This window comes from Molothrus ater, chromosome 11 (genome assembly GCF_012460135.2).
Source record: "Molothrus ater isolate BHLD 08-10-18 breed brown headed cowbird chromosome 11, BPBGC_Mater_1.1, whole genome shotgun sequence".
Lineage (NCBI taxonomy): Eukaryota > Metazoa > Chordata > Aves > Passeriformes > Icteridae > Molothrus > Molothrus ater.
In genome coordinates this window covers 8,897,617-9,162,117 of record NC_050488.2, presented here as the reverse complement: position 1 = coordinate 9,162,117, position 264,501 = coordinate 8,897,617, and the positions used below count along the sequence as shown (strand labels likewise).

The window sequence follows — 264,501 nt, the reverse complement described above, 5'->3', positions numbered from 1 at the left end:
GCCCCCTCGCCCCACAGACAAATGAAACCCGCAGTAGGAACAGGAGCGCAGCCCCCGACCCACCCGCACACCCCCACCGCAGCCGCGCTCAGGCGGCGCAGGTCAGGCCGCCAGCCGTGTGACGGCCGTGGGTGGGTGACACCTCTCGCCCGGCCTGCAGAGCTGTGCAGGGCGGCCGGCAGAGCCGGGGGTCTGGGCTGGGGGGATTCGGTTCTGCACAGCCCGCGCCGGGAGAGGCTGAGGGTGCTCCCACGGGGTGCGATGTGGCAACGGGACGGCACCTCTGTGCCGACACACACGATGTTATCGGCCATTTGAAAAATAGAAACCTCTAAAAGCAGTCAATTACGGTTCGAATTCTCGGGGGGTTCTTTGCTTTTCCCCCCAGTTTTGTGACATTTCCTGGCGCGCCACTCCCTGCTGACATACGAGACTGTGACTTGCCGCTGACTCATTTGATGACAGCGGAGTCAATAGAACTACTCCAGCTGCCTTGCTGCAAACTGAATTTTTGGAGGTCGCCGAGACATCTCATGACACTTACTGGGTCCGTGAAAGCTGCGGTGAGGTGTCCCTGCGTGTCCCTATCCCGAGGGAAGCCTGTGCCCACCCGCTCACCCAGCACACACTTACGGTCTTGGCTTTTCTACCAGGAGCTGCTCCACTGATCCAAGCGAAGTGTGTCCCTGTCTACCTATTTACATCAAGTCTGCCACTCTGAAAGGTGCAGGTGTCTGTCAGAGAAAACAAATCCATTAAAATACAGTCAATAAAGTCTTATTTAATTAATTACTATAGTAATTCTCAGTTAGAAAATTAGAACACAGATGTCCAATTATTTTCTTTCAAGGGTGTTATTCTAATGCCTTCACTAAACCATCACACCATAGTTTCTCTCCAGGGACCTAATAGATCCTTCCCCCAGAATAATTTATTAGATGCATTTTTGACAATAAAGAAAGAAGCAAATATAAACGCGAGGTAATGTGGGAGTTATGTCTAAACTTCCATTGTTCCCTAATCAGCATTGCCTCCTGTTTTAAAACTATCAAAGAAATCAGAGATGAGATTTAGTATACTGAAATGTTGAAGTGTATCTCATGGCACAGCAGCCACTGCCCTTTCCTCAAATTACTGAGCCAAGCAGCAGGAAGTTGCTTTTATTATTCAAATAAAAGCTGACATTAAGTGAGAGCTTTTATTTACAGAGCAAAACCAGTGCAGGGCATAGAGATGCTGCAGCCAGGATAGGTTTTGCCTCTGTGAGAAGCTCTGCTGTCAGCGCAGGCTTGTCCAGCCCAGGGGAGAGCAGCCTGGAAACATGGAGCTGAGCCTTTTCTCAAGGACCTTTCTCCCATCATCCTATACTTCATCTTTTAATAGATACTAATTGCTTATTGACTTTGGCCTGGGCTGGGACTCCTTAGCAACCATTCCACATCCGGATTAGCTGATTGCTTATAATATTTTAATTTCCTTTCCTTTTCACTGCCACACCTAGTAATGCACACTCTTCAATATCATTTTGTGACCGTGCCATGCTGCAAGTTGAAGCTTCAGCCATTGTTTTTTCTGTAACAAAGGCAGTGAATAGGAATTACATGGAAAAAGACAGAATTAGTACTAGGACCTCTATTTTTAACTTACATATTTTGCTAAAATTTTCAATAAAAGTAATTTTTTCCATAGACCCAGCAAAGAAAATTTTCAACCCAATGATATACTGTGCAATGACATGCTCTGCACACATAAGGACAGTGGTTTCTTTGAGTGGTTTTCCACCACTTCATCCATCCATCCATCCATCCATCCATCCATCCATCCATCCATCCATCCATCCATCCATCCATCCATCCATCCATCCATCCCACCAGAAGCACTGAGGCACAAAACCAGATGTGAAGTGCTCAACAAAGCTCTGGCACAGACCTGCAAGCCCAGCTCAGCCTGTCAGACTCAGGTCAAGGGTGGTGGCACAGTTGAGGCTGTTGCTGTTGGGACTATGCAGAGTTGGTGGGGTGCTGGTGGTCTGGATGCAGCAGCCCATGTCACAGCTGCCCTTCCCAGCACATCACAGGGCTTTGGATCAGAATCACAGGATCAGAATTCAGCCTTTTACATCCTGACTGCTTTCATGATTATTGCAAAACAATGACTGCTTTATGGGAAGAGAATGAAAAAAGCAAAATAATTTCTGCTCTGAGGAACAGTTCTTGCTTCGTTCCTTTCTTCCCAGTCACAGATGACCCTCACAGCTACAGTCTGATCAAGATTTCTGGTTGATGGTAAATGAAGAGGGGCAGCCCCTGCCTGCACAGCACCCCATCACCTGCACAGGTGACAGAGATCAGGAGAGCTGCCCTGTCTGGGACCTGCCTGGCCATAAATGTGATATCCAGCTGTAGCAGCAACTGCAGGGCTGGCCATCAATGCTTGGTCTCATCTACTGATGAGAGAGTCCCTCTGTACTGCTCTGTGATCAGATTCTTCTTGGGGTCACGTTTGACCTGAAAAACTGTATTTCCTTTGAAATGAAGTTGGAAGACAGTTTAACAAAACTGAACCTGTGTTTCATCAGGAGACAGAGAAATAAAAACAAGCTAACCCATGAATCTGTACTTGCTGAAATAACATCTTGGTACTGTATATTATTACAAATGAACTAATGTATGCCTTGCAGAAATACCTTACGTGCATATTTATATGGGTAGATATTTGTGTGGATGTATGTATATAGGCAGAAAGAGAGGGAGATTTCAATACTATGCTCTGGGGTGGATACTTTTTTCTTTTGATTTGTCCTGTATGACAAGGATCTTTCCATTCCATTCTTCCTTTACCCGCTAGACACAGATACAAGGAAGGAAGAACACTGTCATTGTTTTCTTGGTTACAACTTGTGTACAACTCTTTAAGCAGTTGTACACAGCAATGGGTTTTTTTCACTATTTTAAAAATACTCTTCCTCTGTGGTAATTCACTGCAAGGCTGAATTTAAAAAGACCCTTGCCATTAGTTTTTTGGAGCATACTAACAGCAGAGGGAAATGGCAGTTCTAACACTGGCTGTTTCATTGAGGAAAAGTCTGTTGAAGCCTGGTTTTGCAGAAGCAGAAGGGTGTGGGGTGTGGCAGCATGGGCCCTCACTGACATCAGTGAACTGCGCATGATAGGGTGACTAATGAAGTCAGGTCTGTTTCAGGGTAATCAACTTATCACAGTCTCATGTGATGATATGTTCTTGGATTTCTCCAAGTCATGGGCCATACATGAGAGATCCCAGCCATTTGGGACACTGTACATGCTCTCTGCTTGACACATTGTTCAGCAACAGATTGCTTTGATTTTAAGAGGACAAGGATTGGAATTACTCTCAACTGTTAATCCAACATCTGCACACTTTGCTTACAGCAGGAATCGGCCATGGCTGAGCATTCAAGCTGAGTCTTTGCAGGCAAAAGGACTTTTCTCTGCCCCAGCAGGTCGTGCTTGTTATCACCTCCCTGAGATTTCAGTGGTGCTGCTAATACACAAGGAACAATGACTTTTTTTTTCCCCACTACAACTAACGCCACACTAGTGACTTGGAAGATGCATCATATCTCAGCAGAAATGTGTGGTGAAAAGCCAGCAGGATGCTTCCATCTTTTCCAAAGGTTTCTGTCAAAGCAGCAGCACACTGAACGTTTGTACCCTGAGGCTGTCAAACTTGTAAGTTGTCAGGGTGAAGGCTTGGAAAAAGAATAACTGGGCTATAGCACCAGGGTAGCTTTAGAAATTTATCAGGAGATTTTAAATATTTATAATTTTTTAGCACATAATAGCCTTATCCAAACACAGGACAGCATTGTGCATTAAAACAAAAGCCATGCATAACAAATGCCATAAAATAAATTGTAGCACATTCAAGCCAGTGTGCAGATGCTAATCCTCACATCCCCACAGGGCAGCTCATCCACTAACCCAGCACCCAGCCAGGAACGCTAAAGATCCAGCAGCTGCGGCTCACAGTAGTTAAAGGTTTGTCTTTTCTGAAGCCACAGGCACTGTAAGTCAAAGGGATTTCATGACTAAGTGACCATAAATGGCATTGCTGCGCAGTTGGCAGCACCGAGCCTGGCTCAGCATCACAGCCGGGTCCTCCCAGCCTCCCGTGTCAAAGGTTTCCAAACACACTGCACATTTTCTTCACACATTACCTATTTACTGGGTTCTGAAGGACAATAGAAGTGTTTATTCTCAATTGATGAAGTCATCATTAAACCTTTCCTTTTGTTACCATGATCTCTACGAAGTGAAGCCAAACTAAGCCATTCAAGTCGAAGCATGAATCAAATGGATTGCATCATATGGATTGCACTTTCCTTATTCAGCAGCTCTATGGAAGGCAAAGAAGCTCTGCATTATACAGATATTGCCTAGGACCTTGGATACAACTTGTTCTGAGTTTTTCCATCTTCTGTTTCCTCCTCTGTTATCCAAGGAAGACAGCAGTATGAGAGCCTGCAGCAGCAGTTTAGTCCAAATTGGACAGAGGCATGTCTTTAGGCAGAGAAATCTCTAGAAATATGCTGAAAAATATAATTTGTTCTAGAGTTTGCATTGAAATTTATATTTGGAAAGTCTATTCAGGCAACAGTTGCTTCTAGTAGCAGTTGTGTCTGGGGCAATTTTCATCTCTCTGTGTCTGGAAGAACATGGTTTTACTTCTGCACAGAGTTCTTGCTGCATTATATATGTGTATATATATGTCTTGCTGCATTATATTATGTATCCAGAAGCTGAAACTGGTGCCAAAAGCAGCATCCATCTGGCAAACACAGTGTTTTGCCAGAACTTGCAGTGCTGCTTTTGCCTTGGTCCCAGGGAGACCCATAGCTGGAATTTAAAGGTCTGTTTTTGACACAGGCTGTAAACAGCCCAAGAGCAAGCCTGCTTGCTTTTTTGCTATCCTGAAATCAGAGGAGAAAACTAAACTGAAATCCATCTAGCACATACTGGAAGAGCAAGGACAGGGCATTCCCTGGGAGTGTCTCATGCAGGAATTCACCTAATTTATTTGTCCAAAATACCCTTGCTGCTTGTTCCCATGGAAATGTTACGAAGTTCATATCTTTTTCTTGGTTCATCTATTTTTCTGACTGATAAACTGCTGCAGGGCGTTTCATTTTACTTCTGTTTAGTGCAGTTGATTTTAAATGAAAAAACACATACAGCCATATATAAGCATCTCTCTTTCCAAAATCCAAACAAAGTTACGTTGGTACCTGAGGACAATGCCTGCCAGTGCAATTGTCCCCAGGGCAGTGCCTGCTCTCAGCCAGAACCCATCCCCGCCCCCAGCACCAGGAATGCGGCAATGGTTGCACTGTGGGTGTCCGTGTGAAACATAGCTTACCCAAATAAATGTGACTTGACATATCAAACATGAGGTTGAAAAATAATTTGAAATAGCAGCTCATTTTTAAAATAACTCAGGATCTGATTTCATGACCTGGGAAGTCAGATCCTATACAAACCCACACAATGCTCCAGTGTGCAGCTAATCAGGGCTTCCTGCCCCTAGCAGATACCGCAGGCACGGGCCTCATTAGACATTTTCTCTGCTTACTTCCAGCCTTACTTACTGCTTGTGTTTGCACTCAGGGTAACCAGAGTTCTCTTCCTAAGATGATACACCCATTTTTCTCAGGGTTTGAATTTCTGTGTTTTCACTCTGTGAGTTGGAGTTTGCAGGAGTGACAGTGTAAAGTTGGAATTAAGCATCTCACGTCTGCCAGAGCTCATGGACTGCACAGAATTCCACATGTTTCCCAGTTACTCTTCAGGAGCTGTTGTAACCTGAGATACAGATGAATAGTTTTGTTTGACTTCAGAGGAGTAGCCAAGCTCCTCCTTGGGACAGCTGGATGTAGCATAGGAAGGAACGCTTTCCAGGGGAACAGTGTATATTTTTTAAACAAACCAAAACTCTTCTGTGTGACATAAACAAAACTGTTGACCTATGTCCAGCCAAAGGGAGAGTTTGTTTGGCTCTCCTGGCACACACCCCAGGATGCAGCAGTGGGGTGAGAATGCCAGTGCACAGAGTGAGTGAAAACACAAAATCCCAGCTATTTCAGAGGAAAGGCATGACATTGTGGTGCTCACTTCTACTGACCCCACTGCAGTGTTCTCATGATGGCGAAAAATCAACCCCAAAAGCACTTTTAAGTGGATTTGCTTTCTGCAAAAGGCTGAAGTCACGCTCCTTTCTCTTTTTTAAACATTCTTACAAAAATATTCCCAGACAGAAGTCTTGCGTAAAAGAAGCTTTAAGTCTACTGACTCATTTGAAAGCTGCTTTATTAGCCCCTCCACGGGCTGATAAGCCTTGCCTGGTGCATAAGGACACAAGGGCTGTACATTGTTCTGCTGCTCAGCTCAGTGCAGTGCTGGGAGCCTGGGCTTGATCCAGCCCAGCAATTAGAGAATTTAACTTCCTCCATAAATACTTGTATGTGTGAGGCCATGTGTTTGGGGGCATTCCTCTACTTGAAAGGAATCTTAGGTTTTAAACATGTTGCAGAACCAGAAGGAATGGCAGAGGCCTCTGAGGACAGCATCACATTGATTTGGGTGAGAATTAGGAATAACAAAAAGCAGAAGAAAAGCACTTGGACCTGGCCAGCACTCACCAGCCTCAAGCCACCCTTCCCCCTGCATAGTTGTTAGTCAGTTCTGCTATTAGTGAGTATATTGCAGCATAACAATGTCCTGCAGCTGAGCTCTGCCCAGCAACACCCTCGAAGAGGAAAGGCGGGTGTGCGGGTACAAGAAGCACCAGCAGGGGGAAAAAGGCAGGGTGTGGCCGCTGTCCCGGAACAAATGGAAAACACCACCCCAGGGTGGGCAGGAGGAAGGTGGTGGTTTGGAAAACCCTGAGCTGTGTGTACCCTGCATGAACCAGGGGGCTGGGTGTCTGGGGACAGCTCAGCAAGGGTTTGTCCGAAGAAACTGGAGTTCTCAGACAGGACAAAAAAGGGCAGGAAGAAAGCTGAATAGATCACCCACCCCATGGCACAGTCAGTGCCTTACCAATTCCTAGCATCTTCTCTGGCTGTTTACTTTCCCTAAAAAATGTGAGATTCCCCTAGGGGGATCCTCACTTATACTCTTGCTCAGCCTTTGGCTTGTAGGGCAAAACGTGCAATTCTCAGGTTCCTGCTTTTCTCAAAATGATGATTCCAGGATTTTGTAAAAAAAGGGAGTAAAAGGTATACTAGTGGGAGACAGTGGCATTAGGAAGGTGTTACTGGTGGAGCTAGTTGGGCAGCTGGCACCTCTTGCTCCTTGTGTGCCTGACAGTCCTGAAATGGGAGATAATATTGGGAATGAGCCCAGTCACAAGCTATCTAATTGAAAAGGACCAAAAAGTAAAAATAGACCCTTTTCAATCAAGGAACTGTGTATTTCAAAGGGCAATTCAGCCACTGCAACAGCTGGTGCTGCATTTCACATCAGCCATCTGGTGTGGCACTCCAAGCAAGGAACTTTGTAAGTATTGTCACTTCCCTGCCACCTAAAACACCAACCAAGAGCCTGGTATGACACAGAAGGGGAAAACCAGAGTCCTTGCAAGCCCAGTCCTACTAATCAGAGTGAGCAAGAGCCAAATGTAAAAGCGGAACAGTGTTGGGGCATTGTTTGAGAACCTTTTCTGAGGGTGGTCACTGTGCCTGGTTCCAGCTGCCTCATTGCTGCAATAGTGCTTGTAGAGAAGGGGGAGGGAAGAGTGACTTACAGATAGAGCAGCCCCAGGTAAGTAGTTTTATCTTTACAGCCCTGGTGATAATATGGTTTGCAGCAGGATCGGGGTGATCTGATCCAGCTGGGGCCAGTTGTGCTATGTGGAAGCCCCGCAGGGGCATGGCAGTGAGGATGTCACCAGTGCAGGGCTGCAGGAGCTCTGCAAAGCTCTGGGGTTATCTCCACTGCCCTCTCAGAGGCACTGGATGTTTGCACAGGCACAGCATGGTGGCCGCCCAGGTGCCTCTGGGGGCCCTTGTTTGCTTTTGGCTTCTCTGAGGCTCAAGCCTGGGGAGGGAGATGGCAGCAGCTCCTTTAGGGAGCAGAAACAGCTCCCAGATTGCAAGATGCACCAGGAAGACCAGGTGCACCCACAAGAAGTCTCCTTCTACTGTTCTCTGCACAGGTGTTGTCTTCTGGATATATATTCTCTTTGTTGAACTTTGTATGTAAAACTCTTCCTCTGTTCTGCATGGACATTAGTTCCTTTGGCACGGCTATGGCTGGCTGGCAAGCAGCTGGTATGACTGTGTCCTAAAGCATGGGGCTGAGCAGGGCACATGCCAGCACACTTGTATTATCTCAGTCTCTCTGGGAGCAGTAGGTGGGAAGACTCCACGGTGGAAGACTTCGATCCTGTGGGAAAAGCACCAATCCGGCTGTTAATACACTGGTGCTGCTGGTGCTCAGCTGGCACAGGTGCCCTGACACAGCCACAGCCCAGAGCCTGGGAGCTCCATACAGATGGATGAGCCATTCCCTGTTCTGTGGCAGGCTGGTTTGGCCCCACAGAGTCCTTCCTCCTGCTCCTTCGCCAGCCTTGGCAGCGGTGTGCTGAATTTTCTGCTGTTCTCACAGTAACGGCAAATTTTCCTTTTGCAAAGCAGAAATCCTCTCCCAGGTTCCTTGACAGCAGCAAAGTTCCAGTAGCGAAGTGGCAGAGGGTGATGAAGCAGCTGCAAACCGTAGTTTTTCAAGTACAACTGGAGAACGGCTTCGTTGTCTGAGGGAGTGCAGACCGGCTTCCCTTCCCGGCAGATCCAGCCGCTCTGACAGCTCCTTGGAGCACGGATGAAGTGGGCAGGGGGTGCCTGCGGGCCCAGCCCGGCTCCATCCCCGCGGTTCCGTGCCCGCGGCTCCGCGCCCCCTCAGGCCGAGCCGCCCCCACACAGCCCTTGGCGCTGCTGCCCCCTGCCGGCCCACAGAGCCCCGTGTGGCCCGGCCCTCACGGCGGCCCCGCCGCTCCCGGCGCCGGACAAGCCCCAGCGAAACGCCTTATTGGTTTCATTTGATAAAAATCCCTACAAAAAAAAACCCTCAGCGTGAAATCATAGAGCCATAGAATCGCTTAGGCTGGAAAGTCCCTCTAAGATCACCAAGTCCAACCATTAAGCACTGTCAAGCTACCCCTAACTCACTTCCCTCAGTGCCACAACTACATGGCTTTTAAACACCTCCAGGAATGGTGATTCCACCGCTGACCTAGGCAGCCCATTCCGGTGCTTGACAGTGCTTTTAGTGAAGAAATTTTCCTTAATATCCAATCTAAACCTTCCCAGGTGCAACTTGAGGCTGATTCCTCTTGTCCTGTCACATGTTACACCTGGGAGAAGAGACTGACCCCCCCCCCGCCCCAGCTACAATCTCCTTTCAGATCCATAAGCTCCCCCCTGAGCCTCCTTTTCTCCAGCTAAACACCCCCAGCCAGTCCCGAGGAGGTTTGTGCTCCAGCCCTTCCCCAGCTCCCTCGCCCTTCTCTGGACACACTCCAGCCCCTCAATGTCTTTGTGTAGTGAGGGGCCCAAAACTGAACCCAGGATTTGAGCTGTGGCCTCAGCAGTGCCCAGTACAGGGGGACAATCACTGCCCTGGTCCTGCTGGCCACACTACTGCTGATACAGCCAGGATGCCACTGGCCTTCTTGGCCACCTGGCCTCACCTGGGCTCATGTTCAGCTGCTGCCAGATCCTTTTCCAATGGGCAACTTTCCAGCCACTCTACCCCAAAATCACACAAAGCCTGCACAGCTGATGGGTTCATTTGCACTCCCCGGGCCTTGAGAACCTCAGTGATGGGGTGGGAGCAGGGAAGGGGCTGTGCTGCCCCTGCTGCGGCCTGGGAGTATCTTCTCATGCCGCAGGAATGTGATTATGTCATGGCGAGTCCCCCACACGCCCCGCTGCTGCCTCCCAGCCCGCTGCCGGCTGACAGCTCTGGGAAGCATCGTTACTGCTGAAATGGAGGCATAAATTTCTGCTGGCAGGGCTCCTGGCTGTAAAAATTTGTAAGCCGTAACAACCTCTCACTGCGACAAAGTCACTCCGACGTTTCCCATGGTCCTGGTCCCATCCCTCAGAGCTGGGGGCAGGAAGAGGGGGAAAAGGTTTTAAAAACTTTTCATTTTCCTTATGTAGTTGAGCGTTACCGGGGGCGATATTTCTGCCTGTGCATGAATTCTTCCTGCTGACCTCATGGGGCATGACGCACCCACAGGAGGGGAGAGCATGCCCAAGACAAGAGCGGCCGAAGTACACTCCTGCTGAGCTACTCTTTCTGAGGATTTGTATTTCTTTTTCCAGCCGAGGAGTTTTATTATTACAGAAAGAACATGAGATTTTTATGAGTGATTTTACAAATTAGTTTCTCAAATTGTTTGCAGCAGCACAAGAAATCTTGCAGTCATTAAAGTTCATAGAAAGTATCAAATGCTCCATCACCGCAAAGCTCTTCCTTGTGCAACAGAAACAAAGCAAAGTCGCCCCTGGCATGTTTAGACGTCTGACTCAGAAATGCTGCTCATCACCTCTCCACCATAGTGTACAGCAACTCATCCTGCGCTCATGCACATTGCTAGAATGAACCCGGAGCTGAACCAGCACAAACCCAGCTACAAACATGATTTTAAAAACAAACAACTAATTATTTCCATTCACCTCATTTAATTTGGGCTCATGCAGAAATGCTGTTCATCCAATAGTCCAAAATATGTCACGTATTAGGAGCTAAAGAGTCCAACCCAATGAATGAGTCATCACCCAGTGGATGAAATCCCATATCTTCATGGCTGCTCATAAATAACACAAGCTCAACTTTATAGTAAATCATAAGTAAACAATGAACTATATGAAAATCAGACTCAGCTGTGTTATAACTGCATGGGCACAGTGCCCATACAGAAATGAAAAGCAAGTGTGATACCATCACTGTTTGGCTTTGAGGACTGAATTTGGGACTGAGACTCTGAAGAGGAGTTTTGATGTGTGTAGCAGGGCAGTCGGACATCCAGGCCTTTGAGGCCACTCCAGATGCCTGTTTGCAATAAATAACACATTATCCTGGCCATTAGCACTTCTGAACCTCAGATTCCAATGGGCAGATTTTCTTAAGTTATTGTCTGGTATCTTGCAACAGCCCAAAATCTCTGGGCAGTGCTCTCATGTTCTTGCAGTCTGTTCCTTCATCAGTGCCCTCTCCTAGAGAGAAATGAAGAGCAGCAAAAAGCTGTTCCTTCACCCTGAGATGAGGATCGGTACATCCTGTGCATCCCTCATAACCATACCCTGAGTGCTGGGCTGGATTCACAGAGCTGGCTGGAGTTTTTGATTTAATAACTCTTTGAACCAGTGTGGTGAGAGAAGGCAGGAAATAGCAGAAAGTATTGATCAACCTCTATCTTGTTATAAAATTAAGAGCATATAAAACACAGTATTGAAGTAACTGGAAGCCTGACCACACTGCAGACAGCCCAGCAGAGGGGCCAGGCAAGAGAAGGTATGTTGACAGCACTGAGAAAGACTCTGGCACATGGGCATGAAGGGATCCTTCTGCAGCAGAGGCAGCTGAAACCACCTCCAAGTTTGAGCTCCATTGCAACCCCAGTGCCCCGGCCACAAGCAGCTGGTGAGGCTGCAGCCAGTTTTGCAGGGGCATTTACTCCAATTAAAAAAAATCTTTCTGCTCCTAAGAAAGAGAAGTGTTTTGCTATCTTGTCAAAGACTCTGGGAAATATAGTATCATTTCCTATTTGTATTCAGGTTAATGCTGCCAATGGGATACAAAGAAGATCACAGGAAGCAAATCCTTGAATTTTAGGGAAATTCAGGATGTAGTTGAATGTGCTAGAGGGTAGACAAGGTTGACAATCTCAAAGGATTGAGATCTTTTTTCATTATACTGACACTGCAGGTAATCATTAATGGCAGAGCTGCTAATGACTGAAGCAAGTGCTCCAGGGATAAGTGCCTGGCAGATGAGCCAGCTCTTCCAGGCCTGCATGGGCTTTGTAGTACACTCTGAATTGGAGATGTCCTGCTGCTCCCTCACCGTAGCCCTCTCCTCTCAAATACAGTAGAGCAGCTCAGGCTGCCTTTCAGAGAGCAGTGAGGCCAAGACAGTAGCTGTCTGGCTATAGGAAGGGAAGAGACCAAAGCAGCTTTTCCCTGAGAGAGCAAAGCTCCAGCATCTGCCAAAGTACACAAGGACACAGAGCGCCTTGTGGCTGTCCCTGCAGAACAGGGGCAGGGGCAGATGAGGATATCTGTTCTACAGTGATGTGTCCAGACACGGGGGAGGGCTTCGAGATGTGTCACCAGAATGAAAGGCCAGAAGAGGCCCAAGCCTGGTCACAGGCACTTGGCCCATCCCAAGGGATGCAAGGTCTCATGCTGGGGAATGGGGCCTGGCTCCCTTCCTCCTTCCTGCCCCGATATGACTACATTTCTCTAAAAGGCTGAGAACAGTTGTGCCCTCTCAGGATTCCATAGATAATTTACAAGTCCTCTCATGAGACTTGCAAAGAGCTCCTCTGGCTCCCTGCCTTCCTGATGGTCCTTGACCCAAGTGGCTCTGGCAGTCAGAGCAGGCTGGGCAGTAGCACAGCCTCAGCTCAGGCTTTTTCCAAAAAAGATGCTCTGACTGGGGAAGCTGTTTCATTTTGTCAACCCTTGGTACAGTTGTAACAGGCCAAAGCATGGATAATATCCAACCAGAGATGTGACTGCACAAGCCCAGATCACTACTTCCTGTCCTAGCAGAGATCCTCTGTATATATTCTCTTTTTAACATTGGAAAATTATTGTACTTTAATAAAGGTCTGTAAATGGATGAATAATTTCCACGAGGAAAGAATGTTAAACTTGCATTGGCACAACGTTACTTCTAATCAAGTGATCTTCATAATTCTCCAGAACAAGCAAAACTTCATATTTTCCATACATAACCATCTTTGTCACCCAAAGTACTTTGTATTCAATAAAAATACCAGCTTTCATTAAAGAAAAAACCCTTTTGGTGCGCAGTTTTTCTGGCATTGCACATCTCTGGTTCACTCACTCAACATGTTTAGAATTAAATCACAAAGCCTTAACTTACCCTCTAATGATCTGTTTGTTTCCAGATTCATATTCCCACAATATGTTTGCTGACAGCAATTGGGCTCTTTGACAAAAGTCAAGAAATTTTTCCCAACAATGTATATTTGCTTCATTCTGGTGAATTACAGGGGAAGGGTGCAGGCTGTACAAGCTGTCACCAGTAACGTGACTGTAAGAGCAAGTGTAATTTATTTAGTACAAGCTAAATGTTTATACTAAGTGTTCTTTATTCCGAACATTATCACTTCAACATTGAGATTTTTATTAAGAGAGTTGTGAGAAAGGTTGAGCCCTGTTTTGAAAGGATTTTTAAATTTAGCATCACTATGACTTGGAGCCAAAACCCTGATGCATACAGTTCTCAGGAGAATGATGGCAAAAAGCTGCTTCCCTTGGTTTCAGGCACTTCTAAACTGTTCTTTTTGACTTTGTAGTATGTGTTAGAACTGAATAAGAGCAAACCAATTCTTGAAATGATATGTTGTTTCAAAATAAATCCAAAATCTTACACTCCAAATAATGTTCAATGTAGTACTTTGATATAATTGCACCTTATTCCTTTCTCCCACTCTTAAAATAATCCCTTCAAATTCATATTGATTTCACAAAGCACTTTGACCTCAACAGAAACAGAACACACTGGGATGAAATCTGGTCCTACCAATATTCCTCAGCCTTTCTCACCTGCCCACTGATGGATGGGGTCTGGAAGGGGTCTCCACCTTGGTGTCCACACACAGCTGCACTTCAACCAACAATGACAAGCAGCCCTTCTTTAATAAACCAGTGACACCAGTTTATTAAACCAGTGATAAAGCAAAACTAAGTCTGTGATACCTGAGGAGCCCAGGATATTGTACCTTTAAAAAGTCAAGTGCAAATTACTCTGTCAGAGTAGTATTGGACTTTGTCAGCAGCATGAATAATCTCCTTCCATAGAAACACACCTGAAAACTGCAATTTGCCACTCAGGAAAGACAACGAGAAGAAGGAGAGCGGCAAGGAGGATGATGACTGGGGCACAGAAAACCCACCTTGTAGTGAAGGGTTTCGGGATCCAAATCTGCTGCTGAGAAGGTCAAGGCCAGATGTGGTTGTGAGCTGCAGCACCTGCATGGAGAGAGCAATGTCAGAGGCGAGGGGTTTCCACTTCCCAGGGGAAAAGAAGTGACTCGTGGCAGAAAGCTGCAGCTAAGCTTTAATAAAGCCACCCACTAGGGAAATATATCCTCAAACAGGAGTAATTTGGCCTTGTGAACAGCTAACTGTACCCTTAACTATCTCTTAGAGTAGATCCTCTACCTCTCATATGGAAGGAAGAATTAATAAAGAATTAATCAGATTTTTCTCTAAAACACATGTAATTTAAATAGGAGCAGTTGAAGGCAGTTGTCCCACCTCACATACTGTACTTCATCCTAGTTCCTGTTTTCTTGGGAGCAATTCATGCTGTGAACAGTGATTCCAAGTTTTACTCCTAGAAAGCATTAACATCTTATTATTACTTCCATTTTTACAGCAACTAGAATTATCCTTGTTTGCTTATTGAAAAAATTTTAGGCACAACAAATACAATACCTCTGCGTTTATCTGAAGAAAGGAAATCCTTTCTGCAGACTCCCCTTTGGTCCCTGCTGAGCTGCCAACTCCAAAGCCTGCAGAGTGCCCAGCAGCATGCGAGGGTGTTTCTCTGGGGTGTGAACTCTCCTACAGATAACAACTTTATGGCACAGGCATTGTTCTTTACCAGTACTCTGTTTTCACAGGTATTTAATGAATAGGCTTTCAACTGCAAAAACACAGGCTGGGATCAAGAAGGCAAATGACCTTTGTGCTTGTGACTGTATGTTCAAGTAATTACGCTTATTTTCCTCATTAACATATAGGAATCCCTTTTATGTTAATGTGCTTTATTTAATTCTAATAGGCTTTTTGTTGTATTTAAAAATCTAGAGGAAAACAGAAAAAAAGTCCCATTGTTCTCCCACATGTTTGTTTTCACTACAACTACTAAGAGGAAAAGCCCTTTACAAAAACAGGATACAGCAGACTTCTCTACGCTGTGCACCCCCCACCACACACTCAAACACTCTGGACATGGCTGCACTGGTAATCGAGAGCCCACAGAAAGTCATCAGTGACTGAAAAACATCAATGGGAGTTTTATCATCCATTTGAATGAGAGTAGTATCAAGTCCCTGCTGAATAAACCTCACCAGCCTGGGCAGGTTCTGCCCCCCTCAGACAAATTCCCACCTGCCTCGGGACATTTTCTCTGTGACATTAATTATAGGTAGAGAGGCAGACTCCACCATTGTGGAAAGGTGTTAAGTCAATGAAAAAAGCCATAGCATACAGCATCACTTCTTAGCAGTCCTAAGAGACAAATCACCAGGGAACCATGAGATGTCACCTACATCAGGTGCTGCCTGGGCCCCAGAGATGCTCCAGATCCTCCTTGGATCTTACTGAGCAGCTACAGGCTGTCTCTGGGGCACCCTCAGGAATGGGGCTACCCACTGCATTTCTACTAATGACCTTTTAGAGCTCTTTTCTTAATGCATCCCACGGCCTCCTTTCCCCCTCTTTGATTATTGCTTCCCCTGATGGATTTTTGGCCAGTCAGCAGAGGAGTTCCTGGCTGTGCCAACAGCCCTCAGGAAAGGCCAGAGCTGAGGCAGGGGAACTTGTGAGCTGCACTCACTGCAAAGCACATTCCTGTGGGCTGTTGTTAAGAAGATAATAAAAATTGCTGTTTTCTTTCTCCCCACACGTTAGCATTTGGAAGAGTTCATACTTCCAAAGAATCGCACTGACTCGTTCTCCGTGATACGGAAGAATAAATCAAATGCAATTACCAGGAGAGCTCCATTTCTGTAATCAAGAGCGTCATCTCTGGCCAGAAAGTACCTTGGGGGAATCAAGTTCTAGCGACTGGGGGGCCAGTAAGGAGCAATTTGAGCTTTTCTGACTGAAATGTGGTGATTGCCCTTCCATTCGCCTGGGCAGAAACGACCGCTGAGCAGCCTGGCAACCTCCTTCAAACACCATCCCAAGAGCATTTCAGTTTTAAAAAAAGTCTCAAATTTTAGGGAAATATGTCTTCTGATTTCTTTCTAAGGAAAAACATAAAGTGCTATAAGGGTTGAGGATATTCTTGCAGTGAAGAGAACAGAATATTGCTTTGGTTTTAGTTTATAGGATTGTGGTTCTTCTTGTTTTTCTTTTAAACTATGTTAAGTAAGCCTTGTTTCTTCACCAGAAACTATCATGACTTGATTTAGCCATGCTTTCTGAACAAGATAATTCTATCATGTAAAATGATTACATTACAATGTAAATGATATGAGAAATGTTTATGCAAATCCTTAGGTAAAACAATACCACTTTATTACTGCAGAATAAACTTTGAGATTACTGACACTTTGTCTTTGAACCAGAGAGTTTGCTATGCCCAATAAACTGAAGAGCCAGGGAGACAGGCTTAGCACAACAGGCTATACTAAGAATCAGACCACGATGTTTTCAGTTCAAGGGGGAAAACCCCAATTTCCACTTATATAAAAATCTTTCATTGTTTAGAAACTGTAAACTGACTGGCTGCTTTTTGCATTTATTGGTAAATCTCTGACCATCATCAGAGGACAGGATTAAATAATGCAGCTGTCATTCCTTCCTCATCAGGGAGAAATAAACCCACAGTGTCCTCCCTTGCTGCATGCAAGGAGTTCAACTACAAAACTCTCTTTTCCCAAACTCTCGGTATCTGCTGACTGGGTGTCCCAAAAGGCAAGAAATCACAATTCCCCAGGCAGTGTCGGGACAAGCTCACTTTGAACAACTCCTTTTCTGAAAGCAGAACAGGGACAGCTATCCGTGCACTCCCTCCATCCCACGGAGCCTCCCTCCCTCCCTCCCTGCCGTCGCCCTCCGGCCCCAGCGCCGGGGTCCCGCCGGAGCCGAGGGCAGGTCCCACATGGTGCCCACGCCGCCCCTCGCACCTACCGTGCGCTGCTGCCCGCCGCACCACGCCGGGATGGATGGAGAGATGGATGGATGGATGGAACTGCCGGGCTGGGCTGGGAGCTGCTGCTGTCCCAGCGGCGGGAGGTCACCAGGCTGCTAGTCTGATCTTCAGCTCGCTTTCCATCCGAAAAGTTTAACTCCTTCACGCCCTACAGGCACAACATCAGCAAATACTGCAGCACTGTGCTCATCCCTTGCCAGGGACTCTGGGCACACCCTTGTTTCAGGCTGCTGAAAACAAGGACATGCACCTGGGAGAAACCAGGGTATGGGGGGTCGGCATGGGCAGCTTTGCTTTGAAACTTGGGGTGAGTGTGATGCCAAGAAGTCCTCAATGAGACATTTCTCACAACAACATACACTCCTAAGCCCTGTCCTGAAGTCTCGTGTATTCCCACACATTCCTGTGGCTGCCAAATCCCTGCTGGGAACCCCAGGGGCTTATACTTTGGAAGGGAAGGGGAAAACCTTTGACAGCACTTTTTTCCCTGTCTCACCAAGCCCCTGGGAAATTGAAGGGAGTGGAAACTGCTTCTGGCAGAGGAGATACCAGATCTGAAAGAGCACACTGAGAAGGGGCCCCAGAAAATCCCAGCCCCATCCCTGCTGCCAGGAAACCCCAGCCAGCCCTAGCCTGGCCATGGCCATGCCTGGGCACCCATGTTCCTCCTTGCTTTGATCAGAGAGGGGCTCCTGGTGATGGGGTTTTGTGGTCCAGCTCAAGATGCCTGTGCAAGAGCATGGGTAAAAAGTTGTCTCTGCTTTGCCCTCAGAGCCCACTGAGTTTCCAGCTTTCTAAACACCAGCCCTAGGCCCTGTATGTGGTACTACCAAAATGTATAGGGCAGAGTAGTGGCAGCCATCAGGAAGTCCAACTGCTGCTTTTTCCAGCAAGATGTTTAAAATGGTTATGTGATGAAGTCAACCCTGACCTCCATGTTCCTCTTGCACTCTGCTGTGTGACTGTTGAGCAATAGAAACATTTTCTGGGTTTAAAGGCACTGAATCCTGTCCCCAATACCTGGCTGTGGGGTCACTCTCACCCTCAGCCACCACACTATTCCTCTGCAGCCTGTTCAGATCTGGCACATGGGAAGTTGTGGACTCCTGCCCCCCCCGCCCCAGAAACGAAGCTAAATCTGGGCCCGTGCAAGGCTTCTTCAAACACCACTTGCTAGGCATAAAATCATGGCTCAGTACAGTGTGCTGCCACACACAGGCTGCCCTCTTGCCCAGCTGTGGTGGAAGTCACAGGAAAGGGACAGGTGTGAACTTACCATCCTCCTCCAAAGGAGGATGTGCCAGGCAGGCAGGCTGCAGGATGTCATAGGGAGGGCCACACATGGCAGGGACAGGAGCCTTTCATGGGGCCAGAGCAGGAAGGCAGCAGCTCCAAGCTGTGTTGGAGGTTTTCTACTGAGGGTGTCACAGTGCCCTGTGGGCACAGTGCTCACTGGCCCAGGTGCACTGGCACTCACCATGCTGAGCCCAGCTGCTGCCCACCCCTGCTCAGTCTCTGTGTCCTTTCTGGTGCACCAGCCATGCAGCTGCAGGAACCTGCACAGGTTCTCATCACTGGTGATAAAGTGCTCACAGCAAACAACCAACACAAGGCTCCTGTAACCCATGGCTCTGATGCCAGCATGTCCCACCATGTACCCTGTGGCTGGGCTTCACTTGTGAGCTGCCCAGGCACAGGCTTTGCTGAGACCCTTCAGTCAATCCAATGCATTTGAGCCCAATATAAATAACATGACCCTCAGCCAGTCCCTCCAGAGGGGGTGCACCTGGCAGAGTCTCTTCCTATCCCAAAGGTGATTCCCAAAGGACTGTCAGTGCATACCACAGCCAGACCCCTTCAGCTCCCAGGCACTGTGAGTTATGGAAAAGGTGAATTTGACCACAATAATAGGAGCCTGAGGGAGGGAGAGGGAGGGGAGAGGTGCCCCCTTGCCTTTTTTCCGCAGAGCAGGAGGCTGTGACTGCAGTGACACGTGGAATCTCTGAGGCTGCACCACTGATGGGGCATGAGATGGTGGCTGACACATAATCCCCATGCAGACACCCTTATCAAGGGGCTGTAGCAGCTTTTCATTCAACACTGAGGTCAGAAAAAAACATTTAAGATCATTTTCCATTTAAGATCATTTTCCGAACCTCTCTGGAGGGAGGACAGCTTTGGGGCTTTTGATTTCAGGTATGAAAAATGTAATTATGGATAATGATGCCTCTTGCTGTAACCCAAACAAAAAACCTTTCTGTGTTTCATGGCTGGTCCTGTGCCCTAAAGTAAAAGAGGGTTTCTGCTTTCATTACAAAACATATTTGTATTTCAACCTGTAAGGCCTTCTCATCTGGGAGCTGTCTAGTGGCCAGCAGTCTCTCCTGCATCTGGTGTTACTTAGCCAGTAATTTTTCTTCTGTGTTGCCTAGGGGCCAAAAGTACTCCCCAAAAGGCAAAACATGGGTTAAAATTGTTTAGAGAACAAAACTCTGTTAGAACGTTTTATTGGAGTCCGGGGAAATTACTTCTAAAATACATACACATAATATTAGCAGCAATAATAGAGTTTTTAAAAGTTCACTGCAAAAGTAATGATGTTTCAGATGGGAGCCAGCATTTCAAACCCATCTGTATGGAGATGACATCAGACACACTGCTTATGTTTCCACTTTTGGTGGTGTGAAAGAAAATACGCTGCTACACGTACTTACCTTTAGCCAGTGTGTTTGCTCAACTTGGACAGTTTGGTTGGGTAACTGCTTGAACTCAGAAAGCTTCACTTTCACAGAAAGCAAAAACTGGGGTTTTTTTCATTTACAGGCTTCTCAGCTTGTATCAAAACCACCCTCTCAATCCTCAGTGTGTTCTGCCACTATGACACTTAAATCCACTATTCTATTTAAACTATGATAAGGTGACAAATTAATCTAGGACATGGTAAGTGCAAGACCTGTCTCAGCAGACACCTACAGTGTTACACTGCAGATGTTTAGGCTCCCCTGGTTGACATCAACCTTCCATCTTCCCCAGCAGTTCAGTGAGGGGTGGCAGTGCCAGGGTGGGCACTGTGGAGCCACGCTGGTGACCCTGCCCTCCCCCTGGGGCAAGGCAGCTCCAGCACTCCAGCTGAAAATAGAGATGTGGTTATTCCATGTGCATCTCTTGTGAGCAGGAGCCCAGTGTGCTGTGGGCACTTGTGGGCACAGCTCAAGGAGCTGCACTCCCTGCTGATTTGCACCCTGCCTAGGATGCACTGGCTCCAAGCACATCATGCATTGCTTTGAGTTAAGGATACTTGCCACTGATGGCATTTCCTGCCAGGAATGGGAGCTCCTGAGCACTGCTCCCATCTGCAGAAAGGTGCCATCACCCACAGTGCAGAGACAGGCAGTGAGGAGGGGATCTGCTGGCATGCACACTCTAAAGCCAGTCTGAGATTTCCACTTCATCTTAAAGAAAGGGTAAAAAATCTAAGTGATAAGAACAGAACAATGAAATCTGAGTAAACAGCACTAATGGATGTTTCCTAATTCCTTAAGCTCCCTCCTATGTTTATAAATGAAAGAGAAACATCCAGACATTTCTAGTATGAGATCTCATTTCTTTTTTAATCAGAAATGCCCTGAATACTTCTCAGTTTCTGTTTTCAGATGTTGCCTTCTCACAGAAATGACCATCTAAAGCATTTATCTTTTTATTAAAAATACATATTTTCATTAAAAAAATTACACTGGGATTTCATTCTTATTCCAATTCTATGCTTTTTTTTTTGACATGGGTACAAGCATTTTTCTAGACTTAAAGAAACCCTTCTCAGAGGGGGGTGGAGATATGAAATATTTTTAAGATGTAGTTTGCTTTGATTTCCAAAGAATTGATTCCAGTGCTAGAAAGCTGCAGAAAATAATCCCAGTGAGAGGAATAACCAAGAGCCAGATTATTCCTAAGGCTCCAAGACCCTTTCAAGTTGGTCTGAAAACCTCATTGTTAATCAAAATAATTGCATGAGAACCAATCAGGAAATCCTGAAACATTCAGAATGAAACCTTGTCATTACAAATTCACCATCATGGCTAAAAACCAGATTATCTCTGTCAAAAGCTGTGGGAAAGTTTGCTTTGTAGCAGTAGGGGCAGAAGTAAATATTTGCCCAATCTGTTTTGTTTATCCTAAAAACATATATACATGTACAGAGTTTCAATTAAACGCTATTTTCTTTCTCCCCATGTGTACATCATTTGAACTGCCCATGTGAGGAGCTTTTAAAGCATCTCTCCCAGGAGTCAGGAGATGGCTCCGTGCCAGGGCCTTACTCACACCATGACGCCATGGCAGGGCAGGTCGGATTGCTTTGAATTTTAAGCCTCACTTCTTTGGTCTCACCTCTGAGTCCATTTAAACATAGCTGGCCCCTTGCTGTAATTTAAAGCAATCTAAAGCAGATGCACAAAGTGCCACTGAAAACATACCCACAGATGGGTTGGTTTTGCTGGTAAATGCCACAACTTCCCAAGGCTTGTGATTGTGGGGAGCAGGTGCAGGAGGAAGGGGTTCAGGTGTGAGCAGGGTCTGTTTCACCAACATGCAGATTCCCCAAGTTACTGTATTTAAACTACTTAAGAAATTGCATATTTTCTTGAGGAAGAGTGGTGCTGGGGATGTCTGAGCTGCTGGAAAAGCTTGAGGGGACAGTGGGACAGACCGAGAATTCAAAACAGTTGTTTTACTGTCCTGTGGGGGTCATGAGCCCCTCTTGTACCTACCCCAGAACCCTCCATGCTGACACCACTTTTGCAGGGACACAGTCAGAGATACAGATGTGAAAGGTCTCCAGTCTGGGCTGTCCTTTGCAACAGCTGTTTGCAAAATCAGTTTCAAAACACTTTGTTTTGAAAATGAGGTCCACACTTATAAACATGCCATTTAAAAATGCAGTCTAAAAAAAAAGAAAAGGCAAAGAATAAAAGGAAAAAAATTCCAGCCAGTGGTTGAACCCTGAGTCCTTTTCTCTGTGGCAACAGGTGAACAGGGAAGAAAAACAGAAAAACAAAGGCTGAAGAAAAAACAAATGGTCACCACATTTCAAAACACCTGCTGGAAGTGACTGCAGCAAAAAATCATTCAGAACATTTTGGAAAATACCTGAATGGTGCCCATAATCCACTGCTGCTGCAGAGGGGGCTGGAGACCTCCAGGCACTGCACCCTGGGAGCCACCGGAGAATCCCCTGGCATGCTGATCCCACTGGCATCACATGAAAGTGCAACAATCCTCTGTGAGGTATTAAGAGAATTTCAAAATCTCTTCTTGCATGAAACAACTCACAGGAAAACAAAAGTATGGCTTATTTTGTCCAGATTTAGTAAGTCTTAGATCTTGATCTTCTCAGGAGATCAGGGTCCTGGTACTTCTCCCACCCAAGTCATTGGGAATGCTGCCACAGGCTCCAGACAGTAACCAGACCTTATCTGCAGGCTTCCCTGTCAAGCTGACACCTTTTCATTTCCTAGCACCTATGGCAGCAAAAGATTTACCAGAGCTGGTCTCCAGGCAGAGCAGTGGCACAGACACCAGCCTCCTGTGGCTGCACAGGCAGGTGATGATGCTCAGTCATGAAGGCTGCAGGTCCCTTCATGCTCAACCCCCAGACCTGCTGCTAAATAAACCTGGGCCAGGATCCCTGTGGTGAAGGATGAGCTGGAGGGGGCACCTGGATGCCCAAAGCCCCAGGCCTGAACCTGTGGTTGGGGCTTCTCCTCCCTGGCCACGGGTCAGCAGTGCAGGTGAGAGATGTGTCCTAGGAATGAAAAATCTGGCATTTTGGCCCTGCTCTCCCTCCAGGTCCTTGCAGTGCAGTGAGAGGCTGTCTCACCCCAGAGTGCTGCAGCCAGGACTGCACACAGGTTTGCACATAAACACCACTACTTCATGTGAGGAAGACAACTGGTTTGACACGATGCTCTGTTTCAGAGTAAGAACTGGTTGCAGTTACAGGCTGGTCCCCCGAATGGCTGGATTTCATTTTCAACCCATTTCTGTCAGAGGCAGCAACAAACCTTTGTAACATCATGGAAACAGACACATCCTGTGTGCATCCCCTACCAGGACCATCATTTCTGGCGTCGTGAGGTTGTCCTGTGCCAGGCCAGGAGCTGGACTGAGTCTTTTCCAAGTTATGATATTCTATGATCCTATGACCAGGAGCACTTCCAGCCACCCACCCTACTGTGCTGCAGCACCTCACTGCCGTCACAGGGCACTGCTGGTGACCCAGCAAAGCCAAATGACAGCTCTGACTGGCTGTTTATGCCTCCACATACTCAGACATGGGGCTGGCCCAGGTGAACGGGCAGAGCAGGCACTGCTGTGCTGCCAACCAGGCAGCTTTGTCATCCCAGCCCTCGGAAAAAATGGAGAAACCCAAAGGAAGTCAAGGACACCTTAAGAGAGGAACAGAAAACAATGGGGGGCTCTGCTGGGAGGGAAAGAGGCCAAGGAGCGGGATTACAGATGAATAACATGTGCAGTGTAATTAATCTAGATTAGTTTTGTTTTATAGCATTAACAGCCCGCAGTCGCAGCATGCGGTGATGTGGTCCCGCGAGTTCCCAGCGCTGCGCCGATGGCTGGGAGAGCTCCAGGCACAGCATCAGCGCGCAGGAAGCGCTGCCGGTGACTCACTGCATGCTTGCTTAGAGACTAATGAACTAATTCCGGCACTCCGGCCCTTTCCACGGCCCCCTTCCATTAATCTTCCAGTTAAAAAGTGCAGCAGTCGCTCAAGAGGGAAATTCCCACCGAGCAGAAGGATTTGTGCGGGAGCCCCCTGTGCTGACCTCCTTGGCAGCCCTCGCAGAGCCAAGAGCCCGAGTCCTCCGCGGGCCCGGCAGCCGCTGGGATTTACGGCTCTCGCTCCCGCAGCGCCCGCCGCTGCTGCTCCTCGGGGCTGAAATGCAGAAGCAGATCTCGTCCTGCTGCCGGGCAGCTCAAAAACACAGCTTTGTTCCCATAAAAGATTCCCCTTGGCATTTTTGGGCCAAAATTCCAACTTCTGCAATAGCAAGTTGCCCATCTGAAGTGCTCACAGCCATCCTCACCTCCCTCCCAGCCTCCCTCCCACTCGAACTCTGGAGAGTTGGGGTTTTGCTTTCCCTAGATCACAAATTGCCACAAGCTGTCCCATTACCAACAGCATTGCTTCTGAAGGGCCCACGTGCCAGTTGTGCCTGGAGATGTATTAGAGCTTTCCCAACTGCAAAGAAATGAAGCACAATTAAAAATTGTTTCCTAAAGCTCCTGAGACAGAAGAGCTGCACAATGCCACCAACAGCAGGAAAGCAGGGGATGGTGGAGACAGGCTCTCCTGGAGAGTGATGTGGACAGAATTTGATCTGTGCTTCCCTTTTCATCCAGGACAGTCTGCATTTAACATTTATCATCATGTGGAAAACACCTAAATAATTCCAGGGATGGCAGAGACCTGCAACCACAGACTTGGGGAATGGGACAACCAGTGCAACTGGGGTCTGGGGGTCCAGGTACCACACAGCTACTTTACTCCATCCTTTGTCTTTATTTTATATTTGTATTTCTTCAATATAATAGAATACAACTTATTTTACATAATGTATACAAACTATATCACAGTGCTTTACAGAGCAAAGCATGAATTACATGGTGAAAACTGGGAGAAAAATGATATGGTCCTCTGCTTTGCCAAGCCCTTCTTTTCTCCCTATTCCAGGAGACCTCCCAGGACACCCTCAATCTAGTGGGAATCTCCCACCTGACTAATTCCTGCCCCAAGGTGAATATGGCTCATCACCACTGTGCTCTCCTCTCTCTGGAGCACTGGCAGGGCTGGTATCCCAAAGAGCTGTCACATTTAACCTCCTTGTTCTTATCTCCTTTTTCTCACAAGACAAGCAGCAGCTCCTTCTTTTGAGCAACATAATTACTCTGTAAGTAATTACTGGAAACTGAGGGAAACCCCTCCATCATTCTTTTCTCCCAGGATGAGCTATTTTTCCCGGAGCACATGGATGGCCCCAGATAAACCACTGGGTTTGGCAATGCTGTTTGCTGCATTTATGAAAGCAGTACATCCATCACAGCTCCACAGTACCAGAGCCAGGGTGGGATACAGACCTGGCTCCTCCAATAGACTCATTGTAGCTGCTTTATGAACACAGAAAACAAAAAGCACTCACAACTGGTGTTGCAGGATACTGTCAATGACATTGGATTGATGGCTGCCAGGTCTCTGAGACCTAGGAATGAGAGGACTCACTATGGGAAATGGGAAGGTTTTGGAAGCTGAGAGAGAGTGGGATTGTGGACAACAGGAGCTGAGGGTCACACACACAACAGAGAAATGGCAAGGACAGACAGAGGGAGAATGACCTTAATGCCAGATGAAAAGCTTTCAGATGGATCCCCAGAGTGATCCCTGTAGGAATCCTGAACACAACACACACTTCTGTGAATACACAGACATGTAGAAACAAAAGGAAGGTACTGGACATGGCTTCCCTCAGGCCCTGAGCTACTGCAGAACATCACATTGTGAAACAGGGCACTGTTTTAACACATACTTTTAATGAGTAATAAGAATAATAAACCACCCATTTTCCATTCTCTAACCTAATGGAATAAGTGTAGAAATTCCCAGCATTTGTACAACAATGTAATGTCCAGAGTGATCAGGATCCCTTTCTGCAACAGTAAAATGGAACACACCCATGGCAGAGCTGATGACAATGGGCAGAAAAAGAGCAAAGGCAGACACGTAGGAGTAAGTTTCCCTACAACATTTAAAATAGAAACATAGGTTAAAAATACATTTGATGAGTAGGAAAAAGTGAACAAGAAACCAAAGTTTTCCTAACTTCAGAGTCCAGTTCCTCTCCTAATCCCTTTTATTCCAGATCCACATCAATGAATCAGAATTTGACCCAAAAGCTTTGCAGCAGGAGAATTAGCCAAATGCTTGAATTAAATATTGCTTATAAAAATCTATTTCCTTTTCTTAACAGCAAATTTTCCAACTGGGAAAAGAGTTTGAGGCCCACATGCTTTCTAAGTTTGGAGAATTAGACACTTCTCTCTTAAATCCTATCCCTCATAATCTGGAAAAGATACAACTTTACACATCAAATTATTTTCCAGGAGAAACTCAGCAGGATATTTCCTTAAGCAGGAGGATTTCTCTCCATCTAAATGATTCTTGAACAACCTCTTCATTTCTGACCACACATCCTGTAGTCATTGAAACCACTTTGAGTATGATGGGACTCTGCTGGCCCTGGTGGCTGTTGTTGGGCATTCCAGGACTTCCTCCTGACCAGGACCTGGTGCATCTCCTGGGGCTCTCCTGGGCCCAGTGGATGGGGAAGGACTTGGCTTGGCTTGACTGCAAGGTCAAGTGCTACCGTGAGGTCACTCCAGCAGAAAAAAATAAATACCTCAGACTCTGCCCACATAACTGCACTTATCAAGAAAGTCCCAACAACCTGACCAAAAAAACCCATGTCCCTTTCAATTTCATAATTCACTAATATTATTTAGTTATAATCTCTGGAGCAGAGCAGCCATGGCTTGTTGAGCACACATGAACCCTGTGCAATGGCCTCACTCACAAAATAAACACATTGCCAGATCACACAGGGCTGCACTGGCACAGGCATGTGAACCACAGCTCACAAAGCTTTCAAGAAGTGACTAAGACTTAGGGGATAGGACTGGGTCCTACCTGACTAATTTTGCTTTTAATCACAAGCTTTTATCTCTACTGATAAAGTTTGGGCATGATGCACAAGTGATAAAGATGAGAGCTGTAATCTCAAACAGTAAAATAACAAAATATTTAGTAAATGAGTACTGGCTGGTGCATGTGAAGCTTCTTTTCCAGAGAAGGATATGACTATGATTAAAAAACATTTAAAGTCTAAATAGGACTTTGGTTACTATATTAAGGTCCTATTTCTTAGTCCATCAGTCATCACTGCTGGCTCAGCTTTGAGCTGCAGCCTTTTCTCAGACCATGGAAAGGAGTTGTATCTTCCCTACCAGCAAGCAGAAGACCATCAAGTTTAACTAATGATGGAAGCTTTGCCTGTGGGAAATATAATAATTTAAATTTCCGTATTGGTGGCACAACTGGAATATCTAAGTAATGGTGTGAGTGTTTTCTTGGACTAGTTTTAAGATTACTGCATAAAAGGAAACGCTTTGAAGTTCTGGCAAAAATCAGAATTGGTAACTGGTGGTTTTATATCCTGCTGGGCCTTTCAGAAGCCATGGGCATACAGAACAGCAATTAGGTCAAGCTTTTCTGTTGTTCCCAAGAAATGAAAAAACATTTTTTGAGAATTCTTCCTTACCAAGAGAGAAAAAGGAGGCAGCTCCCCCTGCACCACTGCTGACTTGCAGAGGGTGGCTTTACACAAAGCCCTGCAAGTGCTCCAGGGCCCACTGTACACACAGGCACACGACACACCTGCAGCCAGCCCTGCCTGGCTGTGCACACACACAGACTCCTCCTGCTTCTCCCCACTCTGCTGTGCTCCAGCCGTGGCAAATGTGTCCTGCAGGCTCCTCCAGGCAGCTTCTCTGAACCTCTGCCTGGGGCCTGATGTTCTAGCAGGAGCAGGGCCATGGTTCCAGGCAAGGTGACAACAGAGACCTTCCCAAAGTCCCCCAGCACTGATGGCACTCTATGGAACAGCTTTTCCTGCACACAGGATTCCTGCCTGCTATATCCCACTCCCTCCACAGAGCAGTTAAGACACATACAGCAAACTGCATCCACAAGTTATTTTGGTGAGTGAACAAGAGCTAGAGGGCAAAATACAATAAAAAGGGGCAAAGTAGAAAGAATCTAGCATGGCACCAGTTATCTTAGATTAGTCTTTTTGCTTTACCCCCCTTGCTTTAATTGCATCAATATTTTTAAATGAAATATTTATCATGTCTTAGCAAGGAAAACATTACTCAATTTTATCAGCAAAATACATGGTACCACAAAGCATAATTCCCTAGGATCTCATGCTCATGGCATGCTAAGTCACACTGATTCCTGTTCTAGGTGTGCAAATAAAGATGTGTCAAGTTTTGAAGAACACGGAGGATCCTAACAAATACCCACGAAACAGCTGTTCTTCAGAAAGTGCTATAAGTAGATATAAGGAGCACTGAGATACTCTGGAAAAAATAAATTGTATCCTAAGGCAGTGATGCTTCAAACATGTGCTGAAGCCCATAAAAATAAGTTAAAGGCTGTGTTGACAGACAGGATGAAGGAAAAATCTGTTTCTGGGATTAGTAGTTACAAAAGGTCTTCCAGATCCTGGAGTAATCACAGGATGAAATTTCCAGATGGCTCACCAGGATCATAGTAAGACCAGGCAAGAAACACACATCCCTAAAGTTATCAGGCACAGCAAATCTTCTGGATAAATGGTATCTCAAGGATACTCCTGAGAATCATCACTTGAAGGTGGCACCCAAAATCTTCTCCAAATGAGCATCAGCTTCTCCCAAACTGGTCCAAATCTCCTCACCTTCCTAGCAGCAGGAGGAGTGAAAGCTGCTTCTTGCCCTGCGTGTCAGCCAGGACACCCACACCAGTGGGGCACACTGAGGATCTGTTTGGGGCACTGCTGTAATTTGGCCCCAGTGAGGAACTGGTGCATGTTTGAGATGCCCCAAACCATCTCACTTCTGCCAGCTGGGTTCATCTGCTTTTATAAAGCTGCTGCTTTGAGGTGAGGGTGAAGACACTTGGTAAGCTCAAAACAAAGCACAAAGTGCCATCAGGGAGTCACCCCTCCCACAGGGAGCTGGAAAGCCAGAACACCTCCAGATGGGATCTTCCTCAGGTTTAAGTGTGAAACTCAGGCATTAGAGCAAGTGAAACCTGGCAGGAGCCACGACAAGCAAGCTGGAGACCTCCCCCAAAGGAGCTCGGCAGCACCCGAGCCCTGGGCAGGGCCGGCCCAGGCTGATGGGGGCAACGGGAAAAGGCACCGAGCACAGGAGAGAAATCAGGAATCTGACCCAAGGGTTTGCTGAGCCAGCCCTGGCTTAAAGCCAAGGAAAAGTGGCAACAGCTTCTAGACAAGGAAGGTTGGGGGATGCTGTTCTGCCCCTGGTATAATGCAACATTTGCCTTCATTCACGGATGAAACAATTCAGAGAGGACAGAAGAGTCTCTGGTTTGGGACATGGCTGGGGGACACTGGGCCATGGTACTTCCCAATGTCCAACAGCCTTAACCCCAGCTTTCCCATGACACGAGGCCAAGTTTGGAAGCAAACTCACTGGAAACACTCGCAATTTCTACACAAACAAACAAACAAAGCCAACCCAAAGAACTTTCAGCCTTCTGTCCCTGCCTGACCAGCACAGATGTAGTCACTTCCTAACAGCAAGAAGAGGCACAGACACATGTCCCTGCAGAAAGGCAGGTGCTAGGAAATGGGAAGCTTTTGTCTACTTCCCTCATGGTGATTCACTACAGGAGCAATTCTTCTCAGTGAATATGGCACAGAAAATCCCAGTGAGGAGAAAGCAGGGTTTTCTCTCTCCAGGAGACAGGTCCATGCACTGCTGCACACGTGCAGCTGGCACAGAGGTGGAGCCTGCCAATCTGCAACCCTTCCCTTTGGAGAGAGTGATTTCCCATTCAGGTACAAAACAGATGCAGGAACCCAGCCAGGCCAGAGCCCTTGGCTGCTCACAGAACATCTTGAAGGGCTGAATGACAAGCTGTAGAGCAGATGTTCACCCCTGGCAGCAGCTCAGCCATACTGTGCTCTATGGTTTTGCTTTTCCAGCTCTGGCCAAAAAGGATGCAGATTTCCCCACGCTGGGTGATGGACAAGAGACTGAACCTGGCTGTGGTGGGATTTTCTAACAGACATCAGCAAACTCCCCCAGTAGGAAACCGAGTGCTTTACTGGCAGTTCAGAATGCCCTGAACACCATCCCCTGGCTGACTGACACTGAATCCCAGGAACAAGGCAGCCCTTACCGTCACTGGATGGGTCAGGCACCACTTACAAAAGGCTTTTGGAGGAGTGCAAAAGCAGATTTCTGGAGAAGCTGAAAGGGGACAAAAAAAGCTGGCTCTGCTGCTCTTCACACTCCCAGCAGGCTGCAAGCACCACTTTTCAAGTAGTTTAAAAGGAAAAAAAAGTGAATAATTTTTGCTAATACATGACAGTTTCAGCTGGCGAAAAGTCAGATTTACAGAACTTATCTGACTCAGGATACAGCATCTTTCTTAAATGTACACACTTGAAAGTGAATCACATTTGTCTCATAAGGACACTTCCTAAATTTGCTCTCCTGTAACTGTTCAGGGTTCCCGTTCTGCAATAGAAGATGATGTCACTGTTTACATAAATAAAGGCAATGGTGCTCAGATCAGATCTAGGAAACCAGTCTCTTTCCTCTTAGTTATCAACCACGTCTACTTTTTTTCAAGGTTGAGGAGTGTAAAAACTGGCCAGGGCATAAATAGAATCACAGACCAAAAAAAAGGTGCAAAAATGACCCAAATCACATAGTTGACACAGATTTCTTTTGTTCTTAGAAAACTGGCCATGTTAAAAGTGATGTAGCTCTCATTGCTCTCACTCTGTCCACAGCAGGGAGGTTAAACTTCTGCACAGGAGAGTTGCAACTGAAAAATATTGTCATTACACTGAGCACAAATAGGTTTTTCTTGAACATTGAGCATGCACGTGGCCTCCCCTCTCCCCCCAGCTTACATTTTATGAGATTTTTGACAGTCAGAGAAAACTCTCCTTCCATATGTTCAGGATGTTAAGATTTCAACCTCTTTGCAGCAGGAAAATAAAGTCATCTTCTTTGCAGTGCCCCAGCACTGAGCACACACAGAGCACTGCAACAGTAACGCATGAACTGATCTCTGCCATGGCTGAAACTGCAGGGATCCCGGAGCAGGTCTTGTTCCTGTCATGTCTGCAGATGCTCTGTTAAGGACTCCAGGGACATAGAGCAATTACTAGGGTTTGTTTCTGCTTTCCAGGAGCAGTTCTGTTTAGGAGAGAATAGAAAGGGATTATTTTTACCTTATAGTTTGGACTTACAGGGTGTGAACTGAATTTTTCTTCCCACAGAGAGACATCATGAACAACTCTTCCAATGCCCTGTAATGGGGCTGTTCCTTCTCAGCAGTGCCCAAAAGCCCCAGGGCTAATGAGGGTGACAGGCAGGGCCCAATTAGCAGCACAGGCATAGGGATGGTTGTCTTTGGGCCACACACTGAGTCTAAAGGGTTTTTTCCTTTTGTTTTGGGGGCTTTGTTGGTTTGTGGGTTTTTTTGCTTTAAGGCTAGAAAGTTGACATCTGCTTCTGGTAAAATTAACAAACTATTTTATTTGTCAGTAATTTAGATTGAAACAGTACTGAGAACTGCATTGTCTGGGTCTGCAAGATCGTAGGAAGTATCAATGAAGCATTTTCCACTGGCATGTGTATAGAGAAAACAACATTTAAGTGAAGATAATTTTTTCCATATAGATTATGTACACTGTTATACACAAGTGAGAATAAGACAAAACAAAACTAGAACAAAGATTCTTTTAAGTTGTAAAAGGATCTTTGTCTCTCAGCCATAGGGATGGCTCAAGCCAAGCTCCATGGGTGAGGCAATGATGAGGCAACAGATGCATCAAAGGCATCTCACTCGTAGGACACAGTTTAGCCAAGGCAAGACAGACCAGGGGATGTGCTGGCACCACTGTCATTCTTGCTACAGCAGAAAAGAATTCCCAGCTCTTACCTTCTCCTGATGCAGCCAGGCTCAGGTGCACCCTCCACTGTGCCCTACACAAGTCCTGGCTCTTGGCCAGCAGAGCTGCTTCCACCAGGGCTCTGCCCACCCTGCAGTGGCACTGTGCCCCCCTGGCAGTGTACCCAGCTGCATTCTGCAATGTGATCTCCACCCAATCCCATCCCACCACCTTTCCTGCAGCTGCAACTGCCCAGACCAAAGACTTTGCTTCCTGGACACCAGTTCAAATCCCCTGGCAGCTATTTTATTCTTCACCTGCTTAATGCTGCAAACACAGCTCCAGATCACCCCACTGTTGCAATAGGCAGGAGAAATCTTCTGCATTTGGGGCAAGGGAAGCCCATGGACCTGGCTCTTATGGAGGAAGGTGCCCTGCAGGGGTGACAGGAAGCCTCAGGTCACAGCAGACCCAGGGGTCAGTGCCAGGAAGGGGATAAGAATGGAGCAGGCTTCCCACGAGGTTCAGGCACAGGGCAGGAAGGCAGACATTGTCTGTGAGGCCCCTCTCCTGCACACTGTGTAAAACATTAAACAGCACCTTCCCTCTCCTGCCCCCAGGGTCACACAGGGCAGCTCCCCCTGCCCCGGGCAGCAGCTGGGGCTCTCCACCATCACCCTGGCTCAGGGAGGCAAGCAGCAGACACCAGCAGAGGATGGGGATGCTCTTTCAAGGCTAGAAGAATACTTTTTCCCTCTGTGGTAAAACCCAGGAACATCCTTCTCTGACCCATTTGACCCTTCCCTTCCTGATGTGCCCCCTGCCCCACGCCTCTCCCTTGCACTGTGTGGGAACATTCCCAAAACACGCTGGTTTCCCCTCACTTCCTTCCTCTCAAGACACCTGGACCTTCCTCCTGCAGGCTCCTGCCACCCTTCATGCTGATACAGGCCAGGTCAGGCTTCCCAGGCCACCAGTTTATTGTCCAGGAAACCAAAACAACCCAGCATCCAGCTCAGGGCTGCTGGGGGGACATGCTCAGGGACAACACAGCCACCAGGGCCTTTACGCTCTGAGCATGACAAAAAATTTATTTCAGCAAAACCACCCTGACATACTTGAGGAAAAACAGAAGCAGCAACTACCAGCAAGGACACCCCCAAGAAGGCTGTAGGGGAAGTATTTTCCACCACAAAACAGGTTTTGAAATGAATTTGGAATTGGTGATTTAAGTCTCAAGCTGTTAGTGAAGAGCCCTGCTTAAACAAGTCAGTTTTGCATGCATTAAGCAATGCAGCACAGAAACAAATGAAAAAATCCTCTCCAGCTTCAATGCCAGGTTAAAAGTTATTGGAAGGCAGCCAATATGTTTGGGGAAGGTTTTTAAATGCCCTCTTTCAAACTAAGATGCCTCAGCAGAGATCTGTGCACACAGTACACGTCACAAGTGGCAACTCCAACTTCACCCTTCTAACACACTGAATTTTAAAAGCTTAAAACACCTTTATCTAAATCTCTATCCTGTTAAAAATGCACTGAGAAGCACAAAGCTTCATCCCACTCAAACAGAATGTATGGATAAGTGGAGTTCCTTGCTCTGCTATACCAGCTTGTTTCTGCTCCATGACCATGGGATTCAGGAACCCATGCAAACCCAGCTTTGCTGTTCATTGAATGTGCACTGTGAAACACAAACTGATCACAGAACAGTCTGAGTGGGAAGGCACCCACAAGGATCACTGAGCCCAACTCCTGAATGAGCCATACAGGGATCAAACCCACAACCTTGGTGTAACTGGAACCTACTCTGACCAGCTGAGCTGTCCCAGAATCATTGCACAGTTTGGAATGTAAAGGGACCTTAAAGACCATTCCATTTCAACCCCCTGCCATTAGACCAGGTTGCTCAAAGCCCCATCCAGTCTGGCCTGGAACACTTCCAGGGATGGGACATCCACAGCTTCTCTGGACAACCTGTGCCAGGGCCTCACCACCCTCACAGGGAAGAATTTATTCCCAATATCCAAGCTAAGTCCATCTGTTACCATGTATGCTGGAGTCCAGCTGAAAGCCAACCCCACAGGGCAGAGCAGAGCACACTGAGATGCAGGAGGCAGACAGACAGACAGACTGCTTCTCACTGGTGGGCATGCACAGCCTGCTCAGATGGGTACAGCCAGTGCTGGGCTCCAGCTCTCTCCCACTCTGGACACTGGCAGACACTGAGGCAGGTGCCAGCACCTGTAGAGCAGGAGCCACACCAGAGCAAACCACCCCAGCCTGGCACTGCAGAGAAAAGCTCTCAGCTGCAGGGAGGCAAGGCCACTGCGTGTGCCTGGCTCTGCAGCCACCAGCCACAGCCATGGAAAGAGCCCTCCTGACCCTGAGACCTCCATGGACACAGAGCTGAGCCTGAGCTGCTTTTGAGCAGGTGAGATTGCTGCATGCAAGACAGGCCAGTCCTTCAGCCCAGCCTCACACTCCAGTGAGCTTCTTTTTATGGCTTCTCAGCTTTCATTATGAGAAGCAGGAAGGGTGAAGTGCTGGTGTCCCCAGGCAGTGTTGACAGGATGTGACTCTGCCCTGACTCATCATCCTCTTTTCTCCTGAAGAGGACAGGGCTGCTCACACCTGGGTCATGGACACCTATGGCCACACTCAGCACAAACCCACTGCTTCCCAAACTTGCACTTCAGAGGCTGCAGGAAGCAACCTTCACATCACACAGTTAGAACTTGATATTTTCAGAGGATTTTCACAACCAAAAGGACTGAAGAACTCCAAAATGCCCTCAAAATTTAAAGAATAACACAGCAGTTTTCTGAGGAGTGTCTGAGCTAGCAGGATTGCACTGAGGTCTTAAGTCCAAGAAATTAAAGCATTAAGCCACACAGCTGTAGAATATGACTAAATACACAATTATTGTTCTCTATTTTACAACTGAAAACTTACCATGTTTGAATAATCTCCAGTGAAATGTATTTCATGGGAACTGGAAACAATTTGCATTAAATGAACCAGATGAACATCACTGTTAGTGAGTTCACGTGCACATGAGCAGAACTGAGGTGCCTCAGCTGAGAATGATCTCTGCCAATACTGTGGCTCATCTTCCATCCTGACAGATTTACACCAAAGATTTCCCTGATACATTTCCCTGCCCATCTAAGGCAGTCATTCAGTAGCAGGGATGTCTCACAGACTCACATTCCAAGCAGATGCAACATCCTACACATCTGACAAAGCAATTCAGTTCTCACCAAAGAAATGTTCCAGAAAGGCTCATTCAGATGGAATTATCCCAGTATTTGTTTTTCAATTACTGGAAGAAACATCACTGTGGGGTAAATGATTTTTTACCACTCTCAGATTTCAAATGAGACACCATATAAGGCACCAGAATTTTTTTGGTATTTGTCTACTAAACATCCTCCTGAACAAGGATATGGATGTGCTACTTCCTTACTGCAAAGGCAATCATGTAAAGTAATAATGAGAGAGATTGTTAATATTTAATGTTAATAATACCTTCATATTTATTTATTTATGATTGGCTGGGACATAATTCTTCTAAAGAAGAATTACAGTTCAGGGAAGTCTGCAGGGGAAGGATGCACTATTGCTGCAACGTGTAGCACAGGCACACCAACACCTGGCCACCCCAAGGCTGGAAGTGCAATTAAAAAATGACAGTGAAATTGCTGCAGGCTATGTCTTTGCTTATGTGCCACTGCAATAATTACAAAGTGGGGAAACAAAAAAAAGAGCAATAAATGTCTCTTACAATGGCCAGCTACAGTTGGATTCCAGCCAGGCTCTGCAACAGAAAAACTGCCAGTCAGCTGTGGCTGCTACACTTACAACAGAAACACCAAACGCCTTGAATATCACATCCAGTGAGCCTGGAATATTGACACTGAACCTTTAAAAATGAGCAAACTTTACCAGCCCCTTTTCCCTGTAGCATTACTCAGAAATACACTCATTCATGGTCTAAGGCAGAGTGCTCTGCACTGGTGTTGGGAGACAGGAATTCAAGACAAACTTGTATCACATTAAATGCTACCAGCAACATCCCATCAAGAGCAGCAGATATATTTATCACCTTTTCAGGCTTCCTTCCTCCCTCTCAACCATCTACTGCATCTGGAAGAATGTTTTAATTGCCAATTCTGACTTTAACTTTTTAAATTGAAAAATAGAAGAGATAAGTTACCTGGGTCTTACACCAGGACTTACTGCTTGCCTGGAGTGAAACCATGTGTACTTAAACTGCACCCTGGGGTGGATCCAAACCACACAGTCTCCAAACAGGGAGGAGACTTTCCTTCCTCAAACTTGCTGAAATTGTGTGAGTGACTCATTGAATGTCCTTTTCTTGAGTCAGCACTGAAACAGAATTCCCTTTGATTTACAGTAAAGATAAAATACTGTAGGATTGTTGGTCTTTCTTAAAGGATGATCAGTGACTGCTCCCCTGAGGATGTCTCACCACTAAACCCACTTAACTCTTGCACAAACCAAGGTTGCATTCCTACCCCGTGCTCCAGCCCTTCCTTCCCTGGGTTCAGACCTGTTGGAGCCAAGCTTTACCATGTCACACAGAGGGAAGCTCACGTGGCTGCAAATCCCATTTGCACAAAGTAAACAGGTAAATAGATTCCAACTTTGAAATCAGTTTTAATCCATTCATTAATTAGCAACTTGTCTTCTATCCCAGTAAAGCAGAGTGTAGCAGGTTCAGAAGTTGGGGAGTGCTGAAATTTGGAGTTGGGCTGAATGAAAGACTATGTACAATACAAATCAGCTTTCTGTTGTGATGTAAATTTATTCTCATAATTTTTACCATTTATTCATCCCAAAAGACATATTGCATATTTGGAACATTTTTAAAGTAAGAGCCACTGTATTCAAGACAAGAAGTAGTTTTGTCACATCAAAACTGATGACATACTCAATAAAATTATTTTCCAGAGCAAGAACTCCTTACAAGAAATATAAATAGAATATAAACTTCATAAATGATCTAGCATGAAAAGATTAAAATAGCAAATTCATTCCATACTGAAGGCAGTACTTTACCATAGTGTGTGTGCGGTGTTTCTAAAAAAAAATAGATCCATGTCCCAACAGTGGGTACTGAAACAAACACAGGTAAACTTTTGGTTACATTTTATTCCAATAGAACAGAATGAATTGATGACTTCACTCTTTAGTCTCAGTTTACTGACTAATATGATCAGGTAATAAAACATTGCTTTTAGTTTAACCCAGGCTTTGGATTTGTTCATCAGACACGAGGAAGGGATGACACACTTTGGCAGCACATTGGCATTTTCAGTGTCTCACCTGACATAACACAGGAATTACCTCTCCCTGCCAACATCTCCATTCCCACAGCTGAGAACCACTTACCCAACAAGCTCAATTACAGCCCACTCTCTCTCATGGCCACAGAACACCAGTGCCCATGTCCTGCTCCACCACATGCAAGCACAACCCCAGAACAGCACGGACACACATCCATCCCTCAGTGCCTTGGAGCTGGGACACAGCCAGCTCTGGGAATGATGCTCACTGAGCACACTGAGAAACTCAGTCACTGAACAACCTGGAATTTGAAATGCTTGGAGAGGGAAGTGTCAGAAATGTGCAAACAACATGATGGGGCTGAGGGAAGACAGTAAAATGTCTGATCCTGGGAAAAGGACTGGCTTTGCTTCATTCTAAGATGTAAGCAGATCGTAGAACAATCTACAGGAAGCAGTCAGTAAAAGATTCAAGAATCTAAATTCATACCTGTCAAAGCATCTAGAAAATAAAATTCCCCTTTTCAAAGTTTTTAAAAAATGAGTTTATTAGTGTTATTAAACCAAGACTTCTGTAAATCATGACATTCCAATAAAAGTGATCACTACACTACTATCACTATTAACTAATAATGCAGAACAGCTGTCAGTTTGTGAAAACTAAGTGAAGGAATTATTCTATGAATATTTTCCCTATTGTGCTTCAGGGATTAGCTTTTCTCTCACTACTCTTCAATAATGTATGCTCAATAGTCTAAAATAAAGCTTCAGGAGCCATCCCTATAAAACCTAAAGGGAAAAAAAACCTCCTTCAATGCTGTGCTGAACAGTGATGGGAACAGGCTGCTGCTTGGGCCTGCTGCCTCCAGTGGTTTTTACCAAACAATATTGCAAAGTCAGATACCACAGGGTGCACTTCATACTGGGCTGATGTGAGGAGTACAGTGATTTGATTGACAAGGTTAAATCTAGAAGCTAGAAGTTAGTGAATCCCCCCCAAAAAAAGTTCTGGAAGACAATCAAACAAGAATACCAGAGCAGGATATAAAGCTTATAGTCTATTCATATGATGTTAGTATGGTAATAACTGTAAGGACATGTTCTGTTCTGGCATCTACACATTTGGAAAACTAAAAATTGTTTAAAAAGCTGACAACAAAAACTAGAGGGATGAAGAAAAAAAATTAACAATTCATTTATAGAAAGTAAGATTTGAAGGTATGATCATGGTATGTCAAATCCCTAGATCAGGACAAGATTTGCAACAAAAGAACATCCTCCAAGAGAGATGTATTACAGTTCCATTTTTGGAAGGCAAAGCAAGATGAACTGAAACACAGGGTTGGGGATTGGTTTGGGATTTTTTTTGAGAGAACAGTAGTTGCTCACGTACCTTATCTAAGAGGTGACTGATCCTTTTTCTGAACTTCTCAAAGCAAGAATTCTTTTTTCCTAATGAATGCTGAACTTCTTGACATTCTGCTGCTGCTGCTGCAATCAGACTGCAGTTTTAGGACTATGATATCCACATTAATGATCAGATGAGTTCCCCTTACCTTTACAAATGTCCCTTCCCATCAAAACCTGTGTTTCAATTGCTGATTTACCTTCTACTGCTGGGAGCCTTTAGTCAGACACTGGTAGCACCCAGCTTTTAAGCAGGAATGGGTGCAGCCCCTCTCTTCCAAGCAGAACTTGGCTCTGGATGGACAAACCTCTGCTCACTTTCAACACGTTTGTACAAAGTAAAAACCCAGGAAGGCCAGAAAAGAATCCCCTATACTGCAGCTCAATTCCCCACCAGAGAAGAAAGAGGAATTCTGTGTTCATAAACACGTGCAAAGAGGGACCGGGATGAGCAAATCAGCTGGATCTGGGGAATTCAATGCAGCTGTTTGCAGGAAGCAATCACTCTTCAAACAGACCCAGAGGTATATGCAAGAGAGAAGGAAAGAATATGGCTTCTAATTCTGTTTTATGATCAATTGCTATTATTAATAGGAGACTCAAATAGGAGACTCAAAATTTTGAGGCAGTTGCTAATGAAACACTAATGGTGGATGAACAGCCAGAGGGGAGAAAAGGCCCCTGGTGAAACCTGGCCAGCCCCACTTGCAGAGCCAGTGCAAAGGACAGTGGCTTCCCAAAAGCCATAGTGGTGACCTGGTGTTTTAGAGCACTCAGATGCTGCTGGTGGAATGAATTCGGCAGTGGATTTGTCATGGAAAAGATTCAAGCCAAAGAAATGATTCTTGCAAGTGGCAGAACCCTATGGATTAAGGCAGGAGACATTCAAAATCTTACATAAAGCACACAGAAATCTGGAACAGGTAACATACTTCAGAAGACTCGATTAGAAAAATAACTTAGGGATATACCCCAAAAATACATGCACAGGTGATTGATTACCTTTGCTTCAGCTATCAGTTACCTGATACTAATTCTCACTGTTTCATGAGAACTCTTACAATAGATTGTGCAGGCTCACAATTCTTCATTTAGCACCAAAAAAATCCAGACATTCTGCAAAAAGGATGAGGCAAATACTCTGGAAGAACGCATTTAATTCAGCTAATAAGGAGCAGGAAAATCACAATATATTTTTCACGTATTTGTATTTTTAAATAAAAGGCCTGATATTGTAGTCCCCATGTAGGTAAATTCTTTTAGAATTTAAGAAAGGTGCCTCACTCAAGACACCAGGACAAATCTGAAGAAGTGTTCAGATATTCTAAGATTTATACTAAATCTTCCAAATTGAACTAGCAACTAATAGAACAACTCTCTAACTTTACTACTACGAGGAACCTTTTTGAAACCTCAAACTTCAGTGCAAGCTCAGAGCACTTGTTTTACAAGTGGAGCATCTCACACATGTGAAAAGCTGCTTGATATAGAAACTCCAAGGCTCAGCTAACCAAGCCTAACAAAAGAAAGAACCTAAATATGAATGTAAAAGAGCACACACATTTACCATTGAAAAAAAGCAATAAAAACCCAGAAAGGTTTGTGCAAGGAGTCCTTGCAAAGTAACTCCACTTGGTGTTTTAGTATCAAAGCACTGAAGAACAGCACCTTCCCAGTTACCCAACCCTTCTCCAGGGATTCTCACAACAGAAGAGTGAACTGTGCATTTTAGCTCATTCCTCATAATTTTGAACATGCAAATGTCAAGAACTCCTGGAAAAGGCACTGTATTAGGGAACCACAGGTATACTTGTAAGCACAAGCCCCCATGCAATGTGTACTATGCACCTGTGTATAGAATATAAATATGCATACATGCATGTAAGGAAATCAGAAATATTTCTCCTTTAATACAACCATGTTCAGCCTCAAACTGCAGCTCTCTGACGTGCTAAAGGTTTTGGAGAACACAACATTTGTCTTTAATACACGGACAAATTAAGCCCCAGGCAGACCTGCTGTGGTGCAGGGCCCCCCCAGCTGCCCCCAGGGAACCTGGCACAATCTCTGCTGCCATCGGGGAGGGACCCCCGGCTCTGCCGGCTCCCCCTCCTCAGGCTACCAGCAAGGAGGAGGGCAGGGAATCCACTGCAAAAGAAACAGAAGCTGAAACAGGGACAAACAGGGAGTTTGAGATGCTGGAGAGGCGAGGAGGCAGCATCAGGCTCCCTTCCCCCAGCAGGGCTTTCCTCTATTGCCCAGGACCTGCAGGCACTGCTCCTCCCGTCTCACCACCCCTGCCATGGGCACATCCACCCTGCAGCTCCAACACCTCTTCCTCCTCCTTGGCAATATGCTCCCAAGCCTTCCAGGACTCTCTCCTACCTCACTTCCTTCTGAAAACCACAGAGGGATCAGCTAGACCAAAACTTAAACCAGCACAAATGTGAAATAAAAAATAAAAAAAAAAGTCTTTTGCTCTTACTGGACATGCTGCAGACATTGTGCCTAGTAACTGTGGCAATATCTAGTGCAAAAGGAACTTAGCATGAATCTCTTGTTTTCAAATGACATTCAACTCAAACATGCATAGGGAGAGTAAAGTTATTTTATTAAATCATGCACATCACGTGTGTTAGTGCAAATAGTTTAATCTGTACTCCAGAAATTCTATTGTATTTTTATATCTTTACAAAATAGATTTAAAACAATTACTTAAAAAATGTAATTCTGAAGTTAAGCATTTCAGAACAATATTTGCAATAACCTATATACAAGAGGTACTAAGTACCACTGGCATACGAGTGTTCTGTGGTTGGGTGGCTTCCTGCAACTGAAAAGGATGAAAAGGATGAAATGAATGAACTAAATGACAATAGTTATTTTCTACAAGTCACTTGTGGACTATTTTCTCCAACTAATAATCCTCCCATTAGCAAATCCCACGTAACTTAAGATAGAACCTTTAATTACAGGACAATGACCCTTAAAACCTCACAAAGTAAATTATATGCTAAATTTCTATTTAAATATTTAAACTATCTGTCGATTGCCATAACATTCTTTAAAGCCAATTGAATTGCTGAGATTACCTCCCTGTTTTGAAGTTTCCTTTAGCAGAGCCATATTACTTTACTCTACCATTCTTTAACATATTATTTAAGTCTTTAATAAACTTTTTTGACAGAACTGTTGAGCTGAACAAGACAACTACTGTCTACATTTAATTCAGCACTAACTACAGTGATTCCCACCAAAAGTCAGCAAATAGCAATAGTTATAGTACTTAGATAAGGAAAATAAACTTTGTAATGGGGACCACTGCATCATACTTACAGCCATGTGATAAGGAGCCACAACATTTTACTACCAAATTAAAATCATCTTCACCTGACAATGCTTCATCAGGTATATGATTCCAATTTCGTAGTATTTTATGTATCTAGATTTTCTCAGCTATCACAGACGTACTGTAGCAGTTCTCTTAATAAAGTTACGTCCACAAAAGCTTATTCTAAAGAGCTTCTCCAGCTCAAGTCAGAAGGTATCAAATGACTGAAAAAATAAACTGATACATGTGATATGTGAGAAGGTATTCATACTTTTAAAGAACGTATCTCTTTAAATATATGAAATTTAATAAATTACATTCAAACTAAAGTTAACATAAGTTGAATCAATGCACTATGTCCATCAAATGACCAAGTACTTGCTCCCAGAAACACCTTAGTTCACTCAAGAACACACACATGCTTACACTCGCACACGCGCACACTAAATACTTGAGGCTGGTCTTCACCATCAGCATCTCTATCTCTTTAAGGCTGGACATGAATTGTGTTTATTCCCAAAATCCATTAGTAAAGCAATCCTTATGAAAGAAAAATATGCTTCCTTCGAAAGGCCTAGTAAGAGAAGTTTCCTTAAGTCTTGTTCCCAACAGCTCAGTGACTAACAGCAAGTAAAATGATACACTAGTTTAAAAAAAAATAGATCATACTGAAAGGCACTGAGCACACTGCATCTGTTTCCCAAGTATCTGCAAGGTTACTTGGCTTGGATGTCCAAATCAGTATTTTCCTCTTAAGTCTAGCAATCAGATTCTAAAGTCAGCGTCCACAACCCTAGCCATTATAAATAATTTGGTACCAAGAAGCCTGCTTTAGGCCACCATTATAGTATTCAGAATCCCAACATACTAATTTAAAACTTGCATGAAGTTGTAAGCAAAAATATTGCTCACAGAATGATGAATCACAATTTTATTCCCTCTTTATAGACAGATACATTTTATACAGTTTAAAGCAAATGACCCTACTGCTGTTCTCACGCAGAGCTGTGCTGTATTAAGAGGTAAAAAGGAAGAGAATTAATCTGTTTTCCCTCAGTATATGAATGTTGCCAGCTTCTAAAGGGAGGACGGTGTATGGATTCAACAACAGTTCTCATGGAGAAGCTCTGGTTAGGCCTGGGTACAGCACCACGGCTGTTACAGCAACCAAAGCTGCCATCACAGGCATCCAAGGCCATTGTCTCTGTGTGGAGAGAAAAAAGAAATCAATATCATATTTGTTCTAATTCATACTAATCAGTTTACCTGGTGGTTCCTGCAAGACCTGAGTACCTGTTGGCAGGCATCACTACAATGTCACCCAGGAGCCCTGCTGCAGGCTAGTCCTGACCTGGAGCACCACAGCAAACCATGTTCCTCTAGCACAGCAACTCCACAGCTCTTGGTGACTGAGGATGGGCTGGAGGACTCTTGGCAGCTCCGTGTTCCCAGCTTTGTTACTGCACACACCTCAGAGAAATCTGCCACTGAACGTGTCAAGGCTTGAGATGTTTAAAACATGGCTCGTGCCAAGTCAAGGCTAGACAGAGGTTTATGCACATCTTTAACTTTTGACCGTTTAAATCCAGATCTGTGACTTAGTTTGTAGCAGATCCTAACAACACCATTTTTAACAGACTGTCACAACATTGCATGACAACAATGGCATTTTAAGAGGAGGACACACTGAGAGACAAGAGAAAATGCAAGCTGAGAGTTCAGAGTACAAACCAACCACCTATTTCTTGTCTTTTTTTCCCCATCTTTCCATCAGCAATAGTGAGAAAAATTAAAGTGTTTAGAGCCAGAGAGGAATTTCTTAGACCATAGATAGGAACCAAAGCTTGTTGAATTTTATTATTAGAGGCAAACTCTTCATTTTTCATAGTTAATTAGGCAATTAAGTTTTCTTACAAGCCCTAGCATCGCAGCATTGTGCAAAAGGCAGCCCATTTGCTAAAGACAAACTGAGACTGAGTTAGAAGAGGCACGTTCAAGCACCAGTTAGAACAAAATTCATTGTTAGAATTCAGGAAATCACAGAGATGTTAAATGATTAGTGGATTGCTCAGCTCGTCAGTGTCAACAGAATGGCATATTAAATGAAGGGTTTGCTTCAGGTAGAGAAATACCTGTGAGCATTTCACCATGCACTATTTGATACAGAAATGGCACAAACAGGTGAGGGACAAACATACATTGACTGAACAGTAGTGCTTGTACCTTTCGCTACCACAATGGGCCGTAACACCAATACAGGAAAGCCAGGATTAGGCCGATGAATACGGCTGGGACGGGTTGTAATATGGAAGGCTAAAGAAGGGAAGGGATATTAAAAATCACTTTGTGCTATAAATCAAATCAGGTAAAGATGATTTAGAGAGGGGAAAATAAGTCAGTAAGTTTTGTTTTAAGTGAAATGTATTAAAGACATCTAACACATTACAGCATTGTCTAATCTGGTATACAAAGTTAGTACACCATTCTACTCAAATGAACAGGGATGTTTAAAAATAAAGGGAAGTAAGCAGAAAATGTTCCAAGAAACCTCTTGTCACAACTTGGAATTTAGCACTTGAAAACAAAATGAATGTTAAACTGATTTGCCTGTATCTTATTTATAGTTGGTTTTAGTTTTTCTAAGTAAGAGGAAATCCTATTTGGATTTCTTGAGAGATGGACTGACACCAAATATTGGATTTTTCAGCTATTTCTTCGTTCCTTGCTTGTTAGCCTTTTCCATTTTCCATCACCAGCCTCTGGAAAAACAATCTTTTTTCCTCCATTAGTGAATCAATTACAGCTATGTCCACAGGCAAACCCAGTAGTTCAGACATTTCTGTGAGATTGTAACGTGACTGTACAATCCACATCCAGTTACTACAAAGCAGAGAAGCACATTTCTATCAGAGATACCACAAAGCTCAGCATCTCTGCCAGGTCAGCAGCCTTATGACCAAATGCAATTCTGAAAATTGATCAAATGCTGCAGCTGGGCCAAACCAGCAGCTGGCCAGACTGCAGGGTTCATCCAGCTTAGGGCCTCCACAGAACCATCCACACTTTTTCTCAGCTGTGTTCTACTCATGGAAACTACTGCACATTCTGGATGGAACAGCCTCTATCTGTGATACCAAAAATTAAAAGCAAAAATGGACCTAAATGCTTTTTAATCTGTCCTTGGAAGACATCTGCTTTCTCTGTATCCTACTCTATATATTTGTGCACACACAAAGACACACAGAGGTTAAGGTCAAACCATGCCAAATATTTTTAAAACTGTTTGTGCTGAAGCTACCTTGATTTTGTTCAGTCAAATAAATATATGATAAATTCATGCTTAACTTTTCTAAAACATGGTGATTAGTAAGTAAAATCTCATCCTGTGTTGAATTTGTAGGAATCACTAATTCATAGAACCTCCAATATGGTTTAAAATACAGGAATATTAGAAGGTATTCTAGTCTTGTTCAATTAAATTTTTTTTCAATCAAGGCAAATACTTAACAGAAAAATTATGTGTAACTGTTGAAGACTTTTTCATGCAAGATTATTTATGTGTCACGGGTGCCACGAATCACAGTGCCACCTTCCCACAGAAAGCCTGTTGGCAGAAATAATCACAGCAGTGTTCAAAAAGTGCCAGAGGTTTAAATCAACCAGAGCAGCTGATGTTCTCAAACCATTCAGATCATTAAATCTGTTGTGTAAAGCGCATCAGGAAGTAACCAGTGGCTACAAGCATGCAGACACAAGTGTACACCACACCGCTAAGCATTTCAAAAACACAACACGGCCATCTTTTATAAAAGTATAACTTAAATACTAAAACTTAATATTTAAATGATATCCCAAATGGAGTACAGAAGCCTTGTCTTTTGTAACATTTGATGATTCACTGAACAATTCCATAGATATATTTTTTTAAGTTATACACATTCTTGGCAAATGAAACCAATGATAAATATCCATCACATTCAATGAGAGCACCTCCACATTATTAGGTTTTCCCCTCACAAGCTTATCAATACATAACAAATCTCCCTATTGTCAAGGAGCATTTAACTGCACGCTTCAATAAAATTGTGCATCGTTTTTTAGAATATGAAGATATGCAAACTCAGACACAGATGAGCTGCAAAAAGGAACAAATCCCACAGTGGGAAGTCACTTTCTGTCCTCAGAAATGAAGTAGCAGATAATGATTCCAGCATAAAGGGGCAATGGTACTTGAAAAATTTGACCTTGGAACTCAGCCCAGTATCCATGATGTCTGAAACAATCCCCAAGATGGATATGTTTTACATTACAGGCTGTGAGTAATGTTTGGTGAGCAGTGAGTTTGCCCTTATATGGAGGATGCTCTTCATCACACCCTGACCTCCACGTTTCAACTGTCACAATTAACTCCTCTTCTGCAAGCAGCTTTTGGCAACTGCTGTGGTTTCTGCTTTCACTTAAATACTCACCTCTAATTCTCCCTAAAATTTCCTTTCAGTTTTTCCACTTTCATCAGGTGCTCCCATTTCCTTCACAGTATTTCAACCTTTACTTTTTCCCCTTTTCCACTGATCATTTTGATTCTGAGATTAATCTTTTTAACAGAGCAGAAAATCTCACATTCACCATTATTTATTCAGTGTGATTTCTTCTATTAATATGGGGTGGAGTTTTAGTGTAGTTGTTTTTGACTTCTGCTTTAAGTAAGTCAAGTAACTCTGAGCACTGCAGAAAAATCCTAAGCAAGAATCAGGTTCCAAGAGAATGATGAAATCATATTCCTGAAAATATGTCTGAAAAAAGTGAGAAAGGCTTTGAATTCTTTACGTCTTTGACAGCTCCATGATGTTCAAGGTTTATATTCAAGAATTAATTATGGCAAGGATATTCATACAAACTTGAAGCATCCAGCTGACTTAGAGGATAGGACCTGTAAAACTTCCCTTGCAGGCAGAGAAACAATTTGCTAAAGTCTGTTACAGAGCATTCATTATCCTCCTGTTTAGTACTGTGCCTTACAGGAGCTGTTCACCCTGCACTGGCCACAGAGGCAGTACAGGAAGACAAAACCAGCCCCCCCAGGGTAGTAAGAGACCTAAAATAAGGCTATGACCACCTTATAATGTGTCTGCCACACCCTTAATGTTTGACAGGTTTCAGAATCTCAGTAAAATAAAAAGTTGTCTGTAGCTGGCAACTCAGTTCTAATGATACAACCTCTCAAATAAATTGAAAACCAGAAAGCACTGTTTTCATTACTGAATAGAAAGGACAGTTCAGCTGTACTGCTTAAAGCATGAGCCCACCAGAAATAACCATGCTTAAGAAGCATAAGCAAGAGTAAGGTGGGAACATCCATTGTAATCAATACCAATAAAGTGAGAGCAGCTTGAAAAGGTTTACTCAGTTCATCTGGATACAGGTTTGTCAGCTACTGCCCCTGTATCATTGTTTGAAATCAGAAAATTTTACTTAGTTCTGGTTCACTGTATTTAAGCCACATGTTTTCAAGAGAGCAGGTATCTAAGGACATACTTAAAACTGTCAAGCAACTGTAAATTTAACTTTGATGTGTAATTGTAACAGTGTAATGATCTATAAATCTGCACAGGTAGGACTAAAATGGAATTTTGCATAATATGGTACCCATTTATTTTTTTCTCTAAAAGTCCATCCTTTTCTATTTGACTCTTCCATATTCCTTCAATCAACAAAATTGCCAGTGTCATAACCTGACCTCCCCACACATTTGGTACAGACTTACATTGTTTCCTTTTTCTTGTAGCAGCTTCAGGTTTTCTTTACATTGTTTGAGCTCCTCCGTGAGTGACTGGTTTTGTTGCTCAGCCACCTCATACTTGGCCTTCAGCTCTGAGAGCACAGTCTGTGTTCTTTCATACTAAAGACAAAGAGAAAACAATGTGTGGACCCCTGGATACCCAGCACATGCTGACATCTGCTTAGCACACAGCTCCCTTTGCTGTCATCTGCCTAGACTAACTCGCCTTGCATCAGTGCACCCTCTTTTCATAAAAGCAGGGTAGAATTTAGATTTCCTTTTCTTCTAAATCAAAATTTTTTGCCCAGCATGGCAGAGCTAGGACTACCAAACCCAAGGAAATACAAAGTAAATGCAAAGCTTTAATTAATCTCTCATAGCAGTTATTCATTATCATATTGGAAAGGACTGTAAAAGCTACACAGAGGAAACAAGAAATAGGGGAACAAGGAGTCCTTCACATTTGAATAGTGGTCTTACATCTAGGCTGCAGTTTACACCCCTCTAATAGGTGCAAAATTCAACACTCTGCATGAAGTAAATCAAACCCTCTTCCACATAGCAAATTCAAACATAAGAGCAAGGCAGGCATTAAAAAAACATTATGCCACAATCCTCAGTGTGGGTCAAGTGCAAACAGTACTGGGTGAATGGGACATGTTCCTAGAGAATGGGTAGCTTTTCCTTTTTCAAACCCACATTCCATTTTTCCTATTCTAGCAGTCCTCCTGACTGGGTTTAGTAAGGACAGAACCAATGACCTTCAGTACTGGCATTCACCACAAATTTAGAAGATGAGGCATCTTTACAAATACTGATCTGATTACAAAACAGAGATTAAGACAACTGGGATTTTCAGATTCTGAGAATTGTAAGGAATGTGACATGGATGAATTAATCATGGAGCAAACAAAAGGACTGCAAAAGAAACTAAGAGCAGTGACTGGAGAAACATTCAAAATGTTCACAAGAGGAAGTAAGCAATTGCTGGAGACTATGGCCTTGTCCAGACATAATCTTTAGAGGCCAGGCAGATTAAATACATGCTCAGAATGCTGACTCTTCCTTATGCACTTAGAAATCCATTAAGATAAAAGATCTTTGTAAAGAATATGTAGTCCCATTGCCAAATAGAAGAGTTCAAATCTAACTGGGAAGATTAGACTGTGAAAATTAACTTTGACTCATAACAGCTAAAGAAACTCTGGACCATGATGTTCGTGAAGACTCTGAATAATATTTTACCTGTCTGAACATCTTAAAAGTGAATTCACTATAGTAATGCATGGAAGTAAAGTTTAGGAAGTTCTCAAAGAACACATGTATTAACCTGAAGTCTTCCCTTTTAGATTTGACTCCCAGTTTATATTTTCATAGCTACCATTTAAACTGCTTGCAATAAACATTTGAAAAAAATTATTTACTAGAAAAAGCAAAGAATTAAAAGTCCCTTTTCTTTTAGCTTAAACAGGTCAGTCATTGAGCATTACATTCTTGCAAAATGGAAATATTTCATGCTACCTCTTTCTGAAAATCTTTTGCTTGACTTTCAGCTTCACTGAGTTGAGTTTTCAGACTGGCTGCATCCCGTTGATGTTTTTCTCTCAACGATCCCATCTGATTTTCAAGTTCCTTCCGAGACATTTCAAGAACACTTATATCGCTGGTTAGTGCTAAACTCTGTTTCTGAGAGCTGAAAAACAAAACCCAATTGATTCTTATGCATTTTAAATTTACACAAACTGGCACTTTTCACCCTTGAAAGTTTAACACATTGGTTTTGATGTGTAAATATCAGCTTAGAGCAATCATAGAAATACAGACCATTATTGCCTCCCTAGAGCGTGCTGACACAAAAGGTTGGCCATGGTTTTGCTTTTAAATATATCTCCACAGCTTGCTGTGTATAATTAACATTTAGTATTTCTTTTGGGAGGAAAAACCACCATCAGCAAAACTCTTCAGCTGCTGTGGTACCCCCCAGACAAACCTTGTGCCCTTACCTAGAAAGCTCCTTCTCTTGTCGCTGAAGTTCAGATGTAAGTGAAGTATTTTCCTTCCTCAGTTTAACACATTCAGCTTCCAGAGCAATCCACTCTGCCTTCAATTTTTCAAGTTCATCTGCAATGAATAAGTTAATTCAATTAAGTAAAATTATTTCATGACTGCTTCAAGGAAGACCAGCTGATAAATGGAGGAAAAGCTGGTAAATCTCAAATGTATTTGTTTGTAATCATGTCACATGAATTCTCTCATGAGCACCTGTAAAACATTATCTTCTACTGTTATAAGGTTTATGACCCAGTGCCTGACAAGTTACTTTTTTCATTAAAGCTTTTTCTAAGGCACAAAGAAGTAGAAAACAGTCTTTTTATGGGTCAACTCTAATATTTTAGAAACAGTGGTACAAAAGTATACTTGAAGAAAATAATTTCCAAGGCTTGAAAATAGCAAGAGAATCACTAATACCATGCCTCTGTTTCAAGGAATAGAATGTTTAAAGCAGTAACTTTTAGTGACACTTTGGTAGAATTAAAAAGTCAGGAGCTCCCCCTTAACAGTCTTAACCTATAGAGAAGTTACACAAGTCCTCTTGGAAATTTTTTGGCAGTATGAATCCCTCAAACTGTCAAAGTTTTCCATCTTTTCTAAGTGGAATTACACTTGGTCTACTCATGTCAAAGAGTAATTTAGGCATAAGTTACTTTAGGCATAATTGATGATAACTGTTTAATGAAGCATGCAAAATGTCTTTTTTTGTGAGCACCACAAGCCTTGGTGCACACAGATGAATACATACAGGTGTGTGTACACACACACACACACAGAGTAAATGACTACAGAGGGACAGAGAAACAGTGATCTGAGTAACTGGCATCCACCACAGGGAGCAGCAGGACGCTCTGGTAGCCATGCTCTGGGACATCCTTTCAAGCAAGTACCTTTCAGGCGAGAGGCCTCCTCCCTCTGCTGCTCCTCACACTGCTGGCACTTGAGCTGAAACCGGGATTGCAGATTGACAATTTCTTTTTCATAGTCCGAGGCATCGCTCCTCCAGCGGTCAAGCTCTGCTCGCACCGTCTGCAGCTCAGCTTGCAAGGCAGAAATATCTGTGTCTCGTTCTGAGGCTGCTTTTTCTGCTACTTTTTGAAGTGACAGAATCTCATTTTGAGCACTGACTAGTTCATTTCGAGTGGTTGAAATTTCCTTCTCCTTCTCCTTGCGAAGATTCTCAATTTCTTCTTGTAACCTTCGCAACTGAGCTGGAAAGCAGACACTCATGTCAATATTTTTTCAAACTCTATTTACAAAAAACTTAAAAACCTTACCTCCCTCTCTCAACACATTGATATTTAACAGGGCTAAAGAAGCCTAATGCAATTGAAAAAATATATTTATCCTGTCAAATGCCTTAAAGAGGCAAGTATGTGGGCCATGTAATACAGGGAGTCAGAAGAAAGAAAAACCCTAACCCTAGGCAGTGAATGCAGCCTAGGACTAAGGCCTTTTGCAAGGAAAGAGCGGTGGTCTAAGGCATGTTGTGGCAGTTTTGTGTTCCCATTGGGATGCCTTTTGCAGCTGCAGTGTGCCTGGAGCTCTGGGCTTTGTGCTTTTCAAAACCCTAACCCTAGGTGTAACCCTAACCCTAAGTGCCTGAGTAGCTCTTCAAACTAACACTTGCTCTAAGGAAATGACAACATAACAGAGCCTTTTTTGACCTTAAGGCTGGACAGACTGACAGACTCTCACCAACGAGCTCACTCACATGCATGGATGAGAAGTTAATGTGACACAGAACACCTGACTCAGAAGTTGTGTAAATTATGGGTTACATCCTGCTGTATCCATTTTGGGCTGAAAAGAGCACAATTGATTATATCAATTTTCAAAAAGGCATGGACAGGGTCTCTGTTGCAGCAACTTTACTGCATGCTCTGATGCTGGATGTGGATCTGGATGAAAAATTCCTTTAAGAGGATCCTAAAATAAGTGAAGAGACTGACGAGCACAAAACACCTAAAGCTTCTGAGTGCTCTAAAGGCAGCCACAGTAAGAATCCCTGGATCATCTAGAACTGTGAAAGACTAAAGGGAGATGAAGAAGAGGTACCTATTACAGATTACACCTGTTGCAGTTTTTAAGCTACTATTACAACCATAGGAATTTAAAGGAAACATTCCACAACAACATTCAAAGACATGGTGAAAGAAATCAGATTTAAAACATACACTCAACTAAACATTTTCCTTTCTTAGTGACTATGATGCCACAGAAACAGTCAAAACTATATATAGCTTCCCTAAAGAGTGGGGGAAAAAATTCCTACCTTGCAGAGCATTTATTTGCTTGTTGGATTCTTCAACTTGCACTCGATATGCTTTTCTCTCTTCTTCCAAGAGAGCTACAAATAAAAGTGAAAATGTGCCCAAGAGTTTTTGTTAGTAACATGAATTTCACCTGTGTAATTAATTTTAGTCACAATCTCTCCTTCAGTGAAAAGATTAAGCAAACATATTACTTCAAAATGTTATCAAAGGTAGTAAAACTGTGTAAGTAGTTTAATAAAAGTTAATACTAAGACATCATTCCATTATTGTGGTAGTATTACAATTAATTTGAAATTGATATAATCTGTTGCCTGATCTGAAAACTCCATGTGTGCTAAATGCAAACTGGTGTGAGAGGAAGGAAAAAAAAAGATTGTAAATATAATCCCTAATGGACACTGAACAATATGCAATTAAACTGAACTATACTATTTCCTCTTAAAAACAAGAGAGCTACATAGCTGATGGTATGATCTAACAAAGAGCTACCACAGAAGACATTCAGTTACATCCATTATCTAATTGAAATAAGGATGAAATCTACTGAGTTCAAGGATGTATTCAATACTATGAAAACATGTTGGTTTATCTTGAACTACCTGATATATACAATTTTCATGAATACCCTACAGAACCAAGTTGATCTGGGTCTCACCTTGAAGTTCAAAGCATTTTTGTTTACTTGTCCTAGCTAGCTCTTGGGCTTCAATCAGCTCCTTGTGCAGTTGCTGAATTTCTTGCTTAGCCTCAGTCTCTGATTGTGCACCCTGCAATTCATCTGACAAAAGAACATTTTCTTTGAATCATAAGTTTGTACAACAGCTTCATTTGCACTGCCATGTGCTGATTGGCAACTTTTTACTCAAATCTTGAAAAGTTAGTTGAAGTAAACTCAAAATTAGATTAAGCAAATATTAGCGAAAATATTAATATACTTTTAAAAGTAGTAAAACATATGCAAACCTTAAAGCATTCATTACACATAACATGCAATGTAAAACAAAAATTAACAAGGAAGAATTAGAGAGTTTAAAAAAAAAACTGTATAAATTGGCAAAGACTTCTGTATTGACAAAAACAAGGAACAACAAAAGCTTAAGACAATCCTTGGCTGTGTTTACAACTTGTCTCTTTAAAGGAAGCTGCCCTGAGCCTGTCTCAGTGCACAGGCTCAGGCAAGAGCTGCTATTCCATGATTCACTACTGCCACCCACCCACCACACTGCCAGGCTCAGCCTCTCCCTCTCCCTCTGGGGGCCAACAAGGAAAGGAAAAATTTAGGGAAATTTCCTAAAATAAAATTAAGAAAAATAAGAAAATTCCAACCTCCTTATTTCACTTAGTGGCCTTAGTGAATAGTAAGATAAATATTGCACTTAATTTTTTTTAAACTGCATCTTAAAATACTAGGTATGTCTTTAATAAGATCATAAATCTATGCACATGATTTAAACTCCAAATAAAAACATTTGCTCTTCCCCATAAGTTTTGCATTAGCTAAAACACATATCCAATGCCTCTTGGGCTTATACGAGAAGACTTGCAGTCACAGAAAATAAAATACTTTTACAGCTGAAGTTTTGGAGGAATTTCAAAGAGGAAAACAGTATTTGTTACCAAGAGCAGTGTCCTCTAATGGGCACACATCTAGAAACTAGATGCAGGAACACTCCAGCCTGCAGGCATCTGCAAAGCCAGCAACAGCATCCAGCAAACTCTCATTTACTAGATTTTCCTTAAGCAGTATCTGTGCACAAACTGATCTTTCAGCAGGGACAAACAGCACTAATAAACTCTGTGGGTAGAGGGCTGAAACTTGATATAAAGCTTGTTTGGTGAGAAAGGTAAAGGAGGAAAACTGGTGAAAGAATTCCAGCTGTGTATCATGAGAGAGGGTGGGGAAAAAAGGGTTACACAGTTATCTGTCAATAAACATCTGCAACTATGGACCACGTGGATTTAAGATAAAGGCTTAGAAAAAAGTATTATTTTGGTTTGTCTGGACTTTGCATTAATAAGGAAAAAAAATAAAAGAAACTATAATTTAGCTCATCATTATACTTTTGACATTCATATTCAGCTGTATATGTTACCAGTAAAACAATTATAGATTTTTTTTTTTCTTGCTCTCTTAATTAAGAAAATTGTTTAGCAAATCATGCTAAAGTCTTCACATTGCATCTCTCTAAGGGGCTGTTTTTCCTGCTCTCACAGTAATGAACTGGTGGGTTTGAGCAGAGCTGAGGACACACATGTGCTTTTAGACTTTTTCAGAACAAAATTATGAGAGCAGAAAGAACAGAGAGGACTACATATTTCATCCAAATACTTTGTTTTATGGTTTATTAGCTCTAAACCCAAGTTTCTCTTTACTGAACATGTTTTGTTCTTAGCTTCTCATGGATAAATATTTAGAGCAATTAGACTTTCAACCCTCTTTAATGAGACTTTTCAGAAGAAATGGATGAGGAGGTCGACAAATTATGCTCAAATCATGCCTGATAAAGAGGCAGTGTCCCAAATCCAACAACAGACACCCTAAATGAACTTTTATGGTGGCAGCATTTTCTAGTCAATGAAAGCACACATGAGAAAAGACAGTACTGCTTCAAAAGAGATGAGAGAAAAACTCTTTCCTACATCAACACAAAAGGGGAATTTCCATGTGCCTGACATGCTTGTAAATCAAAAGCCAAGAAATATAAGTACAAAAAAATATTTGCTTTTTTGTCTTACCCAATCTGAAAATTAGGTGTCTTGTAGTTCAAAGCAAATATAATTTTGGTGCTAATTCTAGTTTTGAAAAGTACTTCTTCACTAAGTAGGATTGCCCTATTTACAAACAATGAATCTACTAAATATCATTATGCTTAGAATGAGTTCCCTTTAGAAGCAAACTCACATCACAGCTAACTGTCCCCAGAGAAGCCTAAGGAGTTACCATTAATTACAAGGTGCCAGAAAGAATTAAATAAAAAAGAAAAGATCACACATTTTTTCTTCCTCATTCATTTTTTCCACCTCATGGAAAATTTTAATCTGTGATCAGTTTGTTTGCCACACTTTAAGAAATGTTCTCAATTAACATCACTTTGTCTCCCACACAAATACAGTGAGGCTTCCCTTAACATTGACTCTAAGGGTAATTTTTAAATTGTTTAAAAACCTTTTCTTAAACGATTATAATTTAATTTTTTTTTTTAATAACAGAGATAATACAGAAGCCCACACAGGCTGTGGTCTTAACTGATCCTTTATCTGTATGTGCCTGGCCTGTGGTAGCCAGTTTATGAGCAGCCTGGGATTTCTTCAAGCCTCACTTCTGGAAGTTCACCTTCAGAATTTTGCAGGATTTCTCAGGTTATTCAGAAGACAATTTTCAGGGTACACTGGTGAAGCCAGACACAACAATTCCAACCCTGAGATTTCCCCCCTTCCCCTCTTTGCCAGATTCTGACCTGTAGAAATTTAAATCAAATCCTGAATGCACTCAAAAAATTTTGATGGAAAATGCTTGGAGGAATCTACAGCAACCAGAAGTGTCATAATTTTCCTGTTCCATTAATTTCTTTTGTAAATTTCAATAAAACCTCTGCCTTTTCCAGCGGCTGTTTCTGCATTCCAAAGAGCCGCCAGATCAAAAAATGTTCTCACTCTTCCTTAATTATATGGCTGCATAACAAGTCCACTTGAAAACCTTTCAGAGGCAAATCAGATCCTTTTTAGGACAAAGTCAGGCACATGAAGTCTCTGAAAAAAACTCAAACAAAACTGAGGGTTTATAGGCTCTTCATAAAAATTAAAAGGGCAAATGATTCATTGCACAGCTATTTTTTAATGGTTTCGTGAGAGCAAAATAGGAAGGCCCATAAATAGCCTCAAGAGGAAGAGAAAAGTTGCTGCCAACCTCAGTTTTATAACCAAAAATAAGACTATTATAATCACTACAAACAACATTATCAAAGTCTACCTTCTAGCAGAGAAAGTCATACTTGTTATTAGTTGCAGATATTACAGCAAACCTCAAATGGCACATGCCCGGTATCTCAAACCCTCCCTTCTAAGCTGCTCTGCTGAACTGATGTCCACTGGGAAACATCAAACTCCATTTTATACATGTTGCCAAACAGCAAAAGTAATTTGTGCAATTTTTGGAAGCCTTTCTGTCGTAAAATTAGGGAGCGTAAACAATTGCAGAGAAAAGCTCTTCTACAGGTCTCCTACGTTCCATTATGGTTTCCTTTTTTCCTGAGTCACAAAGAACTGTGACATTCTTTTACTTGTGATCTCAATAGGAGCATAATTTTACAGATCTTATCAAGTGTCTAATTGTTAAAGAAGCATAAAATGATTTTCAATAGGCTAAATGTAATAACTAATTATTATGCCACAGAAATCTTCAGTAATGAATATGTAAATATCAGCTTGCTAATTAAGTATATGCCTTCAATGCATAAAAACCAATAAAAATTTTACATTTATAGAAACGAAGCTCAAAGCTAAGCCCCAGCCATCATTCCAAATACAGTTACAATACAAACTTCCAATCCTGATTGTGTTAAAAAAGAAAATCTAAAATCTTGTTTTGATTAACCCATCAGCTGCAAACTAACAGAAGCATTTCTGACAGTGATGGAAGCTATGCAAGTAAAATTTGACAATGCTTGAAAAATGTCAGTGGTGGAACAATCCCTCCTCTCCCCAGCTATAATCTTAAAGGTGTACTGACTCTAATTCTCAAGTCAAAGTTGTAACATGTAAATTCCTAGAACAGCATTGGTGAGTACAGAGATTACATTTATACACAGATGATTTCTATAGCAACACTCAAAAGTGTGTTTTTATATCACTCAAAGGAGTCATTACTAACATTTAAGTTTAACTCTTCTATACTACGATTAACATATTTGAATTCCAGAATTCTATTTTAACTATTTTTTTTAATTATTTGATGAAAAAAAGATTACATATACAGATTAAGCATCTGAAATTGAAAAAGTAAATTCGTTTACCTTTTAGAAGAGCTACTTTGACAATAGGTTCATTTAGATCTTGGTCATCCATTTGAGCATCTAAAAAGAAACCCCACACCTTTCAGAGAGCAGGCAGACTGCAGACAGTTCTCATATACACATTCTTTACGTGGAGAGAAGATTTTATGTCCTTCTCAATTTACAAGAGTCAAATTATGAAGCCGCAAAATAGACAACACTGCTCTAAGCTTGTCTCTAACTCTGTATAATATACTCCATTCTTTTAAGAAAATGCTCATAATTACCTACATTTAATTCAAACTAATTAGAGGTTACAGAAATCTCAGGTAAACTCTTACCTGTAGTGTCGTCGCTGCTTTTTTCCTTGCTTGGGCTAAGGGTGTCAGACAAATCGTTGGATTCTTTGACTCGTGCTTGGTTTTCTGCAAGAGATAAGGAAAAGCAACTACAATCAATAAATGCTTTGTTCATAATTTCTCCTGTACACCAAACTACTGCTAAATGTCAAGAGAAAACAACTTGGTTCAAGAAACAGTTAAAAACCTGCTGGGTGCTTATTTCTTTGCAAGCCTGGGCTAAAATGGATTCCACATCCCTGGAATCATTAACCCAGCCTAGCTCTAATAAGGGATGCAATCGCCTCATGCACAGCTTGAACCTGGGTTAATGCTGTGCTCTTGCCAGCTGGAACTGTGCAAAAGCTGATTCAATCAGCAAACAAATAAGAAAAGAAAACTAGAACAATGCAGATACTGTAGCAGGTCAAAGAAACTGCTGTTAGGAATAAAACTGTGTTTCAATATTTTGGACAAATTACATAATAACAAGTCTTGCACATACCGTACTGTTCAAAAGAAGAGTGGTGTGAAACATTAAAGAATCAAAGCAATATAAATTAATACATCAGTTTCTAGAAAGAACTTTCAGTTTAAATTGTATTAAGAGAAACAGTGTTATGTTGTTCTCACAAAAAAATTACCTTCGTGAAATATCTGTTCATATATAATTCAGCACTTTATTACATGCAGTTTAGTGAAGGCACACAGTTGTTTTTGATGGGTTTTTTTGATTTTGGTTTGGTTTTTTTTTGTTGTTGGATTTTTTGGTTTTGGGTTTTTTTTCCCCAGCTCTAGACTTCTAGTAGAGACCACATATTTTCAAAATTAAGGGGATTTAATTACACCAGTGCATCTTTGTCCCACACAGAATCACCCCTGACTCAAAGTCTAAATATTATACATGACGGAAATACATTTTTAAAAATATTTCTTAAATAACAATTGCTGTTTAGTTCTGATAGATCCATTAAAAAGAGCAGACCATTTCTGGTGTGGGCTAACCCAGCAGGTCTGTCAACAAGGAACTGTCACCAACATACAGGTGAGGTTATGCAAAATGAAATCTTTCTTGGTTGCCTATTCAGAGCCTTGCTTTGACAGCTCTGCTGCCCACCTGCAGGTTAACAGAGGTTTCCTCTGACTCTCAAGTTCCAGGCAGAGACATTATATGAAAAGGGGTCAATACAGCATTCCCAGTTCACAGACACCTCCCATCCATGGAGAAAAGCACAGGGAACACAAGTAATTTCACCACGTATATAGATAACATGCATGCAACAATGAAGTACCAGGACATGGGACAAAAGGAGCACATCAGTAAATAAATCGTGTTATACAACAGGGTTAGTATATGAAAATAAGTAAAAACCAAGGGAATAATAAGACATCTTTTCAAATAACAAGAGAATACACAGAACTAACTTCCCCCAGAACAAAAGAGGTGGAAACTGCAGACAATCTGTGCGGCTGCATGAGGAAATCAACATGACAGAATACAGACAGAAAAAAACCAGAAAAAACCCACAAAGTTTTCTTAATCTAAGATGAAAAGTTTTCTATAACTCTGTGCCAGATTAACATCCACTTATACATGAAACAGAAGGCAGCAAGTAGAAACAAAGCAGCTGGTGAAGAGCGAGACTCTTCCCACCCTAACGCAACCGAAATCACCGGAGAAGAGGACGGGGAAAAGCACCTGTACAGTTACAGCACACCAGAGGGTCAGACCTGGCAGGTACTACAAACACAACTCCCATTTTAGCAGACTTCAAAATTCATAATGATTGCTGGTAGTTAAAAACTTAATCTCTGGGGGTGGGTGGGTCGTTGCTAAAACAAAAAGGGATCTTTCTTATTTTTAGGAATAAGGTTTTTAACTAATATCTAAAGGTGTTTCAAATCAAAACATTGTACATTATCATATAGAACCAAGCTCACAGGATTGTCACTAAAACTGTAATAATTACTAAACCAACACATTATCTTTTTCAAAGAATTATTTAATAATTATTTTTTAATTAAGAAAAATATAACCTAAAAACCTCACCCATGTCCCTTTAATGAGTGGCCGATCCAGAAGCACTAAGCTGAGCAAGATCCACATGCAACTAACTTTACCATATCTGGGCATCCATGGAAATACTGCTTCCCTGCTCAGTGCAAAATGGGAGGAACAGTGCAAGTTCCAACCACTGGATTAATTCTCTCTGCCACAGCACCCCCTTATATACTTCCCTCCCACCCACCCTTGGTACACCAGCTTCTTCCCCCCTCTGAAACAAGGCACAAAAGATGAGGCACCAGAGGAAAGATGCACCAGCTCTACATGTGAAACAGCAGAAGAAAAATTATTAGAAACCTGCTTCCTATTCTGGAGCCAGAGTCGTAAGCACAAAACTCTTTCCTGTACTATATTATATCACAGCAGTTGTTCCTATTTCCCATAATAAAACTGAGCTGAATAAATATAGCCAAAGTGATAAAGTATATTAAAATGTGTTGACATCATACTTGATGAGTTAGAATATATTACCAAACACTAAAAATAGCTCAGAGCTTTGCAATGGAAGGGGCATGCAAGTGTTACGTTACAGTTATTGTATGCATTCTTTTGCCAAATACGGCACCTGGTCTATAGCTTCCTCACATACAGAAAGGAGTTAAAGGTGCCATTCCATCCATTAAAGGAAGAGAAGATAAATTAAAATATCTCTATAACACTGGACCTTTTAGCAAACGAACATTTATTCAACACAACAACACTTGGCAGAAGCTCAGAGGGTAAAGAAGTGAGGCAGTATGTCCAGACATCAATAAAAAGCTGCAAGAGAGGAGTGAGCCTGCAAGTCCAAACAATCTTACATTATTAGACACTTGAAAAACATTGACCTGCACACTTGTTAGCAATCCTGACCTTGGCATTGTAAGGTAAGGGTGACTGTTCCTTGAAAAGTCTTTTCTAATTAGCTCCTTTAATTTAACTTGCTTTATACATTAGAGAAAAGAGTTGGAGAGGCACAGATATATTTTACTTGTAAAAGACATATTTAGGAGGTTAATACTTAAAGATATAAGATAGAAAAAAGTCAAAATAAAACACAGTTTTATTTAAAACCCAAACATTATTTCTATGTAGCTCTATAATAAAACCAAAATCCCATTTGGAATTCATGCAGACACTAAAGCTTGATATGAATTTACAAAAACTACTTTTTTTTTTAATGCATATTCAAGTAAGAACTCAGTCAATACCTGAAACTAGCATTTCATGCACTCAGTCATCAAAAATGGTTTCCATTAAATCTTTTTAGCCTACAAGAGTATTTGGAGTAGAGTTCAGCAAACAATTTCCCTCCCCTTTATTGAATTTCTCTTCAAATGTGTATTCAATCAAAACTCAAACTGCTGGCTTAACACAGAACATGCACTGAGTGACAGAAAAAGCATGCTTCAAAAACAGTTAAATAATCCAGAAGTCTAACCTTTCAAAAGCTTTGTTTCTTCCACCTTGGTTAGATGTCCTTCATCTATGATCTTGTCTGCCAAACAAAATAAGTGTTACTTTCCAAGCTCAAATTTTCCCTGCACGCATCTACGTAGAGTACATTCCATGACCAAATTAAAAGCTGATAATATTACTTCCTACTCAGCCTTGAACAAAAACTTTATTCTGGCAAGGAATAATGAAACAGAGCACACAAGCCTACCAGAACTTTGTGATACAGTGCATAATTATTTCTCCTTATTAACTTACATAATGCTGCACTTCACTAATGAGAATAAAAACAAAATTAATCAGAAGCAACAAATAATTAACACATTTCTCAAGTTTAGTTATCAAAAAAGGAATCTGAAGAGCTGGTTGCATGAAACAGACATCCACCCAACACAGCAGAAATCTAGAAATGCACCACAGTAAAACAGCAATAGAGAAGTCCCCTCAAGATCACCACTGCTTTTAACAGTGCCTGTGAAAGGTACACAGAAACAGCCTTTCTTTGTTTAAACCATTTAAGAGAGCTGCACAAAACTCCAAAAACTAGGAATGCATTACATTCAGGTTAATTAAAAATTGAGTTTTTATCCAAAGTCTACTTTAGGGAAGTCTACTCGTGTGTGTGAGGTGCACAAAAATCTTAGAAGTGGAATTTGATACTAGATTGCTAACTTCATCTAACTCCTGCTAGGCTATGAAGATAAACAAGAACACCAAGGAAAGACCAGGACTGGATTAATGAAGGACACAAAAAAAACTACTGAATAATTCATTTCTTTTTGCAGATGAGATTTCATTATTTCTAATTCCTTAAGAAGCAATGCCAACACAGAAGTATTGAGGATCCCATCTGACAGATCACATCCTCAATTTCTGTGTAGCAGATTTTACAGTCTAGTCCATGTTGAAAGCTGTTAGTCCCTGAAATATCAGGCTTGAGAAGCTGCCTCTGCCTCCCCTCCATGCTGTCCCTGTCAGATCCCTGATAACCAGGCAGGCAATGCAGTTTGCTGGATACTCCATGTGCTGTCAACAGGCAACAGACACAGAGAAGGCTGAATGAACAGCACAAACAGGAGAGTTCAGACTAAAGAAGCTGGATGACAGTAAATCCTCTTCAAATTAAAAACAAAATACAATCCCCAAAAAACTTTGAGCTTTTTCAGCTTCAAGTATCTCTGAAGATTAACTTGTCCCTCTTCTCCTCTGATGGCATGTTGCTGCAACTATGACAATCTAAGGACAGATGCAGGACAAGATCTGGGAGGAGAGGTCTTGTACAAACCTAGATGGTAGACAAACTTTCAGAGAAAAAGCCCTGAAGTCTGAAGAAGGGTTTTCATGGCCAAAAACTTGTCCTGTACTCTGCCCTCTCCCACACAGACAGATAAGCCTGTGGAAAAGAGATATTCCCTTCACCTACTTTTATCTACAAATATTATTCTGCATTAATGTAACATTTTACTAACACTGCTTCAGAAACACATGAAAGAGCACACTGGATTTTCAGGACTGGCTTTAGGTCTCAAGCAACTGTAGGAGATCACTCATCATCCAAGTTCAGAACAGCCTCAAGTTCCTCAGAGCTGGTGAGAATGACTGCCTAGACAGAGGACAGCATAGGGAATCAAGTTACTGGCAGCCACAAAAGTCAGGAGTTCAAGTGATACCATGAGTCTTCTTCCATTCTAAAGTAAAATAAATCTAAACAAAAGTCTTCATATATGATTATTCCAGTACTGAGCTGTGGCTGGAAGAGGGGTGGAAGGGAAGGCAGCAAGAAAAAACCTGGGAAATTCTCCCTGTAGATCTGAATAAAACAGCCAAATGCAAAAACAAGCAGCTTTCAACTGAGCTGAAGGGGTAACAGCTCAACCATGCTAGACTGCTAGCTTAAAATAGGCTTCTGTAATCAGCTTACAGAGGAAAATTTAGCATTATGGATTGATGCATCTTTTAGCTTTCACAATTCAGTAACTGTTAAACCCTGAATAACTGCAATACAAAACAGAAATCACCCTTCTTGACACAGATGTTTTCCTAACTGAAACTTCTGCATCAGTTCTTTACACTCTGTTTCCATGACTAAAAGAAACTGCAGGCATGGGGGCTTTTTGGCTTTTTTTTCCCCATTTCCATGGTGGCTTATTGTTTTCTAGAGTCCACTACTGATTTGACCATTTGTACAAAAGGTACATCCTTGGCACTGCTTCTGCAGCCAAGACCTTGAGCAGCAGCACACGAGGCTCTGCCAGCCTGCCCCAAAGCTGGCACAGCCAGGGTTCTGCACTTGGACTGACACCTGTCCTCACTTTCAGAACAAGTGAACATTCCCTGTGTTTCAAGAATGCTACCATTAATACATGGCATAAGCCAACAAAAAATACATTAATTCAGCTTGCTGGTAATTTAGATAATACAGAAAATTGGATGTTGGTATCACCAAACTCCATAGAACCTTTTTTTTCACTGTTACCATCCTAGTCACTAAAAATGGCAGAATCTAGACAATGAGGGGGAAAAAAGATAAAGAGACGTCTACTTGAAAACAGCTCTTTCAAATCTCTGCATTTTTAAATTTGACTATTTCAAAAAACTTCATAAACCTTATTTGTTTTTAAATCAATTAGTGTTTTCCCTGAATCAAGACATGCAATCTTGGCTACCAGAATATAAATTAGGGTAAGGATCTTAGCTTTAATTTCTGGCACAAAAGAACTTTAGCTTTCATGCTACCCAGTCCCTACTTAGCAGAAAGCAGAGAGGTACATAAACTAATGTTTTTACTGAAGTTAAAGCTGTGAAGTTAAGCTCTCAGTTAGTCCTTCAGATAATTCATATTTTCTTCTGCAGCCTAAAGCCAGCTTTCCTTTAGGTTTTTAGGCATTTCCTGTATTTTCAATTTAAGAACTCAATTTTAGATTTAGGTTGCCTATCACTATGTGCAATATAATAACTAAGATCTGTTAACATTACAATTATCCCTTAACTAACATGGCCCCTCTACATTTATATTTTGGCATCAAAATTGTCTTTGAAGTAGGCCAGGTTTGAAAACCAATAAAAAACCTGTCCCTCAATGCACAAATTTCCAACCATCTGAAAAAAGTGATACTAAACAGCTTTAACTTAGACACCTGCAGGTCAAAGGAAAAGTTAAAAATAATTCAATTCATTCAATCCATCCAAAAACTACTATTAATAAATCTTCAAAAATCAGCTTGGTGAAAAGAAGGAAGTTGACTTGCATTATAACCAAATGCAAAAATCACAAAGTAAGGGGGGAAAAATGGACACAAATAAAGAAGGGCTAGACTGGAGTGAAAGACAGGAAATTAGCAGGGCAACAGATCTCACTTTGGTCTATACATCATCACATTTTTGCTAATAATGCATATCATGGACTGATCAAAAAGAAGCACCATGACTTCTGCTCTTCACTGATTTTGACCAGCAGTTACTAAAAAAAAAAGCTATGGGATGAGCAAGAAGTGAACTGGATGTAATGATCAGAAAGTAAGAGACTTCCCAGATCATTCAGAGCCAGACTTCATAACACTCCACAGATGTCAGAGGTCAGGACACGTTACTGGATGGTGTTGTGAGCGCATTGTGCTTCAAAAATAAAAATAATTACATAATACCTTTAAAAATCTACAGAAGCTGGATTTTACAAACCATCTGGTTTTGGGGGTTTTTATTATATCATTATTGTTTAAGTAATAAACCTGCTTCCCTCTCAGTACTTAAGCCTCTGGGCAAAACCCCAACTTACTACCACATGATGAGCTACATACTCTTGCTCTGTATTGCCAGTCTGTATGATGTTGCTCTACACTATTTGCTGTATGCCTTAAAACTTGATTTCCTGACAATCTCTGAACTGTGATTTTTCTCCCCAGGAGTCCCCAACACTTGATGCTACACAGAGCAAAGAACAGGAGTAGGACTGAAGGGCAACACTTACATACAAAAGGCAAAGAACAGATCCTACAGTTTGCAGTTTTTAAGCTCATGATATTGTGAGGCCTCACTAAACATATCTGAATTTGGAAAAGGCAAACTTTCAGTCCAAGAAGAAATAAAAGTCGATGATTTGGATTTTTTCTTGATGTGAGAGTAAAAACTTAGACTGTCATAAAAAATGCAAATTACTGAACTTTTTGAACTCTATTCATTCCTTTAAAAATGAGGCAGTCAAGGCCTTGCAGTGTTTTCACTGTAGCTTTCAAAGTCTTGAGAAAGGGTAAGCATAAATCCACTGATGTTAATTTTACTCTTATCAGTACTCCTTTAACATTTTAGAATATTTTTCTAGATACTGTTGATCACTTTTCCTTCCCAATAGTGACAGGACTGGTCACATTTAGTTTGCAGAAGTGATACTAACCTAATTTTGCCAAAATAGGTTAAGCTAATATCCAAACAATGAAAACAGGCAACCAATTTGTATTTGAACATTGCACAGGGTGCTCTTCATGTTCTAGACAAGAAAAATGTTTACTCAAGCATTTAACTTCATTTTTACATACTGAAAAAACAAGATTCATACAAGATCTTGGCAAAATTTGGAATGATTTTAAACTGCAGCCTTACAAAAGACAGCTACCAGTCAATAACTTTTTAAAATAAACATTTTTCAAATAAAGTTTGAATTTTCATAGACAAACATTAGCAGTATCATGTAATTGGTTTATGGCACTGCAATCTGGATCACAAGCAGTAAAATCAAACAAGTCTACTACCCTGCCTCATGAAAACTGGAGAGGAAAGAGTCTAATGGCCATAATGTCAAAAATGATCCTGTCTTATTTCTGCTTGTAAATGCTTCTCTGCTCAATTTTAGGTACATAATTTCTATCAACTCTAAAGTAAAAAAATCCCAGATTTTCTTGAAGTTTAATAGCACTTTGTTTCTCTTCATCCTAATGATATTTTTCTTTCAGTAGGCAAAAAGTATAAATATCTTCAGTTTTTCTTTAATTATAGATGTGCAGACAGTGCTGCTTCATTACTAATTTTCAAAAGCATTTGCTTTGAAAAGCACGTTTCACATTCCAGAATAACACATCTTTCTAAAGACTGGTATTAAATTTTCTGTTTTTCTTAGAACAGTCTCTTAGATTTCCACTTACAAACTATGGACTTGTTTTCCCTTCTGTTCTTTTGTTAGAACTAATCTGGAGAATGTGTAAGGCCTTTAATTATCAGATAAATTACAGGTAAGGGAAAAGGCACCTCATTCTCTGTCCTTTGCCGCCTGTGATGTTTGCTTAAACTGACAGGTTTCAACTTCATTTGTAACAGGAGAAAAATTACCCTCAGTTTTAAACACCATGTGGCAATATCACCACCCTTCTGTTGGTCAGGGCTCAATGGTGGATGAACTGAGAAGAGACAATGTGAGCATCACTTGGCAAGAGCAAAGATATCCTAGTACACCTGCTTAATACCACAATGCCACAGTTCTATGCTTAGAAAATTTCTGCTACTACAGAAAGATTAAATAGTAGTGACAAATTCTGGTTTCATCCACCTTTCCTGTGTTTTCTGTTGTTTTTAAAGCAAATGTGAACACTCTTGTACTCACTCTGACATTCTATGAACTGATGAATAAAAGTGCAGTCCCCTCCACTCTTTGAAAGAAAGTGCTCTAGTAGAGAAAGAAACACTTCAGTTTACATCTTCTTATCATTTCCAAATTGATGCAACAAAAAATTTGAAAGGCATATTAACAATATTTGTCAGTGTATTCACGATGGACTTTTGAATCAAATCTGAGTTAATATGCAAGCAGACAAGACATGAAATTGAAATGATGTCTGAGTGATACTAGGAAATAGATTACTCTTTAAAACTGGTCAGAAGAAAGAAGTATTTCAGCTGCATTTTCAAAAGAAACTTGCTTTTAACCTATATTCTTCAGTATTTTTATTAGCTTTAGAAGGGTATTTTAAAAGTTTTTCATTAATCTTCATATTGATTCTTCATATCCAATACCCTCTATTTTAGAAGTATTGTTGAATATATGCCTATACTTTTTAAACAGTTTCACTTTGAAAAGACAGTTTTGCAGCAGAGTTCCTAAAACTGGGCTCTGTTCCCAGGTCCTTGCTCAGCCCCCAACTCCATCAGAATCCTGCATCTCTTCAAGGTGCCAACACTTCCTTTCTGAAGAACCTCAAAAATCCTTTGACCAAGGGTCCAGCAGTGGGAAAAGGCTGGCACCAGTACAAACCTTTAGGATGTGCTACATTCTAACCAAACTGTTCAATCATTAGCTCTGATATCACAAGTTCAACTGCTAAGCTTTACTGTATCTCAAAATTACTCTAAAAAATAAACTTTTTTTGACCCACAAGGACAGAGCTTTTAAAAAAACAGCATCGTGGCTGTAAAATTTATTTTCCACATTTAAAGTTCATTTTGTTTTCCCTTTTCCTTTTTACTTGGTCCTCTAAGTGACTGTATACAAATTTATCTTTCTTCATGTAATATTCATCTCACAAAATTTAAAGATGAAAGCCAGGCGTGGTGCAACGCACTGAGAAAAATACCACTTTTTGAAACAATTTAGTTCTACGCAACTTTTATCAGGGGCTTGCTGTACAAACAAGTTCCTCTCTTCTGCATGTCCAGTGAGAGAAAATGAATGCCTAACCATCATCCTCTAATACACGTTTTCTATTAAAAGCCTCTGGAGAGGCTTTAGTTCCTCTAGTTCTTAGTTTCTCTACTCTGAATACAGCTCCTGACTACTACAGCCACAGAAAAAAGCAATGTAAACCATTATTCCAGTCATGGCCAGGTAGTGTGCCTGTGCACACACTTTGAGAGAAAGAGAGACAAAAGAATTTTTAAAAGCATACTGATTTTACATGGGTTTTACAGTTTTCCTCTTTCATTCCCAAAGTTGCTCAACCTGCATTATAAACTCTAAATTCTTAGCTCTTCTAAAATAATGTAGAACTACATGGCAAAAAAACCCAAACAAACAAACAAACAAAAAACCCACCAAAACCAAACAAAATCCCCCCAAAAAAACCCTAAAAAACCTCAAACCAAAACAACCTCAAACAAAACCCCAAACACCCCCCCCCGCCAAAACAAAAAAAAAATCAAAACAAAACCCCCAAAACCCAGCAGTAACTGCTTCCTGCTGCTTTTAAGAGAATAAAATCCAAAATCTGACAGAGCAAATAACTGCCCATCTGTCATCCAAGGGCTGCATAAGGGACTGGAAGATGCAAAAAGGCACAGACTGTCATGAAGAGAACACAGGGCAGCAAGCTGTAAAATGCCAGAGAAATGGGGATGGATCGGGTATGGCAGAGATGCAGGGAAATGTACAACTGACAGAATAATGAAAAGCTGCACTAAAATACAGAATAATGAAAGAGCATGGTATGTGCATGACAGAAAAGGTGATAGATTGTATAAACACACAGAAAGAGAACTCGAATGAGCAGTTATATGTTGCCTGTACTCAAAGAAAAATAACCTGGCAAAAAGCTTCCTAAAACTTGCAGGTTTAAGTACAAGTTCCACTGTTACTCATAGGATGGAGGAATCTATCTTATGCATCAGTTCAGATGACACTGACTCTTGTACAACCCAAAAGAAGTCCAAAAGGGATTGCTTCTTCACCTTTGACCAAAAAAGTGAGTTTCAGTGATATAATGACATTTGTTACAATCACACAATGATTTTTAAATGGGCAATTTTAAAATTTGGACTTGTAAAAGGTGTCAGTATTTAAAAATCTCACATGACATTCCTACCAACAATTTTAAAATAAACAAAAAGTGTTTATTTAAAAAATATCAAATCTAGTATCATGTCATAAATCATTCCTCTATAAAATAACATATACTTGAAGTGAGAGCTCAAAAGCTTTTACAAAATGTGTCAAATTAGCTCTAGTTTAAAAAAGAGAAAAGCAGATCTATTTCTTAAGCATTCTATCAAATATAAAGCTATTACCAACCTAAAACTTGGCATCAGAAAGATGGATGAATCTATATAAAAATAAAATCTCATGGCAGTGTAGAGAAGTGGGAACAAACATTGCATGTCCTGCTTGCTAACCTCAGGATGCACCACAGCTAAGTGCACAAACTGCTGAGGCACTCAGGAGGAACCAGCACTCTGAGCTTTAGGGGGGGCTTTGGTGCAGTTCCTGTAGCTGTTTAACAGATCTGTCCTCTGCTCCCAATAAGGAGGTCATGTCATGATTAACTTTTGATTTTGCTATTGGTCTTCCTAGTTAAGAACTTCATAATTTACAAATATGCATATGGAGCTAAAAATTCTGTTTCAAAAATATAAATACAGGAACCCTTAAACACTGTGAATATTGGTTAAAACCCTGACCTCTCTATATAGGTTCCTGAACCCTCAAACCAATCTACCATCATCCCTCAGACTGTAAAAGCAAGCTACATCAAGGAAAAAATTTAAATTGACATAAGAGGACAAATTTATGTCAGCCAATTAAACAATCTGGAATCATAACTGGAATATTTTTTGCTATATGTGATATTGGACAATTTCACTCAAAAAACTTTGTGTATGTTAAGACACATGAGCTAAAATGGCCTTTAAAAAACCCTATCGCTTAGTTCAATCTGTATTAATTCCTGTTTAACATAAAGATACTTCTGGAGTTTTTAAAAGTTAGTTTTCACTGATTATAAATTTTATATACTCACATTTTTCATATTAAAGTTATAAAAAATAGGTTTTGCTGACTTTACTTATCATACCCAACTTTACCAGAAAAACACTGCATGTGTATGTGTTGCAAGGGAAAATTAACAGGAAAAACAATCAATGAGTTCTCCACTTTCTTGTGTCACAACCCGGACAACATTCAATCAGTAGACTCCTACTGATTCCTGTGACAGCCCATCACAAACAAAAACACCAAACCAACAAAAAGAGACAGCCTCCAAGTGATTTTGTTGTATTCTGCAGAACTTTCTAAAAGCACTGTGACTGGAAGTAGACACAAAAAAAACCCCAAAAAGCTGGTCAGGAGTCGCCAAATTCATTCGCAAAGAGAAAAAATTCCAAGCAAAAGTTTAGAGAACATTTTGAATTTGTTCATTTTCAAACATCAACCATAAGACAAAAGGTAGCCCTCAGATACACTACCTTTCTCTGTGCTCCCATTAATTTTAGGTATGAAGTCGTCAACTTGTATGCCTAGGATTAAGAAAGGGCATTATTTTTGGAATCAAGAAAAATTTTGGGCTTTGTTTCTTTATAAACACAGCATTTTGAAATGTACCTGGCTTTTCATACCACCTCCTCACAAGTACCTAATCAGACAAAGCAGGCAGTTTGATTTGTTTCCTGCTAGAGATGATGCTGCTGTTTGTTCAAACGTCTAAGAGGTTATTAAGGCCAAAGAATGACTGCCTATTACACACATATACGTGCGTACAGATGGATATAAAATGTGTTATAAAATGTGTTATAAAATGTGTTATAAAACAAGCCCCGGGCCGGAGCAAACACCCGCAGCAGCAGCGCCCTCTGCCGGCCCTGCCCGACACGGCCCCAGCAGCCCAGGAGAGCTCCTTACTGGGGAAACTGGGAATTGGAATTCTTCTGCCAGACACCGAGACTACGAGATTATCCTAACAAAGGTGACAAAGGAATAGCAAACGCGGAAACCAGCTTGAAACAAGAAATTGATCACACCTACCTAAGCTGTTGTGTTCTTTAAGAGTTTTCTCTTGCAGGTGTTCTAACCGTACTGTAAACAGAAGTCCAAGAAAAAGGTATTTCACAGATTAAAAGAAAAACAAATAACCAAAGATCTTTCCCCGCTATTGACTAACCTTGTAAAGCAGTCAGCCGCTCATTGGTGAAGTCATTATCAGCCTGCAAAGCTTCTATTTTTGCTTGAAGCTCTTGCTCTCTTTCTTCCATTTCATCTATTTTATGCTGCAATTCTTTTTTCTCAGCCAGTCCTTTTTGTTGGATTTCTTCTTGTCTTCCTTCTGCTACCTGCTCCAAAAGATTTTTTAAATCCGCCAAAAAATCAAAATTACCATGTGGAAAAATAGATCTTCTTGTTTTTTATGTGACTAAATGTACATAAGTGACTTTCTTAGCTAATCAGATTTAAAAAATGAAAAAAAAAATCAAATCTACTACCTTTATACAAATTTCACTACAAGCAGACTGAGAAAACCTCAAAATATCTGAAGCAACTTTTTGACTGAGGAACATAAATTTAACAGCAAGAGTAAAGGGCCTTAGAACGAAGAAATGCCCAAAGTCTCCAGCAACTCAATTCAATCAAAACCCAAGAACCCTCCTGAACTGAATGTACACTGCACAGACCACCTTGATTGCAAGTCACATCTTTTTCCTTGCTGAATCTCAAGAACATAAGTTTTAAACTGTCTCCTCCCTCAAAACAAGGTAATAAATTTCACATTTGATCCTTCGGGGTACACTCATCATCAGTGATCAACCCATTACTGGGAAACCAGCTGCCTAGGAGTAGCAATTTCATCTTTTAATTTGGAAAGAAAAACTTCTCTGAGGTACTGAACTAGAAACCTGGGTTCCAATTCCAGTATTTATCCAATATAAATGCAACAACTGCCTCAGGTCTCCAGAGATAACACCATTACCTTCCTCCTCCACAACTCCTATTTGACTAGACTGGAGACTCTTGGAGAACAGGCTTTATCATAAAGTGATTATTCTGTTCTCCAGCATAAAGGACCTTAAATATTAATTTACTTCATTCATAGACTTAGATATTGACACTATTGCTAACTGTTGTTTAACAAGTTTCTTAACTTTTTTGTTAGCTGCATTAGAAGTTAAACTGTATTTATTTGTTTCATTTATCACATTTATTCTATCCTAAGTCAGATGAAATTCTGTCATTACCTTTAGCTTGTCAGAAAGATCTTTAATTTCATTTACAGCTCCATTGTACTTATTAGCTAATTCCCTTAATTCTTCCTGAGTCCGCTCATTCATTTCTTTCAGGTGTGTACATTCATCTTCTGTGTTACTTAAACTCCGCTGCAAGACAGAATGATTGTGCAATAAATAATAACAAAACACAGACAAACATCCAAACACTGCAGGTGATCTCTTTTTTCCAAGCAGTATACATGCATAGGATGCCAACTAGTCTTATGAGACTTCTTGACCAAGGGAATATAGCAAATAATGATAAAGGAAAAGAAAATAAAGGAAAAGAGGATAATGTGAGATATTATAAGGCAGAAAATCTCACTTCAAAAGACTGTCTAGCACTTAGACTGTAAAAGCTCATTGTAAAAGCTCCTTTAAGCTTTGTACACTTTGTACAATGGTCAAGTGTATATTTCTATAAATGCTGCAGTTTAAACAAGGTCTTACAGCATTTTTTAAATGCATCTATGTCATTTTCCCTGTGTATGTCCCACATAGAGTAACTTCTGTAAGACAGCATAATGAATTTTGAAAGCAGGGAGAAAAGGGAAGAGCTGAAAGAATAGTTTCTCATTAGTGGTTTAACAATCTTAGTCCTGTCTAAAACAGGAGAAATCAACACTACTACTTAATATCCTGCAAGTGCAGAGTGCAACAGATACTGACATAACACAGCAACAAAGCAGGGGTCTAAACAGCAATAGTTACAACTATTTCAGCATTTCCAGAAGAACAGGCATGAAACTTCCTTCAGGCATGTACCTCCACTTCAGATAGTTTTCTGACCACTTCAATTTTCTCCTGAAGGACCCGCCTCAGGGACTCTTTGGCTGTTGTCTCATAGTTGTGTTTGTCTTCCTGTAATGCTATAAGCTCTTTTCGTATACTGTCTTCTGTTTGATTCTGCACACACAAAATAGTTCAAGAATAGAATAATTACTGGTTTGCTCATTAAATAAAATAGATTGTGATCAAGTCTGTTCTATTAAAAAATGTTTAGCAATTTCTGATAGATGAGAAAATGTTATGTACAAATCAGTGATCAAAGATTCTTGACATGACTGGGTATAAGTGATTTTTTGAAGTGTGTGTATAGCAGCACACATTCAGTGGTCAGTTTTGATCCCAGGGGAATTATGGCACTTTTAGGCACTGCTAAGACAATGCCAAGCCTAGGAGATATAGAACTGGACAAACCAGGTCCCAGAGAAGGACTTTAAACAGGACCTGCAGAAAAAGTTTTTATAATGTAGATAGTTGAGAGGAAATAGAAATAAAATAAAATCCAATAATCAGGGCAGCACACACTTGTAATTCTGAATATCAGACAGGACATGGGCAATGAAAACAACAGCCACTTATTGAGGTGCCTTAAAATACAGAGCAGTTTTTGTGCTACTCAGATTATCAAAGTTGCATAGGCTCCCTTTGGAAAGCTTATGTTCCAAATGCTTTCTACAACTAGCTACTTCCAAAACACTTGAAAAGAGCTGCCTTTCAGCACTCCTAATATTTGACTTCAAGTGAACTACTTACCTTTGAACAAGCTTGTAATTGATTTCCCATAACCTCTAGTCTTGATAGCAGCCTGTCTTCATCTATTAAAGCCTAGAAGAAAAGAAGTATCATAGAATTATCCCATGCTTAATGTAGTGCCAGTAGAGTTCTGCTTTAAAGATCTGAATTTTGTTGGAATACTTACTCCTAATAGCTATTTCAAAGGTACACAACCACCAAATTTATTAAACATTGTCTTTTGCAGTTTTAGAGAACTACCACAAAGCTTTTATTATTTCTGCTGCTTTTTCCCTGCATTAACAGCTAAAATTTATATGGCAGTGCACAGTTGAGTCCATAAGGAAAGGATCCTGCAGATACCTGCCAACTAGTATCTGAAGCCTCTTGTGTGACAGCAAGTAGTCGCTGAAGGGTTGCCAGCTTCTGTTCCAACATTTGTTCCCGATGTAAGGCTTCCTGTGAAGAGAGCAGGGCACCACTCAGTTCAGCTAGAACAACTCAGGAAATCAAGCAACAGAAGAGATCCCAAAATACAACAAAAAAAGGAAATGTGAATAGCAAACACTGTCAACTTGTTCAAAACCGTAAACCCATTCCATTATATCCATCCACAAATTGATTTGCATAGTTTAATTAGAAAATGCTATCTTATAACCTCAGGTTCCTAAACCATTCATTCTTCAGGCTATGTTGCACATGCTGAGGACACACTGTTATTCTTCCCAAGACTTAAAGATACTTCATCTCCTCAATAATTTAAGTAACAAAGCTGCAGACACCAAAGGACAGCTTGGCAGCTTCCATGCAATGAGCTGTTCATCCTCACATGAGGTCACAAAAGAGAAATGCCAAGCAAGAACTACTATTTCTGTTTGATTTTTGTTTTATGACAGGAAGACAGAAGAGCATCTTCGTTAACTCCAGGATATGGAGAGAGAACAGATTGGTGAGTGAATATGTATTTGGCTTCCAAAGAAAGAGCATCTGCATGAGCTCCTTCCTGCTATGTCAGCAAATACATATAAAGATAGATACTATCTCAAAAGCCTTCATGTGAACAAATAAAAATTGCCATTATCAAATAAAACCAGGCAAAATAAAGAAGCAGAACTTATACACAGTTAAACTTGGAAAGAATTTATCAGCAAAAAAGTTTTCATTTTTTCCCAGAAAGCTGATTTTATTATCCTTTCTAAAGAGTTTACTTTTATCTATCAGCACACAGTTTAACATGCTACCATTTTGCATTCTAACTCTTTTGTGCCATGACATCTTGGGAAAAGCACACCTATTAAACTGACACAGAAGCAGGCACAGAAAGGCTGGTGATGCCAGTGAGGAAGAACTGCCAGCACTGTCCCTTCCTTTGTAGTTTCCAACAGATACAAGCCACAGGATAAGATTTGTGTTTTGAACAAAAATATTCAGCCAAACTAAGTGCCCTTAAAGAAAACTTACTTGTAGATACTGTGAAAGCTGAAACAATTCCTGAGAATACATACTGGGAGTGTTAGCAGCAACCTGAAAAAGAAGACAAGTAGGAATCAGAATGGTTTTGGATTTGTCATTAAACAGAAGTAATGTGAAATGCACTTAAATCTAGTCACAAAGGTAAACTTCATATTACCTAATAATAGCATTTTGCTTAATTTCTTGTTCTGATATTATTTATGGGGTTTTTTTATCATAGAACTTCCCAACTTGGGACTTAGGCCCCACTGTTTTTCTGCACAAGTTCTTGAACAACCAAGACACTAATGGGTTTCAAGCTTTTGGTACAGTTGAGACTGAACTGACAAAGAAACAAGGGGCACAAAGGTGAAGCTATTCAACTCAATGACAAACACAAATTGTGGGCTTTCAGCTTGATGTCACCACACATATTACAGCTGCACACTTCCTGCTGACCTACAAGTTAGCATCATTGTCTCCCTTTATAAGCATCTATTTCAGAATTAAGGAATACCTGTATTATCTTTGAATAACAACAAACTGTTCTTCACTTGGAGAGAAGTGGGGGGTTGTTCTGTGGGTTTATTTCAGCAAATTTATTTACTAATTCTTGTAGGCTTCCTACATTGAAATAATTTTTAACTGTTTTCCCACAGTTATACCTGCAGACCCACCTCAGGATTTCTCCCCTTGCCCTGGATTCAAGCCACACATATTGTTTGGAAATCTCAACTTAAACACAGTCTATGAACTCCTCATGCTGCTGGTTTCACAAGTAAGTTTCCACAGTTTCTTGAAACTTTGTTCTTGGTCCATAAAACTCTGATTAGAACCTATTTAAGTAAATCCTTCTTTTTAGAGACTAGAGAAATAATCAACTCCTGATCACTTTTCTCAAGGCAATCTCTATTAGCAGCTTTTCTGCAAGTCCCCCACATTACCAAAGCTGAGTTTAAGAACTACACTTTACAATACTGACTCCATGAATCTACAGTGAGCAACTGTGGCTCTCCAAGAGAGGCAGAGAGGTTTGGTCTCAGTCTTCCTTGGGAACAGGACAGTGCTTTCCAGACTGTGCAGCACAGCTTCTCCTCCATAAAATACATGGTATAAAGAAAACAGACCTCATCCAAACACCAAATCATGAGCTACTCTTGGGTCCTACAGAACACCAAGTATTAAATTATGCAACACCTGTTAGTCTGTCAACCTGTCAACTTAACAGCAATGGTTTTGTTCCAAAGCCATGTTTCAGGTGCCACTATGTAAAAAAATCAACTTACCTTCAAATATACACTGTAATACTGCATTACTTCTCTACCTTAAATGTCACTCAAAATATTAAACTAGGTAAAAAAAGTCAGTGGAAAACATATCAAAATGTTACTGAACACATTTGACTATTTCTTCATCTTGATAACAAGTCTGAAAATACCATGTGCTTGAATAAGGCATAAACCAGCAAATTACTGAATTACCTTGTCAACAGGACTTGGTAATGGTGCATGGATAACACTAAAAAATAAAAAAAAGTGGACACAAAATACATAAATGTTGTACTTGGACATTTTCATCACTAAAAATATAACAACATACATTTTTACTGTTTCTTATTTAAACATGAAATTATATGGCAAATCTTCTATAATAATTTACTTTTACTTATCTTCCCATAAGCAAGCAAAGATACCCTAAAGCTTCACACAAGTGTTTCTGAATACTAATGATAAAAGGATATTTAAATAAGCAATAAACCCTAAAAAACTGTTGATAATGAAAAATGACTAAAATTATGCCATTTGTGATTAGCATTCAGTGCACACAAAATGTTCAAGTTTTTGGTTTCTACTACTCTTGGAAGATTTCTCAAAAATGGGCATATAGACAGAAAATACTGTCAATATTCATCTGAATTTGCATCAGCTTCACTTTAGTCAAGTTTATGTGCATCTAAAAGAGCCAAAAGAATAATCACAAAGAGGGCAGGAGAATTTGCTTATTTGCTTTATTTTTCTCCATATTCTTCTGTTTCTAATACCCATTTCAGCAGAGTAAACTATAGTCAGAAAACCCCAACTACCTAAGAAATTTTTTCTTCTTCTAGAGAACTTCTTTATTCTTCAGAGTCATCTTAATTACTAAAAACAACAAGCAAATGAGGTTTTTTTCCTCATAATGCCTGCAATAAGAACCATGCACTCAGTTACTCGCTTTGCAGGATTACAGGCAAACCAACTGCTCCCATGATGATTTTAAACATAATATCCATCAAGTCCTCATCATACAGTAGCTGAACTTTGGTACATGTGAATCCATATCCTTACTCTGATCGCAATCGAGCTTCCATTCCATCTGGAAGGAACAGTTTGATTGTGGAGACTATACATCCATGGGTAACTGAAAAGAAACAAACACTAAGTCATCGTGATCCATTACTACTTCATTTGAAGTTCAGTGCTTCATGTTACAGTGACCAAGTAAACTGTCTAAGGAAACGCTGAGACAGGCAAAGAGGAGGAGGCATGAACACCTTCAGGCACCAGTGCCTGGGTCTGCCTTCTCAAACCTCCTCTGGACACAGGAAACTTCATCATTACAAACTTGAGGAGGTCATGCTGTGTACTCAGTCCTGGCTGTGGAGCAGTTCCAGTTCCAACTCTTCCACATGCTGCAATACTGGAAACTTGTCTTTACTAAGTTAAAAAAGTGAATGCTTTGATCATAAATGAGTGAAGCAGAATGCATCTTACCTGCACCAGGTAACAGGAACCCAGAGGTATAAACAAAATAATGAGCTGCCTTTTGGACAAGATTCTGACAAGCATATCCAGGGACTTAGAAGGTAATATGTCCAATTTGTGTCACCGACACTTCAAAATGGGGAACTTGCCAAGCAATTATTATTTACAAAAAAGGATGGAAAAGGAAATGCAGAGAAGTGTGTAGGAACCACTGAGAAGTACGTCCTTTTGAACACTGTAAGCAGCATCATTCAAAACAACACATTTCTATTTCGGGGTGCTTGCAGTGCACATCTACTGCATAGCCCTAGCCAAGGGGCTTTTCCTTTCAGAAGAGGTAAACTTGCTCCTTGAGGACTAAATTCAAGATTTGTTTAACTTGAGAAAGATCCTAAGGAATAAGAGGAGGAAATGCAATATTTGAATTTTACATCAAATTCAAACCTTCTACCTAATGTTTTGAAAAACGTTACTGATATGATTTTCAGTGCCTTTGCAAGCCGTCAAATTATGTGTGTTTCTTGGTTGACTTTTTTTCCCCTGTATGGTTCTATTAATTGGGAAGCAAAAATTATTATTATACATGGAAAGATAGCTGCACCTTGTTCCCAAAACACTACCAAAAGTGAGATACAAATGAGTGTGTGGTCACCTATCATGGACCACAATACCTCCAGCACCCACTAACATACAAAACAAATAGCTGCTCTCCTTCCTCTGTTATTAATATCAGCAAAAGTTAATCTGGCTTTGGAAGAAAAAGGGCAATGGGCGTTTTAGGACATGGTAATACTCCAGGGAAATGAGACAGGTCTTTAAGGAAGCTACCTCAATAGAATCTAAATATAGAGGAGAAATGATCCAACCAAGACAAGTTGGTTTTAACCTTTATTTAGCTAATGCTTTGGAGACATATTCTCCTGGCTAGAGCATCTTGTTTTTTTCAAGATGACCTGGTAAAGTATTAAATTTACACGCCAGGGCAGAAGAGATTAATCTGCAGGGTTTGGGGTGTTTATTTACAAATTGAATAAATCCAGTTTGCAAGAACATTTAAAAAATACATTAGCAATATTAGCTGTATCCTGTAATACATAGTTTTTATGACACAGAATTCTTTCTTTTAGAGGAAATCAGTGATTTTAATAAGAAAACATTAGGATACCTGACATTAAATGGCAACAGACAGCTTTACCTTCGGGTCACATATCAGGTAGGTCTGCTGTAAGATTATATAATTCTGAAGTTTTTCTGTCAACAGCTAGACTGACAAAAATCTCCTAAAATCTTCAGGAGCTTTATTTGTGTCAAATTAAGATATAACAGACATCTAGCAAAAGGTCTCAAATAGACAGTAACTGGGAAAAGGTACCAAGCATTTTGACAAACTTATAAAATTAAAATAGTAAGAAATGAAACAATATCCAAACGCTGCAGTCTGACCTCAAGCTATCAGTTCATTGCAATTTGAAAAATAAGGAGAAAGCAACACAGAAAACATGAATACAGTACTGACTGCACGGAAGAGCAGCAATGGTTTAAATTCAGGTCTGCAGTATTTCTTGTGAGGAAATACCAAGAAAAGGCAGTAAAGCAGCGCCTGGTGACCCAACGGAGCTGAGGCACCCCTTGTCCCCACGGCTCACCCCTCTCTCCATCCCACTCACCTCCGGGCGCTCCGCGGGGCCGCCGCTCCCGCCCGGCCCCGGCACGGCCGGCATTGCGCAGCGCCGCCGCCAGGGGGAGCCCCCGCGCCGGCCACCGCGGCCGCCGGGTCCGCCCCGCCCCGCGCGGCCTCCGGAGCGGGAACAGCGGCCGCACAGCCACGGCTCTTCCACAGCATCGAACTGCCGCCGCACAGCCACGGCTCCCTCCACAACATCGAACTGCCGCCCCACAGCCACGGCTCTTCCACAGCATCGAACTGCCGCCCCACAGCCACGGCTCCCTCCACAGCATCGAACTGCCGCCCCACAGCCACGGCTCTTCCACAGCATCGAACTGCCGCCCCACAGCCACGGCTCTTCCACAGCATCGAAATGCAGCCGCACAGCCACGGCTCTTCCACAGCATCGAACTGCCGCCCCACAGCCACGGCTCCCTCCACAGCATCGAACTGCCGCCCCACAGCCACGGCTCTTCCACAGCATCGAACTGCCGCCCCACAGCCACGGCTCCTCCACAGCATCGAACTGCCGCCCCACAGCCACAGCTCCTCCACAGCATCGAACTGCCGCCCCACAGCCACGGCTCCCTCCACAGCATCGAACTGCCGCCCCACAGCCACGGCTCTTCCACAGCATCGAACTGCCGCCCCACAGCCACGGCTCTTCCACAGCATGGAACTGCCGCCCCACAGCCACGGCTCTTCCACAGCATCGAACTGCCGCCCCACAGCCACGGCTCTTCCACAGCATCGAACTGCCGCCCCACAGCCACGGCTCTTCCACAGCATGGAACTGCCGCCCCACAGCCACGGCTCTTCCACAGCATGGAACTGCCGCCCCACAGCCACGGCTCTTCCACAGCATCGAACTGCCGCCCCACAGCCACGGCTCCTCCACAGCATCGAACTGCCGCCGCACAGCCACTGCTCTCTCCACGGATTAAAACCCTGCTGCCGCTCCATTTGCTGTTCCACACTTCAGTCACGAACTTCCTGGTCCCCTCCAAAACACGCAGCTGACCCACATTTCACAGCTCCAAACCCCTGAGACCCGTCCTAAACCCCGACAGGTTCTGCCGCACTACAGTGCAACGGGAACGCAGAAACCATTTCTGTTTGTCTCAGTTTTTGCTTCCTAGAGAGCCAATTCCCCAAAGATGCTTTTTGTTTCTATTTTCACTTGCTAATGTGGTACCCAGCCCTGAGGAGCCCCCCACACCCCTCGAGGGTCTGTGCACTCCCCACTTACATGACCTCCCTCAAACATCTCATGACAGAACAGATGCATGAGAGAGCGCAAACCTGACAAGAAAAATGTGCATTTTTGCATTTGAACTAAATCATGTTGGTATTATTTGACCTTGCTTTGCAATGCTGCTGCTGCTGCTTGCTGTGCAGGGAAGTATCACCAATTAGCTTGGAATGCTCTGGCACAAGTGGGAAATTAAGAAAGTGCTACAAGAATATAAACCACGCTAACCCAGAGAAAAAGCACAGGTTACTGCTGTATTAAGGAGAGGGAAATGGCGAGGCCCCTGTGCTTGTCAGTAACACAGCAAGTGGACAAATAAGGAAGCAGGAGGGATGCAAACACTTCTCCAGGACCTGTTATTGAGTTTGGCTCAGCAGCAGGAAACTGAGGAATTGGTTCTCATACTTGATAACCTGAAAAATCACATACTGAACATGCCACTATTTTAATGAACCAAATCCAGATCACATTTGCAAGGAAATTACTTACTAAAGCATAGCCTGAACAATAAAATAAATGTATTCTAGCAATACTGACAGAATTCAGAATTTACATGGGCAAGTACACTTGTTCTGTCCTATCATTACCTTATAATTACACGCAGCAGATTGCTGACATGTCTTGTGCAAGTAAGGCATTATGTAAATACCAGAGTGCCAAGTGCTTTTAAAGGGAATCACCTATTTAAAAACTACTTTCCTGTCTGTTTCATGACTAGATTAGATTAACAGTAACATCTAAGACTACTGAAACCAACTAGTGAAAAACCCATGTTTATATGCATTCCAACCATATTCATAGGTAAACACCCTGTGATGATACAATCTTCATTCTCTGCTTGGGGGAGAGGGAAGAAAGCAAACTTGTATCCTCTTCCTCATTAGAGAGCTCAACACATTCATGAGTAACATGAGCACAGCTTCCAAGTTCAAAGCCAGAGAAAAGGACGAGGAAGGCTCCATAATCTGATCGCTCATTACACAAATGCCAGGTCACCAGCATTTGTGTACTGCATCGTGCTTTGTAAAACTAACACAAAACCACAGCAAATAACTACTACTGGCAAAAATTCATGGCAAGAATTTGCTTACTACGAACTTTGTGCAAATGTTTCCATGAACTAACTGCAATGTGCTGATAAAAGCAAGTCAAGCTCAATTTCTCTTCCAACTAAATCTTATAATAAAAATTGTTTTAGTCTAAATACACTTGAAGAAATTCAGCTCCTCTTAGCAAGGGCAGCATCTCATCAAATTAATAGTTCCAAGTTCATTAGATGCAGTGTATACTTTTGATCTCTTCCATGTGTACTGCTAGTATTCATAAACGTTTACAATCATTTCACATGGAAACATTTTCAATAACTCCCAACAATTTCAGCTAGTCACCCTGGAGTTGAATCTTTGCAACATCATTTTTGAGAAGAGTAAAACAATGTGGTAAGACCTTCACTATAATGAATCACTCAAAAATCTACAGCTCCAAAAGCTCCTGAAGACAAAATACCACCACCACCATTACTTAACAATGCTTTCTTTAACACATTCATTAACCTTCCTCTGATACTTCAGATGTGAGAATTACAACCCCATCTCGCTAAAGACAAAATTCACGAGTAACAGAGCAGGTGCCATCTTTATGTTTTGTTCACTTAATGCACTTTAAGAAATTCTCCTGTTGTACTATGGTTTGGTTTGTTGGGCTTTGGGGGGGTTGCTTTGATGGACGTTTCATTTATTCGCTTGTTTTAAAAAACTTTACCATCAGCCTTCCAGTTTAATATTATTCTTCATTCTTCTCTAATACACTTCTCTTTAAGGATAAGCTCTCTGAAGGCCTTGTTCAGAAAAGCAGTAAAGGGGTGATGGCAGTCTGTGTGGTACTGGGTAGGTAGGATTCTACAGAACATGGCCAGAAGTTCAATGCTTACAGAAAGCAGCAGACCCATTAGGGAACTTTAAAAAGTCTTGACAAAACAGATTATAGTCTGATAATCCCCATACAGACCAGTCTCCAGAAAGATAAAGAGAGGGTTCCTGACAAACTACGTAATTTCAAAAGAAAAGAGAGAGAGGCTGCATTTTAATTAACACAGATACAGAGCTATTGCCATAATACAAAATCTCTTGAGCATGCATACTGGGAAGAAAACAGCAAGAAAAACAAACCAAACAAAAATGCCATCACCTCATTTGTTAGCTAGCAAGTTGTTTCTATTCTCATTTTAAAGTACCAGCAGAAATCAAAATCAGTAGCTGACACAGAAGGAAACAGTGGATATCCTGAAAAGAATTAAGTTAGCCTGTTTCAAACCTACACTGATCAAGAAATTCAGGTTCATACTTCTGCCACACAATTAGCTGAAACCTTAAGGTTCAAAGGGCTTGAAAGAAAGGTAATTACAATTATAATAATAAAATCCAAATACAAAAAGCCCAATACAGCATTACACACATATGCTTGCGTTGCACTTTTGAAATTGCTGTAGGTCAATTTAAGTGAGGCAACAGAAGAACACATGACCCCAGCTGAGCCTCCTTTTCCAGACCTACACTTCCCCTGCACACAGTAAGGAACAAAGTAGGCCATGGAAAGAACCCAGTAAAGTCCATCTGGGGGCGTGAGGGCAGAAATAGAGCCTGTATTTTCAGCAGACATGTTTCTTGATCAGGTACCACATGGCGCCAGGGCTCACTGCCAGCACAAAGGAGGGAAGAAGTAACAAAAAACCAAACAAGACTGTTTTCTTACAATGGGAATGCCATTTAGTTTTAAAGACTGGATTGCAGGAAGGTGTTCCAAATAAATCTACTTGAAAAGAAACCAAAAAATGATCCATACCCTTACCTTTCCGCGTGTTCTCCGTCACATCTACACCAAACTGGATGATGTCACCTGACATAATTTCACATGGTGGGCTTTCCTCAGATCCTCTACTCAGTCTCTGACTATTAATAAAGGTACCATTACTACTTTTAGTGTCTTGAAGATAGAACTGTAAACAAACAAACAAAAACATCAGTAAGATATTTGGGAAAAGTAAGACAAGAAATACACAAGCAAGCACAAGTAAAATGTTATTTATATAAAATTTATTTTTAGAAGAAAACAAATGTATCAAACTCTAAACACCCTCATCAGGACGCAACACCTTCCCATCATCAAGAAGTATCTGTATTTGATTTTGAGTTCACATATGATTGAATTCTAGCACATACACTATGCAAATAATTGCTACAAAGTGTGCCTGAACTACTGCCTGCAATAGAGGATCACACGTCATTAGCAGCAACACCTTTTGCCACATACATACAACAATTCATATTTTTGAGTTGTCCAACACACAAAAATTCTAACTGCTCATACATTCAAGGTAACAGTATTGCATGACAATCATGCTGCAGGGAAGGCCACTGAAGGAAAACCTCCGGCAAAAGACAGAATTCAGGAATTGCAATGAAAGACCATGGTGAAACTTAAAGAAATCCAACAGGATGCTTTCACTTCTCAGCAATACTAGTTCACATCATTAACTAAATTTCAAGATTTCAAGTACTTTTGTAAACACCCAACTGCAGAATTAATTAAATGTTAATAGAAACTTATTGAATCTGAAACTGCTTTTATGATGCAAGACTTGTAGTCTAAACTCCTGCATCTGAAAAGAGGTTACAAATGAATCATCCATTAGAAGCCCAGAGTGACTGGCTGTGACCTGAGCAGTGACAGCACAAAAGAGGGGACCAGAGCACTACTGACAGCCAGGTGTAAGTACTGGAATGAGTCAATCTCACTACTCACTACAAGATAACAATAGCTGCTACAGGAACCTGCTGGAATGGTAGAAATCACTGGCTTCCTGCACTCAAAGAATCTCAAGTCCCAAAGAAGGCATAAGATTGGGGAAAAAGATGTTGTGTTCAGAGAAATGAATGTATTTCCATCTTTTTCTTATAAAACCAACTGACCTTTCCTTTTTTGCAGCATTCCCTACAAAATTTTCCATGTTTTTAACTGCCTCTATTATTGCAGGCCTCAAAAAAACCCCTGATACATAGCTCAAAACCACAGTCAAGGGGAAAGATGGGTTTTGAATGCAGTGAGAGTAGAGCACCAGGGCTCCTTAGATCTTGTATTGGAAAATGACACAGAGTGCACGAGATGGATCTTATATGGCATAACCCAGTGGCCCTAAGCACACAGCTGGAGTTCCATTGTGTCACTGGACTCACTAATCAAGAGGAAGGCCAGCACAGAAAGCTCATGTAGGTGTTAGAAATGAATTGCAGTATGTGAACAGAATGAAAAGCAGTGTGTGAAAGACTTCCCTCCCCCCAACAGATACGCCTTAGATCTTCAATAGAAGGAAAACAAAACAGTAATCTGTCATAAGCTGATAAAGATGAAGGTAAACATAAATTATGGATAGATCAAGAAATTTTGACTGCATTCACTATATTAATAATCAAACCCACTCTAAATAATCCTCTCCATAGTATTAACTACTATCTATTAACATACCAGTATATCATACAGCTTTTATAAGTTCAATCAAATTAATTAGCTTGTTAATTTAATAGGCTGAAAGTACTGAACCCTCTCATGGTTCAGTGCAGAGGTAATCTTGCTTCCTGTTTGTTTTCAATTAGCTTTCTTCTTCATTTGAAAATTCTTCTGTTATGAAAAAGTGAGTCACAGGCAAGGAGAAACAAACATGCTTCTGCTTATTTGCTCTTCCCCACCCTTTTCTTCTCTGTGCATATCTGCCTTTTATCCCTCCCAAGGTTTTGATTAATCACTGCCCCTTGTAACCGCATTTTTGCAAAATCTGCAAATGGGACTCAGACAAGATAGCACAAGGAAATACAGGACAGTGACCACAGGAAAAGAAGTGCAAGAGAGCATCAGCCATACAAAACTTGTAAAACATCAGCAGACAACATTCAAATGGCAAAAGGATATTTCTAAACAAATGTCTACAGAAAATACACATTACATTTAATATTATGTAACTGATGTCCACTTAAGTGCATACTACTGAATTGTATTACATAAACTTTAGAAAAGTGATGCTCTTCAAGTCTTTTCATCCTGTTTGTAAATATGCTTCTTCCTGTATCTAGTAAAGAGGCAATACCAGCCACATGTTAGTAGCTGATGTCTAAGGAAGGGAAAACACACTGCCTTCAAATCTTGCTGTAAAGGATTCAGTTATCTTTAGTGTAGCCATTCTTCAGGAGCCCACTGAGCCAGCCCCTTTCAGGTAGCAAATTCAAAAGTTACTTCCATGCTGGTTTTCACTAGTCCAAATGATGTTTCTCAAAGGTCAATCTCTCCATCCCTTTTGCATAATTACTAAAGCTATCTTCAGGAAATAAAATCAAGTGGAAGCCCTGAAACAAATGTGTCTACACATTAACTAGTACTTGTGGTAGCACACTGGTTTTTATGTACTATTTAATTATGTGGTAAGCACAGTGGGTCCTCAGATTCCCAAACCAAGACCTTTTACACAGCAGCTGTGTGACACAGCACCTTCTGAGAGCCCAGCACCACTTGTCCTCCCTGCTCCCAGCACATCCAGGCAGCAGTGCCAGCTCACAGAGCAGCAACGCCTCCTGCCCTTCCCAGCTCTCACTGCCGAGCTGTGCCACCACCTCCCCACCTGGACTGGCTCAGGCACTTGTTCAGTCACTGCAAACCAGTTTCGAGCTGACGCAAGGTAAACAAGGAGGTGCTTAAGCTGACAGAAAAAATGGCAGCATATACTGGCCTAATTACACTTGCTTTTATAATTCACTCTCCAGAGCGAAGTCCCAGCCCTGTTGTACCTCATATGAACAACAAGTCCAATGTAGAGCAGAGATGGCAGCTAATGCACATTCAAAACAACTCTGCTTTTGAGGACTCTTAAAGCATGAGCACGCTTAATTCAAGGGATAGCTGTATATATTGTGTGAGGGCTGGTTTCCCCTCCTTTCATAAAAAATACAAGGTAACACACAAACTATTCAAGAAACTTATGTTCCATTATCATAATATCTCAACTAAAAAAATCCTAGTCTCTCTTTCTTCTTTAGTAATTTATCGTTTATATGCCCTCCCACCCACAAGCCATTAGTAAGACCAATTAACTGCAGACACCTTACCAGGCTGCTTCCACAAAATTTTTGAAGATTTTATTCTCAAGTCAAACTTGCAGTTCATCAGTAACATAAACTTCTTCAAGTACAGTCCACCTTCCTTAGAAACTATGTTATGGAAGTTTCAAAAAACTACAGATTTTTGTTTCCCTGTTTTGCAAGGAATTATGTATTTATTTCACACACTTAGTATTTATCGTATTTCAAATTAGTCTTCAGTTTTGCAAATGAAACAAAGGTACCTCCTCTGCTCTGACCTATGGTGCATAAAAAGCACATTCCTCCTTCTAGGTCAATGACTCAGAAGAGCATCAACAACCTGCTAAATCAGTTCATGTTTTATTTTCATGCAGTTAGATATCACTATGATTTTTCCCCTACAACAAATTGCTAGTATTTTCAGATTAAAGAAACAGAAGGTTCTTCTGTAGTGATCCCAAACCATAATACATCAAAGCTAAGTACATAAAATATGTTAATTCTAACTGATATTAGGAAGTTGCAAATTGCTATGCTCCATGAGGACAGATTTTAACCTAACTTATGAAATGTAGGTTATCTGTTTTCTTCTAAGTAATAAAACCAACTAACCATAACAAACCCATTCTGTTTAATGATCACTATTGCAACATCTTCCACAACGCAGGCTGAAGAGAGCTCCTTCATTAGCCTGACAAGTGAGAAAGCCATGATGTGTTTTCTTTCCCAAACCATATAGAGGCCTGATACTGGATGAGACACTTCTGTCTCAGAGAAGACAAAATATGGGCTCAGAGATGTATACAAAATCTTGAAAGTAGCACACTTCTTCAGTGATTTGATTATCTGGATTTAATTACAGTAGAACTACAGGAAGAAACAACTGACCAGCTTTTTCATACTTCTATATTTGCTATTACTATGTACAGCCATCATTTGCCATTTTAATAGCACATTAGTGCTACTCCATCTAACCCAGCTTGAAACTGCAGTTCAGGGCAATTATTCTGAGAACTACAGTGAGGAGAATTGCTGGAAAACTGAGGCAGTTTGTCCACAGAGATGTGAGATTCAGTATGTGAAGACAAACAACTTCTACATCAAAAAATGCAGAAAGAAGAAGAAACCATTACATATAATTAAACCTATTTCAGCCTCTTTTGAAAGCTGAATTAATAATTAAGTAAGTACCAAATTGTAGGCTATTGCCTTTTACACAAAGTCAAAAAGTAATATATTTTATGTATTAAATAAATTTCCACTGCCTAAAAAATGAATGTAGAAACAGAAGCCCAATTTCAGAATCTCCTAGTTTACCATTCTTGTTCTCACCTCTTATTTCCTCTGTGAAAGAAGTATACACAATTCCCATGAGCTTCGGGGTCCTGTTATACCTTTGTGGCTTTAGCTTGAACCAGAAAGATTTATATGATTTTGTCAAATTATGAACTATAACCCCTAAGGAGTTGGCAGTTTCATTTTTGCCATGGTTACCACCACAAAGGGGCAGCAAGGCTATTAGCCAGAGCAGTTAAACCATAAAATGCAGCAGTTAATGATGAAAGATTCTTCCCTGAACTCACGCTAAATAATCATTGAACAATTAATGCAGGCATTATAAATGCACCCCCTGAGTACTAAAGCTAATACCCAAAAGCAGGAAGTAAATAGGGATCTAGAAATTGGAATACTTGCCCTGGAGTGATACTTCACTAAGCAGTACTGTAACTGAGTTCATTTACTCATTGCATGCTGAGAATTCTATCAGGAAACAAAATACACTGTGCACAAGTCCAGCTGTGTAAAGCCAAAGACTTGAAAACAAAATATATACCATGGTCAAACCCACATGGCCAGCATTTGCCACACTGTGGCTAGAAATTTTTTTCTCTCATATTGTTACAAGATAAAAATAATCTTATTTGAAGTCTTCACACTGAGAATTTTCTCATTTTGGGAGCAGCACTCTGCTAGCAGACTACACTGTGCAAACCATACTGAATTCCAGGTCAGTCCTTTGGCTGTAAGATAGAGAAGTTCAAATGCTAAATTACCTCCAGATCCAATTGATCTGAGTTTCTCATTCTGGTCTGCTTAGACAGATCCCAAATTCCTTTCCTCTCACTTGCCTAACTCCACCCATCTATCAAGGAAGTAGAAGTATTTGTCTCCATAAGCAAGAGTAATTCACAGGGTGGGGTACATCAAGCAAAATTGCTTTTCTATTTAGTTTTCCATTTCTTAAACACATAGATCTAATAGCTCTTTGCTTACTAAACCCCAGCTCCTTCAACTCAGAAACAAAACCAGTGCATTAACTTTTGAGTTATTATGAAAACTCGTTTTTAAAATGATTCTAACTACCCCAGGCAAGCACCCCCTATGAAACTAAAAGCAACCAGCTGTGAAGAAAGGGATTTTCCAGTCAGATTGAACAGAGTGAAGGAGTGGCAGTTGGCTTTCCAGGGACTGAAAGTATTGCGTTTCTCAATTGAAGCAAAACTTGCTAGTAGTTTTCAGTAACTTTTCTAAAAAATAATAAACTTTACCACTTTTTCTATGACTAATAAAAGAAAAAAAAAAAGATAAAAAATTGACATTCTTGGATATAGCATGGGACAAAAAAGTCACTGTGTTTTTAACTCAAAGTGTAAGGCTAATGTAAATCCAGCTACACTGATGAGAAAAGGTTAAAATCTTCACCTATTCCCAGGCAGCCAATGCTATCCTTCCAAACTTGCCAGCAGTTCAAAGGGGTAGAGGGGAAAGGACAGCAGGGAATATGCTCCTCTGCTAACCAAGTTGTTCCTTTGTCTGTTTACACCTTGAAGTTTTGTTGTCTGTACTGCCAGGACAACCCTGCTGGTTACTCATACCTGTTGTCAAGCAAAGTAAACCGTGCCAGTAAAAGCAGCTTTGTGCCAGCATAACTGAGCCTGGGTATAAACACAGCTTGGCCTTTGCAGCCACATTATTTGAGGTGCTATAAAATATTAATCCCTGTGTTCCTTGCCATGTCCTGGTTGTTCAAGTGCTTTGAAGTTCACTATAGGTCCTGTCACTCAGCTTAACTTTCGTGTGAGTGGTCAGCAGACTTTGCCCCAAAAGGGCACAGGGACTATGAAAGGGAAGGGAAGATGGATGGATTTGTGGGGAGGAAGAGGAATCACCTTAGGTAGGCAGAAAGGCAATGCCCAGCACTGAGAGACACCAACAATTCACTGTGCATAAGACGTGTCTGGCTACAGCCCTGAGCTGCTCTAGTGCCTTCCTCTGTAGCAAAATGTCACCTTTCTCAACAGAACAAAGCAAAATGTACCTGTGAACATTTCAGCACAGACTTTTTTTGACATATGACTTTGCAATGCTTATTTTAACTGCTGACTTTTACAGATACACTTACACCTATCAGAACTTTAAATTCTGTCATATTAAAATCATTAACAAAAAAAAAAGGCACAAAAAAAGCTATGTTTGCAGACTTAATGCCACCTCCTATGTGTTGTGCCCATTTAAGCACATTTACTTTCTAAATCATTATTCAAACCACACATTTGCTACTAGTTGCAATTCAACTTGCTCATCTAAAGGTGAAAAGCTCAGGACTCAGGGTTACTATAAGTCAATAGCTCTATACTATTCTTCAAGTAGTTACAGATAATCTACTTTACACCCAACAATTTATAAAGAGAATATCAGACACTTATTTTACAATGATTTTTGATTTGTATTAGAAAGTGGTCTTTATTAACAGAAAGGCTACTAAAAATATTAAACAATTCTTTCTAATTAGTTTTACAACTAGCAACATGAATCTTAAAAATATGTAATTTAAATGGTTTGAGCTATTTTTATAAAATATAATTCTCAAGCAGTATTGTTGCATTTTTCGAAGTAATACATATTTAAGAGAATGACAGAAGATGGCTAAAAGTTTCAGGGTAGGACCTCAAATTATATCACAATCCAAGTTCTCTAGTTTAAGACCAAAGCAAAAACCCACACTCACAATTCAAAATCTGCGCATGTATATGAAAATGAGGAGAAAAAAAATCCCTACTGCTTGTGTCCAAATCTGAAGTTCTCTGTATTAGGAGACAACTGTCTCAAGCTGAATTAAGAAAATTAAGGAAACCATGACCTACATCATCCTTGCTTTCATGAAATACAAAAATGTAACTGTGGGTTCCTCAGTCCAGGAGAGCCACGAAGCCCCTGGAGCAGGCCCAGCAGAGGTGACAAAGATGATGAAGGGACTGCAGCACGTCTCTCATGAGGACAGGCTGAGGGAGCTGGGAGCACCTTGAGAAGGGACCTCACCAAGGTCTGTGAGTATCTGCTGGGAGGTGTCAGAGGATAGAGCTGGGCTCTCATCTGTGCTACCAAGCAATGGGACATGAGGCAATGGGCAGAAACTGATGCCCAGCAAGTTCCACCTGAATATGAGGAAGAACTTCTTTACCCTGCAGTAACTGCACACTGGAACAGGTTGCCCAGAGAGGCTGTGGAGTCTCCCTCACTGGAGATATTCAGAACTACCTGGACACAATCCTGTGCTGCATGCTCTCAGATGACCCTGCCTGACCAGGGAGACTGGACCACACAGCCCACTGTGGTCCCTTCCAATCCAACTATTCTGTGATTCTGTGAAAATGTAAGTAAGTGAACAAATTGCATTACAATGCTTGAATCCCTCAGTATCAGTCAATGCAGAACTGTATGAACATCACTAACTCACTTGCAGATTGCTTTTATTTAATTTAGTTTTGAAAGGAACTATCAACAGTACAAACAGCTAAAACAAGAAAATATCTGGGAAAAAAAACCCATTCACGTTATGGGGATAGCAGTTTATACAGGGAAAAAGTCCTTCATATAAGATGATAAATATGTCATATATACCAATACTGAAGTAACAGATTAAACTGAAAATAAAGCTTTTATTCCATGATTGTGCACTATGACTGTGCACAACCAATGTGAATGGAAACATTATCACAAAGGATGGCTCCACTTTCTAACCTATTTACCTTCACCCTCCTTCAGCAGTACTGGTAGCATTCAAGCAACACACAAACTATTTTCTAGAAATAAACATTTCAAGCCTAACTTGACAGCTGTGAAAGTAACACCTCCCAGCTATCACGTTCCATAATGGAAAAATGTAGTATAACACCAAGTCAGAGAAGAACAAGTCCTGGACACTCCCTATTATGCTGTAAGGCCTCCTCAAAATTCTGTAGTTAGTACACTCTGGTAGAAGATTTATGATGAAGGATGTGAGCAGCAGCAATCCTAGGCATGATACAAAATATTCATTCTTCTTCTAAATAAAAATTTCTGCAGGAAACACAAAGTGTGGAATGAAGTGACTGCAAAAGGTAGAAGCTGCTCATGTACCGGGGTCCTGATCTATCCCTAGATTATTCAAATAATCCAAAAAGGCATTCACTGTCAAAAGGAGAAGAATGACAAGATAGATACTCACCAAAAACTTCAAGCCACAAAATGCGACACCACCATATAAAAATAGAACCCTCTCTACACATCAGTGTCACTAATTTTGATGCAAAAAGCTATTTTTAAAAAGAAGAGATGTAGAGGAAGAGCTCTAATTTACAAGTAATTTGGTTTATATATAGCCAACTGACTTGCTACAGTGTCACCATAGTTACTAATTACTACTCTTTAGAATGTCTCTTCTACTTAACTTTTGTCCTAACAGTTCACCAAAATTTCTGAGTATCAGACTTCTGCTAAAAGTGCTGCATGGTTTCAGGATAACTCAAAGTATTTTGTATTTATTCTCTTCTCAGCAGAATGAAAGTCTGTCCCTTCACACACATCATGTTTGAAAACTTTTGTACATGAATCACAAAAGAGATGGAGGATATTAACATTTTCAGAAAAGATGCAATTCCATTCTGAATATGAATATAGACAAAGCAAAAAAGTTTCCCACAAGAAAACTACCCAACTCAGTACTAGTTATATATGATATTCTCAAGGAAACTGAATTTTCAGCCTAAATGAAAATTCTCAAGTACTATTTTAATCCCATCCTGAAAATGCTGAGACAATTTTAAGGTACATCATTGCTTTAACTGCAAAGCTAAAATACATTAACAAGAGAGTACAATCAACAGAAAGCTTCCCAGGAAATGATTACTCACACATCACTCCAAGATGCTCAAATTGACTCATTAGAATACTAAAACAATATAAAGAAGAGATTTATTTTGTCTTACTGCTGTCATAGATGACAATATCTTACATAACACCCAGAGACTTTGAAAGAACTTTTCCTGCTCCATATTAAAACACTGACTTGGGCAATGTACTCATAAAACCAGTAAAAAGTAGATAAAAACAGGTTTCTAGAAGGAGATTGTACTTGCAAAGCAGTTTGCTGCTTGATTTCATTAAAGAAGCTCAGCCTCTCGTTACACAAGACATTTGTACAGCCACATATCAGGTATCACTGCGACACCAGTGATTACTTTGTATAGTTTATCTCAACTTCTATCATCACATCAAACATGGACCTGAGGGAAAACATATGGCCAAGGTGACCTCCTGAGGTTCCATTTAATGCTACTGTGTTCTTTGTATTAATCAATAATGGAAATATAGTGCAACTTAATGCAGCTTTCAAATAAAGAAATAACACACTAATAGGCTGTTACCCAGAAATCCAGGCTTCTTCAGGCTTATTACTTTTAAGTGTAAAATATTGCTGAAATACTCATCAAACCTGATGCCCTTACAGGAATACTTTCCTACAAAACTAGACTGAAAGCTAAACACTATTATTTACTCTAATAAATGTAATTAAAGTTTGGCAACATGGCACACTCAAACTTTGCAGTAAGTAAAGTTAACTTGCTCTCAACATGTACAAATTCCCAAAGACTCTATTTGTAGGACACATGTATCCAGATAAAATAAATAAGCTCCACAAAGAGCAGGTTCTCATACACAATCTTAATTTCTTTTCAAATACATGTTTCACACGTTTCAAAAGGTTTGTAATGTATTATTGCAATTTACTCTTACCTTTAGGAGGCATAACCACCCATAAATATTCTGCACTAGTGAAGAATACTAAGACTACTCAGAAAACAAAAATTTTTATTCTTAAATTCACAATCAAAAAATGGTTAAACTTAATAGTTAACATTCTTTGGCCAACTTAACGAAGCTCAAGACCAAAATAATAAAATATGGTTTTGTCTCTGACTACTGCAAAAGTATGACAAAGAGAGAGGTTTCTCATGTTTGGACAGAGCTTTGCCCTAATTTAAGAGCAGAGCTAAGGCATAAATCTCTCCTGGTCTTTGGATTTTAACTAACCTTATTAGAACCTTGCACAAACAAAAACTAAAATCAGGTTTCTGTAACACCTACTAAAGAAACAAATAAATTGTTTTTATGGCAAAACATTGAAGAATAACCAGAAACTACAAAAAAAGAAGAAAACCGAAAAACAGATTTTTTAAAAGCAATCTTGAAATACTATCAGCATCTATTAGTAAATACTTAGAATGAGAAGTCCAACACCATCATCATCCATTGTTTCTGCTTTTCAAAAATCTCCAGCTAATGAGGTAACTAAATCACCAGCAAAAAATTGAAAGGGAAGTTTTCCTTAAGAAAATTGCACTACTGAACTTCTATCAGCAAACAATTACATTTTCATTTGCAAGCAAATTGGAGAAAAACCACAACAGAAGCCAAGATTACCAGATACTCGCCAGAAGAGAAGAACTACTTATACAAAAGCAAAAGGTTCTGAGGCAGCTCCTTCCTTTATCAGGAAACTCCAACTCCCAACGCAACCCGATGTTTCAAGGCAGGTGCAGAACTGCAAAAGCTTCTTAATTGTCTTGCTACTCACTGCTAAGTTGCTGAATTAGTTAATAATTACATCAAAGCTCCTCTGCTCTGGCACAGAAGAATCACTTTTCACATGCTGACTTTACAACTTCTTAGAGAGTAAAGGGAGTTGTTGAAACTATTTCTCATTTCTAGTCCTTCCACACAAGGCACTGTGTTTACCTACTATCATTTATTCCATACTGCTGCTGGTTTATGGCAGAGAAAACTCCCTGTGATCACACATTCAGATAAAGAAAAAAACCTGTATCAAATTTCCCAGATACCTCTAAATGCAATGCAGCAGGGGTTTGGTATTATCTCTGTATATGTAAAAACTCTCAAAATATCCTGAAAAATATAAGTTCCTCCCTGCCTTTTATTAAGAGACATATTCCATCTTAAAGGACTTGTCTAATATCACTACAGCATTTTTATTTTTTTTAAAGAAACATCTGCAGCAGGCCTAGTTAATTCACCTCTCCTTTGCACAAAGCAATGCTGGCTTGCTTTCTGCCATCATCTGCTCCTGAACTATTAATTCACACAGCACAAATATCACAAGGAAAATAATGTTCAGCACATTGCTAAACTACAGCCAAAATGCCCATGCTGAGGATAAACTTAAAGCTACTGTGATATAAATTCAAAGCAGCCAATAAGGATGCAAAAGTACAAGTCCTAACTGAAGGGAACTGCCTTAGTACAAATGACACCACACCAGTTTTAATCATGTCAAACAAGATATTCTTGTAAGAGGTCCAAACCACAAGTATTACCCAAATAGAGTGTAGTGAGAGTTCACTACACAGCTCCTCATACTGAAAACAACAGGTCACCAGAGCAATATGCTCCTCCTCGCTTTTCCAAAGACTTCTCTGCATCAAGGGCAGACCAAACCTTAAAAAAAAATTACTAAATTTAATTTATTTTCATTCTGTGTTTTGAACTTCAGCATTCCATGTAGAGAGCAAATGCAATTAACTGGAAACCAAACACCAAAAGAGAAGGGTGCAGCTCCATCCAAAGATGGAAAATTCATTTTCCAACACAGAGGAGAAATCTGACAATTGGGAGTTTAATATTTGTACCCAAGGCACTGCCAAGCCATACCTCCAACAAAGTGAGAGCAAAAATATCCTGGGAGGAGGCTGTATTTATTTGCAACGCATTCCTGGATCAGGACTTTTAAAGCAAGTAGTAATTAAATACTGGCATTCATGAACAAAGGCTGATTTATTCCAGCGCTCCTTTGAGACCAACAATTACACAATAAAGATTATTTATTTTAAACTTATGAAATCCACATATGGAGATGGGTCAGCCAGCAATGGGACAGAACGTATGAGCTGATTTTTGATAGGCAATCTTACAGAATATTCATCATTCATGTCTTTACCTGTGTCCTACTGCTGAACAAAAAACAAAAGAAGGGGCAACGTTCTCACAGGTTCATGGCAGAGCCAGGCCAGGAGAGGGATGGGCAGAGGGCAGATAAGGGTTCAAGGATCTGGTAACTGAGGTACCAAACCTGGTGACTCATGATTCACATCTTAGTCAAGGGCAAAAATCTCATGCAAGGCACATTGGATTTACAGATTAGACAGGTTGCTAATATGGCAAAGCTTGCCAGGGTACAGCTTCCTACACAGACAGAAGCATTTTGCTGGCTTTTTTCCTAGCTATTTTCTATCAGGGTCATCAAGGATGTTACACTGGTAACACCTGTGCCCGTGAATATGATTCTTTAGACAAGCTAAAAATATAAAACAATACACACACATACAAAACGACCAATAACCCAAATCTTTTAATTTCTTTGTCAACAGAAATGCACCCAGAACACATCAGTGCCCCTGACCAATCTGCCAGTGGGCATTAGGAGCAGGGGAACCGCAAAGTACTGCTGGCAATCTCACATCCTTTCAGCTGAAAGGCCTGAGGGAGTGGTCACCCAGACCTCTGAAAAGTCATTACCAAGCTTTACAAATTTTTGTACTAAATGTGCCATACTTTCCTCTAGAACACAGACAAAAATTTTCAAAATACAAAAAGAATGTCTTTCTAGCATCAGAGGTTCTAGACTGTCAAAGAAGAAATAGTCCCGATAATTTAATTCTTTAAATCACCAAAAAAAGTTTTCCAAATCCCTTTCCTAAGCACGAAAATTCCTTTTCCGTTCACTATTTAAAGCTGAGTTGCAGCCACTAGAGGGCAAGGCCACGATACATAACACACTGCCCGGGCTGGGTAATGCAAAACCAATGCCACAAAAAGCAGAGCAGAAACTACAGCTGAACACTGCTCACATTATGAAGATTTGGTTGTTCAACTTTTTTTTTTAATACTGAATTTTCCATTAATTATAGGAATGTACCCACATATTCTGTGGGTTGCCTAAACTATTAATTCCATCTTTACAGTCCAAAGCTTCCCAGACAAGCTCCTTCTGCACTTCAACATCCACATTAACAATTCACATACTTCTCAAATTTTAAAATTAGATTTCTCAACTTCAGTCTTCATGATACTGAAATTATACAAGTTACAGGAATTTTACCCAGAATCAGCAAGCATAGGTAAAAACCAGAATGCCGTCAGAGGCTTTTCCCATTAAATATAGACATTGAACTTCCTAATCAATGGTAAAAATTATCTAGCTAGAAATTGGCCATATGCTGCAAGAAACGGAATTAACATGCATTAGACACATTCTGTGTCTAATCAGCATTTAAAAAAAAAATCTGTTCTGAGAACAGTTATGCTTTTTCTGTACAAAGATCACCCTTTGATGAAATGTATTCTTGATATTTAATATATTAAATTCTTCTACAATTCATTATCTATGCTCTTAGAAGAACAGAAAACAAGGTCCAGAAACTAAACCAAACGAGGAAAATGAGTCATTTACTAAAAGACCAAAACCCCAACTGACAGAAGGACATACACTAGAAGTTCAAAACAAAAATATTTAAAGAATTATTTCAAAATTTATAGCCCAAACAACATGGAAGAAAGCTCAGCAAGCTTGTCATTAAAAATGATAACACTTAATAACAGTGGCACTGCACTGGTACTGTGCATGAGATCAGTCCCATCTACACTGGCCCATCTACTCCATGGAAAAAAAGATCTGTACTGTGTATCACCAAAACAGATGAGCCCTCAAATTAAGTTCCCATAACATTCAAACTGCACTCCCAGTACAAACACAGCCTTCCCACAAAAAACATGTTTGCTGTTAAGTAATAAGCTTTGACATTCCAAGAGGTTTGACATCTAAGCTTAAATTTAATACAGCTGTAGACAAGATTACACTTTGATTAAAGGAAAATCAGCAAGACTTTTACACTACCTATAATTAGTCTACTATTAGTACAAAGTTTTAATAAACTTTAATTAGAATGAGATGCTATCCAAAGCTTGTTTCAAAGGAAAATAGGTTGGGCCACTGGGAATTGGCAGCATTAAGAGCAACACAGTTAAACACAAGTTTAAGAGAAACATGTGTGTCCCTATTTCTTCTTTTAAAATTTTTGGAAAAAGATTTTCTTGTGCAGCCAAGTAGTACACTTGGGTCTTAAGCAAATACTAGGCATATCAAACACAATACATGATGCAGGTTGGTTCAATGTTTCATTGGATTATTACAGCTTTGCACTATTTAATAAAAGAAAAAAATTGAAAAATCCCAAACAAATCTGTGGCACTTCTGTTAGATGAATTTTCAAGTGATTACCAGAAAAAACACTTCACAAGTTTGCCCAACCAGCCTTAAAACAACTAAGATGTTATTGTTCTAACAGAAACAGAACATGAAATTTGTATATAGATCAGCAACAGCTCTCCTGATTGTTTATACACAAATTCATGAGAATTTCCACCGAAATTACAAAACCTAAGAGATATGGGAAGCCAGTAAAGGCAAGGCCCTCTCACACAGAAGTACCCTTCCACATAGCTCTGGTTAGCAGGCAGGAATTTGTCTGTCTAGCACAGGCTTGGACAGAAGTAAGCTAGTCCTTCTCCTACTTATCTCCAAAGCACCTCCTGCCTCTGCTGCCACCTGACAGCAGCTCCTGAGGGCCGAGCAAGCAGCTGTATTTTAGACCCTGTCAATGACAGACTGCAGCAGCAAGTACCGTACACACCACCCCAAGCCTCTGCAGATCTCTTGGCTGCACGGCACTTTCCTTGACTGCACTCACAATTTCCCATCTAGGTTTCCAGGGAAGTGTCAGGAGTCAGCTCCCTGCTTTCTTCTGTCAGTATCTCAAATAGTTTTCATCCCACAAGTTCCCCCATTGACAGCAGGTCTATGCTGGGAGCAGTACCATCTCAGCAATTATGGAACACACCCTGTGCAGGGCACGGCTGCTGTGCTCTTCTCCCTAACACCGCCTCAAGAGTTGCACCACGGGACACCTCCAGCTCTCTCCCTGTTTATATGTTCTGGTTTCTTTTGGAATAGACAAAATACAGACACGTGGTGGAACTGAGTGTGGACCAGTCACCTCCCTGCACGCAACAGCAACACGTGCAAAGCACACAAGGCACTGGAAAAACACCACAGAATATCCTGTACTCCTTCAACATTCAACAAGGTACCTCAAAAACAAAGGGGGGCTAAACTTCTGAGCTTAAAGTATATTATTTAATTCTTAACAACCTCTCATGGTACAAAGTGCATTTTTAGTACATTCACTTGCTTCTCTGTCTCTTAAAAGTAGTTCAATTTAGATAAAATAAACATATGCTCTTAATAAAGGTGCCTAATTTACCTTGTTAGGTTATACTTTTCACATTAAATTCAAAACTGGACAACTTGAGCAGCTTATCTACCCCCTGACTGCACAAACTGGATGGACCTGCCAACCTCCAGACTCAGCATCTGAGTGTCTCCAGACTACCATCCACTCATGCAGTGCCAAGCAGAGCCAATGCAAAGCAGGACACACTATCATCAACCACCACCCAGCAGCTCTCTGCCACCTGTTTCTCAACCTCAGCGTTTCTTAACAGGCACATCAGGAACCTTGCTGTTTTCTTCACTTCCCTTTGAAAGGTTTAGCTTGAAATTAAATACCAGAAACAGCAAACTAGTAAACAAAATTGAGCAAACATCAATAGTTCAGAGTAACAAACCAGAGAAAAATCCCAAGAGAACTCACACAGCTACTATTCTAACAGCAAAAAAGGTAGTATTTTAAACCAACTGAAGTTAAATCTTTATTCCTAACTATTCTATGAATACCTAAATATTTTGAATAAACTAATTTTCAAATATAAACTCAAAATTTCAGAAGGTCCTCCTGGATTTTATCAGTCACCCATATATACAATAACTAATGTGCAAATTATTAACGCATTTTTCACTTATTATTTTAAGAGAAAATTAAGAATCATTTACAGAAAGTAAGTCAATTGACAGCAATATTCCACAATAAATTACAACAGAAGTATTCTTGCAGTGGACTTTTTGATAGAATACAAAACATTTCTTTCTTTGCCAGTTAGACAAGAATAACTATAAAACTTCAGGTAGGATCAAAAGCACATATATGACAAATATTTCCATGCTGCTATTTCAACCAAAACCACTTAGTGAACTCTAATACGGAATGCTCTCATTAACAACTCACAATTAAAAACGGGTAAAGTGCTCAACAGTAAGTGTCTCAAATATGGCAGAGAGACAGCACACTCCTTGCTAAGAACAGTTTTATATAAGGAGCTGAAACTATTTTTCCTAAAATCTTTCATGGAAGATGACCCATCTTCCAACTACACAACTAGTTCAATAAAAAAAAGAAAAAAAAAATCTATCTGCTCTGGAGATACTTTACTTCACTACAAATACAGCTCCTTACAACTGCCATTCCTGCACTGCTCATAACAATGGCTCTTTTCAACATGCTAAGAATATTTCAATAGAACCTGAGAGAAGTAAGCATTTTTTAAAAATTAAATATTCAAACAGCATAACACAGAAAATCACCAATAAAAAGCTTTGTTACCTTAAATGATAATTGTAATGTTTCTGATCATTTTTTCATAGCGCAGAACTCTGCTCTTTGGGCACTGTGCCTAATGGTACAAGTACATTTAAAAAGGAGAAGTAGCAATACATGTTTCCTGTTGGTTTTTCTTTTTTTTTTTTTTTTTTATAAAAAGGGCAACTTGCAATCTAGAGTGTGCAACTGTGACTTCAATTCCTTCAATTGCTCTTCAGTTTCAATATTCCCTTCTGCATCACTTGATTCACTTGTAACACTGATCCACTTGTCTCTATCCATCCCTGTAGAATTTCCCATGCAGACTCCCTGGTATCTTCAGTGCTCTTCTCACCCGACTGTCTATCCCCAGCATAGCCTCAGAGCTGGTACAAAGTTCACCTCACCAGTTCTCCAAACTGACCACACAGATGTGCTTCCTGTCCTCACAGCACCTGAGCACCACCCTCCATGGCTACCAGCTCAAACCACAGAAAGTGACCTGAGAACTGGTTGTTTGTATTTAGAAAGAATGAGAAAGAGAAGCAGAAAAGTTTCTTCCAGCGTTTCCTCTTTCCCCTGATTTCCCTCTGTCCAGCCCCTAAACTGACTCATGCCTGGCTGCTCCATCACCACATGTACTCAAAGCCTCGTGGACATGAGAGGAAGGCAAGGCACATGAAGCTGGAATTTTACCACTGGGGTTTGCACTTTGCAGGAAGATACAGGAAGAGGAAGGCAGCAGTTGGGATTACTTAGAGACTTGAGTGGGGAGGCATTGTAAAAAATAGGTAACTCTTAAAAATCTGCAATTCTTTTCATCCCAAAGACCAAAGGAAGACAGCACTGACATTACAGAGGACAGACAAGAGAGCTGAAATCTCATTTTAGTTATTTTAAGAGTGGCTCAGGTGTGAGAATCAACATGTTCAGGATAGGACGAATGATGGATCAGTTATGCAGAAGAGCTCACCGGGCATCTGACAACTGGTTTAGAAATATTCAGTGTACCCATAACCTTTTCTGCCATAGATTTGTTCTTTTTTCTTCAGTTTTGTCAAATACTTTCCTAAGAACAGTATTTTGCAGAACATTTTGTTTTTCACCTTCTCAACCAGAAAAAATAAAGGGAAATTTAATTCCAACCTGAAGTATCATATTTTCTAATGGTAATATACATACATTAAAAATGAAAGGAAGTTACTACCCAGCATTTGACAAAAACACAATACAGAAAGGAACTCCCTGCTACAGAGGCTTTAGGCCTCGAGAGGATCAGCTATTTGAAAGATGAAACACCCTACTCTGATGTTGAGGTTCACTGTGCCTCAAGAGGATCAGCTATTTGAAACAAGCAACACCCTCCTCTGATGTGGGGTTCACTGTGCTTTTTTGCTGCCTATTCTTCCATTTCACTATTCCTGTTCAATTAGATTACTGCCCTAATGGTGGCAAGAGCATCATGCTCTAAATGAGTGTTACCACCAACATTTTCAGAAACATGTAGGTTCAGTGACCTTGGATTTTCTAAAATTCATTTTCACTGCACAGTGTAAGCTGACAAGATTTTGCTCTGTGCTATTTGCTTTAGTTGTTCTGTCAAAGGTACTAGAAAGCATGGAGGAACACAAATTGATAGTGAAAAAAGTACCTTCTGAATTGGAACAAAATCCTGTAAAAGAGTAGAACTGAAACAGAAAAGCAAGAGTTCTCTCTGAATTGCAGCTCCGAGTTTTGCAGCAAATAACAAAGACTCTATATTCCACCACAGTTTTCAAAACGCAATTTCTCATTAGCATCGTGGGAAGATGCAAGTCATGCAGGCTTTCTGCTATGGGGCATCTTTAACAGCTCTACCCAAGCAGAAAAAACCTGTTAACACCTTTATAAAGAACAGTCATCCATGCCTATTCTCTAGAACCTAAAGCCCTAATACTTGAAAAAAACTAAACAACTCAAGTTATTTAAATGATAATGTTCTCAAAACTTGTAAGTTTGGCTTCATACACTGCTAGCATGTTAAACAAGTATGTAAATTATCATAATTCAGACATTTAAATGATAATACCCTTACTCTGCCTCAAGTGCAGGCAGGTATCTAAGTGTCTTACAGTGTAACAAGCCACATTTAACTGAATTCACCACTTGTGATTATATAAAATAAATATACAAGACATTCCTGTCATCATAATCCTTCTTCAAGCAAGGTCACAGAGCTCTTTCCAAAGGCTTGTTTATCAAAGCAGATAAACTTTCTTTCTCCTCCCTCTTTTAAGATTCCAGCAAACAACGCTCATACTTCAAAGGCTGCATGAAAAAGGCAAGTATAGCTCCTACTCTTTCAAATGCTCACAAATACAATACATGAGGGAAATAAGGAGCTCACCCCACCAGCCCAAGTCTACACAGCATATGGACAAGCCAAAAGAACCCTGCTAGGATGGCCTCAGACCTGCACACGGACACAACTGATAAAAATGCACTCCTGTTTGAGCAAATGTGGTGTACCTAACACCTCTGTGATTGTGTAGTCATTTATTGCTGGTGTGCTTTTCTTCCACTGAAATGGGACATTTCACCAAGAATTATTAAAAGCATTGACAGAAATTCTTCTGCTTTGGAATATAGTAACAATAACTACTACTATTACTACTATGCTAGTACTTAATGAGCAAAATGAATTAAAAAACACCAAGAAAGGAACAATGATGGGGGGAAAAACCCCAAACAACTGGAAGATGCCCCATCCCTGGAACTGTTCAAGGCCAGGCTGGCTGGCACTCTGAGCACCCTGGTCTAGTGGGAGGTGTCCCTGCCCATGGCAAGGGTGTTGGCATTAGATGATCTTTAAGGTCCCTCCCAGCCCAAACCATTCTGTGACTCTCTGATCAGTAGCAGGTTGGTCCTGTCCATTCACTCTATCATCTCTAGCTTTATGGAAAGGAAACCCCAGAGCAGGAGTTATATGGGTCAAAAATAACAAAAAAGACTGAATTGACCCATTTTTCATATTTGATTCAGTATACTCAGTAAAGTCCTTTTCCATGTCCTAGCAATTATACTGTCACTGCTAATATTAAAGAAAAAAAAAAGTTGGCCCCTTCCTGTGTTCCAAAATATTTGTTTTTCTTGTGACTTTTTCACCACGTTTTTTGTAAATTCAAGCAGAACTCTCCAAATGTCATAACTTGTTTTCAGATAGAAGAGACTATACCTAGAAAGCTGATTTGCCTCTTTTCTTCTTTTCTATGTCACCACTATCTCACCATTAAATAAAAATACTAAACATAATTTTATATATTAAATATAACCAGTTTTGAAATAAAAATGCATGTTAACTGTGCCTGTAAACACAATTAAACTTCAAGGTTAAAACATTTTCTGTCCATATATGATCACAAATTCACATTTTAAAATCCTTCCACTACAACTGTCCCATGAAAAAGAATATTTGGGACACCTCAGCATGAGTGTAGCAGTTGAAAAAAATTACCTCTTCCAAATGTCTACAAGTATAACCAAGCACTTATTATTTCTTAAATCCTTCTACTATCTGAAAAGTTTTGGTCTGAACAAGACAGAATAGTCTGCACTGAGCTTTGCTCACCTGCATAATAACTGTCTGAAGCAATATTGAAAGCAGAATGGTATGTTAAACCATTCTAGATTTGAGGCATAGCACCAGCAAGCAGATCCAGCCACTGAAATCATGTTGCAAGATTACAGGTACCCTAACATTAGACTCCAAACTCCATCTTCATAAAAGGCTTTAAAGGATATTACAAAGCAATTATTTACAAAACACCAATTATAAACCAAAATGCATACAGCAAGTAAAAACCATAACACACATCAAAGAGATTACAAGTTACAGATCCCAAAATAAAGAGTAATAGTCATGAAGATCCTTTAGTATTAGTTTATAAAACAGAATATCATCTAAAATTTATCCAGCAATACTTATCCTGGGAAGGCTCAACATTAAGCTGCATGGGAAAGGAAGGAAAATGAGCACACTTACATTTGATAACCAGAGGAGACCAAAAAAACCCCTCTTACCTGCACATCTGCATACAAAATTATTCAACTGCAGGCACATTGACACTGACCTGTGAAGCAGGCAAAATCCCAGGAGAGGGTGACCTAAGGAGGCCCCAGGAATGCAATCTGGATGTCCCAGAGCGGCTCAGAGAAAGGACAGCAATGTTTTGCTAACCTAACCCTTCCCAAGCCCACTTCTGGAACATGGGGTCAGGGAAGGTCAATCTGCAGCTAAAATGTAGATCTGCATTCAATTGATCAGGAAGCAATATGCTGCCACAGGATGGATGTACAATCTGTGCTGGTCTCAGTCAGGGAGGCAGCATGTGTACAGAGATTCAGGATCAAAACATGCACTTTGAAAGGAAGGCTGTCCTTGTGTGCTGATGCAATGCATTTGTTCAGGTACAAAAACTCCAGAAACATTTTCTTCTCTGTTTATGTGCAAGTTAGAAGTTATCTAAACACAGCACACATACTCTTTTAACTTTCTAATTAAGAGTCATTCATAAATGTAACCAAAGATCAGAATGACGCCATGGGTAAAGAGCATTCAAATAGACTTAGAACATCCACCTGCCTTTCTGTGTTATAGGTAACATATTATTAATATAAACAGCAGCCTATCACTTATTCCCTTAATTACATAGGAAGGGCTCTGTTCATAGACCAAATCACTGGCCTTCACTGTAGCTGACAATATTTATATAACTACCAAAGCTCTGCTTAAGTGGCACAACCAGCAGCTTGACCTAACATCGAATAGCTACAGAGATTGCAAAAACAAATATACCCCTTCCATGACAATTTGTATTCCTGGCTCTCTCTTACAAGTGCTGGAATATGCAGTCTACAAAAGGTCCTTAAAGGGGAAGACCAAAAGAAAATAATTTCCCCTTTGAGTTGTTAAAAAGGAAGTAGTGGTTGACAGCTATAAGTGAAAGTGTTGTATTATTTCCACCCTTATGGAATTAGGAACATTCGTATGTCATTCATTTAGTGCTTCTTTTCCTCCAGAAATGCTTTTAAAATTTACCTGACACATTTTGGTACTAATTTTAAGTTACACTACACAAGAAGTACTCCAGGTAAGCATAATACTAAATTTAACTATACATACATACACTGGAAGTTACAAACAACACTTAAGAGAACAGCAACACAGGCTAATCTACCAGCTAATACGCCTGCCACTGACCTCAGAAGCTTATTTCCTGTAGGGATTAATTCTGTACACAAAATTCTCTACAAAGTCCACAAGCAACCTCAACTCATTAGACCTGCTGTGGACCAGCAGATGGGACTGGACAATCTCCTGAGGTACACACCAACCTTACTTATCCTCTGCCAGTTCATCCATGTCATGTAGGATTTGCTGCCCTTGTTCACAGTATTGTAACCTCACTCAAAGCAGATACCACCCTATTTAATGACCTAAAGTTCTGGAATCCATACAAACAAAAGGAACTTCATCAAACTTATTCTTTGTCCCTTAAAAGTATGTGTTAATATTGACATAACCTTAAAAATTCCTCTGGCATCCAGCAAGAGGAATCCCTGTAATGATAAGAACACAACAAGGAGTTACCTACAGAGATCACAGACCTGCAAAAATAACCTGGTTGCAGAATGGATTCTTTCACAATCAGATATAAAAAACAAAGCTTATTTTTTTAAATAACCGAGTTCAAAACATGACGAATTACAAATAATTCATTATCCTGAAAGCTTTCAGATTCTTCAAGCACCTGGAAACAGTAGGCAAAAGTGCAAAACCCAGCAATGGCAGAATAAAATCACAAGTAATACTACAGGAACTGATTTGCAATTCTATTGCCCATAAGTTCTGGCATAACTATCACAGCTAACAACGAAAAAAAGGAGACAATGACAGTTAATTGTGCCACGAGTTACTGGGAAAGGTCACCAGGATATTAAAAGGCAAAAAGGCAGGCAGGCTAAATGCTCAGCTTTGCAGAACCAAGAGATCTGGCTTCTAACCTATATAATTAAGCATTACACTTCAAGAAAACCAATTTAAAAAAAAAAAACAAAAACAAAAAACCAGAAAGGGAGGCATAATCATTAAACTCTGCTGGAGTGGAGTTAAACAAACAAAAAAACCACTTACAGAACATTGATACTATGGCAAAGATTAAGTTTTAAACAAATCAAGGTTTAAACTTCAGCTCACTCCACTTCCAAAAAAGGAACAACTCTGGAAAAGTTCCATTTAAGAGCAAAAACTTCCGTATCAGATAAGACTAATGACATATGCAGATAGCAGCAGCCAGTACCAAATGTCTTCAAAAGAACTTGCTGTACAAATATCTATCTGGCCCATTACAGAGCTTTTCATTCTGGATTTGAAACATAACATTTCTATTCCTTCCTTTAAAAAGGGTATTACTCAATACATGGTTACATGCAGCCATGACTTTTCCATCTTAAGCTCTTGCATTTATTTTATTTTTATGGAAGAAATACTACAAGTGTAATTATGAGAATATGCAGCACTAGTAAGTTAATTCTTATGTTTCTATTCAATACTATCTTAACACAGGAGCAAAAGATCACCCTTCTGTTCTTATATAGGTTTTATTCCTATATGAGACATTGTATGCTTTCTGTATTGAAGACTTTCTGTAAAAAATATTTTCAACACATTTGAATTATCATGTGAAAACTAAAACTAAAGATATTCCTACTTGGGAAAAACTTACTTTAACATAACACAATGCTGTCACTATTTTTTGTATTTATTTACAAGTTCTCAAATTTTACACTATTAGGACACTTGCAATTGAGCCCATGTAACTGTCAATTCTTTCCAATGGTTGGTTAATGTTTTATAACCTAGAAGTTCTATGAATAACATATATTTCCCTTCACTACACACCACAGTTCAACTATCAATACTGTAATGTTCCTTAGCTCTGCAAGGATCTTATAAATTCCTCATGCCCTAAACTACTCTTGACTAATCCCTGAACTTTTTATGTTTATTTTTTACTAAAGTAAAGAAAGGGAAAGAAAAGGTCAAACTCCTGCTAGCATTTTCTGTGTTTTTCCACTCAACTACAGTGCTACTACAGGATTTTGGACTTTCTATTATAAGCCTGCTGGAAGTTCATAATTTATTTATACTTTCTCAAGACTGAAATAAACTCTAAGGCATTGCTCAATCACACACAAGTCTGGTACAACACAACAGAAAAATTGTATCCAATTAATTGTTTGGCTCCAGCACAATGATTTTCCTTTTCAAGGAGGAAACTCTTCTGGGCCTCTGGCAGAGAGATATGTCCTCTTGCAAGATGGGTATAGTCCAACCCATCTCTCTGCCTGATGTCCCCACTCCTAGAGCAGACTGAGAAAACACTTGTCTATATTCAACAAAAATGTGACAATGCTGAGCCTTTTTCCAAAAATTCTGCCACAAGCAGAAACGTTTCTGGAAAGACAGACAAGTTGGGAAAATTAATAAATGGTCACAGCAAGATCTAACAAAATTCAGAGCTCTTGGATAATCCAAACTCTCTGCAAGTGAACATTAACAGGAAGCAAGTATTGATGTGATTCAAAAGAAAATCCAGAGACAACAAATAGTCATATAATTTAGTAGCAATAGAGTGTAAAATTGGTAGCTGTAGGAATGGAGACAGATTTCTTGCTTCCTTTTGACCGTCCTGGTTCCAGAAACACTCATCATTTTCACTTTATGTTATCTATTAAAAGAAATTACAAAATCCAAAATGCAACAAAACAGCTGAGTATGTATCGACACATTTTGCAGAATTCTAGCTAGATCAGACTCAAATCAATACAACCAAAGTAGCACAGTGACACAGACACTCCTCACCCACATGGCCCTTTACAGCATACATAAATTCAATTACTTTCATTAGATAAATAAGCAAATGAGGCTGTAACATTAAGAAAAATGAGAAGATAAAGCCAAATCAAAGTATTTCTCCAGTGCCATGTAAATCCACCTGCAAATGATCACTGGATTACCCTACCAACATATAAAAAAGTAAAAATCCATAACAACTTTATATAATAAAAATGTAGGGAAACAAGGTTTTGCATTTATAAGCCTGGGACCAGGAGCAAACCCAAACCATCCCATAAGAGATCTAAGGAAAACACATTTATTGGCCTTCATTCCAGCTAAGTAACCTGATTCATTTGAGGTTTGTAAAAATTCATTGCAAATACAAAAGGGATTTTTGTTTGTTTTTAAAGCCTAATCAATGTGTTGGTGTTCCTGGCTCAGGATAGATGCAGCATGACTGCAATGGCTCAGCTCCAAGAATTACAGTATTAACTCTGCAGCAGTGGCTCTAGATGGTATCTCTGCAGGGAAATCCTTGTCAGCATTGCCTTACCTCTACTATAAATGGCTGCCTGCACTCCTACACCAGCTCCCAAAACCATGGGGCTGAACTTGGTCAAAAGCAAGAGCTCCCTACCCCATCCTATCCTCATGATCATATCAGTATAAAATTGGGTGGTTCATTCAGGGTGAAAAGCACTTACATAAAAATATTAACAGGTGTATGTGAGGGCTGCCTGCCATCACCCTCTTACCAGAAGCACCTAAGCACTGGAGTTTCACCTTAGTGCATTACAGCAAATCCCTGGTCAGTCCCCCAGGGCACTTGGAAATATTCAATGTTTTGAAGACAGTGTCTCCACTGCAGACTGTAAGCATACAGCAACATCAAGAGTACTGAAAAATAAAACATCTGCTCATCTCTGGGACCACAATCCTAACAGAAAGTCAAGAAGATATAATAGAGGAAAAAACAAATAACAGACATGGTATCTATCAAAATAAATGCTACTGATAGATGGGAAAATAAACATACCTTACATAGATCAGCACTAAATAGGCCAGAGTATCACACAGGATTCTCTACTGGAAGCAGCAGGAAAAAAAACTTCCCACCAAAACCCTGCAATTCCAAATACCATTCTTCATATCCCACTTAGTTTTTTAAGACAAATTTACTAAAATACTTCCGAACAAACAGAACATCCAAAGCAAATGTTCTGTGCTTTTCTGAATCATGCCAAGTTCTTGATATCCACAAAACATTTTATGTAATGTTAAGTGAGTAACGTATTTCCTCTTTACTAATTTTGTTTGCTTTCTTTCATATCAATTTACTTAACTGCCTAGTACAATACAGCAAAAAAAGACCATCTAATCTCAGCTCCTGTTTGTCAATGTATTTCTTGCATTAGTGGTCCAAAATTAAATGCAGAATGCTAGATAGGGTCCAATAAGCTGCAAGGGGTTCTTCCTTTCCAAGTGCAGCCCCGCGTTTGTCCTGAGGCCCCTGCCTGCCCGTTCAGCAGCACAGCAGGTCTGTGATGGGGGCAGCCCTGCCCTTGAGCAGATCAACTCAGCCCCACCACAGCAACACTCCCGGGCTTGGGCTCATCCCAAACAGACCAGAGGAAACTGCACTGTGTCCTTCAGATCACGCTAAACTGGCTGTGCCTTTGGGCTTTGGGCTGGCTGCTTTGAGTTGTTGGGGTTTGGTATGATTGGTTGGGTTTGGGTTTTCCTCCTGGATTTTGGGGGGGGCAGAATCTGTTTTGTATTTGTTTTTTTTTAAGTTCTTTGCAGTACTTTTACCACACGTATTTTAAGTCTAGAAGCCATAATGCACAGCTTTAATGAATTTCATTTACTATTACGGGGACCATGGATTTCAATATACTACTTAGCATTTCCATCACCAAGATATGAATGTGCTCAATTCAATTCATATCCACTCTGATTTAATGAAAACAATAGCATTATTTACCATTAACACATCAACTTGTGCCTACACTTTTTTTTTCAGTTATTAAAAATGACCAGTTCTTTAGGGTGCTTTTAATCTAAGAAAATACTTCATTTTTCACAGTTTCTCAGAGCCTTTGGTAAACTGTGGCAATGAATTCCCTATAAGAGGTACTTTTAATAGCAGCTCACAACAACGTCAGGGAGTGAATAATTCCAGATTTTGAAAGCCTGGATATCTGTTTGGAAGCTTCAGGTTTCTACTAAAAGCTTCTACATCTGTCAGAAGCATTTCAGCCTGGAAGTCACATACAAATTCTCAAAGGTCTTCCACTTGCTTATTTTTAGAAATGAAAACAAAACCCATAAAAACAAGTTTAAGATTATTTCAGTTACACTATTTTAAAGGGTTTCTTCTCAAATGCAGTGATTTGAGCTGAACACATTTAGATTTTCTGAAGTATAGCCCACTTTTTCTTTTGCTTTGATTCACACTTTTTGGAACACTCCATGTTGAGCATAGCATCTACTTCCTACGTATCTAGTGAGTCACTTTTTCAGGCACCTCTAAAAAAACCCAGATTCATTAACTTGCAATTACTAAAAAAAAAAATAAAACCAAAATGAATTCTAATTATAATATTCTAATGTTATCACTTCATAATCCACTAGTTAACTAGGAGTTATTATGCTGTATCTACAAACACAGGAAGGAAGAGGCATTGCACCAGTTATCTTCAAAAATATTACTATGTACAGAAAAAGTCTAAGTACAGATAATCCAACCACCATCTCCTTCCACCTTTATCATACACATATTTAGGCTCACATACTATGTTTAAAATATTTTAAAAAGCAAATCCAGCTTTAAGTACATTCTTTTAACTGCTATGTACTGGTGATCTTGAAAACTCACTCTATTTTCAACCTTAATAATGCTGGTGTTACATAGACATTATCTCCCTGGGCTAATAACTTTTTCCATGCATAATTAAAATGCCTTTATACAAAATAAACATTCACATCTTTCAATTGTAAGTAACATGTTATCTTCAGCTTGGTCTACTTATGCAACATATTTCAGCTTATACCTTCCTCTGCCTTAGGAAAAAAATTGTGTATTACTTTCCTTGACATAGCTTACTAATGCTCCCTCTCTTCAGGTTCTACCTCTATTTACAGATAATACTGACAAAATTGTTTACTATATAGTAAACAGGATCACTCACATGATTCACTAAACAAAATAAAACTCCAAGCCCCCATGAAAAAAAGAAAAAAGTAATAAAGTGTAACTGAAAGGCAGCTCAAGAAGCAACAGAGCCTGGACTGAGTGACTGGTAATGCCCGAAACTGGTATTGCCAAAGTCCACAACTTATGAAACTGTAGTCCCAGATCATTAACAAACTATTTTGAAATAGCTGAAGGTTTTTCTCATTATTAAATGAACATTTGAAGGTCTTTTACCTTTCAAAAAATCCAGAATTGATGAATGTCCTATATATAAGATTCTAAGAAATGTTTACAAATACTGTGACAAAGAGAATTTGTGCAGGTTTAAATATAGGTCATTGATAGGATAATGACAATTTCCTAAATGAGATGTGCTTATTAGCAGTTATGTAAACAATGATAATAGATGTTGCTGCACGTATATGTTCTGGCCTCGTTTTCTTTGCACTTTGAAAGCACTACAGAATTTTTTTAAGAAGTTCTTGTGATTCAAGATCAAGCCTTATTTATCAGTATCTTCTAACTACCTTTTCACAACAGCATTTGATACCTGTTATCACTAATGGTGCATTTCCCCCACCCCACCGTCTCACAATTTACCATTCCAATACTCAACCAGATCAAAAGCCAGTCCATACAGCCAACAAACAAGCACAAAATCTGAAATAGAACATGCAATAGGAGTGGATTCCAGGGCATGATCACAAACCCATTCTTTAGCTGTTTACTATGGCTACAGATGCCCACCTTGGCAATTTTCACCAGACCTCTGTCATATCTTCACATGACGTTATCTCAAGAACTATCAAATACAATTCTTTTAATTACTACTAATAAGTTGCTATTTTTAAACAGATAAATGAGTAAGCATGCAAATTTTTTACCTATATTAGAGAAGCCAAAGCTAACTGAAATTTAAAAACAAACAAAAATCCTCATAGCTGATGGTTTTTGAAGCTTGTCTATCAATTAGTAGACTTGCTCAACACTCAGTGCTTTCTCAAATTAACCATCTTGAAAATGACAAATCATATTTGTAACCATAATAGAGCACATGGGGGTCTTAAAGTCTTTGTAAGTCATAAGAAATGTTGATAAAAAGCTATGTGCATAATGCTTTCTAATTTAAAAACAGCACAATAAATTGGAACATTTTACTTTGTTGAATCAAACAAGAAAGGTTAAAGACTACACTGAAAGTATTTCAAGCACTTAAGTTTTCTAGAATCCAAGAATGCACATCACATACACAATAGAGCTAAGCAAGATGCTTAGTGAAATGTTTAATACAGATAGCAGTTTGCACAATTACCTGCAGGTAACTTGAAAGCCATAACCCAGCCTTAAGAAATTAAATGCTTGTCTTGTCCCATCATGTCCAAGTATTGCATAATACAGGATAGGTAACAATGGAAGGTTTAAGAACTTTGACTGCCTTGTACTGCTCCTCATGCTGTGTCATACTACTGAAAAAATCTGCATGAGTTACAGACCATGTTCTTCTTAAAATCCAGAGCTACACTGACTGCATTTCATAGAAGAACTTGGTGTGAAGCTAAAAAGCAGCTGACTTAGAACACGTTAAGTTCTAGAGCATTACATCAATAGAGTTCAAAAAAGAATACAGTGCTGAGCAACTGCAGTCCGCCCTTTGTTAATTTTTCGCTGGATATTTAAAATTAACTTGACAGTCATTAAGTAAAACAACTTTACTTGTCCCAGTTCAATCCCTAGTGGACAAAACATGCACTACAGGACCCCTCAATTTTGCTTAACAAGACTGCCAGACTTGAGAGAGGAACAGTTAGAACACAGGATGTATTTTAAAACCATTTTCACTAACAATAAGACTATATCATGAATGCCACCCATTACACTCCTGTTGTCAGTAATAAGCCTCCTACGAGAGCCTAACAAAATACTCCACAAAATTTCAAAAGAACAAGTAGGAAGAGTGCCAAACAAGAACAGTATCTTTTTAAAATCAATTTTTCAACGCTCCTCACAATCAATTTTCACACACTGATAAAACAGTAATTTCTCTACATTTGAAAAAAATACTATTACACCACTATATCGATACAACGTGCTTTCACATTCACACCTCGTCTCACCTCAAAATCACCCATTTCCAGTAATAAATAAGACACATGCAAGCCTTTCAACTACCCTTTTCAAATGTTAGTTTCGTATACTTTTCATAATATTCAAAGAAATTACCAACTTACCTGGAAAGTTACCACTTTATCACAAATCTCACTCCTGCCCTACGCAACCACATTTATGACAGCAAAACCAGAGTGATCCACAATCTACAGGGACTTGCTAAAACATATGTGCAGTTTCAGTGTTTTCACATGAACATCCTACCTTGCCTGTCTTGTGATCAAACCAGACCAGAGCATGGTTCCTGGAGAGCACCTTGCAGTCAAAGGTGGCATTGTTCTGGGCTGGCCGGCAGCGAGCCACCGAGCGGCCGATCTTGACAGGCTCGTCCAGGTAGACATGACGCTCCTGAAACGGGTGGGAGTTCGGGCGGCAAGTGAAGATGGCCAAGGCTGAAGGCATCGAGGACAGATTGTGGTTGCCACACCAACCAGAGATGAAGAGAGCCTCTTCTGATGCAGACTGTCCTCCGCAATTTTAAAAACACCTCCACAGCAACTTTATATTAAAGCAGGACAAATATTATCATGAGAGGCCTAACAACTCATTGTTTCAGTGTGTAAACTAATTCTGGCAATAATCCAGTGAAAAAGTCCCATTATGTCTTTTAATAATATCAGCAGTGGCCCAAAAAAAGTCTAAAACGTACAACTTTCAATCCATCCTCCTCTGGAAGAATAGGAAAAAGCATCTGATTCCTTCAGAGAGAAGCAAAGGCCCCGTGAAAGAAGGATACAATGTCTTAAATCCAAGTAGATGAGTCATACAAGTACTTTTGTTTGTAACCTCAACTGCCTTCTTCCCCCCCCCTTCCGTAAACAACACTGACCAAAAGTCTGACCAATGCAACATGGAAGCAAGGAAAGGTTTATGGAAGGGGGATGAAGGAGAAAGATTAGCGTCCTCACACACACGGCACAGATCAGGAACTGGAAGGCGAATACAAAGCCCTCGTTCCACAACAGGGACCTAATGGTTCACCCAGCAATCCGCATTTCACCATCTTCGTGTGATAAACCCCAGCAGAATAGGTGGTCCTCGATATAGGATGGAGTGCGAGAGCTACACTGTTTTTCTCCCTTACACCAGATAAAGCTGAACTGCTCTACAGCTTCTGGGAGCCGCTCAGATAAGGAACTTGATAAGGCATGGAGAGGCTCCCAACTCGCCTTCTCCCGGGGACAAACCAGCGCGTGGGCAGGGTTCTCGGGGCCGGCCCTGACAGGTCGCTCCCCGGCGGTGGCTCCGGCCGGCGGCGGGGTCGTTGTGCGTCCCTCGGCGGCGGCTCCGCAGGGCCGGGCAGCGGGGGCTGCCCCGGGAAGTGCTCGCCAGGAGCCCCCGGCGCGGGGCGCGGCGGCGGCGGCTCCGCTCAGCCTCTCCGCAGGTGACTGCGCATGAGGCGGGCCCGCTGCGCACCCCCGCGCTCTCCGCCCGCCCAGTGCGGCTCCGCTGCCCCGGCGGCGGGAGAGGCCTGGCGGCCGGGCCCGGGCGCTCCCGCTCGGTCGCTTTGCCGCTCAGGAGGCCACCGGCCGCGGGAAGTTTCCTCCAACCTGCGGGGGCCAAAACAAACCGGGTCAGGCGCCTCCCTCGGCGCGTCCCCCCGCGTCTCCTCGACCCCGCGGGCGGCACGGGACGCGCCCCGCTCCCCCCTTACCTTGCGCGCAGCCGCCGCCATAGCGCCTGGAGCCCTTCCCGGTGTGGCCGCGGCGGCGGGGCCGGGCCGGGGCGGAGCCGGGGGCGGGCAGCGTGCGCACCGGCTGGCCTCGCGCATGCGCCTTGCGCACGGTGAGGCTGCGGCACGGGCGGGTCACGCCCCGCTCCGGGCGCGCGGGAGGGGGCGCGGCTGGGCCGCGAGGGGTGAGGGGACGGGGGTCGGTGCTCACCCGGAGGGGCACGGCTGGGACGTGCTAGCACGGGGCAGGTATCTGAGGTGAGTGAGCCCCGGCCCCGGGCTGTCGCTTTGCCTTCGCTGTTCTCAGCTCTGGGAGGGAGGGCGCGAGCGGGGCCCGTCAGCCCTTAAACATAATGGGGAGAGGGAATGGCCCGACGTTGTGTCAGGGGAGGTTTAGGTTGGATTTTAGGAGAAGGCTTTTCACGCAGAGTGGCAGAGCACCTGAATAGGCTGCCCAGGGAAGTGGTCGTGGCCCCAAGACTGCCAGTTCACAAACCTTTTGCTCTCAGGCACACGGTGGGATTCCCGGGGCACCGTGTGCAGGGCCAGGAGTTGGACTCGATGATCTGATTCCAACTCAGAATATTTTGTGATTCTGTGAAAGGGTGGAGCTCAGAGGAGGAGCTGGGGTGACACGTTCTTAGCAGAGCTTGCATGTGAAACTGCAGGAGTCTCCTGAACACGCTCCTGCTTTCCCTGTACGTGTCTGGTCGTTTTATGATCCAAGTTTAAAGCCTGGGGAGCCGCGGTGTGGTTTGATGCGTCCTGGGGCCGGAGCAATGCTGGCCGTGTTTGCCATGTCTTGTTGCAGGTTGGCAGCTGGAGCCGGGGGACTCCTGGAGCAGTGGCTGCAGGGACAGAACTGAGGTGGGGACACTGCTGTGTCTTCCTTCAGTACACCGTGGAGCATCACCCGAGGTCATATTTATGCCTGTTTTCTAGAAACCAAGGAAAGGTCACTTGTCAAGGTCATCTGGTGCTGAACGAGTCTCTCCAGTCCAAATACATTTTTAATTCCGTCATTCCCTGTAAAGCAAACAAGTGGGAATTGTTGATGTAAGATAGATGTTGGGGTCATGCCAGCACTATAATTACCCAGTGACAGGGTGTTAGGATTAGGGATATGGGAGATGGCAGAAAGAGCTGGCAGCTGTGGAGGACAGGAGTGCAGCTGGGCCAGGCGCTTCAGCAGGGGATGAGGGGAAAAAGCAGCAGTCAAGGTAAGGCAGTGCAGTGTATGACACAAAGCATGATTGGTATGTTCTTAGTTGTAGCACAGTAAAATCTCAGGGCTGTCTTCATTTTGTTTTCCTTTATTTTTGACTGCAGTGTGATTTGGGGAAGGGAGGTTGACTTGTAACAGACTAGTTTTTTTCCAACAATCCAGTGAGAAAACGACAGCAAAACTAGGCTGTAGCATCTGTGTTTGAAACAGAGAAATGAAATCCAAGATTAAAGTCTGATTTTGTGAAGACAAAAACAAACAACGGATAGGTGGAACGTTTAGAAGTGTTTATCCGTAGTTTTAATTCTCCTGACAGGGGAAAAAAAATCTGGCACGTCACTTCATGGCTTTCATCAGCTTATGAGATTGTACTGCTCTGATAAATATAATCATAATTTGCTCTTACTAATTATTTTAATGAGTGGAAATTCTGTGTGGCTGTTGCTTACAGCATACAAGGTGCCATAACTAATCAAAGGGAGAAGGAAAGGTATAAAAAGAAGATGGAGAAAGTGAGAATAAATTTAGGTCCATTAGGAATTACATTTGAGGGAATGAGTTGCAAAAGTAGAAATAATAATTGAGAGCACTTGGGAATTGCAAAGTGTAAAAAGTGGGGACAAAGGGTACTACAGGTGTTGGAATGAAAAGAATGTTCCTGAGAGCATTTTTTATATTTTTGTGTTCATGTTTAATGGAGAAAGGAGACTGGAAGTAAAATTAGAAATGAAAAAGATCCATTACCATCTATAGGGCCTAAGAGAATCAAGTAAAATAATAAACTGAGCAGTGGATACATTTCTCTGATGTTCTAAGTATTTATAATAACATAATAATATAATATAACTGTGTCATTTAAACTGTAAGCCACTAGCATATTATGTTTTCCTGAACCCTTCTTCATGCCCTGGAGAAATCCCACTGGGACAGGCTCACGCAATGGTACGTGCCTTTCCAGTTCTCTTTGGCGCTGCCAAATGGCTCATGTAACAGCTGAGCTGTCCCCACTGCTCATCCAGGACATGGAGCTGACCCTTCCTTCTCTGCAGGAGTGCCAGCTCTCAGTGGAGCTGCGTGGGTGTAGTTATCCCTCAGGCTTTTCAGCTCCTATTTCAAATTGCCTGATGAGTTCAGAAGTTATCAGGGGCAGAGTCAAAGGCTAAGATGAAAATACAGAAAGCAGTTGCATTCTGAAATGAGGATACAATTGTTGTATGGGTATTTTATGAGGTGTCTGCTGCTTATCAGAAAGTGTCCATCCCATTTCCATCCACTGTGGAAAGCAACATGTGGGTGAGGAGTTGAGTGTGAAGTGCTTGGCTGCTGTGCTGTGCTCGGAGGAGGAGGAGAAAGGGGAGGAGGGAAGTGTCAGCTCCTGCTGCGTTTCTGCAGACGCTGTCACACAGCTGAAGCAGGCAAGCGCCTCGCAGCCATGTTAGCTAAGGGCAGCAGGAGCCAACTGTGTCCCTCCTTTTCTGGGCAGGAAGTCCATGAAAATGTTTTGATAGCCATCACAGCTGAGGGCAGAAAGAGCCCGTTCCACAGCCATCTTGGATAAGGGAAAGGGAGCTCTGTAGGGGACTGCCACTGTCACATTTATCCCCTAAAGAGCTGGTGTCTGTTTCAGGAGGATGAAATGCAGCTGACATAGTTCATGTGCATACCTGAAAAACATCTAGATTTTGGCTTCTAAAACATTTTGAACCAAGCTGTCAAAAAGTAACGAAATGTTTCAGAGAAGTTTTCTCCGGTGTTAAAAAAATTGGTTCTAATTATCACCCCAGATTTAGTGAAGAGGTTACATATTTTTATTTTAGCGCTATTATTGTTCTTTAATTCCAGACTTATTTTCTGTTTCTGATCTTTTAACTCTCTGACTGGTTATGTAAAGAACAATTGCATTATCTTTTGGCATTAATTTTGAAAGAATAAGCAATTCTACCAGTTCAATCCTCTCTTGTCAGGTAGGTTCTCCATTTATTCAATTTTCTTTCAGATCCTTCCCTGGTCCTATTTCTGGTTTGCATTAAAAAAAGGATACTTGTATCCAGTATACAAATGAGTGTCTTACCAAGATAACATTGACATTAATGTTATATATGTAGTGAGCATATACGCAATGTACTATTCAATTTACATTATGTAATAAATATGAGTATTTTATACAATGATTTTAAATATGTTATTTATTATGTGCTATATATCCTATCTGTTTATATATACAATGTACATGGCATAGTATGTTGATAACACATGTATTTGGTATATATACCTAAGTATAATGTAACATGCATGCCATTAATACATGTTGTGCTAATGTATAGCTAATTTTACATGCAGTGTTTTTTCATTTCAAAGTAAATCAGGCAAGTTGAAATATCTGGCCTTTTCACTGCTTTATCATTTTAGCAGACCACAGTCATCGTGTGACCAGCTCTTATTTGCTTTTCTATTAATATATCAATTTAACAGTCAATATTAATATTGACTTTTTGAAATGTTTGATGTTTTCTGTGGCTGTTTGAAAAATAGAAAAGATGCTTTAAAAATAATTATGACTTTTTTTGTGTGTGTGTTTATTTGTTTTAACTGAATGTATTTATTAGACCAAATATAATTTTCAAATACAAATAAAATACTGCTTTAAACTGAAATCTCGAGGCGGGGGATGGAGTGGAAGATGAGATGAGCAGATGATGTTTATGCAGTTCTTTGGTGTTTCTCTGTGGATGTGAGCAGTCTGCACAGTCACTCCCTGCTGAAGCTGATGGAGCCTGGCCAGCCAGCAGCCAACACAGCATTTGCTGCTACCTGATAGAAACCATCCTGCTGAGAGATCACAGCTGTAGGAGCAAGATAGAGCATGGAAGAAAGCAAGGCAGGCTCAAACATTGAGCAGTTGTGGATCTTTGGAACCCAGCTGTCCCACATAGGCCTTTTCTCATTTTTATTCCAGCAACTGACATCAAGGGCATGCTTTTTCTAGCAGTGTCTCTTGTCCAAACCCTTCCAGATATTAACAGATGGCTGTATTTCTGCAAAACAAGGCAGAGTTCCTGGAGATCCGTAAGGGCATATTCCATATGCAGAGCCCTAGTGTTTTATGAGGCTTTATTGCGAGTTGCAGCAAAATGCTCTCAGTTAGTTGGTTCCCAGCTCTGAAGTCTGTTTTTTGTCCTGCATTGATGCTTCTCGAAGAAGAAACTCAGATGTTTCTAAATGTTACAATACATGCAGAAATATTTTTCTTTCTCAACTGAAGGAGATAATCCCATTTTATCAAAACTAAAATGTATTTAAAATGGCTAAGTGAAAATCTTTCTGAATCACTGTTTATTGGGAATATCTCCAGTAGGTAAGAATTCTTTCTTCTGTACTTCTTTTATCAGGGATCATGTGTCTATTCTCTTAAATTTCTCCTGCCAAAAGATTATTTGTTAAGCATCCAGTAGAATTAATTTACTGTTTAATAAAATGTATCACTCTTCCTAAGTGCTTTATTCTTAATATTTCACATAGATACACTTACACTTTTTTATTCACATGGAAATAAAAGAAGGGGCCCAGCAAAAACTATAAGGACGTGCATGATGATAATAGCTAAAATTTTTGGTTTGCCCATCACAGCAAGAATATAAACAAGGGAAGGCTAATAAGAGGCAGTGACATGAAATCTTTTCTTAAACCAAGTGATAAAAGGTTTTGGCCAGGCCACTTAAATGGAAACAACAAATTAAATTCCACTGAGACTCATTGCACTGAGTTGAACTTGATTAAGCTCAGTCTTAGTCATGTCTTTTTGTCAAGAGAATCTACAGAATTTATGAGTTAACTACTTGAAAAAATCTGTGAGTATTGCATGCTATCACTGTAAAATAGCTGAAGCAGGTGGAGACAGCGAGAACCTTCCCACAGAGCCTGCCCGAGGCTGCACACTGCAGAGCCCCATTCCTATCTCAGCCTGTATCTAGCATTCACTTTGCTACTCGTGCTTTAGATAACTGAAGGCCGCTGTATCTCAAGTTATTACCGTGATAATTTTGTTTGTCATAATTTTGTCTGAGTTATATGTTCGTTCATCTTTTGTCTAGAAAATGACTCCAGTGATCAAAGCATACTTTAATTTCTAGCTGTTTGCTTTTGATAGATAAACAAATGTTGTTAATGGGCCTTAAGGAAACAGTGCATCTAAGGAATCCTATATTTTCTTTTAAGTATGTATAGATGTATTACCTTGGTTTTAATATTTGCAACTCCTGTTCTGGAGAAAAAAATGGCATGTAGTGATTCAGGTAGCAGCTCATCTACACCTACTGCTGCTGAAGCTGTTCTAGTAGCAGTCAACCAACAGTCTAGTGTGAATAATTAAATTAAAAGAGGTCAGGAGTTTTGGGGGAGGTGAATGCTTTTTTTTTTTTTTTATTTTGTTAAATAAAGTAGCTATTTAGCACTTTTACCTCTACAAAATGTTTCATAATGAAATATAAATAGCTGTTGGACTGTCCTAAAAGACTATTTGAAAGCTCTTACATTATTAAAGAGCTTGGGCTTTGGCTAAGGCAATAAAAGAGGGTTTAAGAGATTTGGATGCTTTTTTTATTATCATCCCAGTGATCCTGTGAGGGTGAAGCTGTGCAGCCATCAGCCAGAGAGGTATTTCCATCTCCCTCCCGTGCCGTGCTCAGCGGTGCATAGCTCACGATGGAGACACGCCGCCTGCTCATTACTTGGCGGCCACGGCGTCCCCAGCAGGTGCTGTCACTGACATGTCAAAGAGCAAAGAAAGCTGACTAATGCGTTGCCTGCAGAGCTGCCCTCGCGAGCACTCTGCTCAGCACCGCTGGGGCGGGCTCCCCGGGGCCGGTGCGGTGTCCGCAGCCCCGAGAGAGGAGCTGCTGTCCCCGCCCGACCAGCTCGGCCCGCCCGGTGCCCGCCTGGAGGTGCCGGGCCGGGCCGGGCCGGGCCGAGCGCACTGCAGCCCTTCCCTGGCGGGCCGCACGGGGGCGCTACCGCCCTACGGCCCCCCACCCCCCCCCACTCCCCGCAGGAATGGTTTGGCCTCCCCTCGGTGCCCGCTTGGCCCCTCCCACTCCGAGCGGCTCCGGGGGGAGCGGGCGGGGCGACGCGAGTCACCTGACTCCGCGCGGCGGGGCCGGGGTCGGGGCCATGTCGCGGTGGGAGCGGGCCCCGGATCCGGGGCCGGGCGGTGCCGAGGTGGCTGCGGAGGATGCGGAGCCGGAGAGTCCCGACCAGTGCCTGTCGCTGCTGCCCTGGGACCGCTTCTCAGCCTGGCTGCACTGCGTGTGCGTGGTGGGCTTCGACCTGGAGCTGGGCCAGGCCGTGGAGGTACGTGCGGCGGCGAGCGGGGAGCACCGCTCGCCCTGCGGGCTGCGGCGGGGCCCTGGCGGAATCGGGCGCTTCCTCTGGCCCCGGTGTTGCACAGAGGCGGGGGAAGCTCGGCCGTGCTGGAGGAAGCGTGGTTGTGCGGAGCCCCGGAGCGGCGAGCGGGGCAGCGCCCCGGTGAACCGGCTCGGCTGTCCCGGGTGAGGCTGGTGCAGCTCTACTCATGGTGCTGCTTGTGCTGGCAGTGGCGCTTTTAAATGGTTTGCATCGCGTCCCGAGATTTATATGAAGTACATCGTCGGTTTTCTTTGAGTACGAATAGTGCTGATTTCTATGGCATCTAGGTGTTAAAAATGTGATAATAAGGAGTATGTGAGTGATCTTCATAATTAACAGTTCGCCAGGTCGCTGAGGTGTGCGAGAAGGTTCTCTGCGGGTTTGAAGCATTTTCCTTCAGCACAAGCTGGATGCCGGCCCCTGGCAGTGTCACTGCTGCGGCTGCGACTCCCGGCTGTGCCCTGTGTGCAACAGGCAGGGAGGCTGTGGCACAATTCGGGGAGGGCAGGGACAGCTGTGGCACCGCTTTGGGAGGGCAGGGACACGGACAGCCGTGGCACCGCTTTGGGAGGGCAGGGACAGCCGTGGCACCGCTTTGGGAGGGCACAGGGAGCTCACAGTGCTGGGAAATGGAAAGAAGAATTATTGTTCGGGTCAGTTTCACATCCTGTTTCGCCCTGTTCACCACGTGACTGCGCAGCAAACTCTTGGTCTGCAGGGAAAGTGTCTTTTTCTTGCCCTTGCCTTAAAGGGTGCCAGTATAAATGCATGGCAGACTGGCTTAAAATTCAAGCAGGCTGTTACAGTATGTAGAATACATAACTGTTGGCCACAAAGAAATGCAGATAAAACCAGGATACTGTGTTAATTATCTGAGTTCTCTTCCTTTGACGTTATAAGGTGGTGTTAACAACAAAGACAAAGGATTCTGTATAACCTGTGACTTGGGCAGCTGTTGTGCTCGGTGGCTGAAGGCAGCACAGCCTCTGTCGTGGCTGAGACTTCTCAGTTGGCAGTCACATTAACTTCACTGGATGCATAAAAGGAGACTTAAATGTCTACAGAACTAAGGCCTGTTTTGTTGGGGTTTTTTTCCCCCAGTATGTAGCTGCAGGAAGAATAATTAGCTTCAATTTATGTAGGAATTCTGGGAAGAAACACCTGCTAGTGAGGAGAATGAGTATGAATTCAAGTCTGTATGCCAGTCTTCTGACTAAATGTGGATAATTCAGCATCATTCAGCTTCTGAAAGTGACATTTAGTGTACAGCTGCTTAGCTGTAAGATAGCAAAGGAAAAGAGGCAGTAATAGGTTTACTCCGTGCAGAATGCAGGTGTTCCACTGGTGTCTGCTTTCAGCTTCAGTTGTGCTAATCGTGTCTTACACAGCTGGACATCATTTGATAGGAGACTGAGAGAAAAAAATGCCCTGGAGATTTTATGGCTGGAGGACAGAAAGGTGCTTAGTCAGAGATCAGCCAGTGAGTATATCTGCTGTTTTCTATAGAGTAGGATAGCGTTGTGTTTCCAGGAAATAAATGTACTTACATTGAGCAGAACAAGATTAAATGAGATAATGGGATGCTAGCTGTATGGTGAGATGAGGACTGCATGAAGCTGCTGTTCCTGCATTGAACTTCTGCTCTTCAACTAGCTCCCATCTTTGGAAGCCCTGAAACCTTTTTAAAACATAGTCCTGGAATTTATGTCAAATTTCCTCTGCTTATAAGCTAGCCAAGCATTTCAGGAGTTTTGGAGTGCATTGTGGGTTGTTTTGAGGACTTTTTTGGTTGAAATTTAGGTGTCTGAGGTTTGTCCTCTTTCCTGTATGTTCAATTCCCACCTGCTTGCATAATCTGATTTTGTACATCCTTTCTTTTCTGAAGTAACTGTGCTTCCGCATCTTAGTTGTGTTGCATCATTTTTGATTTCTGTGTTGTGCAAGCTTACTCCATGATCTGTTTGTTTTTCTGTTAGTACAAAAAGCCATGAGTTTATTCCTTGAGCTTCACAGTTGCCATTAGGGACTAGTGTTCATCCTCCAGGAGCAGGTAATAATATAGATCATGTTTTGTGGTTGAATTGTGGTTACTCCAGCCTGACTTTTGATTGCAACAGATTTTTTCACACAATGTGTGTTTGCTTTAAATGTAATAATCTACAGTATTTTGCATGTACAAGTTAAATCTAAAAGACGTAATCTTGCTGTTCTTTGAGACCTTTTGCACCAAAAATCTCAACTACTCAGAATATGCACTCTGAATGTACCTTTTTAAATGAATGTGTGTGGTCTCTAACTGGCATCCAAAATACCTTGTAAAGATGGGTGATCAAGAAAGCTTAAAAGCATATGAAGATAAGAACTGAGACATAATATTAATAGCTTACAATTGAAAATGTCTTACAGCTTGGAAGGTGTTTGAGTGTTGTACTGTTAAAATATTTGATGGAGACTTATTGCTTATACCCAGCTTATTTTCAAATAAAATAATACTGTTTTTTTCCTGTAGGTGATATATCCTCCACATTCCAAACTCACAGATAAAGAGGTAAGTCATAGTTGCTATATATCATTTGGTTTTAGCTTAGGAAATATAAATATATTGTATCTCAGGAAATATAACAGCTGTCTTTTCTTTTCCCTACCCTTTAGAAAACCAATATTTGCTATTTGTCTTTTCCAGATTCTAATTCGGGTAAGTGCTTTCTTCTCTCTGTAGTCTGTTGTTGGACTAAACTGTGTTAAAAAAGAATTTGACAGGATGTGTTCTGGGCTTTAGATCAAATACGTATTTATATATCTTAATTAACATTGCAATACAGAAATGTTGCAGCTAAGGTTAAATATAAAACTGCAACTGTCTGCATTGCAGTAAGGTCTGAGGATTCTTCTCTGGTTTATGTAAGTGTGTAAGACCTTCCAGATGACATTTGTGCAGATGTTTCAGAATACTTGGCAGGTAAAGAATGAACATCTTAATCTTGCTCTTTAAACAAAATAATAGCATTGTCTCTGTAGAGAGGAGAGTAGGCATGGAATTTGAACGATTTAATAAAATAAATGGAAGTATATGGGACCCTCTTCTCGTAAAGGACTAAATGTACATTTTCTAAGTTCATAACAGTGAAACTGACTTTTAAATTCAAAAGCATTTAGAAAGAACAGTTGTGAAAGGAAAACCTCAGCTATCTTCTCCATTCTTGCTGTGCCTGTAGCTGTGTGTGATCCTGCTTGTTAAATTATTCTCAAATCTAAACTTCTGCTCTTCTGCTGCCAAGGAGAAATTGGGGCATGTGGCTGATAGGTTGGACCACCTGCAAAAAGAAATTACAGAAGTTCAGACACTTCCTCTCACATTTATTTCTATACAGAAGTCAAAACTTGCAGGACCAGCATTGTGCCTGTAACTGCAGTGACTCTGTGATTTTGGATGCTCTGCAGTATGACAGCTTGGATAGGGAGTGATGCAGATGTGCTTTTAATGTGTGTGAGCTCTCTCTTATGTAATTTTACAAAGTGTTTTGGCTAGTTTTTCTCCTTTGTCTAAATGTCACTAAAATTAAGGTATTTTCTCTGTTCTTGCTATTTTGTATGCAAATAGAAGCACATCTTCTTTCTGTTACTGAATTAGGAGTTAACTGTGTCTTCTAATTACTGTCATTGTTAATGGTGATAAGTATCTTTAGTCTTTAAAAGGTATCTTGAAGGTACAAAATCGTGTCTTAGGAGCAAAGGTTGCTTTCTTAAAAATTTTTCATGTATTTTTTCAAATAAGAGTGTAGTATTCTACTTCAGGTAGAATAGGTATATGTGAGGAGGTTTTATTTTCAGCAGGGAAAAATTCCACTTTTTTGCTTTTTATGATGTCCCTATTAAGAATTGTTGGTTCTTGATCATTCTTGGTAGGCTTAAGTTTCAAATGATGTAGAGGGAATAACCTATGTAAAACCTGCCTTCCACAAGGCTGCAAGTGTATCCTGTCAGGATTTATTTTTTCATCATAGGCCTTAGCATAAAAAGAAAAGCTTTATGTAATAGAGCAGTGAAAGAAGTTACTAGCTTGCAGCTAAATTTGAGGTCAGCCCATCCCAGGTTTTCATGGCTCAAAAGGTTAATTCAATTTTTTTCTGTTAATAGTACAAAGAGATATTATGTCAGTACTTGTGGCTGGGAATTTAGAGGAGAAAATTGATTTAATGAGCTACTAGATCACAACACTTGTGGTTTTCAGCTGAGTTTTGCAGTACAGTTATTTTTAAAACAATGCTTTACCTACTCTGCCTGGATAATTGAAAAGAGAATAGACATTCACCAGTCTTCTCTGAAAGAGCTTGTTAAATAAGAAGACATCATATTCTGAATGATATTTGAACATAGTAATGATTAAGGGTAATTTAGGTCTTCTGTGTGTAGGTTTTTATAATAGTTGATGAGGGCTTTTTTCCTTTGGATGAAGGGAAGGAGCTTTGAAAAGTTGAAGCAAATATTTAGTGGTGTGGTTTTTCTTATCATTGCATCCTTGCTGAGCACTTGTCACCTGTTTGAATTCACGGTCCCATCTCACCGTGTTTTGCTACTTTTGGTTTCGTTGTGGTGCATGGAGGGTTTCTGAGTGCAGCTCCAGGGGCTCTGAGGCTCAGCCCTGGGTGCTCTGTGCATGTCACTGTTACTCTGCACAGCCAGGGCATCGGGCTCAGGGGCTGGGCTCTCTGTGCTTGCTGCAGCAGAATGGGTGTGACTGAAAGAGAAGGTGAAATGGAACTTTCAAGTCTGGTGAAACAGTTCAGCAGAGAATTTGTTACATTTTTCTCGAAGAAATTAATTTTGATAGAAATGAAGGAAAGCTTTGCTCCTTGGGGATATTACTGAGAAGTCCTACTCAATTTCACTCAGTTTTCAGCACTTAACTTTGCAGCTTTCAAAATGATGAATCCTAGACCTGCCTGTGGAGTTACAGATGAGCATAATGCACTCCTACAGTGTGACTTCTGTATGAACTGTATGGTGTCAGAAGAAGAGGTAAAGTGCAGCCATGTAGCAGAGCAATGACATGGCTAAGATGATCAAAACTATGCAGGCATGCCAATGAAATGGGGAATGGCAGTAGGAGAAGAGCCATTTGACCTGTTTGAGGACATAATTGTTTTTTTCCTTGTTGCAGATAGTATAATTTACTGTTGGCAAAGATGCCAAATTTGCCACTTATAAAATTATAAATATATTAATGTTCACAAGGGCAGTGCAAGATAAATGAACCAAAACTCTGATACCTCTTTGGCTGTAAGCAAGTGCTCATGTTAAACAAGACTCAAACTCAGAATACTGCATGTCATTTATCTCTTCCCCATGTAGGTTGTCTTGGGGACACACAATTTTGTTTTAGATTCCGACGGTCTCCTGGAAGGAAAGTCTCATTCTGTTGTTTTCTGGACCAATTGGATAGAGATCTACCAGTTTACTTAAAGGTTGGAAATGAGAAAAAATGAAGTTAAATTTCTTTTGGGTAGTGTTAATTTGTGGGTCTTCACCTTTAAATACAATGTTTGAAAAGAAAAATCTCTGAACTAGTTGTCCTGAAGTCAAAACTCACTTTGTTTGTTGTAGCATATTATTATAATCATAATAAATTTCGTTAACTATTCTTTGTTTTATAAGTATGGTTTTTGGATTACAAGGAATTAAATTGACACCCAGATCTATTTCATTATTGTCTAGAAACCTGTAGATCAAATTGTAAGAACCATTACTGTTGTGGAAATATGAAGTGCTTTATAAGTTAATTTAAACAATTCCAAGCAACTTGGGCTGTCTCAGTTTCCACCCTTCAGTTTTGAAGCTGGAGCAGTTACCTAAAAGGGGTAGTGGCCAAAAGTTGTTCTCATCATGTCCATAGGGAATATTGAGGCCTCTGGGAGCCTGATTCTCAAACTCAATTTAGTTCTGTTTATGTGGCAAATACTTGAATTCTTGTTTGTAGGAAGCATAAAGCTGATGTCTTTGAAATGTGACAGCCTACTTCCTTAATATTCCAAGAATCTTTTGTAAAAAGACTGGGTTTTATCTCTTCAAGTGAGAGCTTTAAGATTTTTAACTGCTAAAATCTTTTTAGTGCTACTTTGCAGAATTATAAAAGTTGCTTTATTCCTCAAGAAATTATTTCTGGTTTTGGTTTCACACTGTGTCAGGAGAATATAGATATAAAAATAGTAAACCCAGAAAGCACAGCTGTTTCCCCATGATGATGTTTTCTCTTTGAAGTACTTACTAAAGAAGAGAATGTTAATAAACACAGTAATCCTTCTAGTTTATTGTATCTAATCAGCTTTGGAGCTCACAGGGGAATAGGCTTTTAAACTGTATGTTGAATGCTTCAAAAAGGAGGGCAGTAACAGGTGGTTGTATTGAATTCTTTCCTTTGTTTTGCAGAAAGACTCAGCATATTACTATGGCTATGTGTATTTCAGACAAGTTCGAGACAAATCATTAAAAAGAGGGTATTTCCAGAAGGTAATTTCAGTTCTTTTAGGAAAATATTAATTTAGAAATTATTTTTCAGTGACTGCAGAGGAACAGGAAAACTGTCTTGCTCTCTAACTAAATTAGTTGTTAATTTATAGTAAATTGGTCTAATTTTACATCAGCTATGCTGTCAGAAGAGATAGTTTTGTGTCTATGTTTAAAAAAAAAAGTTGGCTAGTTTTGGGAGTTGTTTGTTTGCAGTTTGCCTGTAGTCAGGCGTGTGGTTGGCTTGCATGTGTGAGAGGAGTCCTGCTTGGAGTTGTCTGAGGGTAACAGGTGCAGTAGAACTGAGGGCAAGTGCTGATGTTGACTGAAAATCTGTTTTGTTCCTCTTTATTCCAGTCGCTGGTCCTCATCAGCAAGCTGCCTTATGTCCATCTCTTTCGTACCATGCTTAAGCAAATTGCACCAGAATATTTTGAAAAGAGTGAAGCTTTCCTGGAAGCAGGTAGTGGTCCTACAATGTTGAACTCTTACACTATCACATACTTCTTCTGGAGAAATAAACAACACTGTCGTGTTCTAGTTTGTGGTTTTGTCTTCTTGCAGGGTAGAGGGTTGAAATTTTAGCAAACTGGCTTGACTTCTAGATCATTGAACAGAGCTAATTGAATTCTGGATCTTCCCTGGGAGAGTTGGAGGTCCCTCCTGAAACACATCGAGGATTGCTGTGTGTTTCAGGACCAGCTGCTGAGCACAAGGAGCTGATGGCAATCCTTACTTTGCACTCTTCACCGCCCAAGTCCTTTTGGGCAGTCTGACAGCTTTTGCTAAGCAGCTGTACAAATGTCATCTTGCTTGAGGTTTGGTTTTTTTTGTGTGTGATTTGTTTGTTTTTTGACCAAATGGAAAAAGTGACAGAGCAGCGCTGGTACAAGGTGCCTCAGCCTCACTGCAGAGCTGAAAGAGCTGGAGAAAGACAAATAGAAAAGTTATTTGCTCTTTGCCTGGAAGAGCTCTGTTTTGTGTACTGTGCCTGCCCCATACAGCTTTCATGGCTTTGTGTTTTCACTGAGAAACAATTTGTGTAAACCATGAAAGAATTGCATTTTTCAATCACCTGTTTTCTTGAGAGGTTGTATTATGAGCAAAATAAGCTCTGCAGAAACGATGAGAATTATGTTTTATATTCATAATGGTTTACAAGAAAATGCTGGAAAACTTTGTAGCCAGCTACAAACCAGCTTTTTCCTTAACTGCTGGTGTTCATTGGTTCTGCAGTGGCCAATATACATAAATGGAGGTGTTCTTTTCAATTTTTTTTAGTATGTACTTTCATGGTTTCTCAGGTAATGTTTCTTCAACTAATTTTAAGTCTTGTTATTGCAAAAATTGGAAGACCAGAGAACACTGTTTTCTTGAAATGAAAATCTTTATAGTTCTAATGGAATAATACATAATGTCCAAAAGGCTGTAAAACTTTAGTGTGATTGAGAGACAAGTAGGACTGCTGTGGATTATTAGCACTAATTTCAAGTTGCAGTGTGCACAAAGGTGACTCTGTGATCATGGTTTATAGCTTGCAGAAACTCTGGTATTTTTCTTTCAGTTTGCAGTGACGTTGATCGTTGGCCACCACCAGTTCCAGGGAAAGTTCTGCAGTTGCCTCTTATGGGTCTCATAATGAAGGTGAGGACTCCTGCACTTGTTCTTCTCTGAGGCTGTTTTCCCCACCTTTCACTGTACAGTTCCTCACTGCCTTGTGCCTTGTTTTCATTGTCCTGTTCTTCCAAACAGGAGTAGATGTTTACAGCACTCAGAGTGAAGGTCTGGCAGATCCTGATTAGGTGCTTTAATTGAGGGGAGGAGGGGAGGATCTTTTATAGTGCTGAGGTTAATATTTAATTTTAGTAGTTACTAAAAAGTGATGTTTCAATACAACTACTAGTTGCAGTGTCTGTATTATCCCTCTGGAATTTGCATTCTAGGAGACTTCATGTTTGATTTGACAAACATAATTAGCACTCAAGTATTGAGAGTTAAATTCAAGTCAAGCAAATTAAATACGTTAATGAAAATCATTCTCATTCCTTAAAGTTGACAAGTAAAAATCTTTTTTGTCCCACACACCAGAAATAATTGCTTGTGCTGTTTATATTTTTAATGGCAGTGAAATATGTCAGAAGAAAGCCATTAAAGAAGTTATATCTAGGGCATAGTGAAGAACTGTTGAGTTTGAACAGTGGTTAAGAACTGGGCCTCTGGGAGTTGTATTAATTTCATAATCCATATGAAGTGCAGTTAAATGAATTTGCTGAAGTTGGAGGTTACAGCCAGAAGTACCTTCTCAGCAGATACTCTCAAGTTTATAGAAAGAAGTGTGCTTTACCAGGGAGAGAAAGAAGTTTCTGAAACTATACTAAATCAGAATTTTAATAGAATGGTTCTGAATGCTGTGTGATGAGGAGTGTCAGATATGTCTTTGGGTATTGCCTGCATTTATCTCATCAATAATTCTTACCCATGAGAACTGAAATTGCATTCCTAAACTGAGTGAAGCCATAATTACTGTCCAGTGATATTGTCCCTAGTTTTTATACTGCTTGGGCAGTTTTAAGTGTTGTGTGTAAATGACATCCATTTCCACTATGATTCAATTTGTAGTACTCAAGACCTACAGATGCAAGCTGTGAGTTCAGGGAAGCCTCACATGTTCAGACTATTTGGATTCTGGCAAGTCTCTCTTGCCTTAGCGTCTTGATGTTTTAGGAGAGAATTTTTTCTAAAAGTAATTCTGTACCATCCTAAACCTCCAAGACCTTATTTCAGATCATTCTTTCCAAAATTTAGAGGTATTTTTATTGAAATTACAGCTACAATTTTGACTCACTTTGCCAATAGTCTCTTTTTAAACTGGAGTATTGTTTTCATATTCTATGAGTCAATTTGCTACTGGAAATTCTGTAGGTGGAAGTTCTGTAGGGAAAATAAGCATCATGCTGTAGTACATCCTCTCAAAGTATTACAGATTTTCTCTAAGTCAGCATTTGAACTGTCTGCTGGATTCAATACAGGGGAAATTAAATCTTTCTTTTTCTTTCCAAGTTGCGGATTCCAACATATCGTGACAAGCCTGGGACAACACCGATAGTACAGAATATGCACCAGGTAGTGATTAGATGCTGATATTGTATATAGCCCCAAACAAAGCCAGAGATCTGCTTTCCTTCTTTAAACTTGTTAGTTAGAAAAGATGGGTAGCAAATCATAATAATCTATGATAATAATGAAATCCACAATCTTTGAAACTTTGAATGGAGTAGTCCAGATTTGGATTCTTCATAGAAAGGATATTCTAACCCAGTTACCCTGAGCAGGGAGAGATATCCAGGTCCTGGAAGAAGACAGTTGGCTGACACAATTACTAACCTGAACATCCTTTTAAAGTTTGGATAGTTTGGGTTTTTTTGAGGATGAATACAGAATTAAAAGTCTTTAGCCATAGAAGATGTTTATAAAACCAATCTCTCTGTGTCTTCATGTGCAGTTGCTCAAAACAGCTTCAGTGTTTTATAGATTTTCTGGACTGAAAGCCACATGCCTGTTAATGGTGGGGGGGTGGAGGGGGTGTCTTGGGAGATGTCTTGCTCATAGAACACAAAGGTAGTTGTGGAGATAATGTACTATATACTGCAGCAGTACATAAGTAATTAGACTATATCCTGTCTACTGTCTGTAAGCATTTAAGGGAAACCATTTCATTTAATACCTAGGTGTTCTGATGACTAAAAACCAAGCATTGCGATGTCTTTTAGGCAGATGCTCAGATCTCCATGGCTTTACCGACTGTTCATGAAGTAGATCTTTTCAGGTAGGAGCTTGGACTGGTTAATTCCTAGCTGTGAACTCCCATATGGTTTTGATTTATAGCAGTTCCTTAACACATCTCATGGCTTGTAAGCTAACATGTATCAGTGTTGCTTTTAATATTTTTTTCTGTAAAGTTTGCTAAAACACAGTTTTCGACAATATACAGGCTGAAATTGCAATAAATAAACAAGTTCATTAAATGCTCCATTTTACAAGAGTATTTTATGTTTTTCAAATTACTAATTAAATATTACCACAAACTTTTTCTTTATACCTTTATTAACCAGAAGAAATAGTATTTTATGATCTCAAATGTATTAAAATGACTCAATCTGTTTTTAGGTGTTTCTGTCCAGTGTTCTTCCACATTCAGATGCTTTGGGAGCTGGTGCTGCTGGGAGAACCACTTGTTGTGATGGCACCATCACCAGCAGAATCTTCAGAAACTGTGTTGGCCCTTGTTAGGTAAATGTAGTAGAGCTTTCTAACTGTGGCTGAGGAGTTGGTGTAAGATTCCAGCTGAGTGGACCTTTATTGATCTGTGTGATAAAGCATTACAAATTTTAGATTTGCTTGTGTATTTCATGAAAGTTTGCGCTGAGTACATAAATCAAGCTCATCCTTCTTGTACCTTGCAGCTGTATTTCACCACTGAAGTACTGCAGTGATTTCAGGCCATACTTCACCATCCATGACAGTGAATTCAAAGAATACACAACTCGCACACAAGCCCCGTAAGTAAATCCAACTCTCTGGAGAAGATGTTGCTCAAAGCTACTCATAAATTTGTATTAAAATACTGTTTAACTATTCTGGATTTCTATAATTAGAGAATTAGGTTTAGACTAGTTTCTTTCTTTTGGTGAGATTGTCATGCAGAGTACAGCAATTAGTTGATTTAAGTTTTTATTCCAGTTAGATAAGACAAAGAAGTTACAAAACAATGCCATAATTAAACCAGGCTTGAGTTTCATAGGATACTTCTCTACAGAATAACTCAAACTGCAAGATGAACCCAAGAAAAGTTCTTGCTTTTCCATAAGGGTTTGTCTGTGCAACACCAACTCCAGAGTAGCTCCTTGGGAAATTCTGCTGTGTTTTAATTTTTAATTAACTGCTAAACAAAGTGACTTGTAGAATTCAACATCCATATGGCTATTTTGTAAAGCTAAGTCCTAGTTGAGACAATTTAAAAATCAAATATCTCTTCACTAAATTTATTAGGTTATTAATGTAAATAAGTCAGAAATTATTTTTTTAAGAGTGTGAATGTCCAAAACTAGTGACGTTTGAAACTGCTTTAAGGACACATTTTTTCTCCCTTTATTTTTTTTAAATCCTGCTGTTATTTTGAGAGCATACACCGTCCAGTATTTCTTAATATATGTTATTTAAATGCAGCTTGATTTTGGAATGGAGTGCATTTGTTAGATTCAGTGATCTTTTAATAGATAAATTTCTTCTAATGTCAGAACAGGCAGAGGTTGTTGATTTGGAATTTTTGTTTGCTTTGTTGTTTTTTTTACCATAGTGTTCCTCTCAATTGGTGTATTGCCAGAGATGGAGCAGTGGAGAAACACATAAACACAGGCAATATGTTTTAGATTGTGTTCCATGGGAATGGTTATGCAGTATGTAATTTACTTTCTAAAAATAATTCCAGGAAGAATTTGGTTAAACTTTAGTAACCCATGTTTTGAAATTCCATCCACTTTTCTGTAGCAAAATAAAAAGGTTGGTCGCTACAGGGATTAGTATTTGAAATAGAGCTGAAATTGCCCTGACTTTCTTATGGAAAACAAAAAGTTGGAAATATTTGAGATAGGTTTTTAAAACCATGGCTCTAAGAAGGTGAAGAATCCAAATGATGCCAAGTCTGTGTATTGTATTATTTTCATAATAGAGGCAAGCAGGGAAACTTATGGGTAGTGTACAGAAAGTGTTAAACTTTGGGATTTTTAAGACCAGTCTAACAAAATGATGATAAACTATTTTAAAGATGGCAGTTTCAGTGAGACTTACTGCTATATTCCTTAGTTGATATTTGACTGAAAAATAGATGGCAACCACTCTATTGAAAAACATGTTCATACCTCATCCTATCAGTGCTATAAATCCCAAATCTTGCAGGCCTGTGCTGCAGCACTGTGCTCTTACTGCCCCTTGTTCCCTGTGTGCCCCAAGCACAGAGCAGGCAGAAAAATCTGGCAGAGTGTGAGCTGGGGCACAGTGCTCTTCAAGTGCTCGTGCTGCATCACTTGATAACTGCTGCTTAAAGCAAGTGGCATATTAAGTGTCTCATTTTCTTAATGACATGCACATTCAAGTACTGAGAGTTTGTTATCATCAAACCTTGAAAAGTAGCAATTTGTCTTTCAAATATGGGTCAGATTCCTGCTCATTAAAAAAAAAAAACTAAAAACCAACACATCGCAAAACCGCAATTACAGTGTGCTGTTCTCACCATTGCAAATGGGGCAGAATTTAACCAAGTCTAAGCAAATTATGTCATTTTTATTCTATTCAACAATTGCTATTGTTTGTACTTTAAGATACTTGTCTTATTTTCTAAAACATTGAAACTTTGATAAACATTTGTCCTCTTATGTGCAATTTAAAATGTAACTCTTAAATACCAAAGGAAAATAATTTCAAGTTAATAATTTAAGTTGACCTTTTCTGTTTGTTAAGGCTGAAGCTCTTGCTGTCATATTTTAATCACTGTCATTACTTTTCTAGGCCATCTGTCATTCTAGGGGTGACAAATCCCTTTTTTGCTAAAACACTTCAGCACTGGCCTCACATCATCCGAATTGGAGATATCAAACTTCCAGGTAAAATAAAAATATTTTCTACAATCCTGTGCAAAGGGATCTAACTGTGTGCTTATTTATTTACAAACACATGTAATTATGTTCCATTTATTTAATTTAATGCTAACTAAATTGTCATGGATGTAAATCTGTCAAGTGAAATTAGAATTTTGACTGCTCTATGTCTTTTCAAATTTAGTATCTTAAATGCAAAAGATAGTAATACACATTAGTAATAATGGTTTACCTTTCACAGAATCCTGAATTTGTATCTCTACCAATAAGGTATTAAAATGAGACATAATATGTTACTGATGTTAATTTTAGTGTGAGTAGAATATAAAAAATCAGTCACAGCCAGCCCAGAATATGAGACCCATGTGAAAGCTATGTTTGAATATTACAGTAATCTAAAAAGTTGTTGACAATATTTTGATACTATATTTCTAATCTGGCAATATGCCAGTAATTATTAATTGTTCAGTCTGGATGATTTCCTTACACAATTGCATAGCATTTTTATGTAATGTTTGGATAACATGTCAATTGCTACCACTGTAATTATTGTGTGAAATTCCTGAATGTAGCTGTTTGCTGCTGCAGGTTCACTACACTGTTCTGACAGTGGGAATGCATAAATATGCAATTAAGATAAAACACCATAAAATTAATTTTTGTAGAAGAAGTTAATTTTAACTTCTGAGTACACTGAATTAATTAAGGATTGTGTACTGAGTTCAATATAATTAGGCAAGGTTTTGCTTAACTTTAAACTACCATGTCTCTCTGTGGTCAGAATACCTGTGGGGGCTTAGGGTAGTGTGGAGTGTGGGGAAGAGTTACTTTGCTGCTGTGTAGCTAATGTTTGGAAAGTAGAATCCTAATTAAACTCTGCAAATCCATTTAAACAGGTGGCCTTCAAATCTGATACACAGTTTCAAGTATGAAACCCTAGTTTTGATGTAGCTATGGGAAATGCTTAGTCAGGAAGTTCTAGAGAGGCATCTGTCTGACCTGTCTTTAAAAATTTATATTTTATTTCTTTAGGGACAAAGAAGGGTTCTGATTATGTTTTTTTCAGTTTTTTCCTTCATTTTTCCCCAGCTCTGCAGTTCCAAGAGCAATTTAACTGTTACTGTTTCTAAAGTTGAGCATCCAAATAGATTTAGGAGGAAGGTTCTGATGAGGCTGCAAGACTGTGAACAGGGCTTAGGGTCTTCTGGTTGGAGCAGGATAAATTGGGAAAACAAAAGCCCTTAGCCTATGACAAAGGAGACTTAAATTCATTTCCTTACAACACTTAATCCATGGCTGCTATTGTGTTTTCTTCTATACAAATTTCAGTTAAGCCAAGTTACCAAAGATTTGTTCCCAAAAGCATTTACACTAAGGTGAAGAAGGGAAAATGGAATAAAAATATGAAATTAAGAAAATAATTATTCTCTGTTATATATCTATATGTTAACTGGCTGCTTGGATTCAGAAGGTTGGCTGGTTTTGTTTGTGGAGTTTTTTTAGTACTCTTTTTGCTTGTTTGGGTTTTTGTTGGTTTTCAGGTTTGTTTCTTTTTTCTTTTCAACAAGGAACACTTATATGAAATGAAAAGTCTATTTGCTGTTATTCATGTGTTTGCTGGGTGTTTCTGGATATATACTTGGATTCTTGTCAATGTTTCTAATGTTTCTTACAATATTAGATAGTCTTCAAGTAAGGTGGCTTTATGTGTTTTGACAGGTGAAGTTCCAAAGCAGGTGAAAGTGAAAAAACTGAAGAACCTAAAAACTTTGGACTCCAAACCTGGTAATAATTTCAGGGTTAAATTGCCAGTCTTTTAATTTTAAAAGGTATACCTTGTTTCTCCTGTGGCTATATGCTGCTTTCTTTCCTTTAGGTGTTTATACCTCTTACAAGCCATACTTGAACAAAGATGAAGAAATCGTTAGGCAGTTGCAAAAGGTAATGGCATAGATCACTCTTAATGGCAACTGGTTTGTGTGTTTTGTGTACTGTTGTACAGGGGTTTCATATCAGGCTGCACTTAGTGTAATTGAAATGAAACTGGATTCTGCTTCCTTTGCCCCAGTTCATAACAAAATAGATGTATATACACCCTCATTGTAGAAGAGTTGCTGCCTTATTAGCAGCTCCTATGACTATATGAATGGTGAACCTCAATAAGTTAGCTTAATAATTTAGAGAATTAAAGGTATTTTCTGTTCATCTCTTGAGGTTTTCCATCCTCTGCCACCTCCACTCTGGTCTCTTTGGTCTAAAAGTCTCACACATGAGGTGTGTAAGAATCAGAGTTTCCTGATTTTAACTGATTTGCAAGCACTTCTTTATAGAAACGTTTCTTTCTTTTGAGTTTCTTTACATGAAAATAAAAAAATCAGTAATTGCAAAGACAAGTGTCTGTACAAAAGAACTTGACACTATTGCTTTCCTTCCGTGGCTCAGGGTAGGAAGTGCTGTGTGTGGGCATATGGCAAATGAATACAGATTATAATAAATATTCATAAAAAGTAAACCCACCACAACTACCTACATACTTTGGAGTAACAGACTGAGTGTGATTTGTTGTTTTGGGTTTTTTTAAGGGAGTACAACAGAAGCGTCCTACAGAAGCCCAGAGTGTGATACTTCGGCGCTATTTCTTGGAACTGACGGAAAGTTTCATTATTCCTTTAGTGAGTTCTTAGAGTAATGGGGTTTTTACAGAAGCAATAAGGAGTAGTTTTTCTGGAGTGACCCTCAGTCCAGTAGCTCTCCAGTGTAGCCCTGGAATGAAGCCTGGGTCCAGCACAAGGCACAGCTGCCTCCTGCTGTCACACCTGACACTAGGCAGTGGCCCCACTCCCTGTACCTTGGACACCCTGGGGCTGTGGCCATGCCTGTGCCAGCCTTGCTAGAGCAGAGATGGCCACAGCTCAGAGAGTCCTCTGTGGGTTAATTCTAACTCTAATGTTTGGCGAAGGGACTCAGAAAATCTCTTCCAAACACTTGATACAAAGCATGGTTACTGTTTGGAATCACCCACGATATGGGGTGGACTGTCTGCTTTCTGGGGACTGTTTCCAAAGAAAAGAGAGATTGTTTACCAGTGGCTCAAGTTCAGGATATAGATATTCTATGTGTGCATTTGCCTCCTGTCCTTCTTTGCCTCGTGTCCTTCTTGAACTTTGCTGGCTCAAAGTTCTGGAGTTGGGAAATACAGTCGATATAAGATAAGCTCCTTCTTGTTTTCTCATGTGGTAAATACGCACAACCCCACCCTGTACTAACACTGGGAAGAGAAAATGCTGTGGTCACAAGCAATAAGTAAACACACATGTGGACTGTGTGTCTTTAATACTGGTTATGCAAACAACCTTTCCTTTTCCTTTCCCCAGGAACGTTACGTGGCAAGCTTAATGCCTTTGCAGAAATGCATATCACCCTGGAAGGTGAGGAAGTGTAATTTGAATGAGCTGGAAATTGGTAATTAGAGAAATTAAGGTCTACTAATTTTTTTTTCTGTCCATAGAGTCCACCACAGCTGAGGCAGTTTAGCCAAGATGACTTCATGAAGACATTGGAAAAAGCAGGACCACAGCTCACCTCAGGTTTAAAGGGAGATTGGATAGGACTTTACAGGTAATTTCTTTCATCAGCATAAAAAATTGTAAAAATCAAAACAGATCAGTAATATTAATGCTATTTTTCCTGAAGAAACTTACAATCAGGACTGATTTGAGTAAGACTTTATTTTAGAATATATGCTTTAATAGAAATTGATAGGGCTAAGCATACTTAACTTGCTTAAATCTTTTTTGCTAACATAACAGAAACCTGTAATTTGTGGTTTTATTTCTGGTTCTAGCTCGATTCCTCCTTCCAATCAAACACAAAGATAAAAATTAGGGTGTTTCGAACTGAGCCTTGATCTCTTTTTTACTAAAATTCCCTAATCTTTATTGTGTTTCAGACACATATTCTTTACATTCTTTCTCAATCCTTGTCTTAATTACTAGAATTAATGTTAATCTGTACTTTAGAATATTACATCTTTTTGAAAGTATATAGAGAAAGAGTTCTAATATCTTACTCAATCTCAAATTACATTTGATGATGTAGAAAACGCTGTTACCACCTTGTACTTAAATATAAAATGTATTTTTCTTTGGTGTTTTACCAGGCATTTTTTGAAATCACCAAACTTTGATGGTTGGTTTAGGAGCCGGCAGAAAGAAATGACCCAGAAGTTAGAGGCCCTTCATTTAGAAGCACTCTGTAATGAGGTTAGAAAAGTGTGTGCTTACAATTATATTTATCATCTTGTAATAAAAATACATTCTCCCACAAGTCATTTTTACTCCTGTTTTCATAGGTTGAACGTGACATTGTTGACAGTTTTGTGAATCCTGATCTAGCAAAACATGATTTAGTTAAAGAAGTACGAGCTAGAACTAACACAGCAAGAGAACAATATGAAATACAGTTCACCTGTCATAACTGTCATCCTTTGCAAAACCTACTTTTGGGTTTGTTGTGTGTTTTAAAGTACACACACCCACCCTCAAAAAAAAAGCTTTTTCCTCTTACTTGACAATATTACTGTATTCAGCTTCCATCCTTGGCATTCCTGACAACATATTTTCAGTTACAATACGGTTTGTAGCTTTAAAGGTAAAAATTCAGCTAATTTGACATTCTAATTGACAGCTAATTAGGTATATTTAGTAAATAAGCCTACAACTGATGCATAGTAATGGAGACCTTAGAAGTGAAGTCTGTTTATATATAACAAAATGCCACATAACTATTGTGATGTTGTAAGAGCCATTCCTTAATTAAGAAGCTGAAGTGGGTATCAATATAATTTGAGTTGGAACAACTGATAGAGAAAGGAATTGCCAGAGGAGTAGACATTGTACAGCCAGAGAGGGAATAAGAAGAACAAAAACAAAGGCAACACTACAGCTTTAAAACAAACAAACAAAATTGCTCTATTTCTCAAAAGCCATTTATTTTTATCCCTTGCCTTGTCAATTCCCAAACAATGAAAATGTAGTAAATCCAAACAGATTATTCAAATAGAGCAGACCAAATAATTTGCAGGTCATTTATACAACTTAGACTCTATCCAACTGTATTTGACACTAACTTTATCAGAGAATAGGAAATGTGTTTCAAATTTATTACTGATTCTGCTCCTTTCTTGTTTTTTCTTTTGACACACAAAATAAATGTTCCTTTGTACATGAACAAATGTATTTCCTAGGTAAGTCGTAGGGGGTAGGGGAGCAGAACTTCCATAAGAAAATTCACTTGATTGTATCTTACTAGTTATCAACTGTGATCTCCTTTAATGCCCTAGAAACAGTAAGCACTGCCCTGAACTACTGTAATACTTTATTGTGCTGGCAGTTCTGATTTGGTAATCATTCACTGCCATTTGGCATTGTAGATGCTCTTTCTCAAACTGAGCCTGTTCGGCAGGATTTTTTTCCCCTTTAATTTATTTGTATTGTGTTTGTGTGAAAGTTTGCTGTTATGTAAAGTACAAATAAAGCAGATTTTGTAGTTCACAGTAAAGACAGTGCATGAGTAAAATGAGGTTAGCAAATGGCATAGGAATAAGGAAAATACCTATTCTGAACATTAGGTATAGATTAAGACCTCTTTTGAGAATTACATATGCAACCATAAATAATTCAATGCCCAATTTTTTATTTTAGAACTTGGTTTTCTGGAGTCAGAAGCATACTGAGGTAGAAACGGTGGATCTTGTCTTAAAGTTAAAAAATAAACTGGTAAGTAACTGAATTGAACATTACTTAGCTACATAAAAGCTTTATATAGCTGGTTTTGCAAGTACACAAATGAAAATATTCATCATTATCTAGGTAGTTTAACGATTCAGTCATTCATTCAGGCTTGAAAAACAGAAACAGTCCATTTCAGCCATGCCTGAAATAACAGTTACTTGGCTTCCCAATATCATCTGGCTATGCTGGAAGCATTGTATTGCTGGGTGTTTTTTTAATTACCTGTAACTCTGTGACTGATCTGAATCCCCAGGGAAGAAGAAAACCAATTTTTGTTGTTATTTCTTAAAGTCCAAATCAGTGTTCTCACTGTTGTGTGGTTGCTGGGGAAACCTGCTGTTGTCCAAATTCCTACTCAGTCAGCAAATGAGGAATTCATTTTCCAGATTTTGTAATACATGACTTTGATATTTCTTAAGGTAACCTTGCACTTTTAGTACAAATCTTATTTTCTTTTACCTTTGCAGTTGCAAGCTGACAGAGAACATCTTCCTGTGAAAACTGACACACTGAAAAAGCTGCAGACACACATCAATGATATTATACTGGCACTGCCAGATGACTTACAGGACATCTTGCTCAAAACTGGCACAACATGATTTCTGCTGGGCTTTTTTGGTGCCAAAAACCAGAAGGCAAGCAGTCTCACAGAAGACAGTGGCTTCCCAAGTTTGGAACACAGCTCTAAACCAGTACATTAACACTACAAATGGACTGTACTAACAGTATAGCCCACTATATAATTCTCACTGTTTTTTCCACTCAATACCAATGCAACTAAAGGGATTTTTATGTCTAATACTGTTTGAAATAAGTGCTCTTAAGAATAATCTGTGGGCATATGAAGCTGGGCCACAGTATAGGACTACAGTGCAGTGCTGGCATTGCAGAATGTTTCCCAATTGGTGCTGCTATACCCAGTCCTTCTCAGGGGTAGGCAATATTGAACCTGTACTGTCCTGTTGATGTAGTATTTGATTATTTTACTTTGTTTTTTACTTTTAGTTTTTAGCTAGTGATAAGTCCAACTGACATAGTAGTGATTTGGCCAGAATGCCTTAAAATTGAGGTATTTTACTGGTAAATCACAGCTTTCAAACTGTTTCAGGAGCAACTGAAATGATCAGATCCATTCTTAACTTTCTGTATTTCTCCTTCTTACTATCTTTCCAAAATGATACTGATTTAGCATCTTTAAAGAAGAGAAGGCAGCTGACAAAAATTTCCTGAAAGGAAATATCTTCCACTCAGTGTCAGTTATCAGGGTGCTCTTACATGCCTTACAGTAATTATATGCTAATTTGTGCTTTTAAACTGCTGACATCCAGGATTTCAACTGGATCACTCATGTAAATGTAAGCATGCAGTATACATCAGAGGAAATGAACACTGTGGTGTTCTAATAGGGATTTTAAAATGGGTAATTTTGGTAGAGTTAGCTGATACACAGGCTGTTTCAGTTGGAGATCATACCAGTCAGCTCCTGTAATCATTTTTAACTTCATTTTGGCTTACCCAGTTGGGTGTGTGAGGAGGTGATGAGGCTGGAGGGAGAAAATGTTGGCTTCAGCTGAAAAAAGCCTCTGGACAGGTCAGACTGACAAAAAAAGATTGTAGCATGAAATTACTCTCAGTATGTGCATACAGCAGACATGCAGAAAGACTACCTTCCTCTTGCATATTCAGCAACAAGAATGGGATGTTTTATCTTCTTGAACAAGTTTCAGTGGTATATAAGAACTCAGCTGCTCCAAAGGCAGTGTTGTACTTTGACCAGTTTCAAGTAGAGCAAACATAATGCTATAGTACACACACAGCATCAACTTTTATATGTCAAGTGGATCACAGTTATTAAAAAAAAACAACTCTGCTTTTAAGTGCTTGGATAGAACTTTTTAAATCTTATGACATAATCCTGCTATAAGAACATGCTTTTGTATAACAAATATTTCATACCATCTTTATAAAAATGTCTTATTTAGATATAAAGTGTCACAACAGTATTTTTATGAAAATAATGTATTTTAATACTGTTTTGTATACAATTACTCATGACCAAAAGTTTAATGTATCTATTATGTTACATAAACTATACCACTTCAGCATTAATTGCTAATTTGCAAAATTTTTTTTTTGCACGCCCTGTGAAAAGCATTTCTAATCCAGAAATTATTAAGTGGCCATTCATACCCTAAATTATCTTAACTATTTAATCTGTAGCACTATGTTGTTTCTTGGAACCATGTAAACTGGTAACAACTATGATAACTAGCACATGACTGCAAATATGTATTTTTTTAAACAAAAATAAAGAGTTTGAGGTTTTTTTTTCCTTTGGAAGTTATGTGACTTAGATGATGGATGTATTTGGTTTGCTTGGTTTTTCCCCCCTCCCCTGTGTAAGCAAAGCTGTTCAGCTTGAAAAGACTTCTGCTTGATGAAGCTGTACCCCTGAGCTGATCAGAAATGTGATGGAGTGGTGTTGTGGTTTGATTATGCATCATGGTTGGAATGAGACAGAGCTGCAGGATCCTCAGCAAAGCAAAGGGCAGGGCCTGGATTGTAAAGCAGGTGTTTGTTAGATTGTACTCAAAGAACTGAAATAGTGAAATGTATCTAGGAACAACCCAGATACACTAAGAATAGGCCAGCTTGGAGATTCAGAAAGTAACTATCCTCAAGCACAGGGAAGCTTCACTTTCCTAGCCCAAAAAAGAAGTGTAAATACTGAATGCTCTGAACAGAACATGGGTGAGTATTAGAAACCTACTTAGACTACTTAGATTACGGCTTCCTGATAGTTTTCATGGTTGGTCAGCATCATATTAATAGCTTGGGCACAAATTACATTTAAAGTATGATTGATTTCTTTTATTAAAATACAACTTTCCATCTTAATTTACACCAGGTTTTGGGTTCAAAAGAACATAATTTAGAATTAGAATAAGGTTTTCAACATGATACCTAAGAGCAGTTGTGGATGCCCCATCCCTGGAGGTGTGGGTTGGACAGGGCACTGAGTACCTCATCTAGTGGAAGGCGCTTCTCCGTGGCAGGGAGGTGGAATAAGATGATCCAACCCTTCCAACCCAAACCATTTTATGATTTTATGAGAAGAACAGCCTCAATTATCTGGCTTAGTAGCCAGATGTTAGGATCTGGTTCAGGACTATCGAAATATAAAGATAAGTAAGGATGTTTTTCTTTAGCAAAGGCTAAGTCAATCCCTGCTGTTCATAGAACGTTGCCCCTGGCTTGGCTCGGTTTTACTCTGCTCTTACGTGCCCGCGTCTGGCGCTCCCTGCCCGTGAACCGAGAGTGCTTCGGTGCCACCCCCGTGCTGCAGCTGGGGGCCTCTGGGGCGGGTCAGGGCGGGGTCCTGCTGGGCCCGAGATGCCTAAAAATTACTGTAGTAGTGGCGCTATATGTATATATATGTACAATTAATAATAGCCGTTTGTTTCGGTTTGGGTTTCTAAAGTTTGTGGGGAGTTGGTTTTGGTTTTTTCTTTAGTAAATGACCTTGTCATTGGGGTGCATTTGGAGCCTCTCCGAGGATCGGTTTCACCCATCTGTCTCTGCATGCTGGGAGCGGACCCTGTTGCCGTCCCCGCCCGGCGGCTCCGAGCGGAGCGTTACCGGGGCTGCCACCTGTCCGCCGGCCAGGGCGGGGCCGCCGCAACCGGCGTGCTCCGCGCGACCCGGAAGCTGCGTGGGGCTGGCGGGCGCGCCCGCCTACATCCCCCGTGGTGCCCCGCAGCGATGGCAAATGAGCGCGAGTCGCAGAGCTGCGCGGCGCATGCCGGGAGCCGTAGTCCCCGCCGCGCCGCGGCCGTGTGGCGGAGGGCGGTGCCGCGGCCGGGGGATGTGGCGAGCGTGACGTGATCGTGTCCGCGTTGGAGCCGGGGCGGCCGCGGCGAGCGTGACGTGGCAGAGACCGAGCGAGGTCCCCGGTCACAGAGCACCCGCCGCCGCTGCCGGGCTCGCCTCGCGTGCGGAGAGATCCGTGCGCGTACACCGGCCGGGCCGCGCTCCCTCCTGCCCTCCTTCCCTCAGCGCTCCCCCGCCGCCGCCCAGCGCCGCCGGAGCCGCCATGGGCCTCACCATCTCCTCGCTTTTCTCGCGCCTCTTCGGCAAGAAGCAGATGCGCATCCTTATGGGTGAGGGCCACCGCAGAGCCCGGACCGTCTGGGGCCGCGCAGCCGAGCCCCGCCGGAGGGGGGAGGGGAGGCCGCGGGACGGGCCGCGGGTCACGGCGGGGGAATCGCCCTGTCCCGGACTGCGGGGCGCGGACACCGCGCTCTGCCCGTCCCGTGGGCTGGGGGGGGGCGCTGGGAGAGCGGCGGGGAGCGGAGGGGGCGAGCATCGGGCTGTATTTGCCCTTCCTTTTCTCCCGCCGTGTGCCCGTTCCCCTCCCTGCCTCGCCCGCCGCTCCCCCGTCCCGCCGGTCCCGGCGAGGCCGAGCCCCGTTCCCGCACCTGGAACAAAGCTGGGATTGCGGCCGGGCAGGGCCGCTGTCCCTGGGCCGGGCGCCCAGCGAGCCCCGCGGCCCGGCCGTGCCCTCCTGCCCCGGCACTGCGGCTCCGCGAGCTGGATGTGACAAAGCCTGGTGTGTGCAACAGCAGGGGCGTGAGGACTGCCGTATAATGGCCGATTTTCGGCAGCTGTAGGGAGCTGTAGTTCTGTATCCTGGCTCTCGTGAAAGGGCGTTTCGGTACAGCCTCCGTGGGCATTAGTTTTGTGCCTCGTGTACGAACCGATAAAACCCTCTAGGCAGCTCTTGCCGTGCTTGCTTAGTTTTACTGTCTCCCCCGATAATGATTTATTTTTAATATCCATTTATTTTAAAATTATCTGTTCTCTTGATACGGACTGTGTAGGAGTTGAAGCCAGTGGCTCTTGAAGATTCTCACTTTCAGATTATAGTTCAAAAGGTCAAAGCCAGCACATACTGCATTGGTATTTCCTCCTCCGCTTCGAGTTCTTCCCTGCCTTCTTCCACCCACCTACCCACCCCTGTAAGCTTTATGTACAAACAGTTATTAGCCTCTAATTTTTTCTCAGATTCTGTTACTAAAGTGGATGGAATTTGGTTCATGGTCGTTGCCTGAAGTAGCTTGTCCTAAGGAACTGAATAAAGTGCTCATTTGGATATAGCCAGCAAGGGGAATGGGCTCTAACTGTGAAACTTCCTGGCACACACCCATCCTTAGTCCTGCCTGGATATGCACAGCAGACGCAGTAGTGCAGCTTTTAAAAATGATCATCTTTCAAGTTCTCCATATATTTTGTGATGGTAAAGTTTGTTATTGCTTACCCAGTAATTTTTATTGTATCTTAACTGTTTGAAATTAGAGACTCTCATCCATTTCAAAATAATCTGAGTCATTTTAGTCTTCAAGACAACTTAGTACATGTGTTGGTCTCAAGGAGGTGATTTGGTTGTCTCCCTAAGAGCCAGACTCTTCGTATGACTCTTAATGAATGAAGTCAAGTCTCCAAGTGAGCTTGATTGTAGGATATAGGATGAGACAGAGTCTGTGGTATTTGTAGTTCTGTTACTTTTCACAAAGTACTGAAAACAGGAAAGTGATGTCATGCAGATCTAAATTGTTTGCAGGGCTCTTCATTGGTAGGAAATCAGGTTGAATTTAGGTTAGAGATGGCTTTGGAAGGTGCATTTTCTAGCAGTTGGTTCAAATGAATTTATTTTTGTATTTATTCAACTTTTTTATTTTCAGGCCTTGTATTAAAATGCCGGGCTGGATCAGGGCACAGGACAGCACTGTATTTGTTAGGTATTATAGGAGAGTAGAACTCAGGGTGTGTTGTGGTGAGAGTCTGTTATAGGACATAAACTGGATGTTTAGAGCAGAATGTTACACTGAATATGAGCTAATTTGTCTATAACTGTAACACTAAAACTAATCTCTTCATAGCATTCTGCATCATCTATCAGCACTTTGAGCAGAGATGTTTGAATGAATACTGGGATAGAATTAAAACTTTTCCTTAAGGTTATAATGTTCAGTGTATGGTTTGAAAATGGGGCTCTACAAGGTCAGACATTTAAGTTTCCATATGTAGAATACCGATTAAGAAATAATTTTATGGGGTAAAGTAGTTAGGGGAAAAATACTGTGTGAGTTGATACCAACAGACAATTAATTTATAGTTATAACTTCCTTTTCACAGCTTTCCTCTGTTTCTGCAGATTGAAAACTAATTAGAATTAATTTAGCTCCTAAAACAGACTTTGTGTTATTGAGTTCTGCAGAATTTGAGTATTTCTCATCAGGGACCATTACCAACAGCACTCACTTGTTTTTTATGTTCTCAAATTCTGTTTATGATATGAAGTGTATATTGAATGTTATACTGTTACTGAAACTTTGGGGTTTTTTTTTAAATGTACTAGTTTAAGTAAGTATTTTTCAAAAATATTAAGTTACTATTTGAAAGAAATGCATGAAAAGAAGATTCACTCATTTTTTTTGTAAACAGGCATAACATGAGGGAAAAGAAAGGACTGTGGGATAGGGCTGAATGTCTGAAAGTCAGATTCAGCAACTGAGGCATCAAGAGTAGAAAGGCTGAGTCCTAACCCTCCATGTACCTGTCTGTGAAACTCTTCAGTGATGGGTTTTTGTCCTTGGGAGAAAAGATACCCATTCATTGTGCACCTTTCAGTATCATAATTGAGTGTTCTGTGTCTTGGTGTAATTGTGCAAGTGTTAACTGATATAGTAACTACTCAGGAGCTTCAAATACAAAGGTAATTATTAAATACATTGGGTGGAAAATGTCAGATTCTTTGGAAATTGTGTCACTGCAACAGATCATAATGATTTAGCTGGTTTTTTGTTTGGGCAGGTGTTGTTTTAGACAACTGTTGGTTTGCATGCTGTTGGCTTTCTGTAGTTTTTATGAAGTTTTGTGCTGTGATAACAGAGGCAGCTTGATATTCAGCCACCAGTGATGAGAGTAGGAAGTTGGTTAATGAAGGATGTGATGTGGTCAGGGATGATGTACCCAGGGACAAGTGAACTAGAAGCTTGAGATTTAGAAAAACAACTGACAGGCTGTGAATAAAACACTCTTCAAGAGGAGTAAAGGGCTTAGAACCACAGCTGCTTTCAGCAGCACCTGAAAGCATTGTAGATATTTTTCTCCAGCTAGAGGAAGAGGATGTTTGATTCAGTTTAAGGTGAATGGTTGCAAGTACAGGTCTGCATTTCCCATTTGTACTTCATTGTAATCTTGGTGCTTTGCAGTACAATTGCTTAACCTTACACCCCTCATTGAGAGTCTTACACCTTGGTCTTGACAATGGTCAGTCAGGCAGTAGAATCAGTGAAAATGTGGAATTGGGAATTTACTTAGTTTGGGGATTTAAGATGTGACTTTTAATCTTGGTGAAGTTTATGTTGTAGGAGTAGCTCATAGGTTTACATTTAGTGTTCCAGTGCAAATGTAAACCTGTTTATTCTTGGATTACTAAAAGCAGTAGTTACACTTCCTACCAGAAGATTAAATGTGATTTAATGCTCTGAAATTTTTTTAAATTACAGATTGGAGTAAGAAATATGAATGGAGGCTATGCTTTTTATGACTTGCTTCTTTAGACTTCATAACATTTGCAGTTTGGTCAAAAGAGGAGAGTTTTGCAAATAGGGTCACAGGGATTCGTGTAAGGTCCTTCCCTCAGTTAAGCTTCTGCCTCAAGTGTGAAATCAGAAGAAGAAAACACGTACCCATAACCCTGTAACTCAGCCTGCCTTGGTGCAAAGTCCAACAGCTTAACCAAGAGCTGTGGGTAAGAGTGGATTTAAGCAAAGTCTGGGCTTTGTGCTTGCACAGGCACTGCAGCCTTCTGCCAGCACCACTGAGGTGCACGAGGGTAGAGTGGGTAACTGGGGCAATATTTTTGTAATATGGCAAGTAGTTTAAAATTCTCTACTAGTTTCTAATTTCTTAACTCTGAGTCATGTCTTCAAATAGATCTTGATACCTTGTGTACATTCTTTGGAATGAGATTAGCTTTTTTCTTTGTCTTCATCTGTGTTGTTAGTGTAAACCTCAAATACACTCGAGCAGTTTGTATAGACAGTGGTATCTTTCTTACATTGGTAATTTTAACAGATCTTGTCAGTGTTTGTTATATTAATAACAGAGTAATTTTTTTGGTGGGGAGCAATAAGAGAAGAGTTTTGAGTTGTAGTTGTAACTCTAATTGGTTCACTGAATTATCTTATTATTATTTACTGGTAAAAAACCTATCATATCATTTACAGGCATTAAATGTACTTAAGAAGGTCTACATGTCCTACAACTGCTTTCTTGAGGTTGAGCTTTATGAAAGTAGTGTTGGGTTTCAAGCACTGTGCTGTTTAAAACATTGGTTTTCAGCATAGGTGCAGTATTTGAGCTTTCTGAAGTCAGCTTAGAGGGTTTTATAAAGTGACCTGACACTTAACTGGTGTGGGGAAAATTGTGGCATTTACAAGTTTCATGACTTGCAAGTTCTTGTGTAATTTCTGCTGCACTGTGACTTTTTATCACGTTTGTATGTGGTTTTGAAGGAGACCAACACTTAAACAATAGCAAACTCAAACCCCTTACATTTCATTTGGAGCAACTTTAGAGTCAAGGAACCTTGGTTTTGATGGTTGATTTCCACCCCACACCCTTTCTTTCATGCTGTCATGACATTAAGAATTAAAACAACTTTTTTTTTTTTTTTAGCATGCAGTGACATTACCAAAGAAGCTGCATTGGCATGTTTAATCTTATGCACACTATTAGACTATAGGACAATTATAGATAGGGGTTTTTAAATTAGTTTGCTGCAAGAGCAGTTTGTGTCTTGAGAAAAAGGAGGTTTTTCCAGTGTTTGGTTTCATTCTGAATGAGCAGGTAATTTTGAATCCCCCGTTTTTTGCAATGCTAAGGAAGCAGTTGTATTATTAATAGGCAAGTCACCAAACCACTTAAAGCTTAATAGATTGCAGTTGCAGAGTAGGAAGTGAACTCAGAGTGCTTAAGAATGTGTGTTATCCTTATAAAATGAGGATAGCCTTTGGTTTCTTGCAAAAGCATTAATTAACTCTTTTGATGGGAGATATTTTTGCTTGGGCAAATGTTACTGACAAAAGAGACATTTTGTGCTGTGGTGTTTAGTACCTGCTGTTTCTGGAGGTTCTTGTGTGTTAGGTATTGGGTTCTAATTGAAAGAATTCTATTTTGAGTTACATTTATGTGTTCCAAAATGCTTAACAATAAGCAGTTTCACAAACAGTTTTAGAAGACGACAGTGTATGCTTGCAGTATTGGTGATATGTCTAAAAAATGTCTTTTAGGCTTCATTTTATTTTATTTCTGAAGTGTCCCATATTTACCACATAGCTTACATTGGAAAACAGCAAGCTTAGGTTTTGTTTTAGAAACAGAACAGCAAATTTAAGTGCAGAAGGTCTCGGTAATGACCAACAGTCATTTTAGGAGGAGACTCCTAATGGAAGCATCCTAGTGGATCTCACTGTATGGAAATGATATTCTGATGAATACCTACAGCCCTTGTGGTAGATGTGGAGGGATGATGAGCACTACCTGCTGTTTGTGGTTTTTTCAGTGCTAAAGAAATGTTTTAGCAAAGGGAGGAGAGGCTGGAATAAGGGACAAGAAGTGTCTTTTGTGTGTAGTGCCAGCTTGGGTTGGTCCAGGAGTGCCTGTGAAGCTGAGCTTTGCAAGAGGTTGAGTAAGGGAGGCCTTCCCCAGCTTAGTGAAGTAACAAATGTGTGATCACTTAGAAACTGTGTGCTGCTTGCAGATTGTTGCCAGGCTTTTAAAATCTTCCTGATTTACACAGAAGAAACTTTCAACGTGAATGATAAAGCTTAATTAACACAAATACTAAGGAAGATTACTTGAAACTTGTGAGCCTGTAGGTCGTGAATGGAGGCATCTTATTGAGCTTGTTTTCTTCATGACTTGTTCTCTCTCTGCAGGGTAGAGGAGATGGGGAAGAACATACAGTAGTTTCTCAGAAATGAGTTAACAGTGTTTAAAAGCTGCTCTCAGTAAAAACCCCCTAATTCTCTGCATGTAAAATGGCATGCTTTTAAATCAGCAGGTTGTAGTTCAGTTTGTGAACTAAAGCAAGTTTTCTCTTCCTTCTAGTTGGTTTGGATGCTGCTGGTAAGACAACCATTCTTTACAAACTGAAACTAGGAGAAATTGTCACCACAATTCCCACTATTGGTAAGATCACCAGTTCTTGTATCTTTATTCTTGTTATTCTAAACCTGACAGCCTCTGAAGAGTGCAGGGATATGCTATCTTTGTAGTAGAAAAAGAATCAAGACAAACATGACTGTCTGGTAGTGCCATACCATAACTGTGTCAGACCAAAGAGACATCCAGACCAGAATCCAGCTACTCACCATGGCCAGTAGCAGATGCCCAGGAGGACAGGAACCAAATCAATAGCACCACTTCCCCCAAACACCATGAGCCTCACAGTTTGGCTGAAAGATTTGCTCAGCCACTTGGACTTGGATTTAAGTGATTCATGTTTTTTCTCCCTTCAATCCATCTTCTTCTTGATTTATCAGTTCAGTATTGATAAGCCATTTTATACATATTTGGGAAAAGTGCACCTTAGGAAGTATCTATGTTTAACATGGTCAGAATTATGTTTTAACACTAGAATTAACTATTTCTAATTACTGAACTCCTTCATTTTTAGGTTTTAATGTGGAGACGGTAGAATATAAAAACATTTGTTTCACAGTCTGGGATGTTGGTGGTCAAGATAAAATTAGACCTCTTTGGAGGCATTATTTCCAAAACACACAGGTAAGAGTGCTCAGATGGCAATAAAGACCTACTTTGTATAGCCTCGATGTGTTTTGTAGAGTACATATGGGAAGTTGTTTCCTTTCTTTCAGAAAGGCTCTGCACTACTTCCTGCAACTTCTGAGGGTACCCAGATTTTATTCTAGTTGAAGCTAGTTTGTTCCCCTGAAGGTTTCAAACCTAGTTGGGAGTGTAGCCTCTCAATGATCAAGTACTTTAGGATCTACCAGTGTTCTGTAATGTGCCAGAGCAACTGGTTTGTTGTGAGGAACTCTTAAAATATATGTTTTTATGTAAACATAAAATATGTAAAATTATGTAAAACTTAAAATATGTGTTTTTAGTAAGCTGAGCATCTAAAACATGGTAAAAGATCTTGTTACCAGTTGATTGAAAAGTGCTAGCTTCACAATGATGTGACTACCATCAGTTTTTGGGACATTAATGTGATACCTTTGGTTGACAAGTAGTGAGGTAAGTTGCTTATTAGTTTCAGAAAACTTCTGCAGTGAGTTTATTTTGGGGTTTTTTTGTTGAATATAGAATTGTTTCCATATTTGTGTGCAGCATGATGCATATGATTGGTGCACAAAAACATATAGAGGTCTGGATTGACAAAAGGGACCTTGCACCACCATACTGTTGTCAATAGAGCAATACTTACTTTCAGTTCCTTATTACTGTCCTGTTACTAAATACTCCTGAAAGATACTTCTCTTTCCTTGAAGAGAATGATAAAAGCAAGGTTTTCAGACTGAACAGTTAAGAGCAAATTGTGTAAGAGCACTTGAATAACAGAGATGCCATTAGAAGTACTGCTTGATACAGACTTTTTTAAACAAATTCAGGCATTACTTTAAGGGTGTGGGCTTTTTCAGGTAAATATGAGATGGTGAAGCACTTGTGATTTTCAATACAGTGAGTGAAAGGGGAGGGGGGGAAGAGTTAGTTTATGTCATTTTGCTGCATTTTTTCCCCCTAACTTTATTTTGAAGTTGAGACTTAGGTAGTTGTTCAGACACACCTCATGCATTGTTTAAACAGAAATTTCTGTTAAATTTGTTCCCTTTCTTAGGTAAGCAATCACAACATTCAATATGAGTATTTTGGTGGTTTAAGAATAGTGCTGCACATTTACACTTTTTTTTCAAATCTGCTTAACTTTCTATAGGGCCTCATTTTTGTGGTAGACAGCAATGACAGAGAGAGAATCCAGGAAGCAGCAGAAGAGCTGCAGAAAATGGTAAATATCAATATCTTCTGAGATACAATTGTTAGACTGACCTGTTCTATTTTTGCATGTTTGTCAGGTTCCCTAAGAGATTTAGGATTTTACAGTTTTAGGGAGTCTGTACAGTGCATATTGTATTCAGCTGGTAATTCTGGGTCGCATAGTGCACCAAGTTGTAATTTCCACTCTGTAGAGAACCAATAATGTGTCTGAACCTTTCATTCATGAAACCTTGATAGGAATGCAGCGGGAAAACAATTTTGGAAGAGCAGATTCGTGCTAGAAAATATTTCATCAATAAGGTGCCCATAAATTTAAACTTTTTAAATTGAAAGGTGACTTCCTTAATTGCAGGAGTTCTGTTGTATACTAGTTAAATTTCATTCAATACTTACTAGTGACTTCAGGAAGAAGAAAGAAAACGTTTACAACCCTTAAATCAGTATTTAGATTTTTTTAGTGTTTGTTGAAGTAACTGACTTACTTAACTGATGCAATTTAATAACATGGCCTGTTTTTTCTGTTAGCTCCAGGAGGATGAGCTGCGAGATGCAGTGCTGCTTCTGTTTGCAAACAAACAGGACCTGCCCAACGCCATGGCAATCAGTGAAATGACAGATAAACTAGGCCTTCAGTCTCTGCGTAACAGAACTGTAAGTGCTCAGCTTTCTCACTGCTCAACTCTTTTCTCCCTCTGTTCTTTATCATAAATGTAAAGTTCCTCTAAGGGAAAGGGTAGTTTTCACCTCTTTCTGTAGAAAGATGCACACACCTGCTGTTAAACTTCATAATGCATAATTCAGGTCCTTGTTCAAAATAAGTGATTTAGAAGTATAATCCAGTGTGTTCAGCTGTTAAAGGCGTTTTATTTCTCACTTTTTTCTGAAAACATACAAACACTTCAGTCTGTCATTGAAATGCAGACATCCAGCATTTCACGAAGTATGTGATGGGATTTCCTGTTTTCTCAGTCCTCTGGGAGAGCAAATGCATTCTGCATTCCCACCTCCAGGAGGAAATTACGTAGCTTCTAAAACATTCGATTTCCTCTGCTCAAGTTTTAGAGGCACAGGTTTGCTTCACATGAACCATCCCCCCTTTTGTAATCCAAGTGCCTGTGTTGGCACACTAAGATCCTGACCATAGAGGCTGTTTCAGAGGTCCATTCATGTAGATAATTCCACGTTCACTTCCCAAAGAGCAGTCTTTCAGAGACAAGAAGTGGTTTTCAGGATGTCAACCAAATACAAGTTCTGTATTTGTTTCTTGATGCCTTAAGCTATGTTGTAGCCTTTACTAAGCCAGCATTTGAATTTCTGGATAATGTCTGAATCTCCTCTACACTACATGTACTTCTCAAAATTTTTTAAATTCCATTTGTTCAATCTTGATTCTACATACAGCACAAAACAGCCTTTAAAGAACACTGGTATAACACACATACACACGATTCTAACAACACTAAAGAGTGTCACACACTGTCATAACTTAGCTTGCATTTTGTCAGTATTTAAATGGAATTTTTGTGTTCTACATTAACAGTGGTATGTCCAGGCTACCTGTGCTACGCAAGGAACTGGTCTGTATGAGGGACTTGACTGGCTGTCAAATGAACTCTCAAAACGCTAATTCCAACTGGATGACTCTTTCACCAGGGACATGTTTGATATAAGTGGTCTAGGCTTGTTACAACAAAATTAGTTTGCATCTTGGTTATTACAGTATCTGGAACTGATATTTGGGCAGGATATTACAGCGTTTCAACTTGTTTCGTTGCCAATTTATTGTTTACCGAGCTACATGTTGCAAAGGTAGCAATATGCTTGGGTAAAAATCTCCTTAACTTGGAAAAAGTGTATCTTCTGATTTTATTCCCCTTGTTAGCCTAAATGCCTGAATATAGTTATTGTGACATCTTTAAGATCTGTTTTGAATACTCTTTGAGCCCCAATAAATTAATGTTTTAATTTTTTTCTCCCTGCTACTCTTAGTTTACTGATGCCCTGTTTCATTCCTCAGACAGTCTGCTGATTTAAAAATGTAGCATTCCGTATGTATTTATTTCTCTCCCTTGCCAAAAAGATTTCCTAATTCTGCTTGTTCCAAGCCAAGGAAATGCTCTAAAACACTATACAAATCTACTGCACTGAGGAACATTTTATTAATCCTTGGGTTCTGTCAGCCCAACTTGCCTTTGTGTGAATTGGATTTGATGGGTAGAATAGTTCTGTGCTGGTTGCGAAGAGCTCATGTTGAGGTTGTTTTTAATATTCAGCAGATTGTCTTCCTTTATATTGTATCTTTTTTTTATGTTGCATGTTGCTTTTTGGTATCAGCCTGACTATTTTTGCCCAGTGTATAATAGTTCTGCTGAAGTTTTACTGTTTGTTGGTGAACATATCTTCATAAGGAAATTTTGGAAAATTCATCAAACTCAATGGATTCGTTTCTTCATAACCCACTTGGAATTATTCCTAATAAAATGATAAAATGTATAGTTCTGTGTATTCTCTTCTTGATTCCTGAAATAGTTGAATGCAAATTATCATTTATTCTTTCTCCATATAATGAACTTTCCTGCAGCTTGAATATGAGCACCAGTCTCAAATTTTCACTTGTTTGGAGCTGTGTAGAGTGGGACATGGAAGGGAGGCAACCAAGTTGTATACAGTGCAGTAGAGTAGCTGTCATTGGGGCTTACATAATTCTGTAATGTCTTTTGAAGTTGTAAATCTAAAATTCCTTTCAAGATGTCCAGATATGAAAATACTAACAGTTAAAAAATTGTAATAAAACAAATCTGAACTGCCTGAAAAGCATGCATGTCTGTTTCATAGTTTTATCTACATGTCAAAACCTACATGGGTCCCAGCAGGAGAGTCACACGTTCTGTTGGTGGCTAGCTGGGAATGCAACCTGAGCGCTTTTACAGGGATATAGCAAATATTATAATAATGCTGATAATCACCCCCCAAAAATCATCTCTACACAACTGCTGCTGGCTGTTTTCATATTTCTGTCCCCTTACACCTTTGTAGTTTAAAAGGCATAAATTAATATGTGTTTTGAGGCTGCTACTAATGGGTAGTTTAGAATCTATTTTTCTGTTGCCTGTCTGCTGTATAGAAGCAAATACTGTTCAACCCTCCCACTACAATGTGCTGTCCTATTGATTGTATGTCTTTAGGAACCCAAAGTATGATTCTGTTGCAGTTTCAGGCTAAGTGCTTCTCATTTTCCACCCAGGTCTGGTTACCCTTGCTACAAGAAATCCCAGTGACAAGGTCTGGTAAACTCAAGCTAGTTTTGGTTCAGAACACCTTCCTGGGCAGCTTCTGCTGTAAATGAGGTTTAAGTTCTTAAGAGGTGCTGTTACTGTGAGCACAGGTAAGCAGGGAGCATCCCAGAGTTTTTGAATACAGTCCTTAAATGTCTTCAATGTTTAATGGAAACCCAGGAGACAGTGTAAGGTGAGAAGGGTTTTGCCTGCACCTTTAATGAATTGCTAATCACTTATTAACCAAAGCTGATATACCCATCCATTTGATCAGTAGCTGCTGATGTGCACATTTCTAGCCATGCAGTTCCTTGAATTAAACCTTAGAAGATACACCTTGTTCAGAAGAGACAGCTTGTCTCTAATACAAGCTGGTTTTTGTTGTCCCAGTACATTAAAATAAACAATGCTTGTTACACAGTTAGAGGTACTCTTTAAATGAAACAGTAGATACTTAAATTAGGCCTATTACCATGAAGGAAACATTCTGCTTGGTAGAGATTTAATTATTTAAATGAGTAACTATTCAGGTTTAGGTGAGCTCTGAGCCACTATTCTTTTCAGTTGCAGCATCTATATACAAAGTTCATATTTCTGAGTCATCATGCTTGGGTTTTTGTATCAGTAGGTGTAATTCTACTATAAAATGAATAATTTCTCAAAGTCAGAAAGTAATGAAGATGTTGAGCCTCATTTAAGAGTGATGGAGTCTGCATGAGGGTTAAGGCTGCAGCTTGCACTGAAATACAGGAAGACAATGTTGGATATCAGTAACAATGTGTTCTTTAGAGGAAGATGAAATTCTCATGAACACCCAATTTTCTCAAGTCTGTTAAGAGTTTAGATACTAACATGGTTTGTAATTTCCCTATCAGAAGTCATGTACCTGAACTGAGCTGCTGTCCCTGAAGTTCAAAACCTTGAGCAGGAATGAGACTCCTAGAATGTGTTCCTCATTCTCTGTAGTGACAGGGAATCCTGAGTTCCAGTAGCTGGAATGTCTCTTTGTAGACATTACCTTCTATATGCAAACAAATGGCTAAGTTCTGCCGCACTGGGGTGTTAGTCAAGTAATATTTGTGTACAGGAAGCTTTATTTCAGTGTGTCAGATGGCCAGCTTAACTATAGAGAACAAAATACTGAAGAAAGAGTGGGTTTTCTTTTATTTGACCATGGTGACACAATTTATTTCTCGAATATTAAGCACATGCATGATTTTCATTTTTTTAATTGCTTACAAGAATAGCTCAGGTTGTGTAAAACATTGGTTTGGGGTTTGCTAGTAAAGAAAAATCAGAGCCCAACTTTTAGTCCCTTGTTAGTCTAAGAAATCCTTCTATAAAGGTCTGGACAAAGGTAATTTGAGTGCAATATTGATGAAACTTTGCACATCACCTTGTCCAGTACGTCTTTCCCACCCTTGTCAAAAATGGGGATTTAAGAAGCTACACTTCATATGCTGCCATTGGATTTGTGAATAAAGCTGAGCTGCCAAAACTGAAATGTTTAAGGCCTTTCCTCTTACTGGGTAGGAGTTGGAAGACTTGAAACAATTTTCCTTCTATGCCAAGAATATGAGAAACAAGGCAACCACACAATTAATTTGACATGTTGAAAGCTCTGATGCCTTAGCACACTGGCTATTTTTCCCCTTGGTTTTTTCATACCATTTTTCTCCTCTCTTTTCTTCATCCTTCTCTCAATCATATTTGGCATCCTTGCTTGCTTTATCATGATATATATAGGTGCTTTACTTAATGCTTGAATTGTACTTTTCAAAAATAGCAATGATACAAGAGTTGTGCAAGAATTCAAGTACTGTCACAGGAGGATAAGAGACCTCTTTGTCTGGAACAGATATGGTTAGGGGAAAGAACAATAGGAGTTTCAAGTTGCCAGACCAGTCTGAAGGATCTGGCAGAACTTGGTTGATTTTGTACATATCAAATACACAGGTAAACATTTCACAATGCCCAGAGCCTAAAAATGAGCCAAGTGTGCTCTCTTCAGAAGGTCAGTGTTTTGAGTGCTCTTAGTTCTGTAATATTCTTGTGAGTGATGAGTTTGTCCACAGCAGGAGCCACTGTGGAAGAAGAAACAACTCTCTCCTGAGACAACAGACAGGTAGGAGGCAGCACTGTCTCTAAGTTTAATGAATCAGAGATGGGAAATTCAAGTAGAAGGCAAATAGATTTTCCTTTTTCCTTAACAGGTGGTCTGGGAAAGTAGAGTAACAAAAAATCCCATCCACATTTACAAAGATGCAAAGAAAATCCTACCCGGTTTTTTGTTGTGAAGGCCATGGAACTTTCCAATTGCTGGATGAGGAACAAGTACAGGTGGGTTTAGGTTTATGAAATAAAATGGAGACAAGTTGAATGGGACTTTTACAAATGTGGGTTCTGGATGTGATTTAGAGAGGAAGAATTAATTGCTGGGCAAGGTCCAGAGGTGTAGGGAGAGCCAAAATGGGAGTTAAAAATCAAGGTAAGTGCAGTAGGAAGCACCATCTGTTACCTTACACAGATGTAAATAGAGCTTGGGAGCCTGGGGGCTCTGGGCCAAAGGTATACCTAAGGGTTCTTTTCCCCAAAAAACTCAGGTTTTTTGAACTGTGCCTTTCCTAATCTAGACCCTAGTGCTGCATTCTCATTCTTGACATGTGGCAGGTTCCTGACACATTGCTGCTAGTGGCAGTCAGCCCCTGCTCCTGCAGTTTCCTAATTGGAGGATACTGGGTCTGGAGATTCCCCAGCATCAGCTCACAGGACTGACTTTCTCCTAAACATAGTAAAGGATTATCTACCATGTGCAAGGGCCTGTTCCAGTGCTGTGTTTGTCCTCACCACTTGCTTCCTGCAGATTCCAGCTTCCCTTTGCACTCCCTCTCCCTGGTCTGCAGGGAGGCAGAGGCAGCAGCCCAAGTGCCAGCAGAGCAAGCAGGGAGGGAGCTGCTGTTTCTGGGAAGGGAGGCAGAGCACCAGGCACGTCTGTTCTCTGAGCAGCTCCATCTTCTGGTTCCAGGGACAAGTTACAAGTTTTAATGTTCTAGGCTAGGAAAATACAAAGTAACCCAGTTGTAATGGATTGGTAATTAAAAATGAGGACAAGAATGTTCCGTTGAGTTACAAGGGGAGCTCAGTTGGCCCATGTAAGTAACACAATCTCACTTCCATCACCCTTCACAGCACTGCAATTACTATGGCAAGAGACAGCACCAGCAACCCTCAGAAATATCTCACCTGAAAGTGACTTCCTGGTTTGAGTAGTGTTTAAACAGTTGAGTGAATCCCAGCTACAGAGCACCAGAATGTAGGGGAGGTGAGCAGGTGTGCAGTAGAGTACACAGCTTTTATCAACCCAGGCAGACTTGTTTTGCCATGGAAGACACCAGTAACTAGGAAAAAAACCCAAACTGACAACAGTGACAGACAATTGATAAAGGGAGTTTTATTACGGTGAAAGAGGAAGATCTAGTGAATGGTTTCCAAATGCTTTTTGTTTTCCATGGATGAATGATGCAGGGCAAGAACCTTGTTAAATGACTGGCAAGAACCTTGTTAAATGACTGAACCCACTCCAACACATTCTGTGAAGGTATGGATAAAATACACTTCCCTGCATCCTACAAAATAGGGCAAACGAGGCTATTTCTAGAAAGAAAAAACGCATGGAAAAACACTACAAATTCAGGTTGTCTTTGTATGCAAGAGAAAAACAAAATATAACCATTGTGATAAAGGTTTGCAAGTCACTTGTGTTTCTTTGTAAAGATTTAGGCACAGATAACTAATGCACCACATTGTTCTGTATCTCTCCCCACCTGAAAACAGATGATACTGATAAAAAGCTCTCTCCCATCCAAAGCTGGTTGTCCTAAACTCCAGTGTCTTATTGTTGATGACTCAAACCAGAAGGAACATATGTTCAAAGTAGATGCTGTTTCTTCATGTAGTCCAATTTCACAAGGTGTTAACATTATCCTCATTACCCATGTTATGTGGGCAGACAAATTGCTTCCAAATCAATTACAGCCTTGAATTTAATATGGTTGATTTTTGACAAGGTCTACTCACTGATAATTAAGAACATCATTTCAGAAGTTGGTAGGTACAAGTACATTGTTCATGCAACTTACTAGAAGTTGTGCCACAGGAATGGTAAGTGAACAAGACAATTTATGAACTTAACTTACAGTTGTATTAATCAAAGTGGAGTCAACTAAATCCATTTGCGTTTCGGTTCTGTGTTTATTTCTGAATTAAACAGGGTTCAATTTGTAGGCTGTCTTACAAATCAGATTAAATTCTTTTTTTTAAACAAAATAATTCTTAATGCTTTAAAAACACTAAAAATGTATATGATAATCCAATTCTCAAAACCCTGTCTTCAATGTATTTTTTCCATTAGCATATAGAAAAGGGGGAAATTGTCATGCAAATATTCTGAACAGTGTGACAATACTCAGTAGAGCCATTAAACACATGAACTCTTCATTAATCATTTTGGCTTTCCTTTTAGTAGCCTACAAGTCAGGGTCTAACCTCAGTTGCCCAGCAGTACATTAAATTAAATTTCTTGTTTAAAAACCCCCAAAAGCACCATGCCAGAGCTACTCTATTTCCACTTCAAGTCACAAATTAGTGCTATATGATCAGAAGGATGTGAAACACTTGGCAAAGCCTGGTGGGTTGTTATTTCTTCATGACTTGGCAATGGAATAACTTGTTCCACCTCTAGAGCGTTTCTGTCAATGAAAATGTAGTCCAGACATCCATGAAACCCACCAACATAGTTTGTATAAGCAGGTTCTCCACAAGCACTTAGCAGTTTGAAAGGATGGCTGAGAGACATACTGCACCTTTCTTCCTCCCCATTTGAGACCCAGTCTTCATGATCTTCAGCAATGCCACCGCTGCTGATAAAACTGTAAGCTCCTGAGGAGGGTGTGCTATTAAAATCTCCACAGAATATGACTGGGATCCTGGGATACAAGTCACAGGCTACGTGCTGGATGTGAGACATGGCCACAGCAATCTGGATCAGACGGATGTTCCCTCCTAAGGACATAAAAAAGTATTATTTCAAATAATGCAGAACAGCACTGGAGGTGCTCACTGGGTTGCTCATTTAAGCATATATAGTAGCTCTGAAACAGCAATCCTGAATTTTAGAATAGTTTTCATGAATTAAGAAGCCTTTCAAGTTTGTGACTATAAATATTTTTGAGTAACAATTTCACCTTAAACTTGCCCATGCAAGAACTCTGAAGCTTTAACACCCATATGCAGCAGTTTTCCATTTCATGGCAACCATCCTAATAATATTCCCAAAAATGCACAGAGCCAAAAGAAAACTAACTGAGAACAATCTCTCCTAACAGCTTCTGGAGCCCAATCTGGTTGCCCCTCCTGGCAGTACTCTGGGAGAGCTCCATGTTCAACAGGTCTAGGAAGCCATAAGCACACACATAGTTCTATTTTATGGTCTGCTTCTTGGGCGAATTCTGTGTGATGTGGCTTGCCTTGCTTTCAGCTGGATTCTATTGACTCCTAGGCACACTAAAAAAATAAATATATAAACAGACCTAGGAATCTGGCTTGATTCCATCTAGATAAGAAGTGAGGCAGGAAACCCTCAGTTCCAGAAGAAAAGGCTATAGCTGCAAAAGAATGGTGGGAAATCTATTCTCCCAAGAAAGAGCAAGAACCTTTCCAAACCCAGTTATCCTACATGCAGGAATGTGCCAAAATTACCTTTGGGGTGCCAGTATAGGTGGGTATTTGCTACACAAAGCTTCCTGGAAGGATCAGTTGTAGACTGAAGAACTGAAACCTTTAAGAGAGAAAATAGTCTTTGTTAAGTCTTAAATAGAGAGGTTATATATTTTAAAATGCACTAGTCAGTTTATGCCCCTGTGGCAATCCAGTTCCAAGAATCTGATGCTTATAACCAATAAACTCAATTTAGGAGCTGTACTTTTCAATAGTCTTCTATGTAAGATCTGGGTATCAGCCAAAATATTCTCACTACATCATTTAACAAACATTCTTTTGACTCTGTCTGGTTTGACCATATTTTTTCATAAGTTACAGTTCAGGCTGTACCATTCTGAATACTTATGTATTCATTCTCTGCAACAGAACTGGTGCTAAATCTCCATTTTCAGCAAGCAAATGTAGCATTCCATAATTGTTAAACTGAACAAAATTTGAGGTGATTTCAGTTATCAAAGAGGTGATTTCAGTTATCAAAGAAATCCCATTAGTCCTACTCAGTCCATGAGCAGGAAACTTTTACTGGTGTTTCTGCAGCTCCTGACACAGCCTTTTATCTTACACACTTGTACTTGCACAACAGCTCTGTGGGCAGAGCCTCTGGTATCAGGAAGCTCACACACCTGTCCAACCTTATTTGTCTCCCTCCTGTCACTTGCTAAAGAGGCATTATAAAGCATACTCAACTAACTTAAAATTTATTTATAAGATCTAAGTTTTATAAAGAATATTCTGACATATAAGAGTAAGTAATGAAACACTGGCTGCCAATACCACCAGCCAGGAATCACTACCTGGCCCAGAATCTCAACAGCTGTCTTCATTTTAAAGCAAAATAATATTGCCTTTTTTTACCAAATTTTGGTAATTCCATATATGCAGTTCAGTAAGATCTCAATGTTTTATTTTTGTTCCTAAGTGGATCTTCTCCTCTATTCATTACCCCAGCTAATAGAGAACAAAGTTCCATGTTTCAAACTCTTAATCCCTCATCTCCCTTCGACTGCCTGAGGCTCAACGCTGGCCCTGCTGCACCTGGAGACAGTGGGAGGAGAAGAAAGGGGGGAAAAAAAGAAGGGAAAGAGAAGAAAGCATGTCAAAGCTAGTACCTGCAGCACAGAGGACCTCTGCAGCACCTTCTCCTGCACCAGGGGGTACTTGGCCAGCTGCTCACACAGCTCCTTGTGCAGCGGCTCTGAGACCAGGGCTTCGCTGAAAGCGATATCGTGCTGGCTGAGGAGGCTGAACTTGTCCCTGCGATAGAAAGTGGCCAGGCCTTCGTGCTGCTTCTCCTTAATCTTGAACAGCCCCTCCAGTCCAAAAGCATCTAACGCCGGGGCCAAGCTGTCCACGAAGACAGATTTATCCACCTCTTGCAAGCAGATGAGGTCGGCGCTGTACCCCGCCAGCTCCTTCTTGAGCAGGTTCTGGCGGTAGTCGATCTCCAGGGCGTAGGGAGCGCAGTAGGGGTAGAGCACGGTGCGGGAGAACTCCGTCTGCGCGTACGTGTCGGCCAGGATGTTGTAGGAGACGGCGCGGACGGAGCCGTGGCCGCAAACCTTCTTGGTGTAGAGGTGCCGGGCGTCGAAGGTGCAGGCGCCGGGCCCGGCCTCCACGGGGCTGCTGCTTTCCACCTCGAGGGCCGGGCCGTAGCGCTGCTCCCCGTCCCCGGGCGTGCAGCGCAGCTTCAGCCGCAGCCCCACCAGCGCGTTGGACGGCGTGAACACGCGCTCGGCCGCCGCCGTCTCCACCCAGGCCTCCCCAGCCGCCTCCCCGCCGCCCGCGGGGCGCTGCTCGCGGAACCAGCGGAACAGGCAGTGCTGCGGCACGGCGAACTCGGCGCTCACCTTGGGGCACACGGGGAAGCCGGCGAGGAGCGAGCGCGGCAGGCGGAGCTCGGTGAGCGCGGGCGGGTTGCGCTCCACGCGGTACCGCGCGTCCCCGATGTGCAGCACGGCGCCGTCCTGCCAGGCAGCTGCGTTCGGCACCTCCTCCGCCACCGCCGCGCCGTCGCGGGAGAACAGCCGCACGGCCGGCACGGCCGGCACCGCCGCCTCGCCCTCCGCGCCGCCCTCCGCCCGCGCCTTCTTGCTCTTCTTGCCCGCCTTGCCGTAGCCCTTAGCGGCGTTGGTGGCGATGCGCGCCAGTGCCCGCCCCAGCGGCTCCGCCTGGTCGCGCTGCATGTGCCGAGCACTGCCGTCGGGCAGCACGAACCGCAGGCTCAGCTTGGGCTCGGACGGCACGCAGCGCACCACGGCGCGCTCCATGGCGGCCGGCGGGCGGCCGCCACCGCCGTGCGGGGATGCGGCGGGGGAGCCGCGGAGGCTCCGGAGGGCGGAGCGGAGCCGACGCCACATGGACCCGGCGCCGCTGCGGCTTCCGCGGGGCGCGGCCGGAACCGCGGGGCGGGGCTGTCGCTGCCGTCACCGCGCGCGACGGGGCCGGAGCAACGGGCGGGGCGGGGCTGCAGCTGCCGTCAGCGCGCGGGGCAAGGGGCGGGGCCGCGTGGGAGGCGGGAAGGGGGCGGGCTCGCGCTGCCAGCCGTGAGGCAGCGCCCCCTGCTGGTGCCCCGTGCCCCGCTCCGGGCCATGCTCTCGCTCCCGCGCCCGCAGCCCGCGCCCCGCCGTTAACCGGCCGGCACGGCGGGAGTCTGGCCGACCGGAGAACCAGCGGGTTCTGCTCCCTCAGCAGCGAAACCCCCTCTGCTCGGCGCAGCTTCCTGGCCAACAGATGTTCGAGGCGTGGGCGGGTCTCCCTCATAACGCCCCGATACTAATTGCTTGTTGATAAATCCTTTAACTCAAGAGTTTGGGTTTGTGTTCTGTTCGTGAGAAAACATTTCATGTCTGGGTTGAGACCTCACGCTGAATAGTGCCCTGGCAGTGAGAGCCACACCAGGCAGGTGTCCAGGACTTTGGAAAACAGATATAAAATCCCCCCGCCCTGCTCCCTCAGACTGCGTGTGGAGCTCTGCCTACACAGACACAAAATTAGGATTTTAAAGCCTCTTTTGCCAAGTGTGGGCAGGTGGGTAGCAAATGTGTAGAGTTCCTTAAAATTTCCATTTATAGTTGTACAAAAAGGAAAAGGTTAGCAACAGCCACCTGATGCTTGAGGGTATTATTATATTTCTAATTTCTCAAGCATTTTTGCTGTGATCTGCTTGGTGCAGGCAGAGCCTGGAGCAGAGGGACTTTCTGACTCGCTCTGTGCAAGAGCGGGACGGTCAAGGTAAGGTTTTTCCAAGTTTCTTTTTCTTTTTTTCCTCTCATCACGAGACGCACTGATCTCGGCCAGGGAGAGCCCCGAGCGCCCCTCACGGCCCGGGCCCCGCCCTCGGCTCCGCGGTAACCGCGCTGTTGTCCCGAGCGGGACCGCGGCGCCGGGAGAGGTGAGGGCGGCGGGGCTGAGGGAGCGCCGGGAAAAGGCCGTGTCCCGGCCGGCCGTGGTTGAGTCCTTTGTGTCCTTTGGTGCATCCACCATCCCCGGTTTGGTGCGGTTTTAGGATATACCACTGATTTAGGAGGTAGTTTTGTCTTCTGCTCCCCTGTGGGAAGCTGTTGAAAAGCAGTGGTGAGTTTCTGCATCGTGTTTCCAGGGGAACCCGACCATCAGTCTTTGGAATAGCCCCGCTCAGACGATTAAGCCGCCATAGAAGAGTGATCTTTTAGTTGAAATTTGTTGGAGTCTTTCTTTCTTCCTTTCTTCCTTTCTCTTTTTTTTTTCCTTCTTATGACAGGCTCTGTATGTACACACTTTCTCTTGAACTTTGCCATTTTACCATATAAACTGTTGTTCTGTTTTTTGAAACAATTCATACCTAAACTGTGGAGATCCCTGAGGTGACCTCATTTTATGCCTTACATACATTCAACTTAATAGAAGCATGTGTTAAACTCCTTTCTGGACAGGATTGTGTTCTAGAATTTTGGTTTTGTTATGGTTTTAGATGGAGCACTCAGATGAAGCAACTTCCAGTAAACGGACTTTGAGAACTTTGTTTCGTCCCCCTGCTTTACCTCCACCAGTCGTATCTGAAGAGTCACCATCACAGAAGAAACTGTTGGCATACCACAAAGGCAAGGAGGAGCAAAAGATCATTAATCAGATACTGTGAGTTTCATGTAATTCAAGACATTGAAATTCAAGTGAAAGAGACATTACACATTTGATATTTGACAAATAACAGTGTTTGTTTCATATAATTATAGTGAGATTTAGTGATCAAGATGAAAAAATAGGTTGCAGTGATTAAAGTGCTAGCATTGTTTTCGTTGTATTATTTGTAGTTTTTCTGCACTTCTGATGCTGTGGTTTACTTTAGAATTGATCGAGCTCTTGAAGTCTCTTACATTGACATGGATGAAAGAGAGGAGAGAGATGCTGCACCTCCTATCACAGAACTGCCTTCTACTGTGAGAAAGTATTTCTTTATTAAGTATTTTCTATTTAGTTCTTTGTTATGGGGACATTTATTTTCCTTCTTAGAATTTACTTCAAGGTACTTGTTTTGCTCCTCAGTAATTCATAAATGTATTTATATACTCAGGTAATTCAATTGAAATGTATGCCCGTATATCTGTAGAATAAAGTCTTTGTTTAAGAATAATATTTGCTAAATTTTATATTTCCAGTATTTTTTGTATGTTCTTCATATATAACAATCTTCCATTTCTTTTTATACAGATGGACAATGAAAGACAACTAAGGGTGAGTTCAATTCTTTCATTTGCTTTTTTTGGCGTTGAAGAGTGAATTAAGAGAAGTATGTTATGCAGAATTATTGTTATTAAACAGGAAGAAGTAATCTTGGTGAGGGAAAATTGATTAGAAGCAAAATAGGAATCTTGTCTTGGGGTCCTGTAGAGGAAAAGTATTTTTGTGTTTTAGAAAGAGCATCTATCAATAATAATTTAACCTTAGTTAAAGGTGATTATTTAGGAAAAAAAACCTAGCAGCCTTCAGGATTTTTTTTAGTTGAGGTCATAGATTGTACCTTAGCCTGTACAAAAAGGAGTTTTTGACATCGTTCCCTTAATTTGAAGAACATGCACTAAACTTCAAATTTGTGTATAGCTTTTAAAGTAAGACTTCATCTCTGAGAGCCAGTTGAAACTCAAATTAGTATTGAAATATTTACATTAAGTAGCCTAAGGTAACACCAGTTTTGCCTAGCTGTTGTTAGGCAAACTCATTATGTAGAGATTTTATACAAAAGCTGTCAACCAAAAGCAGAAATACCTATTTCTTTGGCCAACATCCACTCCTCTTATGGAGGATGTTTGTCCACAATTTTTGCCAGATAAATGTTTGTCCAAACAACAATAACCTAAACCTTGAACTATTTTATTGTTGGCCATAAACTTCAGCAGCGGACCAAGGAAAACGCCATAGTGACAAGTACAATATTATATATTTAAACATTAAGACAGAGACCATGTTACCAACCACAAAGCAGTTTTTAGGGTATTAGTCAGTGAACTCAGAAAAGATTAGATTAAATACCTCACCTTTATGGAAATTAAGACATTTTGAAATGAAGAAATTATGAATAAAAAGAGACTTTTGCCAAGCCTAACACAAAAATACGTACATAGGTAGCTATTAGAGCTCTGAAAATCTTGTCCTTCCAGGCAGAATACTTCTTTTTGAAGAACTGTGTGCAGAGTAATCCCATGGTTCCCATCCAGCAGCAGTGGCTGAGGTCCATGCTTGCCATGGTGCCACAGCCACTTATGGAGGGCAGAGATAGAGAGCTGCTCACTGAAGACCTTTTAAAGGAGGTAGTAAGGGATTATGAAAAAAGCATGCAAAGATGTGTGTGTAAGTACCACAGATTACTCAGCACTTATATTCATGTTAGTATATGTATTATAAACTCCATATTCTCATGCTTAAAATGATTTTTCTGGTTTGTTTCAGCCAGGCAGGATCTTTGTAATCAACTACTGATTTAGCTTTTCCTGCCTTATCAAATGTATGTTGGCCGTAATATTTAAGGCAAAATTGCTTATTTTATTTGAACCAATAAAAAGTTAACCAGCTGAAAGTACAGTTCAAGCAAAGACAGCTGCAGAGCTCATGTCAAAAAGGTTGATTGCTGATGAAGTGATTTCATTATGTCTTTAACCCATTTAGTTAATTTGAAGCAAGAATGTATTGCTATTTACTGTTAAGAAAGGAGAAACTTTTAATGTACTAGTCTTTCTTTCTACCTCTTCAGGAACAGCAGCTTTTTTAAGCTTTTTATTCATAAATGCATTCATGAGTTTTCTGATGGTGCTATTGTTGCAGGAGGAAGCTCACAATAAAAATCTGCAAAGATAATTACTGTTTTCAGATATCACTCATACAGGTCACTTCAATTTTGAAACCTGTAAAAAGAGTCATGAACTGGAATTTTGAAAGTGTTTTTCCTTGAAATCATGTATTAATTTATTTACATTTGTAGTAGCTGGAATCTGAAATTGTGCTCAGTTTTGTTAATATTTTAGTGAGTGGCTGGTCTTTTAAAAATGTAGATTAAAAAATAAACAATTTAACATTGGACTAACTTCTTTGTAATGTCATCAGTGGCATAATTATAGTACCTCACTGTAATTATGTAACAGAGTTGCCATACATTCTTGCGATTCTAGAATATATCAACTTGGAAGGGGTCCATAAGGATTAGAGTCCAGCTCCTTGCAGGGCTCTGAGAGCAATGTGCAGGTGCTCCTTGCCCTCTGGCAGGACTGGTGCTGTGACCACCTCCCTGGGAAGCCCGTTGCTGTCACTGACCATCCCCTCAGCAAAGAAACTGCAGAAGTATTCCATTATGTAAGCACAAACCCATCTGAAAACCTTCAGGAACAGGAGCCAGAATTGGAATTAAGGCACCCAAATCTGTATAAAAATTCAGCAGAAGCTGTTGATTTTCAGTCGCCTTTGAGAGAACGTGTTTTGCAGACTAGGGTGACACAATTACTTTTTCCTCCTACTATGTGCTTGGTTTAAGGAAGTACAGTGACTATTGAATATGGCCTAATTTTCTTCTAATGTTCATGTATTTTTTTTTAGTGAGAAGAGCTCTTGTCAAACCAGACATAAAAGAACTTGATAAGTTGGAAGAGGAGGCACCTTTGCCTTCATTACCTCTGTGAGTGGATTCAGTTAGCAAATAACTCACTGGCAAAACACACTGAGTTAGATGAGGGACATTCTTGCTGAGCTGTGTGGACAGAGTTATGGTGCAAGATTAATTCTGGAGCCCCTTACTGGGGCATTTTTAAATCTCTGCAGAGGATCTTGCATTTGAGCACCTCTTATCTGAATGCTCTACAAAGTTTTAGCACTGACAGTGTTTTATTACTGTTCTAGTTACGTAGAGCAGCATCTGAAAATACCATGGAGGATAAAGCATGTTTTATCAGAGTATCTGTATGACTTCCACTGCATGGTGGTGAGGACATGTGTGTGGCATTAATTAACTGTTCCATACTCTTTTGAATACTATCTTTTATGTATCAGTACTTTATTCAAGTAGTGCTTGAGCTCTTAATTTTTGTTTGTTTATTTGTTTTGGTTGCTTTTTAATGCTTTTTCTTTTTTAGAGGCCTGGATTTTTCTAGTACATGGCGTAGCAGTTATATCAAAGCAAAAAACCAAATAAATTCCACCTTACATATTCTTCACCCCACAATGAAAACACTACTGGATTTTGGTTATACAGCATTCTTTGACTTTCTTGTAGTGGATTTCTCTAGTTGCAGGTAAAGTCTGTTCTGCTGAAATATTGACCCATATAGGTTTTTGAAGCTGGCAAAGATGAGCTTGTTCAGTTCTATTATTTATCATAGAACATTGCTTTGATGCACCATTTTAACATACTGTGATTTAAGTTACTGTGTGTTATGACATGACTTTTTTTCTCTCTGTTACTTATTTTATTGTTATTCAAGTTGTTGGTAATATCAGACCTTTTGATTTGTATTTTGCCTTTAATTTTGTAAAGTTCTCCCCATTGTTCACTTATTCTTAATGCTTAATTTCCATAGAAATCTGTTTAAAGTAGGATTTGAAAAATCAACTTCTCGTAGTATTGTCATCTGTACAAAATTCTATGCTAACCTTGAAGATCAGACTTCTTGCTGGTTTTCAGAAGTTGAATTTTCTGTTTAATCTTGGAACTTTAAATTTTCATAGTTTTCAAAAAGATAATTTTCAAAATATTTTTCCGCATTATTTTTTCTGGTAATTGTTCTGCAAATCCTGGAATTTGAGGCAGGCTTTTTCTTTCCTTTTAGTCTACTGAAGCAATGTGTAAATTCCCACTGTGCTTCCTGCTAGAGAAAAACTAGGTTTGTAATACAAAAGTTTGTATTGTTACCTTACTCCATGTTTGGTTTGTTTAAATTTTGTTTATAAAGTTGGCTGTAACTTTCTTTTCTAGATTGAAAGGACCAATTGACTGTAGATCTTTAAAAACTGATGCATCCCTAAGCAGTTCTAAAGCAGAAGACAAGATAATGACTACGTGGTACCAAAGGGTTCTCGGTCTCTTTAGTCAACTAGAATCCCTGGATGGTGTAAACTTGGATCAGCTTGAGTCTTTTTATAACTGTGTGGCTGTGCTTATGTCTAATCAGGTAAATATCTTTCCTCCCACGATAAACTTAATGGGATTAAAACATTACTCGCTTTGTAGAAAAGTAATGGAACAACAGTCTAGTCAAAGGAAAATGCTTTCAAGATATTTTGTTTCTACATGCATGTATTAATAATAGACTTACTTTTGTAGCAAAAATAGATGCATGGACTTTACTGAAATGTTTACTTGTTCATTAGCTTTTAGCATTTAAGGGTTGGGACTAATAACCACTAGAAAAATTAGAACTGATTTTTAATTAGAATTATTAGAAAAAATAATAGAACTGATTTCTACTTAGAATTATTAGAAAAATTCCCAGTGCTTCAGTTATCCATAATTCAGGCCAGAAGTGCTAAAATGAATGGAAATCCTGGCTTATTGGATGAGTGGAAAATGGGTTGAGCCCTTTATATGTCAACTAATAGGTGATCTATATTATTACCTAGCTGAAAGAATTACTGCAAAGAACAACAGAAGTTTTTGTGAAACTTTTTGATCTGGAAGACAGAAGACGTCTGCCTATATTTAAGATGGACTTGACTCTTGATGAAAATAGAATGGAGTTTTATCCAAGCTTACAAGAGTTAGAGGAAGCAATTCTGTTTGTAGTTGATTGTATAGGACAGACTCTCCAGGTGTGCTTTTGGTTTTTTTCATTATGCAATTGTTAAGATGTTCAGTATGTGAAAATACTTGTGACTTAGGAGTCTGACTACCCTGGCAATGGAATCAGAATGCAACTTTTATTTATTTTCCATAATGATTCTACAGGTCACATCATGAATCTTGATGCCCAGTGGCACTCCAGGCTCTGAAGTAATTTTGTAATTCCTTCTTTATAAAAACTTGGTGCACTTGCTATTGATTGTTTTAGTCTGCTCTTTGGGTCTGCAATTACAATAATAACATCTTTATTATATGTCTGCTGATTTACAATAAATTTTCATTAAAGTTAAGATCTCCAGAGAAACACAAGGAAAATTAGAGTGGATATTGCTTTTCTTTCTAGGAAAAAGAAAATACTCAAATCCCTAAAAACTATTATATACAACATCAAAAGATTGATGTCTTGGGAACCTGTCTGTGGTTCCAGGGAAGAGAGCCAGTCTGGGGGCTTTACATATGAACTGAGTATTGGTCTCATGTGGTGGTACTTTCAGAGAAGTGTTTTGGGGTTGGTTTTCTGTATTTGCATATATTAAATAATTTCATTTTATGCAAGGTTGGGTAATTTTTTGTTTTCCTTTACATGTTTCATATTCAACTCTGCTTCAGGAAAAGTCATTCTACATGTGTATAAAGCATGTGAACTTGGTCATGGTTAGGGTCTCATACTTTTGTGATCGTGTCTTCCTGCAGATTGCAACTTACTTTTAAAGTATATATATCCTTGTGCTGCTCTTTAAAATTTAAATAATCAACACTTGCACTGCTTTTAGAACTTCCAAACAGTAGATGCTTGGCTAATGGGTAGCACTGAAACTCTGGATGCTGAGCTTCCTGCTCACACTGTCCAATGGGCCAAATCCACTCTGGGAGAATCTATCAGAGACAACTTAGAAGGCCCAAAGCAACATTTTAAAGGCTATGGTAAGTGACAGAAGAGTGTGCAAATAGCTGTGTCACTTCTTTGTAATAAGTTGCTTGCTGTATGGCATATGCATTTTAGTAATATAAATGTGCTGTAATTGAATTGTAGTTGAAAATTATGGCTGGCTCGTAGATGGAACTGCAGAGGAACGGATAAACACATTTATAGCAGAGCAACCCAGTTTTGATGAATACACTACTGTAAGTTTTTATTCTACGCTTTATTTATAATTTTTACTATAAATACAGCAATAATGAGAAGGTAGCAGAGGGTAACAGGTTCTTAGCCTTTAGCTAAAAATATATGGACTACCTACAATTAACTGATTTTTTTCCCTAAAAATTTATGGTAAATAGAAGAAAGCATTACTTCTTTTCTTCAGTATTTAATACTTACTCATGTAGCCAAGTATTTAAACAACAGCTCTGAAGTGTAAAGTCTGATGTTTTTCTGAAGTTCATAGATGAATTTTTCACCCTCAAGAAGGAAATCATGAGTTTGCCAGAGGTGATTTATTTCCCTATGATCTGTTTGAATTGTGAGGATTTAAAGCAAGGTTTGGCTAATTGTGCAAATAACTTCGCAAAAATGCTAATGGACAAAATATTTGCGGATTACAGAGAGGAAAATGAAAGGTAAGTAGAATTTTTCTGCTTGTGAATGTTCTATGTGTAAATGCATAGTAGAAACATGCAGAAGAAATGCAAATATACCATACTTTCTTTACTGAAGGCTCTTGGCTAACTACTGATCTTATTCAGTTTGCACAGGCTGTTGTATTTCTTCTGCTGTGTTAGTCTCAAAAAAAAGGTAGGAGAACATATTAGTATGGACTTGGGTAATGGAGGAGCTAAAAGATCAAAGATCCAAGAACTTCATTACTGTTCTGGATGTATGTGTGAATTACAGTATTAACTGCACTGTCCAAGTCAGACTCTCTTATTACCTGATGGATACCTCAGCAGGGCTGTTCTCAAGCCATTCTTCCCCATTTGTATTTGTGCTGGGTGTGACTCCATCCTGGGTGCAGAATCTGCCATTTCAACTCATTGCCTTCCATCCCCTTAATCACAGTCAAATGTTTAATTCTGCGAAGTGTCCCATCCTTCAGGGGAGTCAGCAGCACCTCACAGCTGTATGATGAGCAAACTTGCTGATGGTGCATCCAACTCTTGCATCAAAATCAGTGATAAAGATTCAGTTCAGATTGAACTGAACTGGCCCGGAAGTGAATCCTGAGGAACACTGCTGGTAACAGTTGCCAGCCATTTGCTTACAACACTTGGAGCTCTGCACTTCACCAGTTCTTCACCTAGCACACCATGAACACACTCATCCACACTTGGACAACTTTTCTAGAAGGATTCTGTGAAGGACAGTATCAAAAGCCTTATTAAAACTCAGAATAATTATATCCACCACCTCCCCTTTATCTTCTATATGGGTGACCTTACAGGATATCAATTTAGTCAAACAGGAGGTTAATTTGCAGGTATGGATTAAGTCATGGGGAATCTCTTACTACATTTTTTAGTTAAAATGAACAATTATGGCCAAGTTTTATAGTGATTCCACATTACCAAAGTGAGACAATATTTACTAGGAAAGTGTTTGTGTGTACACTAATGATAGTTTGCTGAAGTTCTTTTAGTAGCAACAGGTTACTAAAGCATTTATTTCAGAAGAATGCCCCAAAATCCAAACAAAGCAAATATTGCAAGTCAGAAACCAGTATTTGTCTAGACTGACTTGGTCATATTTCCCTTCTAGTTTCATAAATAATGGAATTTTGTGAGGGGAGAATACTTAAAGAAGTAATTTGAATTTTTAATTGCATTAAAGCTGAGCTTGAAACCAGTCAAACTAGCATCTTAAAATATTGGAATTTTATGTAAAATAAACCTATAGGATAATCAGTGAATGTGAAGCCATTAAGGAATGTGCATTAAAAGTTCCTGAGTCAACAGAAGAAATGGTAGAAATAATGGAACACATGAAGAAAGTCAAGAGCAAAGATTTTCAGGACCTGGTGCGAAGGAGTAAGGTAAAAGACTGTCCTTTAATTCTTGATCCTTTATTAGACATGCTGACCTATACAAATAAAGAATTAATTCCAGAGGGCAGACTTTTTTCTGCCTGTGTGAATAAACTCAGTGTTACTTTGGACAGAAGTGGGAAGTCCAGCTTATTCTTTGCCACATGTATTTGCTTCTTGTTCCCATTCCCATGTGTTCTGCAAGTCTGTGAGGAAATGCAGCTTCTAATAAATCAGTCCATTTATTTTTTGTATTTGGAGACTTACTTCAGGACTGCTTAACAATCTATTTGTGAAAATGTAATAGACAGTATAAAGAACATTTTATGTGTAAAAACAGTCAACAGACTTTGAACACACAAGAAACAATTTACTCTTTGAGCAGAATATAGGTGATGTTACATTAGGAGTAGTTTGTGAATGTGTGTGTGAATATGTGTCAGATTTTCTGATGGTAATAGGTCTATAAATATGTTTATATCTGCAGAAATTGTATTTTGTATATTTTTAATAACATTAGAATTTCTGCATATAGATTTACAGAACACAGGAGTCATATTTAGAGAAACAAGCTCATGATCAGGGCAAGGATTTGAAAAGTGTTACACATTTATTTTGGATGTTAATATTCAATTGGCTGAAGGAGCTCTGAATTCTGAAAAGTTCATGAAATGTAGATTTTTATTTTCTCTTTATAGATAATATTATCATGCCCTGTATTTTAAACAGATCTATCATACCTAAAGTTTTGTGAAATCTCTCTTTGTAGGAGTGCTGTCGGCAAATGAGTTACTTGATAGATGTTTATCCATTTACTGCTGAAGACATTGAACTAAATAAAACAGCCATATTTTGGCCAAAGAAGATTACCCGCATTTTTAAAGAGCATGATACTGTAAGAGCATTTTCTTAGTTTATGGTGTATTTTGGCTTGTTAGACTTCTCACTTTACTTGAGCTATTATTTCCTCAGCAGGCTAAATGTACATACACATATAACATGGACCATACTCATTTAGACATGCATGAATAACATATTTCCTGATTTTTGTAACAAAAGTGGGCTTTTTGTGGTTAAATTTTAAAACTGTCACTGTAACTTAAAAGCTTCAGCACATCTGATTATCCTAATATGCTTGTGGTCAGTACTAGGTAAGATATAGGTAGATGAAAGTTCACTACACTGTACTTGAAATTTAACTGAAAATGTAACTGCCAGGCCCTTAGTAAGACTGAGTGTCTGAAGAGAAAGTCATTTGGTTAAAATGGTATTTTGTTCTGTCAAAAAAAAGAACAGGGGGAACAATGTTTCCTAGTAATAATTAATAGAAAATATGCAGCATCTCATTTTCTCTGTGTGACTGTAGATTAATTTTCTTCCACCACCTGTATTCATCTTGCTTAGCATGCTTTCTCTCTGTCTATGGCACAGTAAATCGAGCCTTTTATTGTTCTCTTGCCTCTGTAGTAATTTAGCATAGATTTAATAATTTCTTCTAAAATTTTTAAAGAATTCATAATTAACATTTTTAAAAATCAGTATCTTTTAAATATTACAAGTAAGGATTTCTCCTTTAATAAGTTTTGTCCAAGGGTATAAATTACGCCTCTGACTGAAAAGATACACAGCTTGAGAGACTGCTACATCCATAAAATACTTTGTTTGCATGATATCCCCATGCAAGCACATTATTCTTTTGATCCCCCCCAAAAAATCAGTAAAATTAATTTTCTACACAGAGAGTCCATGATGCTTGTTCTAACTCCTTTTATTGAAAATGGTACTACAGAGTGAATCTCACTACTTGGTGAGAATCCCTCAGCAGTGGGACCCTGTAGCTGGCTGTAAGTGACTTGCGTTGTGCTAGAGGTTGAGGACAAGAAAAGTTTCACACCAAGTTTTCATGAGTCTGTATATTTGCATTGTATACTTTCAGATATGAGTCTGTTCTTATTCTAGTGCAAAATGAAAAGAGTGGTTCCTCCTTTGGTGAAATTCTGTCTGTCACAAATTTTGCATGGCAGTAGGTGTCCTTGTCTTAGGAAATCTCTCTCTTTGTTGATTTTTTTGTTTGGTACCCTAAAACAGAGCCTTGAGTGTGCAGACCCAGTGCTTTCAGGTGGTCTTATGTTCTAGAATTTCTGGCTTTTACAGCCACAGGTACATGTGGGATAACATTGGCTCTCAGCAACTGTAGGTGTCCTTTTTGGCAGTAAAATACTGAATCCCAAAATTAAGAATACCTTTTTTTTTTCCTGTAATGCTTTATTTTCTGTCTCCTGTTTCCTGAAGGAGGCCTTTGAGGCAATCCTAACTGCTATGATTGTTGAGATGAAGCTACCATGCTAGCAAATAGAGGTTGCAAACACTGAAGTGGGACATAGGAAAAAAAATCAGCTGTTGCAAGGTCGATAATTTATCTGTACTGTTAGTTTTGTCTGTTTGCATTAAATGTTTAGATGGTAGTATGTATGTTAATTATTGAAAGAACTTAAAATCACCTTTGTCATGAAAAAAATAAATTCTTTTGTAGCTGATCCAACAGTCTAAAGCTGAACGAGAACAAGAAGTGCAACAGAAATGTGAGAACCTGCATGGTGAATTAGACAAGGTTTATAAATCTGTGTCAGAATTAGAAGAATACTCAGAACTGGATCGCATGCAGCAGGTTTGATTAATAATATAAAATTGGTATAAATGTTTTATGTGTCTAATACCCAGGGATCATAGAAAAATTGTAATGAAAAGTAATCAGTGTAACAAATGTGAACTAAAACATTTATTATTCTCTTGCCACAGATACCAAGCTTAATCCCTCTCCCATTTTTGTTAACCACTGGCATTTATCATTTTATTTAGAGGAAAGTTTGCTATAAAGCTAGAATTAGCTGATAGATACCAATAATAGAAGTTCAGAAAGAGTGTGTGCACCCACGAATATAATTTATTCGTTTTCCCTCATTACCACAAATCAATTAATGCAAAACCAGCACAGTTACCAATTTGATACTTTTTTCCTACAAACCTCAAAACTTAATTGTTATGCTAGTGAAGAGCAGACCACTGGCTCCAAAGTTTCATTAATTTCTAGCAGTATTTTTTAATTTTCAGAGCATGTCTTGTGCTTTAATTGGAGGATATTGCATAGTAAGAAATAGTGGCTTTTTAAAAAACAAAGCACTTCAAAGCACAGAACAGAAATCCTAAGCTAATAAATCCCAGTTACCAATATGATATTCCATGTACATAAAAAATTGTGTGCCTGCCTCCTGGAACAGTAAGTTTAAAAGCCCACACATTTTGAATATACTCTAAAATTCAGTAATGAGAACCAATTTTATTTTTCATAATGTTCATTTGGTTTCTTCACAGTTTATATACTCATCAATAAGCAGAAGTGTTTTTAAATCTTGTTTCCAAAATTTTAATGTGAAAGCTTATATTTTAATATAAGCTGTTCAGAGCACAATTTGGTTATTTCTCAAGACATACTATTATTTGATTTCAGTATGTGACTGAGGTGAGGACTTTACACAAAACAATACAGGACACTGATGAAACAGTAGCTGCTCTTAATAAAGAGGAGATTCTGCTTGGATGGAAACCAAGTGAATTCCCTCTCCTCAACAACTTAAGAGCTGAGATAGAACCATACCAGAAACTCTTCAATCTTATACTGAAATGGCAGCGAACAGAAAGAAGGTAATTCACCAGTAAATGCTGTAAGAGGTAGAGTGAGCAAAATGCTTATCCTGGTCTCATTTATGTCAGATGTAGAATATGGATTTGTTTTCTTGTTAACATGTTTCTAGCAAGCAAAGTAAGAGGGTAATATAACAAATAGATCAGACTTGCTATTTTTAATTCAGCTAGAAAAAAAGTTGGTTTGTTTTTATTTTTAAAATGTCATCATGGAATCACAGAATCACTGGACTTCCTAAGCTGGAAGGGACCCACAAAGATGATGAAGTCCAAGTCCTGGCATTGCACAGGACAGCCCCAAGAATCACACCATGAATCACACACATGAGCTCAACTAGAGAGCTCATCATCTGCATGTAACCAAAACTGGTTTTAACCTAGCAGCTGTCCAAAATGGTGCGTTCAAATGACTATGTTGCTGCTTAGTGGTTACATTCTACCACAAAACTGTACTCTGTGTTTAAATTAAGGGAGATTCTTTATTATTTCATTTATTCTTTAGAAGGTATAATGTGCTATGGCTGAAAGTGGGGGGGGTTTGAAAACACAAGACCTAGTGTATTTTTAAATGTCATATGTCAATCTCTCTCTAGAGTTTAACTTAAATATTTGTCCATTCATGCAGTTACTCAGTTTCAGTATGTGTCTGACTTGAGAGAACTACACAAATACACAGAAGAATGTGGTTGAGCCACTTTTAGCTGGGCTTTAGAATTTTGCAAAGAATAACAATAATGTGGAAGAAGAGCTTTGCTTTAATTTAAATAGCTATTCATGTGTTGCAAAACAAAGTGATAATTATTTGTGGGCCACATTTGTTATTCTGTTTTGTAACCTTATTTTTTCTCTCAGATGGATGGATGGGACCTTTTTGGAGCTAGATGGGGAAAGCATGGAGACTGAGATTGATGAATTTTATAGAGAGATTTACAAACTGTTAAGACTCTTCCAACAAAAGCAGAAGAAAGCGGCAACGGAGAAGAAAAAGGCAGCGCGATACACAGGTCTGCTGGGTAATCCAACTCTTACAATGTGTTCCTCAGTTCTGGAGCAGATTAAAGAATTCAAGGTAAGAAAACATGAGAGAGATTAATATCTGATACTGAGGGACAAATGCTAAATTCAGGGCTTAGTACATGTAGATGATGCAGAGTCAGAGATAGAGTGAGGCTGTTCTGAATCCCCATTTCCGGATTGTACTGTCTCATTCATTTTAATAAAACTGGATTTTAAAATTTTTTAAATAGTTTCTGGAATTGCAACGAGAGCACACATATAGGAGAAAAGTCATTTTTGGATGCAGAAAAACATTTAAGGATGTAGTTGGGAATTTTGAAATGGGACTCGTGTTATGGTAATAGAAGCAAAATTTAGCATCACTGAAAAATTATGCTTAATAGTTTTTTTATATTTCTTCTTCAGTAGTTGATATAATTATTTAGAAATTGAATGGAAAACCAAGTGCAGCCATCTGCAGCTTTTGGAAAAGATTTTCATGTCTTCAGCTGCTGTAGCAGAATTTTAAATGCACACAAAAGATGAAAAAATGAAGAAAAAATGTAAATTACAATATTTACTTATAAATGTTTCTTCTGAATTAGGAGTATATTCCCACTGTGGTTGTCTTTTGTAATCCTGGCATGAGAGAACGTCACTGGAAGCAGATGTCAGACATAGCAGGATATGATGTAACACCAGATGCTGGAACTACCCTGAGAAAAGTGTTGAAGCAGAATCTATCCTCTTACTTGGACCAGTTCACAGCAATAAGTGTAGGGGCAAGCAAGGTAAGCACAGAGGTTTGATAGTGACAAATGTGACATCAGGTCTCTTATTGAATACTTTTGTGACTTGTTAGCATTATTTGTCTCTGCCATTATGCAACAGAGGAGATTTGGTGAGACTTTGGTCCATTATATATTAATAATGAGTGTAAGGATTTGTAGCTCATGTGACATCATCAGCATTTCCCAAGTGTGCTGCTTTCTGTGTGCAAGAAAAGAATATACTGAGGAAAAATAATAACAAATAGTTAATTTGTGCTGTTAGAGCAAAATAGTTTATTCAGCTAGATATGCTTATATATTGAATTAGAGAGTTGGAAAAAAATAATTCAGTGACTAGACCAAGCTATTTCCTTTTTGAATAGGAATTTTCCTTGGAGAAAGCAATGCATACCATGAAGGAAACCTGGGATTCAATTTCCTTCACCACAAATGTGTATCGTGAGACTGGTATTCATATTCTGTCTTCAGTGGATGATATTCAGGCTCTTCTTGATGATCAGATTATGAAAACTCAGACAATGAGAGGATCACCTTTCATTAAACCGTTTGAGACTGAAATAAGGGTACAATGAGTACTTTTTCAACCATTTTTATTTGTGAGATAACTGTAGTGCAATAGTATACTGATTGTATTACAACTTTATTGTTTGAATTGTTAACAAAATATTTTCATTGATTTTTCAGTAAGAATCTTTTAAGTCATGAGTCATACTTATCTTATTACTGTTTTGGAATTCTCTCTTCCATTCAGATTCAAGTGTAACCAAGAGAACATGATCATTTTTTCTCATATTTTGCAAAATCACTATTTCCATTAGCCTTGCTTCTTAATAACTGGAAATAATGCTTCTATTATTGCTAATAAGAACATTTATGTATTTATTGAGTTTTGGACTCAAATTTTGAACTACAATGTTTTCCTCAGGGCAAAGGAAGTTCTTGATGGCTGGGAGAGTGTTTTTAAATCAGGCCTCAGAGCAATGATGGCAGTGCTTTACACTTGCTTTTGAATTTCAGGGCTAGAGTAGTCTTTGTGGTGCTAACACCATGGCTTTTGACAGGAGAGAAGCTGGTGGAATTGCTTTGCAGTTACCCTTCCTAGTTCATTGTTGCTTTATGTGGGAAATATTCAGGCTCAAGCAGGCTCAGTGAACATGCTTACACTTTACAGGCAGCCTGCTCCAGTGGTATCTGCCATTGTCCTGACTTGATGGATATCTCCTGTGAGCTGAGGTAGCTTTTCTGGTATTGTGTCCCTGCTGCCATTCAGCTAAAAGAGCCCTTGCTGTGGGGAGATGAAGTAGAATTTATCACTGGTAGCCTCCTGGCTATTGCTTAACAATTAAGTTATTGAAAGTTCATAGCACTAAAGTGATAAATGCAGTTTGGAAAATTAATTTCCAAGTGAGTAAAAATTTCTGAGCTCCTTTGGCCATCTGTATATGTGGAAGAACTTACACTCCTAAATATTTTTCTTTCATTTTGTTTATTGGTAGACTTTTTTTTTTCTCTTTGGGAGCTGGAATACCACAATGTCTACCTTTCCTGAATTTGTTGTCTCGTTATCATAATTTGTCTCATTATTTCTTAGAAATGTCAAGTTAATGTTCTTTAACCATTTATTAAGGAATGGGAAAGCCGCTTGATTAAAATTCAGGAGAATATTGATGACTGGCTCAAAGTGCAGGCCCAGTGGCTGTATTTGGAACCCATTTTTTCTTCTGAGGATATTATGCAACAGATGCCAGAAGAGGGACGGCAGTTTCAGACTGTGGATAGACAGTGGAGAGAGATTATGCAGTTTTGTGCTGAAGACCCAAAGGTAAGGGCAATGTCCATTCCTGACAGGAAGCAGTAACTTCTCTTGCCTTGGTGGGGTGCCACGGTGCCAGATTTCAGCCCGGCCAGCTCCCGACACCGAGAGCACAGCTGGGCTGCCTCACAAAGCTGTCTGATCCGGCTGCAGCTACAGGGCACGGCAGCTCTACGGCTCAGGGGGGCTGCAGACTGTGCCGAGGGTAGGGACAAGGACTGGGGACAGGCCCTCTGTATGGTTTCCAAAGAAGGCTTTTCCCAGAGGTTCAGTGACAGAAAGGGCAAAGTGACCTGCATACATCAGATTATAAGGGGTAGGAGGTCCCAGGGGAGGATACAGTCTTTGACCAATTGGGAAAAATTGGGGGTGGAACACAAGGTGGGGAATACAATGAATAAACCAATAGGGGACTGCAGGGGAGGAGAATAATTTAAACAAACCAGTGGGGTTTCGAAGGACACAAGATTTATAGGGAAGTTTCTAGAGAAAGAGGCAGGCTTGGGGAGGGATTGACATTCAAAAGGAGGAGAACAGGGAACAGAGGGGCAGATCTTTGGAGAGATGGACAGCTAGGGCAAAACCAATAACACGGGGGAGAGGAACAATCCATCAATAACAAAATATGCTATAACAGTACAAAATAGGAAAGATTAGAAAACTGACTGCTAGAAATGTATTACAATTTAAAAACACGCAATGCTACAGTGGGGGTGGGAGGGGATGCTTTGTTTTCAGAATATATACAGTGAACTACGATTTCAGTTCCCTAGGCTTTCAAGAATAAAAAGTTATGTTGTTCCTTATTTGAGTAATTTCAGTTTGAAATATTTCATTTATAGCTGACAGTTTGCACATGTAACCTGTTGTTACAGGTTCTTGCTGCTACTTCCTTTGAAGGATTAACAGAGAAGCTTCGGAACTGTAATGAACTTCTTGACAAAATCATGAAAGGGCTTAATGCTTACCTTGAAAAAAAACGTCTCTTCTTTCCCCGGTATGATGAGCTTTGGTTATTTAAAACCCACAGATTCTGAATGGGGCTTTCTTGTTGGGAATAAGATCAGTCTTAAAAATAGCTCGATAATGCAGTTGTATATTTTTTCTAATTTTTTAGCTTCTTTTTCTTGTCTAATGATGAAATGTTGGAGATCCTGTCAGAGACTAAGGATCCTCTTAGAGTTCAGCCTCACTTGAAGAAGTGTTTTGAAGGCATTGCTAAGCTGGACTTCCTTCGCAATTTGGATATTAAAGGAATGTGTAGCTCTGAAGGGGAGCATGTGACACTGGTTTCAAACATTTCTACTTCTGAAGCTCGAGGTGCAGTGGAGAAGTGGTTAATTCAAGTAGAAGATGTTATGCTGAAGACTGTACGTGATGTAATTGCCAGATCAAGAATGGTATGGGGTTTATGATAATTTAAGAACTGTAGCACCTATCTTTGTTTTGTGGCTGTCTCTTGGCTTTCTAAAATTCTTCCTCAACACAGGAGTTGCTGAAGTCATGTGGCCAGGACCAAGTTAACATGACATGTATTTAATAGGCCAGTGATATACATTAGAGTTTAGTTTGAATAAGATGCAAGTAGTTTTCTTACAATACTGGATACAAATTCTTCTAAAAGTTTCACAGCACTACTATTTTACACGATATATCATCCAATGTAATAGTTCAGGTTTCTTATGAATTAGAAATAGAACACTTGTAATATGCTTGCTTCCTCCTAAAAGGAAATCGTTAGACAGAAAATATTTCTTTGTATGAAGTTAACAAGTTGTAAATATTTCTATAATATGGAAAGATAATTCTAAGAATATTTAAAATTATTGGGTAAAAAATTGTGAACCTAAGGGGAAAAGAGCATTTAAAGCTCCACTTGGACATTGCAAATAGGAAAATAGTATTCTTCAGCAAGGAATATTAACCTTATAAACTTCTGTATTACATTGCTGTATTTATTCCCAGACACTGTGTTTGTATGATGTATGTAACTCTTTCAGGCTTATCTAGAGACTGAGAGAAAGCGCTGGGTTCTGGAGTGGCCTGGCCAAGTAGTGCTGTGTGTGTCTCAAATGTACTGGACAAGTGAGGTACATGAAGTTCTTCTCCAGGGACCCAAGGTACTGTGCAATGCATAATTTGGAAAAAATCTTTCTTAGTGTTTCATTTCAGCTGGTGTATTTTGCTTAATCAAACAGCTTTTTACAATTAAATAAAATTTTAAAAATTTTGAGTGTTTGTGTTTGACATACATGAATTTATGTACAGTGATTTATACCTTTCATTCAAGTACTTAAATATTCTTATTTAGAACAATCATAGTTTAAAATGTAGCTTTGCAACATAAATTAATAACTTTAATTTAACTTAATAAGTGGGTAAGAGAGAATTTTATGAAAAACCATGACAATATAAATAGGAGCTTAATAAGCAACCTCTGTTAAGATATCTAGTCAACATGTAGACGTCTGGAACACTTGAAACTGTGATATAACTAGTCTCAAATTTACTTTTTGTCTCCTAGGGCTTAAAGGGTTACTATGATACACTTCAGCTTCAACTTAATGATATTGTAGAGCTGGTGAGAGGAAAACTGTCAAAGCAAACAAGGATTACATTGGGTGCCTTGGTTACTCTTGATGTTCATGCTAGAGATGTCATCAAGGAAATGATTGGAAGTGGTAATTATATTTGAAGATGTTTTTCTTAACACACAGTTAATGAAAAATCATTAACCAGTCAGATTTTACTGCCTAAAACAGTACAACACTAAGATGGATTTGTGAGTATTTGGCTACAAACATCAACACTAATAATTCAAAGCTGTTTTAAATTTAACCATAATAGAAAATCCAGCTATCTACAACATCTTTTATGATTGCTGTCAACTCTGTTTGTCAGGTGTGCAGAATGAAACAGACTTTCAGTGGCTTGCGCAGCTGCGCTATTATTGGCAGAACGAGAACGTTCGCGTGTGCATCATTAACTGCAATGTGAAATACGCCTACGAGTACCTGGGCAACTCGCCCCGCCTGGTGATCACTCCTCTCACTGACAGGTGCTACCGCACCCTGGTACGAGCTTTGTAATTTCTGCAGAATGTTCAACATGAAAATCACTCAAAACCACAAATCTGGACAGCGCACCAGCCTGACTGAAGCATTAGTGTGTTCTTCTGTCGTGGTTTTGCTTTTTTAAAACACACAGGAAAAAAAGACAATAATTGATTACTGTAAAGATTATGAGAATGCAAAGTGCTTTTCTGATGTTCTGGGGTTGCTAAATTAGATGGAGAAGGATTCACTTGTGATCACACTGTTCCTAAGACTAGTACAAGTTTGGCCACTTTTTAGTACCCCTGCTCTTGGCAGAGGTGTTTATTATTGTACTCTTTTATCCTCAGCTAACCTGACAACTGAAAGTTACCAAAGTCATCTCAGATACCGTTTTTCTCATTATCAGTTACTGCAGTCTCTTTGCTGGAGTATGATTTCAGGTTTTGCTAGGCACACGTGGTGTGGCCGTAGCTGATGCTTGGTATCTGTTTGTCAAAACATCACGGGATGTTGGTGTGAGATTGTGATGCAGCTGGTAGTCTGTTTTGGTTTTAGGCTCACAAGCCTTGAATCAGAGCACAGCAGGTAGAAGCATGGCATTCTGGCAAATAGAAGTCTTGTCCTTTGCCCTCCAAGATCAATAAAGTATTCCCAGAACCTGTCAGTCAATACAGATGTGGCCCTGTAACTGGGCCACATCTGTATTGGACTGTGGATTGGACTGTTTGCTTAAAGTCTGCAACTTTTATTTTCTGTCAGATTTCCTCCTACTTCAATGGAGTATAGAAAAGAATATTGAATAGTCAGTGGAAGGCATATACATCAAAGGGGGATGGTGTAGGAAAGAAAAAGAAAAGAGGAAAAAAATATATAAAAGGACAGATGGAGAGAAAAGACTAGCAACAAGCAGCTGCAACAAATTTAATTTGAAAGGTGTATCTAAACAAGAACTGAAAGATTGGGTATAATAAAGACTGAGTAACCAATCATGGTCTTGATGATTATAAAGCTAAACCCTCTGTTAGTGTCAAAATTAAATTCTCTTGCCTCTTTTTCCCAGCTGTGAGTACATTTCAGATTCTTTTTAATTAGGAAAACCATACCTTTTATCTTAGATAAAATAAGTGCATGAAACTATCAAATGCAATTTAATTTTTCCATTTTCATTCAGAAGAATTTCATACAAATAATTTCCATAAACTATTTCTGTGCTTTAGATTGGAGCCTTTTATTTAAACCTCGGTGGCGCCCCAGAGGGTCCAGCAGGAACAGGTAAAACAGAGACCACCAAAGATTTGGCTAAGGCTCTTGCTGTTCAGTGTGTTGTCTTTAACTGCTCTGATGGCCTTGATTACCTGGCAATGGGAAAGGTAAACAGAAAATAAATATATGTTGTATTTTATTTTTAGCATGAAAATTTCAGGGTCCCTGTTTTGCAGACACAAATAAATGTGGTCCTGTGGTCTGCTGCCCTTGGATGCTATATGCTGTTTTCTACATGTTTCATTTTCTGTGCTTTATGAAAGCCTATTAAGTTTCTAATTAAAACATGAAACAAACAAGAGTTCACGGGGTTGGGATCTTCTGATTTAGCTTGCTTTAGAGTCAAAAACTTTGCTCTTCAGTACATCACTGATCTATGATCTAAAGAGGTTTAAGCATTAGTATTGCAATTGTATTTTTTAATCTATTAAACTTTTTTACATTCCTACATTATATTCTTAGTTTCTTTTGAAACGTTTCTGTTAGCAATGTTATTGATTTCTTTCTTCATTTGCAGTTTTTCAAGGGTTTGGCTTCATCAGGTGCCTGGGCATGTTTTGATGAATTCAATCGCATTGAACTGGAAGTGCTGTCTGTAGTGGCACAGCAGATCCTGTGCATCCAAAGAGCCATACAGATGAAGCTAGAAACATTTAATTTTGAAGGAACTGAGCTGAAGCTTAACCCAAACTGTTTTATAGCAATTACTATGAATCCAGGTTATGCAGGACGTTCTGAACTTCCAGATAATCTGAAGGTAAAATAATAAGATGCATCTGTGACCTTTGTGATAGTTTTGTCCAGGTGAGCTGTTTTCATGAAGAGGCTTTGCTAACTGAAAGCAGAGATAGTGCAGCATGAGGAGCACGCCAACTACAGATTGCTGAAAGAAAGAAAGTGCATTCTCTCACCTGCCATGGACCACATTTCCCTTCCTTTCTGCTGGATGTATCTGTGCAGGGGGCAAATTGCATTCTTGCATTCTTGAGACAGTGCTGAGGGAAAAGTGCTAGAGACACGGTGTCTTTTCTTAATATACTGTATTGTACATTAAGATGGATATTGGTGGTAGCTCGGGTTAAATTCCTAGGGAGTCTTAACTGCAAATATTGATAATACTGTTTTGTGGTGGGATAAATAATGTAAAAGTTCTGCATTGCTTTCCATTCCTAAATTAATTATTTGAAGATATTTCTTTGGGTATGTATTCCAGGTTCTTTTCCGAACGGTAGCCATGATGGTTCCAAACTATGCTCTGATAGCAGAAATTTCCCTCTATTCCTATGGATTTTTGAATGCTAAGTCGCTGTCAGTGAAGATAGTCATGACCTACAGGCTTTGTTCAGAGCAGCTTTCCTCTCAGTATCACTACGACTATGGCATGCGGGCAGTCAAAGCTGTGCTGGTGGCTGCAGGCAATCTAAAGTTAAAATTTCCAACAGAAGATGAAGATATATTGGTGAGTTCCCGAGGGAATATTTGTTTAAGGAGTTTCATAGATATATGCAGTTCTAAGGTCTGAAGGCAGTTCCAGCATATCTTGTCTCATCACTGATCCAGGTTTTGTAGTTTGTGAAATTAAGATAATAAAATACATGCTGCATTTTTCCTAGGCTGTTCTGATGTTTGCATGGTTGGGCTTCTTATCAAATGATGAAATTAATGAATTCACGTTTGTTACATACCAGGTTATCTTAATTGCTGAACACCTTATGCTCTGTCTCTTAATAAGAATGACAAAATGCATATTTGTTTCCTCTAGCTTCTTAGATCAATTAAAGATGTGAATGAGCCCAAATTTTTGTCACATGATATACCTCTGTTCATGGGTATAACCAGTGATTTATTTCCTGGAATCGAGCTTCCTGAGGCAGACTACAATGTAAGTACTCTTCTAATTTTTCCTTGGTAATGGCCATTGTTGACTGTTCTGTGGTGATTTGCTTTGTAATCAGGTGCAATTGATGCCGTGAGGTGTTTCAAGATGAGCAAAATTGCTGAATGTTGTAATGAAAATTTGTAGCAAAGGAAATTCTCTTATCTGTGCTGAATCTAATCCACATCTGAGTTCCCTTACATTCAGAAGAGTTGTTCATTACAGACTGAGAGCTGATTTGCACATTTACCAAGTTTTAGGCTGTTTTCTTTCCTAATTATTGGACACAATTAAGTGAGATAAAGGTTGGTGCTTGTACTTTGTTGTTAGCAACACTTGAAGCAATCTTTGAAGGAGAATGATTGGAAAGGATGAGTACGTGGAAAAAACAAATTCAATTAACTTTTAAGTTTTCAGTAAATACTACGATCTTGAAAAAAGTGTTTGATTCTGAAGCACACTGCTGGTTTCCTGAGGGTGATATGCCTTCTCCTCAAGATAAAAATTGTAGTTAAATTCTGTTCTAGGACATGAAGTACAGAAGTGGGAATTTTTTTCCTCCAGGAGGTTTGCTATATTCTGACTAATACAATTTTAGTTATTAATTAATTTGAAACCCTTTCTGATGAGCATAAACTCTTCTATTGCAGGACAATAATTTAAATTGTAGCAGGAATAAGATTATGATTTGTTTGGATTTTAGGATTTTCTGGAATGTGCCAATGAATGTTGCACTCAACATAATGTCCAACCTGTACAAACTTTTATGCAGAAAATGATACAGACATATGAAATGATGATTGTTAGACATGGGTAAGGTTCTCATCACTGCACCATCATTTGTAATTCTGACTTACACTGTAGCAGTCATTTGTATGAAGTTATAGAAGGTTTTGAGGGTGGCATAATATTCCTCTTTGTTCCAATCAGCTTTAGAACAGCTGATTACTGATACTGCTTTTGCATATCCCAAAATTCTTGTGGATGTATGTCTGAGGAATTGTACTCTTCCTGATATCAGAAGCACTTGCCCATGTATAATGATTTTAGGTGCTGATGCCAGTATGGTGAAAACTTAGGACTGTAAAAGCTTATTTCTATTAAAATATTAGTTGTCAGATCTGTGCCATTTTATTCCTAGCTTTTATTACAGAATAGCAACTGGAGGAAATATATACAATATGATATGAGCTATATGATGGTTAATATTCAGCTCATCAATTAATCTTCTCTGTAAGATTGTGCAATCATATTTGCATGTGCAAATAAAGTGAGTTTGTGGAAAAGATGTTTTTTATGTTCAAAGAAAATTTACTTGCTTCACTTTTTGAAAATTAGGTGAAAATTAACTTTAAGCATATGTTTGATACTGTTGGCCTTCATGTGATCTGTGAAAGTCTAAATTGCAAGACAGATTTATTAATAGTAGGAATTTTTTTCCATCTAACAGCTTCATGCTGGTGGGGGAGCCATTTTCTGGGAAGACCAAAGTTCTACATGTGTTGGCAGATACTTTGTCTCTGATGAAAGAACGTGGTTATGGTGAAGAAGAAAAAGTCATTTATAGAACTGTAAATCCAAAATCAATCACTATGGGCCAGCTTTTTGGGCAGTTTGATCTGATATCCCATGAGGTAATGCATATTTAAAAAGTAATGTTTCTTGTAAATTATATTTCCATTATTATGGATTGTAAACTCTTGAATTCATAATTTTATTATTTTAAACACAGATGAGAACACAATTGTAAATTTTATTTTAACTAATACTTTTGTGGCCTGTTTTTAATTAGGATGTAAAAAATGCAGTACCGTGTGTGTATGCAGTTACATGGGTTTAAACATGCAAAAATAAAAAGCAATACCATTTTGAAGGTCATTGTCCTCTTATAGTTGCATCCATGCTAGGAAATCAAATCAAACATAATTGTATTCATTTTTCTGTCTATTCTTAACCAGTATAATCAAAGTAATGCAAAAACTCTCTAGAAAAATCTATGAACTCATGGGTTCCCAAGTGTGAAACTTAGGTTTGGAGGAGGAGCAATATGAAGCAGTAAATGTGAAATAGTGACTCTGGAGAGAATTAGGGTGATTCTGGGGAGAAGCAGGTGCAAGACAGGGCAAAAGCATTTCTAAGTTTCAGGAAATTGAATTGCTGGTCCTTTTCCTTACAGTATTTTTTCAAGTGGAATTTTTATTTTTTTATATATTTGCTGTTGTTTTAAGACCCTTGGTGAAACCCCAAAGTTAGATGCTGCTCTCTGCAGCACAAGAGGAGACCAGTTAAAAGTGAGGGTTCATGGAAAGCCAAGGGAATGGTTTCTGTGGCTGGCAGTCAGGTTAACTCTGGGTTTTGTCTCACTCCCCATTACCAGTGGACAGACGGGGTCGTCGCTACGACCTTCAGGGAATTCGCACTGGCCGAGAGCCCCGAGCGCAAATGGGTCATCTTTGATGGCCCCATCGATACCCTGTGGATAGAGAGCATGAACACGGTCCTGGATGACAACAAAAAGGTAGCAGGCAGTGAAAAATGCCTGAAGAAAATGATGGGATATTCTGAAAATATTCTTCTGTGTATAAAACCACAAATACAAACTGCAGTGCTTGACTTCTGAGAAGAGCAAGTGCAAGATGGTGTTGGTGACAAGTTGTGAGATTTTTCTGTTTTGTGGTTTTTGGTTGGATTTTTTTTTGTTTGTTTTGTTTGTTTGTATTGGAATCATAATCACAATATCAATTCATTGCTGAAAGACATGAATTATGTAATGTTTCCTTAATGCCATAGTGTGATTTTCTAACATAAATTTTTGAAATTTAAATGTCAGAAATTACGATTAATTCTATATTATAAACCCCATTAGTTCTAAGACTACATGAGCTCAGACAACCATATTTCAAGACATTCTCAAGATACAAAGGGTTGCATTTTCAAAATAATGGCTTCTGAAGTCAAAATTGTATCACCACTTTTGTCAATGGGCCCCAGGAATCCCAAAGCAAATAGACAAATTAGACACAACATTTGAACTTTTAAGTTCTGTATGATAATGTGTCAAAATACTCAAACTGGACTCCTACTTTAGGACAAAAGGGTAATGTGTCTCCAGCTGGGATGCTTCAGTATTAGCAATAAGAGCTGAACATATCTTTTGTCCTTCCTTCTTGTCAAATGCAAGACTGATTGTAATGAACCTACTGGTAGGTTACTCTGGAGTACTATGGTTTAAGTGAAGAATTTAGCAAAAACTTGATAAGAATCTATTGATACAAGTAGTCAAACATTTTATGTAGTTGACCTTGCCTTTGATTTTACTTGGTTTTGCCAATTTTCATATAGAACTCCCCTGTGATAGGAAGTGTAATTTAATTCCAATTTTTTAAAATGATTTTGCATGTTATTTTTTATCTTTCAAGCTTTGTTTGATGAGTGGGGAAGTCATCCAAATGTCCCCTCAGATGACTCTAATTTTTGAAACTATGGATCTTTCCCAGGCATCAGTAAGTTTTCTATTTAATGAAAATATAAAACAAAATTTAGTCTATTCAATGCACAATAAAATGAGTTGACTGTTTTTCCTTAGCCTGCTACAGTCAGTCGTTGTGGCATGATTTATTTGGAACCCTCTCAGCTGGGCTGGAGACCAATTGTTACCTCTTGGCTGAATAAACTGCCTGAACCTCTGAATTCAGAGGAACATCAAGGTCTTCTGCAGGCACTTTTTGATTGGTTGGTACCACCAGCATTAAGAGTCCGTCAGAGACAGTGCAAGGTATTTTTTGTCATTTTTTCCTGCAGTAGTTAGTGGCCATTTCCATTCTGTTACCCGTGGTAGGAGGTGACTGTTCTCTCATGACAAGCACAGTTAGAATGAATATGTGGCTCTTGGGACCAGTGTGAAGAGCTAAAATGAGAATGTCAGCTAAGGCTTGAAACCTGATCATAGTTTTCATCTTCTTATTTTAAAAAGTAAAGTATTAAAATAAGTATTTTAAAGTATTTAAAACACTGATTAAAAAGTCTTCCCAAGAGAATTTTGTACATTTTTTTTTCTTTAAAGATCTCATGTTGCTTAAGGAAATACTTTTTTTAAGTTTTAGAGGAAATGTGTAGTTCCTTGCAAGCTCAGTGTGACATGCTCAGAATTTTGCTCATGTTTTGCTGTAGTTACTTCTGTGGGTTTTGTTTTGCTTTAGGGTGTTTAATTGCAGTGTTCACATGGTAGCCATGAACATAGTTAACAAGCTAAAGGTCTTGGCATTTCAATGACTGAGGAAGGCAAATGATCTTCTGAGTAAAAGTCAGTGTAAACCTTGCCTTCTAGTGTGTGTTTAAAATTAGCCAGTGATCTAATTGTTTTAGTATTTTATCTCCAAAATATAAATTAACTAAAAGAATGTAAAGTATGACATCCAACCTTTTGAATCTCTTAGGAACTGGTACCCACAAGTGAGATCAATGTTGTAGTAGCTCTCACAAGGATTTTTGAAATGTTGATTTGTCCAGCTGTGGAAGAAGATCCCACCAACAAAAGCATCCGTGCCTGGATTATGGTTGGTTTTTTAACATGGAAAGAAATGTGTATTTGTTTCTCTAATATGCTGGTTTTCAAAACAATTTTATTAATCTAAGTAACTTTAATTTGTGAATAAGAGACATGTGAAACAATTCTACTACCTTCTTGCTCTCTCTGCCCATACTCTGGAGGTACCCAGATGAGATGGAAGTCTTACAAGTGACAAATATGATTAAAAATGTTACTCTTTTTTCCAATTAAATAGGATAGTGCTTTTATTAAATGTACTTTTTAAGTAACCAAGAAGTTAGCTAAATCAAAGAGTCTTCTTTCTCTTAAAGGAAATAAATATTCATGCAACACTGATTGGCATGTTTGTTTGAGCAAAAATTTCTATGTAAGAGGGTTTTCTGACAGTTATATTAGTTGGATCCTCTGTCTGACCTTATGTGATTATTCTTATGAAAAACTGAAGAGAGGAGAATGTGAAAGTAGTTATTTAAAATTAAATTACAAAATTCCTAGATCCTGGTTTGTCATTAGAACTCTTCTCAGGCTTTGTCATCTGACATACTGCTGAAGTCAGTGGCCTTTATTTTTTGTTCTCTCTCTCTTTCTGTCCTTGAGTAAGATTATTTATGTCCTCTGTCTACAGTCAGATTTCTAAATCTCTTTAGGCCAGGGGTATTCAAGAGCAACTGCTTACATTTCCCTGCTTAACAATATTTTTTAGAATTATATTTGTTAATCAGACTGTCCAAGGTTCATGTAATGTGTCAGCTTATGATACAGTTATTAACTTTCTGCCTTTGCAGGGTTGTTTTGCTTTTGCCATAATCTGGTCCATTGGTGGAATTTGTGATGGTGACAGCAGGACAATTTTTGATAATTTCTTGAGGGAAACTTTGTTGGGGGAATCTGAAACAAATCCCATCCCAGAGAATTTGGGAACGTGGGAGTGTCCCCTAGAAGAGAAAGGCTTGGTCTATGACTACGTGTATCAGGTAGGATTGGCTTCTGCATGCACTGAATAGATTCTTACAGTCCTAACAGAAGGAAAATGCAGCCAGGTGGGTTTTTTGACTGTACAAAGCCTGTTGGATGTTGCAGAGTGTTGGTTGAATTAAATCCCACAGTACATTTTTCATTTCGTTTTCAAATACCAGTGTACTGACCAATTTTTTAATAAAGTACTAAGATGTACATTTCAGTTATATTTGTAATACTGCCACTGCATATTTCTTCTGTAACCCAAGCTCAGCTGGCAGATTCAAATCTACTTTTGTTTAGAAGGAATAATGTGGACTGTTCAGAAGGAAAGCAGAATATTAAGCCCATAGGTAGTTTGTCTTTTTTAAGCAATTTTTGTTTATAGTGCCTAATAGACTGCTTTCTTTTGGGCTTTTGTTGTGGTTTTCTGTATATGTGGGGTTTTTTGTTTGTTTTCACTGAACAAAGTTTTTAAGAAAACAGAGGAGTCTAAGTTTAGGTATGTACTTTAATTCTTTGTTAGTGAGGTAAAGCAAACTAAATATGTGAACTTTTGAAACATCAAATATTCATTCATTTGTTAAAATCCATTACTTGAATTTTTCAAAAGTGAAGTAGTAGAGAAAACCCTTCATATGTGTAACACCAATCTGTTCTACATCTGTGTTTCTTCCTAGCTCAAAGGCAAAGTGGGTTGGGCTCACTGGAATGAATTCATTGAACAAATTAGTTACAGTGATACAAATGTGAAGATTCAAGATATGATAGTCCCAACGATGGACACAGTTCGCTATACCTATTTGCTAGACCTCTTCATTACCCATGGAAGGTAAGTTGCTTCACTACAAATTTCTGAAGTGAAATTTGATCATAGGTAGAAATACCTCTTATTCTTTCCTTTGAGTTCATTGTTTTTATCAAACCCTCAGTTTACTTGGCCTTTTAAAACAGACATTTACTACAAACAAAAAAAATCTGCCCTAAAAGTCTGATTTTAGTTTTTTTGTGAATCCTTATTACAATCTAAACTTTAGTATTTGCAGTCTGATGATGAGCTTAGGACAGCCCAAAAATTGTTGCACCCTCTTTCTACTTTGGCAATTAAATACATATTTTAGGATTTTTTCTGTGATTAATCCTATGAAAATAATTTATATTAGTCATGGTCAGATCATATAAGAGAATAAAATAAAAACTAGCCTCAGGTTCCAAGGCCGAAAGCTTTATGAAGTTTGAATTAATGAAAGGCCAATCTGGAGAAATTTACCTCCCCTGTGTGTTCATATACTCCAACACCAGTAGAATGAGTGAATGAAAAATGTTTATTTATCCTCCCATTTTCTTGATGATGGAAGCAAACTAAAACTATGAGAGGGTTTAATGAATATCTTAGAACACTTCAGTTTCTTCTTTAGGCAGGTAATGTTTTTGGAGGTAGAAGAAGAAGGGCAAGTTAGTAAAACCTTTGACTTCTAGCTGCTTTTAGTTTACAATGTTAGGTTTCTGCAGTCTTTGTGCTTTATTTCTTTGTGAAGACCACTGCTTCTAGTGGGACCAACAGGGACTGGGAAATCCGTGTATGTCAAGGACAAGTTAATGAACAACTTGGAAAAGGAGCGCTTCTTCCCGTTCTTCATTAATTTTTCAGCTCGGACCAGTGCCAATCAGACTCAGGTTAGTAGAACAGATCATTTTGGTCTCAGGACATTGTGGATGTGAATATGTAATCTGTGCTCTGAGTGTCCTGTTTGCATTGCAGAACATTATTATGGCCAGGCTGGACAAGAGGCGCAAAGGAGTTTTTGGCCCTCCAATGGGAAAAAAGTGCATTATTTTTGTAGATGATATGAATATGCCAGCTTTGGAGAAGTATGGGGCACAGCCTCCTATAGAACTTTTAAGACAGTTCTGTGACCATGGATTTTGGTAATTATTTGAAATACAACTGAAAATTTTTGTTGATGTATTTGCTGTTACTTTTTTATTCCCTTGAATTTTATTTTCAAATCTTTTTGAAGTGGTTTGTAAATGTTAATGTAAATTTAGTTTATATAAAAATGCATTATTTAAAATTGAAGCAACTTTTATTTTACTCTCTAAGGACTTCTCAGTTTAGGAAATTCATGATCAAATTAATTTTGAGTGTTTTAGAATGTTCTAGTGCTGAGCAGCAGAGTTAGTATATGCAAGTAAAATTATTCATTTACACCTTGATTATTTTAACTTTTTTTTTCCAATATAGTTTCTTGTTCTTTTTCTCTCTTTCCCCTTAGATTGAGTTGGCAGTTTTCTGTACATATCTATATATATGCAGTTATATAAAACTTCTGATTTTATTTCTTATGTTGGTTTCCCCTATTATCCATGTTTCTCATTCATTATTCAGTAAATTTTTTTTAACAAGATCTCAAAAGGTTTTTTCAAATTCACAGTGAAATCAGGTATGATAATAGGCATGAAATAAAATAAGTTGAAAGTCTTCCCTGCTTTTGAGGTTTTTGGCTTTGCTTATATTGGAAGATAGGAACAGGTGTTTTCCTGAGTCTGGATCATTCTGTGATTCCAGGCACTTCTCAAATACAGCTGCTCTTGTGATTCCAGGCACTGCTCCAATATCTGTTGCTCTTGAATAGAGATATACCTTGATATTTTACAGTTTTAATACTCAAAATTTCATACCAGGTTTTACAGAACGCAGTTTAAACAAATAATCTTTCTTTCCAGCCAGGAAATGATATGTTGAGATTAACTGGTGCACAGTAAAAGGACTAGATGTTTTATTGTATTTTGGGGAGGAGGGGTTGTTTGTTTTTAAAAAGATAAAATACATAGAAATATATATTATATTACATAATGCCTACTATGTTTATATATTTTTAATACTTTTTTAATGCATGCAGGGGGTGGTCTGTCATATAGATGCATCTAAGGTGTAACAAATGTGTTATATCTGTATTTAAGTGTGACATGGCATTTTATTTTGAAGGTATGATTTTAAGGACACCTCTAAAATCACCCTTGTTGATGTCCAGCTGCTGGCTGCTATGGGGCCCCCAGGGGGTGGGAGGAACCCTGTCACCCCTCGGTTCCTGCGGCACTTCAACATCTGCAGCATCAACTCTTTCAGCGATGAGACAATGATCCGCATCTTCTCCACCGTCGTTGCTCTTTACCTGAAGATTAATGAATTTCCTCCTGACTTCTCCGCAATTGGAAATCAAATTGTCACTGCCACCTTAGAGGTAAGAGGCCAATACCTTACTGGGAATTTCCTTCAATTTGTTCACTGAAGTTCCTTTGTCTCTACAATTATGTAGTGTGAAAGGGTTTTTTTGAGAAATAACATTTCAGAAGACATTTAGGAATCATGATAACAGTACAGTCAGTGTTACTTTTTGATTTTGTTGCTCTCTATTTTTTTTACCTGAAGGTATATAAGAAAGCCATCAAAAATCTTTTGCCCACACCAACCAAATCTCATTATACCTTCAACCTGCGGGACTTTTCCCGGGTTATCCATGGCTGTTTGCTCATTAAGAAAAGTGCAGTTCAGAACAAACACGTGATGATTCGGCTGTTTGTACACGAGGTGTTCCGTGTCTTCTACGACCGTCTGGTGGAAGATGATGACAGAACCTGGTTGTTCAATCTAGTGAAAGATATTGTGAAAGAGCATTTCAAAGAAGTATTTGATAGAGTTTTTGCACACCTGAAGGAAGGAAGCTCATCTGTGAGTATCATGTTTAACCTGTTGCAAAAGAATTGTTTTTATTGCAAATTTAGGACATGAGAGTTAATTATAGGTTAAATTTTGATTCAAATGCACATGAAAATTTGAGTTGAATTTGGCCAAATGTCTTCATAAGGAGAAAAGTGTAGAAATGAAAAATTTACTGGAGGGTTTAACTGTTGTACATGGGTATTCTTTTTGAAAAATATTATATTTAAAATGTGCTAGTTTTCCTTAAAATAAATTTGTACATCTGCATCCTGTGATTGTTATTAAATTTTAGTATCCAAAATGCTGTGTCAGTGTGTTATATTTTATGCCTTCTTTTTTTTTGTTTGTTTGTTTGTTTGTTTTATATCCTTTGTAGTTGCTTTCATGCATAGAAGAAATAACTTTGTGGTCTTAATTGTCCATTTCATAATATACATCTGTATGAATTTGATGTAATCTGAAGGTCATGATTATGAGACTGTTAGTGGCTATTTGAGCCAATTTTTTTCGGAGAATTATTGGTATTCCAGGAATTCCAAATTATTGGAATCTTCCAATAATTATTGGAAAAATTAAGAATAACTGTATAGCTCAATGCAGGAAGCATAACTTTGAGGAGTGTGCTGTCTGTGAATCAAAATATTTTGGAGTGCTTATTCTCGTGTCTGGGGTATTTGTCTAAATTCTCCTTTGTTTTCTAAAATTACAATAAGAAATATATCCACTAAATATTAAACTTGACTTCATAATTTGCTGAATATTTGCCATAGGTAACAGAAGAAAACATGAGAAGTCTGTGTTTTGGTGACTACATGGATCCAGACCTTGAGGGAGATGAAAGACTTTATGTTGAGATTCCAAGCATTGAGGAGTTCAGTGATGTTGTGGAGCAGTGTCTGGATGAATATAATCAAACCCAGAAAACAAGAATGAACCTTGTTGTTTTCAGGTGTTTATGATCTGTTTTATTAAGAGCTTTAAGCTGTAGTTGATAATTCAGTATAATCAATTTTGTGGGCTGTGGTTTTCTGTATGTCTCCTCTCCTTTTTGCATCCTTTATAGTGTTTGTAGTGTTACACCTTTATGAATGGAAGTATACTGATTTTTTTCTTCATGCTTCTCCTTTTTCTACCTGAAAGTAAATAATGAGAAGCTTTTCTCCTAAAGGGCTTTGAATATTTTCCTTAGTTGTTACAGAAAGATTGTGCACTGAATCAGGTAGGTGCTGTACTTCTCCTAGGCCTCTGTCACCAGTGAAGATGGATGTCACTGGACTTTCATTCGCCAAGGACAAGCATCCCTCGAGGGAGATGTTCACAATCAAAGCTGTCTGTCTGCTCTGTTGTGCAGCACAGCCATGCACCCAGCTGGTGCTGCAGCTAATCCTGTGAAATTTTAGACTCTGCAGGCCCTTATTGTTACCTTAGCTTGTGATCATGCAGAGCTACAACTGAGAGAGATTAGGAGGTCAAACTCCTTCGTCCTCCCTGTTGCTAGAGATTACCACCTCTTCATATTTGCCAGGGTAACCTGACACGTCGATACTTCCTGAAGGTGATGAGGGTTACTTCAAACAGTTCTAGTAGCAGCTTATTTTAGTCTAGGTCATTTTGCCAAGCTGGATTTCTGAGAGCCTGTATGTACAGCTAGGCTCTCAGTTTGAAGAGCTGGCAGCCTCTGATCAAAGGCCACTTCCTGGGTGTAGGAGCAATATTGCAGTGACCTCACTGAACAGCAGCCAGGAGAGCCTGTTGGACTGCAGCCTTGGAGTTGTCTCATGGATAACATCTGAATTTGTTTCTTTTATTTTTCTAACCAATAAAAATAAACAAGAATTTATCTTTTTTGAAATGTTTGAAAGTTTTTTTGAGACTACTTTTAATAGCTGCTCAGCTTGCTTTAATTACCCTGTGCTCTGTGCTTAAGCAGGGGATCTCCTATAGGCCTTGCTTCATGTTCTGAGATAAATCATGCCTGAGTTTTGACAAGGACTCTCAGTAATGTGCAGATACTGCTTCCTATGTCAATTCCACATATCAGTTACAAAACAGTGTATGAGGTAGAGGAAAGGGAGATGTTTGTTGATATAAACCATGTTCCCCCAGTGGTTACTTTAAAAGGATACTGAAATTGCTATTCTTCAAGAAAGTTAAAATTGGTAATACTGCTGTTATTTTGAAGTAGAGAATTAATGGTTTTCATTTCCTTTAACACATTTATCCTTCCAGTACTCCTGTTCTTACCTCTGCATGTTCTTTCTAGCAATTTGCAGTAATTTAGCTACACACTGATATTTGTATAATAGAAGAATCATAAGTTTTACTTTATTTTGTGGTTCAGAATTATAAGTTTTATTTTATTTTGTGGTTCATGCCCACTCTCTTTCTTCCTCTTCCTTTCTACCCCACCACACCCTGCATTCAGAAATTTGTTTTGGAGATGTTAGTCCTTGATTTGTTTCCCAGATTTATGGGTGCACAGGTAGCCCTGTGTTTCTGCTCTTTGGGTAATCAGTGTGTTCCACTGCAGGTACATGCTGGAGCACTTGTCTCGACTGAGCCGCATCCTGAAGCAGTCTGGGGGCCATGCTCTGCTGGTTGGGATGGGGGGAAGCGGGCGGCAGTCTCTGACCCGCCTGGCAGCCTTCATGGCAAGAATGTGCGTTTTTCAACCAGAGATTTCCAAGACCTATGGTACAAATGAGTGGAGAGAAGATCTGAAAGTGAGTATTCATAACCTGTCTACATTTTGACTTAATTTTAAAGAAGAAACAAAAAATTTTGTTTTGGAACCTACAATTTTGTTTTGGAACATACAGTTTTGTTTTGGAATGTACAATTTTTACTGTTTTGCATTTTCAGAGACTTCTGAAGAGTGCAGGTGTTCAAGGCTTGAAAACTGTATTTCTCATCACAGATGCACAAATTAAAGAAGAAAGTTTTTTAGAAGATATTGACAGTGTCCTCAACACAGGAGAGGTTCCCAATATTTTTGCAGCAGATGAAAAACAAGAAATTATAGAGGTATCTTTAGAAACTCTCTTTAATTTCACCTCCCTTTTAATCTACTTGGTCAGTTCAATGTGAAATGTGGCTTTTGGACATTTGCACTTAATTCTGTGACTTCTTTGTGAGGCTTTAGATAAATCAACTTAGTAAACTTATAGAGTAGTTTATGCCAACTGCAAGCTTTAATTCTGACGTAGTGCTCTGTTCACAAACACATCAAGTTGTGCATGTAGAGAACTTGCATTGTTCACAAATACCCTGTGGCTGTGGTTATTTTTGTAGTGTATTGTGTAGGACAAGATTGTGCATCATAATGTTTTCATTGATCAGTGAAGTGCAAAGATGTGACATTTTTATTGGAACACATGGCCTACCTTTCTCAATAGACTCCAACTCTCTGGGGCACTAGGGCATTGTTAGACAGAATTTCATAGTGGGCAAAGGTGCTCTGTGACTTCAGGCTCTGAAGTAAGGATGCAATGTACTCAGGCAAATTTAAAAAAGAAATCAGGCTTGGATTTTCACAATAGCAGTCCCAATTTGGGAGGGAGAGACATCAATCTTTGTATACGTCAAGTTGGAAACTTCATGTTGCAAACAATATTTGGAACTGCATGCTGTGCTGTCTCCCTATCTCTGTATGTTTTTACTAAATTAAGTGGGTATACTTCTAGTAGATTTTCAAAGTGGTTCTTAGTACACACACAAATGTTCTTTGTTACAATATCTGTATCACTTTATAGATGTTACTCCTGGTTTTTCTTGCCCTTAAATTATGGAGCATGTTGATACCTGAATTCATGTATCTTTCAAAGAAGTTAGATTATAATTCTTGTGATCTTTTTCTATTACTATTTCATTCTTACCAGGTATATAGTGGCAATATTAAAATAATATGGCTCTTTTCCAATTTTATAGTTTGTGTGAACATAATCAGAGGGTATATGCTGGAACTTGGTAGCTATCCACAATGTGCCAGCTGGAGCAAAGTTGGTTTTTATTCATTTAAATTTGCTCCCTCCGAAGAATTCTTCTTTTACTCTTTTGTTATGATCTACTCTCTGTTGCTCAGAGCAGCAGATGATCATTTCTGGAACGCATTCAAATGCTGAAAGGGTCACAGATAAATAGTGCAATCCTCTTCTCCCACAGTATTTACTACTTGTTCTGGTTTTCTACTTTATTTTGCCTGTTTCATTTCCACTAAAAAGTTTAATTTCCTGGTGATGCTACCATTAATAGGATTGCTATAGGACTTCAGATGTGCTTAATGAGAATTTATGTAAAATTTTTTATGCTATGTATTATTCCTAAGGGTGTTCGTGCAGCAGCTCAGGCTGCTGATAAAGGTGAAGAACTCAGTCCTTTGGCCTTGTATGCACTTTTTGTGAACTTGTGCAAAGAAAATCTCCACATTGTGGTGGCATTCAGCCCAATTGGAGATGCTTTTCGCAATCGTCTGCGACAGTTTCCATCACTCATCAACTGCTGTACTATTGATTGGTTCCAGGTATGGGAAAATATTTATATTATTTCCTCCAAAATCTGCTTCAGCTCTCAAGCACTCTATATTTCTAAGTGCCATTAGATTTTCTTTTATCTTCCTTGTAGAAGTACTCCTTGTTTTCCAAAATTTTAAAATTGCATAAGCCTTTTCTGTAATATTTTGGAAGCTCTTTGATGTGTGATCTCAACATTTCTACATTTAAATAAAGTTAAATTTTGTTGCTACATGTTTCTGAAGTATGAATAGTCTTAGTTTGATGATGGATATTTGTAATTTTATTACATAATGTGTATGTTTTAGAGGACTAGAGAAACCATTTCATTGTGACTTTAAAATTATCTTAATTGTGGCTGCCTATTAAGCAGGTCATCTGTTGTAGGAACGACCAGCAAATACAAATCCTGATGTTCATCAGTAGATGTTTTATAGCAGAATAAAACTCAGAGAGATAGTATCAATGTTAGCAGTATTGCTCTCAGTAAAGCACAGTTAGCTCTACAGCTTGGCCCAGCTGATGTCAATTAGTTTTTCTGCCAAAGGACGAATAGACACAGAACTGTTTGGATGGAATGTTACTGTGTACTTTGAGCTAGAAGATCAACCAGGAGCTGCCAGAAGAGATTGCATAGGTGCTGCCTGAGCTAACCAACCCTTTTATCAGTTCATTGTTCTTGAGACACAGCTGGGACTAGTGTGTCTCATTCTGCTGGTTTGGGTGGTAAAACTTGGTTTAACATTTGAAGACTGCTAAGAGTTGGATTTTACAAATTCTTCCTTCCTCACTTCTCCCTCAGCCGTGGCCTGAAGATGCCCTTGAACGTGTGGCCAGTAAGTTCCTAGAAACACTTCAGCTCACAGACACTGAGCGCCAGGCAGTTGTGCCCATCTGTAAATACTTTCATACTTCAGTTTTGTCACTCTCTGAAAGGTCAGTCTATGGCTTTTGCAAACAATCATAAAGTATTAGGTGACTGAGTTCAATGCGACTCATTTATATATTAAAAGTTAACACAACTATTTGCCTTAATAAAAATTATATACAATCACTGAAATTATTAATGTCAATCAACAGTTACATAACTTTGCTAGTGATAAACTAAAAAATAAATCAAAATTTAAGTTACTTTTTACTTTTTAAATAGGTTTTTACAAAGTCTGGGACGCCATAATTATGTTACTCCTACTTCTTATCTTGAGCTTATTGCTGCATTTCAGAGACTTCTTACTGAGAAACGAGACAGTGTAATGAAAGCCAAGAAGAAATATGTGAATGGGCTAGATAAACTAGCTTTTGCTGAGTCACAGGTGAGTTACAACAAATATGGAATTGAAATTACGAAATGTTTGTCAACTGCAGGTCTTTTTCTGGAGAAGTCACTCAAAAGTGCTGCTTCAGATTTTGTTTAGCTCAATCTTCAACAGTAAAACTAACAAATATATTTTTCCTTTTCTTTCCTGCAATCACAGATCTTGTGCTAAAGCCATACATCTCTAAGCATATATTGTAAAGTAGCATATGAACAGAGCTGTCATTTCTTTGGTGGTTAACAGGTGACTGTAAGTGATCATAGCTCTTAGAATTAGACATTGTATGTAGGAGATAAAAATAAGTCTTGGGAATGTTTTGATTTGAAACTGAATGTAGCATTAACAATCCATAAATTAGTCATTAGGTAAAATCTAGGTCTTAAAGAAATTGCTGGAAATTGTGCTTGACCCTTCTGGATCCCACCTGATTCTTTTGTATATGCATAGGTTGGTAGGATGAAAATAGAATTAATTGAGCTGCAGCCCAAACTGGAAGAGGCTAAAGTGGAAAATGCAAGCATGATGAAGGTAGAGTTTATTAAAATACAGCTTTGTGGCTTTTAATGTAAGCATGTGTCTTATTTCACTGATGTGTGACTTTCAGAAAGTAGGAGTTGAATTGAGGTTTTTGAGCTCACTCCTTGTTTACAGAGGTTTCCAGTATTTTGACACTGGTTATTTATGGTTATAGCCTTAGGACATAAATAAAATTTCATTCTTTATATAAAATACATTCTCTGGATATACAGTCATTGCCTAAGCTCCTTGCTGAAGGATGTTAGAGGAACTTTCATGCTAAAAGTGATTGAATCAGGTTTCCCAAGTTGATTCACAAACATTGTGAAAACCTGAAGTAGTTTTTCCATGTGACCAGATATGACAAAACAAACAAGAACAGTTTTGCATGCACAGGCATTATATGATTGATTTAGAAAAGGATCCTGGGAATTTAGTGGGATTTAGGATCAAAAATCTTGGATTTTTTGAAAATTCCAGTATATGAATATATACACATACTTATTTAGTATGTGACTGTAGCATCACTAAAAGTGCATGATTTAATTGCCATGTTATACACTTGTTTCTGATTCCTAAGTGTTTTTACAGATACAGTGATATCTCTTCTGCCTCTAAGAAAACAGAATGACACTTCCCTAGAACTGCAAAGGGAGTTGGATAAAGGCTTGACTTATCCCTGGAAAGAAAATAAATTTCAATAGTCAGTGTTACAGACTATGAAGCTAAAACTCCCTGTAAAAGCTCATCCATTTTAGTTACAGTGTGATGTGCAAACATGAGGAGCTTCTCCTGAACTTCAAACATATTTTAAATAGCTTTTTTTGAGAGTAATCTGATATCACTTTATCTCCTGTTAAAACCCGTGATGATGTTGCAATATGCTAAGAAATTATTCCCTTAACATAAATTGAAATGATGTTAACATATTAAAAACTTCAATGGTTCCTTTATATTTTACAGTATTCCATAAGTTCTATAGTAGATAATTTCAGTTTATTTGATCATTCATGGCACAATATAAATAAAGCCCACTCATGGTTTTTCTTTAGATTATAGAAGTAGAATCTGCAGAAGTAGAAGAAAAAAGAAAAATTGTTAAAGTGGATGAAGAAATTGCTACAACAAAAGCTGAAGAAGCTCAGGCACTGAAAAATGAATGTGAGAGTGACCTGGCAGAGGCATTGCCGGTCATGGAGGCTGCAATTGGTGCTCTTGACACTTTGAAGGCAAGCTGATCTAAATTTCAGCATTTGAAAGTGTTATGTAACTCTCTGAAATGAAGTAGGAATTTTGAAGAATAAGAGATGACACAAAAGTGTATCAAAAATATTCTGACCTGAAATTTTTAAAGCACAATTTTATTTAATCATTAGTTTACAGTTTATTAGCATTTATTTATTTTTTTTTCCTCTGCATAGAGGACAGTGATGGTTATTGTTAATCATGATGGTAACATTTTATCATCCCTTCTAAAAGTTCTCTGTTATCACTTATGTTCATTGGTAATGGTGTTATAATTCCTCTTTTTCTATCAGTTCATCTACTGAGTGCTGAGAAAGACATAATACTTCATGTATTTTTTATTTTAGCCTTCTGATATAGCAGTTGTCAAAACAATGAAAAATCCTCCCTCTGGTGTCAAACTTGTCATGGCTGCTGTCTGTGTCATAAGAGAAAAAAAACCTGAAAGAATTGCAGATCCTTCAGGATCTGGAGGCAAGGTAAAATGGCAGACAATAGTCTGAAAATAAAATGTAATTCATGTTCTTTCCAACATTTATCCAATAAACAAGATAACCCAAGTCCGTTAAAGTAGGCAAGTACTTATAACCTCCACCCAGGATTTTACTGAAAACTTTCAGAATTCCTTATTTTCCAAATTTTTTAATGTGCCAGATTTAATTTGCTTTACACATTTCTTGAGAATAGATAATACATAACTTCCCTGAAACACTGTTTACTTTTTGACTGAAAGTATGATTGGAAGGAAATGTTTGATCTGACAGACTTTCTGCTTTACTGGCATCTCAAGGAGATACCAGATTATCAGTATTAAATATTCATGGATTTTAATTAAATGAGGTTTGTAATTTTTTGTATGCGTATTTGTTTTAAAGCCTGAAAAACTATTTTCTACTATGTTTTGTAGATTTGGGATTATTGGGGTGTGAGCCAGAAAATGCTTGGCAACATTAATTTCTTAAAGGAATTGAAGGCCTGCTCTGAGACACCCATTCCGGTAAGGCTTTTTCAGTAATTTTTACCAGATACTTTCTTGCAGGGGAAAAAAAAAACAAATGAGCAAATGCTTTTTGGAGACATCATTTGTCCAAATCAATCAGTTTCTTCTGAGCCTGTGTCCTTTTAGCCTCATTTCACATATTCTGTTTTGGGAGTTGTCTGGGGTTTTTCAGTGGTACCAATGGACATTTGATCCATGTCCAGCCTTCCTATGCCTTTTTCTTTATTTGCTAGTTTTACTAGATCAACCATTCAGCATTATAAACTTCTTTTTATAGTTGACTGTCCATTGCTGCCTTTCTTAACATCTTTTTCTAATTGTATTATTTTTGATTAAATGAATGAATGACGACAAAATGAGTAATATTTTGTTAATTATACTGGCAGATATACAATAAATGCAGAAATGTACTAGCTATATAACCTTTCAAATATGACCTTTTATCCAAGAGTGTGATTCTTGCCCTTTGCTGAATTAATTGGAAATTGAATATGCTTTGTACTTGATAAAATACTCTTTGCCCTTTATAAAACTGATCCCCAACAGTAGGCACAAGCAATTACATTTTGTATTACATTAGGAGAAATGAATTTTTATAGTGTCCCCAAAGTTGTGTATTGAGAAAAAGACAGCAAATAATGGAATTGGTATGTTTTGCACAAGGGGCAGTGTAAATTAAGGCTTCTGTGTGACTGTAATGTGCTTATGGAGCTGCCACATGGAAGATACAGCAAATGCATGATTAGAAAGGGTAAGGATAGGATTAGAATGAAATCAGGAAAAGATTATGTAACATGACAGGAAGATCAAAACAATCAAATGAGCAGTGATTTCTACAACAATTATTATGGAATAGTTCTTTGTTATGTCATTGTGTAGAGAAATGGCAATGAATCTGTTCAGTTTGGAAGTGTCAGCTGTGAGATCTGATGGGCTAAAATGCTTTTGGTCCCCAGGACGCTGTCATGCAGAAGATTCGGACTGAGTACCTGACTAATCCAGAGTTTGATCCACAAGTGGTGGCTAAAGCTTCCTCAGCAGCAGAGGGTTTATGCAAATGGATTAAGGGAATGGAAGTTTTTCACAGGGTATCAAAGGTGTGGTTTTGGTCCTTGCCCCTTGGTGCTATGGAATCTTCCTTTGCTCCGTGTATTCACCCTAAGCATTGTACTTAATAATAAAGTTACACAAACGTACTAAAGCATTTGTGGATTGGTTGTAATTGAATAGGAGATTGAACCCAAAAAAGAACGTTTAAAAGTGGCAGAGGAGTCCTTGGCAGTGACAATGGAGCTGTTGAATCAAAAGAGAGGAGAACTTGCAGAAGTTGAAGGCCGTTTGGCTGCTTTGGAAAAAACCTTTGCTGAAAAGACAGAAGAAAAGGCTCGTTTGGAATTCCAGGTTGATCTGTGTGCTAAAAAACTGGAACGAGCAGAGAAGTTGATTGGAGGCCTTGGTGGAGAGAAAACAAGGTCAGTTTAAAGTTCAAATGTGAGATAAAACAACCACTGTAGAAACGGAACTTGAAATTATGTTCTCTAAGCCTTTAATGCTGTGTTTCTGTCTGAGGACTGTAACACTAAAAAATGTCCTGCACCTTGAAATATTCCTAGTTGTTTGTAGCACAAAAATATGGGCAGCAACACTGGGAGAATTGTAGCAGAAATCTCTTCAAAATGAGAATAGAATACATGAATGGGGTTTTCATATTTTTCACCTATTCTTAGCTAAGATGAACAAAACCAAGTTGGTTTTTAACATCAATATCATTAATGTGGAGGTTTCAGTATGACTTTTTTCTGCTTGTCATAGATGGAATCAAGCTGCATGTGATCTTCAAGTGGAATATGATAATCTGACAGGTGATATTCTGATATCAGCTGGTGTAATAGCATATCTGGGAGCTTTTACTGCTGGATTTCGACAAGACTGTACCAAAGATTGGAGCAAACTGTGCAAGGTTAGAAGGTTGTCTTAGAGTTAAATAAATGTTTTGGTTTTTTGAGACAACTGCAAAAGGCTTCAAAAATCCCTTGTAATTTACCTAGTGATAGCTTAGTAAACCTCATGGGTAAAGCAATGGGATCAATTCTGCTGATCCAATATTTTGTGGATTTGAATTTAATTAAATCAGTGAATTTACTCTGCACCTATAATTTACTCCAAAATACCATATTAGAAACAAGAGACCGTCATTGATTTTGTAAGGCTTGATTGTTACTGAAGTAAAATCTCATTGTTTTGTGTATTTTCCTTTAAATAAAATAAATAAATTTAAAATGCAGTTATGTGTAATGTAAAACATTCCATAACTTACACCATCAAATATTTGCATGTTAATTATATGGTTAATTGTGTGGTTTGCAAAGGGACACTTTCAACACAGGAACCCTAACCCTTACACTTAACCCTAAGCCTAACCCTAATGGCATATGAATGCCATAATTCATAAACCAAATAAATTCATAAATAATTGATAAGTGATTTAGAAACACTTAAAATGCATGAAACAGTAACAAATCAGCACTGGATTACTGTACTGATTTAATGGAAGATTTAATTAGGTATTTCCAACTGTGTATGTATTTCTTAATTTATAACTTTATGTAACAAACCTCCCTCCATGAATGTACCAAAAACTGGACAAATCTTACAAAATTTGATAGGAGAGTACATATTTAGTAGGGAAATGTAGTTAATTATTGAAATTATGGTTTTATTTTCCCCAGGATTTTTATTTATTCATGACCTATTTCAGTCCCTTAAAACAAAATGCACATTGTCATTTTTGGTTGAAGTAGCATTTAATAAAGATATAAAGAAACCCAGAATAAAGAAAAACATTTATTTTGTTGGGTTTCCCCCCCTCTTTTTCAGGAGAAAGAAATCCCTTGTTCTGAGAATTTCTCTTTGAGCAAGAATCTTGGTGACCCAGTAAAAATAAGAGCCTGGAATATTGCTGGTTTGCCCACTGATGTATTTTCTGTAGACAATGGGGTCATTGTTGACAATTCAAGACGTTGGTAGGTGACAAAAAAGTTTAATTTTCAAATCCAAGCAAGTTCCCAGTTAAAAAAAAAAAAGAATGACAGTGTGTCTTCTGTAGAGCAATATAATTTTAAAAGGAGTGGAATCTTTATAATCCAGGGGGGAGGTAGAACAATAATTTGCAAGAATTCTGTATTCTGGTTATTTTATGAAAATTGTTAAACATTTTTTGCAACTTTTATAGCTATTTCTGCTATTACTTTTAAAATTATTGTAAAACAGCTATGCATCCATTATTCACTGTTATCTTAACATAATTAAATTTTATCGCTTCTTCTCGACAGTCTAATACAGAAACATGTAAAATAGTTTAAAATTTTGGAAAATGCCTGCAAGCACTGAGAAAACTATCCTGTGTTTTCTAGGCCATTAATGATTGATCCTCAAGGTCAAGCAAATAAATGGATCAAGAATTTTGAGAAGGACAACCGTCTGAATGTTATCAAGATCAGTGACACGGATTATATGAGAACTGTGGAGAACTGCATTCAGTTTGGGACTCCACTGCTGCTAGAAAATGTTGGAGAAGAATTAGACCCATCTCTTGAACCTTTGCTGCTTAAACAGACATTTAAACAAGGTACAGCAGAATTAATTTCGAACCCTGAAGGACAGGACATTAATGTTCAGTTTGTAGTCTCTGGCACCACCTGATGTTTTTCACATTGCTCTCTTCTTGCCTTAATTCTGCCTCTGGTAAGAGAATGGTAATTGCACAAGAGTCTGAAGTTTTATTTTTTAATTAATGTCATTCTTGCCTATCATGAAAATGGTTTTATGTGAAAACCTTTTCCAGATCCCTATAGGAGACTAAAGAAGTTCTGTGAAGGAAACATTGTCAGTGAAATTGTTTTGTTTGTTGATTTTCATGTGTTTTAGTCTGATGATAATATTTGCTAAATTTTGCACAAATAAAGCAAATAAAGCTGTCAAGACATTTTGCTTAAGGCATAGTTTTCACTGTACTTAGCAAGTAGCTATGAATTTGGTTTTCAACTTTTCCTCCTGTTAGATGACAGAAAAGTGCACATAAAGAAATTTATATTTTCCCTTCCTTCTTACCTAGTTTGTCTTTTCATGTTCAGAGTTAAAAACAAAAGGAAAGTAAAGCTCAAACACTTTTTTTCTTTGTGCTTTCCTCTTTCAGACAAGTAATTCAATGAAAGAATAGTCTGTAAGAATAGAATATTTGGGAATAATTCCACAGCTCTCTGTTGGCATCTCTAGTTTTTGTATATGCAAATTGGAAGTACTGTAGTGATAGGATTGACTTGATTTCATCTGCTGAGAGGGATAAGTGGCCTCATTGAGGTCTCTGAGAATTTTTATTAATAATTTTTACTTCTCAGGAAATTTGTCATTGGTGAGAAGTTTGCTTTTATTTAATGACAGAAGCATTTTTTTCCTATGAATAATTGGAGTAGATAAGTTTTCTTAATGTTTCTCTTCTTAACTTCAGGAGGTATGGAGTGTATCAGGCTTGGGGACAGCATTATTGAGTATTCCAGTGATTTCAAGTTTTTTATTACCACAAAACTAAGAAATCCCCACTATATGCCTGAACTTGCTACAAAAGTTTTATTACTCAATTTTATGATAACACCAGAGGGGCTTGAAGACCAGCTGCTAGGTATTGTTGTAGCAGAAGAGAGGTAAGTCTCTCTCTATGGTAAACAGTCATTAAAGGTTTTTATGGCATAATTCCCAGGAAATGGGAAATTAATTTCTTGTATAAAATAATGGATGTTACATGGTATGAATGTTGCTCAGTAACAGCTTTAAATTAAAATTTTATTATTTAAAAAGTTTATTAGGGAAGTGTTAGGGGTAAGTGTCCAGAAGTTAATTAAAATAGCAGATGTGAAATCATTGTTTTTCATGGCAATTTTCTCCTGAAATATTCCTTGAACGTTAGAAAACTTTGTAAATATTATTTGAATCATTACTGTTATTTTTTCAGTGTGACTGAACTGCCTGACAAAGGTGTAGAACGATGAGGATTTCATTTTAATTTTGTATGAAATAAATGCAAAGTACCTCTGAAACTGATGATGGATCATATCTGAGCCCTCACAGAGGCATGGAGAAATAGTATCTGGTTTGGACAGGCATGTCTGTGTGACTGGGGTAAACTGTTTGCTAACAGAGTGTTCCAGCAGTAAACTGGCTCTGTGTATCACTTGGTGGGTTTTTTTCAGGCAGCAGAGATACAATAAAGGAAAAGTAGGATGCACTGCCATTTTCAAAATGCTCAGATGTTAAAGATTAGACCATCATTTCCAAGTACTTAGTACTGGGTAGAAGTAATGCAAAGAAATCTATACTCACCAGTATAAATAGATGTTAAACACCATAAACCTCCTTAAATTGAAAAGAATATTCATAAATAACTTCCTATAGGAAGAGGGAGTAATTTTCATGGGCATCTTTTGCAGTCAGTGCAAGATGAGCATTGACTGATTTTGGTTTTCTGTGTTTTTCTTCATTAGGCCAGATTTAGAAGAGGAAAGAAATGCTCTCATTGTTCAGTCTGCAGCCAATAAAAAGAATCTACAAGAAATTGAGAAGAAAATTTTAGAAACTTTAGAGTCATCTGAAGGTGATATTCTGGAAGATGAGACTGCCATCCAGGTCTTGGATTCTGCCAAAGTCATGGCTAATGAGATCACAAGGAAACAGCAGGTAAGGAGTACGTATGCTTCCCTCAATAATACTGAGACATTAAATATTAAAATTTGCAGCCAGCAGAAGGTCTCTGATTTGGATGCTTAGCACAAAGAGCAAATTCTGTACTTGTGAAATGGAAAGAGAAATAAAATTGGATCTGTTCTAGAATCTTCACTGGGAGTTTATTCAGTCTTTAAAATGTTTTAAAGTATGTGTATCTGCAGTGCAGGTAAATAGATCAGGCAGCACTGGGGTAGGGCCAAGTGCTTGTTTTACCTACTGGGGTGGTGCCTTCTGGAGCAGAAAAGTCGCTTTACTCTGGTGTTTCATTGCTGTAAGGAACTATTCCAGAAATGCTATTAAGCAGTAACATTTTGTAGAACATGAAGAGTATTAAGCCTACTAGAAGCTGTTGTTTGTCCCCTGCTGTTGCTGTGCAGATTGCAGAGAAGACAGAGCTGAAGATCGTGGAGTCGCGGGAGGCGTACCGGCCCGTGGCGCAGCACTCGGCCGTGCTCTTCTTCAGCATCGCCGACCTGGCCAACATCGACCCCATGTACCAGTACTCCCTCAGCTGGTTTGTCAGCCTCTACATCAGCTCCATTCACGACAGGTAAAGAGAGGCTCTCTGCAGAAAATAAAGGGATTTCGTTGTCTTCTTATGAATAGTGGAGGAAACTATTCATAAGAAGAGAACGAAACAGTTCTGGAAACAGTTTGCCTCCTTAAATGCAGGATTTTGAAGGAAAACAGGATTTATTAATGAATTATTTACTGTTAAAACAAATTATGAACTATAAGGATGTGATATATTTAAGTATTTTTAAGAATGTAACTTAGTGTGAAGTGAGGTTCTGAAATAGGCTCCATTTTGAAGGCTGAGTGCCACCACTTAACTGTGGCAAATTGATTTCAACTTATTATTTTGCTTGGGACTTCTAAAAGTGCTGCAGTCTTTTAAAAAGACAGGGAGTATAGTTGAAATTTTGGGGAAACTGGCACCTAAGTCCCTTGTGGAGTCTGTGGATCGATATAAATCCTCTGCAACCCTAAATAGATGAGATTTCTTAAGGATTGTATATGTTATTCAATTTGAAGTCTCAGTTTATCACTTCTTTTCTTTTTAGTAATAAATCCAAAGTTTTGAAGAAGCGGCTTCAGTATCTAAATGACCACTTCACCTACAATCTGTACTGCCAAGTCTGTCGTTCACTGTTTGAAACAGACAAGCTGCTCTTCTCGTTTCTGTTGTGCTGTAATCTGCTCATGTAAGCTCATTTTTGTTAAGTCTCTTACTAACAGAAACGAATGATTTTATCGTGGAAGCAGGTATTGGTGAAATGGAATGTTCTTGTGCATGTTGACAGTAATGTCTTTGGAGTAAGGTCATGAATACCTTGGGCTTTCTAAGATGTATAGTGTTAAAAAATGGAAGAGTGTGTGAGTGCATGCATCACCACTACAGGACACATTATGAAAAAAAAAGTGTGCCCATTTGTCAATAGTTTTGTCAACGATAAATCATTCTTTAAAGGATCTGGGCAGTGATGCATACATTTTGACATTACTTATGTCAAAACCAATTTCTGTTATTTAAGAAAGCATTTTAGAAAGAAAACTTAGGCAGTAATGTGTAATGCCAACAACTTCTAGGTTTTTGTCTTTGTTTTTCATTTTTTCTCGTCTCTGTTACCCTTTTGCATAACATCATGTGATCTCAGATTCAGTCTTCTCCTTTCCACCAGCTGTTTAGTTTTCTCTTCCTAATTTTATCTGAATACATTATGAAAGAAATGATATGTTCAAAATTGCATAACCACAATGTGCATACTTAATTAATTGTAGTGTGTACTCATCTGTACATGGATGTTCTTCCTGGGCCAATCTGTAAGGGTACTGTAATTGTAGAATGCATTATTTTCTGCAAAGCCTTTAAAAACCAGGAATAATTGCCCTTTAAAAGAGAAAAGAAATGCAGGTATTAGGAATAAGTTCTTCACTAAAAGTGCTGTCAAGCATGGGAACATGCTGCTCAGGGCAGTGGTGGAATCACCATCCCTGGAGGCATTTAAAAGCTGTGTAGATGTGGCACTGAGGGACAGGGGTTAGTGATAGCTTGGCAGGTGCTGGGTTAATGGTTGGACTTGGATCTTAAAGGTCTTTTCCAACCTAAACAATTTATTGATTGTAAGATTTACCTCTTGAAACCCTTCCTTTAGTATTGATCAGACATTTTTACCATGCAGTTTTTTAAGAATATAGAATATTGAGATCTAAGCTCTTACTGAAGTAGAAGCATTGCCCCTAAAGGGCAATGAAATGTGATTAATTTAAAACCACTGTTTATATTATGTAAAATTGTATCTCAATTACTGGTTGGATTTTTTTATATATATAGGGCTAATCATGAAATAGAACATCAAGAGTTTATGTTCTTACTAACTGGAGGTGTGGGTCTCAAGAATGAGCACAAGAATCCAGATCCATCCTGGCTATCAGATAAGAGCTGGGATGAATTATGTCGTGCCAGTGAATTCCCAGCTATGGAAAGACTGAGGTATGGTAAAATACTGATGTGAATTGGCCTGAATTGTTTTTGACCAATACATCTGTAACGTGCTGAAAGAAATGTTTGCTATGGTTTCCAAATCAGTGCCAGAATGCAAAGGGGATGAAACCAACCCCTTTTTTTCATTATCATGTTTGCTTCACTTATTCCTATCAGTCAGATCACTATTTATAACATTATGTAATACAACTATTTTTTCTAAATTATTTGAGGTGTTGCCTAAAGAAATTTTTTTTCTGAAATGTCTTCACGGTAGAGAAACAGTGTTTTAAGGGTTCAGTGAAAGGCAGAGGTGGTAGATGTAGCAGAATTCCACTGCAGTTCTGGGGAAGGAGTTTTTCTGGTAAACTCTCTTCTCCTGAACTTAGCACAATTTCACTGTGGGTTTAAATAGAATTTAACACTAAATTCTGGAGACAACATGGCTATACAATACTTCCATAAATTGACTGAGTGCAAATATTTGGAGCATTTTGATCTGAATGCAGTAACACTACTCTCAGAAGTTCTTGGAGGTTGTGTTTCAGCCCCTTTGGAGTTTAAGTAGCAATGTGGATGATGATCCCACCTTTAAATAATCTGAGAGTTGTCCCATTGCCAAGGACATACTCTACATATTGTGTGAAGGAAAATAGAGCTTTTTTCCTACTTGAATTTCCTGGTAATTTTCTTCAGGTAAAGTGTGGTGTTTTCCTGAACTAGTGGAGGCAGAAAATTCACCCAGACCTATGAAGGTGCAAGCTGTGCTGTCTGGAGGAACAGACAGAACTTACTGTCAGCTTGGAACCTTTCAGGTGGAATCTCTCCTCAGCAGCATGATGGGAAGAGATTTCTCACCGTTCAGCATGGAGAAGCTCAACTGTAGGATTATTTTCTGACATATGTATGAAATGACAATACAGTGTAATTTGCCTTTGATAAACATTAAAAAAAAGACTCCAGGTATTTATAGTACTTGTGGTTTTTTTCCTCTAGGAGTCATGTCTCTGAAAATATACGTGAATGGCAAAAAATGTATGATAGCAAAGAGCCTCAAAACTTTCCATTACCAGAAGAGTTGAATAATAAATTTAGTGAAATACAGAAGATGATCGTTCTTCGGTGCTTAAGACCAGACAAGGTAAAATTGATCTGTTATGGAGTGTTTGTAGACTGTGCCATGCCTCTTCCAGTAATCAATCTGTTCTTCATTATATTTATTAAGAAAGTAAATGCTGTTCTTATTTTTCAAGTGACCAATGCAAACACCTCAAGCATCAGCTGAAATCTTTCTTTCTGACGTGATTTAATGAATCTTTTGGAGGATTCTCATTGTTCTAGCTCTCTTGAAATATTTTTTCATGCCTAGGCTGTTTCCTGGTGCACTCAATGTACTCGAGGACAGGACATATTAGCCTGAAAAAAATACACAGGTTATCTAATACCATGTGCTTTCATGCAAATGATAATTAAGGCAAAAAGAGATAAAATGTGTTGATCCGAATGACCAAGATGAACTTTCAACAAATTCTGCCTTTGGTGCTCTTAGGAAATTGTATTGCATTTTCTTCAGGAGCTATCAATGTTAGAATTTAAGGCATATTGCAACTACTCCCTTGAATTAATTAAAAATAATGATATTAATATATCCTAAGGGAGAATGTGCTTGTCCTCCGCATCAGGAAAAGCCTGAATCAAGGTCTTAATGTTATTTAATATTATTTATACAAGGTATGCTATTCTTTATTTTCTAAAAACATTATTATTCCTCTTGTAAGGAAAAAATAAGGAGGGAGGTGTCAACAAGAGGTGAAACCTGAAACCTTTGCTTTTGCATCACTCTGCAAGACTCGTCTCAAATCTCTGCAAGCCAGAGAGGTGTCTGCAGGCTTGGGCATAAAAGACATTGTCAGATCTGCAGTTAAGTCTATATTAATGGTTTGTATTTGCTTTTTTTTTTACCAGATTGGTCCAGCTATAACGACATTTGTTACTGAAAAACTGGGGAAGAAATTTGTAGAGCCACCACCTTTTGATCTAGCAAAAAGTTACTTAGATTCAACTGCTACAGTACCTTTAATATTTGTGCTATCTCCAGGAGCAGATCCCATGTCTAGTAAGTATACACAGAAAGTAGGGACCTCAAATTCCCCTTCAATACACAGTGAGAATTATTTTCCATTTTCTGCAAGTAGATTTGAGTGCATTGTGTCAGACTGGTAGAATTCTGTGCCCCTTCAAAATGCTAATTTGTATGTACATGTAAACAAAATAGTAATAGAAGTTTTTCAAATTTTTTTTCCTGACATAACTTCTTTTTAATATATGAGTGTTAAAATCTTATGCTTCTTTCTGTTCAAGGCCTCCTGAAACTGGCAAATGACAGAGAGATGGTAGGAGATAAGTTTCAGTCCATCTCATTAGGACAAGGGCAAGGACCAATAGCTACAAAAATGATTCAAACAGGAATGGAAGAAGGAACATGGGTTTGTTTACAAAATTGTCATTTAGCTGTCTCCTGGATGCCAATGCTGGAGAAAATATGTGAGGAGCTTGACAGTGAAAAATGTCACCCAGAATTCAGACTTTGGCTTACAAGTTACCCTTCACCAAAGGTATATGCATGGCCCTATAATCTCTGTTTAGGGAAAGGGAAAGTTGATGGCATTTTTAGGGAATCTCTGTATACCTGAATGATAAAAAATTTCTCTGAAATGCAATGAGCCTTTGAAGATATAGTTAAAACAAGAAAGGATATTTAAAAATAATTATAAATATGAGAATATTTATACATTTTGATACTGTGATGTACAATATTTTGTGTTCTTCTCAATGAAACTGCAATCTGCCAGCATATATGATTAAGAAGGTGGGGTTTTTTTCCCCTCACATAAATTAAAAAAAAATAGTCTTGCATTTTATCTGTGAAGTGTTGAATACCAAGAAAACATTTTAAAATACAGGTTTGTTACTTACAGCAGAGCCTTACTTTCTTGATGCCTTGGAGAATTTTTTATAAGCTGTTGACCTTTAAAATGGAATTTCTTGGAGATAGTTGTTAATGTAAAAAACCACAGAATAATAGTATATTGTTAATATAGAATCTATTCTACACTTTCTGAATGCAGCTTTGCTATTTTTTATTTCTAGTTTCCAGTAACCATTCTGCAGAATGGTGTGAAGATGACAAATGAGCCTCCTACCGGTCTCCGGTTAAACCTACTTCAGTCATTTCTTTCTGATCCTATTTCTGATCCTGAATTCTTTGCTGGATGCCCTGGGAAGGAGCTGGTAAATGTGCCTGTCTCTTGAGAAGATTTTGGACTTTGAGGTTTTTTTTATCCACAGATATATTGATTTCTGTCCAGTGAATAATTACAAGCTAAAATTTTTACTGTGGTTGTGAATTTACGTTTTGCAGTGATAAAGATAATTAGTTAAGAATTACTTCTGCCAGGTAATTTCATGTAGCAATATTTTAAATGGTTTCTTAGGCTTTACTAAATCACTGACATGCTACACACACGTAGTACACAATGTACATGGACTCTGAGCATTGATTAGAAAGGCATGTCTGTTGTTACTGAGATGATAAGCACTGAGGAGACCTTTTCTTGCTACCAAATATTGCAGTGCCCATATATCTTATTGATACCTGGGGAACAACTTAGCTAATCATTACCTGTGAAGGAAGTGAAGAACAGTGGGATCAGAGATATGAATTATCAATATACATACGTGTGACTGCACCTAAGGACTTGCTTTAAAAATACATTTGTATTTTTTGTTTATCTAATGAACCTTAAAAATAAATATCTGGTGCTATTGGAATTCTTATGAAGTCAGTTGCCCTGGACATTAAAGAATATCATGGTACTTGAGGAACTGGCTAAATGTGCTTGCATTTGTGGAACTGTGTGTGCACTTGTTCCCTGGGCAAAAACCACAAGGTACTTAGTGGTACTGGATTTATAGCTGGGTGGAGAGTGGAAATCCAAGGGTGCTCAGTACACATGTTGCAGACTACCATGAACTTGCAGACTAGTTAATAATACATTTTTCTTTTGCTTTTCTCAAAGGTATGGGAGAAACTACTCTTTGGAGTTTGTTTCTTCCATGCTCTTGTTCAGGAGAGAAGGAAGTTTGGGCCCCTTGGTTGGAATATACCCTATGGATTTAATGAGTCTGACTTGAGGATCAGTATCAGACAGCTGCAGGTAAAATCATTGATTACCTCCTGAACTCTGATTTTGCAAAACACAACTGGGAGTCACAAGGAGCAATACACTGAAGTTACCTCAAATGTTCATAGATATTCAGGACTTCAGCTGTGAAGGCAAGGAATGTCAATCGTATTACAAATATTTTCAAAATTACAAATGACATAAAAAGTTTAGATTTCTACAGACATATGGAATATAATGAATATATGTGAGTATCATAAAATTTAAATTTGTCACGTACAAGAGCTCACTGTTCTTGAGGTAGCACGTGTCAATGACAGTCACCTTTCAGGGTGGTTAGTAGGAGGACATTTTTTTACATGTATACTGGTAGTTAACAGAGCTTCAGACTATTTTCCTTCCCCAAAACAAGACAGTGAACACTACTTGACCTTGAACCTTTTCTAGACACACTGTATAAAAGTCAGGAGAATTAAAACTGAATTACAGAAGTTGAGGCTGGAGATTTGAAAAAGTTACTAAGAAGTTAATGAATGAGATTGGAGGAAGATTAAAAGATAAATTAAGTGAAACACATGTTTATTTCTGGTGCAGAAAAGTGTCCATCTACCAAGTTTAAACTGGAGAAACCATCCACTTTTAAATAATTGAAGAATGACTTGGATGACTAAGTAATTTTGATATTCATAAGAGGCTTTTGCTCTTAACTCTTCTTGATTTTAAACAATAATTTTTACCTGAAAATAAGATTTCAGAATTTGAGTTCCCAGCACCTAGGAAGGAAACTCCAGAAACTGCAGCTTACAGATGCTATAGTTTCCAGCCTTTTATTCTGTTAGGTCCACTGTTATTTAGCAGATAGTGCAAGTCTCTAGAACTGCTCTTATGTTGCCATCTTATTGTAGGGGTTCCATATTGCTGTCTCCATATCACAAAGATCTCACACCTTCTTGGTGTTTCTCATGGACCTCTCCTCAGAGCACTGCCTCTTTCTTCTTCTCACAACAGCCAACTGACTCCAGTTCCCTTCTCACCCAGCCACCCCACTCTTTTATAGCACTCTTCTTCTCATTGCTTACAGCTGTGGCCTGTTAAAGTCAGGCCTGCTCCTAATCGTTGATAATTGGCCCAGCTGCAACTCCTTAGGGGTAAGATTATTTTCTAGACCATCTTTATTTTCTTCTATTCTGTCCCCCTACACTCTTATTTCTGTTTCAGTTATTCATCAATGAGTACAGCCACGTTCCCTTTGAAGCTGTCTCTTACCTGACTGGTGAGTGTAACTATGGAGGTCGAGTGACAGATGACTGGGACAGACGTTTGCTGCTGACAATGCTGGATGATTTCTATAACCCAGACATCATCGAGAATCCTCGGTACACCTTTTCTCCCAGTGGCAACTACTATGCTCCACCCAAAGGCACATATGAGGAGTACATTGAGTTTATTAAGGTAAAAATAGCAACAAGATTTGCACTGTTACACTGATGTGCTAAGAAAGCAATCCTGAAAGGCTTAAAGAGGTAGTTTTGAAGCACAATTAATTGTGTGCTCAGGTTCTTGCCTGCATCCCTGTATGATCTCAAATGTTTTGGAGAGGGAATCACTCAGTAGATAGGGGGATGTGTAGCATAGATTCTTTGGAAATTACTTTCTGTGCAAGAAGTGGTGGCTCTATCAGCAGTAATTCTGTCTGAAATACTTGCTACTAAGGTCCTCACTCACCTGCAGCTGAAGTTTTTCGCTTGGCTTCTTAAAGAAACCTTGGATGAGATTCCTCCTGCTTTATGTCACCCTGACATTTTTTTTCTTTTTTGTCCCAGAATCTTCCCTTTACTCAGCATCCAGAGGTATTTGGCTTGCATGAAAATGTGGATATTGCAAAAGATCTTCAGCAAACTAAGATGCTCTTTGAATCTCTGATTTTAACACAAGGAGGAGGTTCTCAGGGAACTTCTGGGGGTGGTGACAGCACTCTTTATGCAATTGCAGATGATATTCTCAGCAAGGTATTGTATTGTATAAATTACTTCAGTATATCTTTTTACAAAGCAGAAATTCCTTAACTAGAATCTTCACTGTAAAGTAGATTTCATCATGAAAGAAAAGCATTCTGAAAGGAACTTAGTGCAATGTGAAAATAAGAACTTGTGTGGCTGTAACAGACCACAGCTATATTTCAGTTGAAAGAAATTTTATTAATTTTATTAAATAGGCAGAAGACAGTAGAAAGAGAGAAAATAGAGCAAAGAGGACTTGAAAGAACAGTTGATTCATTCACATGAACAAATTTAAAACTAATAAATTGAAATATATTAATAAATTTTCATTATATTAAAAATTCTATGTGATTTTTTTAATTAACATTAAAATCCCACAAATTTTTATTTAGATTGAACTACTGAATCCTGTATTGCTAAGATACTAATCAGAAAGTTTAGTGTTTCTATTGCTCTACAAATTTTCACATTTGCACACCTTAATGTAAAATTATAGTGATATATGGAATGATTTCCAAATGTGTTGTCATTTACAGCTTCCAAAGGATTTTGACATTGAAAGTTGCCTAATTAAATATCCTGTGAGATATGAAGAAAGTATGAACACTGTGCTGGTGCAAGAAATGGAAAGATTTAACCAGTAAGAATGTTCTATTTTATTAAATTTACCAGAAATCATTCCATTCACAGAAAAATATTTCGTGCAAATCATATTCTGTAAGCCCTGTGGTGTGTGAAATATTTTTTTTGTTCCATTCTAATTGCCTGCAGTGATACCAGCAATCCAAACACCCTTGCTCCTTGTGGAGAATCAGAGCATAGGACAGATGTAAGGAAAAATAATAGGCAAGATGGCAGGCAAAATGAACTGAAAGAGAAACGAAGGGAGTATGAGGAAGTACTGGGAAAAGAGAATGCAGACAATATATAGATATACTTTTTAAACTTCGCTTTCTCTTTCACCATCATTACCTTAATTTTATTTTATTTTCCTCATATTTCTGACCTGTAAGGTAAAGGAATTAGAAACTCTACATGCACAGTTATAGTTTATGAAATGTTTTCTGTAATGGAGATATTTTTATTTCTTAATTTTTTCATGTGCTTCTGTTTGAATTTTTTCCCCCTTTTTCCAATACTTTTTTCCCCTATGCCTAATTTTCACAATTATTCTTCTAAGACTACAAACCTAGAATTGAATTTATTTTTCTCCTTGGGTCTTCAATCTCTTTTTGACTTTGTTTCCTAATTTTCTTTCTTATATTCACCTGCCTGTCCATTCCTTCTTTCTGGTCTTTCTGTGTCTTCCTTCTTTTCTATTTTTCTCTTCATGTCTCCTGCTTAATTTTCTTCCAGATGCTCTCTGGCCTTAAGTCTCCAAGTTATCCTTATTGCACACCCTCTTCTTTTGCAATCAAAACCTTTTTCCTTCATCTATAATATAGTGGATACATTTGGGGTTCCAAATTTATCCTCTTAAAAAAAATCAGGATATCAGAGATAACAAAAGAATTTATTACTGTTTGTAGTCTTAAATAAATCTGCACTAATGCCCAAATCCATGACTTTACAGACATGGCTTATTGTGCAGATATCTATATAGATATATCGATTTTAAAAGCTATAAAAATTCTATAGATGCCTCCATAATCCACCTTTACTTTTTTTCCAATGACATAGTCATGTTTAACAAATCATGCAGATGTGTGAAAATTGTTTGTTTTTTAATTCTAGTTTAATCCGAACTATTCGCGTTACACTAATTAACCTGAAGAAAGCCATTAAAGGACTGGTTGTTATGGATGCTGAGCTGGAGGCTCTGTCTGGCAGTCTCCTTATTGGAAAAGTTCCTGAGAAGTGGGCACAGCATTCATACCCAAGTCTAAAACCATTAGGGAGCTATATTGTTGATCTGCTAGCAAGGCTGAAGTTTTTACAGGTAATGTACAAGTGGCAGTGCTGCCAATTGTTCAATCTAGTTTTTCATATAATTTGTCTTTATTGGGAAAGGAGTGATAGGCTTTGTTTAGATTTTCTGAGTACAATTATGTAGAAAATAGTCAAAGAGTATGGGATTCCTCTCTGGTTGTTCAATGTATTGCTTTCCTCTCTCCAGGATTGGTATGAATTAGGGAAGCCTGCTGTTTTTTGGCTCTCAGGATTCTATTTTACTCAAGCTTTCCTAACTGGAGCCATGCAAAACTATGCCAGGAAGCACAGGATCCCTATCGACCTTCTAGGATATGAATTTGAGGTATGGATAAATTATAAATTAGTATTTTATTAATCTGAGCCCTGATGTTGTGGTGAGATGTAGTGAATAAATCCTAACTGGAAGGTTCATTTTGCAACTGACTGCATCTGAAGGCATCTATTTGTTAGGACTGGCAGGCTAAATAACCTCTGTGGAAGAGGTATTCTCAAAGTGATTAAAAGCAATTCTATCACTGGACCCAGAACTCCACTCAAGGAAGCAGCCTAGCCAGTGTATTTTTTCGGTGTAATTAAAGCCTCATTTTGTAACCTACAAGAAAGGTAATTAACAAACCCAGAGAAGTCTGCTGTCTCTACAGATATATATAAAAGTAGCATTGAAAAGGAGGGGTTACTGTATTATTCTCTCGGTTTGGTTTGGTGTGAAAACTGGCATAATAGCTCAAAAAGCAAAGAGCTGTGAGTTTAATGACTTGTAACACTTATTTCCTGCAGGTTATTCCTCAGGATACTGCGGATACTGCACCAGAGGACGGTGTTTACATCCATGGATTATTTTTAGACGGAGCTCGCTGGGACAGGACCAAGTCAGTAGCCAAATGTTTTACTGTGGTTCTGGAAACCTGTTTTCAGTGCTCAAGCAAGACTGATTTAAGTAATTTAAGTGATACTTTTCATATTATTGAAATAACACACCAAATTAAGTACTCTTTCATGCATGGAAATGGGGAAATGAAAACAAACGAGCAAGTAACAACCAAAAAACACCCACCAAACCCCTCAAGCCACAAACAATGACTTTGTTGCTGTCTCTCTCCAGGGGAATATTAACTGAGCAGTATCCCAAAGTGCTCTTTGATGCCATGCCAATCATTTGGATAAAGCCAGGTGAGTGTGATTTCTCTGATGTGTGAGCTATTCAATGAGAAATTGCAACAGTGGTTTCCTTTTTTTACTGAAGATCTCTGAGGAGAACTTTTCACAGGTTTACAGAAACTGAGTGTTTTACCTTCAGTGATTTAGCAAGGTTTGCTCAGGTTATTTTTAGCTCTGTAATAGCTGTCTTTCCTACTAGTAAGATAATTTGCACAACTCTTGTTTTCTTTGATTGAGAGGAGTAAATACTTGTTTTTATTTATGTACAAAATCAGGACTTACTACTGCAACTACTGCAACCTAAGTGTTAGCAAATAGGCAGTATTAAAATTTGCCACTTTCTCTGCTTGTGCCTTTTCTTGAGATTGGATGAATTTATTCAGACTTTCATGATTTTTTGCTTTGCACATGCTCCATGCAAGAAATCTGGGCATACAAAGAGTTCCTGCAGAGTTCTGTCCTTGGGTCTTAGATGACTTGAATTGCAGTTAGATTCTCTGGCAATTAGATGGAAATTCTTGTAGAGTTGTGAAAAACTCATGTATAAGCTATGTATTAACTAGGTAACTATTCAGATTTTAATGTGTCTTTGAGTATTAAAAAGCTGGTAGAATCACAGGAGGGCGTCAAGTCCTGAAAATAAATTTTAGCAAAATTAGTTGGATTTAAGAACAAAACAAACCACACAAGAAAACACAAGAAGAAAAATCCAGATAATTTTATTCTGTTGCTCACAAAACAATTTTGCATTTTTAGCTACCTTTACAGATGTTACTGTAAATACTTAACTTTTGCATGTAGATTATGTTTCTACCATTCTGCTGAATGTAATGCATTATTTTGGGGTTTTTTTGAAGCCGTAAAATCAGACATAAAGAAGACCAATGCCTATGTTTGCCCACTCTACAAGACAAGTGAGCGCAAGGGGGTCCTGTCCACCACAGGGCACTCCACAAACTTTGTCATCGCCCTGAGGCTCAGCACAGACCAGCCAGTGCAGCACTGGATCAAGAGAGGCGTGGCCCTGCTGTGCCAGCTGGATGACTGACTGGGGACACTTCAGGCTCCACAACAGCCTCTTCTCTCTGCTGGCTTACAGAGGAAGTGGAACTTAGAGTGGAAAGAACCATCTGGAGGTTTTTGTATTGTGAGAGGGCATGCAAATACTTTCTGACCCTCAAGCTTTTGTGTTAAGTGTGTATTATTATTCTTATAGACCGTCTTTACAATCTGTCAGCTATACAACTAGGATTTTAGCCCTTGGTGATATTATTAAAATGTTTTAGCCCTTGGTGATATTATTAAAATGAACACCTTTTTTGTGCATTAGTTGAATATCACAAAATATGTTTTCATGGGAAATGAAAGTAGTCTGCACTATCTGAGATAAATATTGTAGGTAATAAACTTGACTCTGAACTTTTGTTTTCCTTAAAAATAATTTAAAAACATTACTCAAGCATTCCTTCTACATCTCCTCTAGCAAAGAAATGTTTCCACCTTGCATTCAGATACAGCCATCATCTGTTCTGTGTATGGATCCAGCCAAAAAATACAGTAGGAATAACTGAGCACATAAAGGTCTTACTCCATCCTACCATCACTATTACAACTGGGCATCTGTGTCCCTGCTTATTGGGTGTTGAACCAATGTAAGTCTGTCTTTCTGAAACTGCTTTTCCCTTTAAAATTCTGTTTTTCAGTTGCTTTTCTATTTATATTAATGTGAATTATGATTAAGTAATCAGGAACATGTAATAATTTTAAGAGAGGTTTTCTTTGATTATTTGCTTGGTTTTGTTTACTTTTATTGTTTCAAGTTTATTTTTTCTGCTGTCTCACTCTTAAGCCACCTCCTAAGACCACCTTTAGTTTGCTCTCCTAGGACAGCACTAAAGGATTTTCTTTTTATGGTGTAATACTTACTGCTATAGGTCTGAAATTCTTATTCCAAAACTCAGAAGAATTTTTACAAGGAAAATGGGCTTTTAATTCCTTCTTTTGTTGGCAGCACTTATCAGGTCAGATTATTAAACATAACTGACGTGTGTGAAAGAAATGTGGAGAAAGTCCCAGAGTATCTTATGACTGGGTATTTATAGTGAGCTATTAATGGACATGGGCTCTGCAGAGATTGTTTACAATCCTGAAAATGTCACTTTCAACTTAATAATCACTTCTTCAAAGGCGGAGATTTTCCCTCTTTCAGAAGGTGAGGAAAGCCAGTATATTTTCTCAATGCATAGGAAAATTAGTAGTACTTTTAGGAAAAAAAGTAGTCTATGTACTCATTGAACCATAGTAAAATCAATTACTAACAGTTTCTTATTGTATATGTTGTTAATATATTTCTATTTTTTGCTATTTATGCAATTACAGAGTAAGGCCTTGCAATCACACTTTAGGTGGAGCAGGTAACAAATTAAATGATGCAGATTTGCTATGAATTACTGCTGCCCAGCTTTAAGATGTTTCTAGAATTATTCCAAGCTTTGTAGTTGGAATGTTCACAACTTCTTAAATTTCCTGTGCTCATTCATTTTGCCAAGTTATTTATTAGCTTTCAGTTTTATTTATTAATTTTATTTTACCTTGCCCTGTTGTTTTGTTTTGGATTGGTTTTTTCAGGCCAGCTTTCTTGAAAGACAGAAGTGGAAGTTTTGATAAGGTAAAACAGATGAGAGGTTTGAGCCTAATGGAATATCTGAAATCTTGAATCTGCCAAGAACAGCATGACTGCTTAATCATATAACAGTGTAGTCATTTATTTTAAACTGTGTTTCATTTCTCCTGATACTGACACAGTGTTTGCTGTTTCTATTATTCCAGATCTAACCTAAAGATTTAACATCTGCTTCTAATTAAAAAGCAGTGTTTCCCTACAGAAGTGATCCATGTGGTGCTGATTTGCCATGAATAATTCTGTGTATATGGTTGATGGTGATTCTGATGAGGAAATCTCTACCCAGCAAGCTATTCAGGAAAGCTTACAAGATTGGCAAAAATTTGAAACAAGTGGCAGTGCAACAGAGGTTGAAAGGTAATAAGTTATTATTCTATTTTGGGTGTTTTCTTGGCATTACTGTAAACATTTAGTAGACCTTATTTTCCTTTTTTAACTCCCTAAGTTGTATTGTGCTGACCTTGTCCCATGGATACTGGAAAGCACTGGTAACTGACTTGTTTTGAGTTCTCCCTGAAAAAAATGTACCTGTTTCTTGGAAAATATGAAGCATATGAAACTTTCAGGTGATGTTTTACATCAATATGTTAATGAGTATAAGGCTTTGTGAAGAAGATAAGTAGGTGATATAGATTAAATTGGTATGGGAGCTTCCCCTCATTTTAGCATTTAATTGTTGGCCTTTGTGTTAAAAATTTAGTATTTACAGTGTCAGGGAAAGACCAACAAAAATAGTGTTTCAATGTGTTAAGCCCTCACAAAACCAATGTAACTTAGAAAAATCTAACATATTGTCTAAATTAGAGTATTTGAAGTAAGGTATAATTATATCCTTAGCTTCACATGAACTTTTACTTCTGATTTTATTCTTGTTCTGTTTATGCAGTTTCCAGTATACCAGAAGTAAGGAACATGGGCAGATCATTGCAGCAATTCGGACAGTTAAGTACAAATACACCCCTGGGAATGGCTGAGCAATGCCTACACTGTGGGGGTTTGATCACCTGATTTTACTGTAGCTTTCCTTTGTATAGTCTTGGGAGAAGTAAGAAACTAAAAACAAGACATCCAAAAGCTAGCTTATTAGATAGGATCATGGAAGTGGGATGGGTTCAAGTGACACTCCTTTCAAAAATTCCAGTGCTTCATCTCCTGAAATTAGAGGAAAACTCCAGGCTTTCATTCATAATGAGCAAGATATACTGGTGGAATAAATGACACTCAGTGTATTAGCTGCCTGGATTTTGTCTTATGATGTGTAATGGGATATATCTATGCTAAAACATCACAGGCCAAGAGGAGGCCTTGAAGAAGTTGGTGAGGTACAGTTCTGCTTTTGAAGAAGCAGATCAGCAAGGCTGGCTTCCTGTGCATGAAGCTGCAGCACAGCTAAATAAGAACATCCTTGAAATAACTTTCAAAGGTACTAAGTCCTTCTAGTTTTCCACCAAAAAGTTTTACAAAGAAAAGTTTGATGAATCATCCAACTTCAAATGTGTTCTGCTTTTCTGTATTTCAGCCTCCCGTGACATTACGTGGGAACAGTCCACGCTAAAAGGGGAAACACCTCTCTTGGTGGCAGTAAGAAATTGTTTTGTGGACAATGTCCACTTTCTCCTGCTCAATGGCTGCAATCCCAATGTTAGAAATGAAGAGGGAGATTCTCCTTTAGTTATAGGTGAATACTGTTTTTAGGGGTGGAGAGGTGATGGAATGAGGTGAGGATACATTTTAGGTTTTAAGGTGACATATTTGACTTCAATGCCTAAAATATTTTGCTATAAGGAGAAAAAGAAAAATAATCTCAGCATTGAATAGGTCTGTCCCTGTTTTTCTCAGATGATAATTAGCTTTCTCCATGAAGTGCAGAGTGCCATCCTCTGCTTTCCTTGGCATCATTTCTGTAGTGGTGCCAGGTAGTGAGTCCTTCTGCTTCTTCATGCTGTTACTGCCCTTCATGTCTGCAGGCATAGAACATTCATATTCTCTGCCCATATGGTATCTCCTTCATTGCATCAGCCTTTTTTTTCCTCAAAAACCCATGGTAATTGGTTTTAATTATCCAAAATTATAGCAAACCAGCCTGATTTATCTACAGTATGTGGGATGCAAAGCTGTGTTTGTCCCTATTTAGACATTGCTGTCATTAGTCCAAGGATGACAAGTGAAGAAGACAGGCTGACATTCTCAGTTGACTTCTCTTTAATATTTTGTAATTTGGGAATAAGGTCCCATACCTACAGTAGTCCTAGTATAGTCTCATACCCACATTGTTTGTGTGAATGCCACTTTAATTTGATCATGCACAAGAACTGTAATTCATGGTTTCTAAAGAACTATATTTTGCCAAAATGTTTTTCAAAAGCATTCTTTGTTCATTCCCTTTGCTTCCCTCAGTCTGGGCTATGATGCCTTCATTCTTACTGAATCCTACCCAAAAACAGGAAAGCAGGAAAGTGTCTTCTCATTATCTAAATTCTAAAGGAGCACTCAAGTTTCTTGGATGATCCCATACATTTTTTGTATTGGAAGGGTGGTTTCTTTTTCAAAACTATTGTTAAAGGAGGAGAAAAAGGCTTACCAATCATGTAGGACCCTCAGTCCATCCTTGTAAAATGGCTGCAGTTTTAAGTCAGGGCTGTCTGCTTAAAAAATGTACTGAACTCCTAGATGCTTTTGAAGTGCACAGCATTAAAATGCACCATCCCCCAAGAAGGGGATGCATGGGCTTTATCTAAGCAGCCATGTAGGTCACAGATAATGGGACATCACAGTTTCTGTCACAAAATGCTGTCACTGGTGTTCAAGCAGCTGTGGCACATGAAGCTGCTCAGCCTAATCTGTCCTGCTGAAGGACTCTCACTACCCTGCACAGCCTGGAAGATCAAAGAGAGAAGGAGGGAAGGGTGTTGCCTAATCATTCCATCCACTGGAGCTAATGTAAATTCCTCTTTTAAGATCCTTCCTGACTTAAGACTTCAGGCTTATTAAGCTAAGAAGGCATATAAAAGAGTCGTTAGAAGCTTTGTTTCATATTGCTGTAACTGCTCGTGGAGATTTAACAGAGCTCTTGTGGCAGTTCCTGAGCACCAGGGCCCTGGGTGTGGTCTCCATCTAGTGGCAAGGAAAGCCGTGTTCTGTTCCATTACCAAATGCAACAGAGAAGAAAAAAATCTACAGAGAGAGATTACCACGAAATGATTCATTTGCATACTTAGTGCTGTCCTTGTTGATGAATTAAACCTTTCAGTGTAGGGGCATTTCTCTTTGCATAAATAGCATTGCCAGGAACAGTGAGCACTCACATAACAGCAGCCATGGTGCACAGATAGCACTGAGTAACAATCCTGTCTGATGCTTTGCTTGCTGTCCTACAGCAATTAAACTTGATTCCTATGACATCGCCTCCTTGCTGCTGCGATCTGGTGCCAGAGTGAATCTGCGCTGTGTCCATGAGAGAACTGCTCTGCATGAGGCAGCCAGGCTGGGCAGGAAGGACCTGGTACAGCTTCTCCTGGAGGCTGGAGCAGATCCTGACCCCCGCAGTGGGTATGGCCTCACACCTCTAGCACTGGCTGCACAGATGGGGCACACAGAAATTATGGAGCTCTTACTGCTAAAAGGTGAGACTTTATTATATAGGACCTTATAGGAGGAGAAGGCTTCAGATATGCCTTCAAAAACAGCAGCAGAAGTAGCTCACATTACTAGAGAAAATTAAATGTCATCTGCACTGAGTGAAGGCCTGATAAATACCATTTGGTATAATATTAAAATAATATATTAATATTTTAGTGAGTACTTATAATTGGTTTTTAAATGCTGTATTATTTTCTCACATAAGAGGTCACCCTAGGGCACGCTTGATAAGATATTGTGGGGAATTTTACATGATGGTTCAGCAGCATTTGAACTGGATTGCATGAACTCTTGGATACTGGGTGCTCTTATGTTTACAGTCACATCTGCCTGTTCTTTGTAAAGTAAAGGAATTGAAATGCATTGTTTGTAAACCAAAATCAATTGTTTTGATGAATAAGAACCAAACCTTTTGCTGGTGCAGTTCTAGGAACAATTCTTACTGTGTTCAAAGCAATTTGGACCTTCTTGTTCTAAGGATTACATAAACAGATCTAAAATCAAGGATCCAATATGAAGATTTATGTCCACAGTGGTTCTGTTTTGTGGAGAATATAATTCAAAATACCATATCACTGGGGGGTTGGAGATATTAATTGCAGATGAATATTTACAGTGACTACTGCGAAAATCCTTGCTGCTTCTTCCCAGGTGCAGATGTTCTTTCACAGGCAATGGACTGTGCTTCTATATTGTTTGAAGCAGCAGGAGGAGGAAATCCAGATTCTGTGAATCTTTTACTAGAATATGGGGCTGATGCCAATGTACCAAAGCACTCGGGTCACTTGCCAATCCACAGAGCTGCATATAGAGGACACTTTCTGTGAGTTAATATACTTAAAAATCAAATCATAGTGACACCAGAAATAGTAATTTTACTAATTTTACCTTATTCAAAGCAGGCAGAAAATCTGTAGCTTTATACAAGGAATTATTTTTGACTGTGTAAATATGTCTGTTCTGTGTCTGAATGTAAGAGATCAGTTAGGATAAAATCTCCATGATTTTAGGATGCACATCTTAATCCCTCTGCTATTTCCCCATTTGTCACAAGTAGTAACACTGTCCAGTCTGATGCTGAGGTTCTTGGAACATTGTCACTCTCTCTGGGTCAATGTCTCATCTCCACCCCTCCAGAGAAATATGAATGGTGAATGTACTAAATAGACAAACAGAGAGTAAGGGTTTTCCCTATTTTACAGAGAGTAAGACTACTGGAAGATATTTATGCTGAAATCACAACTAACAAATGAGAAACAAGCACCTGACTATTCTTAATTTCTGTATTAATATTTTCTGTATATTAGTTGTTATATTTAAACTTAGATGTATATATTACATTATAGATTATATGTATTTGTTTTATAATACATATTCTATTAATTCCCTAACCCCTATAGGTTATGTGCTTTCAACATTCAGGAAAAATTTCTATTGAAAAGGAAACATTAATTCCTACAGCAAGGAATGGGTTGTTCATGAATAATAGTATAATAATATTATATGTGTAGTAGATGTAAAGTCAGTATCCATTGCTGGCTAACAATTGCAGTGTTAGCAATTCAAGTCAATGCATGCCATGGTACTGATTTGCCGTGGTACGTGTATATTAAGACTATTCTAACAGTCATGATGAATTCTGAAGCCAAACAACACAGAGAAATTCAAAGATGAGTTAGGTGAACCAAAATGTTTAAGGATTCTGAGATGCTTCTGGTTTTAATTTTTCAGAGCTCTAAAATATTTAGTTCCAGTGACTGATTTTTCTGCCATTAAAGAAAGTGGGATAAGTCCAGTTCACTCAGCAGCAGCAGGAGCACATCCCCAGTGCCTTGAGTTTCTCCTGCAGTCGGGTTTCGATGCCAATTTTATGCTGGCTCAGAGAGTTCGCAAGGGCTACGACGACCACCGGAAATCAGCGCTGTACTTCGCCGTCTCCAACGGGGATATCTGCTCAACGCAGCTGCTGCTCAACGCTGGAGCCCTGACAAACCAAGATCCCATCAACTGCCTCCAAATAGCCTTGAGAATGGGCAACTACGAGTTAATGAATCTGCTGCTCCGCCACGGGGCCAACGTCAACTACTTCTGCCGCGTGAACACCACGCATTTCCCTTCGGCCCTGCAGTACGCCCTCAAGGACGAGGTGATGCTGAGGATGCTGCTGAACTATGGCTACGACGTGCACCGCTGCTTCGACTGCCCCTGGGGCAGCGGGGACCACTCCCAGTACGTGACCGACGGCTGGACCTCCACTGTCATCAAAGACACCATGGTAAGGGTGTCACACGGCGGCGGGTGTGGCCCTACCGCCTTCCTTCCTAAAACTAAATGGAAAGGGGCTTAACGCACTGTCAGAAAAAGAAGTTTTGAAGACAGTTTACACATAAAGAGAGGAACAGACAAGGCTTTAAAATTAACCAGATGTTCTGAAGCCTAGTTTGTGAAGGCAAATGTTGTAAACAGTAATTTTGAATTGTGAAAATATAGCTGATGATATGCTAATGATCAGTAAGGAACTGGCTCTCCAGGGCAGTGTTGTCCATGCTGTGAAAGCAGAGGTTTGCAGGCTGGCTCTTGGCATTGTCCTGTACCAGAACACCAAGACTGGAAGGCTGTTGAAAGGATTCCTGGAGCTGGTGGGATAAGCACTGAGCAGAGATTAGCAAACCTAAAGATCCTAATCAGTGTCTTTGTTTCACAGTTTGTAAAGTCCATTTGAATCTTATAAACCCTTCTTTAACCTAAAGATAAGGGGATGATGCATGCACTGGGGGCTGGTGGATCCTCATATTAAGCACCTGAGACACAAGTCTAAATTCCATTCAAGAGTGGTAGCACTTCTTTTTAAGCACCAAGTCCCCAAATATACAGCTGCTTAAGTTAACTTCTGGATTTAGTACAAAATAACCATCTCTCAAAGTTTTAGATTCTGCTAGTGAGGCTTAAGCAACCTCTAAAACCCTGCTCAAGTAATGGCTCTTGTCCTCAGAGAAAGAAGTAATTTTCTGCAGTATCAAATATGACCCTACTAAATGTTTTGTTCCTATCAGTTCTGTGAAGTGATAACCTTGTCCTGGCTGAAGCACGTGTCTGGGAAAGTCGTGCGAATCATGTTAGATTACGTTGATCATGTTAAGATTTGCTGGAAGCTAGAAGCAGTTCTCAAAGAACAGGAACTCTGGCCAGACATCCATTTCATTTTAAGTAAGTATCTGTTTACATTTTTAATGAAAAGCTGGTTTGGCAGTGGGGCCATTTTGCTTGGTAGCATTAATTTTGCTTCTCCTTTCTAGCAAATCCTCGCTCTCTGAAGCACCTGTGCCGGCTGAAGATCCGGGCGTGCATGGGGCGGCTGCGTCTCCGCTGTCCTGTCTTCATGACCTTCCTTCCACTGCCAAACTGCTTGAAAGATTACATCCTGTACAAGGAATATGACCTTTATGGACAGGAAAACTTCACAGGGATCTACAAGCTCAACTGTGCATAAGTATTTGTCCTGTGCTTTGAAGGGAATTTAATGTGGATAAGACTGTTGTGCTTTTTGCTTTTGGGATTTTCTCTCCTCTGTATATTAAGGAATGCCATGGCTCTCCCCTCATCCCCTGAAGAACATGGTGAGACCCCCAAAATGTAAGTATTGGTGATCCCATTCTAAGGATCTCCTGGCCTATGACCTATCTGCAAGTTATGGCAACAGTATTTTAAATGCCTGGTGTGACAAGTTAAGGAAGTGAACAATACAGGGCTGCAAGCCTTGTGTTATGGCTAAGTTGAAGCTTTTCATATCAGATACCACTACCCTCATTCCAGGGTTAAACTCAGGGCTTAGTTCAAGGTCAGGGATTTGACTAAAATCAGGAAGAGACATAGTTTTCTTTTGTACTTCTTCCCTTCTCTTGCCAAGAAAAAGTTTTTATTTGTGAAGTCCTGAAGAGCAGCTTAAGTAATTCTTCACCCAATAAAGCAATCCCCCATTCTAGGCAATTAAATGAGATTAAGCTTGATAAACCTCTGCTTATCACAGCAGGTCATGTGACATACCAATGTTTCATCAAGGTGGCCCTGCTGAAAGCTGTGTTAGTTCTGCAGCTCCTTCTCAGGTACTGGCATCTCTCATCCACCATGAACTTGGACTATTCTCTCTAGAACTGGGTTCTCCTTACACAGTGCTGTCCAAAGTCATGCTTGCAATTTTTGGAGTTTCTCGCTATAGAGGTGGAGCTTAAACTTTTGGAGCCCTGTCATTTTAGGAAGTCCTACAGAAGTCTTAGAAAGACCTTCAGCATGCCTGTTCCTTCCAAAAATATTGCAACTATCAATTCTTATTTTAGAAAAAAATAGTTCTTTAGTTCTTATTTTAGAAAAAAAGAAGTTCATAAACACATTTGGCATTAGTAGTATTTATTCCTTCATAATCAAGTAAGCATAGATTTTTTTTTTCTAGTTATACATGCATCTTTATCACAGAAGTTACAGAATTCAAAAGTCTGCTTTCCCCCAGAAAAATCTACAAACCTTATAAAATACAAATTTAACCTTAATGTGGTTATGGCCCATGGTTTTTTACATGGTGTTTATCCCATAATAAACTAACTCAGCCTGTGAAGATATGTCCAATGCCCCTGGTAGTGGTTGTGCTGGTAGAGCCTCTGCACTCTGCTTGCTCTGCAGAGCCCTCACAGCCCTGTCACTGCCCCACCATGGGCCCTGCCCAGCCAGCTGCCACAGCTCCTGCTCACCTTCAGTCTCTGATTGTTGCAAAAATAGGTTAAGAGCATTCCCAAGTACAACAATGTTCTCTGAGGTTATCTGGCTATTACTATAAAAATTAAGAGAACTGAGCTACACTTGACTACCTGCATGTCAGAACTTATTCAAATGGAAGGGAACACATCCTGTCACCAGTAATGGTACTTCCTGAAAGTCAGCATAATGAAGAATGCAGGAGGCTTTTGCATCAGTACAAGTCTCACCCAGAAAGTTACTATAGTTAAGCTTTTATTTAAAATATAAAATGCTGACTGGAGCCCTGGTACAATAGGGTTACTATCCATGTTTCCAAGATTAAGACACAACAATCAGAGTTGACATAAATATGCCATTGGTTGTTCTTAATACAGCTATTCAGGGAACATGTGCAAGTCAGTCTCAAACACTGCAAAAATCACTTACACTTCACCAGAACAGGACCAATCCAGAACACCATCATAAGAATTTGACCACTCCACTCTATTATAAAAATGACCAGAAAGGTTGTACAAAATCCTCAGCTTGCAATATAAACTTCAGTAGGAATACAAGTGCATTCACAATGATACACTGACTTATTCTTGTCATGACAACTTAGATACCACTGTGGCAGGGAAAAAAATGCCAACTTAGTGCTTAATTAAAACAAGAAGCTTGGGGACTAATTACCTTGCAAGAAGAAAGAATATAAAGTATCAGCTTTTGCTGTTACATTAGACAATATCTCTACTAAATTCACTAAGCAGTGGCAGTTTTCTTTCTCTAGGTGAACTATTTCCTAAATAATAAGAGACCATATTGTAGCATAGTTTTCACCATTGGCTAATCTCAAATGCTGTGCATTTAATTAATCAGTATTTACCTTAAGCATAGACAGAATTTACCTTAAACAGTCAGATTTATTTCTTTATATCCATGTATGTCAATTACAGCTTCATAAATAGCATCAGCTGTTTCAGTTTTCAGCTCTGGTTTACATCCACATAAAGAGGAAATCTGATAGCCCTCTGGAAGGGGAATGTTTCTTAACTCTGAAATATTACTGTGAGACAGTAAATTGTCCTGATACAATTTCAAACTCAAACAGATTAAGGGAGTAAGCCTATGACATGCAGCTGACTTTTCACTACCTGATCATATCCAGTTAGATATGTTTCAGCAGTACATGACTGACCTTGTCCTCTGGTTTGGACTTGGCCAAATCCTAGCAGTGAGCACAGAGGAGTGCCAGCTATCATGTGTAATGCAATAAAATGCATAACCATAAGCACACCTGATATATTTGGATATTCATGCCATTACATACATAAAGAATGTATGTAGCTTAAAGAGCTGACAGCAAGACTGGCTTGGTCTGCAGTGTGTGGATCTACACGGTGTAATGAGCTTCATATCCTCTTACTTAAGAGATAAAAGTATGGCAGTAATTATGAGGCTGCAATTAGCAACAGTCCTGAACAACTCTGACAATTCAGTACCTACATGAAGTCACTTGAAAATCACGGATTTGAAAGAATATTTTAAGGAGTGACTGAAGTAATAGCAGATGCACATGAAGCAAACTACAGCTTCAGCCAAAGGTGCTTGAAAGATCAGTTTGTGAATAAAAGGCAGTAGGAAATAATAAACAGGAGGATTTCTCCTGTAAATTAGTAAAGGAAACCATCTAGCAGTTTAGTTACAATAACCAAATACTCTGGTGGTGAAATTCTACCACAGCAGTTCCCAGCAGACCATGAGGTGTTCCTACTAAAAGTTACATACTCTCATGGAAAATACCAAGCATCATTCTGATTTTTTTTTCAGCAAAGTTGTTTTCTAATGAAGTAGTTCTAAACCTTATAGGAAGAGAGGTCATGTATGAAACCTCAGCAGCTGTTTTTGCCTTGAGATAGTTCTAATTACAACCTGTGTGATCCTCCCTAGGCAAAGCTGTCATTCTCACCCCCCTGCTAACTCAATTGCCATTCCTGTCTGACTTCCCCAGCTCTGCTGACATGCCCTTGGCTCTTGCAGCTTTCATCATTACCCCAGATGCTTTTATACTTTCTTGCTCATTTTGCACCAGTGAAACTTCCCTAAAGGAGCAAACAACCAACCCCTACATTTCATTCATGCATATAAATCTTGGAGTGGGTAAGATGAGAATCATCCAACATAAGTGAAATGTATTTCACTCCTACTCTGTTTTAGAAAGCTACATTTAATGGTATATATGGAAAGCTCGAAAAGCAAATGGAGTAATTCCAATATTTATTGCTAAATCCAAAAAAATCCCATTTGACAGTAAATTCACCTACCAACTTTATCAGCCTTTCTTCCTCATCTTTGCAGATTTATATCTATATGAGTAATGGTAGCTTTTGCAAAAAATTCAGTAATTCCATTTTCTGACATTTCTTCAATAAGGCTAATGCAAAACAGGCTGCACATCAGAAATGCTTTTTCATGAGAGTGCTTGTCTATTATCTGTCCTCCCTCTGGAGCCTGGGCTACTGCAGCTCCAGTGCTTAACACAATTAGTTCTTCTCTGACAAGCTGAGGACTGGATTCTAGACACTAGAGATCACTGATTTCATAGGCTCTCTGTGCTGTTTCCAAACTGCTTCATCCTCAGTAAATACTTGAGAAAGATACAAGTAAGACACAGGAACCTTGAGCTACCCTGTGATATTATTTGATAGAAAACAAATATCAGTAAATAAAAACAAACACAAACAAACATGACCTGGAATAATCTGCAGAGACAAACTGCCTTGCCACTCTCTGTAAGCCTTGATTTAAGCACAAAAAAGGAAAAAAATTCAATTTGGTGCCTCTCTGTACTTTTTGTTGGCAAGAATAAAAATAGTCTCTTAAAAATGGGAGCTGAGATTGGAAGCCTAGATGTGAAATAAAAATGCCACTGTCTTTTACAAGAAGCCTCAGGTTGGTGTGGTCCATGGGGCACTGTGCCAGCTAAATCCAGCCACAGGGCAATACTATGTGACCTAACTGGACAACAGCAAAAGCAGATTTTTCTACAAGTGACTGGCTACTCTGGGGATGAAAAATCACACTGGAAAAGGATCTGGTTACTAACTCAGGAAGAGAACCTGGCAGCTCTCTGTTCCTCAGCCTCCTCACCTCCTTTTTCCAGGCAGAGCCCTTTGGTGGCTGCTCAAGTCCCTGTGGTGTAAAACCTCTGCCCAAGCTTCTGCAGCTCCAGCTGCCTCTGCTCCTGCCCAGGCACTGCTGCCCTTCTCTCCTGTCACAGGAGCTGAGGCCACCAAGTCCTGAACACAAAGTCCCATCTGCAGCACCAAGGGCAGGAGAGGCTTTGGCCAATGCAGGGCACTCGCAGGAGTCAGAAGAGCCCTCTGTGCACCTACAGCCATCCAGCAGACACAACCTGAGATTCCTCACTTACTTATCAGCACTGAACAGCTCCAGCTGGGAAGGGCAGGGCCACCACCAGCTGCTGAGGAGATACTCTGAAAATTGCTTCCATTCCTGAACACCAGAAATGCCCTGCAATGAACTGTAAATCACTCCTAACTGTTATATTATAACTTGGAATATAAGTGTATTCTCTTCTCTCTACATATCCTGTTATTTTCATGCCACTATTAGAGAGCTATCTTCTGTTCCTCTGGATTTTAATATTTATAGTAATTAGTGCAAAAATAAATATTTCTCTTCAAACAAGATTTCTCTTCTGGTTCAAAAGGTGAATGCACATCTAATTCTATACAAAATAAATATTACACAGGGTATGGAATATGGAGTGCAGATTACAAGCTGTAAACAGACATCACTTTGAAAAATGCTTTCCAGAACTGACTCTAGGATGTAGGATTGGTATCATCTCTTACTTCAGAACTGGTAAATTCTGTTTGCAAAATCATAAAAAGACTAAAGAGCCTCAACTCATTTCCAGTAGATGTAGTATTAGCAGCAAGGCATTTACATATGCAGAAGATTTTCATATGATGGAATTCAAGATCTTCCTGCAACTCTAAGCATATTTTATAAAAATGAACTCAAAGGTTTACAGCTTTTTATTCCAAGTACTGGGGAAAAACCAAGAACATGGCACTTGTGCTACAAGGCTATATACATGACTCCTAGCATTTGATGAGGAATGCTTTTCCTCATGCAATAAAGTTCAACTGCATCTCATCAGCTCTTATCTAGGTCTGACAGTATCTTTTTCTCCTGCTGAAATCAAGTTTTTTTGGCATTGTATTCACCAAAAAAAGAAAAAAGAAATCAAGACAGTATCATACTGTGCAAAATGAAACAAAAAAGATCCTTCTGTTTAGAACTATTGCACATCTCACTGATGTTAAAGGGGATCCTTCTTTCTAAATCTGAGAACGGGTATGTGCAATAAACTGGGTAAAGCTTAGCACTGTCTTATTTGGACATCCACTTCTGTTTCCAGCAAGGTGTTCTCCCTACTGCAGTGTAAAGAACAAATTTCAGTGTTACTGCTGAAGGCCAATAGGTTTTCAGTTTTGCTTCCAAAGCAGTCAGCTGCACAGAGCTAAGTGGGGAAAACACCCACATTTTTTCCCATACTGCAGAGAAGCCTTGAGAAAACATATGTTTGTAATAAACATGGCAGGATCACCTGCTTCATCTGGCATACAAGAGAAATTAGACTGACAGGAAATAGGAATCACTCAACTGAGAAAGAAAAATCAAGGCATAATAGGGTCTATATATTGTGAAGTCTTTTCTATGACATGACAGACCCTCCACCTACATTTCACCTCTTGTAGAACTTGTGCCATTTCACCAGATATATTAATGATTCCAATTTTAATGAAGCGAGCAACCTTAGGCTTCAGATTCTCTCTTCTTCTTTCCATCTTCTCCTAAATCACTGTCTTCTGACTGGCTGCTGCTAAGGACTACAAACTGTCCTTCTGTGCTGCTCTGGTTGGATCTGCTGGAAGCTGCTATCAACCGGCTCTGCTCCTCCAAGTCCTACATTGAGAAGAGGGGTTGAGAAATCAGAAAAAGAGTATTACCCTTAAAGCCATCTGCAATGGACACAGGATACCCTTATTGCAATTTCTAAATGATCTATCAATACTATCAGTGGACAGCTTTGGAAAAAACTGCAAAAGAAAGTAAGTAGAAAAAACCTAATATTAAGAAATAATGACAAAAGGTACCTTCTCAATTTGCTTTTGTTTATTCAGTTCTTTTTGCTGTTTCTCTTTGACTCTATCTATTTCCTTCTGCTTTTCTGAGGCTTTTCGATCCTACAGAGCAAAAATGTAAATAAAGTCAGTAACAACAGCCTGGGATGTTTGGGACACTACTGATTGATATGAGCTTGCTCAAGACTGTGACTTCACTGTTTTGAATATTCTGCTTTTAAAGGACTGGTATGGTTGTTAAAAGTAGCAAAATGAATCCTATATTGAATATTGTTCTACAGTAGATATTGGTCAGTCTTTTCATTTAAATTCTAGGAAAAAAGTCCCTTAAAATATACAACAACATTGCTGCAACTAGAGGCATCTTGCAGAATACAATCTATTACACATATTTAAATATACCCCCTTCCTTCCTTTCCCCAGCATCTTTTGCCCCAAAAAGATTCTTACCAGTTCTGCATGTAAAGCTATCTGTTTGGCCAATCCAACAGAGTCACAAATCTAAACACAAAACAGATGGAAATAATTAAAAATGCCTTGAAATTTCAGCCAGCATCCCAAATGAAATACAACAGCACATTAAAGCATTTGCAGGCACTTAAAATGACAGGTTTGAATGGATCTAGCACCTTGGAATCCATATTCACAACTGATACAAGTGACAACCATCACCAATACCTTTTCCCCTTCGTTATTTGATTCAAATATGTAGCAGATGGAAGTCTGGTGGCTGTCCACTCTCCCTCCTGAGGTTCTGAGCACAAATCCAAACAGGCGCTTGTTCTCCTGGTGTGTGGCATACAGTACTACATTGGGCAAAGGGAACTGCCAAAAGGATCAGACAGGGAGACTTTAAAACTGATTCCAAAGATTTCCACACGAGGTTTCAATACACTGCACATTAATTAATGCACACCCACAGCACAAGAAGTTACCCAAGCAAATGTAATTATGAAGCACAAACAGATTAGACAGCAAGGACTAAATTATTACAAAGGCAAGCAAATGTCAAAAAACACACTCCATGTAAGAAAAAGGGACTACATTTGCAGCAAGTCAGTCATCTTCCTAAAAGTGGATACACTCCTGTTTGATTTTGTTTTAATCATTCATTATAGTTACATTTGTTACTAGGCTTTCAATATTTAGTTTCATGTGAAGGCACTACTTCTCAAAAACCTTTACTGCAATTAGCTCAGTTCTCCAAGTCATATAAGCAAGAAAAATAAAACCCCATCCCATACCCTCATTGGTTTGTTACAAGAAAACTGTTTTGCATTCTTATTCCTAAAAGAGGTTGGACTTCAAATTATCTTTTTAAGACTCATCAAACAATAAACTTAAAAATTCTGAGAGTCCCTACCACAGCTGCTATGAACTGAAAGGATGAGTTTTCCTGGAGTTAGATGTGTGCATTTAGTATATGGGACATACTCTCAGTTGATGTACCTCACTTGTAGAAGGTGACAGCTTTGGACCATTGTTGAACTTAAGGTCAAAACATTAAAAACAAAACAGAGAAACCAAACAGCAAACAAACCCTCTTGGACTTCAGAACTAATTTAACTCCATCATTAATCTTCTCTCTTTACTATTTTACCCTCTCAGATCACAGGGAAAAGGGAGTCTCAAAAGCCAATGTGACCTATTGAAATCACTCCCCTAAACCTGATTTGCAAATGTTTCTACATGTCTGCATTGGTCTCCTAATAGCACTGGAAATTTGGCTGGAAATCTCATGCTATCAGTGATTTTTGCTATGATCTAATAATAATATTTTTTAAGTAAAAGAATTACATTGCTGGATATTTATCTTAAAATGGAAAGTTACTTACTCGTAGTCTTGTAACTTGTGTCTGTGGATCAATTAACCTAAAAATTTGTTTTTAAAGACAAACCAGAAAGTAAATTTTACCAAAGTGAAAGAAGATCATTCTGTAAATAAACATCAGTAGAAGTCAGGAAGCAAACCTACTTTAAACAGTCACAAGTGACTAACAAGTGTGACTCCGTCATCCTGAAGACGTTGTGGATGGCGCGAGCTGCGAGTATCTGACGCATTGTTTCATAAACAACGTCTGGGCTTTCATCACACCTCACTTCCATAGAGCCAAGAAACCTCACAATAAATAACTGATGAAGAATTGAATCTAAGAAAAAAGAAAAGTATTGAAAAAAACAAACTCCATTTTGGGTTTCCCATTCAAAGCCAAAGGTGGATTGCCGTCAAGAAAACTCCAAGCTCGTCCTTACTTGGAAAGAGATTGCTCCTACTCAGCAATGAGAGGTGCAGTTAGTACACAGCACACCACACATCTTTGCATTTGGTTGATGATACAAAAGATGCAATTAATCATTTTTACAGCAGATTTTCAGACAGTAGTTAGATTTAACTTGACTTATCAAATACCTTGCAATGTAATTAAGCATTTTTAAACTGCTGTTAAATTAGAAGAGAGAAGCTAGAGATGAAAACAGAACTATAACTGTCAAAACCTATTTTTATTTTGCATTGAAGTGAAATTTTGTTTTACCTTCTGTTTCAGGTTTTGAGCCTCCAGATTCACCGAAAGGATTTGTGCGTCTATCAAAAAATGAAAACATTAAAGCAGGAGTCAGATTACAGGAACCACTCATGGACAGTGCAGTAGTCTCATGCTGTGTCAAATACCAGCATGTAGTGAGTTCACAAACCTGTCATCTGGAGGAATAATGTATCATGAGCCATAAGGAGAAGCAATTCTATCAGGAGTGAGACATAACTTGCTGTATCTGAGGGCCCACATTATGGGGAAAATACCAGATATTATTGTCCTATTGCTGCCACAGAAGGTTTTGCTCACATTTTATTTTTTTATATATATTTGAATTAAGCCCAAACTAAAACCCTGGTAATGTTTGAAAAGGTATAGTTTTAGAGGAGGAAATTTCACAGAACGGCTTCAGGAAGCACAGCCAAAAACCAGGCCCTTTCAGTACTCCATAAGAGCACCCACTTCTCATCACTGTCAAGGTGTTGAATTACTTACTCAAGAGAAGCCCTGGGTTTGTTTCAAATGCAGCTTTCTCAAAACATCACTGGGATTTTACTCCTAGAGAGTCAAGAGAAATGTGGCTATTTCTGGCTCTCAGAGACAGAATTACTATCAGTTACAGAGAAAAGTGAAAATACTCTAGGCTTCCAAGTCTGCATTTTTCAAAAACAGTAAAGGAATAAGCACAGGAAATAGGGACATTTTATTTAAAATTTGTAGAGGAAATTGCCCATTCTCTTTGGCTGATTGGTAGCTGAAAAGCTATTGGCAAAAGTTCAGTATAGTTCAAATCAGGTTTTTTATGGATTAATCAAAGTGTTACCTCGATAGTTAGTGTTCTAAAAACAAATTTCAAAACTGAGAAAAAAAATTGCTCAGTTACATACTGACTGCCAGTTCATTTTATCAATTGTCAGAAATGTTTTAACTAAGAGATGTCTGGTTTAAAGTATTACGTTTTTCTAGACTGAAGCCAAGATGGCATTGCTACAACGTTTAGATAACGTGGACTCAATCAAGACCCATCTCATTAAAGGCTGACCTGGGTAATTACAGTAAAAACAAATTTCTACCAGCATCTTCTATTGCTCAGACTCTTCATGATGTTTAATATGAAACTAGAAGAGTAAATGCAAAATCTCACAGGATCTCTCAAAAGGCAGAAATAAAATTTAAATATATGTCATCAGTATCAGAAACCAAGGGAAGTACTTTTTTAATAACAAACATGTTACCTATCTGTACAAACACTGCAGTTCTTTATTGAAGGCCATGGTTAATTGAAAATACTGAGCTCACCTCTATAATTTCTGCTATGAAGAATATTATTTTCTAGATGAGAATTATAACTGATGACATCACAGAATATTCTGAGTTGGAAGGGACCCCCAAGGATCATTGAGTCCAACTCTGCAGTGGATGGCCCATACAGGGACTGAATCCACAGCCTTGGTGTTACTGGCACCCTGCTCTGACCAACTGAGCTAGACCAGGCTACCACAGAGTTCAGCTAAGCCTAAACTCTCCACTTCCTGCAATACAGTTCAAGTCTATTTTATATCAGTGTATTCTGAAGGATCTAGTTGGCCACCTGCTTATCCTGCTGTACCAACAATTAGAAGAAAACTGTGGAAAAAAGGAAAAAATAGTTTTTTATATATAATTTCAACTCCTACATCAGTGAGATGCAATTCAAAATACAAATATTTTCCTAGAGGCAGGGGGATATAGCACATTTTTTTGACAAGAATCACATAAATTAGTTTTCATCTCTTTGGCTGGTTTTTTTTGTTGTTAAGAGCAGCTGGATCTGCAAATACATTTTGTTCATATCTGAATTCTATAGATACAGCTCCAGAAATGTAGTGATGATTTACAGGTCTTTGGTTTTTAGTACATCTCCCACTCAAATATAATAACAAGTAGGAGAAAATGCTTTTATGTTTTGGATGAACTCTTAAGATGATTTTAAGTTGTCTGTATGTGGAATTACTCTAGAAGCCTAGACCATTTTCACTCACCTTTCAGCTTAAGAGGAGTCATCGTATGCCATCATCACCTGGAGGTAGGGCTACCAAATTTCTCTTGAGTTTCCAAGAGGAAATAACCCAAGCTGCTGGGCGAGCAAGCAATAGGAAAGGAAAATACTTTGTGAAACCAAAAGTTTAAAATAAATCAATAAATAAAAGCATTGGCTGCTAAAGCAAGAAAAGCTGCTGCAAAATAGAAAACTATACCTTGACTTAGTGATGTAATTAAGCCTTTTTTTACAATTCCATCTAACAGTTTAACAAATTGTTTTGCTCCACTGTCCACTGCAAAATTTGTGACATCAGTCAGAAAAAGGCAACGTGTGTACTGGAGCTGCATCTTAAATGTGCTTTTCTTGTTTGTTGGTTTTTGAATTAGTAACATTAACTTTAGGGATTTTTTTTTCCTTCTCTCTACATTTCCTACCTGCCCGATTGCCCTGATGACTTTGCTTGGCCAGGCAGATCTTCACTGACTGGAGATATGATGTCAAACTGGATGGGAGTGTCAGGGGCAACAAGGGAATCCAAGGAAAGTGCTGAGAGAGCTGCTGAGTCAGAGCCCAGGGACCCTGTGCTGCTGGTACGAGCGGCAGGAGGACGAGATTGCCTGCAACAGAACCAGAAAGGCAAAGTCAGGGTATGTCAGTAGTTAGTTAGGAGCTCAGGTTGGTTGATAATGAATTAAACCATAGAGGACACCAATACAATATTGCAGACCTTAGATGTAAAACAAAACAAAAACTAAAAACCTAAAGATCGGGGTATAGCAAACGAATCTATGAACCTAGTCAAATTTAAGTTAAAGTCAGCACTTCCATTAGTAATTGCATCAGATTGATTTAACATCAATATATAATCACATATTAAGAATAATAAAATCTGAGGCCTGCTTCCAGGAATTGGACACATGAAGAAAAATCTCATCATGAAATCACACAACAAAACAGATATGATGAAACCAACCAAAGTGTCCACCAGCTGGCATTAGGATTACTTGTGACAATGGATGCACAACAGTGCTTCAGCAATGAAGGTGTGTTCAGGAAATTTTCCTCTGACCTATCACAGATTTAGTTCTGATCACAAAAGTATTTGTAGGTTTGTCAGGCTCTTTTTTTTTTTTTTTCCCCTGGAACTTTATCGAGGATTTTCTTTTTACATGTGCACCCCAAATGGCCTCTGGTTGCTTCACTTACACAGCTGGCCTCAGGCTCTCATGCCTCTGCTGAAAGGAAGGGGAAGGGGTGACAGCCTCCAGAGCTGACTGGTTCACACGGGCAGCAATCTCCTGCAGAGATGGCAAACAAGAACTGGAAACATTTTTCTCAAAGGAAACTTTCAAATTTTATTTATATGCAACTGGGAGAAGTTGTAAACTCAACCCTTGATGACAATCTTTTCTTCAAATACATAACCTGATGTTAACTTTCTCAATTTAAACAAATTTGCCTTAAAATACTGCCAATATTAATAAAAAGCAGCAATAGAGAAAAGCTCCAATGATAACTCTGGCAAAATAAGCAAATGTAGCCAGGAAAACAAAAAGAAAAATCTCACTTGAGAAATGCAGCACTCAACTGTGAACTAAAACCCATGAAGACACACTTCATATATAGATACATGCTCTGTTATAAAACAGTTTTTATTGGGCCAATTCCCCTAATTAAGTAAGCAAAAATCACTATGTAAGTTTTTATCAATATGAATTAAACTCTATAAATATAAATGTTAACATATTACTCATAACTGTAAATTTTAGTAGAGTTACCTCAGGGTTTTCACTTAGATATATCTGCTTAGATATGTTGTTTATGGTGCATATCCACTGAAAAAGAGGAAGAAAAAAGAAAACAAATTAATCTGTTATGTTTTCTAAACAATCTTGATTGAATACCTGAGTTGCCGTTTCAGCACTTTTTCTACTTTCTGTAAATCCAGGGAGACAAATATTCTGCACACCCAGCTTGTCATTAAATTCACTCCCACCTGTATACTGCACCCTACACTTCAAGATTTTACTCACAAAAATTAATTTAGTCATACTAAAACTAAACTAAAGCAAGCTTAAATCACAACTCTAAAGAACTTGAAAAAAACTCATCAGGATTCTCTGTTCTTCTTTATTGTGTGCTGCAGGTGACATTGTTTCCTCACAACATTATAAAAATTCAATTTGGCTTTTGTGGAATTTGCTCATTTCTTGCATCTGCAAGCCAGAATCTGCTTTCCCTCTCTGCTCTGGAAAACCATTTTCCTGTTCCTGGCTTTTCAACTTTTACCTGAAGGAGGAAACTAACAGGAGCACTAAGATAAACAAAGTGTTACTAACAAAGATAATTTATTAATAAGTAGAAACAGAAAAAAAATATGCAGTGTCCAGCCATGGTTAGGAATGTATTCTTTCTGTGCAGCAGAAAATCACTGGGCTCCATGCACACCTCCTATAAGCTTACCTCTTCATAATCTTTTTTACTTTCTGCCTGTAAAATTGAAGACCTGAAAGAGAAGAATGGAAAACACAATTTTTTGTATTTAAAATTCCTCACAAATACAGTCAGTCAAAAATTATCTTTTCATATTTACACTTTGAACAAGTTATCAAAGGCTGAAGACTATTTGTGCTGAAAGCAGTCAACATTTAATTAGGATGGGGAGGAACCTATGCTTTCCTTTCAACAGGAAACAGAAAAGGAACACAATTCTAATTGTGTCCATGTAATACTTAAGTATTCGCAAAATGCAATAATATGTGATTGTCAACTAATTACCATAATCTTATTTTGAAATACTACTCAGCTACATTACAGAGTTTATAAACAAAAATCCAGTTAACACAGTTAAAAGGATATCCCAGATTTTGCTTTTAAATATCCACAGAATATATCAAGTTAACATCTGGCCAAAGGCAGACCATCTTTCTTCTCCTCATCAGTGAGTCCAGTGTTTGTGCAAGAAGCAGCAGTGTCAGAGCACTCACTTTTTGCCATCGAAGGACGTTATCTGAAAGCAGTACCGTCTGTCCTCACAGTCCACAGCCATCACAGAGCAATTGTCTATGTCCATCACGAGTCCCCCAGCCACATCTCCTCTTGCCTGGCTCATCAGATTTCCACCTTGAGTGAAGTAAAACTGTCTCTCCCAACTGGAAGACACCAGCCCTGTCTTACTGAAAGATAAGAACAAGTCCTCAGTTAGCCTCCCTTCTTGCTCAGACACTCTGTAATTAGTTGCTACAATTGTGTTCTAATACAGAAATTAATGCCTCAATCAGTAAGTATTTTGCTTTAGCTGTTGTTGTAAAAGTAATCAACTTATTTTTTTATAATTCCTTGGAGCTTATTATATAAATTACAGTAAAGAAATTTAAATGCTACAACTTATTTTCAATAGCTCTCAAAAACAGCTGTGGGACTTCCTTAGAGGCACAGCTCCCTCCTGTGGACAATGAGCCAATGCTGCATGGAATCCAGAAGCTCCTTCCAAGGGTATTTTGGTTAACAGAGTGTTTTGCCTTATTTAGATCAAAATTACAATGCTTTATTTGTAATTTGAATCCCAAAGCTTTAACAGACACTTCCAGAATAATCCTGATAGATGGAATCTTGTTACTTCCCAGTTAGGATGCAGAGGAATTACACTCTCAGGCCTTTTTTTTAAACTGTGACAATTCAGGCAAAATTACACTAAAATCAGGATAATTATGCTTTGCATCTGAATGACATTATGTCAGTGTAACAATGAATTTAATACTACCTAAGTGAAGAAGTCCAAAGAAATAAATAGAATAGCTCTTATGTGACTTATTCAACTAAATATATAAAATCAGCATAGCTAACATCTAAAAAAATTTTCCAGCTTCTTTAGCTTTCCTTTCCCAAAGAGTATTTAATTACTCTGGAATTTTTAAGTAACAGATTACTCTTACTTTCTTGCATTGAGATAGCCAGCTTTCCTTGTTAGATTCCTATGGGCAGGAAATTTGGTAGGATCAGGATCAGGCAAATACAGTGGATCACTGGCTACTTCCAAGTCCTCTATAGTTTGTTGCATGTTTTCTACTTCACAATCCATCTCCCTGCGAACACTAAGATAAAAAATGTGTTATAAACAAAGATAATTTATTAATAAGTAAAAAAAAAGTAATCTTCATAAAAGTTCAAAATTCAACAAAGCCAACTTACTTCTGTACACTTGTGCCAATATTGGTCAAAAATTCTTCCAGTTGCTCAGTAAGATTTTCTGAACCCATTTTAAAAAAGCTTATCTTTAAAGAAAAAAGGAGGAAAAGGGAGAATTTAGTCATTAATAAAACTACACTTAAAACTAACAGATGAAGTCATAGGAGGCTAAAGTTTCTCAGAGAAATCTGTTTTCATCCCTCATTCCCACCAAAGCCTGTTCCTAAAAGCAGCAGAATGTGTGTTTGAAGGCTGCTGCTGGCACTGCAGTGGCATTTGTGTCACAAGGACATGAACAGAGCTGCCTGGAGGAAATACAGAAACACACAGGAAACACTCCCAGGGTCTCTCTTTTTTCAGTGCCACCATTCTGCTAACTGTTGTAATGGGGAGTTATATTTGGGGCACATAGGAGAGAAGGTTAGGATTTGTCCTAAACCTGTGAGGATTTGTCCAGGGCCATCCCCAGGGAACTAACAATATGTATTTTTATGTATTTTAAGCACAGGGTACTCCATAGTAGGCCAGAAAATCTGCCACAGCTACACTGAGGTTAGAACAGGAAGCCCTGGGACATGGCCCTGCCCCTCTGTTTCTTAGATTCAGCAAAAAGCTCCACCTAAGCAACAGGTTGCACTTACTTTACTGCACAAAACATGCAGAACTTGGCTCTTAAATACAAGCTGCAAAGTCTCAAAAGAAAGCAAGTGTTCTTGCCTTTGGAAAGCTTTCAGCTTTCAGTGTGCAGGAGCTGATTTCTACTCAGGTCACTGTAGGAGTGCCAAATGCTGGAAAGCTTGACTTGCAAAAACCCCAAAGCTCATGCTTAATAACATATTTCCAAAAATACAAATTAAGTCTGTCCACATAGCTTTATCATCATTCTATTTTCTGTTGCACCCATCCTCAAGTAAACCAATCATGAATTTATTAATATTAAGCAAAACCAAAGTATTTTAGCATTCTGGCTCTTCCACAGCCTTGATTGAAAACAGTAGTTTTGTGGCTTTTGATGAGTATCTCATTTCAGAACAGCTGCCATAGGAATGAGTTGAACTGTGTCCATGTTATTTGCTGAGCAGGTTCACTTCTATGTGCACTTGCACGAAAGCTCTAATCAGTTCTTCCATTTACTGGAATCAAGTGCCCAGCAATGAAAATCTAGGCATTACATCAAATCCAGCCATCTGAGTTTTGGGGGAAAATGAACCATTACATTTGTCCCCAGACTTTGCCAAAGACCCTCAGATGGCAGTGAAGATACCCCTGCAGTGAGGGGCCATGAGCAGTGCTAACTACCAGCACTGTCAGGGCACAGCTGTGGCAGCCCAGAGAAGGGGATGGACGATTCTTTTTCTCCATTTCCTTCCTTGGACTGCTGAAGAGGGCTTGCAATGGATTTCAGTACATCAACCTTCATGAAGGACTTTTATTTCTCCTTTGAGACCTACGGCTTTCAGAATCTGAAATTACCTGAGCTTGCATGTATCCTAGCAAGGGTTCTAGCAGAGAAATCTTCTTTTTGTACTGGAGAGTATTTAATGCACAGAAATAATGCATCATAGTCTGATGCTGTTTTTTCCTTGAAGTATATACATCTTCTGTAACTTCAGCCTTGATCTGAAGAGACACAGACAAAGGGAGGGAAAAAAGCAATGTTTGAGATTGGCATTGATCACAGGCCCTGTGGACAGCTTTATAGCCAGTAGGGAAAAATCCAGTCATGTTCTACCCTCTATCACCAGCTGCTGCATATTTTACTATTCTACTTCTCTAATTTAAACATGAGATATGTGAAAAACAAACACAGCATTCTTTTCTACCTGGAAAGAGTGGTTATTTCTTCACAAAACCAAACTGAATATGACATCACAATATTATTCCTAAAGCACTGTCAGTGTTACAGGACAGGCATGTATTGGAGAAACCTGCTTTTCTGTCTAGACTGCTAAAAGCTATCAAATGTCACACAGAATCTGCCATACACTGTGTTCCATCATAAATATGGATGAAATGAAAATTATTTCTTATCTTCTTTAAAAATCAATATAAAGATTTTGGTTTACAAACCTTTTCATTTTCCTTTCTTTTAGACAACCGACTGTATCTGGTAATGGCAGCATCATGGTCTAAGCAATCAAGAGAGAATTTATGATCATTTTCACAAATTAATGACTTATGAAACAGAGCAGAAAACCTTTTATATCACAGTGTTACACAGACAGCTGAATGCAAAGTTCTGTCATATTAACACCTTTAGGAATAGTTCCTGTCTGTTTATAATCACTTCATAGCAACAAATACTTGGCCTGAAGAAAAATTCTAACCAGATGCAAATGGTGCCAAATTGTGACAAAGTTCCCTAAACATCCACTATTTTTCAAAGAAGAACTGTCCATTAAGTAGAGAAACTTTACATTATGAAAACCTGTATCTAATATTTTTTGCTTCTAAAACAATGATATAGTTTTGACTGAGAGAAGTAGAATATTATTTAAATAATAAGTTCTCAACATAGATATATTAGAGGCAGTTAAAAAAATAACTTCTGAAAATAGGGAAAAGAACTATGAAATTCATTTCAGGTAGGTAATTTTTTTTTTATTGATTGGGTCCTGTCTTTAAGAAATGAGCTACCACCTATGCCACCAAAATTACTCTTTTTGTAATTTTGGTGGCATAATCCTACATTATTTAATAATCATACATACACTTAAGGTTTTGTAAAAAAACCCTTTCAATTTGCCTTAATGCTTCAGTACACAGAGCAGAGATTTACAGGTGACCCAGGAAAGTTGAGTGCCTAAGTATCACTCAGAAAAATTACACCTTAATTAGTTACTTTAAGACTACAGGCTTAACTCCACTGGTTAAGGACAAATAATAATCTACAATAACACTGATGTCTTGTAATATTGATAAGATTAAGTACTTTACACTTACCATTGCTTGCAATTTGGAAAACTTCTTTTAGAGTTAATATCTCTAAAAAAACAACACATCACAATTTAAGTAAGTTGTTATTAGTGTAACATTCATGTATTACAGTTTCTCCTGTAACCTTGACCTTAGAGTCATCTCAATGTCACCTTGTACCATACTGAGCTACCAGCACAGGCACTACAGGGCCAGGCAAGTCTGCTCCTGCCTGGGGCCTGAGGATCATTTCTGTGCTTACTCTCATGAATAGAAATAACTTACTTTGCTTTTTAAATGGGGAGATGCGTACTTTTGAGAGCTGAAAAATAAGTGGTGTAGTCTATTTAGTGAAACAAGAGCTATGAAGATTAAATGCTGTTTTTATTGTTGCTGCTGTTGGAAAAAAACAGTATTTGGTCAAGTCCTCTACCTTTTAGATCCCTTTCTTTAAACTGGGTAATAGGAAACATCATTGCATCTGCAAGCTGAGTTGAAAGGACTGCATGGCAAGAGCTGAGCTGAAAAAGACAAAAGAAGAAAATCTTAGGAAAGCAATGCTGAGACCAAATCAAATCACAGCAGGTGGACATCAATGTCACTCAAAGACGACATGTACAACTCAAACACATTTTTGCATGTTCCTTTTTTTGCAGCTACTTTTTTCTAGGTTCCAGATCTCATAATCAGTTTTTTACAGAAAACCTCTCGAGTTTAGTTTTTTTCTGAACTTTTCCAAGCTACTGGTTCATGTCCAAAACCAGCCTCATCCATCCTGACTAGTCTGTTTATTTGTCCAGCTTCCCTCCAGCTACATCACAGCCCATTTTTCACAGATCACAGAGGTAGAACAAAATGTGATCCTCCTCCTAAAATGCTTTTCAAGTGAGGAGAGAGATCACAACAAAAATCCTGATTCAGCTCTTAATGGTGCTCAGTTGTGAGTCCTGTGAGTCAGTATCCAAGAGAGACAGCAGGAGGGTCCTGACCTGTGTCAGTCAGGTACCTGAAATCAGGCAATACAGACACCCTCGTGTACAGAGCTGCTAACAGCCACTGTCTAATGGTTCTGGCTCTATCTCTAGCAGTTAAACTATGTTTTTTTCAGCAGTGTATCCTCATTTTGCTGAATTCATTCTTTATCTTAAGGTTATGTAACTTTAAATAGATGCTGCAATATAGAATTAATTGTTACCCTTGTTGACAAATGAATGTCATTTCTGTACCTCCTGGCTTAAAGGAGGAGTTATTAGGCAGTTAAAGTCTGCACCTGACAGCATTAGCAAAGCACATACAAGGACTTACCTCATCGATCACTTTTGCAAATTGCTGCAGAGTGGAAGTCATGACTTCATCATCTCCCCCAAGTGGAAAACGCTGAGAAGGCAAAAAGAGTTATGTTGTTTGCAGGGCCATTCACAAAACTGGATTAATCATCTCTATGAGTATATCAGGTATTCCATTATTTTAAAATATTACACAGTTAAGATATACTGAAGCAGTTCACCTCATTAGGTGGAAAAGGAGGATAGGGAGCAGCAGCCTCTTAAAAGAAGCAAATTTTTGTTTTTAACATTTTTAACCTCAGAAAAGGGGACCCAGCAGCAAAGCTACCAACAAAGAATCCTTCATAGTACAGGTTACAAGGGAAGAAAGTTATGGATTCCAGAGTTTGTGCTTTCAGAGATGGAATTATGCTCACAGAGCAAATTATGGTTGTAATTTGGAGATTGCAATGCAATCTCTTCTCTTTGGGACTACTGATATTTAAGCACTTAAGGGTAAACAGGTTTATAAATTAAAACCAAAACAGAACTACCCTAAGCAATTCTCAAAAAAACTAATCCAAAAGTAAAATATTTCAAAAGTTATTAATATTCTTCATGGTAAGAGGAACTTCATTCTAGTTTAGTTGGAAGAACTAAAATAAAGGCAATATATTACTTTGGCAACAATTGAAACCACCAACCACAGCAGTTCCTTTTATCTGGACCAAACCTAAATTCATTCTACACTGTGCTCTGGGAGATAAAATACCACAGAAATACACAGGATTTTGAGCACAGTATCTGACCACACACAGACAACATGATTTATACAGTACCTGTTTCTCATACTCCTTCAGAAGCTTTGAAGTCAGATGAGTTGCTGCACTTAATTCATTCTGATTTAAAAAAAGGGAAACATGAAAACCAATAAAAAGTCAAACAGGTAAAGTATATCTAAATTAAAAATACAGACATAAACTCAAATTTTTAGAAAAACATACAGAAGACATTCTGGCATAAAAGTGGAGTTATTTCGAGATGAGTGAAACATGAATATATTGTGGGTAAAAAATAACCTCCCACTTGGTACATACTATTATGCACACTGAGATCATTTTAGTGTGTGCAACATTTTAGAAACACTTGGGAAATACATTAGAGTTACTTAGAGAACAAAGAATATAATTTCACTTGTCATAAGAAATTCTGTTGCAAAAAGAATCACAAGAATTTAGTCTTAGCACTCCGTAACATACAGAAAAGCAATCATTAATTCTTACTTTATTTCACTTCTACATTTAAAGCATATGGAAGTTAAAGAAAAGCATATAGAAGTTAAAGAAACATGAAATGTGGTTCCAAAGCTTTATAATGCATTCAAGAATTTCATTAACACTACCTGAGCATCATATATTCTGTGCATGGCTTGAAACAATTGATTGATGTAATTGGATATTGCAGCAGCATCTTCTTCAAACACTCCCAGCAAAGAGCGGGTCTGTAACAATCAAACAGCCAAAACACAACCATGACAAGTTAGAAGAGAAGAATTTAAATATCATGGAATTTCAGACTTAAATAGCATTATTTCAGGTTTCATTACTGGAAATTCTATAAACCCTCCAATACTGTTTAAAGGAATGCTAACTGTTGCATGCCAAAGAATCTCACAGATACCCAAGCTCAGCCTTCCTCCTCCTGTCAGCCTCTCTCCAGGTTAATACATTTTCAGAAAGGAAAGGGCCAAGGGAGATGGAAAACTGTTAAATATAGAAACTGTGAGCAACACTGGGCTCACCGTGGTACATCCCTAAGGAGAAGGGTAAAGATTATTGGTATTAAACAGCTTGCCAGGTCTACACATCTCCTCTGCAGTGAGATCCAAATAAAGGCTGTGATAGTCTCATACTGTCCAACCTGAACACAGACATCTGCTGGTTGTGCTTGGACCTATAACTTACCTGTGGGATACCCATCAACTCAGTGATCAAAACGTTGAGGAACTACACCAAACCAAAACAAACAATACAACCTGCATCTGATTGTCCTCAACATACATATTTCTCACCACTGGAAAGGAGTGAAAAGATCTGTCCTTACCCAGCTTGTCAGTCTGTCTGTTCTTTAGCTGGTGTCACCCACAAGCCTGATGACTCCTGTGCCCAACTGCACCGTGTGCATCACTGATGGTGCTTAACAACCTCCACCTCAAAAATCAACCTCTCTTATCACTGGCCACCTATTAGACTAAAACTGGTCTCCATCTAAGCCCAACCACCCAGGCAGTTTTTCCACTCAGGTCACAGTCCATACCTCTCCCTTCTGGCCAGAAGAATGCTGCCAGACCATGTCAGAGTCCTTGCTTAAGCCAGGGTGACTGACATGCCCCGCTCTCCCTCCTGCCCAAGGGACTGACTCCACAAGAAGGCAATCAGGTTGCTCAGGTGTAATTTGCCTGTAAGCTTAAATGAGATGCTGACTGCATGCTCTTGCATCCTTTTTGCACTTGGAAGCAAGGTTATTCCTCCTCACCATGAGGATTTTGAATGGCTTCCTTCCACCAAAAATCCCAAAGGGGGAAAAGCAGAGGATGTACCAGTAACTCTGCACAGCCACACTGGCTTTTCTTAAACATTGCTTGGGATGCTTGGCTGTAGAAACAGGAGCAGTGATTGCAAGAGCCACAGAGGAAATACTTTGGCAATGTTTTAGCAAAAGGACCGTGCTTTGTTCCTAGGTTTACACTAACATTAATGTCCAGGCAGAAAATTAAAAGAATCATAAGCACATAATTGGTTTTTTTTCCCAAACTATGACTGTTAAATACTTGAAATTGGAAATTCTAGTTTTTAGTCTTCCCTAGGCTGTCTTTAAATTACTGAAGTCTTTAGTCCATCTCCCCTTGAAGTATGAAGGTCTTTTTCAGCTATTTCTAATTTTTAGCTTTTAATGATAATCAAAGAGTACATATTAAACCCATATAAAGTATATTATTTAATAATTCCTTCTGACATAAGATTCTTTTATTTAAGTTGCATTAGATGCCTGGCTGTATCACAATTACTGTCATGCTATATAATGTCTAAAAAGTATTTAAGTATTAAAAAATATAATCGAACAGCATAATCAGCACAAAAATAGCTTTAATGCTGGTTCTAGTTTATAAAACAAGTGGAGAGAGGTGGAGAACTCAAATCTTTGCCAAATGTGGCAACATGTGTCATTCTAACAGCCTTGACTCTCCCATTAAGGTAGACAAAGACTCAAGAATGCAAAAGAAAAAATTACAGGGCACTATAACCCATGACCTTTAAACCTGAACATAAATAAACCTGAGCTTGTAATTTTAAAGGAGTATTATGTAAGGTTTCTGGAGTATACTAACTCTTTAAAACTGAACATGGAAAAAAAATTATCTTTATGTTTTACTTAAAAAAGTCTGTTATTGATGTTCAACCATCAAAACAACATTACATGATACTGACGGAAAGAAATTAACCTGAAACTGTAAATAAGTTATGGCAGACTTCTGCTTAGCAGAAAATGAGAGCAATTGTTTACTTATGTTTCTAGTAAACTCTGCATCCTTTTCCATTTTCTTTAGGATTCTTTCAATCCATGTTTGTGAGCAAGCAAACAGCAAAGGACCAGGGAGGAGCTGCATGAAGAAACCCCTCGTTAGAAGTGAGTGTTTTAAGCCTTCCATGCCATCAGGAGGCCACTGCAGGTGACAGGAGACAGAGCCTGTGCCACCAGTCTCTTGGCTTTTTTGTGGTGCAATGCTTTGGGAATGCAAATCAGTGTGAGCAGAAACTCTCTCTAAACATACACTGAGTGTGTGTGTAATTTATGTCCTAGGTTAATAAGTAAATTGCCCTGTTTGGCATAGCAAAAGACTATGTAAGCTTGGCCCTTGGTTTAGGCCTGACAAGCACAGTGGTTAGATTTTGATCCTGTGACAACAGGAAATGAATGGGTTTGACATTTTTGAAAAGCCTTTCCTTCCTCAGACACAGAATAAGTTTGAGATGACGTTTATATACCTACAGTCAGTGTCTGAAACACGAACTACAGGCCATGGTGCAGCACTAAACAACCCCCAGGCTGGTGGGCTGTGCAATATTCAGCATGAATGTACCCAAGGCATGGCAACTCCTCCAGACAGAGGCTTCTGCTTTCTTCAAGCAACATTTGCTGCCATTTCCACTGCACTTTCAAAGTAACAGAAATTAACTAATGTAACGAATGGACTAAGCCAACAGAACACCGAGTCCTTACTAGAGGACGTTGACTCCAGAATTCATCTGAAAAATTGACTGAAAGATGTAAATTTCTACCTACAAAAGACAATATTGACAAATCCAATTACTTAAGCATCTCAAACACATCGGGCTGAATCAGTCCTTGCTTGTCTGTATCACAACTAACTTGACATGGAAAATTCTAGAATTACAATTGCATTCCAATAAGTAACATTTTTTCATGTGCTTCCCAAATGTCCTCAGATGGTCCTAAATTCATGTTACATTTGACATTTCCTGTAAATATGAATAGTTCTGACTTCCTAAGAAAATACCTTCAAGAGATAATTTTTTAAAATCAGTATTATTACATGACTCTCAGAATGGTTTCCTCTTCATGAGATGACAGCAGGTTCGGCCCCTGGACCAGAACCCACATTAGAGGCCAGATCTCATCTCACATTCGGCATTTGACCTATTTGGGGCACTGTCCTTAGGAAATCAATTTTTCCTTTTCTGCATGGCCTTCTTTTGCTTTTTTTAAGTCGTCCTTCCACTTGATACAGAATTGTAAAGTAACTGTCATTTTAGGGGCTAAATTTCCCTTTTTAACAAGTGAAAGTTTCTCTTCCTATGACCCAGGAATTAAAACTACCAATGCACATGCTATTGCAATATGGGACAAACTGCTCACTATGTAAACCATGCACCAGAACAAGGATTTTAATTCAAAAGGCTGCCATAAAAGAAAATACATTGCAAGCTTTCTCCAACATCTAAGAAATACAGTACAAGGACTTGCTATTGCTGCTGCCAGCAAGAGAAACCAGAACCTCTGAATAAAAGCATTTCCTACTTTTGTAAGAAACGGCAGCGCACTACAGAGCATCGCTGACAGAGATCAGGGAGCAGCAATGCACGAGAAGGGTCGGAGCACGGAGAGTCTCGGGGCACCATGTGCTGCCCACCCACGCTCCGCACTGACCACGGCCGCGATAACCTCACCCAGCCCCGCTGCTCACACGGCTCTGCTAAACCTTAACGCGCCTCGGTGAAAAACAAAGGGGAAAATGGTTTGAGAAGGTAACGCGGGTTTTGTGGTCAGGACGTGTCCAATATCGAGCCCGAGTGCGAAGGCGGGGGTGGAGATCAGAGAGCGGTGCCGGTACTGCCCCGCCGGAGATGCCGCAGCACCCAAGCCCAGAGCCCCGGTCCCGCTCCCGGCCCGCGGCACTCCCGGGAGGGCGGCGGGGCCAGCGGGTGACGACGCCGCGGAACCCCGAGCGGGCGTTGGCAGGGCACGGCCGGGGCGGAGAGCCCGAGCCGAGACTGTCGGAGCCCGCGGGGCCGTGCGGGCAGCGTCCCCGCCGCGCTGCTGGAGCGTCACCCTCCCTCCCTCCCGCCACCGCCGCGGCTCTCCCGGGCCGGGAACGACAGAGAAGCAGCGCTGGGCCCGCCAGCAGGGGCTGGGCCCGATACGGCCTCCGCCGGACCTGTCTTACCTGCGGGCTGTCCTCCAGCGTCTCCTCGATGGGCAATTTATCGATGCCAGGCATGGCGGCCACCGCGCTGAGCCCCCGCGGCTCCGCTGCCCCCGCGCCGGCCCAGCCGGACCGACCCGCACCGACCCCCGCCCGCTGCGCGCCGGACGTCCCGCCCCCCGCGCGCCCGCCTTCCCCATTGGCGGGCCCGGCTTCCCCATTGGCGCTCCCGTCTTCCCCATTGGCCCGCCCTCCCCTCCCACCCGGCTGCCCATTGGCTGGCGGGCCTGCCCGTTCGCGCGCGGGCGCGGGGGATGAGGAGGTCGCGCGCGGCCCCTCAGGGCCGAGGCTCCGGCGGAGACCCTGGGGCGGCTCCGTGTGGGGAGCGCAGCGGAGGCAGCCGGGGCCCTGCTGAGGTGATTCCCCGGCAGTGCGGTCACGGCTGTCAAGCAAAGTGTCCTCCCAGCCCTGTCTGTGCTCCGGGGATGGTTGTGGTCTCCTCACAGACAATTACCTTGAGGGCCGCTCCACAGCAAGGGGGCGCCGTTGGGTCCCTGCCGTTCTGGGGTATCTTTGGCCCTCTTTTCTGGAGCATCCCTTTTGGCAAGTCTCCTCTTATCCCTGCCGTGTGGATGGGCCCCAGGAGGACGCCAGTCGCTTCTACGGTGCTTACAGTGAAACGACAAGAGGACTTACGCTGAGACAGGAGAGGTTCTGATTAGATATTAAAAATTAGTATCTCCGCTCGCTTAGTCTGAATAATTGTGCTGCCATAGGTTGGTGGCAAATTATGTACGCTTAAAGCTACTGTGAGGGCTTACTGAAATCAAAACAGATCATTGGTTCGACTTGTGAACTGGTTCAGCTCTGAAATTACTTAGAATTGTAGAATCCCTAAGGTTGGAAAAGACCTCTGAGATCATTGAGTCCAACCATTAATCCAGGAGCCCGTGTTCACCACTAAAACATGTGCCCAAGTGCCACTTTCTCACATCTGAACACTTCAGGGATGGTGATTGTCAGGGCCACCCTGCCCATGGAGAAACTTTTCCCAATATCCAACCTAAACATCTCCTGGCACAACTTGAGGCTCTTTCCTCTGGTCCTGTCACTCGTTACCTGGAGAAGAGACTGACCCCCAGCTGGCTACAACGTCCTTGCAGGTAGTTTAAGAGAGCAAGTCTCAGTAGACTTGATGATAGTTTTTAGCTGGGGAAAAAACAAAACAAATCAAAAACCTATTCCTTTGTTGTTTTGCTTTTTGGAGACCAGGTGAACTTAGTCCAAAACCAGATTAGAAAGTGCATGAAGTCATTCAGCAGGGCAAATGATTAATGATTGTGCAGTTTTGCTATGAGACCATTCTTTATGTTATATCAGGTTATGATTTACCATTTAAAGCAGATAAAGGCCAGTACTGGTGTGTTAAATGTAAACAATTAAATATTTTTGAGGTGGCTTTTGTTTTGTTTGTTGGTTTGGGTTTTTTGATGGGTGGTGGGTGGTTTTTTTGTTTTTGTTTTTTTTTTTGCTGTTGTGTTGGTTTGTTTTTCCCTGTAGGGAGTGGTGAAGAAATTTCCAAGTTAATACTGTTCAGTCAATTAATTTGCCAGCTCAGCTGGTGACTCACCTGACTGAAGCAAGTCACAGCAGCTCTCCCTTTCCCTGTCAATAAGGATAATAATTCAGGGTTATCTTACAAGGTATTTTAAAGACTAAGTGCTGTATCTGCAGCTATGTGACAGGACATTAACATTGGTTCATGACCAATAAATGCATGTGCTTCCTGGATTTGAGACAGTTAACTTGTGACCAAGCTTTACAGCAGCAATAAGAAATGACTTTGTTTTGTACTGGAAGATTGTTTTCCCAGTGGAATTCAGGAAGGTGGTCACTTTAAGTGGATTTGGTTTAGTTAGCTTTGTGTGTTCACAGCTGTAAGTGGCATCCAAAAGTTTTACTTGAGCCACAAATTTGACTGCAACAAATGTAATAGGAATGAACTGAAGAATGCCTCTGCATCCTCTCATTGTGGTTTTAGCGTTACACTGTTTTCAGCATTGTAGACCTTTTGTTAGTGTGTGAGGGGTTTTTTTTGTTGTTGTTTGGGCTTTTTGATTTGTGGGGTTGGGTTTTTTGTTTGGTTTGGGTTTTTTTTGGGGGGGTTGTTGGTTTCTGTTTGTTATGTTTTGTTGTTGTTTTTTCTGCAAAATATCTGCTAAGAAGCCTTAAAAATGTGGGGAACTAACGCTTGGCACTTTGTCAACAGAGAGAAGAGCAGTGAACACATCTTCAGGGGATTCCAGATGTGTGCCCTTATGGAGAGAACATTTTGCCCCTGCTGGAGGGGGAAAGTAGCTGTGTGGATAAGGTAGGCTTTATTTGCAGTGTTTCCCACTTTTTAATACAGTGTTTCTCATACTTTTGCTAGTGACAACCTTGGATTAATCTTGAATTTACCTGCATTCACTTAATCTCCCTGTGTCAAAAGAGCTTTTACTTCAACCAAGAAATAGCTAACTGCTTTTGTTTTGTGAAAATTGGTGTTACCATTGGGAGGTATTCTTGCTTTAAAAAAACTTGGGAATTCTGAAGTTGGCTTTGAATATAATGCTTGTTATTCGTGTTAAAAACATCTTTGAAAGAGAGCTTTATGCAGCATGACTTCTGAGGTGGTGAGATACTGGGTAAAGAGGTTGTGGGAAAGGTGAATTTTTGGAGTGTGATAAGTAATGAAGAAAGATGATCTATATACCATTTATATCCTTTTAAAAAGCTGAAAATGGTGCCCAGGCTCCAGTGGAAGGTGACCCAGCAGTGGGTGAGAAGAGCAAAAGGCAGCAAGAGTCAGAACTGAGAGCAAAGCCCCCAAGAGCTCTCGGTGTGGTCTCCTCAGCTGGTGCAAACAGCCAGTGGAGGCTTCCCGTCTCCTAAAGAGATGAACTCCACTGTCCCTGGGCAAAAACAGTGCAAAGTCTGAAAGGGTGATTAGTTTCCTGCCTCATCAAGTATGTGGTGCTGTAAGAGGATTGGATTTGCATATCCAAGGAGCAGTGACTTTTCCTATTATTGGTTACTTAGGATTCCCAATGTTTTAATGTTTGCTGTGTTGCTCTAATTACCCCTACCAAGGTATTTAGTTAAAAGTCTGTAGGTAATTTCAAATGGGTTGCAGGGTAGCATTGCTCGGTACTGATGGGCCAAAACAATGAAAAAGAGCTTTCAAGAGAGGGCTTAAGGTCCATAAACGGTGACTGGAGCTCGTCTTGCAAGTCAGCATTGCAGGTGGATGCATGCTGCCTGAAGATCCAGTGACATGTGTGAGAAGTGTCCTTGGGAAGATCACTTCTGGAATTGCCACTCTTTTAGTAGTTTGGTTTGACAACAATCTTACTGCACAACACAAAGTCAGGCCAGAAGGAGGGGTAACTTTTCTACCTGAAATAAAAATATTGTGTTCATGTTTGCCTGTTATTTTTGGACAAATCTTCCTTTTATAGTGTCTCTACAGAAATTCCTCCTTTTCTTTGCCTGAACCAAAAGCTGTTTTTGAGCATGTGATGTAAACTGCTGTGTGACTGACAGATGAGCTGGAATATAAAAATGTTATAGTCTGTATTTTATTATAATGGATGAAATCAGAATTCTGTCAGACTTTATTACAAAGCCTTTATCTCCTTTTTTTTGCCATTACTCATAACTTTTTTGTGTGATTTTAAGTGTTGGCTCTGTAAGATTTAAATATACTTCTGTTTGCTATAAACCTATAAGGAGGGAGAACATTTGTGAGAAAAAGTTTTACTTGAGCTACAAATTTGACTGCAACAAATGTAATAGTAATGAATTGAAGAATACCTCTGCATCTTTTAAACCTGTAAATTTGAGTGTACTGCTTCTATTACGTGAAGTTCTGCTTTTATGTGGTGAAGAATTATCAGGAAATTTCACATCTGGTATGTTTCAAAAAGGCTGCAACAAAGTTATTTTAATAAGAAAAATGAATGCATGAATTATTTAAAATAGTTGGTGCAACTGTTCCTATTAGCTAATCCAGGCACTTGGAAGGCAATTACACTGAGCTTTGACAACACTGCCAACCCACTGCACAGTGCCTTATGCCAAAAGCTATTGTTGTTTTATTGACCACGTTCACCATTACATATGCATATGAAAAAACAGAGGCATTTTCATCGGGATTACCCTAATAGCATTAAGAGATTATTTTTTAAATTTCCTTGGAAGGAAATTCACTTAAATGAGATTACTTATTACTTGACTGGTTTCCTATCATGCTTCTATGTTTAGGTAAGTGGAGTCCATTAGAGTATAAAGTTTTTTAAAAAACTGATTTTATACATTAATGATTTCAAATAAAAGAGAAGTACTATATTTGTGCACAGCTTCTTTTGAGAAAGTGAAGTCGATGCTCTGGTTAGGAGAGATAACACTTTTTGTCCCCCTTGGTGGCCCCCCTAGTGTCACCATTAGTTGCTAATTACTTGCAAACAAATAAACAATTAACTCCTCGTGCCTCTTGGTGGGAGAGTTTTCATTGACATGCTAAAACTTTCTAATAAAAGATTTTAATTAATGACGTTACAAATCCAACCCCCTTGTCAACATAGCTATAAGGGGGCCTTGTGGAGAAATGCAAGTGCAGTGCCCCTGCTATGCTGGCTGAGGGCGAAGCTATGGCCGCTCCCTCGCTCTGTGCTGCCGCCACGGCGGCCTCTCCGCAGCGCCACAAGGTGCCCGGCTTTGGAGACAGCAAAACCACGCACTGCTCCTTCTCAATTGAGAGTATCTTGGGGCTGGAGCAGAAAAAAGATGGCATTCCAGCTGGGAAACCTCACAGACCCTGGATGGATGCATGCACCAGCTTGGGTAAGTCAGTCTGTTTTGTAACCTCAAGCTTTTACCCCTTAAAAATACTGGCATGTTTCTACTACAAACCAGTAAACTGAAGCTCTCCCTTTCTTGCTCTTTCTAGTTTTAGGTGATGACAGTAATCCCCATCTGCAAATCCCTGTTGTTTGCTATGAAAATCCATTATTTCATGCTAGAAGTGATCCAGTGCAAGAGGAAAACGTTTTGAAATGTGAAAAATATTTTTCAGTCACTGAAAGGCTGTCTTTCAAACGAGAATTGAGCTGGTACCGGGGTAGAAGACCAAGAACTGCATTCACTAGAAACCAGGTAGGGCTTTCCTTAGCATTTAACAAATGAGTAACGATGTAGTTGAGTAAAATGTTGGAAGGAACCTCTAACAGCTGCTAAGTTCAGTGTGATGTACCTCTGCAGAGAGAAATGTAATCAGGAACTGGTGTAAATTAACAGGAATGTTGCTAATTTCAGCAGATCTGTGTTTATGCACGGAATCATTGTGCAAACACTGATCAGAAGTCTCCTGTTGAACAAACTAAGCTGTTATTTTATTTATTTTATTTATTTAATGTATTACTGCTATGAACATAGTGTTAACTATTCAACAAGTGTGTTTTAATCTCCTCAGATTGAAGTCTTGGAAAATGTTTTTAAAATGAACTCCTACCCCGGCATTGATATTAGAGAAGAGTTAGCTCGCAAATTAGATTTAGATGAAGACAGGATCCAGGTAATTAAAGATTTATTTGAACTTTTCTGTAATTCCAGCTATATGTACTCTCTGCCTATATACATAAGTGTTTGACAGCAGTAATGAGAATTTAATACTCTCAATTTAAACCAATGTATATACAAGAAACATGCCTTCAATGATTTGTGAAATGGAAACCATTGAATTCCTTCTGAAATCTAAAGCCTTGCATAGCACTGATGAAGAATTAATCACTATAGTATTTCCACAATATCTGCTCTGTTAATCTCTAGTTATTATCTGCAGAACTTGATAATTTCCTTAAAATAATTTTTATGTTTTTCTTGTCACCATATTTGAAAAATAAATTTGAAACAGGTATGGACATAATTTGTAAGACTGCCAGCAGAGCATAGGTGTGTTAAACCAGTGTTTGAACCTATGTCTTTCTCTGGCCAAAAGCAAAATCTATTCAGGAATGTTAATTATTGATTTCTAGGTAATTCAATGTGATAACAAGCATACTGTAAACATAAGAATTTGGGCTTTGCTTTGTTGTTTATCAAGCTCTTAAGTTGCAAGTATTATATTGGGCTTGATGAGAAACTTGATGCTGCAAATAGTTAAGCAGCTGAAGAAATAGCGCCATAAGACATGTGTGAATTCCAGATGTTCATGATCTTCCAGGATCTGATACTGTCACTGAATTTAATACCAGTTTTTATATTAATTACAGTGAAGCTAATCTCATTTTCCAGTTAACCTGGGGATATTATTTTCTTTGTCTGTGGTGTTAAAATTACAGGCATCTG

The 264,501-nt window shown here is 39.6% G+C and overlaps 8 protein-coding genes across 33 annotated transcripts in view; 5 read left to right on the top strand and 3 right to left on the bottom strand.

Moving 5' to 3' along the window:
- Positions 1–24,742: 24,742 nt before the first annotated feature.
- On the bottom strand, positions 24,743–115,468 carry SLMAP (sarcolemma associated protein). 25 transcript variants are annotated; one of them, XM_036391066.2, is made up of 25 exons: positions 115,398–115,468; positions 113,948–115,293; positions 83,360–83,507; positions 77,178–77,250; positions 76,332–76,368; positions 74,860–74,922; positions 73,762–73,857; positions 73,420–73,491; positions 72,646–72,786; positions 71,851–71,988; positions 70,782–70,950; positions 70,646–70,696; positions 70,090–70,140; positions 66,524–66,586; positions 60,920–60,976; positions 57,438–57,521; positions 57,118–57,177; positions 52,761–52,883; positions 52,105–52,179; positions 50,720–51,040; positions 49,781–49,898; positions 49,299–49,470; positions 47,763–47,897; positions 44,222–44,311; positions 24,743–31,253 (listed from the first exon to the last, which is right to left on the bottom strand). In XM_036391066.2, exons 2-24 carry the CDS (start codon positions 114,143–114,145, stop codon positions 44,228–44,230), a joined length of 2,529 nt encoding a protein of 842 aa, XP_036246959.1. In that variant the 5' UTR covers positions 114,146–115,293; positions 115,398–115,468; the 3' UTR covers positions 24,743–31,253; positions 44,222–44,227. The 25 variants fall into 25 exon arrangements, with proteins under 25 accessions (XP_036246959.1, XP_036246958.1, XP_036246957.1 ...); XM_036391065.1 differs by lacking the exon at positions 24,743–31,253 and adding an exon at positions 36,755–43,202; XM_036391064.1 differs by lacking the exons at positions 24,743–31,253; positions 44,222–44,311 and adding an exon at positions 36,755–43,202.
- A 6,323-nt stretch (positions 115,469–121,791) lies between these two features.
- On the top strand, positions 121,792–143,322 carry DENND6A (DENN domain containing 6A). Its single transcript, XM_036391278.2, has 20 exons — positions 121,792–121,986; positions 124,550–124,588; positions 124,693–124,735; positions 127,393–127,505; positions 128,467–128,547; positions 128,902–129,007; positions 130,109–130,188; positions 131,605–131,667; positions 132,315–132,370; positions 132,712–132,834; positions 133,008–133,103; positions 135,109–135,203; positions 136,917–136,982; positions 137,074–137,138; positions 137,780–137,869; positions 138,572–138,625; positions 138,706–138,815; positions 139,357–139,459; positions 140,900–140,974; positions 141,457–143,322. Exons 1-20 carry the CDS (start codon positions 121,807–121,809, stop codon positions 141,586–141,588), a joined length of 1,770 nt encoding a protein of 589 aa, XP_036247171.1. The 5' UTR covers positions 121,792–121,806; the 3' UTR covers positions 141,589–143,322.
- A 1,567-nt stretch (positions 143,323–144,889) lies between these two features.
- Positions 144,890–155,572, top strand: ARF4 (ADP ribosylation factor 4). Its single transcript, XM_036391277.2, has 6 exons — positions 144,890–145,149; positions 151,169–151,249; positions 151,737–151,846; positions 153,018–153,089; positions 153,605–153,730; positions 154,620–155,572. The coding sequence occupies exons 1-6, from the start codon at positions 145,083–145,085 to the stop codon at positions 154,704–154,706; spliced, it is 543 nt and encodes a 180-aa protein (XP_036247170.1). The 5' UTR covers positions 144,890–145,082; the 3' UTR covers positions 154,707–155,572.
- A 4,213-nt stretch (positions 155,573–159,785) lies between these two features.
- PDE12 (phosphodiesterase 12) lies at positions 159,786–164,508 on the bottom strand. Its single transcript, XM_036391276.2, has 3 exons — positions 163,242–164,508; positions 162,112–162,190; positions 159,786–161,415 (listed from the first exon to the last, which is right to left on the bottom strand). The coding sequence occupies exons 1-3, from the start codon at positions 164,487–164,489 to the stop codon at positions 160,973–160,975; spliced, it is 1,770 nt and encodes a 589-aa protein (XP_036247169.1). The 5' UTR covers positions 164,490–164,508; the 3' UTR covers positions 159,786–160,972.
- Positions 164,509–165,301: 793 nt separating this feature from the next.
- Positions 165,302–224,659, top strand: DNAH12 (dynein axonemal heavy chain 12). The gene is made up of 74 exons (XM_036391275.1): positions 165,302–165,363; positions 166,082–166,245; positions 166,457–166,547; positions 166,819–166,842; positions 167,766–167,955; positions 169,192–169,270; positions 169,725–169,883; positions 170,564–170,759; positions 171,208–171,396; positions 172,201–172,351; positions 172,461–172,552; positions 172,809–172,987; positions 174,261–174,396; positions 175,157–175,282; positions 176,921–177,055; positions 177,896–178,089; positions 178,942–179,158; positions 179,691–179,876; positions 180,239–180,439; positions 181,504–181,698; positions 182,565–182,686; positions 182,807–183,089; positions 183,690–183,809; positions 184,214–184,370; positions 184,591–184,763; positions 185,963–186,115; positions 186,526–186,765; positions 187,222–187,467; positions 187,771–187,890; positions 188,588–188,697; positions 189,335–189,518; positions 190,262–190,402; positions 191,304–191,387; positions 191,471–191,659; positions 192,321–192,440; positions 193,219–193,407; positions 194,071–194,222; positions 194,929–195,067; positions 195,153–195,319; positions 196,380–196,635; positions 196,824–197,123; positions 197,885–198,063; positions 199,645–199,837; positions 199,977–200,138; positions 201,439–201,633; positions 202,425–202,558; positions 202,773–202,935; positions 203,386–203,466; positions 204,507–204,683; positions 205,047–205,178; positions 205,607–205,696; positions 206,656–206,796; positions 206,930–207,171; positions 207,512–207,659; positions 208,577–208,722; positions 209,113–209,327; positions 210,207–210,399; positions 211,237–211,429; positions 211,855–212,027; positions 212,542–212,682; positions 213,813–213,971; positions 214,959–215,103; positions 215,928–216,078; positions 216,324–216,577; positions 217,113–217,253; positions 218,042–218,179; positions 219,365–219,598; positions 219,970–220,155; positions 220,683–220,786; positions 221,881–222,085; positions 222,263–222,400; positions 222,856–222,947; positions 223,181–223,248; positions 224,094–224,659. Exons 2-74 carry the CDS (start codon positions 166,082–166,084, stop codon positions 224,282–224,284), a joined length of 11,853 nt encoding a protein of 3,950 aa, XP_036247168.1. The 5' UTR covers positions 165,302–165,363; the 3' UTR covers positions 224,285–224,659.
- Positions 224,660–224,748: 89 nt separating this feature from the next.
- Positions 224,749–245,762, top strand: ASB14 (ankyrin repeat and SOCS box containing 14). 2 transcript variants are annotated; one of them, XM_054516085.1, is made up of 11 exons: positions 224,749–225,448; positions 226,066–226,276; positions 226,806–226,856; positions 227,206–227,342; positions 227,439–227,597; positions 229,297–229,542; positions 230,210–230,381; positions 231,290–231,833; positions 232,612–232,765; positions 232,855–239,430; positions 242,010–245,762. In XM_054516085.1, exons 2-10 carry the CDS (start codon positions 226,149–226,151, stop codon positions 233,046–233,048), a joined length of 1,785 nt encoding a protein of 594 aa, XP_054372060.1. In that variant the 5' UTR covers positions 224,749–225,448; positions 226,066–226,148; the 3' UTR covers positions 233,049–239,430; positions 242,010–245,762. The 2 variants fall into 2 exon arrangements, with proteins under 2 accessions (XP_054372060.1, XP_054372059.1); XM_054516084.1 differs by lacking the exons at positions 224,749–225,448; positions 226,066–226,276; positions 226,806–226,856; positions 227,206–227,342 and having other exon boundaries at positions 227,453–227,500.
- APPL1 (adaptor protein, phosphotyrosine interacting with PH domain and leucine zipper 1) lies at positions 234,543–258,236 on the bottom strand. Its single transcript, XM_036391272.2, has 22 exons — positions 258,136–258,236; positions 253,792–253,890; positions 253,229–253,288; positions 252,430–252,501; positions 251,558–251,645; positions 251,152–251,193; positions 250,279–250,337; positions 249,682–249,828; positions 248,212–248,294; positions 247,956–248,114; positions 247,008–247,196; positions 246,484–246,526; positions 245,799–245,855; positions 245,227–245,318; positions 244,455–244,637; positions 241,998–242,047; positions 241,439–241,613; positions 241,299–241,335; positions 240,142–240,288; positions 239,914–239,964; positions 239,476–239,565; positions 234,543–239,284 (listed from the first exon to the last, which is right to left on the bottom strand). The coding sequence occupies exons 1-22, from the start codon at positions 258,187–258,189 to the stop codon at positions 239,135–239,137; spliced, it is 2,127 nt and encodes a 708-aa protein (XP_036247165.1). The 5' UTR covers positions 258,190–258,236; the 3' UTR covers positions 234,543–239,134.
- Positions 258,237–262,784: 4,548 nt separating this feature from the next.
- HESX1 (HESX homeobox 1) overlaps positions 262,785–264,501 on the top strand; it is a 1,959-nt gene continuing 242 nt past the window's right edge. The window contains exons 1-3 of the mRNA XM_036391219.2: positions 262,785–262,998; positions 263,105–263,310; positions 263,627–263,728. Coding sequence (XP_036247112.1) covers positions 262,785–262,998; positions 263,105–263,310; positions 263,627–263,728 — 522 coding nt within the window. The remainder of the gene's footprint in view (positions 262,999–263,104; positions 263,311–263,626; positions 263,729–264,501) is intronic.

Excerpts from the sequence above, each read along its gene's own strand:
- APPL1 (XM_036391272.2), bottom strand. The coding sequence starts at position 258,189 with ATGCCTGGCATCGATAAATTGCCCATCGAGGAGACGCTGGAGGACAGC. Across the intron at positions 249,829-250,278 it reads AAAGAAAGGAAAATGAAAAG|ATCAAGGCTGAAGTTACAGA; the intron begins GTTTGTAAACCA and ends GTGTCTCTTCAG. Across the intron at positions 242,048-244,454 it reads TCATCAGGGCAATCGGGCAG|ACGCACAAATCCTTTCGGTG; the intron begins GTAGGAAATGTA and ends ATTTTTTGATAG.
- PDE12 (XM_036391276.2), bottom strand. The coding sequence starts at position 164,489 with ATGTGGCGTCGGCTCCGCTCCGCCCTCCGGAGCCTCCGCGGCTCCCCC. Across the intron at positions 162,191-163,241 it reads AGAGGTCCTCTGTGCTGCAG|GTTTCAGTTCTTCAGTCTAC; the intron begins GTACTAGCTTTG and ends TCTCTCTTAAAG. Across the intron at positions 161,416-162,111 it reads CCTATACTGGCACCCCAAAG|GAGGGAACATCCGTCTGATC; the intron begins GTAATTTTGGCA and ends TTATGTCCTTAG.
- SLMAP (XM_036391064.1), bottom strand. The coding sequence starts at position 114,145 with ATGCCTTCAGCCTTGGCCATCTTCACTTGCCGCCCGAACTCCCACCCG. Across the intron at positions 74,923-76,331 it reads TACCAAGTCCTGTTGACAAG|GTTGCTGCTAACACTCCCAG; the intron begins GTAATTCAGTAA and ends CTTCTTTTTCAG. Across the intron at positions 73,858-74,859 it reads AGCTTTCACAGTATCTACAA|GAAGCCTTACATCGGGAACA; the intron begins GTAAGTTTTCTT and ends CTCTCTTCACAG.
- ARF4 (XM_036391277.2), top strand. The coding sequence starts at position 145,083 with ATGGGCCTCACCATCTCCTCGCTTTTCTCGCGCCTCTTCGGCAAGAAG. Across the intron at positions 145,150-151,168 it reads GCAGATGCGCATCCTTATGG|TTGGTTTGGATGCTGCTGGT; the intron begins GTGAGGGCCACC and ends TCTTCCTTCTAG. Across the intron at positions 151,847-153,017 it reads ATTATTTCCAAAACACACAG|GGCCTCATTTTTGTGGTAGA; the intron begins GTAAGAGTGCTC and ends AACTTTCTATAG.
- DENND6A (XM_036391278.2), top strand. The coding sequence starts at position 121,807 with ATGTCGCGGTGGGAGCGGGCCCCGGATCCGGGGCCGGGCGGTGCCGAG. Across the intron at positions 127,506-128,466 it reads ATCTACCAGTTTACTTAAAG|AAAGACTCAGCATATTACTA; the intron begins GTTGGAAATGAG and ends TTTGTTTTGCAG. Across the intron at positions 139,460-140,899 it reads TAGAAGCACTCTGTAATGAG|AACTTGGTTTTCTGGAGTCA; the intron begins GTTAGAAAAGTG and ends TTTTTATTTTAG.
- ASB14 (XM_054516085.1), top strand. The coding sequence starts at position 226,149 with ATGAATAATTCTGTGTATATGGTTGATGGTGATTCTGATGAGGAAATC. Across the intron at positions 227,598-229,296 it reads AGATTCTCCTTTAGTTATAG|CAATTAAACTTGATTCCTAT; the intron begins GTGAATACTGTT and ends GCTGTCCTACAG. Across the intron at positions 229,543-230,209 it reads GGAGCTCTTACTGCTAAAAG|GTGCAGATGTTCTTTCACAG; the intron begins GTGAGACTTTAT and ends GCTTCTTCCCAG.
- DNAH12 (XM_036391275.1), top strand. The coding sequence starts at position 166,082 with ATGGAGCACTCAGATGAAGCAACTTCCAGTAAACGGACTTTGAGAACT. Across the intron at positions 175,283-176,920 it reads TTTTTAAAGAGCATGATACT|CTGATCCAACAGTCTAAAGC; the intron begins GTAAGAGCATTT and ends ATTCTTTTGTAG. Across the intron at positions 220,787-221,880 it reads GAAATGGAAAGATTTAACCA|TTTAATCCGAACTATTCGCG; the intron begins GTAAGAATGTTC and ends TTTTAATTCTAG.